At 41.4% G+C, this 288,358-nt stretch overlaps 5 protein-coding genes and 1 long non-coding RNA gene across 13 annotated transcripts in view; 3 read left to right on the top strand and 3 right to left on the bottom strand.

The window, feature by feature from the left end:
- The window catches only part of ift74 (intraflagellar transport 74), a 55,259-nt gene extending 26,560 nt beyond the window's left edge, over positions 1 to 28,699 (top strand). The window contains exons 9-20 of the mRNA XM_060912996.1: positions 233 to 371; positions 1,733 to 1,795; positions 1,944 to 2,087; positions 2,176 to 2,216; positions 2,301 to 2,380; positions 9,663 to 9,716; positions 9,826 to 9,923; positions 10,101 to 10,227; positions 21,393 to 21,556; positions 23,997 to 24,122; positions 24,887 to 24,947; positions 27,983 to 28,699. Coding sequence (XP_060768979.1) covers positions 233 to 371; positions 1,733 to 1,795; positions 1,944 to 2,087; positions 2,176 to 2,216; positions 2,301 to 2,380; positions 9,663 to 9,716; positions 9,826 to 9,923; positions 10,101 to 10,227; positions 21,393 to 21,556; positions 23,997 to 24,122; positions 24,887 to 24,947; positions 27,983 to 28,098 — 1,213 coding nt within the window. The 3' untranslated portion in view covers positions 28,099 to 28,699. The remainder of the gene's footprint in view (positions 1 to 232; positions 372 to 1,732; positions 1,796 to 1,943; positions 2,088 to 2,175; positions 2,217 to 2,300; positions 2,381 to 9,662; positions 9,717 to 9,825; positions 9,924 to 10,100; positions 10,228 to 21,392; positions 21,557 to 23,996; positions 24,123 to 24,886; positions 24,948 to 27,982) is intronic.
- Positions 28,700 to 44,002: 15,303 nt separating this feature from the next.
- Positions 44,003 to 103,042, top strand: tek (TEK tyrosine kinase, endothelial). 2 transcript variants are annotated; one of them, XM_060913431.1, is made up of 23 exons: positions 44,003 to 44,281; positions 68,356 to 68,655; positions 69,256 to 69,366; positions 71,348 to 71,536; positions 71,648 to 71,779; positions 73,523 to 73,660; positions 73,749 to 73,874; positions 76,926 to 77,068; positions 77,511 to 77,655; positions 81,195 to 81,353; positions 82,805 to 82,939; positions 84,075 to 84,368; positions 86,491 to 86,802; positions 86,881 to 87,017; positions 87,935 to 88,145; positions 92,133 to 92,243; positions 92,489 to 92,679; positions 98,279 to 98,392; positions 98,499 to 98,569; positions 98,698 to 98,738; positions 100,709 to 100,805; positions 100,880 to 100,979; positions 102,551 to 103,042. In XM_060913431.1, exons 1-23 carry the CDS (start codon positions 44,185 to 44,187, stop codon positions 102,623 to 102,625), a joined length of 3,429 nt encoding a protein of 1,142 aa, XP_060769414.1. In that variant the 5' UTR covers positions 44,003 to 44,184; the 3' UTR covers positions 102,626 to 103,042. The 2 variants fall into 2 exon arrangements, with proteins under 2 accessions (XP_060769414.1, XP_060769413.1); XM_060913430.1 differs by having other exon boundaries at positions 71,345 to 71,536.
- A 12,685-nt stretch (positions 103,043 to 115,727) lies between these two features.
- On the bottom strand, positions 115,728 to 163,821 carry LOC132875444 (MOB kinase activator 3B). 3 transcript variants are annotated; one of them, XM_060912215.1, is made up of 4 exons: positions 163,694 to 163,821; positions 140,863 to 141,421; positions 122,191 to 122,393; positions 115,728 to 117,690 (listed from the first exon to the last, which is right to left on the bottom strand). In XM_060912215.1, the coding sequence occupies exons 2-4, from the start codon at positions 141,278 to 141,280 to the stop codon at positions 117,661 to 117,663; spliced, it is 651 nt and encodes a 216-aa protein (XP_060768198.1). In that variant the 5' UTR covers positions 141,281 to 141,421; positions 163,694 to 163,821; the 3' UTR covers positions 115,728 to 117,660. The 3 variants fall into 3 exon arrangements, with proteins under 3 accessions (XP_060768198.1, XP_060768200.1, XP_060768199.1); XM_060912217.1 differs by lacking the exon at positions 163,694 to 163,821 and adding an exon at positions 161,970 to 162,084; XM_060912216.1 differs by lacking the exon at positions 163,694 to 163,821 and adding an exon at positions 144,817 to 144,919.
- A 7,754-nt stretch (positions 163,822 to 171,575) lies between these two features.
- Positions 171,576 to 189,532, bottom strand: thap1 (THAP domain containing, apoptosis associated protein 1). 4 transcript variants are annotated; one of them, XR_009651877.1, is made up of 4 exons: positions 189,315 to 189,532; positions 185,106 to 185,301; positions 172,770 to 173,304; positions 171,576 to 172,604 (listed from the first exon to the last, which is right to left on the bottom strand). XR_009651877.1 is itself a non-coding variant. In XM_060912845.1 (3 exons), exons 1-3 carry the CDS (start codon positions 189,383 to 189,385, stop codon positions 172,843 to 172,845), a joined length of 729 nt encoding a protein of 242 aa, XP_060768828.1. In that variant the 5' UTR covers positions 189,386 to 189,532; the 3' UTR covers positions 171,576 to 172,842. The 4 variants fall into 4 exon arrangements, 3 of the variants coding, with proteins under 3 accessions (XP_060768828.1, XP_060768829.1, XP_060768830.1); XM_060912845.1 differs by having other exon boundaries at positions 171,576 to 173,304; XM_060912846.1 differs by lacking the exon at positions 189,315 to 189,532 and adding an exon at positions 185,416 to 185,541 and having other exon boundaries at positions 171,576 to 173,304.
- A 424-nt stretch (positions 189,533 to 189,956) lies between these two features.
- Positions 189,957 to 231,795, top strand: LOC132875786 (uncharacterized). Of its 2 annotated transcripts, none has more exons than XR_009651879.1 (3): positions 189,957 to 190,467; positions 227,809 to 227,897; positions 231,189 to 231,795. It is a non-coding gene; the product is annotated as an uncharacterized LOC132875786 (long non-coding RNA). The 2 variants fall into 2 exon arrangements; XR_009651880.1 differs by lacking the exon at positions 227,809 to 227,897 and adding an exon at positions 201,340 to 201,379.
- A 4,521-nt stretch (positions 231,796 to 236,316) lies between these two features.
- Positions 236,317 to 241,948, bottom strand: june (JunE proto-oncogene, AP-1 transcription factor subunit). Its single transcript, XM_060913443.1, has 2 exons — positions 241,651 to 241,948; positions 236,317 to 241,182 (listed from the first exon to the last, which is right to left on the bottom strand). The coding sequence occupies exon 2, from the start codon at positions 241,074 to 241,076 to the stop codon at positions 240,045 to 240,047; it is 1,032 nt and encodes a 343-aa protein (XP_060769426.1). The 5' UTR covers positions 241,077 to 241,182; positions 241,651 to 241,948; the 3' UTR covers positions 236,317 to 240,044.
- Between the last annotated feature and the right edge of the window lie 46,410 nt (positions 241,949 to 288,358).

Here is a 288,358-nt window from a genome sequence, read left to right as displayed (position 1 = left end):
TTTCACATTGTTTTGGTGAAATTCATATTCCATTTATGGTCTCAAAATATGTTACAGACATCTCCGTCTCCATATTAATGCCCGTGGGCTTGAACAGGATTTTTATCAAACATCTATGGTTGTAATGATCAGGTGTCCACATACAGAAACTACGTGAATAAGATTTAGTCACCCAATCATTCATGATTAGATCTATTACATCCATTTATGGTCACATTTCTCTCTGTCTCAGGAAGGAGGACTTGATCCATGCTATAGAGGAAGAGATTGAAAGGGAGAAACAGGCAGCAGATGACATCGTGAAAAAAATGCCTCCAGAGAAACAAGCCAAGTATGCGGAGATGAAAGCTGTCAACGAGGAGCTGCTACAGGTCGGCTTAAAAAATCTCATCTCATCTCATTATCTCTAGCCGCTTTATCCTGTTCTACAGGGTCGCAGGCAAGCTGGAGCCTATCCCAGCTGACTACGGGCGAAAGGCGGGGTACACCCTGGACAAGTCGCCAGGTCATCACAGGGCTGACACATAGACACAGACAACCATTCACACTCACATTCACACCTACGGTCAATTTAGAGTCGCCAGTTAACCTAACCTGCATGTCTTTGGACTGTGGGGGAAACCGGAGCACCCGGAGGAAACCCACGCGGACACGGGGAGAACATGCAAACTCCACACAGAAAGGCCCTCGCCGGCCACGGGGCTTGAACCCGGACCTTCTTGCTGTGAGGCAACAGCGCTAACCACTACACCACCGTGCCGCCCTATTTTAATAATAATAATAATAATAATAATAATTCTTGAAACATTTAAAAAAAGTTACGTTCTTACCATCAAATACTTTTATTTAATATTTTTTGTATTTTGGGGGTTTTCTTCTTCTTTTTAGGTTTTTTTTTTGGCAGTTGGCAAACCAACTTAAAGGTTACTGCCACCAACTGGGCTGGAGTGTGGAACAGGAGATATTGGGGGGGGACTATATTCTTTTAGCTATTTCTGTTTCTTTTAAGGCAGCACGGTGGCGTAGTGCCCACTGGGTTCGAGCCCAGTGACCGACAAGGGCCTTTCTGTGTAGAGTTTGTATGTTCTCCCCATGGGTTTCCTCCAGGTGCTCCGGTTTCCTCAACAATCCAAAGACATGCAGGTTTGGCTAATTGGTGGCTCTAAATTGACTGTAGGTGTGAATGTGTGTGTGTGTGAATGGGTGCGTGTCTCTCTGTGTCAACCCTGTGATGACCTGGCGACTTGTCCAGGGTGTACCCCGCCTCTCGCCCGTAGTCAGCTGGGATAGGCTCCAGCTTGCCTGCGACCCTGTAGAACAGGATAAAGCAGCTAGAGATAATGAGATGAGATGAACTGATAACAATTTTGGGGGTTTTGTTTTCGAGTAGTTTTTATTTCATCCTTGGTTGGTTCAGCAACACGCGCTGCCATTTTGTTTTTCTCTACTCACGGTATATGAGCTGATAGACTAGTAGTAGAGTAGCCAATCAGAGCGTGCGATTGGTAATATATAGAGAATGTGGATAGAATAACAAGATTTACACCACTGGTATCTCAGCTCCAACAGAATAAGTAGCAAACAGATACGGTATATGTGGGAGAACAGTAGCTAAGTAGCTTCTGGTGTCATGCAGGAACTGTGTATACAAGTGCAAGCTTCAGTATTGTCAATGATTTGCAGTTTATGGTTGCATTCATTCTGCCGTCTACACCAACATCTGTGTTTCCAGGAACTGGCGGCTCGTCAGGACGAGCTGGACGCACTGATGGCCAGGAAGGAAACATTAGAAGCTGTGAGTGGACTCCTCACCCCTCACACGCACAAACACATTTATACCAGTTGGCTTTCACCTGTTGCACCGATGACCCCTGTTCTAGGAGAACCTCCTTTTCTCAGTCTCTCAGTCCCTTTTACTCTTTCTTTCTCTGTGACTGTTTTAGGACTTGGAGCACTCTCGGGTCAAGCAGGAAGCTGTGATTCTCTACGAACGGCTGCATGAACTGGAGCTGCGCCGAGACGCCCTGCAGGTTGAAGACAAGAGCATGATCTCTCCACAGGAAGAACGAGAACGTCTGCTGAAACAGGTCAACACATACCCCCTGTCTAATGCTGGTATAACAGATTTCACACCAGACTTTTACCCATCGATTTTATGTTCTCTTTCCCCATCAGGTGAAAGAAGATAATCAGGAAATTGCCAGCATGGAGCGGCAGTAAGTAACACTGTTGTTGATGTGATGAAAAAAAGTGGAACGTTTAAATTAGTCGAATCAAAAACGTGTTTCTCGGTTCCTCAGACTGACTGAAACACGGGAAAAAATAAACCGCCTCACGGAAGAGTTGCGACAACTTGACATGGACCTGGAGGACCATCAAGGTACTGCTGCATCATCTCCTATAGACAAACATCCTACCTGCCTACTTGCATGAGATATTTTAGACTCAGATCACAAAGGATTGCCCGAGTGTGTATAGGTAACAGCGCCCTCTTGTGTTAGAAATGCCTCATTAGCTGTACCACAGAGCCTTGATAGTAAGCACGTGATCATTTCAATGATCAGTTCTCAAAGTTATGAAATTATTCTATTTATTCTATCCACATTCACTGGATATGAGCAATCGCGTGCTCTGATTGGCTACTCTACTACTAGGCTATCAGCTCATATACCATGAGTAGAGAAAAACAAAATGGCAGAGCGCACCAAGTCAGATATATCACTTTGTTATCAAGTATTGAAAAGAAACAGAAATAGTTCAAAGAATATAGTCTCCTTCCGCCCAGATAGCTACTGTTCCACACTCCAGCCCAGTTTTCGGTGGTAATGCACCTGTAAGTTGGTTTGCCAACCAACCACCAAAAAAAGCCCTAAAGAAGAAAAAGAAAATGGCGACGCGGGTTACTGAACCAACCAAGGATGAAATAAAAACTCTACTCGAAAACAAAACCCCAAAAAATACCCCAAAAAACCCCCACCCAAAAGCAATGAAATATGGAATGACAGTATTAGATGGTAAGAACGTCTCATCTCTCATCTCATTATCTCTAGCCGCTTTATCCTTCTACAGGGTCGCAGGCAAGCTGGAGCCTATCCCAGCTGACTATGGGCGAAAGGCAGGGTACACCCTGGACAAGTCGCCAGGTCATCACAGGGCTGACACATAGACACAGACAACCATTCACACTCACATTCACACCTACGGTCAATTTAGAGTCACCAGTTAACCTAACATGCATGTCTTTGGACTGTGGGGGAAACCGGAGCACCCGGAGGAAACCCACGCGGACACGGGGAGAACATGCAAACTCCACACAGAAAGGCCCTCGCCGGCCACGGGGCTCGAACCCGGACCTTCTTGCTGTGAGGCGACAGCGCTAACCACTACACCACTGTGCCACCCTGGTAAGAACATATCTATTTTATTTTTCAAGAATTATTATTACTATTGCATTTTTCACAAATTGCTCCTGTCATTTCACCGGTTTGTTTACATTGTAAGCGGAAATGATTTTGTCAGACGTTTTGTACGAACTTTTCATTTACCGAATTTGCAAAAAATACTCCATTTCTCAAAATCCAGTGAATGTGGCTAGAATAAAACAGTTATTCCACTCAATCTCGTCGTACATGGCTCGGTGCTACGCGTCTCATCAGCTATCAGCTCATGTACAAGTCGATTTCATGGAATAACTGTTAAATGGTCTGTCTTGTTTGTAGGTAATTACCAATAAACACACAATGAAATTTTGAATAATAGCATGGAAAACAAAGTGTTGCTTAATTTTCTAAAACAGCAGCTCTGAAAGTAGTTCCAACTCGAAGCCAAATCACAGGTGTATATTAATGCTGTTGTTCTATCATGTTATAATTTCTTAGCCGGATCGCAAGGACTCTTCTCATATTCTAAGTTTAATAATGAGCAAATTTAAAAGTGCTGATATGGTTATAAGTTTTCGCTGAGAAGCTGCTTATTTAGCATTTTTGGAAGTAGTCTGTAGTGTCAGAAGAAGAGCCATAACATACCTGATAACAGGAATGTGTTTTCACAGGCATTCTACAACACTAAATATACACTACCCTTCAAAAGTTTGGGGTCACCCAGACAATTTTGTGCTTTCCATGAAAAGTCACACTTTTATTTACCACCATAAGTTGTAAAATGAATAGAAAATATAGTCAAGACATTTTTCTGGCCATTTTGAGCATTTAATCGACCCCACAAATGTGATGCTCCAGAAACTCAATCTGCTCAAAGGAAGGTCAGTTTTATAGCTTCTCTAAAGAGCTCAACTGTTTTCAGCTGTGCTAACATGATCGTACAAGGGTTTTCTAATCATCCATTAGCCTTCTGAGGCAATGAGCAAACACATTGTACCATTAGAACACTGGAGTGAGAGTTGCTGGAAATGGGCCTCTATACACCTATGGAGATATTCAAGTCAAGTCAAGTCAAGTCAGCTTTATTGTCAGTTTCTTCATATGCGCAGGTCATACAAGGAAATTGAAATTACGTTTCTCTCTATCCCATGTAAAGACATAGACAAACATAGGACTGACATTAACAAGACAAACATTAAAGCGCAAGACAGGACCAATAACAGTGTAACAAGCAATAAGTAATAATAAAGTAATGATTTTAAAAAAAATTGAGACATTTAACATTTAGAAAAATAATCTAGGCTAAAGACAGGAAGATAAGAACAAGACTAGTATACAAGACACACAGTACAGTACAGCACAGTCCAGGGCAGTCCAGTTGAGGTTATCACAGTAGCAGCATTATGTAGAATACTGTGTTAAATAATAATGTGTTAATAATAATGTGTAGCAGCATTCAGAAGCAGCATATGGTAAGTTGTTATATTGCAGGGCCCAAGGCAGTTCTTATGAGATAGTTCAGGGAAGGTGCAAAGTCACATGTGTAGTTCCATAGAGAAGTCTTTTCCGTGGAGGGCAGCAGCAACAAGAAACAGTGTATGGTGTGTAAAAAAAGTGAGGTAGTGCACCAAAAACCAGACATTTGCAGCTAGAATAGTCATTTAGCACATTAGCAATGTATAGAGTGTATTTCTGATTAGTTTAAAGTGATCTTCATTGAAAAGAACAGTGCTTTTCTTTCAAAAATAAGGACATTTCAAAGTGACCCCAAACTTTTGAACGGTAGTGTAACTATAAACCAGGACTCGAGTCTGACTCGTGCCCTGATTTTAAGGACTTGTGACTTGACGTGGACTTGAGCACTGATGACTCGGACTTGGACTCAGACTCGTGCATTAACTGCATTCGGACTCGTAAATTGGAGACGAGGACTTGGATTTTTTTCTTCTTTTTTTTTGTAACATGCCATAATAATTTGGCATAAGATATTTATATCTGGGGTGGCACGGTGGTGTAGTGGTTAGCGCTGTCGCCTCACAGCAAGAAGGTCCTGGGTTCGAGCCCCGTGGCCGGCGAGGGCCTTTCTGTGCGGAGTTTGCATGTTCTCCCCGTGTCTGCGTGGGTTTCCTCCGGGTGCTCCGGTTTCCCCCACAGTCCAAAGACATGCAGGTTAGGTTAACTGGTGACTCTAAATTGACCGTAGATGTGAGTGTGAATGGTTGTCTGTGTCTATGTGCCAGCCCTGTGATGACCTGGTGACTTGTCCAGGGTGTACCCCGCCTTTCGCCCGTAGTCAGTTGGGATAGGCTCCAGCTTGCCTGCGACCCTGTAGAACAGGATAAAGCGGCTAGAGATAATGAGATGAGATATTTATAGCTACATTAATTTTTGTAATAATTTCGTCTAAGAGTGTCACACCTGTGTGCACCTTGATGCGTGCATCAGATAGACTCTCGGGCGTACTCCGGACAGCACGCGTGCCAAGCGGACTCTCGCGTGCGCCATAAACGTCTCGCACCTGAACAGGATTAAGGCTTGAACAGCGCACCAATATAAAAACTGTGAAAACAGTCTTACTTTGCGAAGTATTGAGTTGCGTTGCTGACACATTACCGAGCCTTATTTCCTTGTTTGGTTTCCTGATCCCTGATTTCCCGTTTCTCGTCTTTGATTCTGCCGAGTCTACGATAGTCTGTTTGTGCCTCGCTCGACCTATCACCCGTTTCACCATTTTACGATTTTGCCTGTGTATTGTTTACCCATTTTCACTTGTATTAATAAACACACCTTCTGCACTTACATCCGTCTCCCAACCATCTCTGACCGAATACTTCACACTCCCTGATAAAGAGAAGCACATTCACCTGTTCATACGTCATGTTCAGGAACAAACTAATGTTAATGGCGCTGAAACAGACACCGTCAAATGGTGTGGGTGGAGTCTTGTTCTCGGACCCGACTCGAAATTTTCTTTAATGACTTGGACTTGATTTGGACTTGAACACTGGGGACTCGAGACTGGACTCAGACTCGAGGTTTAGTGACTCGACCAAAAAGTATCACTCTTTAATGAATACAAACTTTTCAGAAATGGCAAATTGCTTTAGGGACATACAGTAAAGTACAATGATAAAAACATTTGCTTCAATGCCATGTGGGGAAGCCATGGCTTAATGGTTCGAGAAGCAGCTTTGGCCCCAAAAGGTTGCCAGTTTGATTCCCTGGACCAGCAGGAATGGCTGAAGTGCCTTGAACAAGGCATACAACCACCGACTGCTCCCCAGGCTGCTCTGGGTGTGTTGTATGTTGCTCTGCTAAATAAGATGCCTGCTAAATGCCTGTAATATAATGTAAAAATTGGTATTTAAGAAAAAAATATTCAGATTTAGCATGTTGTCATGGTTACTGCTGTCACGAGTGAGTTAGCCCTGCAAGCCAGACTTCTCATCATTGCTTTTAATCATTTTATCACTAAATTTGGTCAAAAACTGCATCCTTTCACATGAAAGGGTCACCACAGACACTTTATGAAGCCCAATGGCAAAAGACAAGATCCTGTTTACTCGAAACAAAACTTCAAATAACTTTAAAAGACGTGCTGGCAGGATGTTTATTTACTCTTGTTCCGAAAAGCACGGTTTTCAAGCCTCCCTTTTTGCTGTCATATAGAGAAATGTGAATAGCCAGTCAGGTTTAAGATTCTGAAGCTCATAGCCAGAAAAGTGTACAAAAGGTTTCAGACACTCTGTGGGCCATGAGCTTTGAGACTCACGCTCATCCCTAATCAGTAGCGCAGAGCGATGCAGAAAATGAACTTTCCAGAAGAGCAGACACCCCTGGCTCGAACAGAGTCCATGATGTATGTGTTCATGCTTTTTTCCGAATTTCTGGGAAAGCCCCTGGGACAGATATCGCAGTTGATTCAGTGTGTAAGCACTCGGCAATTAGGCTTTGTTTTCTCTCGGGGCTGTTTGCCCTGAACGGACCGTAAATCCGAAAGAGCTTTTTGGATGTGTTCCAAAAACTTGAGCATCCCTCCTGGATAGGGTCTAGGGTAGAACCTAGAAAAGATACAGAAAGGTGAAACAGAAGAAATGGTGTGTGTGTGTGTGTGTGTGTGTGTGTGAACATCCAGACCCGATCTGTCCACTGTAAAGAGGAAGTGGACATCACAGGCTCATTGTACAGCATGATCTAAACTACACAAACACAAAACATACTGACACACGCAGCATGGTGCTCTGTATTGTTGCTTTATATCAAGCTGTCTCACTGTATTTCATATTGTTTCATCTCCTTTCTTTTTCTCATTGCGTGTCTTTTTTTCTCCTTCCTTCTTTCTCTCTGTTCATGTCAAGACGGTAAGAGTATTTCCATATGTCCCTGTACGTGTTAGTTTCAGTACCTCTGGTGATAAATCGACGTAATTATCTTTATAGAAGATGGGTTAGATAGCTAGCTAGCTAGACAGATAGATGGATAACTTTATTGTCATTCACCTGTACGTTCAGAATGCACATTTGAATTAAATTTCATTCCACTAGCTTACGTCAATATAACTGCTGCATATAACTATTGCACATAATCCAGTAACCAAAAATATCATATTTACAAGTAGATACTTAAATTTGTGCGCACTAAAAATGGTGTGTGCTAAAAAATTGTGTGCTGGGGGCGTCATGGCTCAGGTGGATAAGGTGCCATACCATAAATCCAGGGACCTGGGTTCGATTCTGACCTGAGGTCATTTCCTGATCCCTGCTTATTTCCTGTCTCTACACTGTCCTATCCAATAAAGGTGAAAAAAAGCCCCAAAAGATATCTTTAAAAAAAAATGTGTGTACACTAAAAATTATGTGCATGAAAAATTGCGCGCTAAAAATGTGTGAGCGCTAAAAATGTGTGTGCTCTACAACCTTCTTTACAGAACCGATAATGTAATAATAAGAGATTGGGTGTATGATTATAAGGATTGTTAGACAAGCTGATCCTCAAAATGATCCTGGATCCTTTGTTTATTTGTGAGATGTTTCTTGTCTTTATGCTCATGTCTGTTGATAGTTAGATAATTAGGTTAGTTATCTCTATATTAACCTTCATCCTACCAGCCAATTTTACATACACAAACTACCAGGCGGGGTCCATATGGACCCCAGGAGGGAATACCTTGAAATCAATGCAGTAAGAACCAATTCAATGCAGCAAACAGACATAACTTCATTGAAGAACAAAATCCATCTTCTGGCATACCTGTTTGTCTCGCGAACTACAGTACAATATCAATCATCTCAGGTGTCATATACAAAAGAAAGGCCTCTTCAATACTTGCACATTCAGCTTCATTAGTGACACCAGGTCGGTTCCTAATGATGTCTTGAGCCTGTTGACGTCCACCTGGAGGAGGTGCCTGTTGCCATACAGTCCCATTTCTTCCTTGTAGTACACCTTGCTGGTTATTCTGTTGGTCTTGATCCAATGGATGAGCAACTTGAGCAGGTTCATCACCTGGATGTTCCCCTTCAGCATCCCCTTGTGGTTGGGCTTGTCCCCTACCTCGTCCTTGCCCTCTACCACAGCCACGGCCTCTACCGCGGCCTCTACCACGCCCTCGGCCTCTTCCAGGGCCTCTGTTTGGAGCAGCTGCAGCACCATGGTTCCCTATTTCTTCTGGATTTTGATCAATGGGTCTGTTTTCATCTGTATGTACTTGCTGCTGAACTACTACTTCAGTATCACTTAGATCTGAGGCTTCAGAGATGTGATCTGCCTCAGATCCCGATAAGTCACTAAATTCACTGTCCTCAGAGTCATTGTTTGTGTTCAGAATCTGCCTTAAGGCCTCTGCTGCTGTGTATCTAGCTTGTCTTTGTCTGTTAGCCATTATAAATCTGAAACAACCAAAAAGAAGTTAACTTTCAGTGTGCTATTCAATTATAAAATGAAAGACAGATAAATTTTACTCTGGGGTCCGGTTGGACCCCAGTAACAAATTAGTTATACCTTCACAATGGAAAAAGCTGATCTTCCGGTGCTTTAGTGTTTTAATTAAGACATAAATTATGACAAATTCATAAAACGGTGAGGCAGTATGTCACATATTTTTAAAATGGTAAACAAATATATAGGTGCGGGGTCCAGATGGACCCCACTTGGTAGGATGAAGGTTAAAGGAATAGTTTGATTAAACAAGTCAAGATATTCAGGAGATGTCAGAAAATTCTAGTTGCTGATAATTAAAAAAAACAATTTTTCCCAAAGATGCAATCTTTACTTTATTAACAGGTGAACGAACCCAAAAGTACAAAGAGCTGCAGAAAAAAGAAGAGGAAATCGACAGTGAGTGTAATCTTCCTGCTTGTGTTTGCAGTGGGACTTGTGTAAGTGGCTGCTGAGGTCATTTCTCTGTTTTTAAAATATTTTATTTTTATTGTGCGCGTTTTCACAGCTTACCTGGAGACGTTTGACACAAATCGTGCTCAGGAGCTGGAGCACATGGAGGAGACTCAGGCCAGCATCGTGGCTCTGCTGGAGCAGTCTAGCAGGGTAGAAAACTGCCCACTCAGCATGTTCTCTCATTTCTGAAACCATCAACAGTTGCTCGTACAAGCATTTAGTCTAGAAGCTATTTTTAATTCAGTGATTTATAGATCAGTTCTTTGGCTTCTGGTGAAATGTTAGCCAGTTCGTCAGGGTGATAAAGGCGTTCTGTTTTTCTTTCAGATGATTAATCGTATGAATCAACTTTCAGCCGTCAGTCCCCATGAGCTCAAGTCCATGCAGGAGGACCTCAGCTTTAAAGAGACAGAGATGCAGAAATCTCAGAGCACGGCCAACGGACTGTCTTCTGGTCAGTCACACGCACACATGCGTAGCTTGTCATGTTACCAAGCAACTGCAAAGTCTTTCCTTCTTTACTTCTGACCGTCACAAAGCACTGACACTGAAGACTATTTTCAAAATTACTAAATAAACATCTCTCTGCAGACAAAATTAACCATATGAATGCTGCCATGGTTTTGGAATCTGTTTATGTGGAGTGTATATCCCATACATGTCCCTGTCTAAGTTGTGACAGAAACAATAATGTATCAGAACAAGTGTCTTAATATAATATATTCTATCCATATTCACTGGATGGATATGAGCAATCGTGCGCTCTGATTGACTACTCTACTACTAAGATATCGGCTCATATACCGTGAGTAGAGAAAAACAAAATGGCGGAGCGTGTTGCTGAACCAACCGAGGACGAAATAAAAACTCTACTCAAAAACAAAACCCCAAAAATACAAAAAAAAACATTATACAGGGTGTCTCAAAAAAATGTACTCACACTTTGAATGACGAGAAAACCTTTATTTATGAACATAGAGTGAAATGGAATAGCTTCGAATACAGAAAAATGTAATTGAAGAATCATGTTCGCAAATGTTCAAATTGATGACCATTATTGTCCAGACAACGCTGATAACGCGCACCAAGGGATTCGCAAACGTCACGAAACAGGTCATTAGGAATATCGCGACATTGTCTTTCAATTTCCAATTTCAATGCATCAATTGTTCTTGGTTTGGTGCAATAATTTCCTGCCATGCTGTGATTAATTAATTACACCTGCAACACAAAAAAGGCAGCATGTTAGGGACAGTTAAAGTGTGAGTACATTTTTTTGAGACACCCTGTATATAGAATGAAAGTATTTGATGGTAAGAACGTATCTTTTCTTTTTCAAGAATTATTATCATCACATTTTTCACAAATTGCTCCTGTCATTTCGCCAGTTTGTTTAGATTCTTCATCTTTAAAGGAGAACTGAAGTCTTTTTTAAACTTGCTTTATTTCTTAATTAACGTGTTATTCAATTACGTTTTCGGTTTTAGTAACCTTATATCGTGACTCGTATTGGCAACTAATTGCAATTAAATATTATACTTATCGGCCTATTCGGTGTTTAGCCGTGTTGAATTTAGTTCGTTTGGTCCACGGCAGGCGTCGCTTATCCGCGCGATCTTCACGAGACTTGTGCGAGACTTCGAAACGTCAAGTGTCAGCCAGGCGTCAGTGCCGCCATTTTGAAAACTGTTTTCCAAACGAAATATTGCACAAAAACGAGTTTAAATGATGATTACTGCCTACTTTTTCAAACTTTCCTGATTGCTATCAAAACAAACAAAACTTCCGGCTTGATTACATCAGCGTTCGAAAGAGGGCGCGCGCGTCTTTTGACAACGTTGGCAGATGTTGGTCACTTTGATTTCCGCTGTACGTTTTACTTCCGTCCTACGATGTCTCGCACAGGTCTCAACGAATCTCGTTTATGGCCATTGCTTTGACATATGGACTGATATATTACAGAGCATATTTCAAACACTCATAACTTGCTATAGCAGCGACAAAATAGCGATCAAAAGTGCATTCCGATATTTAATAAAATGAGAGAAATAGAATTTTGATCATAAAAAATGTGCCTTCAGTTCTCCTTTAAGCATTCAAATTTGTTGGATTTTTTTTTAGACTGGTTCAAAAGCTCAAAGAAGTTTGAAAAGTACAGAACTGAAATGTCAAAGGAAGAATTAAATAAATGGCTAAAGCTATTCTATACCTCGGCACGACAGCAAGGCGGCACTTTCTACAAAAAAAACAACACTAAAGTCAACTCGTGCAGCCATTGATAGGTGTTTAAGAAGTCTGACTAAGCGGAAATGATTTTGTTGGACGTTTTGTATAAAGTTTTTATTTATTGAATTTGCTAAAAATAAAAATGCTCTGTTTCTCAAAATCCAGTGAATGCGGATCGAATAAAACAGTTATTGTACTCATTCAAGCTTGTCGTACATGGATTATAGTAGGGCTGTGCCGATAGACGATGCCATCGTCCATCGACGATGGTGGTCATCCATCACAATGGAGAGCCACCATCGTGATACCACGCCCCCTCCTGTCATAAACATGCATATACGGTATCATCTGGGCCTATTTAACCTAAAAAGTTAGTTTTTTGTTAGTTAGTTTTGTTTAATATATAAATATATTATTTAACATATAATTATATATAAATACATAATTATATAAATCATTATAAAGTAATATCCTATTACCGCTTGTTCACGTAGGCTATGGTGCAGGGACGTGCTAGTGAACATAACATGTGGTTACACAAATACAGTATGCTACTAATAATAAATTTTGACTTCATTTTTTAGCCTACACTATACTTTTAATGTAAAATTTGTCATGTTGTTCAAACAAATAGCCACTATTAACGACTTCAGTCGGGAAATATTGCACCTTATCAAACGGCAGTGAAGCGCAGACTTCGGCAGAAGTCAAATAACTTTAATCTGGTAAATAGGCCTACTTTCAGACACAAAATGGTCCACTCTAAGCCATAATGTCAAACCAAATGGAAGAATGAAGGTGATTCTGATAAATGTAAAGACAGTAAAAAAAAAAAAACAATATTAAATCATGATTTTAAAAGCTGGCGCAATAATTCAAACACTAATAAATTGGAAAAATTAGCGCGTTCAAGTGCGCACTAAAGGCCGAAACGCATCTTCAATTGATATGGTGTAAATAAACAATGAGTAATAGCTTAAGTGTAGTTTCTTCTCATAGTTTGAATACTAGTCTTTCATTGTTAGAGCAGATTAATATCTTGCCGTGATCAGTGAGTGCTCGGGGAGGTTCATTTCCACCTGCGCTTTGCGCAGCTCATTTCTCCGAAGCCAGCTGTGCGCAAACGCAGTGTTGGCTGCTCGGCAAACTCCAAACGCTCGGTCTGTACTGGCCCTCTGTTGCGCAAGCGAGTTGGTTATGGCCAGGTTCAAATTGTGCCCAAAACAACTTAACCACGGCCATTTCAATTGCCTGATGGCTGTGACAATATTCGCCCCGTTGTTATACAGGCGATCTTTTTCTCCTCTATTTTCCATTCGGCAAGTGTCTCGCGCAATGCGTCTTCTAAATTGTCCGCTGAATGTGTCTCTGGCATGAAACTCGTCTGCAGGCATTTGGACTGCATTGCCCACTCTCGGTCCACATAATGTACGGTAGCTGACATATAGGGCATCATGTTGCAGCTGGACCACATATCCGTTATCAAGGCCAAATATTCCACATCACCTAGCGCTTTTTTCTTTACGTGCCAAAGCCTCGGATGAGTATCTACTGTAATACTTTTAATAATAATAATAATAATAATAATAATAATAATAATATATTTAATAATGTGGTATTAAAATCCCCCCCCGCCCACGATATGATCGTCCATCACGATGTTTGCACTGTAAACATCGTCGATGCCAATTAAGGGGACATCGCACAGCCCTAGATTATAGCCGACTCGGTGCTACGTGCCTCGTTGGCTATCAGCTCATGTACAACTTGATTTTGTGGAATAACTGTTAAATATATGATTGATATCTCATCTCATCTCATTATCTCTAGCCGCTTTATCCTTCTACAGGGTCGCAGGCAAGCTGGAGCCTATCCCAGCTGACTACGGGCGAAAGGCGGGGTACACCCTGGACAAGTCGCCAGGTCATCACAGGGCTGACACATAGACACAGACAACCATTCACACTCACATTCACACCTACGCTCAATTTAGAGTCACCAGTTAACCTAACCTGCATGTCTTTGGACTGTGGGGGAAACCGGAGCACCCGGAGGAAACCCACGTGGACACGGGAAGAACATGCAAACTCCGCACAGAAAGGCCCTCGCCGGCCACGGGGCTCGAACCCGGACCTTCTTGCTGTGAGGCGACAGCGCTAACCACTACACCACCGTGCCGCCACGTGATATATGATATAATATAATATAATATAAACCTTGTAGTCAGATTACTGTCAGAGCTGCTGAACAATCAGAATTGAGAATTCATCAGCACTGTAGTCTTATAAATAATGAATTAAGAAGATAATTCTGTAAATAAGTTGACAGCAAGCTTTAAATTTTGCATGGAAAGTTTTTCATGGAGTAAAAACAGTAACTGTCATAATTAACGGCGTGGCTAAGTTCAGATGAGGCGTTCCGCCTTATTAGTGTTCTTTTATAACCCAATAGCTCTCTGCTGCTGCGCGTGACCTGTAATAATAAAAGAGAAGCACCCGTATATGCTGTAGTCCCCAGAGAAAGCTAACTCAACACGAATCAAGGTGACCAAACGGTCAGTTACACTGCTTGTGTCCACTCCCCAGTTCCACATCCTTCTCCTTCACTCCCTGCTATGTGTCAAAATAGTGGCTGAAGCTCAGCCAAGAGGCTTTCCTTCCTTTGTGTAAGACACCTTGGAGCTGCGGTATCCCTCCCACTCCTTAGTATCGTCTTATCTCCGCAGTGCCGCCCCATTTCCTCCGCTGCGCTCTATTCTCGGGACTACCAGGCATTGTTCCTCCGCACCCTGTTTGTTTATTTTCGAGCAGTGCACTTTCATAGCCTGCTGAAAAGCAGTGCAGGGGAATACCGAGCAGCTCGGCTTTAAACGAGGAGGCTGCTGGAGTTCAGAAGAAAACCAGCAGGGACTAATTTGTCGTGCTAATGCATAACGTTCATTTCAGGAGGGTGCATTTCTTTAAAGAAATAGTTCGGTGGAGAATTAAGACAAACACCGTGTATGGTGTTTGAGTTTTATTTCATACACGCTTCAGAGGCATTGTTAAATCTAATTTTTAAGAAAACAAAGATGGCTGCTCTCGCAAGATTGCAGCGTTCAGCTCTGACATCTGTGGATGAGACATCTGTTTTAATGTCAGTGTGGGAGAATAAGCATGTACTACTTCTCTGTGCTTTTATATTTAAACATTGTTTTCATTTTGTACTTTTTTTTTTTCTGGTCACCTGCCAATTTGCACCCTCCAGCCAGCTATCATATGACCGCTACCAGCGAGGGAGGGTGAAGCACAAGGCACACAAACACAAACACATGTTTCTTCCGAGACACGTAAAGCTAGCCAGCTGTTTCAAAAAGCATCATAACACACTTGGAGGAAAGCGCTATCTGCCCTCTTCCTCATACAGGAGCTCACAGGATTGGCTAGTGTCACTGTGATTGACAGGAGAGAGAATATGCCATCTCTCCCGCTCTGACAGCCCGGCCAATTTTGCTTCGTCCGGTTTCGGATTTGCGATCTCCTGACCTTGGAGCGAACTCTGTTCTGTGGTCCCGTTATTGAGTTTTCTTTAAACAAGTCACACTGTCAGTTCGCTATTCAGAACAGAGAACGTAACTTAAATGAAACATAAAACCATAAATATGTACAGTGGTGCTTGAAAGTTCGTGAGCCCTTTAGAATTTTCTGTATTTCTGCATAAATATGACCTAATACATCATCAGCTTTTCACACAAGTCCTAAAAGTAGATAAAGAGAACCCAGTTAAACAAATGAAACAAAAATATTATACTTGGCCATTTATTTATTGAGGAAAATGATCCAATATTACATATCTGTGAGTGGCAAAAGTAAGTGAACCTTTTGCTTTCAGTATCTGGTGTGACCCCCTTGTTCAGCAATAACTGCAACTAAACGTTTCTTCCCAGTGATTTTTTTTCATCCAAGTCCTCCACAAATCCACAATCTGTAAAATGCTCACTGCACAATTTGCTGCTTTTTCCAGGAGTAAAGTTTTCTCGCTTTACTTGATGAAGCCACTCGGCCGAACGTCTCGGTTCCTTCAAAGGATAGCCGTGATGCCATGACAGTCCCGGTGCATTTACCCATCTTTGAGAAGATATAGATGAAGACACTACTCCTTCACAAATCACTAGAATTATACGACTTAAAATGTAATACACAGACAAAATAATGCTTGAAAAAAATGGACGGTGATAAGAGCTTTGGCTGCACACAATGGCGGATCCAGGATGGAATGAAGAAGACGTGTGGAATCCTATGTCATGCAGTGCCACCCTTGTTTTCGTCTCCCAATTAATCCATCCAATGTATCTGAATAATCCGGTATGGCCGCGCCCGGGGAAATGGTCCAGCAGACTGATGTTACAACTTTAATATGTGGTTTTTTTTAAGCTAAAGTCCACTTAATTTTTTTTTCATCTCGAACATATTGTATTAAATGTATAACGATGACATTTCATAACCCTGTAATTTCACATTTTCTTGGTTAATCGCTTTAAATAATTTACATAAATGCATTTTGATCTGCTATAAAAGCTGTGCAGAAACTAAAGCCGCTTTAGAAAACTAAAGTGTCTGCAAGACAGCAAATTTTTTATACTCTGATCTGTTCTGCTGCAGCGGCGGCACGGTGGTGTAGTGGTTAGCGCTGTCGCCTCACAGCAAGAAGGTCCTGGGTTCGAGCCCCGGGGCCGGTGAGGGCCTTTCTGTGCGGAGTTTGCATGTTCTCCCCGTGTCCGTGTGGGTTTCCTCCGGGTGCTCCGTTTTCCCCCACAGTCCAAAGACATGCAGGTTAGGTTAACTGGTGACTCTAAATTGACCGTAGGTGTGAATGGTTGTCTGTGTCTATGTGTCAGCCCTGTGATGACCTGGCGACTTGTCCAGGGTGTACCCCGCCTTTCGCCCGTAGTCAGCTGGGATAGGCTCCAGCTTGCCTGCGACCCTGTAGAACAGGATAAAGCGGCTAGAGATGAGATGAGATGAGATGTTCTGCTGCAGCATTTTTCCAGTTGATGACCCGTCCGTGTTCATTTTTATATGTCGATTACAGTAAGTCAGACTGCTTCCTCAACCACACTGGCAAGTTAAGAACAGGGTGCTGTTTGGGGCAAAAAAAAAAAAGTAGAAAAATACAATCCGATGCAAAAGTAAAGGAACAGTTTGTGGCACTGGATATGTCTTGAGATAAGCATATTTGCCAAATGAATGAATAAAATTAATGGAAAATTGGATCAATTTGATATTTAGACATTTCTTTAAAACTATTGTGTTTTAAAGAAATGTCTAAATGTCACACCTCCTATAGTGTGTGTGTCTATAGGAGGCCTTGGGAATTTGACTGATTCTGTATCGCAGGAAAAAATACAGCTGTTGGGTGTGCAGAGGTAAATGCACAGAGCAAACACACGATTAACTTTATTAAACAACTGGAATGCTGCGTTGCTGCTGTGTAAATATTTTCTGAAACCCTGTCTAAGATATTCATCAGAAAAGGGTCTGTGTAAAGTGGCCTTTGCCTTGGGGTGTGTGTGTGTGTGTTTGAGAGAGATGATTTGGCTTGGGTGGTAGGTAAAAGACAATCCCCAAGAGGAGGAAGCAGCAGAGAATGCTCAGAAATGCTGACAGGGCATTTTGATTACACACTACATGGTACACACATGCACCACTCTCTCTAAACACAGCACTGGGCCTGTTGCCTATCAGGAGGAACTGGCCCTTTTCCCCTTCCTGTCTCCCCAAACCTACCAGTGCTGTGCAAACCCAAGAACCAGCCACGAGAGAGCATTTCCAGTGGGAAAAAGCCGACAGATAGTGATTTCACTTGGATTCCATGTTGTGTAACAAAGCTTTAACACATTAACTGCTTCTAAAAGCATTGTATCTTTTAACGGTCCTTGCATTATAACACACACACGCACACTCCCATGTGCCGTATGTAAATTTGCCTTACATCAGAAACACATTAGTGCTTTTGAAGTGCATATTCAGCACAAATCCTCTGTGGAAAAAAGAAACTTGTGAAAATCCAACAGAAATATTCTGAGATTCGTAGTTCAAATAGAGGCTGAGGTGAAAGGTGACATCTGTGTTTCAGCTGCAGTGGAATATCATATCTTTGCCTTTTTCTTTTTTTCATTAATGATGTATGATGACAGCAGAATTAAAAAAAAAACAATAGAAAACTATAAAATGAAAAATTTGCATACCTAACAACTCGCAAAGTACTCCTCACTCTGAGTAACAATGGAATTGTTTTTAAAGAAATCTCATCTCATCTCATTATCTCTAGCCGCTTTATCCTGTTCTACAGGGTCGCAGGCAAGCTGGAGCCTATCCCAGCTGACTACGGGCGAAAGGCGGGGTACACCCTGGACAAGTTGCCAGGTCATCACAGGGCTGACACATAGACACAGACAACCATTCACACTCACACCTACGGTCAAGTTTACATTAGACCGTATCTGTCTCGTTCACATTGATGCACTGTCCGTTCACATTGAAACGCCGGGAAACGGGAATCCGCCAGGGCCCACGTATTCAATCCAGTTTGTGTCTGGTCCGGTGCTGTGTAAACATTGAGGATACGCGGATACGCTGTGCTGAGGTCTAGCTGACGTCGTCATTGGACAATGTCACTGTGACATCCACCTTCCTGATTCGCTGGCGTTGGTGATGTGACGCGACTGCTGAAAAATGGCGCGGACTTCCGCCTTGTATCACCTTTCATTAAAGAGTATAAACGTATGAAAATACTGCAAATACTGCCCATTGTGTAGTTATGATTGTCTTTAGGCTTGCCATCCTTCCACTTGCAAGTGGTGAGTGACTTGCGCATGCCCGATATGCGCTGGGATCACACACACAGCGGCTCAGTCCCGAATCACTGCTCGTGCGCTTCACTCGCACGCTCTGTGAGCTGCGCAGGGCCGGAGTGCGCACCCTCCAGAGGGCACTCGCTGTTCAGGGCGGAGTGATTTGGAGCGCAGGATGCCTGCGGAGCCGAGCCGCTGAGGAGAAATTACACGTTACACATTTACACATTTCAACTTACGTGCCGTCTAATTAGTCATGTGATTAGCGTATCCGTGTATTGGCGTTGCTGTGTGCACGCGAATCGTGTATTGGCGTTGCTGTGTGCACACTAATCGTTTTTAAAAACGTTAATCTGATGATCCACTGATACGGTCTAATGTAAACCCCACCTTAGAGTCACCAGTTAACCTAACCTGCATGTCTTTGGACTGTGGGGGAAACCGGAGCACCCGGAGGAAACCCACACGGACACGGGGAGAACATGCAAACTCCGCACAGAAAGGCCCTTGCCGGCCACGGGGCTCAAACCCGGACCTTCTTGCTGTGAGGCGACAGCGCTAACCACCACACCACCGTGCCGCCCTGTTTTTAAAAAAATGAAAAGCGAATTTTAAGGAAGTAAAAACAGGCTTTTTTAAATAAAAAAAAATCATTGACATCTTTCTGTGCTATAAAAGGAATAAAGCACTACAGAACATGCAGCTATGGGAAAATAATCAACTTCAGGTTGCTAACAGTAACGCTGTAAGTACCAGTGAACAATAACACTTCATGTCGGCTTGGATCTCTTTGTTGATTATTTTCCTATAACAATAGCACACCCCTAAGTGTTTCATTCCTGACATAAAACATTATAAATGATGTATTTAAATAATATTGGCTGGCTTTTTTTTTCGTGGTATATCAGATATATTCCATTCAGCTAGCATGATACTGAACAAGTCAAAGACGAGTAGCTGAATGGAATATATCTGATATACCACGAAAAAAAAGCCACCCAATATTATTATTATTATTATTAATATACACTCCTTTTGGGTGTTCAACGCGTCTTTCTCTTTCAAAATTCTCTCAAAATCGTCCGTATTTAACAAAGCAAACCTGGCGGCCATGTTTGTTTACAAATTGTCCCAGTCGCTCGGTAGCGCGGAAGTTATACGTCTCAGACGTGTGACGTCATGTTGTCTTGATGACCAAGCAATATTGTAAACCATATTCAATGCTCATTCTCCATTGAGTACAGTGACGTCATACATGTAGGATAAGCGATATGCTAACAATATTGCATGCTATCAAACCAAATGAATGAAACCCACTAGAAGGGAATAGAACACGTTTTTATTCCATCGAAAAAGTGTCCTGTATGTATAATAATACACATTATTCTATCCACATTCACTGGATATGAGCAATCGTGTGCTCTGATTGGCTACTCTACTAATAGGATATCAGCTCATATACCGTGAGTAAAGAAAAACAAAATGGCAGAGTGCATCAAGTCAGATATATCACTTTATCAATTATTTAAAAGAAACAGAAATAGATAAAAGAATATACCCCTCCAATATCTCCTGTTCCACACTCCAGCCCAGTCGGTGGCAGTAATGCAACTTTACTCTGGCTTGCCAGCTGCCAAACAACCCTAAAGAAGAAAAAGAAAATGGCGGAGCGTGTTACTGAACCAACCGAGGACGAAATAAAAACTCTACTCGAAAACAAAACCCCAAAAAATACAAAAAAAAGCAACAAAAGATGGAATGAAAGTATTTGATGGTAAGAACATATCTTGTTTATTTTTCATGAATTATTATTATTATTGCATTTTTCACAAATTGCACCTGTCATTTCGCCGGTTTGTTTACATTCTAAGCGGAAACGATTTTGTCGGACGTTTTGTATAAAGTTTTTATTTATCGAATTTGCAAAAAATAAAAATGCTCTGTTTCTCAAAACCCAGTGAATGTGGATAGAATAAAACAGTTATTCCACTCAATCTCATTGTACATGGCTCATAGACAATTCAGTGCTACGCGCCTCGTCGGCTATCAGCTCATGTACGACTCCATTTCGTGGAATAATTGTTAATGAGCCATCACTGGATTAGATTATTCATCTCATCTCATCTCATTATCTCAAGCCGCTTTATCCTGTTCTACAGGGTCGCAGGCAAGCTGGAGCCCATCCCAGCTGACTACGGGCGAAAGGCGGGGTACACCCTGGACAAGTCGCCAGGTCATCACAGGGCTGACACATAGACACAGACAACCATTCACACTCACATTCACACCTACGGTCAATTTAGAGTCACCAGTTAACCTAACCTGCATGTCTTTGGACTGTGGGGGAAACCGGAGCACCCGGAGGAAACCCACGCGGACACGGGGAGAACATGCAAACTCCACACAGAAAGGCCCTCGCCGGCCCCGGACCCAGGACCTTCTTGCTGTGAGGCGACAGTGCTAACCACTGCACCACCGTGCCGCCCGGATTAGATTATTGTTCTTGATAAAATATGACCAGCATAGGTGTACCAATAAACTCATTGTTTATGTGTGTGCAGAGTGTGAGCGTCTGCAGCAGGACCTGCTGAATGTAGAGCGACTGGAAGGGAAAGTGCAGGCAGAGATGAAATCTCTGAAAGAAAAGATCCAGGAGATGACTGAAGGACTGAAGACGTACAGGGATCTGGATGCCCTGAAAGCCTCCGGAGAGCAGAAGATGAAGGTAGCTGACTTGTATCTATATGGGACAACAGTTTTGGGGTTGTTGTTTTTTTTTTTACTTGCTGATTGGCCATCTTTAAGATTAAAAGTATTATACGTCAAAAAAACAGTTCAGCAGTAATGACCTGAGATAAGCATCTCATCTCCTTCCTCATAAATTGTGTCCTCTCAGGAAGAATATATATTTCATTATGCTTTTTCCTCTTGTTAGCAGACAGTGTTCAGTGACACATTTCCTCTGATAGTAATGCAAGCTCTCTGTTGCGTAAACATGGATATCAGATGCTCAAGCTTTTCTATAGGACCCGGTGCACTTAACCCACTAAGGGCATTTTACCTAAAACAGGATGCACTTTTTTTTTTTTAAACGTCTCCCATTAGGAGCTCATGATTCTTCCTTTGTGGAAAGTTCACAGTAGCTCAAGGGTCATTCATACACGGACCTACGCAGTGTCAGATAACCTGGCTCTATTCTGAGAACAGCTAAGGCAAACGATAAATGAATACTTATTTTGATATAGACACATTTTGACAAGTCACATTTACAATTGACTGACTTGGGAAATCTGTGGTTTCACAGTCAGATTTAATTACCAGCATGTTTCTGTTCTGAAAGTAGGTTCCAGAGCACAGGTTTCTCAAGTAACAGGACATTTTAAGGACACGGCCACAGAGCCGGCGAAATTAGATTAAGTGCTCATTCGCCAAATCAGAAGGGATAGATTAACATTTCTGGTAGTTGTGTACTTCAAATAAGCAGACACAACCCAAAAAACAAGTCGCAGCAAGTCAGAGCGGCTGTTATACACCTTCTGATCAATCAGATTTGAGAATGAAGTACAACCCCAATTCCGAAAAAGTTGGGACGCTGTGTAAAACATAAATAAAAGCAGAATGTGAAGATTTGCAAATCGTGGAAACCCTATATTTCATTGAAAATAGTACAAAGACAACATATCAAATGTTGAAACTGAGAAATTGTATTGTTTTTTGAAAAAGATATGCTCATTTTGAATTTGATGTCGGCAACATGTTTCAGAAAAGTTGGGACGGGGCAACAAAAGACTGAAAAAGTTGTGTAATGCTAAAAAATAATAACAATAATAATAATTTGGTTAATTGGCAACAGGTCAGTAAGATGATTGGGTATAAAAAGAGCACCCCAGAGAGGCGGAGTCTCTCAGAAGTAAAGTTGGGGATGGGTTCACTGCTCTGTGAAAGACTGCGTGGGCAAACAGTGCAACAGTTTAAGAATAACGTTCCTCACTGTAAAATTGCTAAGAATTTGTGGATCACATCATCTATGGTCCATAATATCATTAAAAGATTCAGAGAATCTGGAGAAATCTCTGTATGCAAGAGACAAGGCTGAAAACTGACACTGGATGCCTGTGATCTTCAGGCCCTCAGAAGACACTGCATTAAAAGCAGACACGTGTCTGGAGTGGAAATCACTGTATGGGCTCAGGAACACTTCAGAAAACCATCGTCTGTGAAAACAGTTCATTACTGCATCCACAAATGCAAGTTAAAACCAGATATAAACAATATCCAGAAACACCACCACCTTCTCTGGGCCCGAGCTCTTTTATGATGGACTGAGGCGAAGTGAAAAACTGTCCCGAGGTCTGACAAATCAAAAGTAGAAATTCTTTTTAGAAATTATGGACACCACGTCCTCCAGGCTAAAGAGGAGAGGGACCATCCGGCTTGTTATCAGTGCACAGTTCAAAAGCAGCATCTGTGATGGTATGAGGGTGCATTAGTGCACATGACATGGGTAGCTTGTACATCTGGGAAAGCATCATTAATGCTGAATGATATATGCACATTTCAGAGCAACATGCTGCCATCCAGACAAAATCTTTTTCAGGGAAGGTCTTCCTTCTTTCAGCAAGACAATGCCAAACCGCTTTCTGCGCGTATTAAAACTGCATGGCTCTGTAGTAAGAGAGTCCAGATGCTAAACTGACCTGCCTGCAGTCCAGACCTGTCTCCCATTTAAAACATTATGAAGTGCAAAATATGACAGAGGAGACCCTGAACTGTTGAGCAACTGAAGTCATATATCAGGCAAGAATGGGATAAAATTTCTCTTTCAAAACCACAGCAATCGGTCTCCTCAGTTCCCAAACGTTTACAGAATGTTGTTAAAAGTAGAGCTGATGCAACACGGTGGTAAACATGCCCCTGTCCCGACTTTTTTGAAACGTTTTGCTGACATCAAATTCAAAATGAGCATATATTTTTCAAAAAACAATAACATTTCTTAGCTTCAACATCTGATATGTTGTCTTTGTACTATTTTCAATGAAATGTAGGGTTTCCATGATTCACAAATTATGACATTCTGTTTTTATTTACAGTTGACATAGCGTCCCAACTTTTTTGGAATTGGGGTTGCATTTTTCTAGAGACTCATGTTGGTCATGTATTTTAAGATGTTGCAGGAAGAACGAGTGTCTCTAATAGAGAGGAGAGATGCCTTTAAGAAGATCAATCACCAGATGAATCAGGAATACGAGGCTCTTGCAGCACAATTACAGGAGAACGAGACTCACGCACAGGTCAAACACACACACACACTTGTACAAGTAGCATCATTATAGTTTGAACAGGTATAGGTATTTCTTTTCCTCCATAACTTTACCATATCGGCAAACCTATTCCTTTACTGTACTTTTATTTGTGTGTGTGTGTGTGTGTGTGTCAACACCCAGCAACTAACTTTATTGTGTCCCACCACTGCATCATTTCTGGGTGGGGTATCATTTCCTGAAGCCTGTGCTCTTATATAGGCTAAAGGTCCAGGCTCACAGTCTTCACAACAGTCTTGGCAACACACCTCTGTGCCTCTGTGATCTATGGAGGAAATGGTTCTGTCCAGCCAGCAAATTTACACTGTTGTTCTGCTGAGAAAGCGGCTGACGATCATGTCCTTAGATACTCCAAACATACATGCACATACTGTGCTGGGATTAATTGGCACATTTCACACGCCCACTTAAAGTCACCTTAATCTTTATGAAACTTTTTTTTTTCTTCCCTAAAAGAACCTTTTAGGAAGCATTATGGCGTTGCGTCTGCTCCAGGGAGCTCATCGGAAAATCCGAGTTCTGCTTCTGTGCTGTTTTCTGATCACCTGATCACCACATCAAGCAATTTGTTGTTTAATGTAAAAAATATGTGATGGATGACCTTATAAAAAATGAAATAGAAATAACAGAAATGATGAGATTTATGATTTGCTATTAACGTCAGTGACGATGTTTCAAATAAAATATGCTGTATGGAAGATTTCTGAAATGAATTTCTATCGTTTATCTTGCAGCTGACAAACCTGGAAAGGAAGTGGCAACATCTTGAACAGAACAACTTTGTTATGAAAGAGTGTATCCTTTTACGCTGCTCATTCAGCATCCGTGCTAAGCACAATCCTGACATCGTTCATTTATCTTCAAGAGCTTTATCCTGGTCAAGGTTGCAGTGGATCAGGCACGAGGCAGGAATATATCCTGAATAAGACACCGGAACATTGCACACACACTCACACACACATTCACGCCCAGCTGCAATTTTACATAGCTAGTGCACTACATGGCAAAAAGTTTGTGGACACTTGACCATGACATCCATATGTGCTTTCTGAACATCCCGTTCCGGATTTAGTCCCTTTGCCGTTATAATAACATCCACTTTTCTGGGAAGGCTTTACACTAGTTTTTGGACTGTGTGGATTTCTCACTTAAGAGAAGAACTACATACAGATGTCATGGTCAGATATCTACAGTCTTTTGGCCAGATAATATAATATAAGCAGTGTGACCCTCTGTGTTCTGGCATCTTTTACTTTTTATATTAATCTCAGGGGTCCATTTACAGAAAGATACACACACTCTGAACATGAAATATATATATATATATATATATATATATATATATATATATATATATATATATATATGTTATTTACCAGCTGGGAGGTCCATATCGTGAAATACCATGACTGAGGTCTTGAAAGTACAGTATTCAAGGCCGAGGTCACGGTATTTCACCATACGAACCGACCTTAAGCTGGTAAATAATATATTTATTTTTTTCTTTACCAAATTCTAACAGAAAACGAGAGCACCCGAAAGGGAAAACCGAGCCGAGCCGCTATTTTGAATCCTCATTCACAGCTGTAATGCAAATTGTTTCCTCCTCGGTATACAAGTGCACTTCCATGGCAGGAAAAAAACTACATTTTGCCGCCTATGTAGTCCCCTATTGATACAAAATTGAGTCATTCAGGATTCAGCCATGTTTTTGCTCGGCGTTAGCAAGTTACAGGTTTTTAGCTTTCTCCTGAAATGTTTTCTTTTATTTCTTCTTCCTCAGGGTAGTAAAACTCGCTTTCGCTTTGAAGACTGTCGTTATCGCTATCCATGCTGTAAAATTAATGCTATTCTCCTGAGAAATGCGAAAATAAATGTTGACAAAAATTGCTACGATGTTTGTTGTTGTTGTGAACGAGCGAGTCACCAGAGGTCCGTAACCGGGGTCCGTAACCGGGGACTGTATCGTAGGATACGGACCCGCTCACCAGCCAATCAGAGCGCAGGATTTGATGGAAACCGGACTGCGAAAAAAATAATTAACAATTATTCCACGAAATCGAGTCGTACATGAGCTGATAGCCGACGAGGCGCGTAGCACCAAGTTGTCTATAATCCATGTACAATGAGATTGAGTGGAATAACTGTTTTATTCTATCCACATTCGCTGGGTTTTGAGAAACAGAGCATTTTTATTTTTTGCAAATTTGATTAAAAAAAACTTTATGCAAAACGTCCGACAAAATCATTTCCGCTTACAATGTAAACAAACTGGCGAAATGACAGCAGCAATTTGTGAAAAATGCGATGATGATAATAATAATTCTAGAAAAATTTTAAAAAGATACGTTCTTACCATCAAATATTTTCATTCCATATTTTGTTCCTTTTTTTTTGTATTTCTGGGTTTTGTTTTCAAGTCGAGTTTTTATTTCGTCCTTGGTTGGTTCAGCAACACATGCCGCCATTTTGTTTTCTCTATGCATGGCACGATTGCTCATATCCAGTGAATGTGGATAGAATAATCAGTATTATTATACATACAGGGGGCGGCACGGTGGTGTAGTGGTTAGCGCTGTTGCCTCACAGCAAGAAGGTCCTGGGTTCGAGCCCCGTGGCCGGCGAGGGCCTTTCTGTGTGGAGTTTGCATGTTCTCCCCGTGTCTGCGTGGGTTTCCTCCGGGTGCTCCGGTTTCCCCCACAGTCCAAAGACATGCAGGTTAGGTTAACTGGTGACTCTAAATTGACCGTAGGTGTGAATGGTTGTCTATGTGTCAGCCCTGTGATGACCTGGCGACTTGTCCAGGGTGTACCCCACCTCTTGCCCGTAGTCAGCTGGGATAGGCTCCAGCTTGCCTGCGACCCTGTAGAACAGGATAAAGCGACTACAGATAATGAGATGAGATTATACATACAGGACACTTTTTCAATGGAATAAAAACGTGTTCTATTCCCTTCTTGCCAGTTTCATTCATTTGGTTTGATAGCATGCAATATGGTTAGCATATCGCTTATCCTCCGTGTATTACATCACTCCACCCAAAGGAGAATGAGCGTTGAATATGGTTTACGATATTGCATGGTTGTCAAGGCAACATGACGTCACACGTCGGAGATGTAAAACTTCCGCGCTAGCGAGTGAGCGACTGGGACAATTTGTATACAAACATGGCCGCCAGGTTTGCTTTGTTAAATACGGAAGATTTTGAAAGAATTTTGAAAGAGAAAGACGTGAAAGGAATGTGTATGTATAATAATAATAATAATAATAATAATATTGGCTGGCGTTTTTTCGTGGTATATCAGATATATTCCATTCAGCTACTCGTCTTCGACTCGTTCAGTATTACGCTACAGTAGCTGAATGAAATATATCTGATATACCATGAAAAAAAGCCAGCCAATATTATTTAATTAGCCTCAACATGTTAGTCACAAAGCAGTTCCATAACCACTACAATCTGTTTACATAAAGCCATGAATCTGCTCTGCATCAGCTTTCTCATAAAAATCAGGACTCACTTGTCAGGCCTATCAACAATCCTGTACCTAATCTGGTCTTGTTTTATTTTTGGACTACAAACGAAAGTGTATATCACAGTCCTTTGTTATAATTAATTCGTTCTTATTTCCAAGACTCTCTATTACATTTGTATTTCTTGGTGTGTTTTCATTCTTTTGAAAATGTGTATTCTTTTTGAACTTTACTTGGATATGATGGGGTGTTTTTTTTTTTTTTGGTGTTTTACCCACAGAGGTTAAAGGATCAGATTTTAAACAGGTGGTTTGATTTAGCAGCGCACAATCGTTCTTTAACTCCCCAACCACCAGTCATCGCCTCTAAAGGCATGGAGAGCGATTACCAGCCCGTGAAGAAGAACGTCACCAAGCAGCTGTCTGAATACAATAAGATCCTCATGGATGCTTTGCAGGGCACCAAAAACTGACCACCACTTCCTGCCTCCCTCGGCCGCCATTACTGCTCTGCGACTTCATCACTGACTCACTTCCTGTGCAGGATTTCTCTCCTACTCAACATTCCAAAGGCATGGCACACGTGCTGTAGAGATTAGAACCGGACCTGGTGGTTAAAATTAAACAAAAAACAAAACCCAGACACAAAACATTCTGTCTTTCTCAGATTTATCTGTGACAGATTTATCTTTAGTGAGTAGACAAAAGTCGAGTATGAATCTGAATCAAGTATATGGATACTTATACCGGAATATTTTGATTAATATTTAGTAAATGATCTTTCAAAGGGCAGCTCTTCACCACTTCCTGTGGAAATGTGTCTGGGATTAGTTCGCATGTTGGTAAATGAGGAACTTGGATCTTGTGGTAATTGAAATAAAACTGTTTTGCAATGTACTGAATTAAATTATTTTACACCCTACTGCATCAATAAAACTCTAAATTGGATCATACATTTGATACATTTCAGGTTGAGTACTTTAACATGACCCCGTTTTCTTGACCTCATCTGAAATCTGATAAAGTCACATTCCAAAGAGACAGTGGAATTTTTTACGTAAAGTTCTGCACATTCCAGATGACACTTTATTGCTGCCATCAGTGAAATACACTTTGTTATGAATTAATGTTCTGTTTAGTCAATGAATGATGTTTTAGGAAACAATGATATGATGTGTAATTTCCTGACGTTGGCAAGCCTCAGGCATCGGGGCACTAAGGGGTTAATGGCAGGCAGGAAGAGCGGTAGCCGATAACACTATTGTTTTAATGTTATTGGTTTCCGCTTTGCTTTATCAGAGAAGGGGGTTGCCCAGTGTTCTCCTCAGATTCATGACCCTCTCATCCTCTCACCCACCCTGTTGGCTGCCTTGTGTGTGCACTCAGAGTCTCTCTCTCTCTCTCTCTCTCTCTCTCTCTCTTTAACACTGCTTTCTGCCACTGGTGTGTCTGTTTTTCCCCCATCAGAAGCATGAAATTCATCCTTTCCCCATTACACGAGCACCTCCCATGGATAGAAGCCAGAGGTGTGGAAGACATAGAGGCAATGGGAGTGGTGCAATACATGGCGGTATTAGCCTCAAAGCCAGGGATTAGAATTGACACTGGGGATTTTTTTCACCACAAAAGTACCAAAACTTTTGGCACCAGAAAACTGGAACTGTGCCCTTTTTTTTCTTTTGAAAGTGTATGTATTGAACATCAGTCCAGAATTTAAGGTCGTGCATTTTTTGGTACTCACTGAACTCACAACCCTTGGTCAAAACCTTAACCTTTGACTGTGATAACCCTAATGGATGAATGGGGGATGGTAATGAGGACACAGGAGGCAGGATTTTTATTTATTTATTTTTTAAACTAGGCTTTATTCAATGCAATCCTTTTACTACTGTTAAACACACAAGGCCAGTTTTGTCAGCCGGGGATCAATACGCCAGGGCCTCCGCCTTTGGCTGCTACCCGATCCACCCGAGCATGAAGCGGCCGGGATGAGGATCAGCACCTCCAAGTCCGTGGCCATGGCGCTCAGTCGGAAACAGATGCAGTGCCTACTTCGGGTCAGGGGGGAGTTGCTACCTAAAGTGAAGGAGTTTAAGTATCTTGGGGTTTTGTTCATGAGTGAGGGTAAGGGGGAGCAGGAGTTGGACAGACAGATTGGCACAGTTGTGGTAAAGAGAGAGCTGAGCCAAAAGGGAAAGCTCTCAATTTACTGGTCCATCTATGTTCCCACTCTCACTAATGGTCATGAGCTATGGGTAGTGTCTGAAAGAATGAGATCGTGGATACAAGCGGTAGAAATGAGTTTTCTCCTGGTTGCTGGGCTCTCCCTTAGAGACAGGGTGAGAAGCTTGGTCATTCGGGAGAGACTCGGAGTAGAGCCGCTTCTCCTCCACATCGAAAGGAGTCAGTTGAGGTGGTTTGGGCACCTTGTTAGGATGCCCCCTGGATGCCTCCCAAGGGAGATTCTCTGGGCATGCCCCACCAAGAGGGAGACCCCAGGGCAGACCCAGGACACGCTGGAGAGATTACATCTCTTGGCTGGCCTGGGCACACCTCGGTATTCTCCTGGAAGGGCTGGTGGAGGTGGCCGGGGAGAGGGAGGTCTGGGCTGCTCTGCTTAGGCTGCTACCCCCGCAACCCAGATCCAGATAAGCGGTAGAAAATGGATGGATGGAAACACACAAGGCTGAAGCTTAGTTCAGTTCAGGACAAGTCAGATACTGAAAGAAAGAGAGAGAGAGAACACATAAATTGGCAGCCATAAACCACACACCGGTGTAAACAGTCACCCATTACCCGCTCGTTCTCCGTGACTCCTCCTTTCATTCACAGCAAGTCCCTGACCACACCTCCCTGCCACACTGAACAACCAATGCACTGACAAATTCAAAAAAATATATAGACCCCTTGCACTGACGTCACATTTACATTAGCAACCGTTCCTACCCTAGACCTGGGGGACAAGCAAACTTTGTTTACATACTGTTCACATACTGAAGCCAAGCAAAGATGTCCGACATCTGCTGCTATTGTCCAAAGAAAACTACAGCTAAAAAAGCTCGACTACCAAATTACTTGTGTCAGTCCACCAGATTTTCATCCCAGATGCTCAGATTATGGATTTTGAGTTATACCTGCTACATTAAACTACCAAGCCTACGTGTGCAGGAAATACAAACCAAAGTGAACTTGGACCAAGGGAAGTTACTGTAAATCTGACATAAAATCATGTGCACGCAGCCCAAAATGGTCCATTTTCCAGGCACTCACTACAGATGATACAGAACCTTGTGAATCCATCAGGAGACAATCTCAACTGTAGATTATTGGTGATTTTTCCCAGATTCGTTGATCAACAGACCACAAAATGCTGCTCGGAAGGTCAAGAAAACACATGGTGAACTATTAGCGCCGCCAAGCGAATGTTACACGAAAACTGCACTTGCATGATCGACGCATTTTCACTACAAATCAAAATGTCATTCGCCGATTTTTTATGGCAGAAGGAAGATCTATACTTGTCTCAGTCGTGGATGATGTTAAAAGTGGTAAATGTATCCCATAGGGGGCGCTATTGAGATGATTATTTGTTGATAGTTACTGAATCAGCCAGCAAAAACAGTGCAAAATATCGCGTGCTTTTCAACGCTGTTTCTACAAATCAGGCTTGTAGTACTTGAGTCCAGGACTCAGATTTGAGTCTGACTTGTGCCCTAATTTTAAGGACTTGTGACTCGACTTGGACTTGAGCACTGATGACTCGGACTTGGGCTCAGACTCCTGCATTAACTGCATTCTGACTTTATTTTTTTGTAACATGCCATAATAATTTGGAATAAGATATTTATATCTACATTAATTTTTGTAATAATTTCGTCTAAGAGTGTCACACCTGTATGCCTTGGCACGTGCATCAGATAGACTCTCGGACGCGCTCCGGACAGCGTGCACGCCAAGCAGACTCTCGCATGCGCACCGTAAATAACTCGCACCTGCACAGGATTAAGGCACAATCAATGCGCCGATATAAAAACTGTGAAAACACATTTACTTTGCGAAGTATTGAGTTATGTTGCTGACACATTACTGAACCCTATTTCCTTGTTTGGTTTCCTGATCCCTGATTTCCTGTTTCTCGTCTTTGATTCTGCCGAGTCTCCGATAGCCTGTTTGTGCCTCACTCGACCTATTGCCTGTTTCACCGTTTTATGATTTTGCCTGCCGTTCTGGATTGTTTATCGTCTTCACTTGTATTAATAAACACACCTTCTGCACTTACATCCGTCTCCCAACCATCTCTGACAGAATACTTCACACTCCCTGACAAAGAGAAGCACATTCACCTGTTCATACGTCACGTTCAGGAACAAACTAATGTTAATGGCGCTGAAACAGCCACCGTCAAATGGTGCAGTTGGAGTCTTGTTCTCGGACTTGAGATTTAGTGACTAGACCACAACACCACTACACATTCTGTAAACAGCGCACAAAAATCTGATACAAAAATCCCGTGGCGCGACACATATACATTACACATACGCTTGACATAGGAATGAATACAACTACAGAGAAAGAAAACATGTAAAAACACATGGCAACAACTCTTCAGTTCCAAACACCATCTTTCAGTACCCTTTTAGAAGCAGCTTTGAGTTCCGGTGACTCTTGGGAAAATGGTAGAAATAATAAACATTTTCATGTTTATTGTTAGGGACCTTTTTGGATAGATATTTTGTTCTCTGGGAGGTTATGACACACAGCTACATGCTCCATCTGTCACTAGCTTGTCCATTGAAACTTTGTGTAATTAGACCTAATGTGTATTCCAGTCCATAAAGAAACCAGACACAAACACAAACTCGTACACAGTCTAAGAGTTTGATAAATAGTGTATAAGGATGGCCAAAAGCATGTCAAGTTTTAGTGTCCTCCAGGTAACAACTGTACACACTGGCTTGGTTCCAGACAGCTGTGCGGCTTAAGTAGGACATGACGGAGGGAAAACTGAAGTGCACACACAAAAACACACCATACTATACACTTATACAGTGGGGCAAAAAAGTATTTAGTCAGCCACCAATTGTGCAAGTTCTCCCACTTAAAAAGATGAGAGAGGCCTGTAATTTTCATCATAGGTACACTTCAACTATGAGAGACAGAATGGGGGGAAAGAATCCAGGAAATCACATTGTAGGATTTTTAATGAATTAATTGGTAAATTCCTCGGTAAAATAAGTATTTGGTCACCTACAAACAAGCAAGATTTCTGGCTCTCACAGACCTGTAACTTCTTCTTTAAGAGGCTCCTCTGTCCTCCACTCGTTACCTGTATTAATGGCACCTGTTTGAACTCATTATCAGTATAAAAGACACCTGTCCACAACCTCAAACAGTCACACTCCAAACTCCACTATGGCCAAGACCAAAGAGCTGTCAAAGGACACCAGAAACAAAACTGTAGACCTGCACCAGGCTGGGAAGACTGAATCTACAATAGGTAAGCAGCTTGGTGTGAAGAAATCAACTGTGGGAGCAATTATTAGAAAATGGAAGACATACAAGATAATCTCCCTCAATCTGGGGCTCCACGCAAGATCTCACCCCATGGGGTCAAAATGATCACAAGAACGGTGAGCAAAAATCCCAGAACCACACGGGGGGACCTAGTGAATGACCTGCAGAGAGCTGGGACCAAAGTAACAAAGGGTACCATCAGTAACACACTACGCCGCCAGGGACTCAAATCCTGCAGTGCCAGACGTGTCCCCCTGCTTAAGCCAGTACATGTCCAGGCCCATCTGAAGTTTGCTAGAGAGCATTTGGATGATCCAGAAGAGGATTGGGAGAATGTCATATGGTCAGATGAAACCAAAATAGAACTTTTTGGTAAAAACTCAACTTGTTGTGTTTGGAGGAGAAAGAATGCTGAGTTGCATCCAAAGAACACCATACCTACTGTGAAGCATGGGGTGGAAACATCATGCTTTGGGGCTGTTTTTCTGAAAAGGGTACCAGGACGACTGATCCGTGTAAAGGAAAGAATGAATGGGGCCATGTATCGTGAGATTTTGAGTGAAAACCTCCTTCCATCAGCAAGGGCGTTGAAGATGAAACGTGGCTGGGTCTTTCAGCATGACAATGATCCCAAACACACCGCCCGGGCAACGAAGGAGTGGCTTCGTAAGAAGCATTTCAAGGTCCTGGAGTGGCCTGGCCAGTCTCCAGATCTCAACCCCATAGAAAGTCTTTGGAGTGAGTTGAAAGTCCGTGTTGCCCAGCGACAGCCCCAAAACATCACTGCTCTAGAGGAGATCTGCATGGAGGAATGGGCCAAAATACCAGCAACAGTGTGTGAAAACCTTGTGAAGACTTACAGAAAACGTTTGACCTCTGTCATTGCCAACAAAGGGTATAAACAAAGTATTGAGATGAACTTTTGTTATTGACCAAATACTTATTTTCCACCATAATTTGCAAATAAATTCTTTAAAAATCAGACAATGTGATTTTCTGGATTTTTTTTCTCATTTTGTCTCTCATAGTTGAGGTATACCTATGATGAAAATTACAGGCCTCTCTCATCTTTTTAAGTGGGAGAACTTGCACAATTGGTGACTGACTAAATACTTTTTTGCCCCACTGTACATACACTATACTGTCATTGGTAGTGTGAAGTCCTTTCGGACATTTCATTTATTTTCATTTAGAAGGAGGCAACTTAAATAGGCAGCTTATTTGTTTTCCATTTGGAATGTAGCTTCAACACAGCCGTCTCCTAAGGCTCCCCTTACAAAAAGGAAGTTTATTCAAGTGTGCTTCTAGTATACTTCTTTTAACCCTTTGGTGACTTACGCCTTGAAAATGGTTCCTCCAGGAACGATGACGTTTCAGTTGTCAAGACAACGGAAAAACTAAAATACAAGAGCATTTTGTTTTGTGCACAAGAGCATTGTGACGTATCTTTCTGTTTTTGTATTTTAGTTTTTCCGTTGTCTTGACAACTGAAACGTCATCGTTCCTGGAGGAACCATTTTCAAGGGGTCAGTCACCAAAGGGTTAAACTAAAAATAAGAGTATGCGTTCAGTTATCAGAGATATACTTAATAAAGTTATACATAAGTATACTTGGCAGCATGGTGGTGTAGTGGTTAGCATGGTCGCCTCATAGCAAGAACGTTTTGGGTTCGAACCCAGCAGCTGGTGAGGGCCTTTCTGCGTGGAGTTTGCATGTTGTCTGTGTGGGTTTCTTCTGGGTGCTCTGATTTTGCCCAAAGACGTGCAGTTAGATTAACGTAGGGCGGCCTTGGGCTGAAGTGCCCTTGAGCAAGGTACTTAATCCCTGACTGCTGCCCACTGCTCTGGGTGCATGTGTTCACTGCTTCAGATGGGTTAAATGCAGAGGATGAATTTCACTGTGCTTGAAGTGTGCATGTGACAAATAAAGGTTTCTTCTTCTGGCTTATACTGAAAAGTCTAGGTATATTAAATTTAAACTTTTGATCAAGATATACTTAATAAAAGTGTAATAAAGTATTAAAATATTTATGCCTTATGTTTAAGTGTACTTGCCCTGTAGTTGTGCTTATCCTTTTGATAGTAGCCTATAAAATACATCTTTTCACACATATTGGCTTCTTTGTGATATACGGCAGCATGTTTTAAATCCCCATCTTTTAAACCTACATGTACCATAAGTTTGTGGTCGGCTTTGGGGTGGAATCTTAAGGTACAAAACACTGAAGTTGTCTACTGGTAGTGTGCATGAGGTAAGGGTTAGGGCTAGAAAACCAATAGAAGCGTAATTGCAGTATACTTCAAAACTAAAAAGTGAACTAGATGTATATAACCAGTAACTAATAGTATATTTCCAATATGCTATAAAGTATACTTTTATAAACTAAAAAGTGGACTAGAAATGTGTAACGAGTAAACCGATAGTATATTTCCAGGATACTAGAAAGTATACTTTAGTAAACTAAAAAGTGGACAAGAAGTATAAAACCAGTAAACTCATAGTATATTTCCAGTATACTATGAAGTATGCTTTTGTAAACTAAAGAGTGGACTACAAGTATAGAACTAGTAAACTATTAGTATAGAAGTTTACTTGTCATATACTTGCAGTACAAAATAAAAAATACTAGTTGTATACTCAGCGTTTATTTCTCTTAAACTTAAAGTACTTTTTATAAACTAAAAGTGGGCCGATTTAGTCCCAAGCAGTATTAGATTAGTTTACTTACAAGTATACTGTAAGTACATTGATATCGGTATACTTGGTACACAAATGTATACTTAAGGAAATATACTTTAACTTAAGTATAATTGAAGTTATTTTGGATCGTCTTTTTGTATATGTTTGTTATTTTTATGATTTATTATTGCCAAATAAATCAAATCCTACTTTTTGATAAGGCTCCTTATTTTGGATAAGCTTTTATTAGCATTGTGTCTTTCAAGGTTAGAAAATGTGCAGTTTCCGAACATCAAAACGTTTCACTTATGATGCTACGACTCTGCTAGAACTGCTCTGATAGTGAAGGCTTATCCGTCCCCTCTTTAACTCTGCTCCTGGCTCAGAGCCCTCACTGGGTGTGATGGAGGCAGCAGAGAGGAACTCCACCCTGCACAATGCTGAGTGACTTAGTGTTCCCTCCACACCATCAGCCATGAAGAGAGGGCCTTGACCTCTGCACCACCCTGAGGAGGCTCTCCTTATCACATTTTCTTTTCGTACTCTCCCAACTCCACCCTAACTTTTCCCTATTTTTCGAGACTTCAACAAAATGATATTAATTGTAGGGGTGCCAATAATTCTGAAACCAGTGTTTTGCAATTAAACAAACAATTGCACTCACTTTATTTTTTAAAAAAAAGTTGAAATACATTTGTTTGAGCTCAAAATATGACTCGGTATTGATATTTTTCATTTTAGATACATATTTCCTTTTGCTCATTTCCTAAATGCTGCCAATATTTTTTAGTGTACACTAAAATAAGTGCCAGATTTTGAGCCATATCTCAACAACGTAGCATCATTCACAGATTTTCACGGTTGGCACTAAAATGGAAACCATCCATGAGAAAAACGTGTTAACACTGCTAATATTGCCACAGCTGCTATAATAACTGTGATTATTTCTCTAACATTCTCTCTCTCGCTCCATATCTTTCTTTCTCCCATATATAAGCTTACACACACACACACACACACACACAGAAAGGAAGAAACACAGACCGCTGTCTAAACACCAGTTCCTTAAACCTGTTCCGCTCACGAGTCAAAGGTCCATGAGAATATTTTTCCAACCGTGCTGAGAGAAGCCCGGGGCCGATCGTGAATGTAAATACATCCTAATGTTTCTCACTGCACTCACGCTGCCCTCCTCACAATCCATATCCAATCACCGCTTCACATAAACACAAACATATTTTTGCTAGTGGCTCGGATCAGGCATATTCTGGTAAGAAGTCTAAATTTGGTGATTGCTCAGATTAGTCTGATGTTTCCGGATGTTTCTGTTTCAGCCGGGATGTCCAGTGTTGGAGGATTTGAACACGTGGTTCAAGGTCATTGAAGCGCTAATAATGTCTGACTCTGAGACGCTGTGTGTGCAGTGAGTGAATAATTAAGTGAACACAAAGATCTAGGTATATACAGTGGTGCTTGAAAGTTTGCGAACCCTTCAGAATTTTCTATATTTCTGCATAAATATGATCGAAAACATCATCAGATTTTCACACAAGTCCTAAAAGTAGATAAAGAGAACCCAGTTAAACAAATGAGACAAAAATATTATACTTGGCCATTTATTTATTGAGGAAAATGATCCAATATTACATATCTGTGAGTGGCAAAAGTATGTGAACCTTTGCTTTCAGTATCTGGTGTGGACCCCCCGGCAGCAATAACTGCAATTAAACGTTTGCGGTAACTGTTGATCAGTCCTGCACACCGGCTTGGAGGAATTTTAGCCCGTTCCTCCGTACAGAACAGCTTCAACTTTGGGATGTTGGTGGGTTTCCTCACATGAACTGCTCACTTCAGGTCCTTCCACAACATTTCGATTGGATTAAGGTCAGGACTTTGACTTGGCCATTTCAAAACATTAACTTTATGCTTCTTTAACTATTCTTTGCTAGAATGACTTGTGTGCTTAGGGTCGTTATCTTGCTGCATGACCCACCTTCTCTTGAGATTCAGTTCATGGACAGATGTCCTGACATTTTAATTTAGAATTTGCTGGTATAATTCAGAATTCATTGTTCCATCAATGATGGCAAGCCGTCTTGGCCCAGAGTCAGCAAAACAGGCCCAAACCATGATACTACCACCACCATGTTTTACAGATGGGATAAGGTTCTTATGCTGGAATGCAGTGTTTTCCTTTCTCCAAACATAACACTTCTCATGTAAATCAAAAAGTTCTATTTTGTCTCATCCGTCCACAAAACATTTTTCCAGTAGCCTTCTGGCTTGTCCACGTGATCTTTAGCAAACTGCAGACAAGCAGCAATGTTCTTTTTGGAGAGCAGTGGCTTTCTCCTTGCAACCCTGCCATGCACACCATTGTTGTTCAGTGTTCTCCTGATGGTGGACTCATGAACATTAACATTAGCCAATATGAGAGAGGCATTCAGTTGCTTAGAAGTTACCCTGGGGTCCTTTGTGACCTTGCTGATTATTACACACCTTGCTCTTGGAGTGATCTTTGTTGGTCGACCACTCCTGGGGAGGGTAACAATAGTCTTGAATTTCCTCCATTTGTACACAATCTGTCTGACTGTGGATTGGTGGAGTCCAAACTCTTTAGAGATGGTTTTGTAACCTTTTCCAGCCTGATGAACATCAACAACGCTTTTTCTGAGGTCCTCAGAAATCTCCTTTGTTCATGCCATGATACACTTCCACAAACATGTGTTGTGAAGATCAGACTTTGATAGATCCCTGTTCTTTAAATAAAACAGGGTGCCCACTCACACCTGATTGTCATCCCATTGATTGAAAACACCTGACTCTAATTTCACCTTCAAATTAACTGCTAATCCTAGAGGTTCACATACTTTTGCCACTCACAGATATATAGTATTGCATCATTTTCCTCAATAAATAAATGACCAAGTATAATATTTTTGTCTCATTTGTTTAACTGGGTTCTCTTTATCTACTTTTAGCACTTGTGTGAAAATCTGATGATGTTTTAGGTCATATTTATGCAGAAATATAGAAAACTCTAAAGGGTTCACAAACTTTCAAGCACCACTGTAGGAGAAGTGTGAGCTGACTTTTCACTACCATCAGAGGAACGTCTTAAAATATTACGAGAAGAAAGAATCTGCACACCTGTACTCACTAGGAGAGCAGCACTATGATTAATGTTTACTGGGATTCAGAAAGAACCAACCTTATCAAAAAGAAGTATACTTAAGTAAAGTATATTTCCTTAAGTATACTTTTGTGTACCAATATCAATGTACTTACAGTATACTAAACTAATCTAATACTTATTGGGACTAAACCGGCCCACTTTTAGTTTATAAAAAGTATACTTTAAGTCTAAGAGAAGTAAACTCTGAGTATACAACTAGAATTTTTTATTTTGTACTGCAAGTATATGACAAGTAAACTTCTATACTAATAGTTTACTAGTTCTATACTTGTAGTCGACTCTTTAGGTTACAAAAGCATACTTCATAGTATACTGGAAATATACTATGAATTTACTTGAAATACGACTCGATTTCATGGAATAACTGTTAATTATTGTTTTCGCGGTCCGGTTTTCATCAAATCCTTCGCTCTGATTGGCTGGCGAGTGGGTCCGTATCCTACGATACGGACCCCAGTTATGGACCCCAGTTATGGACCTCTGGAGACTCGCTCATTCACAACAACAACAAACATAGTAGCATTTTTTGTCAACATTTATATTTTTTTTATAAGATTTATTTATAAGATTATCAAAAATCTTATAAATTTTTGCCAGCATTTCTCAGGAGAATAGCATTAATTTTACAGCATGGATAGCGATAACGACAGTCTTCACAGCGAAAGCGAGTTTTACTACCCTGAAGAAGAAGAAATAAATGAAAACATTTCAGGAGAAAGCTAAAAACCTGTGACTGTTGCTAACGCCGAGCAAAAACATGGCTGAATCCTGAATGACTCCTATTTGTATAAATAAGGGACTACATAGGCGGCAAAATGTAGTTTTTTTCCTGCCATGGAAGTGCACTTGTATACCGAGGAGGAAGCCATTTGCATTACAGCCGTGAATAAGGATTCAAAATGGTGGCTTGGCTCGGTTTTCCCTTTCGGAAGCTCTCGTTTTCTGTTAGAATTTGGTAAAGACAAAAATAAATATATTATTTACCAGTTTAAGGTCGGTCCATGTGGTGAAATACCGTGACCTCGGCCTTGAATACTGACCTCAGCCCAGAGGGCCTCGCTCAGTACTTTGAAGACCTCGGTCACGGTATTTCACCATACGGACCTCCCAGCTGGTAAATAACATATATATATTGTACCTTTAGAGGTACAGTGGCTTGTCACTGGGGCAGGACCCTCTAAGGTACTTATTTGTACCTTTTAGATACTGCTTGGGAACATATACGTACCTTTTTTTCCCAAAAAAAGGTACACATAGTTATTGTAAGGACCAATAATGAGCTCTAAGGGGTACATTAGTGTATATTTTACCTTGAGGGACAGAAATGGACTCCTACTGTACCCCTGTTTCTGACAGTGTAGGAAGTAGAGATTTACCTGGCGAAGACAGACGAGCGAACAATACACAGCGAAACATCGCAGTGTCATTATACAAAAAATCAGTACTCTTTGGACATCACTCGACCAATCAGACCAGAATTAGTGGACTGGAACTAATCATTGTAGAAAGAAACAATAACATACTACAATGAGTACATAAGTATAAAACTTGCAATCGTGTTTACTAGGTCGCATTTCTCAAGAATTTGGTAGATAATGCAGAGTTTACGGTAAAGTTGAATTTACTGAATTTACATTTTTGGTTTGCAAACCAGATGTACATAAAGGCATTTGAAAAATAATGTCAGACCAAGTCACAAAAACAATAAACGTCAGACGTGCTGTAAGGAAAATTCTTTCGGCCTGTAGTGAATAATTCAAACTCACACAAATGTGGAGTTACGAGGACGCATGGGAAAAGCTCGAGGCCATCTGTAGAAAAAAAATGTGTGTGTGTGCGTGTGTGTTATGTATGCAGTCTGCTACTAGTCTCTGAAGTGTGATGAATGTTACCACTGAAACAACTTTTCACAGAGAGTACACTTCAACAGAGTGAGGATTTATGCATGACTTAAGCAGTTTAAACTTCTTCTTATATGTACATTCAGGGTTTTAAAGGAATTACTTTTTTTTTTTTAAGTACACAATATTCCCTTATCCCATATAAAGGTCATCAGACAAGACTTTCGGTGCCTGCTGTTTGTTTCTCTAGCTTTTAACTGGTGATATGAGGCTAATGGAGATCATTAGTAATGAAAGTATCTCTTATTCAAAATCCTTTCCATAAATATCTGCCTCAATTCTACGCTGATGTTACACAGACTTGCTGATATGGCTCAGCGCGCATTACTGTCATCTATAAACATGAACAAATATTCACAGGACATGAAGTAAGACTTCAAAATAGAGAATATGAGGCTTATCTGTGTCTACTGAACCAAATTTGGGAATGCGTCTCTGGTAAAGACTTTTGGTGAGACAGACTTTCATTACATATTAGACACAACCCTGATTCCAAAAAAGTTGGAACGCTTTTGCATGTATGTAAAACATATATAAAAACAGAATGCAATGATTTGCAAATCCTTTTCGATGTATTTTGAATTGAATACAAAGACGATATTTTTAATGTTCAAACTGATCGACTTTATTGATTTTTGTAAACATACACTCATTTTGAATTTGACACCTGCAAGACATTCAAAAAAAAAAGTCAGGACAGGGGTGGGTTTACTATTGTGTTACATCACCTTTTCTTTTAACAACACTCACCTTTTCTTGTAGCATGGTGGTGTAGTAGTTAGCACTGTCGCCTCACAGGAGGAAGGTTCTGGGTTCAAGCCCAGCAGCTGACGGGGACCTTTCTGTGTGGAGTTTGCATGTTCTCCCCGTGTCTGCAGGAGTTTTCTCTGGATGCTCCAGTTTCCCTCACAATTCAGAGACATTTGGTTAGGCTAACATGGGGTGGCCTTGGGCTGAAGTGCCCTTGAGCAAGGCACCTAACCCCTAACTGCTCACTGGGTGCTGCAGTATAGCTGCCCACTGCTCTGGGTATGTATGTGTGTGTTCACTGCTTCAGATGGGTTAAATGCAGGGAGGAATTTCACTGTGCTTAAGTGTACATGTGATAAATAAAGTTGTTCTTCTTCTCAGTAAGCATTTGGGAACTGAGGACACTAATGCCGCTTTTCCACTACAAACGCGGCTGAGTCGGGCTGAGCCGTGCCGTGCTGAGATGGGCTGAGTCGGGCTGAGCGGGGCTGTTGGAGTTGCATTTCGACTACAACCGCGCTGAACCGTGCTGGCTGGAAGTGGGTGGACACATTGGGTGGAGTTAGCAAAAGTGGGTGGACGTCAGGTGATGTCGTTAAGCAGCGCAAACAGTGACATCAGTGATCTTTTAAGCGGTAGTCTCACGACCCGAATAGTAAACAATAAACATGGAGGACATGGAGTCGTTAGTGTTGCTGGTCTTGGTGCTGTGGCTTGTTGTCACCGACAACGCGGACAGATACTGGCAAGAGCGTATAGATGAGGCGAGGCGCATAAGGCTTCAGAAATTCTCGTAATTCGTAATTCTTCTTCTTCCGGGTTTGCGGTGTTTACAGATCCCAGCGCGCTCGCGGGGCGTGTGTGGGCATGTGAGGACACTCCTCCTCACCAATCAGTGCACAGGGGAGTGTCTGCTCACACCCCCAGCCTCACTCGGCTCGCTTTGGCTCGCTTCAGCCCTACTCCAAAACGGTGCGAGTTTTAGGGGCTAAGCAGGGCTGAAGCGAGCTGAGTCGTGCTGGTTTTTGGTAGTCGAAACGCGAGCCGTGTCGGGCTGAAGTGAGCTGAAGCGAGCTGAAGTGAGCTGAAAAAGGGTAGTGGAAAAGGGCCATAAATTGTATGATGTCGACCCAATGTGTCCACCCACTTCCAGCCAGCACGGTTCAGCGCGGTTGTAGTCGAAATGCAACCCCAACAGCCCCGCTCAGCCCGACTCAGCCCAACTCAGCACGGCACGGCTCAGCCCGACTCAGCCGCGTTTGTAGTGGAAAAGCGGCATAATTGCTGAAGTCTTGAAAGTGAAATTCTTTCGCATTCTTGCTTGGTATATGACTTCAGTTGCTCAACAGTCCGGGGTCTCTTTGATCCTATTTTGCACTTCATAATGCACCACACATTTTCAATGGGAGGCAGGCAGGCCAGTTTAGCACCTACACTCTTTTACTGTGAAGACATGCTGTTGTAGCAGAATGTGGTTTGGCATTGTCTTGAAGGAATAAGCAGGGACATTCTTGAAAAAGACATCATCTGGATGGCAGCATATGTTACTTCAAAACCTGTACGGGGTTGTACATTAGACTTCAGAACAAAGCTAAGAAAGCAAGAAATAGACAACAAAAATGTCATGACAGATCACATTAGGTGATCAATTGAGGTGAGTGAAAATTGTGTAAACCTCATATTTGCCTTCTGCAATAGAGCTATGACATTTCCTATGTTAAATATGACATTTCTCAAATGACATGACGGCTTCTCATCCAGGGATGAGTTTCTCATCATCTCATGTGTTGTATCCAGGGACCCCTTTAACTGTAAAATACACTCCCTTAAGTATAGAGATTTATTTCATGAACATGATTTAAAAATTTAAAATAATATTTGTTGGAAAGCCGTAGGACTTTCTCTTCCTGAACTTTCCACCTACAGAAAACATTAGGCCTGAGTTGACTTTGGTGCTTGGACCCCTACCAAATTAAAAAAAAAAAGTCATGAACACCATGGCCGTACTTCACAGACCCCGAAGGTCCCCAGAAAACCACTGAGCGGTGAGAGTAATGGAGTAAAAAAGTAATAGAAATCTGTTTCAGCAACATCTTTAGGTTTTTTATGAATAAATGCCACAAAAGTAAAGCCATTGATTTAAAGTCAGTCTATGTGATGTATGCCACACCTTTATTATGTTTGATGGCGTTGCTCCATTATGTCTCTCTGTGTCTCTCATTCTTTCTCTCTCCATTCCCTCCTCTATGGTAAGGTCAACATGGGGACCACTCCCTTCAGGGTTGAAGCAGGAGCTGCACCTCATTACAAGCAATTGTTCGGCCTGCCGCCTTTCCCATCTTCACTGGCGAGAGAGAGAGAGAGAGAGAGAGAGGAAACAGGAAAAAGGAACTTCTACTCCCTGTGCCTGGACAGAGCAGTGAGAGAAAGGGAGAGTTCTAGTGCTTCAGTCGTAGAGGAGGGATGTCTATGTTTCTTTTTGCTTCTCCCAGGGTCTCTGAGCTCTGAAACACTGTGGATGTGGACGCGTTACTTGTTCAGGCCCCTCAGCCGGGCAATTATGCCTCACCTGCCTGTCTCGGTCACTGTCTGTCTGCTGGGCTGCTTCCTTAAAGGTCAGTTACAATGTTTTTTTCTTTTATAAACCCTGGATTTATTTCCACCAAATGTCTATTTATTGATTTAAGCTTTGGGTGACTCACTCATGGTTTTCCTCATGTTTTGACTTTTCTTTTTGTTGTTTTGTCTGGTTTGAATTATTTTGTTTATGTATTAGTGACTTGTATAGTCTAGGAAGAGTACAGAAGAGATCTGATGTTTAATCATACAATTATAGTATAAGATCTGAGTCTACAGCTACATTTTCTAGCTGCATTGAGATCAACTTTATAGTCTGCGTGAAGCAGGGAAGCCAATTTAAGTGACTGCTTATTCAGGAAAATGTTTTATTAGTGCAGCCAGGGCAGTTTTATATACCAGCTACAGGTCAAACTGACATGACTTAATCACTCATTAGCATGAGCATTGGCAAATTTCAGGGATCAGACTTGGGACGGCTGATCATTTGTGCTGTGTGTGAAAGTCCATGCTGTGCTGTCGGAGATTTCTATCAGACCATTGTAGGAACTCATGGTCATAATTCTGTGGCACTGTATATGATAGGAATAGTTCTTTATTGCAGTCAGATGGTTGGGGTTGGAAGTCAATGGACTTTTCTAAAGAACATATGGAATCACCTAAGCCACATGTTTAACAGATGAAATTGCATCTTGGCCACTTTGCTCTAGTCTGTTCATTTTAAATTTGTATCACACTGCTTTGGTGCTAGTTGTCTAAAAGTCATGGGAAATCATTATTGATTCACAAACGAATCAGTAAACAGACGCAGCTCTATACTAGAAAATAAGTCGCACTTTTGAGTCAGTTGTGGCTTCACCATTTTTTCTTAGCAATTTTAAATCCTGCATACATGTCCTACTGAAGATTTTGTTGGACGCAACGTCCAAGAAAAACACAGCGTATTTTGCTGTAGTTTTCCTGAGCTATTCATAAGAAAGTCGAGAATAATGGGTTCTGATATTACGCTAGTGGAATGAACTATATTTTTATTGCTTCACTATCCATCTTCATAGAGCGATATTTGTAATTTAATTTGTAAACTAAATGAGTAAAACAAAACATGAGATAAATCACAACCCCTATTTTGGGAACCCCGACTTAATCGACATCGCCATCACCATGACTTTGATTTACTTTAAAAGATACGATTGTTTAGATTGAGCTACATTTTGGTAATAAAACAAATATCCAGTCATTAATTGTCTTTTCATGTTCCCTTTCCACCAATGATTATGTGGACTGATTAGCACACATGCTTTAGTTCCATAGTCTTATATCCATATTATCACCAACTCCTGCCAATATAATCAGCTTCAAATCTGGTCAAATCACCTTGCAGATGCTCTTTCAGAATACTGATCACATTCACGTCTGAAAGCCACTTGAGACAAAAGAAATATGGGGAAACCATGGCTTAATAGTTAGAGAAGCAGCTTTGGGACTAAAAGGTTGCTAGTTCGATTCCCTGGACTAGCAGGGATGGCTGAAGTGCCCTTGAATAAGGCATCTGATCCTCAGGCTGCCCTGGGTATGTTGTACGTGGCTCTGGATAAGAGCATCCGCTAAATGCTTGTAATGTAAAGTGCTTCTTTATATATTTTAAGGAAACGCTAACCATTAACTGATGCAGATTTCTTTTGAGATCACTTCAAACATTTTATCATTGTACGCAATGTTTTTGCATGTTGTATTCAATAGTTTTGCATAGCAGTTGGACATTTCACTTGGCTTTCCTAACTGCATCTAGCTATCTACTAGCTATGGTATATGCTTTGCTAGCAAGCCCATTGTGACAATAAATAGACCACAATATATAAGCAGCTGAAAGACGGGACACGCTAGTTAGGATAAAAAATGGCTTATGAAGTGGCGTCGAGCCAATCCACCAAAAATGACTGAGATACAGTATTATACAATTCTCTAAAAATAACGAAACGAACATTTCTAAGTATTCCTAATTGCGAAATTGAGCTGGTACATTGTTTCCTTCTTTCAGGCTTCTTGGAGAACTAGCTATCGTGTCGTTACTTCTACATTTCTTATATAAGATCCAGTGCTAGCTTCTCTTTCACTGAGAAACTGCTTTTCCCAGACTGTCCTTGTGAAAACCATTAATGTGTAAGTGAATGATTAAATTATCTACCATATCAAGGCAGATAACTCTTAATTCCTCTATAATTGGACATAGCGATAAGCACCAAAAACATGTGTTGATCATTTTGTGATAATTTCCCATGACTTTTAGACAATAACTAGCAGCTAGGCAAAGTATAACTGATTATTTAATGAGTTTCTGTCTCGGCCAGATGAATGGAGATTTAACGACCTGCTATGAACTACTGTGCTTTCACTGTTTCCTCCGTCATGAGCCAAACCGAAATCTTCATCCCTCTCTCTCTTTCTTCATGCTCTCTCACCCACGACATTTTGCTTCACACACCTGAGTTTCATAATGTCAGCTCTTTACTCCATTTTGGGCCAATAATAGCACAGAAACATGTTCGTAATATTGTTTGTAATATGGCATTAATAATTAACCCTTAAACAGTACTGTCGTTTGATAAATGATCATTTTGGTCAATCCCATTTTGTGTTTTGTCAATTGTCACTAGCGTAATTGGACCAGATATAGAGATTAATTACTATAAATAGAAATATAAATACAAATATATTGGCAAAACCGTGAAATTAGTCCTGAAATTAATCCTCGGTTGCTCGGCTGTTTTTCTAGTGAAAGGTTGAAAGTTCAAATTCCAGGACTGCCAGAAAGTAATTAATCCTTACTGCCTCATTTCTATTTTTTTTTTTGTTCTGTAATCGGAGTAAATGTAAATATGTTGTGTCTGAGCCTTTCAAATTGATGCACATTTACCATCCCACAGCTGTTCATGTTTGTAGTTTGTCTCATGTGGGCATCTAGCAACCACTAAAGTTGTCACTTGTCGGTGTGCCCTTATCAAAAAGAAGTATACTTCAAGTTCATTTTATTAAGTATACTTAAGTTAAAGTATATTTCCTTAAGTATACTTTTGTGTACCAAGTATATTGATATCAATGTACTTACAGTATACTTGTAAGTAAACGAATCTAATACTTATTGGGACTAAATCGGCCCACTTTTAGTTTATAAAAAGTGTACTTTAAGTCTAAGGGAAGTAAACTCTGAGTATACAACTAGTATTTTTTATTTTGTACTGCAAGTATACCACAAGTAAACTTCTATACTAATAGTTTACTAGTTCTATACTTGTAGTCCACTCTTTAGTTTACAAAAGCATACTTCATAGTATACTGGAAATATACTATGAGTTTACTTGTTTTATACTTCTAGTCCACTTTTTAGTTTACTAAAGTATACTTTCTAGTATACTGGAAATATACTATTGGTTTACTTGTTACACATTTCTAGTCCACTTTTTAGTTTATAAAAGTATACTTTATAGCATATTGGAAATATACTATTATGGCCCTTTTCCACTACCCTTTTTCAGCTCACTTCAGCTCGCTTCAGCTCACTTCAGCCCGACACGGCTCGCGTTTCGACTACCAAAAACCGGCACGACTCAGCTCGTTTCAGCCCTGCTTAGCCCCTAAAACTCGCACCGTTTTGGAGTGGGGCTGAAGCGAGCCAAACCGTGCTGACTGAGGTTGGGGGCGTGAGCAGACACTCCCCTGTGCACTGATTGGTGAGGAGGCGTGTCCTCACATGCCCACACACGCCCCGCGAGCGCGCTGGGATCTGTAAACACCGCAAACCCGGAAGGAGAAGAATTACGAGAATTTCTGAAGCCTTATGCGCCTCGCCTCATCTATACGCTCTTGCCAGTATCTGTCCGCGTTGTCGGTGACAACAAGCCACAGCACCAAGACCAGCAACACTAACGACTCCATGTCCTCCATGTTTATTGTTTACTATTCGGGTCGTGAGACTACCGCTTAAAAGCTCACTAAATCAGTGACATACAGAGCATCGTGGACGAGTTCGCGGAGCGCAAGGCTCGTCGTATACCCTTCAAATAATGCGCGCAGTAGGCTATTGATGTTTTTTTTATAAGCCATGTACAGTATGTCACCTAATGTTTTTTTGTTTCTGAGTTACATGTTCGTTTGAAGGACTTAATGTACAAAATAACATAGTTGCACCCCGTAGTGTTGAAATTGGTAAACACAGTGCATTCAGTGAGGTTTGCACCGCCCTCCTTTTATTTCTGACTCTTCCTGTCACCACTCTGAGCGCTCATTCGTATGCCCTTCAAATAATGTGCGCAGTATAGGCTATTGATGTTTTATTATGAGCCATGTACAGTATCCTAATGTTTTTTGTTTCTGAGTTACATGTTCGTTTGAAGGACTTGATGTACTAAATAACATAGTTGCACCCGGTAGTGTTGAAATTGGTAAACACCGCAGTTGCGGACATTTTGTAGCCTAAAACGATGTTATGATAAGCTTTAATAAAGTGCCCGGTCATTTGCCCCGCCCCCGGCCCGGCTCTGACTTGTTCCGCCACTGTCACTGATGTCACTGTTTGCGCTGCTTAACGACATCACGTGACGTCCACCCACTTTCGCTAACTCCACCCAATGTGTCCACCCACTTCCAGCCAACACGGTTCAGCGCGGTTGTAGTCGAAATGCAACTCCAACAGCCCCGCTCAGCTCGACTCGGCACGGCACGGCTCAGCCGCGTTTGTAGTGGAAAAGCGGCATTAGTTACTTATCTAGTCCACTTTTTAGTTTTGAAGTTTACTGCAGTTACCCTTCTAGGTATACTATTAGTTTTCTAGCCCTAACCCTTACCTCATGCACACTACCAGTAGACAACTTCAGTGTTTTGTACCTGAAGTTACAATGAAGTTTAAAGGTAAGAATTCACAAAACAGATACTCAGGATTAAGAACATATTAATTTTCTTTAAAAATCAAAATTTAAAGCAACATTGTATGAAATGTTAAAGTATAAAAACATGGCAATGACAACTGAAATTGACATCCAAGCTCTAAAGAAAAAGAAATTTAATTTTTTTTTTAATTATCCCACTCAGGAGAAATTAAAAAAAAAAAAGTATATGGACCCACAGACACACCTACGAGTCAACAATGCTGAAGCACAACTACAGGGCGAGTCCACTTAAACATAAGCCACAAATATTTTAATACTTTATTACACTTTTGTTAAGTATATCTTGATCAAAAGTTTAAGTATAAGCTTAATATACTTTGACTTTTCTATATACTTTTCAGTAAAAGCCAAGTCTACTTATGTATAACTTTATTAAGTATATCTCTGATAAGTAAATAAAAAGTAAACTGAAAGCATATGCTCTTATTTTTAGTTTAAAAGAAGTATACTAGAAGCACACTTGAATAAACTTCTTTTTTGTAAGGGTGGCCTGTCCAGCATTAATGAGAACTTATCAGGCAAAATGTAAAAAAAAGAAAAAAGCTAACTAGTTAAACACAACTTAAATAATACACTAATTAGTATCGAAGTTGGTTGTTTAATTTACATTTTAAGACTTTCTACTAGCTTTGTTGGCAGGCTGACTGTACTAACTGCGTACTGTACTCTACTCTGACCTGAGGTATCACCAGAGCTACTTCCTTCCAAGTTTTATTTTGCTTCGTAGCCTTTCTGTACACATTGACTGATAAGCTCAATATGACAGGATGAGATGAAACCATTATAAGTTTTCTTCCATTTTTTGGCACATCAAACAGTAAATAGGAATTAAATACAGATAGGACCGAGGAAGTCTGAGTGGTGAATTGAAGAAATTTCAGACCCCATACTCCAGAGGATTGGTCCAAAGAATCCTTCAAGTCAATCATGGATTTGACACTTTATTTCACAAGAATTGAAAAAATTCCCATTCCAGTGTCACGTTGCCATTTTGGCACTTGTCTCTGAAATCATGCTCTACATCGTACACATACTTAAAGGGATCTTCCAGTGGATTCATTCTCAAACTTTTTTTTAAGTAAACGTAGTTGCAGATTTAAAAAAAAAAATCAAACTTTCATTTTCGGAGACCAAATAGTCTTCGAGAAAATGTAATTTTCTTTAAAATGTCAGATGCGCTTACTGCGCTGGTGACGTATGCGATGATGTCATGTAGTGGTCACTTGGAGCAACTCAGCTGTTTGTATTCTGTGTTTACATTGTAGTTTTGCTAGTTCTACAGGTATTTTTTACAGAATTTATCAGTTTTTAGATAATTATGCCTCATTGTGCAGCATATAAATGCCACAGTGATGCTAAAAAGAAAGCACAAGCTGGAACTAGACTGCATTTCCACAGAGAAAATGCAAAGTGTGTGTAGTGTAGTGTGTGTGTGTGTGTCTGCATGCTCTAAAGTCTCTGTTTTAAACCATGCCACACACTCTCTTTGTTAATCTACCCAGCACCAGCTGTAGATCATGTAAAAAAAAGATTTTAGAGTGCGAAGTGTCATGTTGTGCTGCGAGTTGAGCCATTTTAAACCAAGATTTTAGAGCGCGCAGCCACACAGACACTTTGCCACACACACTTTCTGCAGATCATGTGAAAAAAAGATTTCGTAGCGCGAGGTGTCATGTCTCATCCAGTTTCTGTCGGTGACACTTTGCCACAGCTCAGCAAGCACACTTTGCATTTTCTCTGTGGAAATGCAGTCTACTTCCAGCTTGTGCTTTCTTTTTAGCATCATTGTAGCTTTTATACGCTACACAATGAGGCATATTTATTTAAAACCTGACAAATTCTGTAAAAATACTTGTAAAACTACGATGCAAACAGAGAATATAAACAGCTGGGTTGCTCCAAGCAATCGCTACCTGACGTCATCGCATACGTCACCACCGCAGGAAACCCATTTGAAAGAAAATTCATTTTTCTCGAACACTATTTGGTTTCCGAAAATGAAAGTTTGATTTTTGAACCCTGCAATTACTTTCACTTAAAATAAGCTTGTGAATAAATCCGCTGGAGGATCCTTTTAAAATTGAATATACCTTCCACTCTGATCAGTACATTTCTACACTGCGTGCTTTCCATTCATCATGATGGACTGCAATCTCTTGACCTCACCAGAAATGAAAAATTCACATGACATCCCTCAATATCTCATCACTATAAAACCCATACATCATGCGATCATCAGGAATCTGTTTATTATTATGTGGTTTTCTGCATGTTTTTCTGAAGAAGAGAACTCCCAAAGTGTTCAGAGTCATGATGTGTCATCAGGAGATGATTTTTATATTAACCAGAATCTCTTTCTCTAGAGACTACTGCATTTTTTGCTGACGCGAATAAACATGTTTTCAACAGATGCTTACATTTTTGGCTGAAGTGTCCGTTTAAAGCCATGCTTTGATTTTAAATTCATTTGGATTGTGGTGTTGGGTTAATTTATTCTTGAAGACTGGTAGCAACAAATCTTAAGCTTTTTAACATATAAAGAATGCTTTCAAGGTATTTCATCAAAGAAATACAGGGTGCATGGGAACAGCTGAAAGAAAGAAAGAAAGAAAGAAAGAAAGAAAGAAAGAAAGAAAGAAAGAAAGAAAGTGATGGTTGGAGACATATAGTGTGCACCTGTGCTGTGTGTTTTTAATCAAAGTTTTATAGCCCTGTATGATGTCACTGGGTGGCAGTTCTATCATTTTTCAAAGGGAAAGTTTTATAATTTCAACCTCAACTATTTAAAATGCCTAAATTAAAAAAAAAAAAGACATTTTACACCAACGTCATCTTCAGAAAGCAGTATTTATGAAGTTATTGCACAGGTCTGGGCGTATTTATCTCATCTCATCTCATTATCTCTAGCCGCTTTATCCTTCTACAGGGTCGCAGGCAAGCTGGAGCCTATCCCAGCAGACTACGGGCGAAAGGCGGGGTACACCCTGGACAAGTCGCCAGGTCATCACAGGGCTGACACATAGACACACACAACCATTCACACTCACATTCACACCTACGGTCAATTTAGAGTCACCAGTTAACCTAACCTGCATGTCTTTGGACTGTGGGGGAAACCGGAGCACCCGGAGGAAACCCACGCGGACACGGGGAGAACATGCAAACTCCACACAGAAAGGCCCTCGCCGGCCCCGGGGCTCGAACCCAGGACCTTCTTGCTGTGAGGCGACAGCGCTAACCACTACACCACCGTGCCGCCGGCGTATTTATTAATTAAGTAATTGATTGATTGATCATCATCATCAGGGGAAGCCATGGCCAAATGGTTAGAGAAGCAGCTTTGGGACCAAAAGGTCACTGGTTTGATTCCTTCAACCAGCAGGATTGGCTCAAGTGCCCTTGAACAAGGCACCAAACCCCCAACTGCTCCGGCAACTGCTCCGGCAAGTGTGGTGGTATCCCTTGTGTCTGATTAGCCAAAGAAAAACTGATGATGCAATTGTCAGTTTGGGCAAGAACCCAGCCATAATTATTTATTTATTTTTACTTGCTACCTTGTTTAATTTTTTTATTCCTTATATGTTGAATGTACGACCATCTGTAACATAAAGCATCTCAGATTCTGTGATTCGGCCCAGCATTTAGAAATGTTACTCTAGAACAATCAAAGCACCCATTTCTTCATTCCTGCCTTGATAAACCATCATATTCCCTCCAGTCTCCTTCATTCCCCACAACACAGATTTACAGTCCAGTTGACCTTTAAAACAATGGTCTAATGTAAATTTAGATTGTACCAAACGCAGTTTCATGATTGCATTGTTACAGACGTGTGACTGCCAGCCAAAACCATTCATATACTATAGAAATGAGTGTGCGTGTATAGTAGTGCCTCTGGTTCAGTAATCTTTTACTCGAATACCCTCCCTGAACACCCACTAATCACTTTGGCAACAACAATATCAAGCCAGCGTTTTACTCCTTGGAACAAAAGATAAGAAACAAAGCCATTCTTCATCTTGACAGCTTTGTTTAAGACACTTTGGAAACGTTTGGACTGGACCCAGAAGCATAGCCTTAGCTTAATTAACCTTCACATCATTTATAGTAAAGAAGGTTGTCGTTCTTTCGCATTAAGGTTAGCATAGCTGTGTGGTAAAATGTGTGGTCAAATAATTTATTTTAAGGAATCATTCATGTTTTCCGTGTTGTTTCATATGGAAATGAATACATTTTTTCGTAACATTTTCCAAATAAGTAGAATATACTGACAGCCAAAAATTGAAACCAGAAGTCTAAAAGTACATTTTGAACGGAAAACACTTAACATGCCAAATGAATGCCCTTTCCTTTTCAAATGAGGGTTCCTTTTTACTTCTGACTAAGTAAACCATGAAGCAGGAGCTCAGTTTGTGGATGAAGCTTTTTGTTTACTGGTTAATCGACATCTTATCCTCCTTGATGGTTAAGACGTATGGGTAGTGACCAAAAGAATAAGGTTATGAGTACAGGCTGCAGAAATGAGGTTCCGCTACAGTGTTGCTTGATATGGTGAACACAGCAACCTGAGAGTTTACCGGTATGTGAAATGAAAGGAACCAGTTTATGTGGTTTGGTCACTTTACAAGGTGGGAGAGTATATCTCACAGTTGGCCTGGGAATGTCTGAGAATCCCAGAGGGGGACCTGGAACCTGGGGCTAGAGAACTCTGGGCTGACCTTCTCATCCTGTTGCCCCCACGACCCCCACCAGGAAAAGCACAAGGGCTGAATAATTAAAAATGCACCATTCTGTAGAAGCACATGATCAGAACTGGTCACAATGGCAGTAATAGAAATAAAAAAAAAAAACAGCCTCAATGAGGCTGTAGCTCATACCGGCCACTGTTGTTGTGTGCGAGTTTGAAATCCGATCAATCCTGTGGGAGGTAGCAATTTTTGTAAAATTGCATATGACCCCTGTGTAGCCGCATCCATGACAGGTGGTGCCACCTGGTGAACAATTCTTGTTGGAATATGTCTTTAGAGTCTTCTGGGTGAGTTTCAGTTAAAACATCCTTGCACTTTACGAACAGTCGTGTTTGGTGTGACGAGTCACCCAAAAATGTCAAATGCCCATAAAATGTTAAATATGACAGGTGGTGCCACCATCCTGACAACTTTTATACTCCAACCTGGGGAACATTCCACATGAGTTTGGTCAAAATCTGATCTCTCCTGTAGGAGGAGTAGCGAATTTCGTGAAATTGCACGTGACCCATCTGTAGCCTCATCCATAGTAAGTGGCACCACCTGGTGAACAATTCTTGTTGGAATATGTCTTTAGAGTCTTCTGGATGAGTTTCAGTGAAAATGTCCCAGCAGGTTACGAAGAGTAGCGTTTAATGTGACAAGTCACCCAAAAATTTCAGATGCCCATAAAATCATAAATATGACAGGTGGCACTACCCTCCTGACAATTTTTATGTACACCCACCTGGGGAACATTGTGTGTGAGTTTGATGGAAATCCAATCAATCCTGTAGGAGGAGTAGTGATTTTTGTAAATTGTGGACGGACGACGACAACGACGGACGGATGACACGTGATCACATAAGCTTATCCAGCCCGGCCTACAGCCGGATGAGCTAACTAGTAGTCCAAATCCTCAAATCATGTATTATTATGTCTATAAAATGGTTGTGGTTACACAAACACAAAGGGAACTAGGCAGGAGTAACAAGTAACAGGGTGCAATAATTAATTAACACCTTCAACTTCTGGGAGGTGTTGGAAGATCCATACTTACATTCCTCACTATCTTTCTCATTAGGTTCTCTGTGCTTACTGAATAATTCATAGTAGTTACTAAATAATATGTTTGGAGGCAGATAACTGAACAATAAACCTGGGAATTGAAGCAAATCAATCAGAAACAAAAACAGGAAACATCGCCCATATAAGGAAGTGGAATGGCAAACTTGTGCAAAACAGTACACAGAGGCACTACTCTTTCATTCATGGTTCATATTTCTATAGGAAATAGTTTATACGTGAATATATGTTGACATTGCGTTTTCTGAGTTGTATCAGTTCAACTGGAGAAAAGTTGAACAGCTTCAACTCAACATCATCTGACTTCTCACAGCAGTTCTAATAAATACTAGAAGTCTCGCATTTCTAATTTGTTAACAGGTTGCAACAATTTCAGTGTCATTAGTATTGAATGTAAAAACATGAAGCTTCACTTGTACTTATACAAATACAAATAAAAAAAAAAAACATCAAACTAGAAGGGCACTTGGAGAGTGCCGACCTCCTCCAAGGACGATACTTGATTCTTCTATCGTATGCAAGTCTGCAACTGCATATTATTATATGTCTGGATATTTTTCAAAATTATTAGAATTATGTACCTACATATGCATCCCAGAGGATTACTGGCACCTGTAAATGTGGATTGTGATATGGAGTGAGGGCGGCACGGTGGTGTAGTGGTTAGCGCTGTCGCCTCACAGCAAGAAGGTTCTGGGTTCGAGCCCCGGGGCCGGCGAGGGCCTTTCTGTGTGGAGTTTGCATGTTCTCCCCGTGTCCGCGTGGGTTTCCTCCGGGTGCTCCGGTTTCCCCCACAGTCCAAAGACATGCAGGTTAGGTTAACTGGTGACTCTAAATTGACCGTAGGTGTGAATGTGAGTGTGAATGGTTGTCTGTGTCTATGTGTCAGCCCTGTGATGACCTGGCGACTTGTCCAGGGTGTACCCCGCCTTTCGCCCGTAGTCAGCTGGGATAGGCTCCAGCTTGCCTGCGACCCTGTAGAAGGATAAAGCGGCTAGAGATAATGAGATGAGATGAGATATGGAGTGAACGTATTTCTGCATTGGCTATGTTTTGTCAATACTGTACGTTTATTATCCATCCATTATCTGTAACCGCTTATCCTGTGCAGGGTCGCGGGCAAGCTGGAGCCTATCCCAGCTGACTATGGGTAAGAGGCGGGGTACACCCTGGACAAGTTGCCAGATCATCGCAGGGCTGACACATAGACACAGACAACCATTCACACTCATATTCACATCTACGGTCAATTTAGAGTCACCAGTTAACCTAACCTGCATGTCTTTGGACTGTGGGGGAAACCGGAGCACCCGGAGGAAATCCACGCGGACACGGGGAGAACATGCAAACTCCACACAGAAAGGCCCCTGTCGACCGCTGGGCTCGAACCCAGAGCCTTCTTGCTGTGAGGCAACAGTGCTAACCACTGCACCACTGTGCCGCCCAATACTGAACGTTATTGCCATCAAATGGATTTTAGGATGCATGCTATTTTTGAGCTCTGACTCCCATGAAGACCAAATGCCATATCTGACAACATTAGCGAAACTGAAACTAAAGTCATGGATCTATTGGCCCTTTTCCACTACCCTTTTTCAGCTCACTTCAGCTCGCTTCAGCCCGACACGGCTCGCGTTTCGACTACCAAAAACCAGCACGACTCAGCTCGTTTCAGCCCTGCTTAGCCCCTAAAACTCGCACCGTTTTGGAGTGGGGCTGAAGCGAGCCAAGCCGTGCCGAGTGAGGTTGGGGGCGTGAGCAGACACTCCCCTGTGCACTGATTGGTGAGGAGGAGTGTCCTCACATGCCCACACACGTCCCGCGAGCGCGCTGGGATCTGTAAACACCGTAAACCCGGAAGAAGGAGAATTACGAATTACGAGAATTTCTGAAGCCTTATGCGCCTCGCCTCATCTATACGCTCTTGCCAGTATCTGTTGGCGTTGTCGGTGACAACAAGCCACAGCACCAAGACCAGCAACACTAACGACTCCATGTCCTCCATGTTTATTGTTTACTATTCGGGTCGTGAGACTACCGCTTAAAAGCTCACTGAATCAGTGACATACAGAGCATCGTGGACGAGTTCGCGGAGCGCAAAGCTCGTCGTATGCCCTTCAAATAATGCGCGCAGTAGGCTATTGATGTTTTATTATGAGCCATGTATGTCGCCTAATGTTTTTTTGTTTCTGAGTTACATGTTCGTTTGAAGGACTTAATGTATAAAATAACATAGTTGCACCCCGTAGTGTTGAAATTGGTAAACACAGTGCATTCAGTGAGGTTTGCACCGCCCTCCTTTTATTTCTGACTCTTCCTGTCACCGTTGCAACCTCTGAGCGCTCATTCGTATGCCCTTCAAATAATGTGCGCAGTATAGGCTATTGATGTTTTATTATGAGCCATGTACAGTATCCTAATGTTTTTTGTGTCTGAGTTACATGTTCGTTTGAAGGACTTCGTTTTTGTAGCCTAAAATGATGTTATGATAAGCTTTAATAAAGGGCCCGGTCATTTGCCCCGCCCCCGGCCCGGCTCTGACTTGTTCCGCCACTGTCACTGATGTCACTGTTTGCGCTGCTTAACGACATCACGTGACGTCCACCCACTTTCACTAACTCCACCCAATGTGTCCACCCACTTCCAGCCAGCACGGTTCAGCGCGGTTGTAGTCGAAATGCAACTCCAACAGCCCCGCTCAGCCCGACTCAGCTCGATTCAGCACGGCACGGCTCAGCCGCGTTTGTAGTGGAAAAGCGGCATATGTATCTCAGATCCGCTCCAAAATGTAATAGATTCTTCCTTGGCCCATGCTATAGCCTTCCACCAAGTTTTGTGGAAATCGGATTGGTTGGTCTTGTACCATCCTGCTTAAAGATAAACAAACAAACCATACCAAAAACATAACCTCCTTGGTGGAGGCAATGGACATACAAAACAACAACAAACAAACAAACAAACAATTGTATGACCATTGTATTTAATCCTTAATTAGTTACGCTATGAGGTGGCACGGTGGTGTAGTGGTTAGCGCTGTCACCTCACAGCAAGAAGGTCCTGGGTTCGAGCCCAGCGGCCGGCGAGGGCCTTTCTGTTTGGAGTTTGCATGTTCTCCCCATGTCCACGTGGGTTTCCTCCAGGTACTCCGGTTTCCCCCACAGTCCAAAGACATGCAGGTTAGGTTAATTGGTGGCTCTAAATTAACTGTAGGTGTGAGTGTGAATGGTTGTCTGTGTCTGTGTGTCAGCCGTGTGATGACCTGGCGACTTGTCCAGGGTGTAGCCCGCCTCTTGCCCGTAGTCAGCTGGGATAGGCTCCAGCTTGCCTGCAACCCTGTAGACCAGGATAAGCGGCTACAGATAATGGATGGATGGATAGTTACGCTATGTTATGCTAACATTTTGGGAAAAAAGTGAGATTCACATTTAATTTGATCTATCTATTAGCCAAATGCATATGTGAATCTTTAGACAGTTTTAAATAAATGCAAAAAGCGCATCTTTGCCTTTGCTCTAATAACAACCATTTCATAAATTTGCACTGTTGGTAAACTCATAGTAAGAAAATGACCTTTGTATGTTTTCCTTTTCACCATGTTCCATTTATTATCTGTATGTCATTTGATTAGCAGTTATTCTGTCCAACCTTATCTTTATCTAATCAGCACCTCCCTCGTTAGAATGGTCTCGGATCCAGTAACTCCTCACAGATGCACCGTAACCTTTTGTGGAATGTTGATCACAAAAACACTCAAACATCTGTCTCTGACAGCTGGTCAAGTAAAAGGCATGAATGCACGTAAACTCTAGTATTTGTGAGCTGACTTGCATGCCTGTTTAATTATGAACACACAGATCTAGATATAAGGCCAAGAGCATGACACCACGTTGTGCATTTTCCTGGATCTCGTTTTCATTTCATTATGATTGCAGAACTCTGAAATAACAGGACAGGATTCAGCAGTTTGACAGCTTTTAACACTCAAGCAGGTTGTTAAAAGCCAAGGGGAAAGTTGGCTGGCTTCAGGAACAATTAGGAGTCAGAGAGTCACTCTAATTTCCCATTAGGTAACAGTGTTTATGCGTCTATTGTCCACTAGACTTTAAACAGACACAAAGCCTGCATAATGCCACATGCATAGTGACTGATGTCTTCCTAAAAATGAGACTCTGCTGTCCTTCGTGTGTGTGTGTGTGTGTTAATATTAAACCCCCACACCCCTTTGCATAGATCTTTTGCACTGGACTATTCCTGCCACAACAATAGCTGGGTGAGGTTTCCCTCTTTGCACACTAGTAACTTTCCAAAACTCTTCCGAGCCTGTGCAAACTGATTAAAAGAAACAATAAGTCATGTTTGGACAATTAGCTACAAATCACAAACTTACTGACTTGCTGTTCTTGCAGTCGTGTTAAGCAGGAAGTGCCGAGTTATCTGTTTGTCCCATGTCTGATTTTATGTAATTTTCACATCCAAAGTGGACACAAAAAACGTGCCTTTACAATTATCCAAGCAATCAGTTAAGCAAGTCAGAATCAATAAACTATACTCCTATACTCAGTGCACCATCGTAAAGTAGCCATGTTCATTGAGCCATCCTCTAGAAGTTGAGCAAGACTCTATGACAGAGGGTTTTTTAAGGATTTTCCACTAGGAGACCAACTGGTCTGGGCAATACAATGGTCACAGGCCCCAGAGTCCATGCGGCTGCACCACTGCGACATATTCTGTGATGCAAAATGGTTCACCAATCACCATACAGACAAACACACTACAGTGACTACACAGCTATCAAGAGCAATTACCAAGCACAAATGTTACCGTATGTCAAAGACACTCAAAGTTACACAGTAATGACATCGGATTCTGACATCAGCCATCTCAGTAACCAAATTTTAGTTTAGTTTTCCTTAACCAACATGATCTTGTGTGTAGATCTTATAACATAGATCTTCGTTTTCCTTGTTAAATGTATACTTACATGGTACTTGGTTAATTAATTGCAACTGATTGAACCAAATGATGAGACATAACTTGGTTTAAAATTTGCTCTCCCAGTGAAGCTGGTTTGGCATTGACTAGGAGACCAAATCTGGCCACTGGGAGACCATTTGGTCTCCCCGTAACTATGTTAAAAAATGCTCTGCTCTATGAGCCTTACTCAGTGAACCTTACTCGGCAAGTCATGCTCAATGAAGCTTACTCAATAAGCCATCCTCTTTGAGCCATACTCGAATAAACCTTACTCAATGAACCTTTTTCCATAAGCCATACTCAATAATACCTACTCGAGAAGACATACTCAATGAGCCACATTCAATAAGCTTTACGCAATTAACCATGCTCCATAAGCTAGACTCAATAAGCCATATTCACTGAGCCATACTGTGTAAGCATTACTCAACAAAACATACTGTACTCAGTAGGCCATACTGAATAAGCCATACTCTTTAAACCATACTCCGTGAACTACGCTTAATGAGTGCGGCTGGAAGAGTGTGGCTTATTGAAAGTGGTTCACTGAATAACCATACCTCATGATCCATACTCTATAAGTCATACTCATTACTAATAAGTCATACTGAATAACCAATACTCAATATGTGTCATCTCATCTCATTATCTCTAGCTGCTTTATCCTGTTCTACAGGGTCGCAGGCAAGCTGGAGCCTATCCCAGCTGACTACGGGCGAAAGGCGGGGTACACCCTGGACAAGTCGCCAGGTCATCACAGGGCTGACACATAGACACAGACAACCATTCACACTCACATTCACACCTACGGTCAATTTAGAGTCACCAGTTAACCTAACCTGCATGTCTTTGGACTGTGGGGGAAACCCACGCGGACAACATGCAAACTCCGCACAGAAAGGCCCTCGCCGGCCACGGGGCTCGAACCCGGACCTTCTTGCTATGAGACGACAGCGCTAACCACTACACCACCGTGCCACCCTACTCAATATGTGATACCAAGTAATCCATACTCAATTAGCAATTCTCATTAAGCCATACTCAATAAGCTAATAATCTATACTCAGTGAATCACATTCAATAAGCAATACTGAAGGCACGTGGTTTCCAAGAACCATTTGAGGAAACACATCTATTTGAGGTTTCCAGGGTGTCTACCCCCAGCCTAACAACATCAAAACAGATCAAAGCTGAGCGTGATTACGAAGTCTGATATCAGAAGAATGTGTTTCCTATGTACCCAGTGGATTGTGGATTAGGCGGAGAAAGTTTACTTTTAATAGGCACACAGCATAAGACTTTCTGATTAGTGTTTTTTTTTTTTGGGGGGGTGGCAGACATTGTTAGCTGACCCCATTTCCTGTAACTCCAAAATGTGTGAGTGTGCGGATTACGATAGAGAGGACAGGGAATTGGGTGTTGGTTTATGCCAAGGCGTCTAAGTGGCGCTTGTGTAACTGCTGATGATTGCTTGGTGTGTCTTCAGCTGGACCCATGTTCAACAAAAGGAAGAAAGGTGCAGTGTGTCATAACACAGATACTGCACTGAGACCTAAATCACGAAGTACTGCAGTGATTATTAATTTCCCTGAACTCTCGAGATTTGTGTACGTGTGTCCATAAAGTGGCAGTGACTTATTACATCTGCACTCTTTCATTGGTGATTCTGGCTTTCTGTGAGGTTTTATTTGGAAGGGTTTCCAAAAAAGAAAGTCACTGTTGTGTGTAAAAGAGCCATGTACAGTGCCCTCCACAATTATTGGCACCCCTTGTAAAGATAAGTAAAAAGGTTGAAGAAAAAATCCACCTTTTGGTGAAGTAGCTTCATCTCACACTGAAAAAAAAAAAAAAAGCCCAAGAAAATCCAACCTTTAACTGAAATAAACTTATTCCGAGAAAACCAAAATCCCTTGTCAAGAAATAACTATTTTCAACAAAAACACATGTGCCACTATTATACTTTGTATACCCTCCCTTTGGCAGTAAAACAGCACCGAGTCTCTCCTATAAAGTTGGACTTACAGAGCAGGGCATCTGAGTCCATTCTTCTTTACACAGTCTCTCCAGATCATCCAGGGTCCTCGGCTCTCTCTTGTGCTCTCTCCTCTTCAGCTCAGCCTACAGGTTTTCACTGGGGTTCAGATCAGGGGACTGAGATGTTCATGGTCGAAGTTTGATTCTGTGCTCAGTAACCATTTCTGTGTTGATTTGGACATATGCTTTGGATCATTGTCCTGCTGGAAGATCCAATGACGACCCAGTTTTAGTTTCCTGGCAGAGGCAGTCGGATTTTGATTTAAAATGTCCTGGAATTTCATGGAGTCCTTGATGCCATGGACCCTAACAAGGTTTCCAGGGCCTTTGGAGGAAAAACAGCCCTAAAACATCACAGAACCTCCACCATATTTTACAGTCGGGATCGGGTTCTTTTCATTATAGCGTCCTTCTTTTTACACCAAACCCACCTTGAGTGTTTATTGCCAAAAAGCTCCATTTTTGTTCTATCAGACCAGAGAACACGGTTCCAGTTAAAGTTGTAGTACTGTTTCGCAAATGTCAGGTGCTTGCGTTCATCTGACAGAAAACCTTCCAAATAATCTGTTGGCATGGAGGTGGCATCTGATGGTGGTTTTGGAGACTTGGAGACCCCAAGATTTTACTTTTTCTTGTAATTCACCAACAGTGATCCTTGGTTGTTGGGCTTTTTTGCTTCTCTTACCCTCCTTTGATCCCACTGTATGTGGAATCAAAATAAACTTGGCTCCTCTTCCAGGCAAGTTTGTAACAGTTCCAGTTGGTGTCCACTTTTTTTTTAAATTATTATTGCTCTAACAGTAGAAATGGACATTTTCAGGCGAGTCACTATTTTTTATAACCCTTCTCTGACTTATGAAGTTCAACACACTTCTCCCTCATTTGGTTTGCGTGTCTCTTATCTTTCCCAAGTTGATGGATGAGTAAGGGAATTTAGCCTCTGTGTCAGTTCATATTTGTACCCCAGTTAACCAGGAAGTCATGAATTACAGCTTGAAAGTTCCTACACACTCCAATCAACTCAAAAAATACTGTACAATTTAAATAGGAAACATGCTTGAATTCATTGTGTTCACTATCATTTCCAGGGATGCCAATAATAGTGGTACTGTTGAAAATAATTATTTTCATGATGAGAGATTTGTTTCTCTCTGAATAAATTTATTTTATTTGAAGGTTGGATTTTTCTCATTTTTTTCAGTGCAAGATGAAGCGACTTCGCCAAAAGGCGAATTTTTTCCTCAACCTTTTTTTTACTAATCTTTACAAGGGGTGCCAATAATTGTGGAGGGCACTGTATGATATGAGATGATACCTTTTTTTCCCCCCAAGAGTGTATAGCTTATAGCAGGTTGGTTAAAATTCAAGCATGGAGCTCAGTTTAAATACTACAAAATAATTACATTATTTCATTAAAAATACATTTCGAAAAGGATTTTTTTAAACTTAAAAATGGAATAAAGTGGAAGGGACCTTGATGTTGATCACACAAATTAGCACACAGTATGTATCACTAGTTACGTATACTAACCTTCTTGTTTCTTCACCCCAGTGACACTAATGCAGATTAAACCAAAAGAGTTTGCAACATGTTGTGTTTAAACAGGAAAGCTGCTGTGATGCCTTCAGTCCAACCCAAGAGAGAAGAACATCTTGCAATCAACTGTTCACTGTTAGTCCTTCTCCTGTTAGGAAATCTATATCTCAGCTGTAGGTCGAATTGCACACAACCTTTCCTTTCAGTTTAGACACCAGCCCAGTGGGAATGACTGGAATGAAGCAAATATTCCTAGGATCCAGCAATAGGCGTACTGATCCGTTAAAGCATGGGCTCTCAAATTTTTTGCATTCCCTTTAACTGGAAAATCAATTCTACGACCCCCTCAGTACAGATTTATTTCATGAACATTATTCAAATGTTTGGAATAGCATTTTGTCTATTCATTAGAGCCATAGGACTTCTTTTTTTATTCCTGAACTTTCCACTGACAGAGTTATCGGGGGTTTGGATCAAACCCATTCAATTAAATGAATTAATCAAACCATCTCATAACTCAGAATAACTCTGGTAATACTGAGTTGTTATTTTTACTACTGTAACAAATTGGGGAAAAAAAAAACAATCATGGACCCTTGGGGATTCCCAGATCCCACTTTGAGAGCAGGAATAGTCCAAGAGAAATATACAGTTACATATCCTGATACTAATAAAGATTAAAAAAAACAGCTTCAGAACATTATAGACTTGAGATTCACGTTGAAGTTTTGTTCAGTTGTCTGTAGAAATCGTAAACAATATTGTATTGGGGCTTAAAGAGTTAAAGAGCTGTGGGCGAACCCAAACCCTGATTATAGCTCCAGGATTTGGCCCGTGGTTGTAGCTGTAGAGGCTTTTATAGCACCTTATCAGTCGCCAGACCACAGTGAGCCGCCTGGGGGTTTGCATGCAGTTCATAGAGTCAATAAATCAGATAAACTGGGTGCTTTACTGCCCACTATCCTCTTCTCTAGATATGACCCATGATCCTTCCCAGGAATCTTTATTTGCTCTGGATGCCTTTGTCCTGGCAACTAATGTTCAGATTTGTGGCTTTACTTGTGCCATCAATTTTAAACCTGGAAAGTTGGAATGGTATTTCAAGGAATAGTTCAGTTGTCAATCAGCCACATATATTTAGTGTCCCTAACTTGCTTATTTGGGTTTGTATCAGAGCTACAAGGCTTTTTTTTGTGTGTGTGTGAACAAGTTTACCAATTAACAAGCCAAAGTCATTACAATGACGGAGACAAATCATCTAAAATGATTTCAAACAGACTTGTGGTCAGGTAAACATCATGAATATATTGCTTAGCCCAAAACTGTAGTGATACTGTAGCTTTTGAATATCACTTGATGTAAATTATTTTAAAAGTACGTATGGTCTTGTTTAGCTTTTTAACGCAATTGTTTATTGTTTAAACTGTGGCGATATATGTCACTTAGCATTCTGTTTGCATTATGCTAATTAACGGTTATTCCATGAAATCGAGTCGTACCTGAGCTGATGTATAGCCGAGTTGGCTATAAGCCGTGTACGACGAGATTGAGTGGAATAACTGTTTTATTCTATCCACATTTAACGGATTTTGAGAAACAGAGCATTTGTATAGGTAATTGTACGTATGGGGCCGAGTAAAATTAAGGATAAATTTCATGAGTGAAGTTGCGAAGCGACGAGGGCAATTTCAAAACTTTGAAATCATGAGTGAAATTGATCCTTAATTTTACGAGGAACCATACTATTACTTGTTTATAATATATAGGGCCAAATTCATACTTCGGAAGCCATTCAAGTTCACAACATTTGCCATTCACGTTTTCTGAACCAATCAGGGCGCGAGACTATCTTGCACGTTTGAATCAGTTTTTAAAGCGTCTTTCATCATGACATGGCGACACAACACGAGGATTTTGAAAGTGCTTTACAAAATTTTATTGGAACTTCTTTACAAAAGCCATTTTGTTGACAAAATTTGCTATTTTTGTAACCGTAACCAAGCAACGAACTAGCCAATAGCATTTCAGAAATACAGCCCCGTGTTAAGGAAAAAAGCCCTCCTTGATTGACCAATCAGAATTGAGTAATTTGGCCCTATGTATTATAATTATTTTAATGTTTTGCAAATTCGATAAATAAAAACTTTATACAAAATGCCGGCAAAATAATTTCCTCTTAGAATGTAAACAAACTGGCGAAATAACAGGAGCAATTTGTGAAAAACGTGATAATAATTCTCATCTCATTATCTGTAGCCGCTTTATCCTGTTCTACAGGGTCGCAGGCAAGCTGGAGCCTATCCCAGCTGACTACGGGCGAAAGGCGGGGTACACCCTGGACAAGTCGCCAGGTCATCACAGGGCTGACACATAGACACAGACAACCATTCACACCCACACCTACGGTCAATTTAGAGTCACCAGTTAACCTAACCTGCATGTCTTTGGACTGTGGGGGAAACCGGAGCACCCGGAGGAAACCCACGCGGACACGGGGAGAACATGCAAACTCCACACAGAAAGGCCCTCGCCGGCCACGGGGCTCAAACCCGGACCTTCTTGCTGTGAGGCGACAGCACTAACCACTACACCACCGTGCCGCCGATAATAATTATTGAAAAATAAAAAAGATATGCTCTTATCATCAAATACTTTTATTCCATATTTTATTGCTTTTTTTGTATTTTTGGGGGGTTTGTTTGAGAGTAGAGTTTTTATTTTGTCTGCGGTTCGTTCAGCAACACACTCTGCAATTTTCTTCTTTTTCTTTAGGGATTTTTGGTGGTTGGCAAAACAACTTAAGGTGCATTACTGCTACCGACTGGGCTGGAGTGTGGAACAGAAGATATTGGGGGCGGGAACTCTATTGTTTTAGCTCAGGGGTTTTCAAAGTGTGGGAGAGTCAGCCCCCCCTCAGAGAGCAAATAAACAACAGTGCCCCCCTTACAATTTTTGTTGTTGCTATACTTAATGTTCCATTCGTATTTTAAAAAAAGGTTGTTGTCTCATCTCATTATCTCTAGCCGCTTTATCCTTCTACAGGGTCGCAGGCAAGCTGGAGCCTATCCCAGCTGACTACGGGCGAAAGGCGGGGTACACCCTGGACAAGTCGCCAGGTCATCACAGGGCTGACACATAGACACAGACAACCATTCACATTCACACCTACGGTCAATTTAGAGTCACCAGTTAACCTAACCTGCATGTCTTTGGACTGTGGGGGAAACCGGAGCACCCGGAGGAAACCCACGCGGACACGGGGAGAACATGCAAACTCCACACAGAAAGGCCCTCACCGGCCACGGGGCTCGAACCCAGGACCTTCTTGCTGTGAGGCGACAGCGCTAACCACTACACCACCGTGCCACCTAAAGGTTGTTGTACACATTTTTATTTTTTTCTTTTACACATTTTAAACATCTGTGCTTTTTTAAAACATCTTTTTTACACATTTTAAACGTGCTTTTTTTAAAACCTCTTTTTTACACATTTTAAACATCTGTGCTTTTTTAAAACATCTTTTTTATACACATTTTAAACATTTGTGCTTTTTAAAACATCTTTTTTATACACATTTTAAACATCTGTGCTTTTTTAAAACATCTTTTTTTACACCTTTTAAACATCTGTGCTTTTTTAAAAAAAAACATCTTGTTTTACACATTTTAAACATCTCATAGCATCGTTAGCTAGCACCTCTTGGCAGACAACACACTGTGGCAGTGGAGCATCTTCAGATCCAGTCCATGAAAATCCAAACTTTAAATAATCGTGGTCATACTTCCTTCTTTTTTTGCTTGGCCCAGACTCTGTCTCCTCCCTCATATATTCTGTAATGCGCAATCGATCATATCTATAGCATGTTAGATTGCGCACAATAAGTAATAAATTATTATTATTATTATTATTATTATTATCACTCACTGTAGCTTTAGGTACTAAAAATCGATCCATTTTGTCTCTGGCAAAGGCTAGCTGAAGTTCGCTAAATGTCCGCAATAGTAACTTATTCTGGTTTATTTTTCCTCACGTTGCGCCCCCCCTGAAGAACTCTGGCGCCCCCTAGGGGAGGCGTGCCCCACACTTTGAAAAGCCCTGTTTTAGCTGTTTCTGTTTCTTTGAAATACTTGATAAAGTGATATATCTGACTTGATGCGCTCCACCATTTTGTTTTTCCCTACTCATGGTATATGAGCTGATATCCTAGTAGTAGAGTAGCCAATCAAAGCGCGAGATTGCTCATATCCAGTGAATGTGGATAGAATAATTCAGGTCAGTTACATTAGCTTTGTACTTCTGTGAAAAACTAAAGAACGAAATTTGGACCTAAGCATTCTGGTTAACTTTCTACATTTAAGTGAAAATGTATGACAATTTCTGTAAATTTTTTGAATATTATTTGAAAAGAAAGCGCTTCTTCTTCTTTTTACCATACTTCTGTAGATTAATTTTCAAAATTTCCAAGACTAGCAAAAACTTTGATGAAAAAATAAGTAAGGAATAAACTCATTAGTGGTGTGCTATCATGGGAAAGTAATCAAGAATGGGGTGATGTGATGCGGCTTGATCCGAAATGGCATTATAAAGGTGTTTTATTTGCCTTCCTGTGGCGTAAAATGTACTGGAGACCCCTTCCATAATGTTTGTTAAATAACAGCATAATTTCAATACATTAGTCTTCTGTAATAAATCCTACAAGTCCCTGTGAATGAGCTACCCACTGTGAGATCGTGCTGTAACATCTGACCAATCAGATTGGAGAATTTAACAGCGCTGTGGTATAAATACGTACCTCACTGATTGTGTCTCAGGCAGCGCTCTGGACATCTCAGACGTGACGCTGATAAACCCAGATCCTGTCGTGTCCTCAGCAGACGCGTCTCTTCTCTGTGTGAGTAGCGACTGGACGTCCTCCGGTCCTGCCTCGCTCACTTTGGGCCACGAGTTCCCTCTGCCCCAGCAAGACCTGCTCAGTTCCACAGCAGACAAATCATATCGCTCTGCAGCCAGAGTCTCCTGGAGGACACGCAGAGACATATTCGGGGCTTTCTTTTGCAAGGTCAAAAATTCAGACAGTGGCAAGGTGTACACATACAAAATGCACAGTGAAGGTGAGTACGCTCGTTTATTCCCATTAAAGATTTTGGATTTGGATATGTGTAGCTCATTAGCAGAAATTAATCCACATACTGTAGTTCAGGAAAGGAAGCCTGACATCTGAGAAGATGACATCACTTGGCAATGGAAGCAATTCTGTATTTATTTTTCTTCTATAAACCAATTGTCATGATCTTGTCCACAAATCAGCAATGTTCAACATTTCCAGGGGATTCTTTTTTCTAATAAAACTGGAATGTGCTAAGAGCCAAAGACTATGCATAGAAAAACAAACAGTCAAGCTCTGGTTTATGTCCAATATCACATTCCTAAATTGCCCAATTTGGAGTGCTGGATTATTCCTGATCCAATTTGTTGTTGTTAGCTCTCCCGTGGTATCTATGAGAACATCTCCGACCGCGGGGGGTTGGTTGATGAAATCTGTCGTTGAGTAGGTTTGGATTTCTTGGCAAAAAGCACTTCTTTGTGTAGTCATTCTTGGCCATATAGAAAGCACCACGCTGGTTTGTTTGTTTGTTTTTATAGTCGTTCTGTTTTATGATAATGAGAAACTGTGACATGTTCTAAAATGTTTATCTGGTTAAATCTTTCAGCATCGTTTCTTCCCGAGGTGCTCACGGTAACGGCTAGCATTGGAGATAATGTGACCATCTCATACACGCGAAAAAAAGTGGCCGAAGAGGACACAATCATCTACAAGGAAGGTAGGTGTGCAAACAAAAAAAAATGATTACGTTTAGACAGACAGATCAAATCAGATTTTTTTCTTCAGATTTGAGCAAGAAAGATTTCAAATGAAATTGAATCAGATTTGAAGTCAGATTTCACAACAAGACAAAAAGAGTGATGTTTTTAAATTCAGTAATTTTAAATGTAAGTCTAGACTTCATCCATCCATCCATCCATCCATCCATCCATCCATTATTAGTAACCGCTTATCCTGTGCAGGATCGCAGGCAAGCTGGAGCCTATCCCAGCTGACTACGGGCGAAAGGCGGGGTACACCCTGATCAAGTCGCCAGGTCATCACAGGGCTGACACACAGAGACAAACAACCATTCACACTCACATTCACACCTACGCTCAATTTAGAGTCACCAGTTAACCTAACCTGCATGTCTTTGGACTGTGGGGGAAACCAGAGCACCCGGAGGAAACCCACGCGGACATGGGGAGAACATGCAAACTCCACACAGGAAGGCCCCCGTCAGCCACTGGGCTCGAACCCAGAACCTTCTTGCTGTGAGGCGACAGTGCTAACCACTACACCACCGTGCCACCCATCTAGACTTCAATTTACACTTTTTACGTAGAAATTTGATCAAAGTCTACTTCCTGGACATATGCTATTTCATGTTTTTTCTGTCATATTTGTTAATTTGTTTCAAATTTGCAACAAAAAAAAGGTCAAAGTCCTTCCCTCAGGTGCCAGGACCTGATCTTTCCCAGGTAGTCTCCCATCCCAGTACTAACCAGGCCCTTAAGGAACATTGGGCGTCGCCGATCTCCGTTTCCATAGCCCTTGGCCTCTCACCTATACAGCTAGGGTTACAGTGGGGGGGTTGGTCCTCTGGTTACCGCGAGAGTTTGACTCTCCACTGACATCTGTATTACAGCGTGCCTTGCCAGACGGCAGTAGGTACTGTTTTTATGATGGTCTTTGGCATGGCCCAACCACAAGTAGGACTCGTGATCTCCCGATCAAGAGGCGGACACTAGGCTAACTCTCGGTACAAATTTGCAACAGGGACAACAAAGAAATCTAAGGTACAAAGAAAATAATTACTTGATTATTACTTGCCTCACAATTTACCTATTTGACACACATTCTTAAACAAAATGGGTTCTTCAAATGTCCTTTTCAAAGGAGCGTAGATCATTTTGGAGAAACCAGTATGACTAAGCTAGATTTTGAAAGTATCCGATCAAAAAAATTCCACCCCTCCCTTCAGCCCTCCTTCCAAAGTCACTCCTCAAAACCAATGAACGCAAACCGCCCGACTACTGCTGGAGGATGAGTCCACAAGAGAAAGAGCGTTTGGGGGGAGCGTAGTACATCATATCCAACTACCTCATGTCTCATTAACATGTAAGAAAACACTGAACATCATCATAATGAATATCAACAACAAACATAGCTATTCTTAGTGCTCACAGCTATCGACTAACTTGCTCACTTTAGCAATATGTCTGTCTAGCCTTGTGGAAAGCTCCAGTTACACGCAATCCGTGCACGGGCAGAGCGTAGACAGGACACGCAGGTCGGATCGAATGAAATGATTGGTCGGATTTTTTTTACAGCCCTGTGACTGCCACGGATGACAGATTTTTGTCTTTTTATTATCAGAGCCTTTTGTTTATTAATTGCTCTTGGGATGTAAAGAGGATTTCAAGACACATACCAAAAAAGCTTCTTAAAAAATGACCTATCCTTGCTTTAATCCGACATAGCTTACCTTTAAACATAAACCATAGTGAGATCTTTATGTTAGTCCCTCACATCACTCACACACCAGTGTTCACACAATAAAAGCAAACCATATGTGTAGAGTATGTGAACAAATTCAAACACAGTCTGATCTGATTTGTTTGGTTTTAATAAATAAATCAGATCTGTCTAAACAAACATTTAGTGCAAGTCCTGTCATTGGTTCGAACTTGTCCCCTCTTCTTGTCCCGAAGCAGCGTTACAATCCTTCCAAAATGCCAGGAACAAAGACTCGTCTTTTGCGCACTCCGTACCCAAAGGGGACATCATGGATTTGGTTCCCTACGTCATCAGTGATGTGAAGAGGTCCCATGCAGGACTCTACACCATCCGCTACATGTCAGAAGGGCCGCCGACCTCCGCCATCACTCACCTCATCGTCAGGAGTCAGTGCTTCACTCAGAACCGTATACACACACACACGTAGAACTTTCTGTAGTGTGCGATGAGTAAAATACTGCATTTAACTCTGCATATATGTGTGTGTGTGTTTTCAGGCTGTGTGGAGGGCAAGTGGGGTTCTGACTGCACTAATCCATGCCCGGCCTGCACTAACGGAGGAGTGTGTGATGATAAAACAGGAGAATGCATCTGTCCACCCGGCTTCAAAGGTCCCACCTGTGAGACAGGTAACACTCTCAGTGCTGTACATTTAGTTTGACTCAGACTCAAGGATTAAATGTACTGTAATATTAAAGCGGTAATATGGCAGAACTAAGAGTAAAATATGACTATCATTTTCCTATCGCAGTACATCCTGAACTGTTTCATTCTTCTTATTCCAACAATTATGATTTTTTAAAATTAATCAATCAATGGATGATGTCCATTTTGTAGTTAAATTGAATGTTAAGAAATGTTCATATATGATATTACACGGATGAGTGAAGACATGAAGTTTATCTTCAAGTGGTGAATATATTCACGAGTGAGTATAACGAACTTCATATCTTCAAGCCACTGTGTAAATGTTCTTTATATTATATGGACACATCCAAAAAAAAAAAAAGGCAAGTTAATCAAAATTTTAATTTTGAACCGGTTCGCTATTTTAACAACGCACGTCTAGCCAGCGGGAAAACAATCAGTGGGAGTGACGTCATCAGAGTGAAATATCTGGAATTATTATACATACAGGACACTTTTTCTATGGAATAGAAACATGTGTTCTATTCCCTTCTAGCGGGTTCCATTCATTTGGTTCGATAGCATGCGATATTGTTAGCATATCGCTTATCCTACGTGTATTACATCACTCTACCCAATGGAGAATGAGTGTCGAATATGGTTTACGATATTGCATGGTTGTCAAGACAACATGATGTCACACGTCAGAGACGTAAAACTTCCACGCTAGCGAGCGACTGAGACAACTTGTAAACAAACATGGCTGCCAGGTTTGCTTCGTATCAAAAATATGGAAGATTTTGAGAGAATTTTGAAAGAGAAAGACGCATTAAACATCTGAAAGGAACGTGTATGGATAATAATCATAATAATAATAATAATAATAATTTTCTGTTAAATAATTAATATTGTCTTCTTTTTTATAATTTTTACTTTCTCTGCATGTTTTAAATTTACTTTAATTTTAACTTTATTCTATTTTATTCTTTATTCTATTCTGCTGGTTTCTTTTTTTTCTCCTCCTATTTCTACTTTATTTTATTATTTTATTTCTACTATTGTTTAATTCTTATTATTTTCTTTTAATTATTTTAATTCTTTTAATTAATTGTTTTCGAATAAAAATAAAATTATTTTATGTAATTTTATTTCTCTATTGTTTACTGTTTTTACTTCTGTAAAGCGCATTGAACTGCCATTGTGTATGAAATGTGCTATATAAATAAACTTGCCTTGCCTTAATAATAATAATAATAATAATAATAATAATATTGGTGGCTTTTTTTGTGGTATATCAGATATATTCCATTCAGCTACTCGTTTTCAACTTGGTCAGTATCATGCTAGCTGAATGGAATATATCTGATATACCACTCAACGCCAAACAATATTATTTAAATATGTCACTCAGATCCGCGATGTATTTCATATGAAAAATGCAAGTTTTTCAACACGAGAAGATAAACTTCATATCTTCAAGCCAACATGTGATTTTCTTTTTATTATATCGACACATTCACAAACAAAAGTCCCCAAATTTATCAAAACAGTTCATCGATTTCCTCACGAGTGACACACAGAGATTTATGTCACGGTTTTGGTTCTCCGTGTCCCGGATGAAAAATACGAGTGGTGTATTTCTCAGTAAAACACTCTGTCTATATAATATAACATGATATTAATCTCTTATGGTCCAGCTCTGATATGAAGACTAATATGTGTGTGTACTGTGTGTATGTGTGCAGTGTGTGGTGAGGGCCGCTTTGGAAAGACGTGTAAGGAGCGCTGTATAGACGGTAAGTGTCGCTCTCTGGTGTTCTGCCTCAGAGGTCCGTATGGCTGCTCATGTGCCTCTGGATGGAGGGGTCTAAACTGCAGCGAGGGTAAGAACAATTTCATTTCTTTTATACTCCTAATTAGACGTTTATTTTCGTATGATGTGCATAAACGTCTTACTGTTCATGTCTGCAGCGTGTGCACCCGGGTTCTACGGCGCTGGCTGCAAACTGAAGTGTGTGTGTGACAAGGATGGGAAGTGTGACCGTTTCAGAGGGTGTGTGTGTCCTGGGAGACACGGCGCCCGATGTGAGAAAGAAGGCAAGAGCAGAACTAATTAAGATGAACATAATGTGATACGGAATTTGCTGTCATTGAAAATATATACACTACCGTTCAAATGTTTGGGGTCACCCAGACAATTTTGTGTTTTCCATGAAAAGTCACACTTTTATTCACCACCATAAGTTGTAAAATGAATAGAAAATATAGTCAAGACATTTTTCTGGCCATTTTGAGCATTTAATCGACCCCACAAATGTGATGCTCCAGAAACTCAATCTGCTCAAAGGAAGGTCAGTTTTATAGCTTCTCTAAAGAGCTCAACTGTTTTCAGCTGTGCTAACATGATTGTACAAGGGTTTTCTAATCATCCATTAGCCTTCTGAGGCAATGAGCAAACACATTGTACCATTAGAACACTGGAGTGAGAGTTGCTGGAAATGGGCCTCTATACACCTATGGAGATATTGCACCAAAAACCAGACATTTGCAGCTAGAATAGTCATTTAGCACATTAGCAATGTATAGAGTGGATTTCTGATTAGTTTAAAGTGATCTTCATTGAAAAGAACAGTGCTTCATCTCATCTCATTATCTCTAGCCGCTTTATCCTTCTACAGGGTCGCAGGCAAGCTGGAGCCTATCCCAGCTGACTACGGGCGAAAGGCGGGGTACACCCTGGACAAGTCGCCAGGTCATCACAGGGCTGACACATAGACACAGACAACCATTCACACTCACATTCACACCTACGGTCAATTTAGAGTCACCAGTTAACCTAACCTGCATGTCTTTGGACTGTGGGGGAAACCGGAGCACCCGGAGGAAACCCACGCGGACACGGGGAGAACATGCAAACTCCACACAGAAAGGCCCTCGCCGGCCACGGGGCTCAAACCCAGGACCTTCTTGCTGTGAGGCGACAGCGCTAACCACTACACCACTGTGCCGCCCAGAACAGTGCTTTTCTTTCAAAAATAAGGACATTTCAAAGTGACCCCAAACTTTTGAACGATAGTGTGTGTGTGTGTGTGTGTGTGTGTGTGTGTGTGTGTGTGTGTGTGAGAATATGGGTCGTTCTAGAATTCAAGGTACATTTCGTGTCTCTGAGAAACCTTTTGTTATTTTCCACAAAATAAATCATTAGATTAGATTAGATTAGATTAGATTAGATTAGATTAGATTAGATAAAACTTTATTTATCCCTTTGGGCGGGTTCCTTCAGGGAAATTAAGATTTTCCATGTTATATAGTAAAACACACTATGTCTTCGTAAGAAGAGCAGAAAAGTAAAAAAAGGTGGAAAAAAAGAGGTTTAAAGAGCTAAAAACTACAGAGCTGCTGGAGAGGTAGCCGTCTCACACAGCGCCCATACGTATTTATTGAATCAGTTTGGAATAATAATGCAAATTATGGCAAACTTTCACCCATAGCGATGCTTGCTGTACAGTTTAGACCCAATTTATCCATAAAACATGAACTAAATGACTCCCATCCCTCCCCCAACATTACTGGCTGTCTTCGACTCCTGATTCATCCATTCGACTCAAATAAACAGGAAGCGATTCAGTCTAACAAGCTGTTTTTTGGGGCTTATTCTGTTAACTGTTCTAAAATCACATCACATCACATCACATTATCTCTAGCCGCTTTATCCTTCTACAGGGTCGCAGGCAAGCTGGAGCCTATCCCAGCTGACTACGGGCGAAAGGCGGGGTACACCCTGGACAAGTCGCCAGGTCATCACAGGGCTGACACATAGACACAGACAACCATTCACACTCACATTCACACCTACGGTCAATTTAGAGTCACCAGTTAACCTAACCTGCATGTCTTTGGACTGTGGGGGAAACCGGAGCACCCGGAGGAAACCCACGCGGACACGGGGAGAACATGCAAACTCCACACAGAAAGGCCCTCGCCGGCCCCGGGGCTCGAACCCAGGACCTTCTTGCTGTGAGGCGACAGCGCTAACCACTACACCACCGTGCCGCCTGTTCTAAAATCAATTGCATAGAAAGTCTATTTTCTGTGTTATGTGAAATTTCAGTCATAAAAAAAATACATATTTTAAAATCCGTCCCAGTGTTCGTGTCAACTCTGTTATAAAACCGCATAAAATCCACAAAGACTTGATAATACGTATGACACCTGCACCGAAAGATGTCTCTTCTTCTTCTTCTTCTTCTTCTGGCAGGAAACTTCAGAAAGGCAGTGAGATATGTTATGTTTCTTTTCTCATTAATTTGGACAAAATATTGAGGATTTTACACCAAAGTCCTTCCCGCACCATTCATGGCGTGTTTGGCTGCGTCGATCTCCGTCTCTCGCCTATATTACATAGCTAGGGTTACAGTGGAGGGCTAGTCCTTTGGTAACCGTGAGAGTTTGACTCCCCACTCACATCTGTATTGCAGCGTGCCTTGCCAGATGGCACCATTTTTATGATGGTCTTTGGTACGACCTGACCGTGAGTAGAACTCACGATCTCCCGATCGAGAGGGAGACACGCTAACCACTAGGCCGCTCACCGGTTATATTTTACACTAACAGTAGATTTTTTTTTGAAGAAATGAGTGAGAGATTCACTCCAATATCACAAGAACAGATTTGATGAATAATTTTACACCAAGAGTAGATTAATTATTCATCAAATCTGTTATTGTGATATTGGAGTGAATCTCTCACTCATTTCTTAAAAACAATAATATGATCCATAAAATCAGGTTTTTATACACGCCCTGTGGTAGTTAGTTTGAGGTCAGCATGTGGAGTCAAGACACAAAATGGTGGGAAATGTCAACTCTGTTACCGCCAGTTCTGTTCATGTGGATTGCCCAGTTTAGCGATAACAGAGTTGACGATGACTAATAGAGCCAACACTTGAAATGTTCCTGCAATTATAGAATGAGCCATATATATATATATATATATATATATATATATATATATATATATATATATATATATATATATATACACACACAGCACTATATGTATAACAATATCCTGAAATTCTCCTCAGTGGAATAAATTGAGAAATTGATTTTTTTTTTGGTTGATGAACTAAAACCTATCTCCTGCCAGACAAAGCTCCAGTCATCGTCAGTCTGAAGGATACAGAGCTGAACTCTGGAGCACCGTACACCATCATCTGCTCTGTGCACGGCCAACCAGCACCTTTACATGGAGAAATCATCCTGCTCAAACCAGACAAGAGCATCGTCTACGTAAGATCCAGTGATCCTCATTCATTTGTGAGCAGCTGCATGGAATAGATGAAAGTTAGAGCTTTATTTTTCCATTTAGCAACTGTTTCATTTTTCTTTTTACCCAGAACTGGTTCCTACAGTGAAATTTGAGCTTTTTCAAATTTTCCTCAAAGGGGAAAAAAGTATGACACAGATTGAAAATGATTGAAGCCCAATATGTCGCATAGCTTCGGAGAAAAAATAAATAATCCCTTCCCCCCAGCTTCTAGATAGTTGGCTCATGTTAGCTAGCCATCTGTTTTAATTTGCTCTGAATGGTTATAAAGCTGTTGGAGGCCATGTGGAACAAATTCTCAATATTAAGACATGAAGCAGTCAGTTGTCAACAAAACTCTCTGGTTGGTTTTTATTCAAGCTTTTCAAAGAGACATTTCCTGTCTTTGTGTTCATGTCGGATCAGGCCATGGACACGGAGACAGTGGATAACCAGAGTACGTCCATGTTCAGGGTGGACAAGATCACGGTGGCTGACAATGGACGCTGGGTGTGTCAGGTAAAGACCACCAGCGTTCAGGTGGAGAAAGACTTCATCGTCAGTGTTAAAGGTGAGACCTCACCTCGCACATCCAAAGCCATGAAACCATCAGTGAAGGATGAACTGATTTAAACTCAGAGCTCATCATGGAGATCACCTGAACATCATGAACAATGTCTAATCTGATCTTAGATTAGACAGCAAAGCCTGTTTTTTTGCTGCGGTTCCTCTACAGCTCCAGTCTTATACTGTATAAGCGCTACCTGGCTACGGTGGATATCAAAAGTCTAGATACCCATGTTAAAATTGTAGACGGTTGTGAAAAAAAAAAGAAACCAAGATAAATCATGTCAGATCTTTTTTTTTTTTATTTGAATGCGTTATAACAACCATTAAAATGCAAGTGGACTTCATTAAAGTGTAACTTCACCCCCAGCTCTGAACCTGACTCCACCCACTGAATCATTTTGAAAAATGTGGGCAAAAAGTTGGCTGAGAGAGGGGGCGGGGCGGTGAGGGGGAGAAGGAGGGGCGTGGGTGTGTGAGGCAGGAGCTGAATAATCAATCAATCAATCAATCAATCAATCAATCAATCAGTCTCGATCAGCATATATTTGAAAATGGCAAAAAAAACCCTCAAGGGCAGGGGCTGAGGGAGGTGGGTCACCCACATCTGATTAGAGCGTGTTAATATTCTTTCTTTTTTTTTAATTGCTTGATGTAGAGAAGTACTAAATCATCGATTCTACCCGTGTCCGAAATCGCTCCCTACTCACTATATAGGGCACTATATAGTGAGGACGCCATTTTGTAGTGCTGTCCGAAACCTTAGTGAGGATTATTTACACCCTATATAGTGCACTCAAAAGTATCCCACAATGCATCACGAAAAGTAGTGTACAATAATGGTCACTAACCAAAGCAATATGTCCCATCATGCATTGCGGTCGTGCTGAAAGAAATCAAATTAAAAGTCTCAAATTTGATTTAATAAAAGGCAGCGGCAAAGAAGAAAGTATTCAGCCTTGATTTAAAAAGAACTGAGAGCTGCAGGTACTTTGTATTGATTAATGTGGGAAATGCGCTCAGTATAATATGGATTGATCACAAAAATACACGCATTTATTTTTTTCACGGTCCGGTTTCCATCAAATCGTGCACTCTGATTGGCTTGTGAGCAGTCTGGAATCCTATAATCCGGACCCCGGTTACGGACCTTTGGTGACTCGCTCGTTCACAACAACAACAAACAGTAGCAATTTTTTGTCAACATTTATTTTCGCATTTCTCAGTATCTCATCTCATTATCTCTAGCCGCTTTATCCTGTTCTACAGGGTCGCAGGCAAGCTGGAGCCTATCCCAGCTGACTACGGGCGAAAGGCGGGGTACACCCTGGACAAGTCATCACAGGGCTGACACATAGACACAGACAACCATTCACACCTACGGTCAATTTAGAGTCACCAGTTAACCTAACCTGCATGTCTTTGGACTGTGGGGGAAACCGGAGCACCCGGAGGAAACCCACGCGGACACGGGGAGAACATGCAAACTCCACACAGAAAGGCCCTCGCCGGCCACGGGGCTCGAACCCGGACCTTCTTGCTGTGAGGCGACAGCGCTAACCACTACACCACTGTGCTGCCCTGCGTTTCTCAGTATAATAGCATTAATTTTACAGCATGGATAGCGATAATGACAGTGTTCACAGCGAAATCGAGTTTTACTACCCTGATGAAGATGAAATAAAGGAAAACATTTCAGGAGAAAGCCGAAAACGAGCTTGTAGCAGGTTTGTTCTAAATATGATTTCCCTTTCGGACGCTCTTGGTAAAGAAAAAAATAAATATATTATTTACCAGCTTAAGATCGGTCTGTATCTTGAAATACCATGACCTCGGCCTTGAAAATACTGACCTCGGCCCAGAGGCCTCGGTCAGTATTTTCAAGACCTCGGTCATGGTATTTCACGATACGGACCTCTCAGCTGGTAAATAATATATATGTATTTATTATTTTGAAAACCCACCAGCCGACTGATCTGGCACGTTTTAATTGTGCGACAATAATGATGTAAATACCAGCGCGACAGACTAGTGTCCGAAAGTGTTTTTTCATCTTACCAATGAGCTCACTATATAGTCCTCTATACAGTAATTCCCTATATAGTAAGTAGTGAGTAGTGAACGAGTGAGCGATTTCAGACACAGCGCATGTCAGCATCAGACTTGCAAGGTTCAGAATGATTTTAACCAGTAGACGGCGTTTTGTGCCTGTTCAACCAATAAAATCTCGATTTTTATAAAACTATCAAAATAATTTTGTCAATATTAACCTCAGTATTAATGTGTTTCATTACAGTACAATCATGTCATTTAGTTTACAGCTCAAAAAACACATTTATGTGTGCAGAACCTCTTTAAAGCACCTTGTGCTTATAATTCAGCACTCGGTCTTTAAAGACACAATATGGTCTCTGTTTAATATGATTCAGATCAATACGTATTGTTTTATTCACTAAAACTCGGAGTGGGGCGGCACGGTGGTGTAGTGGTTAGCGCTGTCGCCTCACAGCAAGAAGGTCCGGGTTCAAGCCCCGGGGCCGGCGAGGGCCTTTCTGTGTGGAGTTTGCATGTTCTCCTCGTGTCCGCGTGGGTTTCCTCCGGGTGCTCCGGTTTCCCCCACAGTCCAAAGACATGCAGGTTAGGTTAACTGGTGACTCTAAATTGACCGTAGGTGTGAATGTGAGTGTGAATGGTTGTCTGTGTCTATGTGTCAGCCCTGTGATGACCTGGCGACTTGTCCAGGGTGTACCCCGCCTTTCGCCCATAGTCAGCTGGGATAGGCTCCAGCTTGCCTGCGACCCTGTAGAACAGGATAAAGTGGCTACAGATAATGAGATGAGATGAAACTTGGAGTGTCGAATGGAAAATAAAAGATGAACCCACATTTTTGCACAATCATGTATTATTTTTGTGAATAACCTTATTTTGGGAAACTGTATTACAATAATTTATGTCTTATTCATTTAATACTTCTGATTTAAAATGGGCCCTGTGATGACCTGGCGACTTGTCCAGGGTGTACCCCGCCTTTCGCCCGTAGTCAGCTGGGATAGGCTCCAGCTTGCCTGCGACCCTGTAGAAGGATAAAGCGGCTAGAGATAATGAGATGAGATGAGATGAGATGATTTAAAATGGAGTCAAATATTTGTTTAGCATTTTTGAAAGGACGTGGCTTTTTCTGTTAGACGCAGATCTTTTTCACACATTTCTCAGTTCACTTCGACCTATTTCTTCCTTAGCTTTCCTAATCGTAGGAGGATTTATCTTGAAGCTGCTTCTTGAATTTGAATTGAACAGAAGGTCTGTTCTCAGCTCAGACGTCCTTATCATCTTGTCGAAATTCTTCCAGATTTTTAACCAAATCTAAATCATAAGCAAGGCGAAAGATGAAAGGTGAAAGGCACCAGACGAAGCTGTTGGATGATAGACTGATCTCTGAATTTATTTTCGTTGCAGTTCCTTGAATGAAAAATGTTGCTCAGCATGACTAGATAACTGATTTGAGCTCAGAAGTCAACAACCTGATGTTCCTTCATGTTTCAGTTCCTCCAAAGCCTGAGTACCCTCCTTCCCTGAACGGCAGTGGACCGTACTATCTGGTAGTGCTGGTCAATAAGGATCCGTACACTGGAGATGGACCTGTCAACTCAGTCAATGTGACCTACAAGCCGGCCAATTCATCCACATGGGAGACGGTGGAAGGTAGCGACCTTCTCTCCTCACGTGGTCATGGTTTTATTTCAGCTTCATTTAATCACTCACACTCACTCACTATCCGTTTACGTCATTATGTTGCACCTGGGGGCGGGTATGACGTTGCATGTGAGTATTCACAGCCTTCTTCCAGGCAACCCGGTCAGTGGCCACTTCCGGGGACAGATGGAATGTCTTCAGGTCGTCAGCGACCACCTTGGCCCACGTCTTCCTGGGTCTGCCTCTTCTCCTGGTGCCAGCGACCTCCAACTTCTCAATGGCTGATATTGGGCCAGATGCTCTTTTGGTGTGGCCAAACCACCGAAGCCGTCCACGGCGAAGTGCGGCTTCAAGGGGGACAATTTCAAGTTTGTCCCAGATACTTAGGCTGGTTTCATCATTGGGATTCAGGCCACAGTTTAGGAATCAGACAGTTTAATCAGGTTTTATGTAGCGATTATTCATATTGTATTATTTTGTCACTATAACAAACTTCTACCCAGTTCCCTCCCTGGAATATTTCATACCAAAAGCCAGAGGCCAACTGGCAAAGCTTACACATTATGGCTGATTTCTATTGTGTGCCAGATTCAAAACAACATTTAAAAATATCTATCTGATGAGCTAAACAGTTTTCTGATCACTCCAAGGTCCAAAATAAATGCTGGTCCTGAAGAACAATGTCGATGATGTCACTTTTCCACAACGGTGCTTTTGTTGTCTGAGGGAGGAAAAAAAGGACGATTATTTCCAAGACAACTTTCTTTATCCAGGAACTGTTTGTTTTGAGTGTATTTCGGATTGTATTTTCAGTCAGATCTGTATGTATAGTTTGTATATACATCGTAGGGTCAAAGGTTTGTGGACACCTGGCCATCACACTCGTATGTGAGCCTTCCTCAAATTGTTGCCACAAAGTTTGAAGCACACAATTCTCCAGGATGATCTCTAGGACCATCTGTCTAGAGGTCGAGTCCAAACCTGTTCCAGCATGTCAATGCCCCTGTGCACAAAGTGAGCTCTGTGAAGACACGGTTTGAGAAGATTGCAGCAGAAGAATTTGAGTGTCCTGCACAGAGCCTTGACCACAACCCCACTGAACATCTTTGGGATGAACTGGAACACCGACTGCATCCCAGACCTCCTCAGACAACATCACTGCCTGATCTTACTAATGCTCTTGTAGCTGAATGAACACAAATCCCCATGGCCACGCCCCAAAATCTAGAAGAAAGCCTTCCCATAAGAGTGGAGGATATTATAACAGCAAAGATCTAAATTTGGAATCAGATGTTTAATAAAGACGTTGCATGATTGGATAGGTGTCCACATACTTTTGGTCATATACTGTACATGTGTGTATCTCTGTGTTGCATGGGATTAGTTTTAAGGGATGACAAAGTGCTGGGGTAAAAAGAGATGATGTGTGTGTGTGTGTGTGTGTGTGTGTGTGTGTAAAGTGATTGGCTCTCAGGTGAAGCTGGAGAACCTCTCCCCCATGACTCATTACATCGTATTTGTGCAGTTAAGTCGGCAAGGACCTGGAGGGACTGGAGATCCAGGACCTGAGGCTAGCTTCTACACACAGAAGCTTGGTAACACACATGTGCACGCACACACACACACACACACACACACACAGAACCATCACTTCATGACACGTTGATCCCAAAAGTGATCAAAAGCTCGCTAACGTTAGTGAATGTGTTTTAAGCTAGCTAAACAAATAAATAAAACACGTAGCTAATGTTAGAAAAGGACATCAGGTAATACTTAAAAAATAGTTAAATAATTAAATGGAATAAGCATTTTAAAATGCATTAAAATATGCACAAGTGTGCACAAGAGAGGGCTGAGGAGCCTGGATGATGTGGAAAGAGGAATGGTCTCAGTTACACTGTGTTCACTATCATTTCTGGGGGTGCCAGTAATAGTAGCACATGCATTTTTGTTGAAAATAATTATTTCTTGATGAGGAATGTGTTCCTCTGAATAAATTTATTTCAAATAAAGGTTGGATTTTTTTTTCAGTAGGAGATGAAGCGACTTCACCAAAACTTGGATTTTTTTTCCTAACCCTTTTCAAGGGGTGCCAATAATTGTGGAAGGCACTATATTTCATTGTTCTTGATTTTTTTTTTTAAATATTTAGACCTACATTCATAATTGATCACATTTCTGCATCCTTCCAAATAATTAGTTCTTGGGTACTGATTTTCTCTCTTGACATTTATTTCATCCTAATTTAAAGAAAAAATCTTTAAGCAGGGCAGCACGGTGGTGTAGTGGTTAGCGCTGTTGCCTCACAGCAAGAAGGTCCGGGTTCAAGCCCCGTGGCCGGTGAGGGCCTTTCTGTGCGGAGTTTGCATGTTCTCCCCGTGTCCGCGTGGGTTTCCTCCGGGTGCTCCGGTTTCCCCCACAGTCCAAAGACATGCAGGTTAGGTTAACTGGTGACTCTAAATTGAGCGTAGGTGTGAATGTGAGTGTGAATGGTTGTCTGTGTCTATGTGTCAGCCCTGTGATGACCTGGCGACTTGTCCAGGGTGTACCCCGCCTTTCACCCGTAGTCAGCTGGGATAGGCTCCAGCTTGCCTGCGACCCTGTAGAACAGGATAAAGCGGCTAGAGATAATGAGATGAATGAGATGAGAATCTTTAAGCAAGTGTAAATGTATTTCGAGTGATGTTTTATGTACAGCCACAGCCACACCCATTTCCTGCTCTCCTGCAGATCTGGCCCTCCCTACAGGGCTGAAATTGACCCCGCTGACTCAGACCTCTCTGTCCCTGTCCTGGGATTCTACCCCTGTCACGGATCTGGCGAAAGATGACTGGTGTTACGAGGTGCTGTGTGAACAGGTGGAGGACACCAGCAATGCATGGAGCTTCCAGCTGCCTCTGAACTCTACCAGCATCCAGCTAAAGGAACTGAGACCCAGACACAAGTACAAGTGCAGGGTCAGTCTGAGCAGCAGGACAGCAGGTCACATCTGTCCCACGGTCAGCGCCTGGACCCTCAGCGATGGTAAATTAGCGACTCGGGGTGAATCTGGTGTTTTGCTTGTTGTTTTGAGACCTCCATTAAGTACTGTTTTAATTCAACGTTTGGAATCAGTTTTATTACCGGCCGAGCCGGATGAGCTTATGCGATCATGCATCGTCCGTCCGTCATCCGTCCACAATTTGCAAAAACTATTCCTCCTCCTACAGGGTAGATCGGATTTCAATCAAACTCACATCTAATGTTCCCCGGGTGGGTGTTCATAAACGTTGTCAAGATGGTAGTGCCACCTGTCATATTTACAATTTTATGGGCGTCTGAAATTTTTGGATGACTCGTCACATTAAATGCTACTCTTTGTAAACTGCTGGGATGTTTTCACTGAAACTCACCCAGAAGACTCTAAAGACATATTCCAACAAGAGTTGTTCACCAGGTGGCGCCACCTACCATGGATGAGGGTCGTGTGCAATTTCACGAAAATTGCTCCTTCTCCCACTGGAGTGATCAGATTTTGATCAAACTCATATGGACTGTTCCCCAGGTTGGTGTGTATAAAAGTTGCCAAGATGGTTGCGCCACCTACATATTTACAATTTTATGGGTGTCTGAAAATTTTGGGTGACTCATCACACCAAACACTACTCTTAATAAACTGCTAGGACGTTTTCACTGAAACTCACCCAGAAGACTCTAAAGACATATTCCAACAAGAATTGTTCACCAGGTGGCGCCACCTGCCATGGATGCGGCTACACAGGGGTCACGTGCAATTTCACAAAAATCGCTACCCCTCCCACAGGAGTGACTGGATTTCAAACTCACACACAACAACAGTGGCCGGTATGAGCTACAGCTTCATTGAGGCTTTTTAAAAAATATTATTCAATCCATTTTTTTGCAGATACATATAAGTTTTGAAACATCTCCCAGAAACTGTAAAGAAATAATAGACAATTATATATGCTATTAAATGTAACAATGACACTAAGATAGAGAAAGCATCATATTTGGGAAGTAGTGCTAAAATCTTAAAGGAGCCATAAGGAAAATTCATAAAAACAAGACAATCATTTGCTATTTGAAATTTGACTAAAAATGAATTAAATTTTTATTATTTATTTTATTTTACAAAATGAGATTTTGCCAGATCCAAGACAGCAGATAAATACACAAGGTTGAGGAACAGAATACCAGAATGCTTGTTCAAACGAAGGCTTTGTACATCAGTTGTATGTGCAGAGCTGAATGAATACTTCGAAATGGGGTGACTGGGAAAGTAACAATGAGCATGGTGGGTAGGGGATGCCATGGCCTAATGGTTAGAAATACCCTTGAACCCCAGGCTATTCTGGGTATGTTATATGTCAGTCTAAACGTGTTCTCGTCCAAAGAGTCCATGTTACATTACAGTCCTTTATCCAGAGCAACATACCCTGAGGACCAGTTAGGGGTTAGGTGCCTTGCTCAAGGGGACTTCAGCCATTCCTGCTGGTCCAGGGAATCAAACCAGCAACCTTTTGGTCCCAAAGTTGCTTCTCTAACCATTTGGCTTCCCCTGTTTGTAGTTTGAGATCCGTTGTAGGAAATGGAGTTAACATGTGTTGACATGACAATGGGTTCCTTCCAAGTAAAACCCTTTTTGGACTCTACAAACCCTTAATTATCCTTTTCAGTTGCACCAAATACCAAAACAGTTTATCTGAACTGCATTCGTGTATATTAAATATTAAGAAGAAAATAAGTTGCAATAATTTGGAGTTTGTACCACATATACACACACACTTAGAAAAACAAAGGCTCTTCTGTGGTAGTTGAAGGATTCTTTGGATAATCAAGGGTTCTTATTGTCCCAAAAAGGGTTCTGCTTGGAACTTTGTCTCATAAAAACACTTTCTGTATAGAACCTGTATAGTCCGCTAGAGGGACAATCAAAGAACCCTTAAAACTTTCAAGTCAATAAGTTCAGTGAACTTTTATACATTTTAAGATGATGTAAAAACATGATTAATATATCACACATACTGTATTAACCAATTATTGGCAAATCAGCCAATATTATTATAATCAGTGAAAAGATCTACAGTATAGTCATTTACCTAGAACCTCTTTTTTTTTCCCTCCAAACTCCACCCTTTTTACTCAGAACTTCCTCCTGCTCCGTCCGATGTCTCCATGTCCAATCTCACAGACTCCTCGGTCATCCTCAGCTGGTCCATCGCTGAGGGCCACTCCATCTCCAAGGTGATCATCCGTTACCAGGAGGCAGAGGAGGCAGGGTACAGCCAGCAGGTGGATCTGGGGGTGCAGGCATCCCAGAATTCCATGCACTTCATGCTGAGAGGCCTGAAGGATGACACCGAATATCGACTGGAGCTCTGGACTATTAATAACATGGGGGAGAGCAAGATGAAGGAGCAGACTTCTCTGAGAACGCTAACGCCACAGGAGAGCTCGCGTGAGTCTCTCTCTCTCACACAGGATGCATACACACAAAAAAGTTCTTTACAGCAGCTTTAAATTTTCTGTCTTTCAGGCTTGTATGGGTTCAGAGCCGATGGAAACATGCTGTTTTATGCCATTCTGGGTTCTGCTGGAATGACGTGTCTCACCATCCTGTTGGCCTTCTGCATCGTGCTCCAGCTCAAGAGAACCGCCTTTCAGAGGCGCATGGTGTGTGTCCCCATGTGGAAAACTGCTTTTTCCCAAAAAAAATTACATTTTGTCTCATCTCATCTCATTATCTCTAGCCGCTTTATCCTTCTACAGGGTCGCAGGCAAGCTGGAGCCTATCCCAGCTGACTACGGGCGAAAGGCGGGGTACACCCTGGACAAGTCGCCAGGTCATCACAGGGCTGACACATAGACACAGACAACCATTCACACTCACATTCACACCTACGCTCAATTTAGAGTCACCAGTTAACCTAACCTGCATGTCTTTGGACTGTGGGGGAAACCGGAGCACCCGGAGGAAACCCACGCAGACACGGGGAGAACATGCAAACTCCACACAGAAAGGCCCTCGCCGGCCCCGGGGCTCGAACCCAGGACCTTCTTGCTGTGAGGTGACAGCGCTAACCACTACACCACCGTGCCGCCCCCATTTAAAATTAATAGAAAATAAATCCTCTTGCTTCTATTTTGCCTTTTGTGATCATTTATAATTTCTTTACAAAATACACTGTCAGTTTTCTTTTAAAGAGTAATGAAGAAAAAAAATACCTTATCATCATTATGCATACAGGTCAGTGCAAAAATTTGCCCCCCCCAAAAGGATTTTGTATGAAAAATGTTCCTGTATTTAATAAAATTTTGTTGTACTTTACAAATTTTCAACAATTTCCCTTCCTCATTGATATCCTCAGTGATATCGTTTTGCCTGTAACTGTATGCACTTCTACTTGTGTCCCAGCTTGGAAAGAATTAAGAGTAGGAACACAGTATCAGCCATATTTGAGATATGATCTCACAACCTTCCTAACAGCCCACTACCAGTAGTTGTTTTTTTTTTTAACATAAACTCAGCTGTCACAAGATCACACATCCTGTACATTTTGTCTCTAATAGCAGTGTTTCTCATCTGTCAGAGAGAGGAACCCGTGGTCCAGTTTAGCTCCGGGTCTTTAACCACTCAGAAGAAAGTGACGAGCTCGACACAGGCTGTGCCCTACCCAATGTTGGAGTGGAGCGACATCAAGTTCCAGGATGTGATCGGAGAAGGAAACTTCGGCCAGGTGCTCAAGGCTCGCATCAAGAAGGACGGCCTGAGAATGGACGCGGCCATCAAGAGGATGAAAGGTCAGGAGTGTAGTGCTCTTTAAAGGTGACCTATTACACCCCTTTTCCACAGGTGGACACAGTTCCCTGAGGTCTTAATGAAATGCCTGTGATATGCTTTGGTCAAAATACCACAAGGATAAAACATCACAGCTCGTTTCTCACCCTGTCTAAACAGCCCTGTTCAAAATGGCTGATTTGAGTGCCTGTTCCTTTAACTCTTTACCCCTTAATGACGACATATGACGACCCCGTGTATATCCCATAATGACGACATATGACGCCTTGTCTAAAACCTTGTCTTTAGACTTTTTTTCTTGTAAATATGTTCTAAGGGTGAACAGTATATACATATACAAGGGTGGCTGTAGCAACTGCTTTAAAGTGCATATCACGGGTAAATTAAAGAGCAAGATCAATGTAATTCTCCTATTTTATATTAAACTTTGGTCAAATATCTGTCATATTTAGCATTTTGTGCAATTTTTTTTACCTTGCACAATACCAGAAAAATTCAGTTGAAATCAAGCCATTTGAGGCGAATTGGTCCGCCTCTGAAAAAACTTGGCATTTGGATTTCCCGGCAAACACTGATTTTCGTGACGTCACGTGCGGGACGCCTCCCTCTGAATCCTACGTCAGCGCTGGTTTGTTTATGAGAAAACGACCTGGTGGTTTTCTGCAAATTTCTTCAACGTTATCGCGTAATTATTAAAATGGTTAACAGATGTATCGTAGGAGGGTGTAGCAACACCAATCTTGATGGGATTAGTACTCATCGTTTCCCAAAAGACCGGACAATGAGAGAGAAATGGGAGCGCTTGGTCTACACAGGCTGTGCACTGAAACCGTGCAAAGCTTGCGCAGCCTGCTAGCGCTTCCGCAGGTAACGTCACGAATCTGGCTCCAGACTCCTTTGGGATTTTTCCAGATGCATTTTGTTATTTTATTTTTTTCTGCTGTAGACAGATGGCCTTGTGCAAAATTACCCTTCTGGATGAGTGTGTAAAGGGACATACTTTCATATAAAAAAACAAAACAAACTTGGTCCAGAATATGCACTTTAAGGGGTAAAGAGTTAAATGACAATGAGCCAGTGGTCACCCCTCCCCCTTATTCCACCAGCAAATCAGGTAGCACTTTTCTCATTCATAAAGCCAGTTCTCAAGCCGTGAGTGGAGATACTCAAATGAAGGGGCGGGATTATTCTAATGAGCTCTTCTTGTGACATAGAAAGAGGAGTCGAATGTGAACGGCTTGTTTTCTGAAATAGGCAGCACAAAAGTAACTAGTCTTATTTCAGACTTTGCGGATCGATAGGCTCCAGATACCCAAATACTTTTTCGTTTATGAAATGTTTAATACTATTTCAAAAGTCTTTTTCTACTTGGGAATGAAAAAAGTACATTAATGTAGCTGTGATTAAGATATGACTGATACCAATGTGGGGTATAAGTAATAAGTGTATGCAAAGTTTTAACACCATTATGATTAGACAGGGAGTAACTTGAAATATGCTACAAGGGATTTAAATCCTTTTTCACATCAAACTTTCCAAGCGAACATGAAAGAAAATGGTGTTTTTGTTTTTATAAATCATTCTGGGGAACTATATTTGTTTTATTAAAGTGAAAATGCCAAAGTATCAGAGGTGGACAAAGTACCCAACTTCATTACTTAAGTCAAAGTACAGATCCCGCTGGTCAAATGTTACTCCGATACAAGTGAAAGTTGTACAGTCAAATTTTTACTCAAGTAGGGGAGAGCGGGGTAAGATGAGCCAGGGGGTAAGATGAGCCACCCCCTGTTTCTAAGAAACAGTAAACAAATGTGACCATGTGACCACATTCAAAGGGGGGCGGGACCATTTACTTACACTTGTGGAGAGGAGCACCACATGTCAAACTAGGTGAGGGAGATATTTATAAAAATGTGTTTTTGTGCTTTCTAAGTCAATTCCATGTTTGTCCACAGTGAAGATGATTTAGAGAAGACAAAAGTAGAATAATATTTAGACACATTAGGGTTAAGTTAGTGGCTTTCTAAGCTATGATATGAATGCTCATCTCATCTCATTATCTCTAGCCGCTTTATCCTTCTACAGGGTCGCAGGCAAGCTGGAGCCTATCCCAGCTGACTACGGGCGAAAGGCGGGGTACACCCTGGACAAGTCGCCAGGTCATCACAGGGCTGACACATAGACACAGACAACCATTCACACTCACATTCACACCTACGGTCAATTTAGAGTCACCAGTTAACCTAACCTGCATGTCTTTGGACTGTGGGGGAAACCGGAGCACCTGGAGGAAACCCACGCGGACAACATGCAAACTCCACACAGAAAGGCCCTCGCCGGCCCCGGGGCTCGAACCCAGGACCTTCTTGCTGTGAGGCGACAGCGCTAACCACTACACCACCGTGCCGCCCGATATGAATGCTAATAAAAATAATTTTGATTAGCTTAATCCCCTTTATTAGCATTTTTCTACAAAATGGTGGCCACGGGGTAAGATGAGCCATTAGATGTGGGGCAAGTTGAGCCACTGGCTCAACTTACCCCATTGGTGGCTGAGCTTACCCAATATGGATGACACTTAAGTTTTCACATTTACTGGTCATATATGACAACAACAACAACAAATAAACAAACAAATAAATAACATGTTAATATAAATAATATGTTTAAAAGGTTTTTAATAAATAAAATAATGCTCTCTGTTATTACAGGTGTGCATGATGTGCATGATCTACGCATATCTCTCTCTCTATCCATCTATCTAACCCTCCCTATCCCATCTCGTTCTATCACCTCTCTCTTCATCTCCCCTTCTCTATGCAACGGCCCTATCCCCCACTTGATTGACTTGACTTGATTCATTGATTGCATTTCTAATAATAAAAGTTGTTTACTTTGTTAACCTAACATGTTTTGTGTTGGCTCAATTTACCCCACACAGTGGCTCATCTTACCCCATGCATGGGGTAAGTTGAGCCACTTGACATTTTTTTTTCAAGAGGTAATATCACTCTAACCATAAGAGCTTATCAATTATTTTTTGCTCATATAGTAACAGTACACTTTGAAATTTGGTATGGTGTGTAGACTGGAAGCAAAAATGGCTTTAACATGTAGTTATGATGAAAAATGTAAAAAGTGGCTCATCTTACCCCGCTCTCCCCTACTTGCTTTTAAAAATACTTAAATATTAAAAGTACATTTTCTGTCAGTGCATTGTTGTATTATTGCCACACCACTTACAAAACCTAATGCCTCTGAAGCAACCGACTGGATTTACAAAATGAACACATGCTGTACATCATGGTGGCTTAACGTTAAGCTAGCTAGTCAGTGAAACTCCACCTGACATGCTAGCAAACGCTTTTCAAACTCAAACTCACACTGGGTAGCGAACGTTACTAGAAAAGAAAGAGTTCTACATTCTGTTTATTTGGCAGGATTCTGCTAAAACATATTTCTGAAAGGACTTCAGATAAGTTCACGTTATTCATGTTAGCATAACTCCGTTTTTACATGCTAACTAACGGTGTCCAAGTTAACTAGCTATGTGTAAACGTTAGCCGTGGACAAGGCTACGGCAACTTGATGGGCAAATCCATAGAAAGTCATTTGACTAACCAGACTGCATAGCTATTGCAACATTATCGCTGGCTCTAAAAGCACAGACAACTTCATTGCAAGCTTTCTCTTGGAATAAAACTTTTACAGACCTCAATATGCTTCTGCTGGTTGGACGGTGAGTTTTTGTAGGCCGTGATGTGGTTCGTTTTAGGCGAACAAAGCAAACATTTAAAATGAAATGAGTCTTTAATCTTTTCAGAAAACTGAAATATGGGTTCATGGGGCAGGAGTGCGTGTGTTCTCCAGAAGAACCGTCTTGTTCCATTCTGCCATCAAGTTTCTGGCATGTCAGGATGGCGTTTCTCTCTCTCTCTCTCTCTCTTTTTTCCCCCAAACACTTACCTAAAAACTCTTCCATTCCCCAGAATATGCTTCCAAAGATGATCACAGAGACTTTGCAGGTGAGCTGGAGGTGCTGTGTAAACTTGGACATCACCCCAACATCATTAACCTGCTGGGAGCCTGCGAGCACCGAGGTGTGTATCCGTCGCTTTTCAGGGTCCAAGCGCTGTTCCTTTTCCCATCTTCTGCTTTATATTTCTTGAAAATGTTTGGCACCTGAGCAGTCAGTTCTAGCCTTTCACTTTGTTGTGATGTGATGTCCAGCGTGATCTCCAACTAAACACTGGGGTTGCAGAAAGTGCTAGTTTGAGTCATGAAACAATGAATTACCTGAAAGTTGATGAAGTCTAACAACAGCCAAACTCTGCATCTCTTTCAGGTTATTTGTATCTGGCTATCGAGTATGCTCCTCATGGCAACCTGCTGGATTTCCTCAGGAAAAGTCGTGTGCTGGAAACAGACCCAGCTTTTGCTATTGCTAACAGCACGGCCTCCACGCTCTCCTCCCAGCAGCTGCTACACTTTGCCGCGGACGTGGCTCGAGGCATGGACTACCTCAGCCAGAAACAGGTCAGCAATATTCTTAGAAATAATCAGATTCTCTGAAAAACATGCCGTCTTTACACTTAATTATTCCACAAAATTGAGTCGAGCTATGTGGTGCCGCTTTGGCTAGAGTCCATGTACGACAAGATTGAGTGGAATAACGGCTTTATTCTCTCCACATTCACTGGATTTTGAGAAACAGAGCATTTTTCTTTTAATTTTTTGCAAATTTGATAAATAAAAACTTTATACAAAGCGTCCGACAAATAATTTCCGCTTAGAATGTAAACAAACCGGCGGACATGACAGGATCAATTTGTGAAAAATGCAATAATAATAATAATCTCATCTCATTATCTCTAGCCGCTTTATCCTTCTACAGGGTCGCAGGCAAGCTGGAGCCTATCCCAGCTGACTACGGGCGAAAGGCGGGGTACACCCTGGACAAGTCGCCAGGTCATCACAGGGCTGACACACAGACACAGACAACCATTCACACTCACATTCACACCTACGCTCAATTTAGAGTCACCAGTTAACCTAACCTGCATGTCTTTGGACTGTGGGGGAAACCGGAGCACCCGGAGGAAACCCACGCGGACACGGGGAGAACATGCAAACTCCGCACAGAAAGGCCCTCGCCGGCCCCGGGGCTCGAACCCGGACGTTCTTGCTGTGAGGCGACAGCGCTAACCACTACACCACCGTGCCACCCTTAATAATAATAATAATAATAATAATTCTTGAAAAATAAAAAGATATGTTCTTACCATCAAATCATTTCATTCCATATTTTGTTCCCTTTTTTTGTATTTTTGGGGTTTTGTTTTCAAGAAGAGTTTTTTTATTTTGTCCTCGGTTGGTTCAGCAACACATTCCGCCATTTTGTTTTTCTGTATTCACGGTATATGAGCTGATATCCTAGTAGTAGAGCAGCCAATCAGAGCGCGCGATTGCTCATATCCAGTGAATACGGAGAGAATAATAAAAGATATTTGCATGTTCTTGGCTGTGATGTGTGTGTGTGTGTGTGTGTGTGTGTGTGTGTGCAAAAAACACAGGAAAGAATTTCCATATGAGAATAAGGTGTTGAATTCTGTCCATACATGACTATATGATGCAAACTGACAACTACAGCTGACACTTTAACAAAAAAAAGAGAAATGTAAAATGATGTAACGTCTTAGTAAAGCAATTCATATGTAGTTTTATCCAAATTTCTAGCACAAGTCAGTAGAAATTCTGATTACCTGCTGCTTTCTGGAAAGTTTCCTGATCATCATCATCATCATCCTCATCATGTGCAATCAGACCAAACTCACAACTACAAACTCTACCCTCTGAAAAAAATAATCCTGTCTCTAAAAAGATTAACTAACTTTAAAGAACAAAAAGAAGTTTTGCGTAAATGTTTATGAACTGCAACAACTGCCTTTAGACTTCCATTATATAGGCATGGAATAATTCACCCAATTCACAATTCAATTTGATTCGATTCATGATATCAGGTTTACGATTTGATTTTTCCCATTACATTTTTTTCATTCACCCAATGCAATTTCATTTCCCCCCCCACAAAACTTCATCATCGTAATCAGACTGCTGTCTAGATAAACGACACAATGCTCCGTCATAGGGGCCTATCAGACATTGCCCGAGCTAATTCCTCAGTCTCTGGATAGAGTATCAGGGAACATTAAAGATCTAATTCCTCTTTTTGGGCACGGTAATCTCCACAGAAGTTTCCAGTTTCCGTTTCCGGTTGAGAGTAAGCTGTGCACATTCTAGCTGCCGCTTCTCACTTGAGCTTTTTATTTTATTTTCCCTTTTGTTTTTCTTTTTTGTGTAGTTTGATGTTGGTTTTTTGTTCGAGTGTTTTGTCCGCCGGTTATGGCGTAGCTCCGGACCCAGTTTTGGGTGTCGGTTCCCTCCAGGCCTCGGTTTGCCATTGGTGATGCCTGTGCTCCTCACTATGGACTGCAGTGAGCTTGTTGCTCTTTTTAACATCTGGGTTGTCCAGCGGTGCTTTTGTGCTTGGCGCGGTGTTGCGGCGGCTGTGCAGGCAGCGCGAGAATATCTTCGTGCACCTTTTGGTGGGACTGTGGCAGCTACACCATTGGAATGACATCCTGACCTTCTTTTGGTGGACTTTTTCCCCCCCGAATTGTAAAGCAACCTTGGGTATGAGAAAGGCGCTATATAAATTCAACTGATTATTATGATTATTATTATTATTATAGCATAACATTGGAGATGATTTGATCTTTTGTTTGGAAACAATGGCCGACGAAGCCAGCTCTCCTTTATGCCACTGTTCTAGAGATGAACAGGACTTCACCACAGATCACAGTTTTGGTTGGGTGGTCTTTCCAGGATAGGTTTTGGACCCGCATTAGCAGTCTTATGCATGCACCATCAAGGCATTTTTCAAGTTCTTTACTAATGGTCCATGTTTCAGCACCATAAAAGTAAACTACTGTACTTTCAACACCGTCTCAAGAGGCTAATCTTGGTAGATTTGGCGATGTCTGTCTGCCATACATGATTAAATCTGTTGCATGCGGCCCATGTTTGACCCTTTCTTGATATAAAGTCCTTTTTACTGTCAGCAACAAAAGCTCCAAGATATTTAAAGTCATTCACTGACCTCTTTTATAACAGCACCATCTCTTGAGCGGATTGGATTGTGGTCCCCGTCTTCATTTATAGCCATGCATTCATTTTCCTCATCACTAACAATAATTATTTTCCCACATTTGTAAAGGTTAGAGTAAAATATATATATGTTATTTACCAGCTGGGAAGTCCGTATGGTGAAATACTGTGACCGAGGTCTTGAACGTACTGACCAACGCCCTCTGGGCTGAGGTCAGTATTCAAGGCCGAGGTCACGGTATTTCACCATATGGACCGACCTTAAGCTGGTAAATAATATATTTATTTTTTTCTTTACCAAATTCTAACAGAAAACGAGAGCGCCCGAAAGGGAAAACCGAGCCGAGCCGCCATTTTGAATCCTCATTCACGGCTGTAATGCAAATTGCTTCCTCCTCGGTATACAAGTGCACTTCGATGGCAGGAAAAAAACTACATTTTGTTGCCTATGTAGTCCCCTATTTATACAAAATTGAGTCATTCAGGATTCAGCCATGTTTTTGCTCAGCGTTAGCAACAGTTACAGGTTTTTAGCTTTCTCCTGAAATGTTTTCTTTTATTTCTTCTTCCTCAGGGTAGTAAAATTTGCTTTCGCTGTGAAGACAGTCGTTATCGCTATCCATGCTGTAAAATTAATGCTATTCTCCTGAGAAATGCTGGCAAAAATGTATAAGCTTTTTGATAATCTTATAAATAAATCTTATAAAAAAAAGATAAATGTTTAAAAAATTCTATGTTTGTTGTTGTTGTGAACGACCGAGTCGCCAGAGGTCCGTAACCGGGGTCCGTACCATAGGATACAGACCCGTTCGCCAGCCAATCAGAGCGCAGGATTTGGACCGCGAAAAACATAAAATAACTTATTAACGAAAATATTCATTTCATTAAAAATGACCAAAATATGCATTTTCTTACTAAATTTATGCATATTTGTACTCCCTTCATTTGCTTCTCTTTTCTTTATCTTTCAAGAGCCTGTAAAAAGAAAACTTCGATTTCTTGTTAAATCTATTGGTACAGCTAATCACACAGCGTGTCCTTTCAAGTTTATATATATTTTTTGCGACATTAGAGCTGGGTTACTTCCGCCAAGAGTGAAGTCATGTGCATTCCTGCAATTGTATATGTTATTTAGACAGCCCTCTACCATCTAAACAACACAATTATGGCTAGGAAAAAGTAAGAGATTACACAGCCTGATAATAATCGCAATGCATTGAAATTTTTTTTATTTCATTTATTTGAATCATAAATGTGTATCACGATTTATCATCGCATGCCTAATAAAAAGTGAACATTTTCAGTTCTCACCAGGCCTGGAATTTTGTCATTTTTGGGGCAAGGCCACTTGGCCTTTTGTGCTGTCAATTTTTTGAGGGCACGAAGGCCAAAAGTCAGGGCACCAAGGCCATAAAATAAAACAATGATTTTAAGTTCACATCTATAATGAATTTAATTTAAGGACTAATGACTCTTCTGAGGAAGATTGGAGTCTCAGTCGAAAGTATCAAGCAGGTAAAGAAACATCTCCTACACTATTATGTCTGAAGATAAGAAAATATTGAACACATCTAAACTTATCAATCCATCACTCACTTCAAAAATTGTAAAACTTATTAAACCTATATTCTCCCATAATTTTTGTTCAATTGACACCGAATGTGCAAGAGCATCTTCAGACTGTACTACTATGCAGATTTTTGATTAATCAAAATTGAGCCTGGAGTACAAATGTTTGACTGTAAATGGAACGTATGCTAGCATGCAGGCTACTGATTAACCCATAAGAGCCCAGACCGATTTCTCAATCAAGGAAAATTATTGAGGAAATAAAATGAACTAAATAGACAACAAAGAAAACATTTCTGACCTTTTATTTTTTAAAATAGCACTTTCATGTCTCAAGATCTGAAATATTAAATTGCAAATTTGCAGAACACTGCAACACTATTACACTGTTAACCCGAAAGTGCATTCTATACAAACAGTTTGAATAAATACCACTTTTAAAGATTAGTTTTATTGCATTACTTAAACAGTATGAGTATATGAAGAGTATATGAGACAGTCATTGGGTTACTCATTTTTGTAATTAAAACAAACTTAAACTATCATGTTTTACCTCAGGCCACAGTGCTGCCCTGTTGTGATCGGCTCAAAACTCAAGACAAGTCTGTGCTTGTCCGTTGACGGCTACAGAGGAAGTTGCGCCATTTTCTAATTTACACAGAGCAATTTAAGGTCTTTGCACTTTTGACAGCAAGCTAATTAGCATTTGTTACCAGCTACAGTCGGTACTCAGCACGTTAAAAGTGGGTCAACGTTGTAACGACATAACGTTACTGTACAAGCAATGCTTATTTAACGGTAACAAACTTAAGCCCTATATGTTGAAATTCCTATCTTATTCGTTCGTTAATTTATCACACAGTCTTACCTCAGTCGACCTCTTCCCTCCTTCTGTGAAAATTCAACGTCTCAGACGCGGACACGAGTGGGCGGGGGATGCGTTTGATTAAGTCTCCTGGTTGGCTGGTGATAGATTGGCGTCATTATAGCACGTCGGAGCGGTTCATGCCAGGCTCGAGTCCGATCCACCACTGATGAGTTGCCCAATAAGAATCCAGAATGTCATCAAAAGGCGTATTTTTTCTCAATAGACGCAGGTGATGTTAAAGCCTATTGGCAGTCATGAGGCAGACTACAAAACCGCAAAGCATCAAGGCCACTGTGGCCTTACGGCAGATATTTTTTTCCAAGGGCACAAGGCCAAATTGAGAGCGCACGAGGGTCATGGGCCTCGTGGCCCTCATGAAATTCCTGCCCTGGTTCTCACTATAAGGAAATGTGCCAAAATGATTGCCTGTTCTGATCACACTTGCGTTATGTTACGTGCTATAAATAAAGATTAGGTTGAAATACTAAACATGAGAGTGTTCCTTTAAAGAGAATAAATTGTGTGTTGTAGTTCATCCACAGAGATTTAGCAGCCAGAAACATCCTGGTGGGTGAAAACTTCGTGGCAAAGATTGCCGACTTTGGGCTCTCGCGAGGACAAGAGGTGTACGTGAAGAAGACCATGGTAATGTCTTGTTAAAGATTTAAACTCATAAGGATAGCGATATCATTGCTTATAACATATAGAGCTGAATGGAGTTGAACGAATTGATGGTGTTTTATGTGCACAGGGCCGATTACCTGTGCGATGGATGGCCATCGAATCTCTCAACTACAGTGTGTATACAACCAACAGTGATGTGTAAGATACTCCAGAGCCTTCTAGCAGAGAATGTAGTCATGATAATGAAAATAATTCAGACCTTTTATACAGTAATAGAGATTGAAATGGGTCTTTCTTTCTTTTCTCCCTCTCTCTTTCTCCTTTAGGTGGTCATATGGCGTGCTTCTCTGGGAGGTGGTGAGTTTAGGTGTGTTCATACTGAGAGATATGAGAGATCTGTGATGTTGAGAAAACAAGACTTTTAAATCATTTCCCAAATAATAGGACCAAGGACAGTGACAAATATGGAATAAAACACTACATGGTGTGCTGTTAGAGGAAAATAATCAATGCTTAATATTTTCCTTATAAGAGGACACCCTGAAGTGCTTTATTCAGTGCTGTTGAATTCTCCAATCTGACCGGTCAGAATGATGGTGATTTGTTCACTGATCTTTCTAGTATCTCAGTAACATGACGCGCTGTGTCATTTTGTCTTGAAATGCAACTTTAAATGGATAAAAAAAGTAAGGTGCATCTTTAATAAATACAGATTTGTAGCGTTGGCAGATTGCAGTCATGTAAAAGTAATAAAACACTTCAGGGTAGTAACAGGATCACACCACCCTGCTGTTGATTGTTTTCCGATAACAGCATGCCCTGTTACTTTTTATTCTATCCACGTTCACTGGATATGAGCAATCGCGCACTCTGATTGGCTACTCTGCTACTAGGATATCAGCTCATATACCGTGAGTAGAGAAAAACAAAATGGCGGAGCGTGTTACTGAACCAACCGAGGACGAAATAAAAACTACTCGAAAACAAAACCCCAAAAATACACAAAATATGGAATGAAAGTATTTAATGGTTAGAATGTATCTTTTTTAATTTAATTTTTCAAGAATTATTATTTTCGCTGCATTTTTCACAAATTTCGCCGGTTTGTTTCCATTCTTCATCTTTAATCATTAAAATTTGTTGAATTTTTTTTAGACTGGTTCAAAAGCTCAAAGTTGTTTGAAAAGTACAGAACTGAAATGTCCAAGGAAAAATTAAATAACTGTCTAAAGCAATTCTAAACGGGCGGCACGGTGGTGTAGTGGTTAGCACTGTCGCCTCACAGCAAGAAGGTCTGGGTTCGAGCCCTGTGGCCGGCGAGGGCCTTTCTGTGTGGAGTTTGCATGTTCTCCCCGTGTCCGCGTGGGTTTCCTCCGGGTGCTCCGGTTTCCCCCACAGTCCAAAGACATGCAGGTTAGGTTAACTGGTGACTCTAAATTGACCGTAGGTGTGAGTGTGAATGGTTGTCTGTGTCTATGTGTCAGCCCTGTGATGACCTGGCGACTTGTCCAGGGTGAACCCCGCCTTTCGCCCGTAGTCAGCTGGGATAGGATCCAGCTTGCCTGCGACCCTGTAGAAGGATAAAGCGGCTAGAGATAATGAGATGAGATGAGCAATTCTAAAGCTCGGCACGACAGCAAGACGGCACTTTCTACAAAAACAAAACAAAACACTTAAGTCAATCCGTGCAGCCATCGACAGGTTTTTAAGAAGTCCAAGTAAGCGGAAATGATTTTGTCGGACGTTTTGTATAAAGCTTTTATTTATTGAATTTGCAAAAAATAAAAATAGTCTGTTTCTCAAAATCCTGCGAACGTGGATAGAATAAAACAGTTATTCCACTCAATCTCATCATACATGGATTATAGCTATCAGCTCACGTATGACTTGATTTCATGGAATAACTTAAATATGCGTTATATTGGCAAAAGTTTGCGGACACCTAACAAACATCACACCAATATCCAGGTTTAGGTCTGGAATTTATGTCTCGGCTGAGGTGTGGGAGACTCGGAACATCAGTGGACCATGTCTTCATGGAGCTTGCTTTGTGCACAGGGGCACTGTCATGCTGGAGCAGATTCAGTTCCAGCGAAGAGAAATTGTAATTCTATGGCATACAAAGACATCGTATACAATTTGTGGAACAGTTTGGAGAAGAAAGACATATGGGTGTGATGGTCAGGTCAGGGGTTCACTAACTTTTGGCCATATCGTGTATAACACGTATAAAAACAGGACAGCCTCTTGTTCCTTCCATACTCTTGCTAAAGGTAAATATTTTTATTAATATGTATTATCAGTGATGGTGTGAATACTGATTTCTTTGATCTCTAGGCGGGACGCCGTACTGCGGCATGACCTGCGCTGAGCTTTATGAGAAACTGCCTCAGGGTTATCGCCTGGAGAAACCACTCAACTGTGATGACGAAGTGTAAGTGCGTTTCAGACGTTCATCTTACCTCATCCAGCGTGTTAATAATGAGTGTTCCGTGTGGCTTTTTGTAGCTATGAGCTGATGAGGCAGTGCTGGAGAGAGAAGCCTTACGAGAGACCGTCGTTCGCTCAGATCCTGGTGTCGCTCAACCGCATGCTGGAGGAGAGAAAGGTGAAGCAGCGGCACACAAACGAGGATACTCTTCAACTCATTTTGGCACAGAATACAAAGCTGGACATGATTATTTTCCTATAACAGCATGCTCTGGAGAGTTTTATTCCTCTTACACCAAAGCAATTGTGTTATATATTAATTAAACTAGATAGAACTCAACGCCAGCAGCGTCGATGGGGACGCCTCCGCCTGGTAGACTACACGCCTTATTAAGTTGTGATTTGGGGATGGACATTTGACCTCACAGTAATCTTGACCTGTGACCTTTTAACCTCAAAATCTAATCAGTTTATCTTTGCCCCAAAGCGCACAAATGGTGAAAGTTTGGTGAAATTCCTTTCATTAGTCTTTGAGATATGGTGTTCACAAAGTTTGGGGATGGACATTTGACCTCACAGTAATCTTGACCTGTGACCTTTTAACCTCAAAATCTAATCAGTTCATGTTTGTCCCCAAATGCAAAAATGGTGAAAGTTTGGTGAAATTCCTTTCATCTGCCTTGGAGATATTGTGTTCACAAGGTTTTCGGACAGACATTTGACCTCACAGTGACTTTGACCTTAGACCTTTTAACCTCAAAATCTAATCAGTTCATGTTTGTCCCAAAGCGCACAAATGGTGAAAGTTTGGTGAAATTCCTTTCATTAGTCTTTGAGATATCGCGTTCACAAGGTTTCGGGACGGACGCACGCACGCACGCACGGACGGACGCACAAACAGACAACCCGAAAACATAATGCCTCCTAAACCTTAAGGTGGCGAAGGCATAAAAACCACACACACAATGACTTTTTGTTAAAAATTAATTTATAATTGTCTATTAATGCTATGGAATATCCGCAAAACAACTTGGATCCTGGTAGCAATTATGTTATAATAGCTTTAGATAGTAATTTCCTAGGGCGGCACGGTAGTGTAGTGGTTAGCGCTGTCGCCTCACAGCAAGAAGGTCCGGGTTCGAGCCCCGGGGCCGGCGAGGGCCTTTCTGTGCGGAGTTTGCATGTTCTCCCCGTGTCCGCGTGGGTTTCCTCCGGGTGCTCCGGTTTCCCCCACAGTCCAAAGACATGCAGGTTAGGTTAACTGGTGACTCTAAATTGAGCGTAGGTGTGAATGTGAGTGTGAATGGTTGTCTGTGTCTATGTGTCAGCCCTGTGATGACCTGGCGACTTGTCCAGGGTGTACCCCGCCTTTCGCCCGTAGTCAGCTGGGATAGGCTCCAGCTTGCCTGCGACCCTGTAGAACAGGATAAAGCGGCTAGAGATAATGAGATGAGATGAGATGAGATGAGATGCGTCGGACTCAAGTACTACAAGCCTGGTTATATGTCTTTGTTTGACCTGTCTGGCTGGATTAAAGAAAGAAAAAAAATAATTTCCCTTTAATCTTAGCCTATGTGGAGCATCTGCTATGACTGAGTTGTTGCTATAGAAACGGTAATGTAATTGAAAAGCTGCTGTTCTAGAAAATAAATCAAGCAGGAGCACGAGTTTAAGAAGCCATGAGTTAGCCTAACGGTTAGTTATTAAAACTAACCTCTCTCATTCATCCGCTCTCCTCTCTTTTCACAGACGTATGTGAACACGACGCTGTATGAGAAATTCACCTACGCAGGAATCGACTGCTCTGCCGAAGAGGCCGGCTGATTCGCCTCCCTGTGCGCCTGCGTCGCTGTTCAGTCTGCGCAGCGGACATGCATCATAAAGTTTATGCAATCCTGTGATCAGGATTCACGGACTAGAAATCCTTTTTTGCACACATTGTGTCTTCCTTTCTTTTTTACTGTGATTACTTATGTAACGAAGTATCAGATCATACATCTGTGTATTCACATTTGTGTAGTGTTGGGATGCTGAGTGAGTGAGTGAGTGAGTGAGCGAGCGAGCGAGCGAGCAGTTCTGCAGTATGAAAACTACCCAAACTGTAAATGTGTGTTCAAAATCCTAAGCTGGACGTGGCAGCCATTTTGAAAGTTTTGGTTGCTGTATATTGGGCATTGTGCAAACATGTTGGATAACTTTCAATGGCTTTTAAAGGACTAATAAAAACATATTGTTGTGAAATGCTGTCACTTGGGTCAGAGGATTGGGAAATACCGCAACGCAACAGCTTCTAAGAATGGTAGTTTTTGCAAGCAGTGAATGTTCAAATGATACTAAAATCATCCTCTGCTTCCTTTATTTAAGGAGAACTGAAATCATTTTTAAACTTGCTTTATTTCTTAATTAACGTGCTATTCAATTACGTTTTCAGTTTTAGTAACCTTATATCGTGACTCGTATTGGCAGCTAATTGCACTTAAATATTATACAGTAGGGGCGGCACGGTGGTGTAGTGGTTAGCGCTGTCGCCTCACAGCAAGAAGGTCCGGGTTCGAGCCCCGGGGCCGGTGAGGGCCTTTCTGTGTGGAGTTTGCATGTTCTCCCCGTGTCCGCGTGGGTTTCCTCCGGGTGCTCCGGTTTCCCCCACAGTCCAAAGACATGCAGGTTAGGTTAACTGGTGACTCTAAATTGACCGTAGGTGTGAATGTGAGTGTGAATGGTTGTCTGTGTCTATGTTTCAGCCCTGTGATGACCTGGCGACTTGTCCAGGGTGTACCCCGCCTCTTGCCCATAGTCAGCTGGGATAGGCTCCAGCTTGCCTGCGACCCTGTAGAAGGATAAAGCGGCTAGAGATAATGAGATGTTATTATACAGTACTTATCGGCCTATTCGGTGTTTAGCCATGTTGAATTTAGTTCGTTTGGTCCATGGTAGGCGTCGCTTATCCGTGCGATCTTCACGAGACTTGTGCGAGACTTCGAAACGTGAAGTGTCAGCCAGGTGTCAGCGCCGCCATTTTTAAAACTGTTTTCCAAACGAAATATTGCACAAAAACGAGTTTAAATGATGATTACTGCCTACTTTTTTCAAACTTTCCTGATTGCTATCAAAACAAACAAAACTTCCGGCTTGATTACGTCAGCATTCGAAAGAGGGCGCGCGCGTCTTTTGACGACATTGGCAGATGTTGGTTACTTTGATTTCTGCTGTACATTTTACGTCCGTCCTACGATGTCTCGCACAGGTCTCAACGAATCTCGTTTACGGCCATTGCTTTGACATATGGACTGATGTATTACAGAGCATATTTCAAACACTCATAACTTGCTATAGCAGCGACAAAATAGCGATCAAAAGTGCATTCCTATATTTAATAAAATGAGAGAAATAGAATTTTGGTCATAAAAAATTTGCCTTCAGTTCTCCTTTAATCTGGTAATCCAAAAAATTCTTCAAGGATCATAAGCACATTCGGAGAGCTCTTCACGTTTTCCTGTTATTGTCATTTTCACACTGCAGTTATTTTCGCCCAGACTTGTGCCTCATTATTTTTGGATTTTTGAGCTGATTAAGCACTTTAAGAAAAAAAAACAACAACCACCCATGATCATCACTACTAACTCAGCAGTTAAGATGATATGTATAACCGGAAGGTTGTAAGTTCAAATCCATGGTCTGCCAGAAAGCTCCTGTTTGGCCTTCAACACTCTTTTTTTCTCTCTCTTCTCAAAACTTTTGCACGATAGCTACCAACGTTCACCAAGTAACTCACAGAACATCGTGGGAAAACTCCGCACACTCAGACGAGAGCATTGACTGCCTTAATTATTGTCCATGATGAAAGGAGACATGGTTCTGATGAGACAATGCCATCATTCGCAACCAGAAATAAGAGCAATTATTCCATCCACGTTCACTGGATGGATATGAGCAATCGTGCACTCTGATTGGCTACTCTACTACTAGGATATCAGCTCCTATACCGTGAGTAGAGAAAAACAAAATGGTGGCGCGTGTTGCTGAACCAACCGAGGATGAAATAAAAACTCTACTCGAAAACAAAACCCCAAAAAATACAAAAGGCAACAAAACATGGAATGAAAGTATTTGATGGTATCTTTTTTTTTCCCCTCCAAGAATTCTTATTATTGCATTTTTCACAAATTGCTCCTGCCAATTTGTTTACATTCTAAGCGGAAATGATTTTGTTGGGCGTTTTGTATAAAGTTTTTATTTATCAATTTGCAAAAAAATAAAAATACTCCATTTCTCAAAATCCAGTGAATGTGGATAGAATAAAACAGTTATTCTACTCAATCACATTGTACATGGCTTATGGCCAACTCGGTGCTACGCGCCTTGTTGCTATCAGCTCATGTACGACTCGGTTTCGTAGAATAACTGTTAAATATACTTTAAATGTTGGACTCAAACTCCAAAGATGTTGTGAAAGTTTAAACTTTTGTCTCACTTCGAAGGGTTTTCACAGTTGTACTCCCCCCCAGAAAGTTCACTTTAACAGACCACACCATGGATCCGTTCCCAAGGCCAAGCAGTGACTCAGCTGCCTCACTTTTCCAAAAATGACAGGAACTTTTGGTCCTGGAAATGAAATGGTCACATTTCTAAGAATAGAAAATGTTGTGAGCAATGTTCCAAGAACACAGTGACACAAACGTTCATTAGAGCAAATGCTTGTAGAACCCTGCAGGGACATTCGTTCTTCTTAGAACCGGTGAAATATGTTATTGGATGTTCTTTGTTAGGTTGGGAATAGTGTGAGTGATTGAAATGTGAAGAAATTGGAAGTAACATGACACAAAGTTGCACAATGGAGCACAAAAACATGTTGAAGAAAGCCTTCCAGATAAACCAGAACATCAAGGACGTAGGAGCTCATCTGGCCTGCCATCAAAACAACCCTGACAACCAAAACATCAAACAGAACTGAAATGTGATGATGTGGGAGAGGACCAACCTCCACGACAAATTGTTTACAACAGGAAAATCAACAAAGGACTAAATTTTGTTCCTCAAGGGAAGAAGATCAACCCAAAACATCAATCAGAACTGAATTCGCATGATAAATGAGAGAGGAGATACAATTCTAGTCAGAAGAAAATGTCTAAGTTGACCTGGGTACTAATGAGCAAAAAATTGACAATACAACGACCAAGTGTTATGTAAAAGGTTGAGTTCTTTCAAATAAACAATCAGAACTGAAATCCATTGAGAACTGAGGGAGGAGATATGATTTAAAGGAGAACTGAAGGCAAATTTTTTTAGGATCAAAATTCTCTCTCTCATTTTATTAAATATCGGAATGCATTTTTGATCGCTATTTTGTCGCTGCTATAGCAAGTTATGAGTGTTTGAAATATGCTCTGTAATACATCAGTCCATATGTCAAAGCAATGGCCGTAAACGAGATTCGTTGAGACCTGTGCGAGACATCGTAGGACGGAAGTAAAATCTCATCTCATTATCTGTAGCCGCTTTATCCTGTTCTACAGGGTCGCAGACAAGCTGGAGCCTATCCCAGCTGACTACGGGCGAAAGGCGGGGTACACCCTGGACAAGTCGCCAGGTCATCACAGGGCTGACACATAGACACAGACAACCATTCACACTCACATTCACACCTACGCTCAATTTAGAGTCACCAGTTAACCTAACCTGCATGTCTTTGGACTGTGGGGGAAACCGGAGCACCCGAAGGAAACCCACGCGGACACGGGGAGAACATGCAAACTCCACACAGAAAGGCCCTCGCCGGCCACGGGACTCGAACCCGGACCTTCTTGCTGTGAGGCGACAGCACTAACCACTACACCACCGTGCCGCCCGGAAGTAAAATGTACAGCGGAAATCAAAGTGACCAACATCTGCCAACGTTGTCAAAAGACGCGCTCGCCCTCGTCGTCATTTAATTGTCATTTAAACCCGTTTTTGTGCAATATTTCGTTTGGAAAACAATTTTCAAAATGGCGGCACTGACACCTGGCTGACGCTTCACGTTTCAAAGTCTCGCACAAGTCTCGTGAAGATCGCGCGGATAAGCGACGCCTGCCGTGGACCAAACGAGCTAAATTCAACATGGCTAAAAACCGAATAGGCCGATAAGTATAATATTTACTTGCAATCAGTTGCCGATACGAGTCACGATATAAGGTTACTAAAACCGAAAACGTAATTGAATAACACGTTAATTAAGAAATAAAGCAAGTTTAAAAATGACTTCAGTTCTTTAACTGAAAATAAAGTTGTAAACAAATTTTTTACAACAGGAAACTCAACAAACAAACGACCAAGTTTTGTTCTCTGAGGGAAGATCGACCCAAAACATCAATCAGAAATGAAATCAGATAAGAAATAAGAAGAGAGATACAGTTCTAATGAGAAATCCCAAAACTCGTTAAGGTGACCTTATTAGCCGTTCGTTAGAAAAAATTGACAATACAACGACCAAGTGTTGTGCAGAAGGTCGAGTTCTTTCAAATAAAACAATCAGAACTGAAATCTATTGAGAACTGAAGAAGGGAGGAGATATGATTTAACTGAAAATAAACAAACAAACAACAAACGACTGGCGGCACGGTGGTGTAGTGGTTAGCGCTGTCGCCTCCCAGCAAGAAAGTCCGGGTTCGAACCCCGTGGCCGGCGAGGGCCTTTCTGTGCAGAGTTTGCATGTTCTCCCCGTGTCCGCGTGGGTTTCCTCCGGGTGCTCTGGTTTCCCCCACAGTCCAAAGACATGCAGGTTAGGTTAACTGGTGACTCTAAATTGACCGTAGGTGTGAATGGTTGTCTGTGTCTATGTGTCAGCCCTGTGATGACCTGGCGACTTGTCCAGGGTGTACCCCGCCTTTCGCCCGTAGTCAGCTGGGATAGGCTCCAGCTTGCCTGCGACCCTGTAGAACAAGATAAAGCGGCTAGAGATAATGAGATGAGACAACAAATGACCAAGTTTTGTTCCTTAGAGGGATGATCGACCCAAAACATCGATCAGAATTGGAATCGGATGAGAAATCAGAGAGGAGATACAATTCTAGTGAGAGCCCTGAAAAGTTTGTTAATTTAGCCTAATTAGTAACTCGTTCGCAAAAAATTTGACAAAACAACGACCAAGTTTTGTGAGGAGTGACGAGTTCTTTCAAACAAAACAATCGGAACGGAAATCCGTGGAGAACTGATTTAGGAAGAGATCACTGGCGGCTCGTTAATAGGGGCGATTTGGGCGACGCACTCCCAAACAGGGAGGGAGATTTTTTTTTTTATCACTCCTACTACCAACAGTAATGTCATTGTCCAATCAGGCTAAGGTCGCGCCTGATGTAGCCACGCCCTTTTGGGGCGATTTCTGTCAGGTTCAGATTTGCCCCAAAATCTCCCACTGACACTAATGGTACGTACGTTTTTTTCGAAAATCCTGCTCCCAATGCATTTTCTATTAGGTTTCATGTGCTCGCACAAGCAGCGTGCTTACGTCATACGCCTGTTGCGCCGCGCAAGTGTTGCCAGATTGGTTTTAAGTGCATTTTGGCGGGTTTTGAACATAATTTTGGGCTGGAAAACGCAACTTGTGCGGGAAATGTGTGAACATTCTATGAAGATGGCGGCGAGTGTTGAGTGCAACAATACAATAGCGTCTCTGAAAGAAGTTCCCTTTAGTCGTCGTACCAATGAGGAGAAAACGGCAATCAAACAGCTAGGACCTCCTAGACCGAATTTAAACATCAAGCAAGTGTCTACGAAGGGGGAGAAGACCTACTCAAGAGGTTTTAACAAGAACTGGTACCACCGGAAAACTTGGCTAGCTGGCTGTGATGTAGTCAATGCTCTTTTTTGCTACCCTTGCGCTCTCTTCCACCCTGGAAGTAGCACAGCAGACGGTACAGTGATATCTCATCTCATCTCATTATCTGTAGCCGCTTTATCCTGTTCTACAGGGTCGCAGGCAAGCTGGAGCCTATCCCAGCTGACTACGGGCGAAAGGCGGGGTACACCCTGGACAAGTCACAGTGATATCTGATATTTAAATTTACTAGGCAAAAGTTGTTTTTTTTTTTTTGTGTGTGTGTGTGTTTTACCAATGGCAGTTTAACATTGCCATGTTTTTGTTTTACCAATGGCAGTTTAACATTGCCATGCTTGGAATATTTCAGTAGCCTCAAGTTCTCTCTGACTTGGTGTAAACTAAGCATATTTTCACTTTTTATATATTGTACAGTATATGTGTTCATTGGAGCCAGCAGCACCTTACCTTTTTTCCAACTTGTTAAGCCAAGTCACTGACTACAAAACCTTGTGTGACCTTGTGTGTATATAGCTAAATAACTAAAGCCTTTTGTGTTCATTGACATGCTTGTAATACTTTAAATTTCCTTTTAAGGCATGGCTTTCTGGAGGAATTCTTGGGGAAAAAAACTGCAGAATTTATTTAGAATTATTTGTTGTTAAAATGGTGCAATTCCATATAAAAAAAACCACATAAGCTGCACGTTTGTTTGATGGTTATGCTTTTCTTCATCTTTTTCAAAACTTAAACACTTGTTTTGGATTTATATCCTGCCACTTTAATTGCATTCTTTAGAATTGAAGAAATTAGAATATGTTTATAATTAAGAATTTGTGTCTACTTATTATAGAATACTGGAATAATATGAGAAAATAAATGAGTAATGTAATATTAATTGATTGTGATGCCAAATGTTTTGCTTTGAAGGCTTCACAATGAATCTTCCTTAGTTTTAGCCTGGCAAGCCAGACTAAATGTGAATATTTGCCACTCGTAGGCAAAAATATTTTTGGCCGCTAGGCGGGTGGGTCTAGTTTACTAGGCTACCTTAGTTTGCCACCTTTAACTTGTTTAGTGTTGCCACCTAGTGGAGAAAAGAGATATTGTCTATATTGATATCTGAATTTAACAGGCAAAAACAAGTTCGGCCAATTGATTTGCTACCTAGGTCAATTTACTTCAGTCCTGTGGACATTTACGGTCCGTGTAGACATAACGGGGGAAAATTGCCCCCCCTGAAAAAAAATTCAGGAGCCGCCACTGGAAGAGATACAATTTAACTGAATTGTGGATGACGGATGGATGATGAAGGCCACGTCATGGCAACAGCTCATGGCCTTATGGACAGATAAGCGAATTAAAATAGGCTTGAATCAAAGCGCTTCATCTAAATTGCTGATCTGCCTCGAGAGAAATACGAAAGTAATGAAACATCTCATCTCATTATCTGTAGCCGCTTTATCCTGTTCTACAGGGTCGCAGGCAAGCTGGAGCCTATCCCAGCTGACTACGGGCGAAAGGCGGGGTACACCCCGGACAAGTCGCCAGGTCATCACAGGGCTGACACATAGACACAGACAACCATTCACACTCGCATTCACACCTACGGTCAATTTAGAGTCACCAGTTAACCTAACCTGCATGTCTTTGGACTGTGGGGGAAACCGGAGCACCCGGAGGAAACCCACGCGGACACGGGGAGAACATGCAAACTCCGCACAGAAAGGCCCTCGCCGGCCACGGGGCTCGAACCCGGACCTTCTTGCTGTGAGGCGACAGCGCTAACCACTACACCACCGTGCCGCCGTAATGAAACATTAGTTAAAGAAATTAATAGACAATCAATGCAAATCAATGTATAAAATTTGTGTGAAACCAAGTTTATGAATTTAATAAAAACCTCTCTAGTTTATACCTCTAGCTTCATATTCATGAATTTCTAGTTGTAATAATCTTTACAGGTTGTATAATGGAAGATGAGCTCTGAAGAAGAAAAAAAAGTGTCCCCAATCAATCAGTGTTGAGGCTTCATCCATCTTTCTCAGTCCATCTGTTAAAACATTAGGTGTAGTCAAAAATAAACGAACAATATAATACAATACAGTACTTTTCATCCTCAAATGTTGGTAGGATTTAAGCTTTCAACCTTAAATCAGCATTTCCAGTGTACATTATACAACCAAAAAACACAGTAGGTTATGGGAAATTAGTTCAAATCTAAAGAAAGCTCTTCTGTTTAATAAAATGTCCTTTCGTGACTTTCCATCCCAGTCCAAATCGGAACTATAATCATAACTGAAACATCCAAACTGATCTCAGGGCATTCTTCTACACGCATCATCTTCAGCTTTTTCCCTCTGAGCCAGGATCATGAACACCTCGTAGACCCGGAACGTGGCCAACCCGGTGGCCACCAGGCTGGCGGCTCCGAGGATGTACCACCAGTTAAAGAAGCCGAAGGAGACGCCCTTGGCGATGCAGTAGAGCCCGAAGCAGACCAGAGCTACGACGGAGAGGATCTGGACGCACAGCGGTGGCCCGGAGGATGCAGATTTCTCCCCCATCGCTGACTCAGAGATGTCCTGATGCTTGCAGATGTACAGAGAGAAGTGTTGTGCAGAGCATCGCGTGAGCTGACTTCTTAGCGAATCGAGACACTCTCCATCCCTTCAGGTCGCTTTGGAGAGCTTGGTCTTATATACTGTACAGCTCAGCTCAGGAAAACCTACTGAAGATAAGTCTGAGGTCTAATCTTCCTCTCAAAGAATAGAGGGATCATCTGAAATGCCCTAGCAAGGATTACAGCAGAGATATACACACTATTCTGGAGCAATCAGTCAGAGTGGGTTCTCTAAAGAGCTTACAGGAGACACAGAGATTTTAACTCGCAAGCTGGAAATGCTGGCTCCTTAGTTTTGTCCTCGTGACACCACAGAGCAGTTAGACCAACTGCAATGAGGCAAGTTTTCGAGGATAAACAGTAGAACATTGTTTATGGTCGTGATATTTTTAGCACAACTTGCATAATAAAGACCCTGGGGATGGACAAATGATAAATTTATTCGCTCGGGTAAGTGGAACACTCAGTGTGCTGTGTATTGGCAGCTCAGAAACCAAAATATCCAAATGAAAAAGTGGTAGTTAGCGTACTTTAGTAATATACGGCAAGCTAGTTACAGTGCCTTGCAAACGTATTCATCCCCCTTGGTGTTTGTCCTGTTTTGTCGCGTTACAAGCTGGAATTAAAATGGATTTTTGGAGGGTTAGCACCATTTGATTTACACAACGTGCCTACCACTTTAAATGTGCACACTTTTTTTTTTATTGTAACAAGATGAAAAAACAAATCTGGAGTGTGCATAGATATTCACCCCCCAAAGTCAATACTTTGTAGAGCCACTTTTTCTACAATTACAGCTGCAAGTCTCTTGGGGTATGTCTCTATTAGTTTAGCACATCTAGCCACTGGGATTGTTGCCCATTCCTCAAGGCAAAACTGCTCCAACTCCTTCAAGTTTGGGGGGTTGTGTTGGTGTGCAGCAATCTTCAAGTTATGCCACAGATTCTCAATTGGATTGAGGTCTGGGCTTTGATTAGACCATTCCAAGACATTTAAATGTTTCCCTTTAAAACCACTCCAGTGTCGCTTTAGCAGCATGTTTAGGGTTATTGTCCTGCTGGACCATGAACCTTCGTCCCAGTCTCAAACCTCTGGCTGACTCAAACAGGTTTTCCTCCAGAATTGCCCTGTATTTAGTGCCATCTATCTTTCCTTCAGTCCTGACCAGCTTTCCTGTCTCTGCAGATGAAAAACATCCCCACAGCATGATGCTGCCACCACCATGCTTCATTGTAGGGATGGTGTTCTCCTGTTATGCTCTAAAATTGAGAAATTGTATTTTTAATTGTAATTAATTTCACGTTTTTTTTAAAAGATTATTTTATTACATCTCAACTGGTAGGTATGAGAGTAAAATTCTTTGTCTTTTTGAATTGAATTGGAGTTGAATTGGAGCCTTGCTGGAACCCACTTATAGCCCATCTAGTTTAGCCCATCTACTGCCCATCTATTACCCATGTGGGCTCCAACAACAAAGCCCACTTATTGCCCATGCTTAATTTAGCCCATTTAATGCCCACCCATTGCCCATGTGGGGCCCAACAACAAAGCCCACTTATTGCCCATGCTTAATTTAGCCCATTTAATGCCCACCCATTGCCCATGTGGGGCCCAACAACAAAGCCCACTCGAAGCCCATGCCCAGCCGAAGCCCACCTAGCCCAAATGAGGCCCATATGGGCCCCAACTGTATGTGTTTGCAGGGCAGGGTGTTGGGTTTGCGCCACACGTGGCATTTCCCACGATGGCCAAAAAGTTCAATTTTTGTCTCACTTGACCAGAATCTTTTTCCATGTGTTTGGGGAGTCTGCCACATTCTGTAAGGCAAACTCCAAATGTGATTTTTTTTTTTTTTAAGCAATTACTTTTTTTCTGGCCATGCTTCCATAAAGCCCCACTCTGTGGAGTGTTTGGCTTAAAGTTGGTCCTATGGACAGATACTCCCATCTCCGCTGTGGATCTTTGCAGATCCTTCAGTGTTGTTGTTGTTGTTGGTGTCTTTGTTGCATCTCTGATTAATGCCCTCCTTGCCCGGTCTGTGAGTTTTGGTGGGTGGGCCCTTCTTGTCAGATTTGTAGTAGTGCCATATTCTTTCCATTTTGCTCTAATGCATGCTCCCTGGGATATTCAAAGTTTGGGATATTTTTTATGACCCAACCCTGATCTGTACTTCTCCACAACTTTGTCTCTGACCTGTTTGGAGGCTCCTTGGTTTTCATGTTGCTTGCTTAGTAGTGTTGCAGAGTCAGGGTCCTTCCAGAACAGGTTGATTTATACAGACATCATGTGACACTTTGATTGCACACAGGTGGATTTTAATCAACTAATTATGTAACTTATGAAGTGAATTGGTTGGGCCAGCTGTTATTTAGGGGTTTTATATGAAAGGGGGTGAATACCTATGCACACTCCAGATTTCTGTTTTCTCATCTTGTCACAATAAAAAAAGTACACCTTTAAAGTGGCAGACATGTGTAAATCAAATGGTGCTAACCCTCCAAAGATCCATTTTAATTCCAGCTTCTAACGTGACACAACAGGACAAACACCAAGGGGGATGGATACTTTTGCAAGGCACTGTAAGTACATTAAAATGCATCATGAATGTTTAGCTGGCTAAAGACTCGCCACTTAATTAGCGAAACCTCCCATACAATTCACTCAAGCTCAATGACTGAGTACATATTAGTGTGGCAAAGTGGATCAGCAGCAGCAAATAAAACACCCAGAGTCTGTGCTAGCTACAGTAGAGTGCAAAAGTTTATACCCCACAGCTTCCGAAAACAATTATTTGCTGAATGAAAATCGAGATGAAGTCGAGGTTATTATTCAAATAATATTGGCTGGCGTTGAGTGATATATCAGCTATATTCCATTCAGCTAGCATGATATTGAACGAGTCGACTAATTCAGTATCATGCTAGTTGAATGGAATATCTCTGATATACCATGAAGAAAAAAAAAAAAAAGCCAGCCAATATTATTATTCTTCATATCAACATTCTCGAAGGCTAACGCTAGCTTACCCGCGACTCAGTGCCGTTAGTGCGGCAGTGCAGTCACTTTCCAGCCCATGTAGCGTTCAGCAGTAGTGTTAGCGAAGGCCAACACTAGCGCAGTCAAGCCAGTGTTATCAAGCGCAAGTAGCACAGGCTAACGACCAAGAAACTAAGATTTCTATCTCCAGATTCTTCTTCCACAAACACTCGCAACAGAACAATCTGGCAGCCAAAATTCTCTCAAAATCTCCTGCTTTTAATGAAGCAAACCATGGCAGCCATGTTTGATTACATATTGTCACAGTCGCCCGCTCGTGCACAAGTTTTACCTCTCTGATGTGTCTCTCTTCCAGTTTTTCGATGTCCGTTGGTATGTTTTTCCTCTTGTAAATGTGTGTGAAGAATATATAATGAAGTTTTGGAAGCCTTTCAAGTGTTCAGCACGTCTTGAGTTTATTTATTGCTTAATTATAGCATAGCTAATCCTAGCAGTAGCACTGGCTTAGCCTAGTCTTTTCCCTTTCCTGGCAGACAAAGAAATGGTTCTGTGCATGTGCAGCAGAAAAGTTATCACTGGATATTCGCATGAGCTCTGATGCGTGCACATTGTCAAGACAACATGACGTCAATGTCGTAACAATATTCTTTCTATTGAGTAAAGTGATGTAATACACATAGAATAAGCGATATGCTAACAATATTGCATGCCATCAAACCAAATGAATGAAACTCGCTAGAAGGGAATAGAACATGTTTTTATTTCATTGAAAAAGTGTCCTTTATGTATAATAAGTCACCGATATTCACTAAGCCTGAGGCAGATAATTGTTTCAGTATAAATACACAGGTGATTATTTTAAATAATCATTAAAAAAATTTTCAAACTTCAAAAGCTGCATGCTAATGTAATAAAGGCGTGATGCAGACTTGTCACTTATCTACGCTGAGTCACATAAAATACTTTGCTCTGAAATCGATAACATAAATCTCAATCCCACACTGTAAAACCCGATAAGGTCACCGAGCTCAAAAATTTTACTGAAACCGATTACGTAAAAATTTGAGGTAAGTAACTTAAATTTTTTAAGGTAAAATTTCTTAAAAATTACACTATAGTTACACTTAATTGTAATTAAGAAATCTTACCTTAAAAAAATTTAAGTTACTTACCTCAAAAATTTTTACGTAATCGGTTTCAATAGAATTTTTGAGCTCAGTGACCTTATCGGGTTTTGCAGTGCACTTTACCTTTGAATAGTTTTAGAGCAAACTTTGTAGCATCTTTAGTGCTTTTAGTAACAGCATTTTCTTTCAGAATTTGTAATTCTTCCTCACTTATGATGACAAAGTGCTTGGCCGCTGTTTTGCCAAGTTGCTCGAGGTGATTATCGAGAAATAGTCTGAATTTCTCGACCAGTGCACTCGATTACCTATAATCACCTCCGTATTTATACTAAACATCATTAAAGCATAGTTATCAAATATTACTACACCTAAACATTTACATCTCCATTTTCATGCTCTAATAAATTTATTTATTCAAACGTACCTCATTAAAGACTTAAAATACAATCTCTACTTCATTAAGTCTCACTTATAAGGCATGAGGAGTTCAAACACTCAAACAGTCAAGAGTCAATAGGAATTGGGAAAATCTGAAAATATTGATCACAAATCATGAGAAAAGTTACACCGTTACCTACAATGAACCAACCAGACACGGAAGAAATACAGACGCCAACATGTAAAAGAAAGACAACTTAAAAAACCCGACATTCACAAACAGCAGGAGCTGAAAAAGTTCTAAGAAGTGAGTTATATATATTTATTTAAAAAAAAAATCAATCCACATTTGTATCACATTCAGAAATCTCATTTTTGTTTGCTTCAGTAATTATTTTATTATTATATGGTTATATCAGGGATGGATCAATACTCAGACCACCATCAGGTACAGTATTGTCCCAATACTGTGCTCATACTATCTGAGGGTGCATTGCAGCACTGGTGACCAGACGACATGACACGACACGACCGTGATCTGGACACGTTTCACAATTAATATAAAAATATCAACAGAGCACTTCACTTCAGCGAGCACTGAACCCCGAGATACACGTGCTTCCTTCCCCCATGGCTCGCTAGCGTCTACACTTTTCTCATGAATCAAGGTGCAATTTATAGCACCTTGTGCTTATTTTTAATGAGCACTCTCGCTCATTCTGCCCTACATGCTTAGTTTAGCCATCCTCTCACTTTCTATAAAAAAAATGTATATATACACACTATTTAAACACCATAGCATCTTCAACATGAAACTGAGCATCTGAACTGAGAAGTTGTTCATTGTTTGAAGCACACCGAGACGACCAATAATACGCCTCAGGTTGTCCATTTCAGGATCAGTGCATCATCGAGTACCAAAAAAAACACGTCCTTGTACTCAGTATGGGGGAGAAAGTATCGCTGCATCACTAATTTGTAATAAAAACTGAGCATCCTGTAAAATCTTGAGGGGTTTCTTGATTTCCATGTAGGGGTGTGCAAACTTTTGCACTCAGTTGTGACAAATGCTAAAACAACCTCTAATTGCTACAGGTATGTGCTGTCAGGAAAGGCAGAAAAAACAAAACAAAAAAACCCCCAAACAAACGCAACCTCAACCTGAGCGTCTAACTACGAACATGTGAGACTTTTATTTTTATTTTTTATAAAACTTATTGCGTGGAGTTTTGTTTAAATATTTTTCCAAATCTTACAGCGTCACAAATCAAGAATGGCTGTTAGGAAACAAATCCAAAATTCTCTTTATGGATTCAGTTTACATCATCAGGTTTGGGCTGAAGCTCTGAGATGCTCATTTTTTTGTAGAAAAAAAAAAAAATCATAAAAAGCAAACAAAATCCCTACAATATTAAAATTTTATTAAAACTGGTTGTCAGCTTTACACTGATTAGTGATCACTACTGGGCTGGTCCATAGAAAAGAGGAATGTCAAGTGGTCTGAACACCACACACACACACACACACACACACACACACACACACACACACACACACACACACAGTGTTCACCAGGGGTTAATTTCACTAATCCTCTGCAGTCGTTACCCAGTGAGTAGCTTTACGATATTATTCTCAATCAAAATAGATCTCCAGCCACACTGCATAGTTATAGTTCTCAAGTAGTGCATAATCCTATTACTGCATTAGAGCGCCACCTGGAGGACGAGCACCACATGCATGCATGTGCTACTTATCACCACCGGGTGGTGCTGTTGCTCCGAGTGACAATGGACATGCTTCCGTGCTTCATTCCGCATCCTGCTTTTTTCATTCCATCACACTTCATAAGCATCACACTGTCCGAGTTCATCTGTTCATCCGGGACGTCCTCTGTCCGAGATAAACAGTTTTTCAGGTCCACGGTGTCTGATACGGGGCCCTAGAGACACATCCGTGAGGTCATCTCTTTCTGCAATCCCAAAAGAAGATAATACATCATCATCATGACATCACACAAGTAGGGTTCTACAAAAGATCTAACAAACTTTATGAGACACATACTTACCTTGCAAAGCTCTAGTTTTTCCAATGTAGTCCGTGTTACTCATCCTCTAACATTCAAATGAATCAGTTTCTGCACCAACAACCTATATCGAGGTTGCCAATGGCTGGTTCAATTCCCCGGACCAGCAAGAATAGCTGAAGTGCCCTTGAACAAGCCAATCCGACCCCCAACTGCTCCTCAGACTGCTCTAGGTATGTTGTATGTCGCTCTGGATAAGAGCGTCTGCTAAATGTCGGTCATGTAATGCAACGTATGGACATGCACGTCACAAAGCACGGAATATAGAAGAACACCTTGTAGCTGCGGCTACCTCTAGAGACATTACGAGGAAAGGTAAAGCTAGTGGAGATCCTTGCTGCCTCTGGCGAGTGTATATGGGGAGTACATTACTCTCTCCTGTGAATGCTTCACAATTTTAACAAGAGTGCTCCGAGAGCACAATATCCCCGCCCCCCCAATTTGCAACAAAATTGCAATATGCATATTACAAAGAATCCTGTCAAGTTCCATGAAATTCCTCCAAAAATTCTGAGAGGAGTTGATTTCAGAAGGTGAGTACCCTTCCCGGGAGGGACGGACATCACCACGACATAATCCCCCTTCAGACCTTTCAGCCAGCGGGGGATAAAAATTGCGAGGGAAGTTGATTTCAGAAAGCAAGCACACCTTGATGAAATTGCCAAAAGTACAAAGTTTGTTAATAATCGAGCGCATAACTCTGGGAAAATTTGCCCAAATTATACAAAATTTCAATGTGTGTATAACTGTCATATAACAAAGCATTTTGCCAAGTTTGGTGAAATTCCTCCACAAATTGTGACAGGAGTTGATTTCAGAAGACCCTCATGAAATTATCAAAGTACAAGTTATTTAATCAAGGGTCAAAACTCTGGTAACAATTCCACAAATGAAATTAAATCGCAATATGTGTATTACCGTCATATAACAAGGCCTTTTGCCAAACTTCGAGAAATTTGTCCAAAAATTGTGAGAGGAGTTGATTTCAGAACGCGAGCACACCTTCAGGAAACTGTAAAAGTAAAGGGTGTGAAATCAAGGGCTGTAACTCTGGTAAAATGTGACCGAATTGAACAAAATCACAATACGCGTACTACAAACATATAACAAAGGCCTCTTGTCAAGTTTGGTGAAATTCCTTCACAAATCGTGAGAGGAGTTGATTTCAGAAGAACGTACTCCCTCATGAAATTGTCCCAGTATAATTTTGTTAAATCATGGGCTGTAACTCGTAAAATATGACACAATTGAATTAAATTGCAATATGCGTATTACTGACCTATAACAAAGAATCCTGCCAAGTTTTATGAAATTCCTCCAAAAATTGAGTTGATTTCAGAAGGTGAGCGCTCTTCCCGGGACGGACGGACGGATGGAAATCGCCGTGACATAATCCCCCTTTGGGCGTTTCGGCCAGCGGGGGATAATAAGGTTGGGGTGGCAATAATTTTGAATCCAGTGATTTTCTTAAAAAATAAATATAAAATCTGAAAACCAGTATAGGTCACATGCTTATGGTTGACATCGCACACAATGAATGTTTTATACATATTTGCTGTTATGGGTGCCAATAATTTTAGAGTTGAATAGAGAACATATGGCAGATGTTTGCCTTAAATAAAAAGTGTAAGCGTGGTTATGTCCAGTCTACATCGAGAGGGGACACACACACACACACACACACACACACACGCACGCACGCACCTGAATAAAGCAAACCACTTGATAGACATTACATTACAGGCATTTAGCAGACGCTCTTATCCAGAGCGACATACAGTGGGGCAAAAAAGTATTTAGTCAGTCACCAATTGTGCAAGTTCTCCCACTTAAAAAGATGAGAGAGGCCTGTAATTTTCATCATAGGTACATTTCAACTATGAGAGACAAAATGAGAAAAAAAAAATCCAGAAAATCACATTGTCTGATTTTTAAAGAATTTATTTGTAAATTATGGTGGAAAATAAGTATTTGGTCAATAACAAAAGTTCATCTCAATACTTTGTTATATACCCTTTGTTGACAATGACAGAGGTCAAACGTTTTCTGTAAGTCTTCACAAGGTTTTCACACACTGTTGCTGGTATTTTGGCCCATTCCTCCATGCAGATCTCCTCTAGAGCAGTGATGTTTTGGGGCTGTCGCTGGGCAACATGGACTTTGAACTCCCTCCAAAGATTTTCTATGGGGTTGAGATCTGGAGACTGGCTAGGCCACTCCAGGACCTTGAAATGCTTCTTACAAAGCCACTCCTTCGTTGCCTGGGCGGTGTGTTTGGGATCATTGTCATGCTGAAAGACCCAGCCATGTTTCATCTTCAATGCCCTTGCTGATGGAAGGAGGTTTTCACTCAAAATCTCACGATACATGGCCCCATTCATTCTTTCCTTTACACGGATCAGTTGTCCTGGTCCCTTTGCAGAAAAACAGCCCCAAAGCATGATGTTTCCACCACCATGCTTCACAGTAGGTATGGTGTTCTTTGGATGCAACTCAGCATTCTTTCTCCTCCAAACACAACAAGTTGAATTTTTACCAAAAGGTTCTATTTTGGTTTCATCTGACCATATGACATTCTCCCAATCCTCTTCTGGATCATCCAAATGCTCTCTAGCAAACTTCAGATGGGCCTGGACATGTATGGGCTTAAGCAGGGGGACACGTCTGGCACTGCAGGATTTGAGTCCCTGGCGGCGTAGTGTGTTACTGATGGTAGCCTTTGTTACTTTGGTCCCAGCTCTCTGCAGGTCATTCACTAGGTCCTCCCGTGTGGTTCTGGGATTTTTGCTCACCGTTCTTGTGATCATTTTGACCCCACGGGGTGAGATCTTGCATGGAGCCCCAGATCGAGGGAAATTATCAGTGGTCTTGTATGTCTTCCATTTTCTAATAATTGCTCCCACAGTTGATTTCTTCACACCAAGCTGCTTACCTATTGCAGATTCAGTCTTCCCAGCCTGGTGCAGGTCTACAATTTTGTTTCTGGTGTCCTTTGACAGATCTTTGGTCTTGGCCATAGTAGAGTTTGGAGTGTGACTGTTTGAGGTTGTGGACAGGTGTCTTTTATGCTGATAACGAGTTCAAACAGGTGCCATTAATACAGGTAACGAGTGGAGGACAGAGGAGCCTCTTAAAGAAGTTGTTACAGGTGTGTGAGAGCCAGAAATCTTGCTTGTTTGTAGGTGACCAAATACTTATTTTACCGAGGAATTTACCAATTAATTCATTAAAAATCCTACAATGTGATTTCCTGGATTCTTTCCCCCCATTCTGTCTCTCATAGTTGAAGTGTACCTATGATGAAAATTACAGGCCTCTCTCATCTTTTTAAGTGGGAGAACTTGCACAATTGGTGGCTGACTAAATACTTTTTTGCCCCACTGTACAACATACCCAGAGCAGCCTGGGGAGCAGTTGGGGGTGAGATGCCTCGCTCAAGGGCACTTCAGCCATTCCTGCTGGTCCAGGGAATCGAACCGGCAACCTTTTGGTCCTAAAGCTGCTTCTCTAACCATTAGGCTTCCCCATGACACAAACCCTCTGTCCAAAATAGGATCCCCTCTCTCTTCCCTACAAACTACATCACGTTCTTCATGCCCTCGGCTCCATCATTTAAACCCTACCCGACCTGCAGTGCATTGTGGGACATCAGGAGTGGTATCCCCCCCCACAGACATACTGCATCATGACAGTGCTGTGATTTTGGACATACCGCATCATTCACACACTACATTTCATCCTACAATGTTCAGCAGAACTTTTTTCTTTGCTTCTTAAGCTCTGATTTAGCGTGGCCATACTGACCCCGTGTTCTCCCTCACTGCTCGCTCACAAGGAGAGCTTATGATGAAGTGAAGAAAGTGGTCTTTGTTCACTGTGCTGTGTATCCACGCCTCTGGCGCTCATTAGCTGGACGTTTTTTTTTTTTAACATGCGAGTGCTGCAGGGAAACTAGTCCGAGCCGGGTGTGTGATGTGAGCAGGAGTGTAAATGTCTCTGATGCAGGATTTCGGGACTTGCGGCTTAAACACGTCAGAGGGGCTGGAGTGAGAAATACATTATAATGCAGCCTTGGAGTGGAGCTCGGTGGTGTGGGTTTATAATCACTAAACAAAGATTATTTTATTTCATGCAGTCACGGGATGTACGTTTACATCATGCTCGACTGCTCACAGAACTCTATGGAAGACATGATCAGTTCATGCTGGTGGTACAAGGTTGTTTATCTCTTTTGAAAGAACAGTAGAGAGCAGTAGTGAGCCTCAAGCCAGGAGAAATTTTGTTCCTGGTACTGTTTAATCTGCTTTGGCAGTGTGCGCATTTTGATGCAGTGCTCTGAATCGTTCTTGTTTAGTACCCAGATGTTTGCCCCCCTGTATTACCCACCAGTGGTTCCAGCTCCTTGCGGTCTATGAGGTTGAGCTCGGTGCAAAAGTAGTAAAAGTGCTTGTAGCAGGTGTTGACATGGGCCTCGGCTCCCATCAGGATGATGCGGTCGAAGTGGTGGATGTAGACGTGCACGAAAACCCGGAAGAGCCGGCACAGGATTTTCTTACAGATCTGAATGAAGTTCTTGGGGAATGGAATTCCTGAGAGAAACAAAAACAAACAAACAAACAAAAAAACAGCGAGACAGAATAATTTTAGTGGGGGATACATACATTCACACAACGTGTATGTAAGTGTAGCAGGCTGCTAAATCTCTATTACATCAGTCATCACTGACAGAAAACTCCAGAGCATTCAAATGTTTTGTCTTTGCCATCTGAGAATAAGCATGTCAAAGATGCATATAAAAAAAGTAGACGTGTGTATTTCTTTTCTACAGTGACAACACAAGTCCCAAAAACTTCACAACTTCAGGAGTCATTTCAATGTAATTCAATAGGATCCAGAATCATTTTACTGCAACAAAATTATTCTTCAGTCTAATGCAATATGATTCAGTGGCATTTTAGCTCAATAAAATACGATTTGGATTCATTTCCGTGTAATACAATATGATTCAGAGTCATTTCAGTGTCACTTTAGTGCAATAAAATATGATTTGGAGTCACTTTAGTGAAATATGATTCAGAGTCATTTCAGTCTAATAGAATATAATTCAGAGTCATTTCAGTCTAATACAATATTCAGAGTCACTTTAGCACAATAAAATATGAGTAATTTTATTGCAATAAGATATGATTCAGTCATTTCAGTCTAATAGAATATAATTCAGAGTCATTTCAGTCTAATGCAATGTGACTCATTTTAGCTCAATAAAATATGATTTGGAGTCACTTTATTGCAAGAAAATATGATCGAGTAATTTTAGTGCAATAAGATACGATTCAGTGTCATTTCAGTCTAATAAAATATTATTCAGTGTCATTTTAGTGCAATAAAATATGATTCAGAGTCATTTCAACTCTAATACAATATGGTACAATATTGTGCAAATACCTCAGCTGGGGATGGGGGTGGGGTTTCAGTTTTGAGGACTTTAAGGCCCCTTTATGGAGATTGACAGAGGCCACGCTCCCTTTTATACCCCTTTTCCACCAAATCAGTTCCAGGGCTGGTTCGGGGCCAGTGCTGGTGCACAACTCGTTCAACTTGCGAGCCAGCTGAGAACCAGTTTGCTTTTCCATCGCTCGCGGTGCTAATGGAAGACATGTCATTATGTCACTGTATACAACGACGTAACTGACGTATACGTCATTACGTCGCTGTATACATCAGTTACATCGCTACGTTTGCATAAACCTTGGCACGAATATCGAAGCAAAAACAACGCGGAAGAAGCCGCAGCAGCAACAACAATAATAATAAATGACTTCGCGTTTGTACAGCTGCTGCTTCTCGCTGCTTAAAAATGGCGATCTTTCGCGGTCTTGTTATTGTTGTTGGTCTTAACAACTCCTCCCCCCCCCCGCTGACGTAAGCGGTTCTTTCCTCTGGCCCAGCAGAGAGTTGGTGCTAGCCTGGAACCGGTTTTTCTGGCCCCAGAGCCAGTTCTTTGTCAGTGGAAACAGAAAACCCGGTTCCAAACTAAGCACTGGCCCCGAACCAGCCCTGGAACTGCTTTGGTGGAAAAGGGGCATTAATGAGACTGACAGGCACAGATGCCACGCTCTGCCACTCAGACTGACAGATACATAGACCATGCCTACTGCACTGAGACTGACCGACGCCACGCCTCATTCTGTTGTACTGACAAGCAGAGAGGCCACGCCTCCTTTACTGTGACTGACAGATACTGGGACCACACCTCCACACCATCTCATCGCTGCTGTTTTCAGGGGTTGAAATTAACTTTTGAATGTACTTGCCCTCAGGGCAACCAACCCCAAAAATTTACTTGCCCGCATGCATGTATCAGTTGCCCTACTTTTTTGCAGGTTGACTGGGTAAGTAATTTGCATAAAAAGGAATCTGGATGTATATTATAGAGTATGCAATAAAATATCTCAACTTGTTTTGCCATTGTTTGATTACTGATTGATAGAAATAAAAAGTTAGAACACTCATATGTGTTTGGTGTTTATTTCATCATGATGAACAGTAAAACAACTCTGTATAACTACTAGTATCTTCTATTAAACATGTTAAACAGTCAGAAAACATCATGTCATCATGGTCAAGTGTAACTGATCAAATCAGAATTAAAAATCAGTCCTAAAAGACGCTTCGTTCGTTCTAGCTTACGTGACCATGGCGCCTCGTGTGAATAATCATAATATCATGTAGCGCCATCTCGCGAATGGAAGCGTCAACTACCGCAACGAACCAAAGTCAAGGACAAACAAAAGAGAAGACCAGAAAAATAAAGTTTTCGTTCTGTTTCTGTTAGGAATCACAACAACTTAATTTTTCTTGGTAAAATAGACATTCAAACACAGTTGTCCGACGGACAACTAGTGATAATTTTATTGTTGCCCGAGTACGAGAATGACTTGCCCATGTCCGTTGGCACACGCTTAATTTCGACCCCTGCGTTTTATTCAAAAAGACCAACAATAAAACGTGCACCTTCACCGTTCAGCTCTTAGTATTTGACAGCTACGATCATCCTACTCCTCTGAAACACCGTGAAGTCTCAGGACTTTCCGAGGTTCATTTCAGAGGCTTCTGAAAGCAGTTGTGATGAAGGATTACTGGGGCTGTTAATGGTACTGGAACTGTGCACTAAACTAGTATATGTCCAAACAGGATATTCCAGGACACTCTTCCTCCACCTATAGACAGGAAATATCCTGGTGTACTTAAACAAAAAAAACAACATTAAGCATGGCAGTGCTGACTCTGCACATTTGAAAAGTTCAATAGAACTCAAGGCAAGGATCTCATTCACACACAAAACTGTGGAGTAATTTTCTATGTGAAATTTAATTTAAGGCTTAAATTGGTAATTAAGTTTCACAAAGTTTAATCCGCACCTTCTTCTTCATCTAAGGTTGCTTGAAAGTTCACTCCATACTCCAAACTTATTCAATAACAGCCACAAGATTTAACCCTGTGGACAACACAGCAGCTTATCAAAAACCTCCGAATGCTTACTTGTTTATGCGTAGTTACAGCTGCAACCATGATTGGTTGGTCACTGTTTAAGGGAGGGGCTTAGCAATATGTCACTTAGTAGCCCTATGAACAACGTATGAAGTTTCTCAAGTTGGTTTTTATCTATTGCTGGAAAAATCTAGCCTGGCAAGCCAGACTAAGGGCGTATTCACACCTACGTTGTTTGGTCCGGACCAAATGAACCAAATTTCCCTTGGTCCGGACCTTTTGGGTTGGTCTGAATACAAACCACCGAACTCTGGTCCGGACCAAACAAGCGGACCGAGACTGAGCTGCAAGGTCAGACTCGGTCCAGACCAAAGGAACCCTGGTGCGGACCTTTTGGAGGTGTGAAAGCAGACCGGACCTAATCCGACAATTTTGCTTTTTTGTACCTCGGGAGCTTCCGTCGTTTGTCGAGCATTATGGGAAACAGAGTCTTGACACTCCACCGCAAAGTGCAAACACTGTTTCGGTTGTCAAGGGAACCTTACAACAGTCGTTCAGTCATTCAGGCTAGACTACAGAGTACAAAAAATGAGTAGGGGGCAAACGTGGGCCGAGGAAGAAACGTGTACCTTTGTGGATATATGGGCAGATGTCCACATATCTGAGCTTTTGGAGAGAACACACAAAAATGCTGACGTGTTTGCTGTATTCAGTGAGAAAATGAAGAAGGGGTTCACGCGCTCCCCAGAACAATGTTGGCTAAAAGTGAAGAAACTCCGTCAGACCTACATTAAAATCAGGGACATTCTTTCAAAAAGTGGCGGTACTAGCGACTTGCGTGAAGAGCCAGAACTGTCACAACATGATGTGCGCTCATCAGCGCTATCCTCCGTGACTACTTTTGAACTTGACGCTTTGTGCGCGTGTCGTCTCTGACCAATAGCTGAACGACCTCAGGGCGCGTGGCTTTGTTGACAGATTTTGGTCCGCTTACTAAAATGTACAGTGTGAAAGTGAACCGCACCAAAATGAAAAAATAAAAAAAACATTTGGTTCGGACCAAAGCAAGTGAACTATCGAACTATCCTGGTCTGAATACACCCTAAATGTGACTATTTAGTCTGGCCTCGATCCGTAGACATTTCCGACAGGTGTAGGAGGAACAACCCGCTGTCTTTCAAACTGTCTGTGTGTATAGGCCAACGCTCTGACCAATCAGCGCAACAGTGACTGTGACGTAGTCAGAGCATGCAGTGGGGGAGGCCTTGAATAAATAATTTTTCAAAATGCGTATTAATTAATAAACAGGTTCTAGATATTAAGAAGTTTGGAGATAATGACCACAAGTTTGGAGTCTGTACCACATACTTAACATACGCTCATTTTTTTCAAGTGTTTTTCAAGGGTTTGCTTAAACGGTTTGAGAGTTTTTATTTAGTGGTGTTTGGTGAAATAATTTCCCTTAAATTTAAAATAACGGGAAAATAAGAAACAACCAAAAAGTAATGTTTCAAAGCTGTTTATTAATTCTTCGTACTGCACAAACTAGCCCCATCCTTTTGGCTACGAGCGGAGCCAGCTGGTAGATCAGACTTTTGCCATAGCCGGTCGGCAAAACAGCGAAAACGTCCTTCTTGAAAAGGAATGAGCGGAGAGCCTCTTCCTGCTCATGGTTCAACGAAAACTCCAAGTCTAATTCTTCTAAAACTGATTCCAAAGCGGAGTCAAACGCGCGCTGCTCACTAGCCGTAGCCATCTTTCCTGTTGCGCTTTCTCCAGCGTCGCGCAGCTTTGTCGTCACTCCTGCAAAAGCCCGCCCAAAGAATCCAAACAAAAACCTTGCGTTGTGATTGGCGGGCACGATTTGATGCCCGGGGTGTTTTTGTTTATATGGTGCGAGGCTAGACCCATTCACTAGGCAAAAATATTTTTGGCCGCTAGGTGGGTGGGTCTAGTTTACTAGGCTAGGAAAAATCAGGTACCTTTACTGACTAAATGTAGACGAGAATCAAAACTAAAACAAGCCTTTTTGATTGACACTTTCTTTGGGATGAACAGTGACTAGGGTTCGGTTATATGATGCATGATGCGATGATGATACTGTGATCTAATATAATAATAATTTACAACCCATCCCAATGCCTATATCTACATCCTGCTCCAAAAGCTGTCCTGGTATTCAAACGTTGATCTAGCCATCAGAAACCAGCGTATACATGAGAGCCGAAATAGCCAATCAGATTTCAGCATTACCAATTGGGTTTATCTTGGTGTGCAAAAGGCATCAGACGCTGTGGGAGGAGCATTCGAGGCTGAGATTAGTGCATGCATACACGGTGCATATACATGTGTGGATTTAGTGTCGTTTCCATCTCGGATCATGAAGAATGTGTAGCGTTCGAGGTATTCCAGATGTTCTCAGCGTGGGCGTGTTCGCGTTTTAATCCCGGATGCTGTCAGCAGCCGACAACACTGTGGCACTTTGACTGGAAAAGCTCCTGATCACAATCTGGTGGCTAGTAGAATAAATGAGGAGACTTATTTCCATGGGAAGTGGCAGCAAATGTACGTTTGTGTGTAGGCGGTGAATAGTGATGAATTAGAGCGCATTGTGACCGAACAAAAGCTCTTATAGCCGTGTGAAACGGGCTCTGTGTTCAAACCGGCTGAAACGCACGGCCTGTGAAAATGTTAGCTGAACAAGCTGTTAGTCAACTCCTGCATGGTTGAAAAATTAGTGTATGCAAATGATTATGAAAGGGAGGAATATAAATCTAGATCTTAAGAAACTTTTAAGGGATTACTCTTCCCTGAAGCTCTCTCCTTAATCAGGAAACCCATTACATAATGGCCACTTTCACTTGTAGTCTGGAGAATGTATCAGACTTTCTCACAGATCTCTATCTTCTAAAGAAACATCATGGGGGGGGGGGGGGGACTAGAAAGAACAGTGCTGAACAGCACTAAAGGTCATAATTCGTAACTCGGCTAGGATAAACAAAAGAAAATGCTCCCTTGACTCGGGATGGTCTCCACAACTCCGAGTTCAAATCACGACTGCTCATGCAAAGGATAAACAAAGCAGCACTTCGTACTTTTAAATAAAATTTATACTGTATATTACACTTCATATAGTTGCTTTAGATTAAAATCAATCACTATTATATCCACATTCACTGGATACCCTGCAAAAATGAGCTCTTGTTAAGAGAAAATATCTTTAATATGGGTGAATTGATCTAATATTTCTGATTAGAAGATGATTGGAACCCAAACAGAAGATTATTTAGCTTAGTTTTAGAGGCTTTTACTCATTTCAGGCTTTAAATATTCTTATTTTATTGGCAGATAATTTTGCCTCTTTCTAGAATTAAATGCTTAAAACTTGCAAAACGATCTGCCACCAGAATAAGAAAATTTAAAGCCTGAAATGAGTAAAAGTATCTAAATGTAAGCTAAATCATCATCATGATCATTATCATCATTATCTATTTGGGCTCTAATAATCTTCTAATAAGAAATATTAGATAAATTCACCCATATTAAAAAGATATCTTCTCTTAACAAGATATTTTTTGCAGTGTATGAGCAATCGCGCACTCTGATTGGCGACTCGACTACTAGGATATCAGCTCATATACCGTGAGTAGAGAAAAACAAAATGGCAGAGCGTGTTGCTGAACCAACCAAGGACGAAATAAAAACTCTACTCAAAACCCCCCCCAAAAAATACCAAAGCGCAGCGCAACAAAAGTATTTGATGGCAAGAAAATATTTTCTTTATTTTCAAGAATTGGTATCGCATTTTTCACAAATTGCTCCTGTCATTTCGCTGGTTTGTTTACATTCTAAGCTGAAACGATTTTGTCAGACATTTTGTATATTTATCGAATTTGCAAAAAAAAAAAAAAAAAAAAACGAATGAATGTGGATAGAATAAAACAGTTATTCCACTCAATCTCGTCGTACATGGCTTACAGCCCACTTGGTGCTATGCGCCTCGTCGGCTCTCAGCTCATGTACGACTTGATTTCATGGAATAACTTAATTATTAGGCATGTAATGATTCAGCCAGTTTACAATTCAATTAGGGATGGGTTAGTGATTCGATTTTCCCACAATATTTTTGAAAAAAATATTAAATGAAGAAAATTTTATCCCCCCCCCAAAAAAAAGCAACATTTGTTTTCCTATTCTTTATCGACTGAAGCAGTCCTTTTGCTAAATTTAAATAAAAATAAAAAAAATCTAAATCCATTTTTTTAAATAAAACAAACAATTGTTAACCCACATTTGTGAAGGCTGGAGTAAAATAATAGCCTATTAACTAAAATATTCCTTTGATTAAAAATGAAATACATCAATAACAAACAGGCCTTACTAAACTTGTATGAATTTGTACTACCTCCACTTGCTTCACTTTGCTTTAGCTTTCAGCAGTCTGTAAAAGAGGGCTCCGATTTCTTTGTACAGTCACTCATACAATAGCTCTTTCCCATTTTAGATCAGTATTAGAGCTGTGTTACTTCCACCTAAGGTGAGGTCACGTGCGGGCCTGCTATTATTGTGCCCTCTGCTGTCTAAACAACACAATTACAACGAGGAAAAAGTAAGATTATACAGCCTGGTAACAATCACACTTTTTTTTTTTTTTTTAACTTCATCAAGTTAGTTAATAAGCTAGCTTGTTGCTTACAAATAATTCGAATGCACCGGCGTCGAAAATGATGCAGTTCCAAGCTCCCAGTACCTGAATAAATTCCTATCAGTGCTATATTCATTCATTCTTATTCCTTCCCCCCCAATTGGCTTGGGGTCCCTAAGCAACTGTTTATGTTCTTTTCGGCTCCTGATAACCTCCCACGATGCAAACTGGCTTGTGTCACTTATCTATGCCGAGTCACATAAAATACTTTGCTTTGAAATCAATAAAATAAATCCCAATTCCTCCTTACCTTTGAATAGTTTTAGACCAAACTTCGTAGCATTTTTAGTGCTTTTAGGAACACCATTTTCTTTCATCATTTGTATTTCTTCCTCATTTATGGTGACAAAGCGATTGGCTGCCATTTTGCCGAGTCGCTTGAGGTGATTATCAAGAAACAGTCTGAATCTCTCGACCAATCAGTGCGTACGATTTCCTATAAATCACCTCTGTATTTAAAGTAATTATTAACATTATTATTTCTGTTATTTAACAAACAACCATATTAAATGTTTGTTATTAATTACACTGAATCACACTGATTGCTTCAGAGAATCTATATTAAGTGATAATGTGTAACTTGTGTCCTAATATCATTAATTCATAAAAGATACTGTATTAAAAAAAAAAAGTCTTTTCTGCATTAAAGAAACCCTTATGACTGAATCTCTCTCTCTCTCTCTCTCTCCCATTAATGAATGATGACAGCACATACAAACACACTAACTGTAAACTGTCCGAACACATCATAATGATTGACAGTGCAGAATACAAGCTATTGTTTAAATAAATATGAGGATAAACAGATCGGAGGTTAAACTGAAAGAGACGAAGGCAGACTTGGCAGGCTAGCAGTAAACAGACGGGGTGTGTGTGTTTGCGTTTATGTGCAGGGTTTATGGACACATGGTGGTGGTGGGAACCAGGAAACAGAGCGACTTGAACAACTCGATCTCGCACTGCGGATGTGTGAGCAGGACAACACACTTTCATCAGCAACCCACAAATCAGGAGACAGTGATGAAGAAAGTGACCCGATTCTCTGCTGCAAGAATCGACAGGTTATTTCGAGACAGAGAAAGGGAGAGACGTGCTCGAGGCTAAGGTGGAGTAAGCACAAAGTTCATGTGATCTTAAAGCTCACAAGCACTCGGTTGGGGTAATGAGAGACCGGGCTGTGCTGCGCTCACACACTCACCTCTCCCATAGTGCTGCCGTGGGGGGACACACAAGTGTACAAACACACCGTAAATGTCCTTTTTGACCAAGAGGAGGAGACATTACTAAAATCCACACCGGATAACGTACGGTTGTGTGATTCTTAATAAATGCAGGTTTAGAGAAAGTGTTAAAGTCTGATACAGTAACATGAGGCGTGTCCTGACAGTGTAAAGGGAAAAGAAACAGCTTAGTGTTGTCTGGAAAAGGGACATCGTTTCACTGTCCTCATTACCCTGCACTATATTTATAAATACACACACACACACACACACACACACACACACACACACACACACACACACACACACACAGAGAGAGAAAGAGAGACAGTCCAAGAGAGAAAGCCAGAGAGAGAGAGAGAAAAAGACCAACAGAGAATGAAAGACAGTCAAAGAGAGAAAGATCGACAGACAGTCCAATAGAGAGAATGAAAGAGGGAGACAGTCTGAGAGAGAGAGAATGAAAGACAGATAGACAGAGACAGTCCGAGAGAGAAAGACACTGACAGAGAAAAAAATGAAAGACGAGAGAGAATGAAAGATACAGAGTCCGAGAAAGAAAGAAAAAAAATGAAAGACAGACAGTCCCAGAGAGAAAGACAGACAGAAACAGTCCAGAGAGAAAAAGACAAACAGAGAATGAAAGACAGAAACAAAGAGAGAATGAAAGATCGATAGACAGAGACAGTCCAATAGAGAGAATGAAGGAGGGAGACAGTCCGAGAGAGAGAATGAACAACAGATAGACAGAGACAGTCTGAGAGAGAAAGACACGGACAGAGAGAGGAAAAAAATGAAAGACGAGAGAGAATGAAAGATACAGAGTCCGAGAAAGAAAGACAGAGACAGTCCGAGAGAGAGGAAGACAGACAGAAACAGTCCAGAGAGAGAGAGAGAGAGAGGAAAAGACAAAACAGAGAATGAAAGACAGTCAAAGAGAGAATGAAAGATCGATAGACAGAGACAGTCCAATAGAGAGAATGAAAGAGGGAGACAGTCCGAGAGAGAATGAAAGACAGATAGACAGAGACAGTCCGAGAGAGAAAGACACTGACAGAGAGAGAAAAAAATGAAAGACGAGAGAGAATGAAAGAGTCCGAGAAAGAAAGAAAATGAAAGACAGACAGTCCCAGAGAGAAGAGAATGAAAGCTAGACAGAGACAGTCCAAGAGAGAGAGAAAGACAGACAGAAACAGTTCAGAGAGAAAAAGACAAACAGAGAATGAAAGACAGAAACAAAGAGAGAATGAAAGATCGATAGACAGAGACAGTCCAATAGAGAGAATGAAGGAGGGAGACAGTCCGAGAGAGAGAGAATGAACGACAGATAGACAGAGACAGTCTGAGAGAGAAAGACACAGACAGAGAGAGGAAAAAAATGAAAGACGAGAGAATGAAAGATACAGAGTCCGAGAAAGAAAGACAGACAGAAACAGTCCAGAGAGAGAGAGAGAGAGAGTCCAAGAGAGAAAGCCAGAGAGAGAGAAAAAGACAAAACAGAGAATGAAAGACAGTCAAAGAGAGAATGAAAGATCGATAGACAGAGACAGTCCAATAGAGAGAATGAAAGAGGGAGACAGTCCGAGAGAGAGAGAGAGAGAGAGAGAGAGAGAAAATGAAAGACAGATAGACAGAGACAGTCCGAGAGAGAAAGACACTGACAGAGAGAGAAAAAAAATGAAAGACGAGAGAGAATGAAAGATACAGAGTCCGAGAAAGAAAGACAGACAGAGACAGTCCGAGAGAGAGGAAGACAGACAGAAACAGTCCAGAGAGAGAGAGAGAGAGAGAGAGAGAGAGAGTCCAAGAGAGAAAGCCAGAGAGAGAGAAAAAGACAAAACAGAGAATGAAAGACAGTCAAAGAGAGAATGAAAGATCGATAGAGACAGTCCAATAGAGAGAATGAAAGAGGGAGACAGTCCGAGAGAGAGAGAAAATGAAAGACAGATAGACAGAGACAGTCCGAGAGAGAAAGACACTGACAGAGAGAGAAAAAAAATGAAAGACGAGAGAGAATGAAAGATACAGAGTCCGAGAAAGAAAGAAAATGAAAGACAGTCCCAGAGAGAAGAGAATGAAAGCTAGACAGAGACAGTCCGAGAGAGAGAAAGACAGACAGAAACAGTCCAGAGAGAAAAAGACAAACAGAGAGAATGAAAGATCGATATACAGAGACAATCCAATAGAGAGAATGAAGGAGGGAGACAGTCCGAGAGAGAGAGAATGAACGACAGATAGACAGAGACAGTCCGAGAGAGAAAGACACAGACAGAGAGAGGAAAAAAATGAAAGACGAGAGAGAATGAAAGATACAGAGTCCGAGAAAGAAAGAAAGACAGACAGAGACAGTCCGAGAGAGAGGAAGACAGACAGAAACAGTCCAGAGAGAGAGTCCAAGAGAGAAAGCCAGAGAGAGAGAAAAAGACAAAACAGAGAATGAAAGACAAAGAGAGAATGAAAGATCAATAGACAGAGACAGTCCAATAGAGAGAATGAAAGAGGGAGACAGTCCGAGAGAGAGAGAATGAAAGACAGATAGACAGACAGTCCGAGAGAGAAAGACACTGACAGAGAGAGAAAAAAATGAAAGACGAGAGAGAGAATGAAAGATACAGAATCCGAGAAAGAAAGAAAATGAAAGACAGACAGTCCCAGAGAGAAGAGAATGAAAGATAGACAGAGACAGTCCGAGAGAGAGAAAGACAGACAAACAGTCCAGAGAGAAAAAGACAAACAGAGAATGAAAGACAGAGACAAAGAGAGAATGAAAGATTGATAGACAGAGACAGTCCAATAGAGAGAATGAAGGAGGGAGACAGTCCGAGAAAGAGGGAGAGAGAGAGAGACAGTCCGAGAGAGAAAGACACAGACAGAGAGAGAGGAAAAAAATGAAAGACGAGAGAGAATGAGGGCGGCACGGTGGTGTAGTGGTTAGCGCTGTCGCCTCACAGCAAGAAGGTCCTGGGTTTGAGCCAAGTGGCCGACGAGGGCCTTTCTGTGCGGAGTTTGCATGTTCTCCCCGTGTCCGCGTGGGTTTCCTCCGGGTGCTCCGGTTTCCCCCACAGTCCAAAGACATGCAGGTTAGGTTAACTGGTGACTCTAAATTGACCGTAGGTGTGAATGTGAGTGTGAATGGTTGTCTGTGTCTATGTGTCAGCCCTGTGATGACCTGGCGACTTGTCCAGGGTGTACCCCGCCTTTCGCCCGTAGTCAGCTGGGATAGGCTCCAGCTTGCCTGCGACCCTGTAGAACAGGATAAAGCGGCTACAGATAATGAGATGAGATGAGAGAGAATGAAAGATACAGAGTCCGAGAAAGAAAGACAGACAGAGACAGTCCAAGAGAGAAAAAGACAGAGAATGAAAGACAGACAGTCAAAGAGAGAATGAAAGATCGATAGACAGAGACAGTTCAATAGAGAGAATGAAAGAGGGAGACAGTCCGAGAGAGAGAATGAAAGACAGATAGACAGAGATAGTCCGAGAGAGAAAGACACGGACAGAGAGAGAAAAAAAATGAGACAGTCTGAGAGAGAGAATGAAAGATACAGAGTCCGACAGAGACACATAGTCTGAAAGAGAAAGACAGAGTCCGAAAGAGAAAGACAGAGAGAGGAGGAAGGAAAAAAAAACAAAAACAAACCCCCCCCCACACACACACACAGAATGAAAGTCAGTCCAAGAGGGAAAGAGAAAGAGACAGAACGTGAAAGAGGTATACAAAAAGAGACAGAAAAAGACCTACAGTACAGGGAACAGCAGAAAGACAGAAATGAGAGACAGATAGAAAGAGATACAGACAGACAACCTGACAAAGAGATAGACAAAATGAGGGAGACAAAGAGAGGAACATAGACAGACAGACAACCTAAATTAATCCAGTTTTGTGCTTTCAGCTCAGAGCCCAGTAGCCGGACTCAGAGGTCAGAGGTCACAAAAGCCTCCATTGGTCATGACACATCCTGACTGCAGGAACTTCCTCTTCCCAGGGCTCCCAGTCTGACAAAGCCCTCAGCAATGCCCTCGCTTCCACACTCATGACCTTTGACCTGCCGCAGACTCGTCTGAAGCGCGCTGATCAGGGAGCAGATTCCCAAACCCTCACTTCACGGTCGGATGGGAGATCATTCTGACTTATATTTAAAATAGACATTAATTTCTTCTTATTTAAATACGTCACATATTTAGAGACATTATCCAATTTACCTTTCCCTCCCATAAGTTTTAGAAATGCTCTCATATATAAGATTAGTTTGTAATCAACTGTAATCACAAATTTTTTTCTAATCTTTCATTATTTGATCTATAGAGATCTTGCATGTGACATCACAGCTGATCCAGATTGTAACAGATGCCATCTTGTCGGTCAAACGCCTATTTCCGCCTTCTACTTCTATTTCTGGTTCTACTTCTGCTTCTACCGGCTGCGGCTACAAGCTCTCCCTACCTGTGCACGTTTGTTATGTTATGTTTTTTGTGTGTATTTTTGCGTGTTGTTCGTCTGTACCGGACTTCAATATCCACTACAACCGTATGGACTTACTGGACATTGGTTTCCAGCAGAAAATGACGGTTTGTAGCGATTTCCATCGCATGCACAACATTCCAGACGAGATAGCGAGACCAGCGGGGTCTCCGTGGATTATCATCGGGTCTGGAAGGAGAAGGAGGCGTCGTCGGGAGAGGAAGCAAAAGCGAGGCTGTAGAGCCGGCCTGTTGACTAAGCTCAGAAAACAGCCACTCAAACCTCCACTGCCAAGCCTCTACCTCTCCAACGCCAGATCCATGGTAAACAAGACGGACGATTTGGAATTACAGCTGGAATTACCTTATTCTATTCTATAATCGGCTGGTCAGTGCTATACTAGATACTACTGATATATCTAGCATCAGTACTAGTAATACTTAAGTGACTTACCCGTCCAATGAGGATTGTTATTTTCTTGTTTACAAGATGCCACATCTGAGGGCGGCTGACAAATCCTGAATTTCTGTAAAGATAACTGCCCAGAGATTTATAAGCACGCAGTGCTTCACCACTGAACAGCGAGGGAAAGTTAATGAGGTAATTATACACGTCTGGGTATTCCACCTCTGGCAGTTCCATATCCACTGACACGGTTGTGAAAACTATGTCCGGTAAGCCATAAGGGTCACTAATCTGTAGATCGTTTATTTTAGACATATATTTAGTTATCTGTTCATTAGAAAAATGAGCCGTGTAGTCCGTCGGTTGAAATTTATCCATTTTGTACACGAGTGCAGCAGTATTCAGCTGTGTTTTTTACCGACAAGATGGCGGCTGTGTACTTTCCGGTCATGTGACTGCAAGATCTCTCTACCCACACACCTTTCTTACAGTTTTATTGTAGATGACCTCACCATAACCTGCTGCATTCGTGTATGAACGGATGTTCAGGTTGAAAAGCTACTTTGACCCCATTTTAATCACAAAAAGTACCAAAATAAACTGATCAACTAAGTTTACTTTGCAAACAGGCCCAGCTGAACTGATCTGTGGCAAACATTTGTGCAAGTGTGTGTGTGTTTCAGTAAATCCTTGTTAAATCCACTTTGCGGTTGTGTGTGTAATGGCATCCTGTATAGAGTTGCAGGCCACCTGACACTGACGAGTGTTTGAGCAGCAGCTCAACTGATTCCTGTCTTTCTCAGGCTGAGTCTGTGTGCTGTGTGTTTACTAAGAGAGAGTACAGAAGAGACACACAGCAGGATGATGAGAGGCAGGATGGATAAACTGGGCCTTATATATATATATATATATATATATATATATATATATACACACACATATATATATATATATATGAGAGAGGGGGCAAGGACAGAGACAGAGAGGGGAGGCTGACACAGAAAAAGAGAGATGGGGCAGGGACAGAGAGAGGTGAGACAGAGGGACAGAGAGACGGGGGCATGGACAGGGGGAGAGAGAGAGAGGGACGGGGGAGAGAGAGAGAGAAAGGGACAGGAGAGAGAGAGTGACAGACACAGAAAGGGGACGGACAGACAGAGGGGGGGAGAGAGAGGGACAGAGAGGAGAGAGAGAGAGGGGTGGGGTGGGGGAGAGACCCAGAAAGGGGACAGAGAGAGAGCAGGGACAGACAGAGGGGAGAGTGACAGGGACAAAGAGAGATAGAGAAAGATGGGGCATGGACAGAGGCAGAGGGGAGAGTGACAGAGACAGAGGGACGGGGGGGGCATGGACAGAGACCGAGAGGGGAGAGTGACAGAGACAGAGAAATGGGACAGACAGACACACACACACACACAGAGAGAGAGAGAGAGAGAGAGAGAGAGAGAGAGAGAGAGAGAGAGAGATGGGGCGGGGGGAGAGACACAAAGAGGATAGAGAGGGGGGCATGGACAGAGACAGAGGGGAGAGTGACAGGGACAAAGAGAGAAAGAGAGAGAGAGCGCGCGCGTGAGAGAGAGAGATGGGGCATGGACAGAGGCAGAGGGGAGAGTGACTGAGAGACAGAGGGACGGGGGGGGACATGGACAGAGACCGAGAGGGGAAAGTGACAGACACAGAGAAATGGGACAGACACACACACACACAGAGAGAGAGAGAGAGAGAGAGAGAGAGAGAGAGAGAGAGATGGGGCAGGGGGAGAGACACAAAGAGGATAGAGAGGGGGGCATGGACAGAGACAGAGGGGAGAGTGACAGAGGGGAGAGTGACAGGGACAAAGAGAGAGAGAGCGCGAGAGAGAGATGGGGCATGAACAGAGGCAGAGGGGAGAGTGACAGAGGAAGAGAGAGACAGGGGGGAGAGAGAGAGAGAGAGACGGACAGAGAGGGGGAGGGAGAGAGAGAGAGATATCCATCATCTAAACCTGACATCATTCCACTTACTTTCTAAAACTGAAGTGTAACTTGGCAAGTGTGTGTGACATCGACGTGTGCGCGTGAGACAATAGCAAGTATATGCGATTACAGATGTGGATGTCTTAGTATTGGTGCAACACACACACACAGAAAAATAACTTTTCTGAGCATCATCATATATGTAAGGAATAAAACTCAGGGACGTGCTGTTATAGGAAAATAATCAGTGACACTGTGCTGTCATGTGGCCTGGTTTATAGTTGATTATTTTCCCAACAGCGAGCACTGACGAGTTTTACTCCCCTTACACCATAGCAATGTCAACACTAACAATTTTAATTAATTCATTAAGGACCCTAAATACTTTTTAGCGATTTATAGTTAATGTTTAATGCTGTGAAATGTCAGAGAGCAATTAGTTCATGTTATCACTTACATTATAGCAGCTAGCAACGGCCCTTTATCAATGATACGTGTTTACGTGCTGTTTGTTTTCACCAGACAAGTCCTGGTGTACGCCGTTACTATAGAAACGATGCACATTAATTAATAACTGATTCACCGAGAAACAAAGTCCAGCGCTCAAACAAGTGTAAAGCACAGCCATGGTACAATGGTGTGCATGAAGACTGCAGATGTCTGGAAGTCCTTTTACTTTCCAAACGCACTCCGTGTTCTGTCTTGTGTCTTAACGCCACCACGCCACAGGCTTGGCCTTTTCTTCCAGCCTTTCTAAATAATGCATATTTTCCCCCCAACACAAACAGAAGAAGGTTACGCCCCGACTCGCGTCAGACTGAATAATTTATAGTACTGAGGGGTTTAAACACACAGGGATGAGGAGAGAAGAGGGAGAAAGAAGACGCAGGTGATGGACTGAAGCGGAGTATAAAGACTCGGCTGGTTCGGGTTGCAGGAGGAGGCGGACGGGAGCGAGAGCGGTACGTCTCTGAGGATCTGATGGCTTTGAATAATTAACATACAGCACGTGATTGTGTTACATGTTAGCAATAGAGTATGGGTTCTCAGTGAGGACAGGGTGAGAGAGGAGGACCGTGCTTAGGATTTGGGGATTAGACTTATAGTAATCTTCTACTTCTCCTCTCAGATGGTGATGATAAAGTCGTCGGGGTGGGTGAGTTAGTAACCCGGGTGGCTGAGGGAAGCAGATTTTGCGTCTGAACTTCTAGGTTTTTAGCTCGTCCAGCTGCCGGCCGGGCCGGATGAGCTTATGTGATCACGCGTCGCCCGTCCACAATTTACAAAAATCGCTCCTCCTCCTACAAGACTGATCGGATTTCCTTCAAGCTCGCATACAATGTTTCCCGGGTGGGTGTACATAAAAGTTGTCAAGATGGTGGTGCCACCTGTCATATTTACGATTTTACGGGTGTCTGAAATTTTTGGCTGACTCGTCACGTTAAACGATACTCTTCATAAACTGCTGGGACGTTTTCACTGAAACTCATTCAGAAGATTCTAAAGACATGTTCCAACAAGAATTGTTCACCAGGTGGCGCCACCGGCTACAGATGTGGCAACACAGTGGTCACATGCAATTTCACAAAAATCGCTACTCCTTCCACAGGATTGATTGGATTTCAAACTCACACAATAACAGTGTGGCCAGTATGAGCTCCAGCCTCATTGAGGCCATTTTTATTTTTCATAGTCAACTGGTAGTACAAGAAAAAATGGGCGGGCTTACAAGTGGCATAACAAGGGCGTTCGCTTTATCACTTGGAGATGGTGATCACCAGCCAATCATCTGCAAGCTCATGTATGCGGAAGAGGGCGGATAGCGCTTTGCGTTATGCTGCCTTTAAATGCTGCAATTCAAGGATGTGGTCAGCTGCCGTCATGTGTTCCTTTATGTCGTCATGTGCTTAAAGGAACAGTCCACCATACTTCCATAATGAAATGTGCTCTTATCTGAATTGAGACGAGCTGCTCCGTACCTCTCCGAGCTTTGCGCGACCTCCCAGTCAGTCAGACGTGCTGTCACTCCTGTTAGCAATGTAGCTAGGCTCAGCATGGCCAGTGGTATTTTTTGGGGCTGTAGTTAGATGCGACCAAACTCTTCCGCGTTTTTCCTGTTTACATAGGTTTATATGACCAGTGATATGAAACAAGTTCAGTTACACAAATTGAAACGTAGCGATTTTCTATGCTATGGCAAGTCCGCACTATAATGACAGGCGTACTAACACCTTCTGCGCGCTTCGGCAGCGCATTGATACGGAGCTCAGATATCAATGCGCTGCCGAAGCGCGCAGAAGGTGTTAGTACGCCTGTCATTATAGTGCGGACTTGCCATAGCATAGAAAACCGCTACGTTTCAATTTGTGTAACTGAACTTGTTTCATATCACTGGTCATATAAACCTATGTAAACAGGAAAAACGTGGAAGAGTTTGGTCGCATCTAACTACAGCCCCAAAAAATACCATTGGCCATGCTGAGCCTAGCTACATTGCTAACAGGAGTGACAGCGCGTCTGACTGACTGGGAGGTCGCGCAAAGCTCGGAGAGGTACGGAGCAGCTCGTCTCAATTCAGATAAGAGCATATTTCATTATGGAAGTACGGTGGACTGTTCCTTTACGGGAGAGCTGGCAGGTGAGTGGGAATTGACCAAGACCAAATTTGGGACAAAACTGAAGGGAAGCGGGAGTAATCACAACTTAGTTTCGTTGCTGGGATGAGACCCAATCCACCAACCATAAGACATCATACTAATATCAGTGTTCTGTTAGAAACTGGATTTAAATTAAAAAATCTTTTCATTGCTACACTCACCTACGCTGGTGGGAAAGATGTCCTCGTTATTGATCTGCACCTCGATCCAGTCCATCAGCAGGTTCATGTACTGCGGTGCCGGCAATGCTGTGGGCTTCTTGTACTTGTGCTCATCCTGCCAGCGATACTCGAACCGTGGGCCACCTGACATCACCGGGCAGGTTTTCTCTGTGCAGAACTCACACACGGTGCCATAGATCAGGTTGATGCGGTTGAAGAAGTCCACCACGTGGACGGCCACCCAGTCGTTGGGGTCCTCTCCGGGGGGCAGCTGCACGGCCGCACGCAGATCCAAACCCGAGCTGAGCGACGCCTGAGCTCGCTTGTGCAGCTCGAAGCGCTGTGTACCTGGCTCGAACTTACGCTTGGGCCTGAACGTCTTGTCTTTGTTGAAGACTTGCTTGAGGGCGATGGACATGGTGAGGGCTGGGCGAGGAAGAGAAGAGGTGGGGCCTCAAGAGGGGAAAGGGATGGAGGGATTAAAAAGGTAGGAAGGATGAAGGTGACTCAGTGGACAGATGACGACGGCGACAACTGGTGGTTTCTGGACCTCTGCTATCTGTTGAGAAAAAGACAAAAGATCTGTGATGACTTTTTCCCCCTGAAACTTGTTTGTAAACATGAGATCATCTCATTTACTCTCCACCAAATGATTTACATTAAACCTGAATAACTTCAAGGTTATTTTGAGAATACATATTTCTCAAAAAAGCTAATTCTCTCACATTTTCAAAAAGGTTTTTTTTCTCCCCAGCTCAAAACACAAAAAAAGTGTGTGTGGAAACACAGACGAGCACATGCAGCATCCAAGATCCTGAAGCTTGTGACCAGAAAAGTGTCAAAAAAAAAAAAAAAATTGAATACTCCATGTCACAATGGTGGTGCAAGAGGCATTTGGAAATTATGTCGTCCATGCTCCAGGATTTCCTCGTTTTTCTTACCTTAAAACCAATCCAAGTTTCCAGAAGGTTCTCTCAGGGCATTAGATTTCAATTTATGACCAAAGCCAAAGAATTTTTATCATCTGTAAGAGCATTACAGAGGCAGATTCCCTTTGAGGTAAGTCACCTTTAAGTGTGCGTGGGTCTGTTTTGTAGATCCGGATGCACGGGCTTTAGACGCAACCACGGGACAGATCAGCAAGAGTTTGTTTCAGCAAAGTTGCTACAACTAGTCAGCATTTACAAGTCGAGTCTGAACACGATGGCTATCTACGCTGTTTAAGTTAAACTATAACCTTTGGGCATGATGAGGCAGGATGCTCACACACACACACACACACACACACACACACACACACACACACACAAGGTTATAATGGGGGTATTTTTAACTACATAAAGGTGGAACTCAGACCTTTGTGGTGATGGGGATGTGTTACTGCACGCTCGGCCTCATCGTGTTCAACTGACTCAAGACCAACCAGAGAAACTTATTGTAATCAGGGGTCATCAAATCAATCTACAAACGCTTCAGGATTTTACAGACATGGAGATAGCGTTACTTTACTTTAGAGCAATTCCAGCGTTATGGACGTGACACTTGAACTCAAAATGGCAACAAATGACCCAGTGCATGTTTTATTGTCTCCCAGTATTTAAACAGGTGTTGCATATTTTAAGGCTGTACCATACTGGAGAAGTGATAGAACAAGAACAATTCCCATAGTACATCTAGGGCATGCCAGAAAACGCCAATAAAAGATGCGTTATGGATGTGACAGAAAAAGTATCACTTTTCTTGGGTGACTGTACATTTTTATCAAACTCTGTGAAATTGTAAACCTAATGTCGAAATGGAGATATCCATTTGATAGAGGGGTCCAAGGTGAATATTAAAAAATCTTTGTTTAAAATATTTTGTATTTCATGCAGAGTTTCGGAAGGAAAAGTCAGCGTTATGGATGTGACGAAATTCCGTTACGGATGTGACGCGTCTGAAATAGACATGGCATATGTTTAGAAAATCAGCAATTTAACCACCATAACCCTCTGAAAAACTCTCTAAATATCAGCTAAAACTATCAAAGTTCTTAAATAATATTTAGGATGGCTATTGTTTTGCTGTTTTGTGGATTTTAGCATACATTTCTGTGGCTTGTGGCAATAATATAGAATTGTACATGATCAAAGTTGATTTTAGCTTGGGTTTTACATTATAAGAAAGAAAGACTGACAGTGACATATTAGGTTGGTTACAAATTGGTTCAACTTATTCACATCTGTAAAATACAGGCCTAGGTGATATCTCTGGGAGTGGTTTTGATGTATTACATGTTGCTTTATTTTTGCATGGTGAGGTTGACATTTACATGGAATTGCCCTTTAATTCCTCCATCAGATGTACATATAAAATATTTGCTTTATCTGCCTTTGATAACCAGTACTCTGGAAAACAAGTAACAAAACTTCCTAAAAACCAATGCAGGTCCCTGTGAATTAGATGGTACTATAGAAATAATTGATTAAAACATTGACCATGTATTAAGTGATTAATAACGCACTATTATAGGAAAATAATCGATCATGGGGTAGAGCGATGCGGCCAGATGCAGAGAAAGAATCTGCTGTTACAACCCCCATGTTGATTATGTTCCAATAAGCGCATGAGAGAGATGAAATGAGATGTTATTTCTCTCATACCAAAGCAACCGGTCAATGGTTAAAATTTAACTGTAACGTTGTGAGTTTTGGGCAACATCGTTTAGAATTATAATGTACCACTGATGGCAATGTTACTGTAATGTTGTTGCCACAATTAGGCCCTATTGGAACACTGCTGAGAATTATACTGTAATGGTCATAATTATATTGCAACATTGCTGAGAATTACATTGTAAGATTTTTGAGAATTTTATTGTAAAGTTGGTGAAAATGTCATTGTAAAGTTGCTGAGAATTTTACTGTAAGATTGAGAATTTTATTGTAATGTTCATAATTATATTGTAAAGTTGGTAGGATTATATTGTAAGATTTTTGAGAATTTTATTGTAAAGTTGCTGAGAATTTTATTGTAATGTTCATAATTATATTGTAAAGTTGCTGAGAATTATATTGTAAGATTTGAGAATTTCATAGTGAGATTCTTGAGAATTTCATAGTGAGATTCTTGAGAATTTCATAGTGAGATTCTTGAGAATTTCATAGTGAGATTCTTGAGAATTTCATAGTGAGATTCTTGAGAATTTCATAGTGAGATTCTTGAGAATTTCATTGTAATGTTCATAATTATATTGTAAGTTTTTTTTTTTTTTAGAATTTCATTGTAAGATTCTTGAGAACTTCACTAACGTGATCTACACAATTAGGATACACTAGCATTGTTGAGAATTTTATTGTAACATTTGTAAACAATTGTATTGTAATGCTGTCAACACTTCTATTGTAACATTGAGAACTTTATTATAATGTCATTGAGAAGTTTATTGTAACATTGTTGAGAAGTTTATCATAACGATGCTAATTATATTGCAATGCTGTTGAGAGTTATATTGTAAAATTGTTGACAATTAGCTGATATTTTAACAATCGCTGGGAATTTTATTGTAACGTTAACATTCATATTGTAAAAGTTGTTGACATTCTTTTAACCTCCTAGGGCTTAGCGGTCACATGCGTGGACAGCACTTTATGGAAATTTGGAACAAGAATCCACATATGTGGACATACTTTTTCTCTAAAAGTACATCTTATCAAAAGATGATGCTTAGTTTTTATTCTAATCAGGTTCTAATAAGCCCAAACAGCAAAGAGAAATAAAAAAAAATGCATGTAAAAAAACAGCTTGGGCCTTAGGAGGTTAATCCGGTATATTTAATGTTGTTGAATACCCATGATATAAATGAGATCCAGTTATCACTTATGTTAGAAAAAGTCATTCTCTCACCAGCTTCTGTTTTTCTGTCTCGTAAAAAGCCCCCAAAACCCCAAACAAAAACACTGCTTGGAATATTACCAAGAAACTGCCAAGTCCTGAGGATTTCCCCGTGTTTGAGTCGTTACGAAGTGCTGACACTCTGGTGACTCCTTCTGTGACTGTTAGATAAACATCTTCACCAAGTCCCCGTGTAAGCTGTTACTATAGAAACAGTGATGCATTATTAGATAACTCGCAGCATTCACACTGCAACTTTCCCACAGTCAGGAAGGCTTTCAATCACCACAACAAATCTCACTACAACCTCATTAACTATGATGACTGTTTTGGTTTCACTACAGGTAATTAGTGGACTCCGTAGAAAAATCCCTTCCTTCTTACAACCATGAGAAGCAAAAGCAAAAAAGTGTTGTGTTATCCGGGAAGAGTGATGTTTCAGAGGAATTCCCCAAGCTGTCCGGTGTATTTTAGTTAACTAACTAACACACACACACACACACACACACACACACACGGTCAGGGTGTGTAAAGTGAAAGATTATTCTTGTCGCTCTTACACAGAGCCACAATAAACTAATGGCAGAGTGTCGGCAGGTTAAATTTAACACTTTTAAAGACTTTTTTTCTTTCTTTCCACCATCAGTGTAATTTAAAAATTCAATCTGCACCTGGGACACACTAACGTCAGATCAGACTGCGTGATATTTTTACCTTTTCACGATGGTCACCATGTCAGATTATGCAATCGCAGTACCATAAATTCTTGCCGTGTCTTGGTCAGGAGACTGGCAACACTACAAATTTGACCCGGACCAATCATCATCATCATTCAAGTCCTTGCGTGTGTCGTTGGAGAGGAAGATCAAGAAACTGTCAATCATGGCCCTCAAGGAACACGTCATAGGAGTTAAATAAGCGAGAAAATACAAAAAACCCTGACATGCTAGACTTTTTGTCAGGGTGGTGTGGGACGTCCCAGATGCCGCATCGCTGTCCTTCAATTACGTCACACTATAAAGCTAGTTCGTCTTTCCCAACATTTATATTCAGACCAGATGCTGGAACGTTGTCGGCCATTAAAAAGTCAAATTCAGGATGAATTAGTGTGATCCTGGCATAAACATGACACAGGGGTGATGGCGTTCCGGCGCCGCGCCGGATTTCCGGCGTACCGTGGCTGGGGGAAAAAAAAAAAAAAAAAAAATCTAGTTCGCCCATTGTCCTGTGTCATTCTGAGATGCGCAGATAGACAGTAAAGGGAATTCGCATGATATGGAACTAGTGGGAAAAAAGTGCCGTCACGGCACGAATTAGACCCCGAGGGAAATTGACTTTTGGGATCAAACATGCTTGGGTTTGGTACAGATCACCCTTCGACTACATTATCAACAGACTCATTTTTAAGAAACCTTTTTAAGAAAACATTTTTACTTAATTTTTTTTTTTTTTAAATGTACAAACTTTTATCCCCAAACATTTTTCACCAAACTTTTTTTTTTTTAACTAAATTTTAGCGAATACTGATTTCACCAAACAAACATGTTTAACAAATATCTCATTCATTCATTATCTCTAGCCACTTTATCCTGTTCTACAGGGTCGCAGGCAAGCTTGAGCCTATCCCAGCTGACTACGGGCGAAAGGCGGGGTACACCCTGGACAAGTCGCCAGGTCATCACAGGGCTGACACAGACACACACAACCATTCACACTCACATTCACACCTACGCTCAATTTAGAGTCACCAGTTAACCTAACCTGCATGTCTTTGGACTGTGGGGGAAACCGGAGCACCCGGAGGAAACCCACGCGGACACGGGGAGAACATGCAAACTCCGCACAGAAAGGCCCTCGCTGGCCACGGGGCTCGAACCCGGACCCTCTTGCTGTGAGACGACAGTGCTAACCACTACACCACCGTGCCGCCCATTGTTTAACAAATATTCAAGCATAAATTTTTGGCATCCACTTGCATTGGTCCATGTTTCTTATTCATATATTCTCACTAAGATCAATAGCAGGACACGCATTATTGATTGAGATTGTCCTTGTGAACACAGATGTACTTATGCTAGTTCCATTGTCCTGACAAAACAGACCTAAGAAAAGAAATACCTCAGTCGAAGGATCAATAACTTCAAGGATGACGCAGAGCCAGCTGAAGGTCACTGTGGCGCTTTCTGTATTTATTTCACCCCTAAATGTCTAGACAGTGTTGTGTTTTGATAATGGAAATTTCAGATAAGGGCGGGGCTTCATACATTCACCAAAAAGCCTGGGGCCATGCATGGGTACAAACTCAACCTGTTAGTTATACCATGTTAAATACAAGCTAATCAGAAAAAAAAAAAAAAAACCATTCCAGTTACAGGAATGGTGCCGGTTGTCCCCCCCGTCGTGCAAAGCCTTTGAAAAATGCTCCAATGGGACATTCTGAGGCTATCTGAGAGGGAAATTGTAACAAATTGTTTGTCAACATTGAAAAAGAAAGAAGTAATCTTCTTCTGCCCCAGACAGTCTTTGGCTTTCTTCCGCTTCGTGCCGCGGGATGACATCTTTAAATGCCCAAGTGTCAACAAAAACTCGCGAACTACTTCTGTCAAAAGCTCCCGCGCCGGTGGGTGAAAGGTCATTCAGTCTTGAGAGATCTCGCTCTACAAGTCAGCCGACCTTGTATGTAACCCATGTCAAATCTCGCGAGAGCAGCTGCGACAAGTAAACAACTAAACATGGCGCCTCAGTCTGGAAAACGCCAATTCGGATTGTTTTTGCACCGTCTGGCGGTGTATCTACTATGATTGGAATATTTTTGGAGCAATTATAACGTATTTGATGATCAGACACATTGTCACGTAGTGTTGCTGGGATGTTTTCACAGAGTCGGTAAGGGGGCGCACGCCGAGAGTAAGAGGGCGCAGCGCCCCTGTTCCCCCGTTTAGACGAAAGCCTGCAGTTAGACATTCAAAATTTGTAGAATCCATTAAAAAGAAAAAACGTAGCCTGTTATCCTGAACTTGCGTACACGATCTGAACAAATTGCGAGGGCGTGAATAGAATATTTGTCTATCAGGTTTCTCCTCTTTCTCTCTCTACACTGATTTACAGAACTGATTAAGAAACACAAAGCCATGACTGACTGACAGATTCTCAACTGCAGCTTCAATCCTTAAAAAAAAAAAAAACCTACAGGAAGGGTGTTGGCTCACACTCAAGAGTAGAACAGCACTACTCTAAAGTATTTAGCGGAGTAAATCACTTATTCTATAGTAAAGAGACATGCACTACGTTCAGACTGCAACCTGAAACGACCCATATCCGATTTGTTGTGAAATCCGATTTTTTTGTTAGGCCATTCACATTACCAATTATATGAGACTTGTATGCGATCTCCAATATGAACGGAAAACGACCCAAAAGTGTCCCGCATGCGCAAATTGACACGTAATAAGCACATCGTGTGCTGTGTGTGAGAGAATGAGAGTGTCTCTGTGTGAGAGAGAGAGGCTACGTTCACACTGCAGGCTGAAGTGACTCAAATCTGATCTTTTTGCCCATATGTGACCTGTATCCGATCTTTTATTGACAATATGAACGACACAGATCCGATTTTTTCAAATCCGACCCAGGCCATTTGGATATGTGGTCCTAATTCCGATCCCTATCCGCTCTTTTCATATGCGACTTCAGTCTGAACCGCCAGGTCGCATTCATCCGACTTACACGTCATCAACAAGCCACAAACGTCACTATTCTGCGCTGAAGTAGGCGGCGGGTCTCTCAAAAAAAGTTACAACAACATGGCGCATAATCACGGGCGCAGATAGAAGGGGGGACTCGTCCCACCCAGATTTAAATTCACCTCGTTCGGTCCCCCCCACTTATAGGGAGGAAAAAACGTCTATGCTGTCTTTCTTTGTATAAGGCAAACCTCACGGAAAAATCAAAAGACTAATTACCATTCGGTTTATTGAGGTGCACAGCAGTACATACATAGTTGCAACAACTCACATAAAACAAAGACTGATATTCGGTTGGTTGAGCTGCGCAGACTGCACAGGTTGCGAGCTCGAGCTTGGTTGCTATGGTTACTAACAACAAGTTTGACAGGCATATCGGGGTTGGGGTTGGTTTGCTGGCAGCTTTGTCCCCCCCCCCCCCCCCCAGTTTTTTGTCCCTCCCAGTTCAAAAAAACGTATCTGCGCCCCTGCGCATGACATCAATGCGAGGGACGCTTCGGGCTGTGAAGGTTCAGAATCTTCTCAATGGAAGGACGCAGAGGTTAGGGAGCTGATTTCCATTTGGGGGGATGCAGCTATTCAAGCTAGATTGGATGGGTCATACCGCAACCGGGCGGTTTTACTTCCGTAAACACTGGCCATGCTCACTGCGTGTGACGTCGTCGTATCCTGCAATGCGCATGCGGAACACTTTTAGGTCGCTTTTCGTTCATACTGAGGATCACATACAAGTCGCATATATTTGTTAATGTGAACGACCTCACAAAAAAATCGGATTTCACAAAAAAATCGGAATTGAGCATTAAGCCTTGCAGTGTGAACGTAGCGAGAGTGTCTCTGTGTGAGAGAGAGGGTGTGTGTGAGTGAGTGGGGCCGTGGCAGCAACCTCCGTTGAAAGATTGATTGATTGAAGTGCGCATGCTCTCTACATAAACACTGTCTAGTGCAGACATCCCAAGTCTCCCTGAAGTTCCGAGACTCTCCCGCATATTGATAGCGGCTCCCTGATGCCCGCAAATTGGAGAATATCTTCCGGAATCTAGAGCAAGTGAGCAAGAGCACGCACGCGAAACATTAATGTCTGCATCGCGCATATGACGGAGTGCGAGAGAGACCGTGTGTGCGCGCCTGTTCATGTAGCGCATTATGTCATTGTTGTTGTTTTCCACCAAAGAGGCGGGATTAGCCAACACAGAATAGTGACGTTTGTCTCTTGTTGATGACGTGTAGGTCGCATGAATGCGACCTGTCCGGTCAGACTGCAGTCGCATGTGAAAATAACGGATATGAATCGGATTTAGGACCACATATCCAAGCGGCCTGGGTCGCATGTGAAAAAAAATCGGATCTGTGTCGTTCAGATTGTCAATAACAAATCGGATACGGGTCACATATGGGTCGTTTCAGGGTGCAGTCTGAACGTAGTCTTATAGGATTTTATGCTGTGTGACTTTATGGCATTTGAAAGCACATTAATAACTACTTATTAACCGAGCACAAGGTCTTTACAGGAAAATATCAGACCAAGGTCGTGACAGTACGGACTGAGCCATCTGATATTTTCCTGTAAAGGCCGAGCAAGCGAGGTTAATAAAAAGAGTTCATTATATGGCTTTTTTATTTCTAATATTAAAACAGTCATTATAATGAGGCGTGACGCTGCTTTCAGTCACGTCATATTTATAACGTAGTTGAGTCACGCACGCAGAACAAACAGCTAGCGGTTTCAAAACTGAATTCTGTTAGCGGTTTCTGAATGCTTTTCATTGCTCGTTTCTTGAATTGCTGGGTTTCAGTCACATGACTTTTCTTTGCGGTTTTCCCGGAAGTGAAATAGCTGGTGGTCTAAACAGCTGCCGTGGTGCAAACAACTAGCAACAACTTATCAGAGTACGCTCAATCTAGAAGCCACTGCTGGCTTTAGATATCTTCAGAAGATTGCTATGTGCAATGGAATCGACCCCTACAGTCTGGGAAAGAAGGATTTGTCATACGATCTCGAAAACTACCCTTCAGTCGAGTTCCCCGACATCTCAAACTATCTGGTGTTGCAGACGTCCTTCTACACCGCAAAACAGATGAAAGCGTGGAAGAGTATGGAGGCTTACAACTTTTCTGTATGTGTCTGGGTAAAGGACCTCGGGATCAAGTCGCTCCCGAATGAATCCTGGATTGTTTTTGCCCGTGTAAATTTTTTTTTTAAGCTTTTCATTCACGTCTTTACAGTGAAGTGCTGCAAGTTGAAGTGTAAACAAACAGTTCACTTGATTCTCACTTGTGTTGGCTCTTATCTCTCAGGTAAATCATTCACAAAGATCATTAGAAACCCCTTTAAAGACCTGGATCTAACACTACGTTCACACTGCAAGGCTAAATGCTCAATTCCGATTTTTTTGTAAAATCCGATTTTTTTTGTGAGGTCGTTCACATTAACAAATATATGCGACTTGTATGTGATCCTCAGTATGAACGAAAAGCGACCTAAAAGTGTTCCGCATGCGCATTGCAGGATACGACGACGTCACACGCAGTGAGCATGGCCAGTGTTTACGGAAGTAACCTAAAGTTTCCTGTGTATGACAGTAGCCAGCATGGAGTACCTGGCGATGATGCAGTTGTTGTTGCGACGGAGCCAGAACATGCACAATAGCCTGATGTTAAGGAGGAGGTTGAGAAGGAAGAGGGCAAGGGGTTTGGCTCAGGCGTTCTGCGGGGTAGTGACTGCAACCTCCGTTCAAAGGAACGTGTCATGCGCCATGTTTTTGTAACTTTTTTTTGAGAGACCCGCCGCCTACTTCAGCGCAGAATAGTGACGTTTGTGGCTTGTTGATGACGTGTAAGTCGGATGAATGCGACCTGGCGGTTCAGACTGAAGTCGCATATGAAAAGATCGGATAGGAATCGGAATTAGGACCACATATCCAAACGGCCTGGGTCGGATTTGAAAAAAAAAAAAAATCGGATCTGTATCGTTCATATTGTCAATAAAAGATCGGATACAGGTCACATATGGGCGAAAAAAATCGGATTTGAGTCACTTCAGCCTGCAGTGTGAACGTAGTGTTAGTTAAACAAGACGGAGAAGTGATCACGGCGCATTGTAACTGTACGGCTGGGGAAGAATTTTGTCACGACCTTCATGCATATGGACTTTGTGAGGAGTAAACAAAGAAACAGCTGGGGACTTTAGCGCTTCGTGACTAAAAAAAGTACCGTAAAATAACGACACATAGCAAGAAAAGTACTTGAAAAACACTAAGGGCAGAGCTGAGAGGGAAATACAAACCTTTCACCAAGTGATCACTGCAAACTCGAGCGCGCTTCGACTCGACTCCCTTCGATTTCACTGAGAGGTTCAAAAGCCACCTTTCTCGACGTCTTTTTGTGAAATCCTGTGTTCGTTCACCTTTTTTTTTTTTATTAGTTCACAGGGAACCCTGAAGAAACTTTTATCAGTTTCACGGTTTGATCGATTCAAACAACCTAAAACAACGCAAGCGTAAGGCATTTTTCATGCAAGCGATGGACCTTCTCCGTACAAACGCTTTGTCAACTGAGCTTTGGTAGACCACCAGCTAAAAAGTTTTGAATAACTAAGGCCAAGTTTACATTAGACCGTATCTGTCTCGTTTTCTTCGCGGATGCACTGTCCGTTTACATTAAAACGCCTGGAAACGCCGGGAAACGGGAATCCGCCAGGGTCCACGTATTCAATCTAGATCGTGTCTGGTCCGGTGCTGTGTAAACATTGAGAATACGCGGATACGCTGTGCTGAGCTCTAGCTGGTGTCGTCATTGGACAACATCACTGTGACATCCACCTTCCTGATTCGCTGGCGTTGGTCATGTGACGCGACTGCTGAAAAACGGCGCGGACTTCCGCCTTGTATCACCTTTCATTAAAGAGTATAAAAGTATGAAAATACTGCAAATACTGATGCAAATACTGCCCATTGTGTAGTTATGATTGTCTTTAGGCTTGCCATCCTTCCACTTGCAAGTGGTAAGTGACGCGCATGCCCGACATGCACTGAGATCACGCACACAGCGGCTCAGTCCCAAATCACTGCTCGTGCGCTATACTCGCGCGCTCTGTGAGCTGCGCAGGGCCGGAGTGCGCACCCTCCAGAGGGCACTCGCTGTTCAGGGCGGAGTGATTTGGAGCGCAGGATGCCTGCGGAGCCGAGCGTATCCGTGTATTGGCGTTGCTATGTGCACACTAATCGTTTTAAAAACGTTAATCTGATGATCCGCTGATACGGTCTATTGTAAACCCCACCTAACAAGGCGGATGTGACGTCATGTGAAACCCAGCAATGCACCAAAAAGTTTACACACCCCTGAACACACCTCTGGGATGTAAATAGCCGATTAGTGGTGTTGTTGGTTTTTTTGTTATGCTAATGGTGATGCTAAGTGCAACGAGAGTGTAATTTCAGTCAGCTTTAATTTTTAAGTAATTTATGAACAGATCTGAGATAAATGTTGGTATTCTTGATTGTTTGGTTTCATTTTCACTGTCACGGTCTTTACAGATACGTCTAAAATACTGACCTGCTACACCCTAGCTGTCTACTTTTTTTTTTAGCCTAAGTGTCACAGTTTGTTAGCTAACTTACTTACTGTTTCCAAGTTGCCTAGCAACAGTGTTCTCACAACTTTAACCACTTGAATGAGTTTCGAACGTTAGAGATCTTCAGAAAAGTCTCAATTTGAGACCTAAATTTGTTGAAGTCCCATAAACTATATGTTGTTGCTGTTTTTGAAAACATAACTCATATTCCTTCTAACTAAAATACTATCCTTAGGCTACTAATTACTGGCTCTGCACCACAAAAGTTTACACGCCCCTAAACACACCTCTGATGTAAATAGCTGGAGATCAGCGTTTGAAATGCCATGAATGTCTTTGTTCACACTCTGACGTTAAAAAGATTAACACGTGAAAGGGCACTTTCAGTCGTCACATATTTCTGTTTATCTTTCAGGTCCTGAACTCAACCTTGTTTATGCTTTTCTTGTCTAACTGGGTTGTCTGTTTCGCTGAAAAATCCAGTTTGGTCCATGTACATTCAAAAAATGTCAACGTTCACAAAATGGAGAAAAAAAAAAAAAAAGTCTGTGGCAACTTAAGGAACTAAATCGGTTTGTAAAAGAGAGAAATTTGTTTGAAAGGTTAACAGGCTGGTTGATAACGGCGGGTCGTACTGCGGGTCTCTGCTCTTTGATCACTATGCAGGAATGTGACAGGGTGGGATGGGAAGCTGTAAAACCTCCACAGCTGAAAGACCAGACCCCTATAATGACCCTCAAATTCCACCCCATTACCATTTCTATTTTTCTTCCTTTTTAATCATGAAAGAGAACAAAAAAATAGAGGCTGGTGAAGAAAAATAAATGTTATTTACCAGCCGGGAGGTCCGTATCGTGACATACCGTGGCCAAGGTCTTGAAAGTACTGAGCGAGGCCCTCTGGGCCGAGGTCAGTATTCAAGGCCGAGGTCACGGTATTTCACCATGCGGACCGACCTTAAGCTGGTAAATAATATATTTATTTTTTCTTTACCAAATTCGAACAGAAAACGAGAGCGCCCGAAAGGGAAAACCGAGCCGAGCCGCCATTTTGAATCCTCATTCACGGCTGTAATGCAAATCGCTTCCTCCTCGGTATACAAGTGCACTTCCATGGCAGGAAAAAAAAACTACATTTTGCCGCCTATGTAGTCCCCTATTTATACAAATAGGAGTCATTCAGGATTCAGCCATGTTTTTGCTCGGCGTTAGCAACAGTTACAGGTTTTTAGCTTTCTCCTGAAATGTTTTCTTTTATTTCTTTTTCCTCAGGGTAGTAAATCTCGCTTTCGCAGTGAACACTGTCATTATCGCTATCCATGCTGTAAAATTTATGCTGTTCTCCTGAGAAATGTGAAAATAAATGTTGAAAAAAAAAATGCTACTATGTTTGTTGTTGTGAACGAGTGAGTCGCCAGAGGTCCATAACCGGGATCCGTACCGTAGGATACGGACCCGCTCACCAGCCAATCAGAGCGCAGGATCTGACGGAAACCGGCCCGCAAAAAAAAAAATTATATATGCGTAATAATGTAAGTAATACGTTATTTCATTGATGCTTCACAACACTGAATGTAACTATAAAAGGACAAAAAGTACGTTGGTTGTTTTATTTTTTAAAGAAGAAAACATTTCCAGCTAACTGCTGTGGTCCAAGATGAATAAAACAATTTGAGGTGCGAATTCTTTCTTCACTCCTCTTCAAAACAGCATGTCCCAATACAGCAAGTGTTTTATCCCACAGATATTTATCAGTTTTCATCTGTTATAAACACTATTACAGCTGTCAGACCAAATATCACACTTGAATATGGTTTGAGTATTCTGACTTACATAGTTAAAAGCAGGAAACGCATATAAAATTAGTTAAGATTACATGTTTCAGGAAATAACTTATTGAGTGCTCATAAAACCAATAATCGTTTACTTTTTATATTGAACTAAAAAAGAAAAACAAAGAAAGAAAAAGAACAAAGAGAGAAACAAGAAAGAAACAAAAGTGAAAGGAAAAGAAAACAGAAAAATAAAGAAAAAATGAAAAAAAAGAAAAAAAGGGAAAGGAAAACAAAAGAAACGAAAAAAACAAAGTGAAAGGAAGAAAGTGAAAAGAAAGAAAACAACAAAACAGAAATAGCAAAGAAAGAAACACGCAAACAAAAAGAAAAGATTTTCAGAACTCTGACTAAATGACTTATTTTGGTTTTTAATAAACACCATTTCAATAGTAAATGATAAATGAAGTATAAATATTAAACAATTATAAATATTCAGCATTATTTAAAACGAAATATTTTTCCATTTAGCTATAAAAAGTTTTCATTTATCTGAATTTCCAGCATGCATGTGGTTTTTTTTATTCTAAATTTAATCAACATTTTCTAAATCTTAAATACTCTTCTCACACACTACACAAGATCGACATCATCGTGAACATGCTGTAATAGTGAAGATTTGGCCTCTCTCGAGGTGTACAATCTCACTCATGACCTTTACGCCTTGAACCCAAGCCTCGGTAAAAGATTATGCTTTCGGTGTCATTGCTGAATCACAACGCATCAGTCTTTTCCTCACCCACGACCATGGGATTTGTTCAGTCGCAGCTTTAAATCCACTTCAGCGTTAAGGCTTGAAGATGGAGGGCGTGATCATGCTGGGTGGCAGCGGCGGCTCTCGCTGTGGGAACGTGGGCTTTAAACATGCACACGGAGTCTGATTAATGCCTGAGCCTCAGCTTTCAATAGGCTTTATGGGGACCACACAGAGGGCTGGTTGATCCGACATCAGCAGTGTGTTTTTCAGTGTGCGTTTCAGGCTTGTGACCGTCAAACTGTTTGCCAAATAGCTCTGTTCAGATCAGCCTGTAAACACATCGCTTTCAGACACTGTTCTTCTGGATCAGAAGCTATTCATCATTTCTTGCTGCTATATTAAATTTTTTAAAAAGCTCTACTGTTCATGCTTATATCATGTCAAAGCTCTGAACCAATATTTACAAGCTTAATTTTAGTTTCAAAATAAATGTGATGTCATGAAACAGCCACTGAGAGAGAGAGAGAGAGAGGAGGACAAATACCCCTTTTCCACCAAATCAGTTCCAGGGCTGGTGCTGGTTCACAACTCGTTCAACTTGCGAGCCAGCTGAGAACCAGTTTGCTTTTCCATAGCTCGGGGTGCTAAGGGGAGCCACATCATTACGTCACTGTATACGTCAGTTACGTCGCTGCGTTTGCATAAACCTTGGCGCGAACATCGAAGCAACAACAACACGGAGAAGAAGAAGCAGCAACGACAATGGATAACCGCTGCTTTACTGCATCCATGATATCTCGTCGCTTATTTAAAAATGGCGACCTTTCGCGGCCTTGCTATTGTTGTTGGTCTTAACAACTCCGCCCCCCCCGCTGACGTAAGCGGTTCTTTCCTCTGGCCCAGCAGAGAGTTGGTGCTAGCCTGGAACCGGTTTTTCTGGCCCCAGAGCCAGTTCTTTGTCAGTGGAAACAGAAAACCCGGTTCCAAACTAAGCACTGGCCCCGAACCAGCCCTGGAACTGCTTTGGTGGAAAAGGGGCAAAAAACATCCTGAAACAACTCACAACCCCCATTTTATGAGCGTGAGGACGTCTAGGTCAGGGATCGTGCACGTGCTTGGAGCAAAAAGGCACAGTGCATGACCAAGAGGAACTGATGCCCCTTTTCCACCAAAGCAGTTCCAGGGCTGGTTCGGGGCCAGTGCTTAGTTTGGAACCGGGTTTTCTGTTTCCACTGACAAAGAACTGGCTCTGGGGCCAGAAAAACCGGTTTCAGGCTAGCACCAACTCTCTGCTGGGCCAGAGGAAAGAACCGCTTACATCAGCAGGGGGCGGAGTTGTTAAGACCGACAACAATAGCAAGACGGCGAAAGGTCGCCATTTTTAAGCGACGAGAAGCAGCAGCTGTACAAACGCGAAGTCATCCATTATTGTTGTTGCTGCTGCTTCTTCTTCTTCTCCGTGTTGTTGCTTCGATGTTCGCGCCAAGGTTTATGCAAACGCAGCGACGTAACTGACGTATACAGCGACATAACTGATGTGGCTCCCCTTAGCACCGCGAGCTATGGAAAAGCAAACTGGTTCTCAGCTGGCTCGCAAGTTGAACGAGTTGTGAACCAGCACCAGCCCCGAACCAGCCTTGGAACTGATTTGGTGGAAAAGGGGTATGAGGCGCTAAATAAATGCTTGAGGATACGGTTTGGACAGGATGAAGCGGACTTTAGATCAGTACTCATGACCTGTGTGCCTCAAGATGGCTGAGCTTGAGAAGCTTAAAGAAGAACAGGAATGTTCTGGATGTTCCAGAACAGTAGATATTCACAGAATGTCCATCAAAGCTGACTAATTAATACGTACATACATATGTATAAATGGAAAAGTCTTAAACACCCTATTTTTTTCCCCTTCCTACAAACTTTATCGATTTCTATTTCATGACGACTTCTATGTTATCGAGTCAAAACATTTCAGAGTTCCAAACGTTCGGGGATTTTTTTCCCAGCACAAAATTAAATGTTTGTATCTGAGCAGCATATTACATCAGAGCGCACTTTTCAGATTAAAAATGAAAACATAATGAAGGCTACTGGGTTTTGGGGCAAAAAGAAGAAGAGAGTGTGACAGTCAAAGTATCCAGAAGAACTGGGGCTGGTTCTGGAAGATGCTCAGTAAAACCTACAGATCATTTCCGCATAAAACTGCACTCACTGCATTTTAAATCAAAGGGTCGTCTCACACCAAATACTGACTTTGTTTCATATATTATGGCTTACTGCTTATAATATTTTCTTAAAATGTTGAAGCATTTAATTTCATTATTTTTAAGCCATTTTTTTTTTTGCCTACAGCATTTCTTTACACACACGACAACGAGATTTTTTTTTTAAATATCGCGTCCACATGGGCAACGGATCAGTAAAATATCAGGTTCATATGGCAACGCAACGCTTGCTGAAAACGATGCAATACACATGCCACACCACCACGTGCGCTGTAAGACGGTCCCATCGGAGACACCAGAACAATAGAAGTAGACGCATGCGCACAACTGCGCATGCGCACAGTGACTATCCCTGTCACATGCACACACTTTCTCACTCCCTATCCTATGGATATAGTCCCTTTAAATCACGTGCTCATTTTTTGAATGGAGACGCAGAAAGAGGAATGAACGGGGGTAGATGGAAGCCGGTACGCCAACATTCTGATATCCTCCAGAATTCTTTAATGGTCCGGAATAAACATCTGAAGAGGTGAGATCGCTCCTTTTTTTCCCTATTTTTGCTGGCGGGATTGACTCTGCCCTAAGGGCTATTCTCTCACTCTCACTTTGCACCATTACACAATAAATATTCACAGTGAAAATATTTTGTAAGCGTGTTTCATGAACCAAGTTATAGGATTTGTTGACAACTCGCATCGAGTTCGTTGCACTTCCACCCAGCGTGAAGCATATGTGGTTGTGACGTCATCGTAAACAAATACGTTCTACTCATCCAGACGACTTTGCAACGGCTCCGTTGCCAGATTTTTTTCACTCTGGAACCCGTTCTCAAAAGATTTCGTTTTGGGGCACCCAAAACGCTGGTGCCGTGTGGACGCCAGGCCGAAACGATAAACAATTTTATCAGATTCACCTGAATCCGTTGCCATGTGGACAGGGCCTAAGACTTTTGTATAGTACCATAGATGGGGGAGGGAGAAAAAAAATATATAACAGCAGCACATCCTGAAGTGTTTTATTCCTGTTATATGGCAGCAATTAGAAAAAAAAATTAAAAGATTCAACAGGTACAGTGGTGCTTGAAAGTTTGTGAACCCTTTAGAATTTTCTATATTTCTGCATAAATGGGACCTAAAACATCATCAGATTTTCACACAAGTCCTAAAAGTAGATAAACAGAACTCAGTTAAGCAAAAATATTATACTTGGTCATTTATTTATTGAGGAAAATGATCCAATATTACATATCTGTGAGTGGCAAATAGGGCTGTCACGATTACCGGTGTACACGGTTACCGCGCTAAAATATTTTGACGGTGACCATGACCTTCTGAGTGTCAAAACCGCGATAGCTTCCATTTTCGCGAGACTTTGAACTTTCGTGCGAGTTTTCCCGCCGACGCCACTCAAGTTCACTCACTCACTGTCCGAAGTTCAAGCATGGCGGAAGGAGGAGACTGTGGTGGTCATCAAGATGAAGACATCTATCCGCCTTCCAAGCGGATAAAATCGGAAGTGTGGAAATATTTTGGATATTTCAAAAATTCGGAGGGACAACTTGTTGATGACGGTGCTCCTGCATGTAGAGTGTGCAGAAAAAAGGTGTCAGCGAAAGGCAGCAATACATCAAATCTAATGACTCATCTGCGAGACCATCATCAGCATCTGTACAGCAAGTGCAAGGTAGGTTAACGTGTATGTTTTAGCTGAAATGCGCAAAGTAACTTTTGACGAGGGAAGATGAAACAATTATTTCTGACTGTCAATAATGTTAGACCTTGATGATAATCTTTATTGTCGAAAGACGGCCACTGCTAGCAGTTTTAAAATGCATCTAGCACTAGCTGTGGTTAGCGCTATTGAGGTAAACATCACCATTCTAAGCTAAGTTACACAGCTAAACTTTCATTCGCCACAAGACGGTGAAAATGGATCAGTGAAACACACGAAGTAACGCATGACTTCGGGTCGAGGGAAAATACAACAGTTGTATCCGACTGTCAATAATGTTAAACTTTGATAATGATCTTTATTGCGAAGTGCGCCCACTGCTAGCATTTTAAAATGTGTCTAGCTGTGGTCAGGATCCACTTGTCCACAGTCCAAACTTGAAAACCTGAACCACACCTACTCAACCTGAGCCACACCCACTCAAATAACCGTGATAATACCGTACACCGCGATAATTTTGGTCACAATAACCGTCATGTTAAATTTTCATACTGTGACACCCCTAGTGGCAAAAGTATGTGAACCTCTCGGATTAGCAGTTAATTTGAAGGTGAAATTAGAGTCAGGTGTTTTCAATCAATGGGATGACAATCAGGTGTGAGTGGGCACCCTGTTTTATTTAAAGAACAGGGATCTATCAAAGTCTGATCTTCACAACACACGTTTGTGGAAGTGGATCACGGCATGAACAAAGGAAATTTCTGAGGACCTCAGAAAAAGCGTTGCTGATGCTCATCAGACTGGAAAAGGTTACAAAACCATCTCTAAAGAGTTTGGACTCCACCAATCCACAGTCAGACAGACTGCGTACAAATGGAGGAAATTCAAGACCATTGTTACCCTCCCCAGGAGTGGTCGACCAACAAAGATCACTCCAAGAGCAAGGCGCGTAATAGTCGGCGAGGTCACAAAGGAACCCAGGGTAACTTCTAAGCAACTGAAGGCCTCTCTCACATTGGCTAATGTTAATGTTCATGAGTCCACCATCAGGAGAACACTGAACAACAATGGTGTGCATGGCAGGGTTGCAAGGAGAAAGCCACTGCTCTCCAAAAAGAACATTGCTGCTCGTCTGCAGTTTGCTAAAGATCACGTGGACAAGCCAGAAGGCTATTGGAAAAATGTTTTGTGGAAGGATGAGACCAAAATAGAACTTTTTGGTTTAAATGAGAAGTGTTATGTTTGGGGAAAGGAAAAACACTGCATTCCAGCATAAGAACTTTATCCCATCTGTGAAACATGGTGGTGGTAGTATCATGGTTTGGGCCTGTTTTGCTGCATCTGGGCCAAGACGGCTTGCCATCGTTGATGGAACAATGAATTCTGAATTATACCAGCGAATTCTAAAGGAAAATGTCAGGACATCTGTCCATGAACTGAATCTCAAGACAAGGTGGGTCATGCAGCAAGACAACGACCCTAAGCACACAAGTCGCTCTACCAAAGAATGGTTAAAGAAGAATAAAGTTAATGTTTTGGAATGGCCAAGTCAAAGTCCTGACCTTAATCCAATCAAAATGTTGTGGAAGGACCTGAAGCGAGCAGTTCATGTGAGGAAACCCACCAACATCCCAGAGTTGAAGCTGTTCTGTACGGAGGAACGGGCTAAAATTCCTCCAAGCCGGTGTGCAGGACTGATCAACAGTTACCGCAAACATTTAGTTGCAGTTATTGCTGCACAAGGGGGTCACACCAGATACTGAAAGCAAAGGTTCACGAACTTTTGCCACTCACAGATATGTAATATTGGATCATTTTACCCTCAATAAATAAATGACCAAGTATAATATTTTTGTCTCATTTGTTTAACTGGGTTCTGTTTATCTACTTTTAGAACTTGTGTGAAAATCTGATGATGTTTTAGGTCATATTTATGCAGAAATATAGAAAATTCCCAAGGGTTCACAAACTTTCAAGCACCACTATGTTGTTCAGGGTGGATTTTTCTAAAAACAAACAAACAAAAAAAAAAAAGTGTTTTTAAATGTGAAACATTGGAGGTCCTTGAGCTCAAGCAAACACAGAGGGACTTGTGTCAGGGTACAGAGGGTCAGATTAAATGATCACAGGACTGTGTGGATTGTAAAGGATTATACCTGTTCAGTAAATAAAGAGCTTTACACACACACACACACACACACACACACACACACACACACACACACACACGTGCCTTGGTCTTTCTCCAGAGCTGCACCCAGCGACAAAAGCCCCGCCATGAGATTTCACACAGATGGAGGGAAAAAAATGCAGTGAGCTGCCTGGTGAATAAACAGAACAGTACTGATGCCAAGCCACTGTGTTTCCATACGGACGAGTTTTTACAGGCTGCTGTTCAGGGAAACACTGGGCTGCTTACTTACTGCTATGAGTAAAAGCAATAAAAACAAGTAGTGACAGAACTCTGATACAAAGAAAGAAAGAACATGGCTCGCTTTACCTTTATGAGCTGTTTCGTTGCTCCAAGGCACGGGCCAGTTCATGACTGTAAATCTGACTCCAGCAATCAAAGCTGTCAATGTTTAACTCCGGTTCCCTTCCTGTGCTTAATTCCTGCAGCGTGAATCAGTGTGCTCTCAGACAGGAAGTAGTGATTATCATACAGTGTGAAGTTTTGTAATTGTTTGATATGCCAGCATTCAAAGTGACGACGCATCCGATGTTCATGTCAGTCGTAATCTGCTCAGTCATGTCTAAAATTTGAATTGTTACTCTAATTATTTTACGGCATCAAAAACAAAGTTGTTCATAAATTAATAATTTAGCCCTTAGATATTAAAACAAAGCACAGAAAGGATCACTAAACGAAGATTGTGGCATGTAACCATTGATTTATCCCCCTTTTTTTTTTTTAAATATTGACACCTCACTTACATGTAACTTACTTGGTGATGTGCTGTTACAGAAAAATAAATCAACGACAGAGTAATATGATGTTACCCATAACTAAACAGGGTTCCTTTTATCATCCTGAAGTTGATTATTTTCCAATAACAGAACACCCCAACATGTGCTTCCTCTTACACCACACCTCCTTCCCACTGATTACAAAATCAATCAACAATCAAAACATTTCTACTCAATATGATACTAAAATATTACTCAAATACTACAGTAGAACCGACAGCAGGGAAGTCTCTGATATCACAGAAATCATTAAATGAATAAAAAAAAAAGTCTAAATTATATACCAAGTATATACTGTTCGAGAACGAATCGACTCTTTGAACCGGCTCTTTTAGCTGAGCCGACACGCACATACAAGCTTCTGTGGAAATGTAATATTTCATGAAATATTTATTTCGGAATGGTTCAGAAAAAAAGAACGCTTAGTAGTTAAAATATAATCGTCTGATTCTGAAAAAAAAAATCAGAAATAAGACTCATATTGTTGAGCCGAATCAAATGAATCAATTCACTGAAAAAGAGTCGGAATTCGAATCACATGCCAAACAGTTCAAGCTGGTGTTCTGAAGGGGCGTGGTTTATGAGTTTGGAAGGATTTTCAGTGTGGGTTTTAATTTAATTAAAAAAATAAATTAAAATTCATTTTAAAATACCGAGGTGTGTTAAAAAGAGTGTGTGCAGTTTGTTTGGGACACACTTTACACTTCCTTCCATAGCTTAATGCTCCATTTACAAGTTCTTACAATCCAGAATAGCGTCTTAATAAAACACATAGTGCCCTAAATAGGGTAGGCAAGGCATAACAAATCATACCCTACGTAGTGCATGGATCTAGGGAGGATGGAAGCATTTGGGATTCAGCCAAGCTGCTTAAGAATATTAACGTTAATGAGAGCTCAAGCACAGGTTTTGTTACTTTTGCGTTAAAACTTGTTAACTTGAAGAGAAGTTATATTTTATTTGTAATGCTCAAATTGAAAAAAAATAATCATGATAAGTTTATTTAAAATGATAACACGTTGCGTAATAGTGTAGTAACACAGCCGCTTGTGGTAAATGACGCTTCAGACGCCTTAAAGACACAAAATATCTGGTTTTCAAGCAGCTTAAAAGATAAAAAATAAAGACAAAGCATTAAAAAAAAGTGTCTAAAACATCACATAACATGATAAAAACATGACGCTTCAGGAGGTTCATCAAAAACAGAGCACACTGAGGGAAAAATGCTAACATAAACATTTGTTTGTTCTTATTTACCTTTACTGCACTTTATCCACCACTTTTTATTTTCGTCCCGTGTGAGAGATAATCCCTCTCTCCTGCCTGCTGAAGCCCGCTTTGCTGTCTGCGCCACCACTGCACTGAGCTGAGCTAAACACCACAGACAGGCTGCAGGTCACATCTACACTCACATACTACATAGTAAAGTCACAATAGTCTCCATAATGCGACCCCTAGCGGCAGTGACATACTATTTAGTACGTAAGTATGGACGTAGCCATGGGAACGGTTTATAGCCAGTACTGCGCATGCGCCACACACTTTAGCGCGATAACAGTTACAGCGCCATCTTGTGGACTGTTTTCGTCAACTGAACTGAATTTAAATTTAATTACAGCTTTTTTAACTTTTTTTTGTTTGTTTATAGCTGTTCAATTATAAATTAATTTTAATTAAAAATTTCCCTTCAAGACTTTATTTTTAATAGTGGTTATTTCTAACAGTTACAGTGCCATCTTGTGGATTGTTTTAGTCATCTGAACTGAATTTTAATTTCATTCCAGCTTTTTAACTTTTTTTGTTTTCAGGTAACTTAAACTTTTTGTTTGTTTATAGCTGTTCAATTATAAATTAATTTTAATTAAAATTTTCCCTTCAAGACTATTTTTAATAGTGGTTATTTCTAACAGTTACAGCGCCATCTTGTGGATTGTTTTAGTCATCTGAACTGAATTTAAATTTAATTACAGCTTTTTAACTTTTTTTGGTTGTTTATAGCTGTTCAATTAATTTTAATTAAAAATTTCCCTTCAAGACTGTATTTTTAATAGTTATTTCTAACAGTTACAGCGCCATCTTGTGGATTGTTTTAGTCATTTTAACTTAATGACAGCTTTTTAACTTTTTTTCAGGTAATTTAAACTTTTTTTTGTTTGTTTATAGCTGTTCAATTATAAATTAATTTTCATTAAAATTTTCCCTTCGAGACTTTATTTTTAATCGTGGTTATTTCTAACAGTTACAGCGCCATCTTGTGGATTGTTTTAGTCATTTTAACTTAATGACAGCTATTTAACTTTTGTTTTCAGGTAATTTAAACTTTTTTGTTTATAACTGTTCAATTATAAATTAATTTTAATTAAAATTTTCCTTTCAAGACTATTTTTAATAGTGGTTATTTCTAACAGTTACAGCGCCATCTTGTGGATTGTTTTAGTCATCTGAACTGAATTTTAATTTAATTACAGCTTTTTAACTTTTTTTGTTTGTTTATAGCTGTTCAGTTAATTTTAATTAAAATTTTCCCTTCAAGACTTTATTTTTAATAGTGGTTATTTCTAACAGTTACAGCGCCATCTTGTGGACTGTTTTAGTCATCTGAACTGAATTTAAATTTAATTACAGCTTTTAACTTTTTTTCAGGTAATTTAAACTTTTTTTATTTATAGCTGTTCAATTATAAATTAATTTTAATTTTCCCATCAAGACTTAAATTTTAATAGTGGTTATTTCTAACAGTTACAGCGCCATCTTGTGGACATTCAGAGACAGGCAGTATGTTAGATATTTTTAATATTTAGGACATCAGGAAGGATGAAAGTACAACTGCTATTACAATAATTAGATTGAAAAATAATATATTATGCGTATTTATGCTTATTGCTTATGTATAATAGACGAGTAAAAATAACGTAAAAGTTATATTATTATTGTTATTAAAAATAAAAAAAAAATGTATTAACATGATTATTATGAGTATTATTAGTATTATGATGATAACCCATTACAAATGAATGCAAGTATTTTTTTTCTCTGTTTTTATGCTCTTTAGAATGATCTCAGCATTTAAACATTTTTTATTTGATAACGAAAGTCATAATCATTTTCTCTGTCTTTATTTCAAAGCTATCAGGATGCATAAATATTCATTTTTATTAAAATGACAGCCAAACCCAACAAAAATACACCTCACCCAGCAACAAGAAAATCAGGAAGGCAAGATCAGAAAATCAGGTGTTAGAGATGGAAGTGAGATGGAAGACTGCAAAGTCTAGAAAGCAGGATTCAGAAAGTCATACACATCTTCACACAGAGGACGAGGAGGAGGTGAGAGGATAAAGGATGAGCGGTAGAGGAACTCACAAATCAAAAAGAGAAGGAAGATGACAGGAGATGGGGAGTGAAGTAGAGGAAGTAGTAGGTATGAAGCATGGTGGATCTGTTAAAGACAGATGAGGTTAGAGGAAATGAGAGAGGGGGGAGGGACAGAGTCTTGGAGAGACAGTGTTGGAGAGGAAAGAATGAATGACAAAAGGAACATGTGACTCTATGGCAGGAAGGAGATGAGCTGACTGTCCATAACACACACACAAACAAATCTGATGTATTTTAGATCAGACAGAGAGGCCATGCCTCCTCCGTTATTACTGATGGAATGTAATGTCTATAAAAGCGTAAACTGCTTGTAATCTCCTGGAATACACTTTCCACTTGGCTGGGCATTAAAGGGCATGTCATTCATAACCAGGCCAGTTTGAACATGAACTTTGTTTTCTACAGAGTGAAGACAAAGCAGTCATACTGAGGTTTGGTGTGGCTGTGTAAGATTTTTTTTTCTGCAGACACGCAGATTGGTGTTGTAGTCAAGACCACCAAAACTGAGACCAAGTCATGACCAAGACCAGAGTGTATCGAGACCAAGTTATGACCAAGACCAGAGTGTATCAAAACCAAGTCATGACCAGGACCAGAGTGTATTGAGACCAAGTCATGACCAAAACCAGGGTGTATTGAAACCAAGTCAGACCAAGACCAGGGTGTATCGAAACCAAGTCAGACCAAGACCAGAGTGTATTGAGACCAAATCATGACCAAGACCAGAGCGTATCGAGACCAAGTCATGATCAAGATCAGAGTGTATTGAGACCAAGTCATGACCAAGACCAGAGTGTATCAAGACCAAATCATGACCAAGACCAGGGTATATCGAAACCAAGTCATGACCAAGACCAGGGTATCTCAAGACCAAGTCATGACCAAGACCAGAGTGTATCGAGACAAGACTTTGAGGGGTTGAGACCAAATCAAGACCAAAACCAAGGCAGGGCGAAACCGAGTCAAGCCCAGGACCAGACCAGTGGATATGAAAAGGGGAGAGAGGGGTGACAGCCATTAACAGGAAGAAAATTTTCAAATTAGCAATGAGTCATGTTATTGATTGCATTTGAAGCAGGAAATATTACATTACAGTCATCTCATCTCATCTTATTATCTCTAGCCGCTTTATCCTGCTCTACAGGGTCACAGGCAAGCTGGAGCCTATCCCAGCTGACTACGGGCGAAAGGCGGGGTACACCCTGGACAAGTCACCAGGTCATCACAGGGCTGACACAGACAACCATTCACACTCACATTCACACCTACGGTCAATTTAGAGTCACCAGTTAACCTAACCTGCATGTCTTTGGACTGTGGGAGAAACCGGAGCACCCGGAGGAAACCCACGCGGACAACATGCAAACTCCACACAGAAAGGCCCTCGCCGGCCACGGGGCTCGAACCCGGACCTTCTTGCTGTGAGGCGACAGCGCTAACCACTACACCACCGTGCCGCCCACATTATACTCATGATGTGAACAAATGAATCAGACAATGCACAGGCAATTTAGTGAAATTCCCACAGTTGTGGTCTTGACCGGTTCCGAAATAAAATCCTGAGTCCTCCATGTCTGAGACGAGACTGAGACCTTCAGAAAGTGGTCTTGAGACCAAGACCGGTTTATAGTACAACACTAATACAGACCAAAAAATTCAAAATCAAAAATTTCCATTGTTGATTAGCCAAGACATGTTCATGACATGTGGCTGCTGTTTGCTACTTGAAGTAACCTCCAAGACCCAGATTCCTTCAGTTCTTTAGTGCTTTCACAGTCTTACTGTCACCTATAAACATGACTAAAACCTCTATAATTATTCTTTAATACATTCTGGTGTCATTTCATCCCCTAGGATGTGAAATTTGAAGTGAAAATTCTATCAGAAAGCTGAAATGCATCTGATAATAGCAAATGTACTGACAGCCAACATCCGTCATTTACTGACCAGATCTTCCGAGGTTGATGAATCAGCAGGCCGCCAATATAAAGATGCTACAAAGTGACAGTAACGGCTTACACACAATGTCCTTTCCCTTTCAGTTAACTGACTTTTTAGGGCCCGAGCACCGGAGATGCAAGGCCCTATTGTTTTCCTAAGGATTCTTTTTTCTTCTTTTTCTTCAAGACTTGGCCATTTTTGAGGTGGGCCCCATGGGTAAAAACTCATGAAATTTGGTACACACATCAGTCCTGGCCACCACTACTCAGGGATACCGGCTTGGCCCTGGGTGTGTCCGGGGACTCCATAGCACCCTCATATATCATTGCGACTTTTGCCAGGTATATAGTTTCACCTATCCGTGTCAAATTTGGGTTCTCCAAGACGAACAAAATTGTAATATACATTGTATTAGCCATACTCAACAGGAAGCGAGTTATTTTTGGTTTTGTGCATTTTGACATTCTCCTAGGCAATTTGTTGGATTCATGCCATATTTGGTATACATGATGTCAAGATGTCGCTGATTTTTTGTTAAGCCAAGCAAACAGGAAATGTGTGCCGAAAAACTCATCACCGGTGGTGTACACATCAGATACCCATGCTTCTGTCAGACATCTCAGATGCTTGTGCATTGTATAATGATTATGTGTGACAGGTCGCGGAACCGGAGGTGTGAGGGCCCTTCATCGCTGCTTGCGGCTATATCTTTGTGTTTATCTGCTTTTAGCTTTCACACATATTAATAAATGCTACAAATAAACCAGAAAAAGGTGTTCTACACAGCATGATGTATGGAAATCAGCAATTTGAATATTTCTACTTGTACATCAGGTGGCACGGTGGTGTAGTGGTTAGCACTGTTGCCTCACAGCAAGAAGGTTGTGGGTTCAAGCCCAGTGGCTGACGGGGACCTTTCTGTGTAGAGTTTGCATGTTCTCCCCATGTCTGTGTGGGTTTCCCCCACAGTCCAAAGACATGCAGGTTAGGCTAATCAGTGGCTCTATACTGACTGTAGGTGTGAATGCGAGTGTGAATGGTCGTTTGTCTCTACATGTCAGCCTTGCGATGATCTGGCGACTTGTCCAGGGTGTACCCCGCCTCTCGCCCATAGTCAGCTGGGATAGGCTCCAGCTGCGACCCTGCACAGGATAAGCAGTTATGGATAATGGATAGACGGACTTGTACATGTATACAGCCAAAAGTTTGTAGGCACCTGACCGCAACAATCATGTCCTTGTTGAACATCCCATTCCAGATTCCCTCTTTGCTCTTATAATAAGCTGCACTCAATCTTCTGGGAAGGCTTTCCACTAGATTTTGTAATCTCAGGATTTGTGATCATTCAGCTACAGGCTCTTACGTCAGGTGAGAATTTTTGCAGTCGGTATTCAGTGGGGTTGAGATCAGGGCTGTGAGGAGGACACTCGAGCTCTTCCACTCCAACCTTCTCGAACTATGTCTCTCGCATGAGTGCACCTGTCAGGCTGGGACAGGTTTGGGCTTCTCAGTTCCAGTGAAGGGAAATTATCATGCTACAGCGTACAAAGGCATTCTATACAACTATGCGCTTCTGATTTTGCGAAGAATGAAATATAGGTGCGATAGTGGGGTATTCATAGAAATAATTTTGCACCAGTGCAACACGAAGACCAATTTTCCATCTTTTCCATAACAGGAGGAAAAACACGAGGACACGAGCACAGAACGAATCTGAAGCATGTTGTATTGAATCAGTCCACACAAGAGATTGCACAGAGACTATAAGGCAGCTGTGATTCAAACGACATCATCTAACCACAGATCAAGTATACGTGTATATGGCTTTCATTCAGTTCAACATTATCAAGGAACAAGAACCATCATCATCATTAACAACAAGCACAGGTAAAGCCCTTGGAAATGCAATGGGACGTGATCCAGTTTGCTCCGAGTTCAAGATGTTTCTGAAAACGTCTATCAATCATTTTATTCCTTTGAAGGAAAAAAACCCAGGATGTTTATTAATAAAAAGTGTTCATATGAGCCAGAACATTCTCCAGTCAGTCGCTATAGTCCACCATTTTACAAATAATATATTAAGGAAAGAAAAACAATCACCTGTATGTATACATTTCTATAAAATCAGGACTCGTCACAAATATCAGCATTTTTCAGGGAATCTTTAAAATGTTTTCCAGCATACGAGAAATCAGCTTCAAACTAAAAAGGTCAAGTATTATATTGAAAAAAAAAAGAAAAAAAAAACCAGCAACTGGATGAGAAAATCAGATTGCTCCCACTCCATCAGGTTTGCACATCATTTTAAAGGAGCAGTTTGTAACATTTTAGCGCCATCTCCTGCCTGAGAGGAGAAGAGCAATTTTTTTTGGTCAAAAAATGAGACAAGGTTTTCCTGCTCTCTCTCTCTCCCCCATCACGTCCTTCAAATACCTTTAAAAAAAAAAAAGCAAAATGTTTCATCTATGCAACTGTGATGCTAAACTAATTTCAGGGCTGTAAAAAATAAATCAAACAGAAGCTTGAAACAAACCAATTATCCAGAATTATTAAACAGTAATATCACGAGTAATAGTTTTTCTATGATGTCTTAACAATAATAAAATTATTCCAGGTCTAGAAACATTACTAAAAAAAAAAAAAAAAAAAATTACAAACCGCTCCTTTAAAAAGTTTCATCCACTCGATTACTTAATCCAAATCAAATCATTTTAAAGGAGCATTTTAAAGGAACGGTTAGTAACATTTTAGCGCCATCTCCTGCCTGAGAGGAGAACGGCAATTTTATTGGTTAAAAAAAAAAATAGGATGAGCTTTTCCCTCCCTCCATCCTCATCCCATGTCCTTCAAATACCTTTTAAAAAATGCAAAAATATTTCATCTAAGCAGCTGTGATGCTACACTAGTTTCAGGGCTGGAAAAAATATAAGACAGAAGCTTGAAACAAATCAATTATCCAGAATTATTAAACAGTAATAAACATGGTCTCTTTACAATTATAAAATTATTCCAGGTCTAGAAACATGCTAAAAACAATTACAAACCACTCCTTTAAGAAGTTTTATCTGCTCGATTATTGAATCCAAATAAAATCATTTTAAAGGAGCGGTTTGCAACATTTTAATGCCATCTCCTGCCTGAGAAGAGAACGGCAATTTTGTTGGTCAAAAAAAATATGACAAGCTTTTCCCTCCCTCCTTCATCACACGTCCTTCAAATACCTTTTTATTAAAAGGAAAATATTTCATCTATGCAGCTGTGATATTAAACTAGTTTCAGGGCTGGAAAAAATATCAAACATAAGCTTAAAACAAACCAATTATCCAGAATAATTAAACAGTAATATCATGAATAATAGTTTTTCTATGGTGTCTTTACAATTACTAAATCATTCCAGGTCTAGAAACAAGCAAAAAAATTACAAACCGCTCCTTTAAGAAGTTTTATCTGCTCGATTATTTAATCCAAATCAAATCATTTTAAAGGACTGGTTTGTAACATTTTGGTGCCATCTCTTGCCTGAGAAGAGAACGGCAAATTTGTTGGTCAAAAAAATATATGACAAGCTTTTCACGTCCTCCCTCCTCATCATATGTCGCTCAAATACCTTTTAACAAAAAGCAAAATATTTCATCTAAGCAGCTGTGATGCTAAACTAGCTTCAGGGCTGGAAAAAAAATAATCAAACATAAGCTTGAAACAAACCAATTATCCAAAATAATTAAACAGTAATATCATGAATAATAGTTTTTCTATGGTGTCTTTACAATTACAAAACCATTCCAGGTCTAGACACAAGTAAAAAAAAATTACAAACCGCTCCTTTAAGGAGTTTTATCCGCTCAATTATTTAATCCAAATCAGGTATATGCAGATTTAACACAGGTTAGTAGATGAGGTCCATATTGTACTGTATGTCAGTGTTAAATGAAAAGAAACTGATGAATGTTTTGTGGAAACAAACAATCCAGCACTATGACCTGTCTAATTTGCGCAAGCAATATTATAGAACAAAGAGAGCAGCATAGTATTTATGAAACAACACGAAGCAAAGCAGGCAGGTGGAGTCATTTTGGAGTCGAGTCCTAGGAGACGTAAAGGAACAGATTATTTAAAGTTAACAGTAAAAACTCTGCAAATTTCTTTTAGGGTTAGATAGCGTCTTGTAGAAAGAAAAAAAAAAAAAAAGGGCGGGGGTCACAAGTACTAGTGCATTTTTTGTACAACACATTTGCAGCCTCTAGGAAATAAAGCAAAATTAACAGAAAAACATACAAAGAAGAAAAGAAAAAAAAATATGATCACACACTCTTTGTCCAGATCTAATTTGAAGAAGATAAAGTGCAAGTTATCCACTAGCTGATTTTCTCGCTATTAAAACCTTAACGTCGACCGTTTCATATTTCGACAAATTTATAAAGTGCTAAATCCGCCACGCCACTTTAAATCAATATTTTTTCTGTCATTCAAATTTTCATGCCTTCTTTCCTCTTTGTGAAAGTGCTCTTTCTGACGCTCTGTGCCCAAAAATATTTGGTGACATTAAACACATACTGGTCTGATCTTAGCTGTCTAACTGTATCCGAGTCGAACGTAACATACAGCGATGGAAAAAATGAATGATGCTCACCTTTAAAGGTGGTCTCTTTAATTTTTTTTTTTGCGTAGCTGTATCCTGGTCGATTTTAATTCACATTAATGACCTCAAAAAACAAACAAACATTCTTTATTTAGGGGCACAGAAAACAAAAACGCTGCGTTTATCAAACAGGAAAATCGAGTTACAAACAAACGTTACTGCTGTGAGATCAGGGGAAGGGGGCGGAGCTTCCGTGGTATCCGTTCCAGTCTCCTATGGCAAATAAAAATCACTGCTCGTGTTATTCAAGAACAATAACAGCATAAAGACAGATATTAAACAAATTCAAACAAAAATCATGTTAATACCATAAATCATTTAAAAAAAAAACCCATCTGGCCATTAGGGTAAAATGCTAACTAGATTGTTAACACGTACTCGATTATCCCTCGTTCTGAACACAAATCTTCCGAGCCTCGCCCATCTGAGTCTTTGCACCGTCCTGCGAGTCTCACAACCCCTCGACAGTGTGAATGCCTTTAAGTGTGGTGAGAAGTTCTCTGGGCAGGAGGACGTAGCTCTGCCCGAGCTCCAGCTCGTTCCCGCTTTTGGAGATCTCCTCCATGGCTCGGAAGCGCTCCAGCTGCCTTTCCTGCCTCCTGCACTTCTGCCGCAGCGTCTTCAGCTTCCTGCGCAGTTTGTTTAGCTGCTCCACAAGCTGCTCCACCCGCTTCTTCTGCTGCACGATGTCCTCCACCGTGTAATTGTGGTCGCACGAAACGAAGGCGCTCGCTCTCAGAGGGTCTTCCTCTTTCAGAGGGGCGCATGGAGATGGAGACGATACGGCGGCGGAGGCTGGAGAGGAGGGGCGGGGCTCTGGGGTTTGCAGGACGTCTGGTTCCGGGGTGTGTGTGCTGGGTGAAGGCAGGGAGAAGCTCAGCTCTGGAGTGATGGTTTCCTCGAGCGATTCAGCCTGCAAGACGGCAGACAGAAGGATTTATTATTCTTTATACCATACACAATTCGTACCCTTACCGAATGCATATACATTACTGAGTGCAAAAGTTCGCCCCCCCCAAATTAAAAACACATGGATCCAAAACGCAAGACAAATTCAGCAGATTTTGCCACAAAGTATCTCTGTTATGTCACAAATATTTATATAACATTCAGAAAAGGAAACACCAAACTTCATGACTTGTTACCATTTTAATTACGGTAATCAATCATCGTCTTCTTCCTCCTTGTCAGGGTTCGTGTAGACCCTATTGATCCACGTCATTTTAATTGGAGCATAGATTTACACCGAATCCCCTTCTTGCCGCAATGCTCCCATTTCTGGGCTTGTGAAACAACCATTCTCTCTCACACACACACACACCCACACCCCTGCGGACAATTAATGCCGCTTTTCCACTACCAACGCGGCTGAGTTGGGCTGAGCCGTGCCGTGCTGAGTCGAGCTGAGCGGGGCTGTTGGAGTTGCATTTCGACTACAACCGCGCTGGCTGGAAGTGGGTGGACACATTGGGTGGAGTTAGCGAAAGTGGGTGGACGTCAGGTGATGTCGTTAGGCGGCGCAAACAGTGACATCAGTGACCTTTTAAGCGGTAGTCTCACAACCCGGAGAGTAAACAATAAACATGGAGGACATGGTGTCGTTAGTGTTGCTGGTCTTGGTGCTGTGGCTTGTTGTCACCGACAACGCCAACAGATACTGGCAAGAGCGTATAGATGAGGCGAGGCGCATAAGGCTTCGTAATTCTCGTAATTCGCAATTCTTCTTCTTCCGGGTTTACGGTGTTTACAGATCCCAGCGTGCTCGCGGGGCGTGTGGGCATGTGAGGACACTCCTCCTCACCAATCAGTGCACAGGGGAGTGTCTGCTCACGCCCCAAGCAGCTCGGTTTGGCTCGCTTCAGCCCCGCTCCAAAACCGTGCGAGTTTTGGGGGCTGAGCAGGGCTGAAGCGAGCTGAGTCGTGCTGTTCTTAGATAGTCGAAACGCGAGCCATGTCGGGCTGAAGTGAGCTGAAGCGAGCTGAAGTGAGCTGAAAAAGGGTAGTGGAAAAGGGCCATTAGAGTCGAGTATCCAATTAACCTAACCTATATGTCTTTGGACTGTGGGAGGAAACCAACGCAGAAACAGGGAGAACATGCAAACTCTACACAGAAAGGCCCCCCCCCCCCATCAGCCACTGGGCTCAAACCCAGAACCTTCTTACTGTAAGGTGACAGTGCTAACCACTCCACCACTTTAATTAATATCACTCCTGATAGCTTAACATGCACTCTGGAGCAAACATCAAATATCTTAAGGGTGTACTAACTTTTGCACCCAACTAATTATATATTATGTAAATACGGTACATACATAAACTCTTTGAATAAGTGACATGAAAGTGCATGCTGTTCAAGGAAAAAAAAAAGTTCTTAACATAGGGTTTATTTATTAAAAGAGCAGCATGTACAGTGATGCTTGAAAGTTTGTGAACCCTTTAGAATTTTCTATATATTTATGCAGAAATATGACCTAAAACATCATCAGATTTTCACACAAGTCCTAAAAGTAGATAAAGAGAACCCAGTTAAACAAATGAGACAAAAATATTATACTTGGTCATTTATTTATTGAGGAAAATGATCCAATATTACATATCGGTGAGTGGCAAAAGTATGTGAGCCTTTGCTTTCAGTATCTGGTGTGACCCCCTTGTGCAGCAATAACTGCAACTAAACGTTTGCGGTAACTGTTGATCAGTCCTGCACACCGGCTTGGAGGAATTTTAGCCTGTTCCTCCATACAGAACAGCTTCAACTCTGGGATGTTGGTGGGTTTACTCACATGAACTGCTCACTTCAGGTCCTTCCACAACATTTCAATTGGATTAAGGTCAGGACTTTGACTTGGCCATTCCAAAACATTAACTTTATTATTCTTTAACCATTCTTTGGTAGAACGACTTGTGTGCTTAGGGTCGTTGTCTTGCTGCATGACCCACCTTCTCTTGAGATTCAGTTCATGGACAGATGTCCTGACATTTTCCTTTAGAATTTGCTGGTATAATTCAGAATTCATCGTTCCATCAATGATAGCAAGCCGTCCTGGCCCAGATGCAGCAAAACAGGTCCAAACCATGATACTACCACCACCATGTTTCACAGATGGGATAAGGTTCTTATGCTGGAATGCAGTGTTTTCCTTTCTCCAAACATAATGCTTCTCATTTAAACCAAAAAGTTCTATTTTGTTCTCATCCATCCACAAAACATTTTTCCAATAGCCTTCTGGCTTGTCCACGTGATCTTTAGCAAACTGCAGACGAGCAGCAATGTTCTTTTTGGAGAGCAGTGGCTTTCTCCTTGCAACCCTGCCATGCACACCATTGTTGTTCAGTGTTCTCCTGATGGTGGACTCATGAGCATTAACATTAGCCAAATGTGAGAGGCCTTCAGTTGCTTACAAGTTACCCTGTGGTCCTTTGTGACCTCGCAGACTATTACATGCCTTGCTCTTGGAATGATCTTTGTTGGTCGACCATTCCTGGGGAGGGTAACAGTGGTCTTGAATTTCCTCCATTTGTACACAGTCTGTCTGACTGTGGATTGGTGGAGTCCAAACTCTTTAGAGATGGTTTTTAGATTCAATTAGATAGAACGTTATTGATCCCTTTGGGAGGGTTCCCTCAGGGAAATTAAAATTCCAGCAGCATCAATACGGGATAAACAGAGAATAGAAAATAGAGAAAAACTTCTAGATAATTTAATTTAAGTATTTACATATACAAATATAAAAAAAGAATAAGATATGGTGAAAAAAAAAATCCAGCAGGAGAGGTATTGCACATTGTCCAGTATTGCTTTTTGTCAGGCTAGGCTACTGCTCCTTCCCGTCCTCTGTCCTCCTGTTACCCCTCCTCCCCCACAGAGAGGAGTTGTACAGTCTGATGGCGTGAGGGACAAAGGAGTTTTTAAGTCTGTTAGTCCTGCACTTGGGAAGGAGCATTCTGTCACTGAACAGGCTCCTCTGGTTGCTGATGACGGTGTGTAGAGGGTGAGTGGCATCGTCCATGATGTTCAGTAGTTTGTCCATAGTCCTCTTCTCTGCCACCGTCACCAGAGAGTCCAGCTTCATGCCGACCACAGAGCCGACCCGCCTGATCAGTTTGTCCAGCCTGGATGTGTCCTTCTTGGATGTGCTGCCCCCCCAGCACACCACGGTGTAAAACAGGACACTGGCGACCACGGACTGATAGAACATCCACAGGAGTTTCCTGCAGATGTTAAAAGGACCGCAGCCTCCTCAGGAAGTACAGCCTGCTCTGTCTCTCCCTGTACAAGTGGTTGGTGTTGCCAGTCCAGTCCAGCTTGCTGTCACACAGCCCGAGGTACTTGTAGGAATCCACAGCCTCCACCTCGACTCTCTCGATCAGAACTGGTCGTGACCTTGGTCTGGACCTCCCAAAGTCAATGACCAGCTCCATCGTCTTCAAGGTGTTGAGCTGCAGATGGTTCCTGTTGCACCACACAGCAAAGTCCCTCACCAGGCTCCTATACTCCTCCTCTCTGTCGTCCCTGATACACCCCACGATGGCTGGGTCATCGGCAAACTTCTGAATGTGACACAGCTCCGAGTTGCAGCAGAAGTCCGCGGTGTACAGGGTGAAGAGAAGAGGGGCCAGCACCGTGCCCTGGGGTGCTCCGGTGCTGCTAATCACAGTGTCAGACGTGATGTCCTTCAGCCTGACGTACTGCGGCCTGTCGGTGAGGTAGCTGGAGATCCAGGTGACCAGGCAGGGGTTTTGTAACCTTTTCCAGCCTGATGAGCATCAACAACACTTTTTCTGAGGTCCTCAGAAATCTCCTTTGTTCATGCCATGATACACTTCCACAAACACATGTTGTGAAGATCAGGCTTTGATAGATCCCTGTTCTTTAAATAAAACAGGGTGCCCACTCACACCTGATTGTCATCCCACTGATTGAAAACACCTGACTTTAATTTCACCTTCAAATTAACTGCTAATCCTAGAGGTTCGCATACTTTTGCCACTCACAGATATGTAATATTGGATCATTTTCCTCAATAAATAAATGAGCAAGTATAATATTTTTGTCTCATTTGTTTAACTGGGTTCTCTTTATCTACTTTTAGGATTGTGTGAAAATCTGATGATGTTTTAGGTCATAGTTCTTGTCTCGTCTTCTTCCGCTTATCCGGGACCGGGTCGCGGAGGCAGCAGTCTAAGCATGGAAGCCCAAACTTCCCTTTCCCCAGACACCTCGGCCAGCTCCTCGGGAAGAACACCGAGGCGTTCCCAGGCCAGCCGAGAGACATAGTCCCTCCAGCGTGTCCTGGGTCTTCCCCGGGGCCTCCTCCCGGGGGGACATGCCTGGAACACCTCCCCAGGGAGGCGTCCAGGAGGCATCCGAAAAAGATGCCCGAGCCACCTCAGCTGGTTCCTCTCGATGTGGAGGAGCAGCGGCTCTACTCCGAGCTCCTCCCGAGTGACTGTGCTTCTTACCCTATCTCTAAGGGAGCGCCCAGCCACCCTGTGAAGGAAACTAATTTCAGCCGCTTGTATCCGCGATCTTGTTCTTTCTGCCATTACCCAAAGCTCATGACCATAGGTGAGAGTCGGAACGTAGATCGACCGGTAAATTGAGAGCTTTGCCTCAAAGAATGGTTAAAGAAGAATAAAGTTAATGTTTTGGAATGGCCAAGTCAAAGTCCTGACCTTAATCCAATGGAAATGTTGTGGAAGGACCTGAAGCGAGCAGTTCATGTGAGGAAACCCACCAACATCCCAGAGTTGAAGCTGTTCTGTACGGAGGAACGGGCTAAAATTCCTCCAAGCCGGTGTGCAGGATTGATCAACAGTTACTGCAAACGTTTAGTTGCAGTTATTGCTGCACAAGGGGGTCACACCAGATACTGAAAGCAAAGGTTCACGTACTTTTGCCACTCACAGATATGTAATATTGGATCATTTTCCTCAATAAATAAATGACCAAGTATAATATTTTTGTCTCATTTGTTTAACTGGGTTCTCTTTATCTACTTTTAGGACTTGTGTGAAAATCTGATGATGTTTTAGGTCATAGTTATGCAGAAATATAGAAAATTCTAAAGGGCTCACAAACTTTCAAGCACCACTGTACTTTTTATCCATTTATAGTTACAGCCAGTGGTGTGGAGAGTCTGCGACAGAAGTTAATAAAATTCACCAGACAAAAATACTATGTTAAGAGCAGATAGCTTTCATCCAGCTTGGCTTAAGAATAACATTCCTCTTGGACAATTTCAACGTCTTAGACGTATTTGTGATACGAACCAGGAGTATGAAAAGCAGGCTAAAATCATGTCACATCGATTTACACAGAGGGGTTATCAAACAGACGTAATACAGAATGCTTACAAAAAAGCCCACTCCACCTCAAGATTGGAGTTATTCAAAAAAAAAGAAAAAACAAACAAACAGTCACCTAGTCAAGAGCAGGTTTACTTTGTTACCAAATATAGTAGTTTAGTCAATCCCATAAAAAGAGTAATATTTTCGAATTGGAATCTTATTAAAAGTGGCCCCATTCTTAGACAGGTGTTTCCGGTCCCTCCAAAAATTAGTTTTAGGAGAGCCCCCACTCTGCGAGACAAGTTGGTACCAAGTCATCTTAGCGTGAGCAAAAAGACTACTTGGCTCCACAGACAAATCCAGGGTACATACAAATGTGGTTTTTGCAATCATTGTTCAAACATCAAAGAGTGCAAACGGTTTGTTGATTTTAAATCAAATAAGATGTACACTATACAAGCATTCATCAATTGCAACACCACATTTTTGGTATATCGCTTATCCTGTTTATGTGGTTGTTTTTATATAGGCCGAATGAAGAGGCGACTTAAAGACAGAATGTCTAAACACAAGACCGCCATTAGAAAGGCTAATTTTGATTATCCTATTGCCAAACATTTTTATAATGTGCATAATAGCAATCCAGATAGTCTTATGATTGAAGGTCTGGAGACCATTAAGAACATTAGGGGTGGTGATAGATTAAGGTTATTATCATAGACCGCGGAACGAATTTGAACAAGGGGGGGCCACAATTGCAAGAGGGTGTCACCGAAATGTTAGGTCGGATATGATGCATATAGGCTACATTATACACGGACACGCACGTAATGCTATCAGTCATGACAGCCAGCACAGAACCGCGCAGATTAAAATGCACAAGAAAAGCACCTCGGTGGTCGGTGGTAACTCAAACTGCTTGCTTGGACCAGTACTAAAGCACTATAGGGAGAAACACTGAACACAGAGAAGTGCACTCGGCGGTGCTCAGTCAGAGGAAAGTATGGGAATATGCCTGCAGTTTTGTCAGAGCTGCGCGTGTCCCCGGGCGCGCGAGTGCGCGTTTCTACAATATGCCAGCACATAACTGCGCAGAAACTGTGCTGTGTACATTTTGCAAAATTTCATGCATGACGTATACATGTTGGTCAACATCAAAAAATATTGGTTTAGGAAATGTTTAAGCAAATGTTTGATTAAATTACAGCATGGGTTGGGTTTAAGTTCGATTTTGTCGACATGTTTTGAGTTGAAAAACACTCGCAGGCCAACATTTTATTTATTTTTTAATAATTTTCAAAAAGTTACCCGGGCCACGGCCCCCCTGGCCTGGGCGGTTCCGCGATCTATACAGAGAGAAACTTTTTATATATAATCTGTGGTTGGTAGAAGAGAGCAACTGGACTTGCTTGAAGATTCTTGAAAACGTTTCACCTCTCATCCGAAAGGCTTCCTCAGTTCTGTCTGACTAATAGGGAGTATCAGGTATTTATCCTCTCATGGATCATCATAGAATCCGAATCAGAATTCTGATGGCTGCATTGTAGGTGGCTGATAACAGACACCCACCTCTGTTCAGTGACGGCCGTTCCAGAATCTTCAAGCAAGTCCAGTTGCTCTCTTCTACCAACGACAGATTACTACGTTATGTACCTGGATGACTGAGAATCTTCACAGATATGTTTCTACGCACTTTAGGATGAGATCCCTTCGACTGGTGCGGGAGTATGAGAGGACTTCCAGAAAACTGGCAGACATCTTAGCCAGAGAGGATCGTTCATTTTTGTCAACCTGGAACGGCCATCACTGAACAGAGGTGGGTGTCTATGACATCTTTTATCGGTCACCTACAATGCAGCCATCAGCATTCTGATTCTATGATGATCCATGAAAGGATAAATACCTGATACTCCCTGAAGCCTTTCGGATGAGAGGTGAAACGTTTTCAAGAATCTTCAAGCAAGTCCAGTTGCTCTCTTCTACCAACCACAGATTACTATGTACCTGGATGACTGAGAATCTTCACAGACATTTTTATATATACAGTTTACAGGCTACAGCGTATCCAGGGCAAAATGAAGAAATTGATTTTCGTCCTTTTCTGTAATGGTCTATTGTCTGATTGTCTTTTTATGCCTCCGCCACCTTAAGGTGCAGGACGCATTATGTTTCCGGGTTGTCCGTCCGTCCCGAAACCTTGTGAACACGATATCTCAAAGGCTAATGAAAGGAATTTCACCAAACTTTCACCATTTGTGCGCTTTGGGACAAACATGAACTGTTTAGATTTTGAGGTGAAAAGGTCACAGGTCAAGATTACTGAGAGGTTGAATGTCCATCCCCAAATCACAACTTAAAGGTGCCCTTCCACCAAAAACGTTTAATACTGGCTCTTTTTGAAATACCATAGTTCACTCCGAGTTGCATATGCATGCTGCACGTAAAAATGTAATTCTACTCCCATTCCCTGTATTAGCTTATGAAAGAAAATAGTCGGAAAAACGTGCGGATCAGAAAAAGCCATACGAACTTGCGTCACCTCAAAAATTAGTATTCATGGCCTCGCCCACCTTGGCTTGCGACCGCCCATGGGAAGGAAGTTCGGATTTGATGCGCGAGGAGAGATAGCAGAGCCAGTGTTGCCAGATTGGGCGGTTTTGAACATATTTTGGGCTGGAAAACATCAGCAGTATCTGGCAACACTGAGCAGAGCCCATCTGGTCAGTAGCTAACGAAGAGGACCTAACAGCAAGTCGAAAACATGTCTGAACAAGTTCATGCCTATGTTATTTGTGGCAGTAACACATCAACGTTGCATTTCTTGCCCAAGATAGAAGAGGTGAAGAATGAATGGTTGGAATTTATCTTTGGAACACCACCAGCGAAGTATAATGCAGCGTTAGTACTGTGTTCTGATCATTTCAACCACAGTGACTTTTCAAACTTCGGTGCCTTCAGTAGTGGTTTTGCTTCGAGGTTGTTTTTAATACCTGGATCTGTGCCGTCAAGACGATCGACCACCAGCTCACAAGCTGTAAGTAAAACATGAGCTTCTTGTTCGAAGGTTTTTGTTACAAAATAGCATGTTCATATTCTCCACGTTAGCACGCATGACATGGTCACAAGCTAGGCAGGGATGAGATTTTTCCACTTTTTCTGAGTAAAAAAAACGACCTTTTTATATTATGCCAAATCCGTTGAGAATTTTTAAATTAATTTCGGGGGGTTGGGGTATGTTCCTTCATGCTGTTCAAACTTTATTAACTCCAATGATGTTTACACATTATTTGTAAGTCGCCATCTTTAGTCTCGTTGAATGTGATGTAAAATTTGCATTATCTACATTGTTATTGGTCAAAACATCGATGTCGAGACCATAATAGCCAATCAAAACAGTTTTTACAAAGGCACCCACATTCTTTTTTTTAAGTCGCTCGTTCATTTTATTCGTTTTTGTTCAGTAAAAACCCAAACATTTGTTGAATTTATTTTATTTCCTTGTGTCGCACATCAATGACGTCAGCGCGCGGTATTTTTCCTTTTGCGGTTTGTTCCTTCTCTCTCGCCGTAGTAAGACACCCAAATCCGCTTGTTCTGACCCACTGGAGGTAGCGTCACAGTGCTGTTAGCCAATCAGAGGTAAGACGTTTACATGTCATGAATATTAATGAGTAAGAGCTGAAATCCTATCGTTCTCTCCCCACCCGCTCCTCCACCAAACTAGAACAGCCTGAAACAGGAGAACCACAGCATTTTTTTTTTTCACCAAAACCGGCTCACAGGGCATTCAGTCATACTAGAGACCACCGCACAATTAATGAAAAAAAAAAAAAACGATGCAAGGGGACCTTTAATAAGGCGTGTAGTCTACCGGGCGGAGGCATCCCAATCGACGCCGAGTTCTATCTAGTTCTAAGTGTTTTCTTTTTCGTGCTCATATGGACTTAACCTAAGGGGTATTGCCATCTAGTGGCTTTTTCTTGAACTGCATACCTGTGAATTCATTACCAGTTTGCATTCAGGTGTTTAAAGGAAAAGGCAACTTTTGTACAAAATCACCACAAATAGATAGATAAATATATAAAGTAATTGATCATGGAATTTATAGAGAAAGAACAGACCGCATAACAGTATCTTTTAACTTTTAATAATATGGGCTTGCGCTGAGCTCAGCGAAGATGCGTTCCGCCATATTGATCTACTGCGTGACGTCATGCGGCCCACCACTGAAAAGAACTCTTCAGTGCGTCATGGTAATAAGGTAAAAAAACAGTACAATCGCTTCTTCAAAGTTTCACCAAATGGTTTTATTTATGCAACTTAAAGCTCATAATACTGTATAACTTTGGTCGAGTGAAAACACGGAGCAAAAACATGGCTGAATCCTGAATGACTCCTATTTGGATTTGTCCTACCAAGCCTACTGCGCATGCGCGAAGCGGCTCGGTTTTCCCTTTCAGGTGCTCTCGTTTTCTGTTAGAATTTGGTAAAGAAAAAAATAAATAAATATTATTTACCAGCTTACCGGGTCCATGAACATAAATCTGACAGCTGACAAGGTCGGGATATAAACGAATCGAATACAAGCCACCCGCCGGGACTCCTTACTGTCATCACAGTGATCTGTCTGTAAACACTGTTTTCATGGGCCCAGTGACGTCACAGATCAGAGGGAGGCGCATTAACGAAAGATTCTGATTGGTTTATAGTTGCCCGCAATCTCAAAATGGTTGCCTCCTCCAACTTCGGCTCCTCTGTGTCAATTCATGATTTCAAAGTTAAAAATATTTTTTCATGTTTGATATATAATGGAAATAATTAACGGAATTGATTACGTATATGTTTTTCTCCTATTACACACACTGTACAAAAGTTGCCTTATCCTTTAAAATTAGTTTACCTCTTCAGAGGAAATTGTTTGTTGGAGCAGCATGCCCTGAAGAAGGCTGTCTGTGCCACTACGCGTGGGTTGCTGCTCAGCTCATGTTTTCTGTATGAAATAGCCATGTAAAATAAAGGCTTTTTATATAGTTGGATACGAAGAGTGCCTTGGATTCCTTCTTTTTTCAAAGGTTTTTGCATTCCCTATACCAAAGAACACCTTCAATTTTTTAATTTTTATTGGGGGCCAAGCAGCAAAGCTGCGAAGGCACCCATAGGGATTCTACTGTTTCTTCTTATTATTATTCAACGTTCTTCCGCCTCTGCAAGTCTATGGTAACCCATAGAACCGTCTGGTAAGAAGTTGTGAAATTTTGCACACTGATTCTAGACAGTCTCAACATTCCACTCAACAAATTTCAGGCCTCTACCTCAAACCCTCTAGCGCCACCAACAGGTCAAAGTCGCAGGTACATTTCTGCTTGTAACTTTTGAACCCTTGGTCCGATTTTCAAAAACTTGGTATCCCTGGAATCCTTGGGCCAATACAAATCCAACGCACCCTATGACATCATTTTCCGCCCATACAGTTTTCCCGCCATTTTGAATTTTGTGAAAATCAATTAAAATGCTTCTCCTCCCTCAATTTTTGACCAATTTCTCCCAAACTTGGTACATAGCATAATTGGACCAAGCCGCGCAAAAGTTACGCTCAGTGTTTAGAATTTCATAAGCGTTTGGCCGTGGCCACCAATCAAAATTGGCTGCGCAGATGCGAAACAGGAAGTGTGCTCATGTCTCGGCCGCCCTTTGGCGTATCTTAAGAAACGAAACTTGGTGGCATTATGCCACACCCCTCCAAAAAGGCCCACAAAACATTTGGAACAAATTGGCCGCTAGGGGGCGCTATAACTAGGGAAAATGACTTTTGGCTCATATCTCATGATGCTTTTTGGGTAGAAACAAAATTCCACTATCTCTGGAATCCTTGGGTCAAGACGAATCCGTCGCACCTATTCTGCTTGGCCCCCACATTGCTGCTTGCAGCTATTTTTTTTATTTCTTTTTTCATCAATTCCTGAGCACTTTGGATTTTTTCTTATCTTATGAAGAAATTAATAAATGTTAAACAGCCTGTTTTTTGGAGCACGAACAGCGGAAGGGTTTCCTGTGGCGGAAAACAAAACACTGACACCGGAGTGTCTTTCCAAAAAGGTTAAATAAACATCCTGTAACAAATAAACAACCTCACCACAGTTCGTAATTTGGTTATCGTTAGTCTTCGATTACGTATATCGTATGCCATCCAAGAATGCTTTGTGAATTGTGTTACTATGGAAACGAAAACATGTGCATTAATATAAACCTGCAATATGCCTTGCAGCTGGAACTCCTTTCAGAGCTGTCGTTATAGAAGATGAATCAACACTTCCTGCCTAATCAGATCCAGTGACTTGAGAATAATTAAAAAGATATGGTTCAGAGGAAAGGAAAAAAACAAAAAAACAACCCCCCCCCCCACGTGATCGGGATGGCTCGTACCTTCATTTGTAACTTATTGAAACTGAACAGTGAAGGCACGGCGTTTTCCTTCAGCACCCGGTTGTTGCATTCCCGTTTGAAGCAGTCTTTGGTAAAGTGCTGCGAACAGATGTTGCTGTATTTCGTCGGTTTGAAATTGCGCCTCTTCATTGCCGAAACCCATTTCCCGCAGAGATCGGGTCTCGCCAGAGGGAATCTACATGGGGGGAGAAAAAAGAAAGAAACTTCATCAGGACTCCGATTCAGAGACTAAATTAGCCTGAACATGGATCAGATTTGGATTCGGTGAATTTTACAAGGTACAGCTCACAGCTCCAGTATTCCCAGTTCAATCCCAAACTCTGTGGGAAGTTTCACATGTTCTCCCATGTCAATGCAAGATTCCTCAGAGTTCTCTGGTTTCCTTCCATTACATTACATTAATGGTATTTAGCAGATGCTCTTATCCAGAGCGACGTACAACATACCCAGAGCAGCCTGGGAGCAGTTGGGGGTTAGGTGCCTCACTCAAGGGCACTTCAGCCATTCCTGCTGGTCCACAGAATTGAACTAGCAACCTTCTGGTCCCAAAGCTGCTTCTCAGAGCGGCCATGGCTCCCCTTCCACTTCACAAAAACATGCCAGTCGGTCAACTTGCCTCACTAAATAAACCCTAGGTGTGTGTTTGCTTGGCACATGCCCTGTGATGAACTGGTGTCCCATTCACAGCGTATTCCCATCTGACTTCCAGCGTTCCTGCGATCGATTTGTGCTCAAACATGACATCTCACCTGGGATAGTTGACATAATTTGGAACTCAGAGCCTGGTTATGAAGAGGACGTTAGTATCGGATCAGGATCAAACATCTTCTGCTCAGATGTTGAATAAGTGTCATCAGTTGCCAAATACCCCTTTTCCACCAAGGCGGTTCGAAGGCTGAACCAGTTCTTCATGTCTCGACAGCCAAAGAACCAGCTCTCGGTCAGGAAAACCAGCGCGACAGGAGCAACAATGCTTTGCTGGTCTAGAACCAAGAACTTTGGTTTAGAGGTGTGATTATCCAGGGCTCGACATTAAGGACTGCCCGATTGCCCAGGGCAAGTGAAATACGCATTTGGGCAAGTGGGATATGTCCCCAACATGGCAAGTCGGAATGAGCATATATTACGAACTAGCACCACAAAAATTAGGCTTTTTGATCTTTTATTTCAGTTCCTAAAAGCGTCCCTCACTACATAGCCGCCATTATGTCTTGGCTGTTTTCTTAGTCTCTGTTTCATTTACTGCTTTGCAAGTTATTTTATATCCCCCCCGCTGGTGTAGTATGGTACACATACTGTTTATAGACCCCTTGCGCATGACGTCACACATCACATGATAATTAGAGCTGGGGTCAGACAGACACTGTCTTTCATGCAAGCAAGGCTTAATCCGTCTTCAATATGGTTCATTTTTGTGCTGTTTTTACTTGTTCAAACGGAGAAATAGATAAAAGGCATTAACAACGCGAGGAGCTCAGCCTAAAAACTCCAGAGAAATTCACGATTGTATTTAAAATGTATTTTACAAAAACACAAAGTCGGAAGTGCGTATGGAAGAGTTCGCTTAAGAATCTCGTTTTATTTTTTTTCTGCTTGCATTCGAGTTAGCGCCTTCATGAAAGTGTTTGATTTTCTTACAGGTGAAGCCGCTTCCTTATTCGACACAGAAAACCCAGATTGGTTTCAAACAACTCGGGCATAAAAACTCAACAAGGAGCGACATGTGCGACAAATCCTGAAAGAACAGAACAGATTAAGAGCAGAGAGAGCTGGAGCTTTGTTTCTGTTATCAGAGGAACACAGTCCTGTGCAAAATATTTATATATATGTTTTTTCTTTTTGTTATATCATCCACCTCTAGGTTTAACCCCCCCCCAAAAAAAAAAACCCAAAAATCCCACGCTGTGTCATGACAGACCGGTTGCACTGATTTAGTTACAGGTTGCCAGGTCTGGATAAAACATCCACAACCTACACACTAAACAATAATTTTAAACTCAAACATTGTCCTGTCTGTCATGATGCGGCGTAGTTTTTTTTTTTAAACCTAGAGGTGGATAATATCACAAAAAAACCCCCAATATATAAATATTCTCAAACACAGTACTGTTCAAAAAGTCTTGGCACCCTATTGTTTTCTTCCTACAAACTTTGTTATAGATTTCTATTTAATGATTTCTACATTATCGAGTAATGAACCTACAGTCTGAGAGAGAGTTTTACACAAACACACTGAACTTTACAACAGCTGCATGCATGTGAAATGGAAATAAATCAACTAAGGTAGGAAAAACTATTTTAGATAAAATTGTTATTGTCAGTTACAAGTAAAAAGTAACCAATCACCAAACTTAATAATAAACTTAATCAATAACCAAATGTCAACTCAATGTGTGATCTTCATTTTATGTTGCAATTCACAACTATTCTATGGTTTTCCTAAGAAAAAAAAAAAGTAGTTCTCACAAAATAGGGGGCAAGTGATAATTTTGGAGGGGGGGGGGGGGGGGGAAGAGTGGAAATTTACCCCCACTTACCCCTCAGAGCAAGTGGATTTAAAAGTTAATGTCGAGCCCTGTTATGATGATCAAAAGACCAACTTTGTGAAGAGACGATATAGTCCATCGTTGTTGTGCTTGGCGCCAACATGTACAGTGATATAATGGGGAAGCCTAATGGTTAGAGAAGCAGCTTTAGACCAAAAGGTTGCTGGTTCGATTCCCTGGACCAGGAGGAGTGGCTGAATTGCCCCTGAGCAAGGCACCAAACCCCAAACTGCTCTGGGTGTATTGTACGTCGCTCTGGATAAGAGTGTCTGCTAAATGCCATTAATGTAATGTAATGTAATGTAATGTAATGACGTGTCTCTATGGTAGAAAAGCAAACCGGTTCTTCGAAGGTTTGCAAGTTGAACCGACTCCGAACCAGCCCTCGCTCCAGGCCAGAACTAGGACTAGAACTAGTTCACACTGGTGTAATGGTAGTCCTCGGTGATGGAAGTAAACACTTCATCCCAGTCAGTATCCACAGCGACACATCCTGGATAGGACAGAGTCACCGAGGAACAATTTAGAGTCACCAATCCACCATGTTTTTGGAGCGGTGGAAGGGAAGAAAACCTGGAGAACCTGAAGGAAAGCCATATGGACAAACAGAGATGTGATGATACATAATATTTTTGACACACAACCAAAGAAAGAAAAGAAAGCACAACTAGGTTCTGGGTTCGAGCCCTGCAGCTGGCGAAGGCCTTTCTGTGTGGAGTTGGCGTGTTCTCCCCGTGTCTGCGTGGGTTTCCTCCGGTTTCCCCTACAGTCCAAAAACAAACTGTTAGGTTAATATGGGATGGCCTTGAGCGAGGCACCGAACTCCCAACTGCTCCCCGGGCGCTGTTAGCATGTCTGCCCACTGCTCTGGGCATGTGTGCGCGCGCTCATTGCTCATGTGTGTGTTCACTGCTTCAGATGGGTTAAATCCAGAGAGGAATTTCACAAGTGTGTGATGAATAAAGTTGTGCTTTCTTTCTTCATCACACACTTGTGAAATTCCTCTCTGGATTTAGCAGTGAACACACACATGAGCAATGAGCGCGCGCGCGCACACATACCCAGAGCAGTTGGCAGACATGCTAACAGCGCCCGGGGAGCAGTTGGGAGTTCGGTGCCTCGCTCAAGGCCGTCCCAGCTTGTCTTTGGACTGTAGGGGAAACCGGAGCATCCGGAGGAAACCCACGCAGACACGGGGAGAACGTGCAGACTCCACACAGAAAGGCCTTCGCCGGCTGCAGGGCTCGAACCCGGACCTTTCTTGCTGTGAAAGCTTCACACATGCAGAATTAGCCTAAAAGGTGTCTTGGCTGAATCCCAAACGGCTCTGGAGACAGAGTGCACTAGGAAGTGCGTTAGGGCACCTAGTGCACTTGGTACACAGGAATTGGGATTGAACCCGAATGTGAAATAATGAGAAAGTGATGAGTAATCCAGCAGCACACGTCACACAGTTACAAGGAAAGGACATGATGTACAGTACAGAGTTTGGAGCTACTGGATGTCTGGTGTCCATTTTCTTTCTTTCTATCTATCTATCGAGCTGTCTATCTGAAAAGAGGGAAAAAAAGAAGCATCGACTTTCTCTCTTTCTCTTTCTTTCTCTCTCTCTCTCACGGTGAGCTCGTGAAGTCCCACTTACTTGTGAAACGAAATGTCCTTATCTTTATGATATCTGTTTTTACATCCGTACGCCGAGCAGGACTGCACCATTGTTTTAAAATCGCAGCCGAAATATCAGCGCTGTCAAAAGACTCCAAGGTAGCCCTTTTTAAAAATAATAACAATAAATTAGCTTGTTTTTAAACGTCCTGTCTCAGAGCTGTTACTCACTATTCCTTTTAGTACGCATGCGTGAAAATCTCGCGCATGCGCAGGTTACACTAGTGGCGTTTTTTTTCTGCCAGACTCCAAGATGGTGGAGCGAGTTGCGTTTAGTCACGTGATAACGGATCTCGAATATGATTGGTGCGTTCTTTCTTTTCATGCGACAGCTCAGTGTTGCTGTTGTTGCGTAGTTTCGTCTGACAGACATAATTATTCATTTGGACATGGTTAATATAAAACACAAGTGCAATAAATGTAATAAATAATAGGATATGTATAAATAGAATGCATATCCATGAATACATATTAATTATTCAATACACGTTCATATTATAATAAAATTAAAATATTGATGTATAAATAGAATAATGTAGGATATAAATAAAATAACAAACATATAGATTTGAACTATAAAATTACTATAAAATTATTAAACAGCTTCTGAATACATGCCTTGAGAAATACATAGAATATAAAATGCAATATACAGCTCTAAACGTGTGTGTGTGTGTGTGTGTGTTTAATCACTGCAGGTCATTTCTACAGTGATGAGCAATTCACCCATAATCATCATTAAAGATTCACATATTGCATTACCCAAGCATTTAAAAGAACTTATAGTGACTACATTCCTAGATAATTGCTTCTCGCCTCTGAAATGAGCCCTTGTGGCTTGGTGTCTGGCTGGTGGGTTTGTGATTGTGGTGTAAACAGGAAGATGAGATACAGAACTAAACAGGAAATGTAGAGTACTCGAGATACACGTGACAGCCAGAAGGTACTGTGTTTATTGACAGGTATATAAACAGCACAACATTCTGTGACTAAAGGAGATCCAGAGCATGTCAAGAGAATGAAATGAAATTCAGTTCAATTCTATTTTAGTTAGGCTTGTATTCAATGGAAATACACTTCACTTCACTTCACTTTGCCTGTCCTGATGTGATCTGATCTGATGTGCAAGACAGGTAGGTTGAGTCTCCTTGTAATATCAGTGTATAATATGGTGCATAGCTGTCGAGGTGTACAGATGTTATAATGACTTTTTAAAACTTGTGCATTTATTATTATTATTATTATTATTATTATTATTATTATTATTATTATTATTAAAATGTTTCAGTCTTTGTCACATTATTTCAGAATCTAGAGTTTATGACAATGAATGAGCAACATGCACCTACAGCTAACCCTGAGTGCATATGACATACTAGTGCACATGGAAGGTTGTATACATTGCAGAAGAAGATGTGTATGCAAATAAGCAAAGTATTTGCAGTTTCATTGACGTAGGGAAAGCCAGCATCAGTTAACACCTGTTGCTCTTTAAGACATGAGGGACTTTCCTTTTAAGCTGGACTCATTGTTTTGTTTTTTCTTTCCACTGTGGCTCATAATTACATTCTCATTACATATGTGTTTTGGGGGAAGGAATGATTCTGCTGCTGATGATGATGTAATTTACAGTTTTGCACACTTTAAGTGAAGACAGATGGAGCTGGAAAAGCAGTGGCTTTTCTAATCACAGAAAGCACTTCTGTTTTAGACCACAAGGTGGCAGTATAACACAAGAAGCGCTTTTCTTTAACTTTGGGGAGTTTTTGGAATAATTTGAGGGATACTTAAATTGCTCTTGAATAGCACATTATTACCATTTCATAAATCTATTATTATTATATAGGACATTTTAATATTTTCATCTTTCAATATATTAGTTTGCCTTTATTAATTAACAGTTCCAATATACGCTCTCTTTATTAACGTATTATGAATGTGCTATGAAGGCCCTAAGTAGGCACCCTTTAAATAAAGTTCTACAAAGACCCAAAGTAGGTATCCTTTAAATAAAGTGTTATGACTGTGTTATGAAGACTCAATATTGGTATGACATGAAATAATTTGTTATGAATGTGTTATTAAGGCTCAAAATAGGTATCTTTTAATTAAAGGCTTATAAATGCGTTATAAAGGCTGAATAGATGTATGTATCTTTTAAAATAAAGTCCTATAAATGTCTTAGGAAAGCCCAATATAGGTATTCATGAAATAATTTATTAAAAATGTGTTATGAAATGAGGGCCCAGTGCAAAAGAAAAAAAAAACTTTCAATGTTATAAATGTTATGAAAGCTAAAAATCAGGTATCAGGTATCGTTTAAATAAAGTGTTGTGAATGCCTTGTGAAGGCCCTATGTGTGTACCCTTTAAATAACGTGTTACTCAGAGCTCTTATTAACCAAATCAAGTAACAAATCATTAGTAAAACTGAAAAGAAAAAGTTCTGACTTGATATAAATCACCACTTTCGGTGAAAGCCCGACAGAGAGAACATCCAGGGCCTGTCGTATACTTTAACAGATTTAACATATGAGGAATTCTCAGTGCATTATGGGTAATACAAACCATCCTCGCCATATTGGAAAATAAGAAGTCTTGGAACCTAATTTAGAAATTTCTTAAAACGGTTGTAAGATTGTACTTCATGTACTCTATTGTTCTTTGGTTAGGGTTAGAAAAAAAACCCTAATCAGAGGAAATGACATACAGTGATCTGACTCAGCTGAAAGAACTGTTCTGAAACCTGAATTCATCTTTGTTCAGCATAACGTAGGATCAGATCAGGGAAAGTAGGCTGACATGAATCTGTCCAGAAAGACAGAGACAGAAAAAGAAAGCCAAATGCTCCTTCCTGCGTGACCTATTTCACTCTGAGATTCTTGAAATCCTCCGCGATAATTGTTCCCATCTGAACTAAAAATGTCGAAAATCTCTAAATCCGTGCGATTCGAAGCGACTGGGTGGAAACGGGGAAGATTAGCTGCTTGCCAGTGCTATTTCAGTTTATCACATATTAATTTGCATGTCTCTATTGACACCTAATTACAGTAATACCCACCTACACCAGGAATTACCACCGATAACGCCATCAAACAGACAGCGTTACTGTCAGAGGGAAAGGCTGATAATTAACTGTGTTGGTGTGGAGGCGCACACACACAGCACTCAAACTTAGAGTGTTTCTCAGAAAAGATGCTGTGAGGGTGTGAGAAGGTGAAAAACTGCCGTGAGGTCGTTTTTTCAAACGTGTCGCTGAGGTTTGTTGCTCATTTACAGTACAGTACCTGAAGGTTGAAGTGAAAGGCAGACAAGAGTTTGTGGTTTTTATGAGGTTACATTGAGCACAGAAGCGTTTTCTGTTATCATGATGAGCTTTTAGCAAAGGTTTCTCATATTATAATCACATTACCTTGTGATGAACCTTGTCCTTATGAACGCCATTTCTCGGTGTGACAGTTTTTATCTGTCTTGCAGAAAAAAAAGGAAATGTATCTGTATATCACATCTTATCTACACAGAATATAATGAGTGAAAAACAAGAGAACAATCCAAAACATCATTAAAACATGGACAGAAAACATCAACATCAATAATAATAGTGATAATGACAGTAATGACATACAGTAATAGTAAAAGTAATAATGAGGTCGAATAGTATAAGTAGTCATGAGGTAATAGCACGACTAATAGTAATGATAACAATGATGTGTAATGTGGCGGCACGGTGGTGTAGTGGTTAGCGCTGTCGTCTCACAGCAAGAAGGTCTGGGTTCGAGCCCCCGTGGCCGGCGAGGGCCTTTCTGTGCAGAGTTTGCATGTTATCCCCGTGTCCGCGTGGGTTTCCTCCGGGTGCTCCGGTTTCCTCCACAGTCCAAAGACATGCAGGTTAGGTTAACTGGTGACTCTAAATTGAGCGTAGGTGTGAATGTGAGTGTGAATGGTTGTCTGTGTCTATGTGTCAGCCCTGTGATGACCTGGCGACTTGTCCAGGGTGTACCCCGCCTTTCGCCCGTAGTCAGCTGGGATAGGCTCCAGCTTGCCTGCAACCCTGTAGAACAGGATAAAGCGGCTAGAGATAATGAGATGAGATGAGATAATGAAGTATAATAGTAATAGTAATAATGTATAAAAATACTAGTAATTGTAATAATGACAGTAATGACATACAGTAGTTGTTGTCAGCTGTCCATTGCTAGCGATGATAACTGCTTCATTAGGATGTGCAGAAACGCTCGGCCGGGCCGCGAGACTGGCCAGGCCGAGCCGCCACAGAATGCCTGGCCTCCTTAGCTCTCGTATAATATTCTCCTCTCCTAATGAAGCGCCTTGCACAGTAAGACAAACGATGTCGTGCCCCCATCGTGTTGTCTCTCTGGACCTCCAGACCTGATGCCAAGTGGTGCACAAAAGTGCCACAGACCTGACAGCTTTGGAAGTTGCCATGCAGTGACAACTGACTTGCCGAGTGATGCCATCTGTTGGCCATTTGAGTGTCTCTTCTGCATGCCAACTGGTGTTGTGCCATTGACCATGTTGGATTCATCTGCCACATCGCACCAAAAAGCGCCCTACTGCCAGCACCTTATTGGTGATGTACCTATGATTTAACCCATAGCTGGAACCCAGGCAGGTGCTACCACTCCGGGTCAGAGCGGACCTGGGAGCAATGGTGATTAAGGGGTAACTCCACTTTCCCCAATACTCAAGTCCTCTTGGACCTGAGATTCATCACCAGTTGCAGTTTAAAGTCAGACCCAGGACTAGACATACAGTAGTAATAATGACATCATAGTATAAGTAGTAATGACATACAGCAGTAATAGTATTAATGACTTCTAATAGTATCAGTAGTAATGACATAACAGGGCTAGCAATAATAATAATAATAATAATAATAATAATAATAATAATAAGGGCGGCACGGTGGTGTAGTGGTTAGCGCTGTTGCCTCACAGCAAGAAGGTCCTGGGTTCGAGCCCCGGGGCCGGCGAGGGCCTTTCTGTGCGGAGTTTGCATGTTCTCCCCGTGTCCGCGTGGGTTTCCTCCGGGTGCTCTGGTTTCCCCCACAGTCCAAAGACATGCAGGTTAGGTTAACTGGTGACTCTAAATTGACCGTAGGTGTGAATGTGAGTGTGAATGGTTGTCTGTGTCTATGTGTCAGCCCTGTGATGACCTGGCGACTTGTCCAGGGTGTACCCCGCCTTTCGCCCGTAGTCAGCTGGGATAGGCTCCAGCTTGCCTGCGACCCTGTAGAAGGATAAAGCGGCTAGAGATAATGAGAATGAGATAATAATAATAATAATAATGATAGTAATGACATACAGTAGTAATACTATTATGATAGTAGTAATAGTAGTAATGACAGTAGTAATAGTAGTAATGACATAATAGCACTGCTAATAGTAATAATGACAGTAATGACACTAGTAATAGTAATAATGACAATAGCACTACTAATAGTAGTAGTAATGATGACAGTCATGACATAGTAGTAATAGTATTAATGACAGAGTAGTAATAGTAGTAATGACATAATAGTACTGCCAATAGTAATAGTAATAATGACAGTAATGACAGTAGTAGTAATAGTATTAATGACAGAATAGCACTACCAATAGTAATAGTAATAATGACAGTCATGACTGTAGTAATAATATTAATGACAGGGTAGTAATAGCAGTAATGACAGAATAGTGATAGGAGTAATGACATAATAGCGCTAGAAATAGTAATACTAATAATGACAGTAATGACAGAGTAGTAATAGTAGTAATGAAGTCCAGTAGTATAAGTAGTAATGACGTAATAGCACAACTAATAGTAATAGTAAATGGCTCGAAATTCGCGGTGGTCCGGTCGCCCGAGGCGACTTAATTTGTCATTTGGCGGGTAATTCCTGTCACTAGCCAGCCCGGCTGGCTAGTTGAAAATAAAAAATATATATGAAGCGAAGATTCAGACACACCATCAACTAAAGCCGCCACATATTAAGTGTGTGTCATGTCTGTGTTAATCGATGTGTTTATCGGCAGGACGGAAAATACCGAAGAATTTCGAATCATATCGTGTACGAGTCAGGCTGTTGGTTTTTTCACTACTGCGCATGCATATAACGCATCTTGTTGAATATCGCGGTAATCACGTTATCAAATTCAATAGATGTGGCCACATTATCGCCCATTTAAACACGTGTTTTTGTTGTTGTTTACATCTACATCTGCCAAAGCTACGTTGCGATGTGGAATTTTCTGAAAGGTGTACAGAAACCACCAGAGACGGGGACAAAGCGACCTCGGTCTGAAGAGGAGAAAAAGGCCACCGATAAAGCGTATGAGAAGGAGAAACGACAAAGGACTTATAAGCAAACGTGGGAGCAGGGTAGGCCTTGGCTGCGATACGATTTTTATGGAATAATTAATTTTTTTCAAGTTGATTCCTAGTCAATATGAAGCTCCTAATGCTTTCTCTCTCATAAATGGTTAAATACAGAAAGCATGTTGGACATATTTTGGGTGCTATAGTCATGATAGTAAGTATATTTGTTTTCAATACTCATACACCAAGTTGCCAAGTTTTCCAATATATTATTATTTGTTGATATTATATTATGGTGCTCTGTGTTGTTCTCATTTATGCATTTATCAACAGTATCAAAATACTGGGGTCTTAAAATAAATGCACATTAGTCATGAACAATGGTAACTACTCTCTTTTGTGTTATTTTTGACAGAAGTAAAATTCATACATGAACAAATTTTGGCGAGTTGATTTTCTGTTTGGCGAGTTACTTTGGAAGGTAACTAGTCCGGCTGGCTGGTGAAAAAAATATATGAATTTCTAGGCCTGTAGTAATAATGACAAAGTAGTTAGAGTAGTAATGACATACTAGCACTAGTAATAGGGATACTAATGACAGTAATGACAGAGTAGTAATAGCATGTAATGACAGAATAACACTAGTAATAGTAATACTAATAATGACAGTAATGACAGGGTAATAATAGTAGTAATGACATAATAGCACTACTATTAGTAATAGTAATAATGACAGGAATGACATAGTAGTAATAGTATTAATGACGTCCAATAGTATAAGTAGTAATGGCATAATAGCACTAGTAATAATAATGATAACTGATGTATAATTGTAAAAGTTATAATGTATGAAAAATACTAGTAATAATGACATATGACAGTAATGACATACTAGTAATCATAATAATGACAGTAATGACATACAGTAGTAATAGTAATAGTAATAATGATGCATACAAATAGGAGTAATAATGACATAATAGTCATAATGACATATAACATTAATAGAATAGCAATAAAGATGTTATAGTAACATAGTTATAGTAACAATGACATATCATGGGAATACACAACCTAATTCTAACCTTGTGAGAACATCTGACTGGTTCAGGTTCAGGTTATTGTGGCCGGGGTTTAGGGATTTAAGGGTTTTAACTTTATATAGCTACAGTAATAAACAAGTCAATGGAAAACCCCACAAAGAGAGTAATACATCTTCACGAACCATTTGCCAGATGAGTAAATGTTAAATGAAGACACACATGAATGTCCCCTAAATTCTTGGCATTCGAGTTTGCCTACAGAGCCAGAACTTTCACTTCCTATAAGGGGAATGAGTGTTCAAGTGCAGATGAATTCTCAGGAGAGGCCCGTCATTTGATTTGTTTTGTGTGCGTGCGTGTGTGTGTGTGTGTGCCTTTTAGCATAACGGCTGTAATGTTGGTCATAACAATATTATCCGCACAGTATTTGCATAAGTAGTCTTCATTCATCTGACTATTGAAGTCTGAGACACAATCAGTGGTAGATTACGCAGTCATAAGGCTGACTCAGGCTGAGACTTGATGCCATGCTGGCTGGGTTCCAAACTGTTGCTGGTGGGCATAGAAATGCCATAATGAGCACTTCCTTTCCACATTTCGTGCCTTCTTCCTGCACCACTGAGGCTTTGTGTATAGTGAGGATTTTGTAAACCTACTTAATTCACTTAGGCGCTCCATGTGCTTCCGAGTGTGCACTAATGAATTTCTGTCATTTGTAAAAAAAAAAAAAAGTACTTAGAGTATAGATACTGAAACACGACTCTTATCATTAGTTATTTATTAAAGTCCGACACATCATACTTTTGAACAAAATGTAGTTTAGTTCCTCTTTTTTCACTTACGTTAAAGTCAACTGTCATTCTGTCACCAGCCTCTTTTTGCTCTTTCATTAAGTTAATATGACAAAACAACAACAAAACCAAAACATCACTTGTCGCATTTCTCAATCCAGAACATTTTCCAGTTTCGCAAAACAGAACGTTACAGCTGTTACAAAACGCTAACACTGGAGCGTAACTGTAAACTTCCAGAACTGTAAACTTCCATAGCTGTAAAATTCCAGAATTGTAAACGTAAACATCTCCTTGCAAAAAGAGTCACATTCCACAGATTACATACGTTTTTTTTTCAATCTGTCCACCTAAATCCATCCACTTGTCATGTTTTCAAGGAAACATGAAAAGCATAAACTTCTCCATCCTGAATTTTTTTTTTCAGTGTCGGAAAACGTAAAGTTACAGCTTTATGTCTAAAAGTTACAAAATGCTGACATGCTATATCAATAAATATAAATAAACATAAATTTCCTTGCAGAAAAAAACGTTATGCAATATCTCATCTCATCTCATTATCTCTAGCCGCTTTATCCTTCTACAGGGTCGCAGGCAAGCTGGAGCCTATCCCAGCTGACTACGGGCGAAAGGCGGGGTACACCCTGGACAAGTCGCCAGGTCATCACAGGGCTGACACATAGACACAGACAACCATTCACACTCACATTCACACCTACGGTCAATTTAGAGTCATCAGTTAACCTAACCTGCATGTCTTTGGACTGTGGGGGAAACCGGAGCACCCGGAGGAAACCCACGTGGACACGGGGAGAACATGCAAACTCCACACAGAAAGGCCCTCGCTGGCCCCGGGGCTCGAACCCAGGACCTTCTTGCTGTGAGGCGACAGCGCTAACCACTACACCACCGTGCCGCCCCCGTTACGCAATATGTTACACATATTTTTTTAATCCATCCATCATACCCATCCCTGTTTCACTATAGAAATGCTAACGTATTAGAACAAGCGTATTAATTATAGCTAAGTAGCTACTTGGAAAAGTTAGTGACATGAAGTGATTGTTTTAATAAACACATTTATTCGATTCTCATCTCATCTTATTATCTCTAGCCGCTTTATCCTTCTACAGGGTCGCAGGCAAGCTGGAGCCTATCCCAGCTGACTACGGGCGAAAGGCGGGGTACACCCTGGACAAGTCGCCAGGTCATCACAGGGCTGACACACCGAGACAAACAACCATTCACACCTACGGTCAATTTAGAGTCACCAGTTAACCTAACCTGCATGTCTTTGGACTGTGGGGGAAACCGGAGCACCCGGAGGAAACCCACACGGACACGGGGAGAACATGCAAACTCCACACAGAAAGGCCCTCGCCGGCCCCGGGGCTCGAACCCAGGACCTTCTTGCTGTGAGACGACAGCGCTAACCACTACACCACCCTGCCGCCTTTATTCGATTCTGTTGCTCAGATTTTTCATTGATTTAAATGTAAAACATATAGATTTGTATTTGAGAGATTATTAAATATGTATTTTACAGTAATATGTAATCCTAAACAAAGTTTTGCACTCTATTTAAACCCCCCCCACTACATTGTGCTGTTACTGTAAATAATCACCACAGTATGAATGCTGTAAATATTAATGAGTAAAAAACCACTCAACTCTACTGTGAGTAGGTTACTTTATTTATTTATTTATTTTTATTTTTAGCGATGTTGTTTGCAGAGCACTTATTTTAGGACTCGCGTGCGCTTGCGCAATCAATAGGCTGGTCTAAGGCTGATGACTGGTCTTGAACGGATGCTATACTTACAAGAAAAACGTTAATGACTAGCTTTCTGCTCTTCTGTCTTTTTTCCTGTCCATTCGCTCTTTTCCTGAGAGACACACATCACGCTCGTAATGACAGAGTACGCTCATCACGGCGTTGCCTGCTCTTGTTTGGTACGACGTTGTGTGTTATCATGCAGCGAAAAATATATGTTACGACACCTGAAATGCTCTGATATGGGCAATTTACTGTCTTTCCCAATTTACTAAATGCAAACAATCCCTCACCTCTTACTTGTTTAACACAGACTCGAGCTGAGCATTAATATGGATACGATATGATATGATATATGATATGATATGATTCTGATGTCACAATTTACACTCACTGGCCACTGTTCTTCACAGGAGTGGAACCCAATGTGTTCTTCTGTTTTCTGTTGCATGCTGAGATGCTTTTCTGCTCACCACGGTTGTAAAGAGTGATTATATGAGTCCTTCCTGGCAGCTCGAACCACCTCGAATCTGTCCATTTCCCTCTGACCCTCTCTTATCTACGAGGCGTTTGTTTCCACCAAAAGACCTTTCACTCACTTAACTCAATGTTTTTTGTTTTTCGCACCATTCTGTGTAAACTCTAGAGCAGTGATTTTCAACCTATGGGCCGCGGCCCTCTGGTGGGCTGCGGAGGCATTGCAAGGGGGCCGTCAAATCATTTTCTAAAAATCTTAATATAATATTTGTGTGCCTGAGTCTCCCAAAATAATAAAAAAGCGCTACCATCTCCTGAATTATATTTGCGGTTTTCAAAGTAAAAGGATGAATGTTGCAACCCCTTATTGGCTGTTGACTCGTTACAATCCACGGCAAAGTCAGTGTAAACAGTGGTAGTTGTCATGGTGATCCGCTGTTAACATGTTCAAGGTCCAGCACAAAGTGGAGGGAGCGATAAGAAAACTCGCGCAGTGGGATAAGCGTGTCAACCAGTCAAATTATGACTCCTTTGAAAACTTGTCAGATTTTTTGACAAAGGAAGAGAGGCAGCTTCCCATCCATGTGACTAACGCAATCAAAGAGCACCTCCAGGGTTTGAAAACAGCTGCACGAATACTTCCCTCCCCTCGATGCGCAATGCAGTTGGATCGAAAATCCATTCGGCGTTCACAGTGACGAGGCCATTGCTGCCCTGAGCGCAAAAGAGCAAGACAGTCTTCTGGATCTCTCCTGCGACACCGCATTGAAGCTGGTCTTCTCACAGAAGCACCTGATAAACTTTTGGCTTCATGTTGCTTCTGAGTATCCCGATCTGGCCGACAGAGCTGTGAGATTTCTGATGCCTTTTCCGACGACGTACCTATGTGAGTGCCGGTTTTCTGCACTAGTGGCGCTGAAGACAAAGTACAGAAATAAACTGAATGTTGAGCCAGGTCTTCGACTTCGACTGTCATCCATTGTGCCAGACATAAAGTATCTGGTTGGCACCATGCAACATCAGCCTTCACATTAGGTGCAATGCATTGGTTTTGCTTCATTGCAATTATTTTCTTGACAGAATATATGATGTTGTTGAGTAATGCACACTGACCTTCCTGCATATTAATTCAGTTCAGTCCTAAATATTCTATTTTCACATCAAAATAATAAAATATTACCCTTTTATGCGGTTACTGCATTTTTTCATAATAGTTCTATTCAGTCCTAAATGTTCCATTTTTAATATTAAAATAAAAATTGGTCTTAAAGTGCATTCATTTGCCTTGGTATTATTTATTGGGTCAGTGGTGGGCCGCGGACATTTGTGAGATCTTCAAGTGGGCCCTGACATAGAAAAGGTTGGGAACCCCTGCTCTAGAGACTGTTGTTTGTGTGTGAAAACCCCAGGAGATCAGCAGTTTCTGAAATACTCAAACCAGTCCATCTGACATACTCAAACCAACACCCATGCCACAGTAAAAGAAAGTCACGCTTCACTGTGACATCACAATTTTTCCCATTCTGATGTTTGAACTTTGTGAACATTAACTGAAACTCTTGATTTGTATCCGCATGATTTGATGCACTGTGCTGCTGTCAAGGGGTCGGCTGATTAGAGAACTGCATAAAACAGAACAGCAGGTGGGTGTATGGGTGTGCCTAATAAAGTGGGCGGTGAGTGTATATCACTCACTGTTGAAAACTGTTGAATTCTTGATTCTGATTGGTCAGAAGGTGCTGGTTAGATTTCTGTACTTATATCAATACAGATAATAATTATTGGAATGCATTATCATTTCTATAGTAACTGTTCATTCACAGGGATTAAAAAAAACAAGTTGCTAATTAACAGTGTATAATTAACATTCCACAAAATTGAGTCGTACATGAGCTGATAGCCGATGAGGCGCATAGCACCGAGCCATGTACGACAAGATTGAGTGGAATAACTGTTTTATTCTATCCACATTCACTGGATTTTGAGAAACGGAGCATTTTTATTTTTATTTTTTGCAAATTCGATAAATAAAAACTTTATACAAAACGTCCGAAAAAAATCATTTCCGCTTTGGTGGACTTCTTAAAAACCTATCAGTGGCGGCACGAATTGACTTTTAAGTGTTTTTTTTTTTTTTTGTAGAAATTGCCGTCTTGCTGTCATGCCGAGGTATAGAATAGTTTTAGACAGTTATTTAATTTTTCCTTGGACATTTCAGTTCTGTATTTTTACAGACTTCTTTGAGCTTTTGAACCAGTCTAAAAAAAAATGCAATAAATTTTAATGATTAAAGATGAAGGATGTAAACAAACCGGTGAAATGACAGGAACAATTTGTGAAAAATGCAATAATAATAATAATAATAATAATAATAATAATAATAATAATAATAATAATAATAATTATTATTATTATTATTATTGAAAAATAAAAAATATATGTTCTTACAATCAAACACTTTTCATTCTATATTTTGTTGCTTTTTGTATTTTTTTGGGTTTTGTTTTTGAGTAGAGTTTTTATTTCGTCCTCGGTTGGTTCAGCAACACGCTCCGCCATTTTGTTTTTATCTACTCACGGTATATGAGCTGATATCCTCGTAGTACATTAGCCAATCAGAGCGCATGATTGCTCATACGCAGTGAATGTGGATAGAATAATTGTTGATATGGTGATGTTTTCTGTAAGGAGATTTAAGGAAGGAGTCTCCGGTGTCGGCGCTTTGTAATGCTAAAGCTAGAATTTTTCCTCAACAGGATGTTTGTAACATGCCAAGCCACGATTTCTTTTGTCTACTTAATCAGGAATGGCTGTTTATAGATGGAACTTGTTTCATGGACGTTCCACAACATTAAACGTAGCTATAAATGGATAAAAAGCATGACATTTATTCATAAATAAATAGAAAAATATTCCTTGCTGTAGTATAAGAGGAATAAAACATATTGTTGTTGAAAAACTTTTGGAAAGCAACTCTGCTTTGCATGGTGGATTACTTTCCTATAACAGCACACCCCCAGTGTTTTTCTCCTTACACACAGTATAACAGCACAGTGCGCTGTTCTAAAAGAAGGCATCCAGTGTTACAGTAACAAGTCACTGACTGGACGCAAAATCTATTTTTGGATCATTTGTTTCACTGTTCCTCAGCCGCAGTTTCACCCTGTGCTCGAAATCACTCACTTGTTCACTATTCCCTACTCACTATCTAGGGGATTCAATATAAAGGACTATATAGTGAGCTCACTGGTAAAATGAAAAAAAAACAAACCCAACCTTTCGGACACTACTCCACCAACCTGTTGTTTACGTCATTACTTTCACTCAATTAAAACGTGCCAGATCAGTTGGCTGGTGGGTTTTCAAAATAGTAAATCCATATTATACTAAGCGCACTTCCCACATAAATAAATACAAAGTACTTTGTGTCTGCTGCATCTTTCAGTTCTTTTAAATCAAGACCGAATCCTTTCTTTCTTCTTTGCTGCTGGGTTTTACTATGAGTCTACTATCTATATAGGGTGTAATAATTCTTACTATACATTCGGACAGCACTACAAAATGGCGAACTCACTAGACTATATGGTGAGTGATTTCAGACACAGTGCAAGTGACTACCTCATGAAGCTGGTTAAGATAGTGCCAATAAGGTGCAAAGTGTCATCAAGGTAAACGGTGGCTACTTTGAAAAATCTAAAATGTCAAACATATTTTGTTTGTTTACCACATAATTCTGGTTTTTTTTTTCGTGGTGCGGTTTCCATCAAATCCTGCGCTCTGATTGGCTGGCGAGCGGGTCCGTATCCTATGGTACGGACCCCAGTTATGGACCTCGGTTACCGACTCTAGCGACTCGCTCGTTCACAACAACAACAACAACAAATATAGTAGCAATTTTTGTCAACATTTATCTTTTTGGGGCGGCACGGTGGTGTAGTGGTTAGCGCTGTCGCCTCACAGCAAGAAGGTCCTGGGTTCGAGCCCCGGGGCCGGCGAGGGCCTTTCTGTGTGGAGTTTGCATGTTCTCCCCGTGTCCACGTGGGTTTCCTCCGGGTGCTCCGGTTTCCCCCACAGTCCAAAGACATGCAGGTTAGGTTAACTGGTGACTCTAAATTGACCGTAGGTGTGAATGTGAGTGTGAATGGTTGTCTGTGTCTATGTGTCAGCCCTGTGATGACCTGGCGACTTGTCCAGGGTGTACCCCGCCTTTCGCCCGTAGTCAGCTGGGATAGGCTCCAGCTTGCCTGCGACCCTGTAGAAGGATAAAGCGGCTAGAGATAATGAGATGAGATTTATCTTTTTTATAAGATTTATTTATAAGATTTTTATCAAAAATCTTATAAATTTTTGCGAGCATTTCTCAGCATAATAGCATTAATTTTACATCATGGATAGCAATAACGACAGTGTTCACAGCAAAAGTGAGTTTTACTACCCTGAGGAAGAAGAAATAAAAGAAAACATTTCAGGAGAAAGCTAAAAACCTTTAACTTGCTAACGCCGAGCAAAAACATGGCTGAATCCTGAATGACTTAATTTTGTATAAATAGGGGACTACATAGGCAGCAAAATGTACTTTTTTTCCTGCCATGGAAGTGCACTTGTATACCGAGGAGGAAGCAATTTGCATTACAGCCGTGAATGAGGATTCAAAATGGTGGCTCGGCTCGGTTTTCCCTTTCGGGCGCTCTGGTTTTCTGTTAGAATTTGGTAAAGAAAAAAATAAATATATTATTTACCAGCTTAAGGTCGGTCCGTATGGTGAAATACCGTGACCTTGGCCTTGAATACTGACCTGGACCCAGAGGGCCTCGGCCAGTACTTTCAAGACCTCGGTCACGGTATTTCACGATACAGACCTCCCAGCTGGTAAATTATATATATATATATATGTTCCAGATGTTATTTCATAGTTTTGATGTCTTTAGTGTTCTTCTACAGTGTAGAAAATACAAAATACAGAAAAAAAAACTATGAGTTGGGCTGTACAAACCTTTGACTGGTAATGTATATTACACACATACTATATAGTAAGACTAATAATATACACTAATTATTGTTGCTGTCACTGACATTAATAAAATTACTGTTATTCACATTAATAAAATAATTGTTTTTACAACGCACAAATCAAGTGGACCAAAAAATGAAGCACAAAGGAGAAAATAAATATGCTGAGTCGTGGATGTGAGCCCAGTCAGAGTGGTGAAAACACCTGGAGTTTGAGAAATGTACTTTGCATTTTTTCACAAAACGTGACAAAAACAAATGGTCAAACAGTGTTAATGTTAAGACATTACTTGTGGAAAACTCTGTCATGCAGGGGTGATGTAGTGGTTAGCACTGTCGCCTCACAGCAAGAAGGTTCTGGGTTTGAGCCCAGTGGCTGACGAGGGCCTTTCTGTGTGGAGTTTGCATGTTCTCCCCGTGTCTGCATGGGTTTCCTCTGGTTTCCCCCAAAGGCATGCAGGTTAGGCTAATTGGTGGCTCTAAATTGAGCGTAGGGGTGAATGGTTGTGTTCAGTGATTCATTTTTTCTAGAAGTTATAATATATTAAATACAGGGTATTTTAAAAAATTGATATTATTTGAGACGTAAATATCCCAGAAACTACATCCATCCATTATCTGTAGCTGCTTATCCTATACACGGTTGCAGGCAAGCTGGAGCCTATCCCAGCTGACTATGGGCGAGAGGCGGGGTACACCCTGGACAAGTCGCCAGGTTATCGCAGGGCTGACACAGAGACAAAACAACCATTCACACTCACTTTAGAGCCACCAATGAACTTAACCTGCATATTTTTGGACTCTGGAAGAAACCGGAGGAAACCCACACAGACACGGGGAGAACATGTAAACTCCACACAGAAAGGCCCTCGTTAGCCACTGGGCTCGAACCCGGACCTTCTTGCTGTGAGGCGACAGTGCTAACCACTACACCACCGTGCCGCCTCTAGAAGCTACATAGTCTTGGCAAATGAAACTGAACAGGCTTAACGTTGAGCAATATAAGATTTATTCCTCAAAATTTGAACGAGAAATTCAAAAGGTGTGTGGATTCCATTAACGATTTCACAATTTTTCAATATGCGTGACTAACCCTAACCGTAACCCTAACCCAGCCTTCCTCTTTGAACTTTTTGTGCCGTGTCCAAATCTGCATTGCAGTTGGTGCATTTTTAGAGAATTCTCTCATAAATGCACGCTGCACAGTCTTGTTCGACTCTAACACACAAAACGCCTTTTCTTTTCCAGTGAATGGCATTTCTCTACCTAAACAGATAAAAACAAAAAACATTAAGCATAAAATTTTGACCTGTTTTCACACATGCTGTTAAAAATTGAACGAGAATTGGCAAAGTTATTAGATTGTGAAATGATATCAAATTTCTTGAAACACCCTGTATTATTGGACTTTCAAATTTTTAAAATTATTTTTCTTTCTTTTCTGTTTGTCATTAAAAAAAAGACCCGAGCCAGAGATTTTGAGCTTCCTCTAGCTAGAGCTGCGCTTTTTGCTCATTTTGATGTGCTTGTATATTTCAAGTTGGTGCTGTATTTCCCCCCTTCAGGTTTCTCAACCTTTCTGCTTGTCCCTGCACATTTTCATGTTTGCTAGCTAGCGGTTTGACTCGAACCTTAGATGAGTGACTGTGATGGTTGTGTGTCATCTGTGAAGTGTTTACAGAGTGTACAGATTGTACAGATTGTTTGATGCCACTGTGACTAATCAGCCCATTTAGAATGAAGATTTAGTGTGTATTTCTGGAACGATTGTGGAGTCATTTGTGTTATTATCTCATGTCATCTCATCCCATCTCTCATCTCATCTCATCTCTGGTTTCCTCTTAAATTTCCGCTCCATAAATCCTGCTTTGTTAATCTTTTTTTTTTTTTTTTTGATACTGAAGTCTCTGAAGTTCAAGTGGCATAAATCAGTCAGTCAGCCTTCGCCTGTGGGCAAGTTCATGAAGGCGACATTGATTTCTTCATTTCAAATGCGTCTTTCAGGGCAGAAATGGCTTTGCTCAGTTCCTTCTCCGTAACAGACTGAAAGTCAAGGCATTTAAACAAGCCGGTTAATAACAATAACTAACTATGCTGTCATTATTCTTTATATTATGAAATATGTAATACTTTGAGATACACAGACTATATTACGGAATGACAGGTTCTTCTGAAATTATAGGGGTGTTCACACGGCACATATTTGCATCGATGCTGCACCGATGTATTTTGTTGCGATATATCTTACACCGGTGTAAATTTTGTGGAGCGTTCACACGTCACAAACCTGCTTACTAGAGAGAAGCGTGTTAGCGCCGGTGCAGCCCCACTTGCGTTCACATGGCAGTTTTTGCGACCGTGCTATACGATAGTAATAATGCGGAAATGAAATATGCACGTGTGAAAATGTACTTCCTTTTCCCGGTTGTCATGGCATCACCAAGCGCCGGGAAAACAACGTGGATGAAGACACCAGTGTTGCCAGATACTGCTGACGTTTTCCAGCCCAAAATATGTTCAAATCCGCCAAAATGCACTTAAAACCGCCCAATCTGGCAACACTGGAAGACACACAGTTCTGTTGTTGTTGATATTCGCCATTTTGGTAGCGCAAAATACCAGGATGCAAATTATGCAATGCCCGTATGTAATCAACTCTCTTCACGCGTAGCGAGTCTACCCCTGTAGCGTTCAGACGTCCCATTTTATATCGGTGCTGCCCCGCAAACTAGCATTTGCTCCAGAGTAAATTTCTTAAACCACCTCCCGAGCAGGGTTAGATTTGCACCGGTTTAAGCAGCTTTCAGGGGCTACACCGGTATAACTTTGTACCGTGTGAACGCTCTACCGGGGCAGCCCCGGTGCTAAACTGGAGTAAAAGTTGCCGTGTGAACACCCCTTATGTCTTTAATGGGAATGTGTTTTAGGCTTAAGCCTATCCGTCCCTTCCAGTGGCGATACACAAACACACACGTTCACAAACAAACAGTGCGAACGAGTGAATGGACAGGGCAAATGAGATCAGCACAAGCCCAGGCCAAGAGGAGCTGATGTCATTGGAGCTGATAACAGCTTTCAGATGTGCGTTTGCGCACTGCGGCCAACACAACGATGACTTCTTCCATTACACATCGCACAGGCATCGGCCTGCCTGCCAAATACTCTCCCAGTGATGTCACGCTGGAGCGCGTGGGTTTCGAAACGGACAGCGTCAAACAGCGTCCACTCGTGCCAGGGTGTCATTCTCTGGGTGTGCTACACACACACATATATATATATATATATACACACACACACACACACACACACACACACACACACAAAACCATACAGACCTCTTCATGCGGACTGTAATTACAAGTTAGAAAACAAGCATTACAGGATTATATGACTCCAGATCAACACTTTTGGGCTTTTCTGTTGTTCTCGATTTAACGTCAGGTATCGTAAACACACCAGTGTTTATACATGACTCAGCTCTAGTCTAATCTCGACAGCTGACATGTCCTCAGCTATTAATTCTCTCTGATTAAATCCTGCATGTCCATACGGGCCACATCCCGTCCCGTCCCGTCCCATCCCATCCCATCCTGTCCCTTGTTAATTGGTCCTCATTTCGCCTGAGTCCTCGCCTTCTCCATCCAGTCAAGGTTACCCTTGGAAACTGAGAAAATATTTGGGTAAACCCAATACAGCGCTCGGGCTTGTGTTAAAGCTCCTCGTGCTCCACTAAAGGCTAAACTCCTTCTTTTAAAAAAAGTGATGTAATTGCTGGAGACTTGATTTAATAAATGGTGTGAAAACAAACTGTGAGGATGATGGGTGTCACAGGCGGACAGGGCTCACGTTACAAAGCAGTCCTGATTAAAGCGCATTTATTTAGCCGATGCATAAAAGCCCTCTGTCCTGTTAATACCACAGGGACACGAACTTGTCTCACTTAAGCTGTGTGTCAAAGAGTGTGATAAACTCTCAGAGAACTTAGCCAATTATGTGCAATTAGTCACGCACGAATCTGGACGTGGTAAAAGGTCGAAGATGACAACGGAGTGTGTTTTATGAGGCTTGTTTTGGTGGAGCATGCTGTTGCATCGATTTGTACTTTTGTTTTGTTAGGCCGAGAATGAAGGGAATATCAATTCTTTAATGATAAAGCCACAATTCATGGGAACGTATAAAACTGCATTATTTGTCTTGGCGGAGAGAATGGCGTTTCACGATCTCATGGGTGGATGCTTTATGACAGTCCAGATCTCTGAATGCTTAGTGATGCAAATTTATCTTTTTTTGAACTTTGAGTACAGTGTGTGTTCCGGATCATGAATCTAAAAGATTCATCCATATTCATCCAGCTTTGTAGATGAACTGCTGAAAAAAACGTTTAATACAAACTCAAAACTCCTGCATCGACTGAACTCGAGCAGAGATCTGCTATACGTGTCCATTTAACATGGTACACATTTCAGTACTAACAGCTGAGTCAATCTAAAAAAGAAACAGCAAACGAGAAAACAGACTGAAGCATTAAAACTGCAGATCATAGATGTACAGAGTCAGTATCAGAGTCAGGATCAGTATAAGAGTCAGTATCAGAGTTAGTGTCAGAATCACAGGATCACTATAAGAATCAAAGTCAGTGTCAGAGTCAAAGTCAGTAGTGGTGTCAGAGTCAGTCAGAAGCAGTATAAGAATTAGAGTCAGTGTCAAAGTCAGTAGCAGAATCAGAGTCAGTCAATAAAATAATCAGAGTCAATGTTAGAGCCATTATCAGAATCACAGTCAGTGTCAGAGTCAGTCAGTAGTGGAATCAGAGTCAGTCAGTAAAAGAATCAGAGTCAATGTTAGAATCAGTGAGTAGCAGAATCAGAGTCGGTGAGTAAAAGAATCAGAGTCAATGTTAGAGTTATTATCAGAATCAGAGTCAATGTTAGAGTCATTATAATAATCACAGTCAGTGTCAAAATCAGTCAGTAGCAGAATCAGAGTCAGCCATTAAAAGAATCAGGGTCAGTGTTAGTCATTATAAGAATAAGAGTTAGTGTCAGAGTCAGTATAAAAATCAGAGTCGGTATTAGAGTCAAAGTCAGTAGCGATATCAGAGTCAATATCAGAATCATAACCAGAGTCAAAGTCAGTTGTGGTATCAGAGTTAATATCAGAATCAGTATAAAAATCTGAGTTAGTGTCAAAGTCAGCAGCGGAATCAGAGTCAGTCAGTAAAAGAATCAATGTTAGAATTATTATAAGAATCAGAGTCAGTGTCAAAGTCAGCAGTGGTATCGGAGTCAGTCAGACTCATGATCAGAGTCAGTAGCACAAACAGACTCAGTGTCTAAGTCAGTATCCAAATCAGCATCAGAACCTTTTATTCATCACAGTACAGGGAATTCATCTTAGTGTTTATGTCAACAACAGAGAACGTAATTCACACAATATACAGTAATTTACATGACATGCAATAATTTATACTAAATATCACTGTTTATATGTTTGTTTGTTTTTGCCATTATGCATTTTATGGAGATGGATAACAGCTGATTCAAAGCAAAGCATCTCATCTCATTATCTCTAGCCGCTTTATCCTGTTCTACAGGGTCGCAGGCAAGCTGGAGCCTATCCCAGCTGACTACGGGCGAAAGGCGGGGTACACCCTGGACAAGTCGCCAGGTCATCACAGGGCTGACACATAGACACAGACAACCATTCACACTCACATTCACACCTACGGTCAATTTAGAGTCACCAGTTAACCTAACCTGCATGCCTTTGGACTGTGGGGGAAACCGGAGCACCCGGAGGAAACCCACGCGGACACGGGGAGAACATGCAAACTCCGCACAGAAAGGCCCTCGCCGGCCACGGGGCTCGAACCCGGACCTTCTTGCTGTGAGGCGACAGCGCTAACCACTACACCACCGTGCCACCCAGCAAAGCATCTAAGTAATAAAACAAAGTTAACAAATTTATTAACATATTAATGTTAGCAATCATCAAGTAAAACATTAGAATCATTTTAAATCAAATCAGTCAAATCCAGGATGGTTTTGCACGTCACCGACCGGTGCACTTGTTATCACTGACCAACAGCAAAAAGCAACAAAAAACTGCACATCTGCTGCTGGCAGGTGAAGTCACCTGACCTGTTAAAGGTGGGGCTTTTTGGTCTTAACTGCCAGTGGGGATAATGAGTGGGAGGAGTGCAGGCGCGTTGTAGAGCCATTGTTACAGCCTGTCATGGCGGTAAGTACACCACCCCACCCGTGACCCGGCTTTGTATTCAGGCCATGGGACGCGCCTGACTCATTTACGACTCGACTTTTCGAAAGTCAGCGCTTATTAAACAGAAATGAATGACATGAGAAATGTTTAGAAAATTCTCTTTCTCTTGATCTATGCAAATAAAATTAATCCTATAGGTTCGTCAGGTTGAGAGCCAGTTATGCAGCTCGATCACTGAATTTACACTTGAGTGCAAAAGTTTGCATCCCCTAAGGACCATATAACAGAAATGTCATTAATTTAACACCAGGATGGAATGTATCGCGTTTTAGCTTGCACAGGCATTCCTTTGTAAGTATTATAAGGAACAGAAATGTTAAAATAGTGCAATGAGACATAATTAGGGGAAACGTATGTGAGCTCAGATGTCTGCATGTTCCTTTTGGAGAGTTCTTGAAGAACTGTTGTTGCGCAAAATTTCGACTTCCTGTTTTTGGTTCTTAAATCGTTGTTCTGTTGTTTTTTTTTTTTTTAACTTGTTATGGATTGTTGTCTAGTTCCAGATACAGTCAGATGTCATTTTATTTTGTCTGCAGAATTTTCTGGAATTTTTTTTGAAGTTTAATTTTTAGAAATTGTCAAATAGAAAAATAGATAGTAAGTTAAAAGTTTCCTTTTTTCCATATAGAAGATTTATATGACACTGCAGTAAAGTAATGAAGATTAACCTTTCTTTTATTAAACACTATTTTTAATGGAAAAAAGAAAATGTTATGATAGATAGATAGATAGATAGATAGATAGATAGATAGATAGATAGATAGATAGATAGATAGATAAACAAAGAAAGCAAGCATGCTATCCTATACTGGTTTATACAAATTTGTTTTGACCATTGTTGTTTTCTTATGGATTTTTTTCCTATATGCAAAAATGAAACTCCTTTACACTAGCACACTTTCCTAACCGTATTTATGAGGATGGTTCCTGGTCAACCGACAAAACCAAAAGATTACTGGTAAAACTGGTCATGCTGTTGGAAGCTGTTTTCTTCTTTGAACTATCCAGTAACTGCACATAAACAATAAATTATGAAGATAATGCAAATTATACAGTTGTGGAATGGAAATGTGGAAACACCCAGTTTTCTTGGAGGAACAAGTTTTACGGAGTATAAACTATAAAGTGCTACTAGAAAGTTTGTGCACCCTTTACAATTTTTTGATATTCATGCTTAAACTTGATCTGGAATGTGATCAGATTTTCATCTAAGTCCTCGAATGAGATAAAAGAGAACCTGATGAAACAAATGACACAAAAATATTATAGTATTTACATTTATTTATTTATTGGGCAAAATTATCCGTAGATTTAAATATTTTGGAGGAACTTTTCCACGTTAGTACGCAGTTCTGAGTACTGTGGTGCTCATTCTGTAGGATGCTTTCATTGTCGGAGGTGGTTATGGTTTCGCATCTGTTTGTCAACGTAACTCAAAAAGTACTGAATGGATTTGGATGAAATTTGAAGGAAAGGTGAGTCATGAGCCAAGGCACCACTGATTAGATTTTGATCCAAATCTGAATACGTATGTGGATCCATGATTTTTTTTTTTGTTCCGAATGTAACTCAGAAAGTACTGAATGGATGTGGATGAAATTTGGTGGACAGCTTTAGTATTATCCGAGGTTCAAGTGATATGATTTTGATGTTGATAATAAATGGGTTGGTGGAGATAAGCACTCTACCTAATGCCCTTCAAGTTAGACACTGTTTTCTATGATTATGCTGTAAATATGTAACATATTGCTCTCTCTCATATATATATATATATACACACACAAAAAGTCAAAGTCCCTTCCACACCAGGATCTGGTCTTCCCAGGCAGTCTCCTGTTCCAGTACTAACCAGCTCTTTGAGGCGTATGGGTGCGGTGCCAATCTCTGTTTCTACAGCCCTCGGCCTCTCACCTATACAGCTAGGGTTACAGTGGGGGGCTAGTCCTCTGGTAACCATGAGAGTTTAACTTCCCTACTCGCATCTGTATTGCAGCGTGCCTTGCCAGATGGCAGTAGGTACCATTTTTATGATGGTCTTTGGTATGACCCAACCATGAGTAGAACTTGTGATCTCCCGGTCGAGAGGCGGACATGCTAACCACTAGGCCAGCTCGCGGTATATGTGCAAAGGTCTTAGGCACTCTAGTATTATCTATTATTTAAAATCCACTATTATCATCTATGTCTTAAAACCCATTAGATGGCATTAAAATTCAATCATGAAAAAAAAAACCCTAACAAAACATAGCCAATATAGAAATACGATGTCTCCGTATTCACATATACCAGTAATCCTCTGGGATAAACATACAGCTATATAATTTAAATAATTCTGGAAATACAGTACTGTGCGAAAGTCTGAGCACCCTGTTTTTTTTCATACAAACTTTATTATAGGAGTTCTATTTTATGACTTCTTGATTATCAAGTCAAAACATTACAAAAACATTTTAGAATTCCCAACGTTCATATTTTTTCCAGCACAAAATTAAATGTTACAGAAAAAAAGTTTGTATCTGAGCAGCATATTCTATAAAAGAGCACTTTTCAGATTAAAAAAGAAAACATAATGAAGGCTGCTGGGTTTTGGTGCAAAATGAAGAAGCGAGTGTCCAGAAGAACTGGGGCTGGTTCTGGAAGATGCTCAGTAAAACCTACAGCTCAAACTGCACTCATTGTACCTGAGACACTTTTTTTTTTAAATCAGAGGCACGTCTCACACCAAATATCGACTTTGTTTCATTTATTATAGCTTACTGATGACTGTTTATTGTATTTTTTTAACGTTGAAACATTTCATTTCATAATTTTTTAAGCCATTTTGGGTCTCCAATATTTCTTTACATGTGCCTAAGATTTCTCAAAGACAAAGAAAGTGATGTCTGATGTTTATTTATCGCTTGTTTGGAGATGCATTTAATGTCTTAGCAAATCTGGGAGTTGTGCATGACCTTGAGTTATCCTTGCCTTTCCTTCCAGGTTGCTTTTGATAGGCTAATGTGTTTCAGCACGACCGATTGGATCAGATTATAGATTAGCGCGGCTTAGCCGTTGCCTCGACAGGCAAACGTCCTCATTGTCCTGTCATTCATTCGCTCTGCTTCTCTTTTCAGAGCCGTGCCGATCCATTTCCTGTAATCCTTATACAAACATCATCTGATGCAACCGAGCAAAATCCGGCAGTGTGCAATCTGGGTTCGTTGTTAGATCAGCTCGTGTTTTTTTTTTTTTTAAATAACTTTTTTTTGGAGAAATTAAAGTAACTCGCAAGAAATAGTCTTCTTGCTTGTAAATTTGACGGACAATGAGTAACTTGTCCTGGTGCATGTGTCAGTCTCATGTTTCATAGATAAAATTTTTCATTAGAAGTGTGATGAGTGACGTGTTAGACACACTAAAGCCTTTTGGTTCTGGTAATTCGCACCACACCCAATTCGAGAGTCATATTTAAAAATGTGAAAACCACAACCATTTTAAAGGCCCTGGTTGGAGATGAACTGAAAGAAGTACTATGTTCTCACTGATGGGAAGATCTGCGACTAAGTTATACACACGGTTTAAGAGCACAATGTACACCTCCAGGGGTTAACACAAACCCCGGTTTGATTCCTATCATCATCATCAAATAAATCTCTCGCTGTAATCCCGCTGACCTGAAACATCGGGGAGGTATTTGTCTTTGTAACCCAAGTCCACAGGAGAGGATGGAAGGGCTGATTATTTGACCCCCAGGCAGAATAATCACTTTTCCTATTAATGAAGAGGCTTAAGGAAAGAAAGCAAAGTGTGGAACTTGAGCTGTGGCAAATTCGCACCGCTAATGGGAAACACACTCGGCTAATCAGAACCATGAAGGATGGGGTCAACGACCTGCACGTGACCTTTACTCACATTCAGATCTGTAATCTATATCCCCAGCATCTCCTTATTTAACACGCTCAGACAACTGAGAAAACATTGAGGGCTTTAAACAGCCTTCATCCTGAAACTACACCTATTATGAATATTTATATTTATACTGCGCTCTTATAGGAAAATAATACAGTTGATTACCTTACTATAACAATTTGTCTTGAAGCGACTGGCCAAAAAATGCAATTACTTTAAAATTATTTAAAATTTTATTTTAAATAAAATTATTTGAAATTATTTAATTACGGTGAGAGAAATCTATTGAATGAATGACATGCTGTACTTTTTATCCATTTACAGTTACCTTTAATGCCTGCGAAACAAGGTAGTTTGTAGATAGATAGATAGATAGATAGATAGATAGATAGATAGATAGATAGATAGACAGACAGACAGTACTGTGCAAAAGTCTTAGCACATGCAAAGGAATGCTGGAGAGCAAAGATGACTCTCCAATCATAAGGAAGTGATCTGTAGGTTTTACTGAGCATCTTCCAGAACCAGCCCCAGTTCTTCTGGACACTTTGTCTGTCACACTCACTTCTTCATTTTGCACCAAAACCCAGTAGCCTTTATTATTTTTTCTTTTTTAATCTGAAAAGTGCTCTCTTATGGAATATGCTGCTCAGATACAAACATTTATTTCTGTAACATTTAATTTTGTGCTGGAAAAAATATGAACGTTGGGAACTCTAAAATGTTTTTGTGATGTTTTGACTCAATAATGTAGAAGTCATAAAACAGAAATCTATTACAATGTTTGTACTTAAAAAAAAAAAAGGGTGCTCAGACTTTTGCACAAGGTGGCACGGTGGTGTAGTGGTTAGCGCTGTCGCCTCACAGCAAGAAGGTCCTGGGTTCGAGCCCTGTGGCCGGCGAGGGCCTTTCTGTGCGGAGTTTGCATGTTCTCCCCGTGTCCGCGTGGGTTTCCTCCGGGTGCTCCGGTTTCCCCCACAGTCCAAAGACATGCAGGTTAGGTTAACTGGTGACTCTAAATTGAGCGTAGGTGTGAATGTGAGTGTGAATGGTTGTCTGTGTCTATGTGTCAGCCCTGTGATGACCTGGCGACTTGTCCAGGGTGTACCCCGCCTTTCACCCGTAGTCAGCTGGGATAGGCTCCAGCTTGCCTGCGACCTTGTAGAACAGGGTAAAGCGGCTAGAGAGAGACTTTTGCACAGTACTGTGTGTGTGTGTATGTATATAGACAGAGTGTTTTACTGGGAAAGACACCACTCGTATTTTTCATATGAGCTCCATCGGAGAACCAAAACCGTGACATAAATCTCTGTACGTATGTAACTGGTGAGGAAATTGATGAATTGTTTTGATAAATTTGGGGACTTTTTGTTTGTGAATGTGTCGATATAATAAAAAGAAAATCACAAATTGGCTTGAAGATATGAAGTTTATCTTCTCGTGTTGAAAAACTCGCATTTTTCATATGAAATACATCACGGATCTGAGTGACAGATTTAAGTAATATTGTCTGGCTTTTTTCATGGTATATCAGATATATTCCATTCAGCTAGCATGATACTGAACAAGTCAAAGATGAGTAGCTGAATGGAATATATCTGATATACCATGAAAAAAAGCCAGCCAATATTATTATTTTTATACATACACACTCCTTTCGGGTGTTCAACACGTCTTTCTCTTTCAAGATTCTCTCAAAATCTTCCATTTTTTTTATAAAGCAAACCTGGTGGCCATGTTTGTTTACAAATTGTCCCAGTCGCTCACTCGCACGGAAGTTTTATGTCTCCGACGTGTGACGTCATGTTGTCTTGACAACCATGCAATATCGTAAACGCTCATTTTCCATTGGGTAGAGTGACGTAATACATGTAGGATAAGCGATATGCTAACAATATTGCATGCTGTCAAACCAAATGAATGAAACCCGCTAGAAGGGAATAGAACACGTTTTTATTCCATTGAAAAAGTGTCCTGTCTGTATAATTGTCAAGTGTATATAAGCATCATGGGTTTCCCACACTTGAAAGGGAAGGACTCGGACACAGGATTCCACTCGTCTTGTGTTTTATTGATTTTCAGTGGAGTTGACGTTGTAGTAGAATTGTATATAGTAGGGTTTTTCCAGAAGAAAAGGTAGAAGTAGAAGCAGAAGTAGAACCAGAAGTAGGAGTAGAAGTAGAAGTAGGAGGTGAAAAACCTTTAAACATCAAACATAAAAATAAATGTATGAATAAATGCCTGTTTTTCTACAACAAAGCATGTATGAATAAATGCCTGTTTTTCTATAACGAAGTATGCATGAATAAATGCCTGTTTTTCTACAACAAAGCCCAAGTTAATTAGGCAACAATATATAAATATTTATGTATAAGGTAAATTAAGTATATTTTAACCATTTTTAATCATTCAGGTAATATGTTGCTGAACAAACATAAATGAACAGAAACCCAGTTCTAAACTAAGAACCATTAGCCCTTTAACAGGCAGTTTGTGCACTTTAACCGAAGATATTTTACTACACGCCACTGAGAAAGAACGTTTAAACCATTAAACCAAACACAGGTAGGAAACAAACATTTCTCATGCCCACGGATTACTGCGAGCGCAGCGTTTGCATATAAAAAAGTTCAGTGGGTTTACCGGTAACCTTTTTCGTCCTTTTTTCTCCGATGTGCTGTAAAGTTTGTGTTAGTAGCGAATTCTCTTTGCAACTGCTGTGCTGCTGCTTCGTTACAAACTGAGGCTACGTTTACATTAGACCGTATCTGTCTCGTTTTCTTCGCGGATGCACTGTCCGTTTACATTAAACCGCCTGGAAACGCCGGGAAACGGGAATCCGCCAGCGTCCATGTATTCAATCCAGATCGTGTCAGCTCCGGTGCTGTGTAAACATTGAGATACGCGGATACGCTGTGCTGAACTCTAGCTGGCGTCTCATTGGACAACGTCACTGTGACATCCACCTTCCTGATTCGCTGGCGTTGGTCATGTGACGCGACTGCTGAAAAACGGCGCGGACTTCCGCCTTGTATCACCTTTCATTAAAGAGTATAAAAGTATGAAAATACTGCAAATACTGATGCAAATACTGCCCATTGTGTAGTTATGATTGTCTTTAGGCTTGCCATCCTTCCACTTGCAAGTGGTAAGTGATATGCGCTGGGATCACACACACAGCGGCTCAGTCCCGAATCACAGCTTGTTCACTTCACTCGCGCGCTCCGGAGTGCGCACCCTCCAGAGGGCACTCGCTGTTCAGGGCGGAGTGATTTGGAGCGCAGGATGCCTGCGGAGCCGAGCATATCCGTGTATTGGCGTTGCTGTGTGCACGCGAATCGTGTATTAGCGTTGCTGTGTGCACACTAATCGTTTTAAAAACGTTAATCTGATGATCCGCTGATACGGTCTAATGTAAACATGGGCTGAATGTCAATTCTGCCTATCGTTCTAGAACGACCGCTGCCCTGCTAATTAGCGTTGTGATTGGCTGCCTGTTCAGCGCAGCGTGCTGTCAAGCCGTGCGCTGGTAGCGCAGCACTGCGATTCAGCGTAGCAGGGAGTGGCAGAGGCAGCTGTCAATCATGTGAGCCTGCGTTCAGACACTCCTTGCGGCAGGTCGCCGCGACAATAATAATTCCCGATATTTCACTCTGATGACATCACTCCCAATGATGACTTGACGTGTGTTGTCAAAATGGCAAACCAGTTCAACATTAAAATTCTTTTGATTAACTTGCGTTTTTTTTTTTTATGTGGATGTGTCCATATAATATAAAGAACATTACACAGTGGCGTGAAAATATGACGTTTATCTTCTGGTGTTGAAAATATTTTCACTTGTTCACTTCATTCACTCGTGAATATGTTCCCCAATAGAAGATACACTTCATATCTTTGTACCACCTTGTAATATCATACATATAAATGAAAAAAAAATGTATAACTTCAAAGTAAAAGATAGAAAAATATAACAAACAAATTAACAAACAGTACTGTATATGACTGTTGCTGTGATGAATGATGTGATTGAATAGAAACTGAAATTCCTGTTTTAAAGCTTTATTTCATGTAAAGAAATGCTTCAGGTCTTAGTTCAGTTGGAGAAATCAGGTAGCTGTTGGAAAACTTCTAGAATTCCCGACTTGGAATTCCTAACCTGAGGTCAACTTCGCTAGTTTTTCCCAATTGGAAGCTGGTGATTACGGTAATTCACATTCTACATCTTCTGCTTCTTTTGGCTGTTCCTGTTTGGGGTCACCACAACGGATGATGGCCCTCCATGTCCTCCTGTCCTCCGTATCATCACCCATATAGTTGATTTAGCATGAGTTTTACACCCTTCCTGATGCAACCCTCCCCATTTATCCAGGCTTGGATGGATGGATGGATGGATGGATGGATGGATAGATACAGTGGTGCTTGAAAGTTTGTGAACCCTTTAGAATTTTCTATATTTCTGCATAAATATGACCTAAAACATCATCAGGTTTTCACACAAGTCCTAAAAGTAGATAAACAGAACCCAGTTAAACAAATGAGACAAAAATATTAGACTTGGTCATTTATTTGTTGAGGAAAATGATCCAATATTGCATATCTGTGAGTGGCAAAAGTATGTGAACCTCTCGGATTAGCAGTTAATTTGAAGGTGAAATTAGAGTCAGGTGTTTTCAATCAGTGGGATGACAATCAGGTGTGAGTGGGCACCCTGTTTTATTTAAAGAACAGGGATCTATCAAAGTCTGATCTTCACAACACATGTTTGTTTGTGGAAGTGTATCATGGTATGAACAAAGGAGATTTCTGAGGACCTCAGAAGAAGCATTGTTGATGCTCATCAGGCTGGAAAAGGTTAAAAAACCATCTCTAAAGAGTTTGGACTCCACCAATCCACAGTCAGACAGATTGTGCACAAATGGAGGAAATTCAAGACCACTGTTACCCTCCCCAGGAGTGGTTGACCAACAAAGATCACTCCAAGAGCAAGGCGTGTAATAGTCAGCGAGGTCAGAAAGGACCCCAGAGTAATTTCTCAGCAACTGAAGGCCTCTCTCAAATTGGCTAATGTTCATGAGTCCACCATCAGGAGAACACTGAACAACAATGGTGTGTATGGCAAGGTTGCAAGGAGAAAGTCACTGCTCTCCAAAAAGAACATTGCTGCTTGTCTGCAGTTTGCTAAAGATCATGTGGACAAGCTAGAAGGCTACTGGAAAAATGTTTTATGGACAGATGAGACCAAAATAGAACTTTTCGGTTTAAATGAGAAGCGTTATGTTTGGAGAAAGGAAAACACTGCATTCCAGCATAAGAACCTTATCCCATCTGTGAAACATGGTGGTGGTAGTATCATGGTTTGGGCCTGTTTTGCTGCATCTGGGCCAGGACGGCTTGCCATCATTGATGGAACAATGAATTCTGAATTATACCAGCGAATTCTAAAGGAAAATGCCAGGACATCTGTCCATGAACTGAATCTCAAGAGAAGGTGGGTCATGCAGCAAGACAATGACCCTAAGCACACAAGTTGTTCTACCAAAGAATGGTTAAAGAAGAATAAAGTTAATGTTTTGGAATGGCCAAGTCAAAGTCCTGACCTTAATCCAATCAAAATGTTGTGGAAGGACCTGAAGCGAGCAGTTCATGTGAGGAAACCCACCAACATCCCAGAGTTGAAGCTGTTCTGTATGGAGGAACGGGCTAAAATTCCTCCAAGCCGGTGTGCAGGACTGATCAACAGTTACCGCAAACATTTAGTTGCAGATATTGCTGCACAAGGGGGTCACACCAGATACTGAAAGCAAAGGTTCACATACTTTTGCCACTCACAGATATGTAATATTGGATCATTTTCCTCAATGAATAAATGACCAAGTATAATATTTTTGTCTCATTTGATAACTGGGTTCTCTTTATCTACTTTTAGGACTTGTGTGAAAATCTGATGTTGTTTTAGGTCATATTTATGCAGAAATATAAAAAATTCTAAAGGGTTCACAAACTTTCAAGCACCACTGTAGATAGATAGATAGATAGATAGATAGATAGATAGATAGATAGATTATTGTCATTGCACATTACTATACAATGAAACACTGTTTGAGGGCTCAAATCACAGCAGCATACGTATCAATAAAATAAAATAAAATAAAACACTGAGGGTACCTATTTTTACCCGTTTATAACTTTATGGGCCCTGCACTCAGAATGCACTGGCTTGTGCACTTCAGTGTCTGGATTAATTCCCATGATATACATCATTTGGGAAAAAGAATATTCTCTTCAACCGATTTGTTAAACCGATTTGTTTGATCATATCCTTTAAGAGTTTATCAACACAACACACACATCTTCAGTTTTTCACTTCTATAAACCGAGCAGCGTGATGTAAATATACTGTAGTGTGTTTGAAAGAATTAAACGCACTAATACGCAGTGTGTTTTGTCTTTTGGATTTTGGTTGCACAGTATGCAATCACAGCTGTCCACTGAAGACTTCTTCAGATCGATATCTTGTGCCGATCTGAGAGTCGACGACTTCGTCTTTTTCTTTTTTTCATTCTGTGTTTTTTGCCTGCGACTTCAAATGTCGTTCAAACCTTGCAGCTTTGGCGGTCAAAGTTCAGAATAAGGCACATCATGCTTTCAGAATTGACACAACTTTTTAATCGCATAGCGCTGATGAATTCTTGAATGTGATTGGCTCGAAGGTGTCGATCAAACTTCTGTAACAGCAACCTTCAGGAAGACGAAAAGCTGAGAATTTTATCCTGTCTTTAAAAAGAAGGTAGATATTTAAGTTATTCCACGAAATCGAGTCGTACATGACCTGATTGGCTATAATCCATGTACGATGAGATTGAGTGGAATAACTTTTATTTGATCCACATTCACTGGATTTTGAGAAACGGAGTATTTTTATTTTAATTTTTTGCAAATTCGATAAATAAAAACCTTATACAAAATATCCGACAAAATAATTTCCGCTCAGTCGGACTTCTTAAAAACCTATCGATGGCTGCACGGATTGACTTTAGTGTTGTTCTTTTGTAGAAAGTGCCGTCTTGCTGTCGTGCCGAGGTATAGAATAGCTTTAGACATTTAATTCTTCCTTGGGCATTTCAGTTCTCATCTCATCTCATTATCTCTAGCCACTTTATCCTGTTCTACAGGGTTGCAGGCAAGCTGGAGCCTATCCCAGCTGACTACGGGTGAAAGGCGGGGTACACCCTGGACAAGTCGCCAGATCATCACAGGGCTGACACATAGACACAGACAACCATTCACACTCACATTCACACCTATGGTCAATTTAGAGTCGCCAGTTAACCTGACCTGCATGTCTTTGGACTGTGGAGGAAACCGGAGCACCTGGAGGAAACCCATGCGGACACGGGGAGAACATGCAAACTCCGCACAGAAAGGCCCTCGCCGGCCACGGGGCTCGAACCCGGACCTTCTTGCTGTGAGGTGACAGCGCTAACCACTACACCACCGTGCCGCCCATTTCAGTTCTGTACTTTTCAAATTTCTTTGAGCTTTTGAACCAATCTAAAAAAATTCAGCAAATTTGAATGCTGAAAGAAGAAGAATGTAAACAAACCACCGAAATGACAGCAGCAATTTGTGAAAAATGTGATGATTATAATAATAATAATAATAATTGTTGAAAAAAAAAGATATGTTCTTACCGTCAAATACTTTCATTCCATATTTTGATGCTTTTTTTTGGTACTTTTTTGGGGGTTTGCTTTCGAGTAGAGTTTTTATTTCATCCTTGGTTGGTTCAGCAACACGCGCCGCCATTTTGTTTTGCTCTACTCACGGTATATGAGTTGATATCCTAGTAGTAGGGTAGCCAATCACAGTGCATGATTGCTCATATCCAGTGAATGTGGATAGAAAAAAAAAATATATATATATTGCATGTCATTAAAAGTAGCTAAAAGTAGCTATAAATCGATAAAAATAGGTACCCTATGTGTACATTTGGCTACTGCTTATAAATAAAATAGTTTTCTGATCCCATGTCCATACAATAAATATCGCATATGGACCTGCAGCTCCACTGGGTCACCACAAGGATGTATACTGTCCCCTCTCCTTTTTAGTTTATATACAAATATGTGTTGCAGCAATACAGTGAACAGATCTATTTTAAAATATGCAGATGATACAGTGATTGTGAGCTTACTGCAAGGCGGGGAGGCAGGTCATAGCCCAATAGTGGAAGAATTTATAGAGTGGTGTAACAAATCATTCCTGCAGATAAATATCTCAAAGACCAAAGACATGGTTATTGATTTTAGAAAGCACAACCAGATCCAGATGCCCACAGAAATTAATGGTCAGAAAGTGGAGTGTAGACAAGTACAGATACCTTGGCACCATTATTGACAACAAGCTCACATTTGAGGTAAACTGTGAAGCTGTTTTTAAAAAGGCCAACCAGCGTCTGCATTGTCTGAGGAAACTGTCTTACTTTCACATTGATCGAACCTTGCTTACCCTCTTTTACCGTGCTTTTATTGAATCTATCTTATCTTTCTGCTTGGCGTGCTGGTTCAACAACCTGTCTTTTAAAAACAAGAATTCCCTTTTTCAAATAGTTAAGTGGTCTGGCAGGCTGATTGGAGAGCCACAACTTAGTCCTGAGACCCTGTACACCAGACAGTTGCAGAGGATAGCTGGTTCCATCTTGGAAGATAGCTCTCACCCACTGTATAAGGAATTTCAGCTCCTTCCATCTGGTTACAGATACAACCTACCTGTCTGCAAGACAAAGCGTTTCAGAGGAAGTTTTGTCCCCTCTGCTATTAGAGAGATTAATAATATAACTTCTAAACATAGGCTGTAATAGCACAATTTATTTTATTTGTTTTATAATTAATTTTTAATTTGTTTATATATTTAAGGATCTTATCAGTCTCATTTTATTATATATTCATCAATCTATCATGGCTGGTATATCACTGTTTTTTTTTTTTTTAAACAATGTGACACTATGTCACTTTAGGATGCGCTACTTTGGTACTGTCTAATGTAACTGTTTTTAAACATTTCTGTAATATTTCAACGTTTGTATGTTAAAGGAACAGTCCACCGTACTTCCATAATGAAATATGCTCTTATCTGAATTGAGACGAGCTGCTCCGTACCTCTCCGAGCTTTGCGCGACCTCCCAGTCAGTCAGACGCAGTCAGACGCGCTGTCACTCCTGTTAGCAATGTAGCTAGGCTCAGCATGGCCAATGGTATTTTTTGGGGCTGTAGTTAGATGCGACCAAACTCTTCCACGTTTTTCCTGTTTACATAGGTTTATATGACCAGTGACATGAAACAAGTTCAGTTACACAAATTGAAACGTAGCGATTTTCTATGCTATGGAAAGTCTGCACTATAATGACAGGTGTACTAACACCTTCTGCGCGCTTCGGCAGCGCATTGATACGGAGCTCAGATATCAATGCGCTGCCGAAGCGCGCAGAAGGTGTTAGTACGCCTGTCATTATAGTGCGGACTTTCCATAGCATAGAAAATCGCCACGTTTCAATTTGTGTAACTGAACTTGTTTCATATCACTGGTCATATAAACCTATGTAAACAGGAAAAACGTGGAAGAGTTTGGTCGCATCTAACTACAGCCCCAAAAAATACCATTGGCCATGCTGAGCCTAGCTACATTGCTAACAGGAGTGACAGCGCGTCTGACTGCGTCTGACTGACTGGGAGGTCGCGCAAAGCTCGGAGAGGTACGGAGCAGCTCGTCTCAATTCAGATAAGAGCATATTTCATTATGGAAGTACGGTGGACTGTTCCTTTAAGTGTGTCCTTTGTTTTAAATGTTTTGTATGAGTGGAGATCACTTGACTGCACACCAAATCTACCTTTGGGTACAAATAAAGTAATCTAATCTAATCTAATCTAATCTAATCTAATCTAATCTAATCTAATCTAATCTAATCTAATCTAATCTAATCTAATCTAATCTAATCTTATGTGTGTGTGTGTGTGTGTTATTTACCAGCTGGGAGGTCCGTATGGTGAAATACCGTGACCGAGGTCTTGAAAGTACTGAGCGAGGCCCTCTGGGCCGAGGTCAGTATTCAAGGCCGAGGTCACAGTATTTCACCATACGGACCGACCTTAAGCTGGTAAATAACATGTTTATTTTTTTCTTTACCAAATTCTAACAGAAAACAAGAGCGACCGAAAGGGAAAACTGAGGCGAGCCGCCATTTTGAATCCTCATTCACGACTGTAATGCTTCCTCCTCGGTATACAAGTGCACTTCCATGGCAGGAAGAAAACTACATTTTGCCGCGTATGTAGTCCCCTATTTATACAAAATTGAGTCATTCAGGATTCAGCCATGTTTTTGCTCGGCGTTAGCAACAGTTACATGTTTTTAGCTTTCTCCTGAAATATTTTCTTTTATTTCTTCTTCCTCAGGGTAGTAAAACTCACTTTCGCTGTGAAGACTGTCGTTATCACTATCCATGCTGTAAAATTAATGCTATTCTCCTGAGAAATGCTGGCAAAAATTTATAAGATTTTTGATAAAAATTTTATGAATAAATCTTATAAAAAAGATAAATGTTGACAAAAATTGCTACGATGTTTGTTGTTGTTGTGAACGAGCGAGTTGCCAGAGGTCCGTAACTGGGGTCCGTACTGTAGGATACGGACCTGCTCGCCAGCCAATCAGAGCACAGGATTTGATGGAAACCGGACCGCGAAAAAAAAAATACACGTTATCAATGATACTCGTCTCATCTCTTGTAATCATCACTAAGCTGTGAGCAGCATCAGGGCTTGTAGTTAATATTTTGGTTACCAATTTTGTTTACTGTGTTTTGTTCAAAATACAGTGTTGTGAACTAGATCTCTTTTCAAAATAGTAAGAAAGCACTTGTTCATGAATTGTCTCAGAAGCAATATTTAGTACTAACGAGCACATTTTGTTTCATAAGTGTAGTGTAAAGGCTCTAAAATAAAAAAAAATTAAAGCGAATATCTGAAGTTCGACCAATTATACTTTCAACTTTTACTCTTAGTTTTCACATTTGTCAAAGAATATATCAGAAATTTATTTTTTTTAAAATTATTCATTGAAAAACATAAGTACTCATTACAACTCTTGTTGGATGGCTGGAATTCTTAGCCTAAATATCTGCCAAAAAGCTAAAAAAAAAAACCAACCAAACAACTTACAAAACCTTTCATTGATATCGAATCAGTAGCCTTGGCGAACCACGAGGTGAATTTTGTTTATCTTTTTATCTGCCGATTATCTTCAGATACTACGAAGTTATAACGAGTTTCTCTTATTTCGTTTCTGGTTCTGATTGGTTCCGAAGTTTATCAAGAAGTAGAATGGGTAATCGAATTTGATCAGGATAAGTGCTGATTGGTTACGAAGTTTCGGTATTGTTCCACTCATTCTTACATTCTTATACTTGTTCTTGTGTACCTTTGATAACGTGAGATCAACTGTTCATATCGCGAGATCATGATTCGCCGTTCTGGTGATTGTAATGTTTATGCGCATGCGCTACTGTAATCCGCATGCGCAGTGCGCGATTGTTACACCCTTACACTCTTACAGCACGATGACAAAGTGGCTCCGCCTCTATATGAAGCAGTAGCCACAAAAAGTACAATGCTATTATTTGATTCATAACAAAAACGATAAACTGTAATCAATGGCAAAATGGTGTACATAATATAAGAGGCATAAAACGCTTCAGGACGTGCTGTTATTACAAACGCAACGCTCGGTCGTTGATTATTTTCCTGTAATCGCACACCATGTCATGTTTATTTTTATGTTCGGATTTCTTACACAGAATAAGATGTGATCTGTTAGAAGCATAATTACAGGATCGTTGTGTATTTTTCGAGGCACTTGTTGCTGACCTTAAGGAACTCTGACATAACACGCAGAAATGACAACAAGCTGTGTAAATAAAAACAAAACAAAAACAGAAAACAAAACAGGAACAAAGCCCGAACCTTGTGGAACACCCCTGTAATCTCAGAGCAGTCACTCTTTCTTGGAAACCAGCTTCGAGTCAGACGTATCTGCCGTGGGTGGTCTGTATGCTATAATAAACTGATGAGAGCTCCGTGATGTAGTGCTGTGATCAACACACTATGTTTTAAGCTCAGGCTAAAATGACGCTGGGTTTCATTTGGTACTTTCACACACAGCTCATACTCACTGTCCATTACCTCAGCAAGTGTATTCCATGTATTAAAAAAGCCTGACACGGGCGGGGAAATGCCTGGGGATGTTGTTATGATGATTTTTCTGAGAGAATGATTTCATTCTTCCTTCAGTTACAGTAATACATCATCATCATCATCATCGAGGAGATTTCCTTCCTTCTTTCCTCCTTCTTCTGATGCTTTTTTTGATTTTCAGTTCATTTGACTGAATGTCTGAATGTGTTCGTTTCCTTTCTCGTCATGGCTACGCTTCATTAGATCCTCCAGCTTGTAAAACACACACACACACAACCCACAGAGCACGTCAAGGCAGCAATAGTTGCCAAGGCGATGTAGGAAATGTTCACCTGAAATAGCTGCATGCACCAAGCACTTGTGCTCGCGCGCCTCATTCCACTCATCTTTTATTGAAACACTCATGTTCAGGCCAGTGTCATTACCACACACACACCAGAGGGAGCGGGTGTGCGCCTCTTCCCACTCCTGTGTTGCAATGCTGTTACACACCCAAACCCTCCCAAGACAAATACGAAAATCAGTGGCACAAATCCCTCCTTTACCTGCCCTACTCTCTCTCTCTCTCTCTTTTGCATTCTCATTTCTCTTTATACACCCTTAACCAAGGATGATTTTGACACATTTCATTTCGAAATCCTCATCAGGCGCTAGTATTGATACGTTCTGGAATGCACCTAGTTCCTGCTTTCCGACCACAAACAGGACAGAGTTTGTCATGTGCCCAACTCCAAAGGTGTGTCCTTTTTCCTTTCCTTACCCACGGGCAAGGCGGGTGAAACCGCCACCTCCTTAGGATAATCATTAAAAAAAAAACTTGCTAGATGTACAGTAAATAAGAAATCTATCAGGGAGGTCATGTTCATATCCTCGGTTATGTTTGTTACAGAAAACAAGCATTACTCAAGGACAGTTTGAACCCCCCCCCAAAAAAAAAAAAAACCAAACAAACAAAAAAAACCCAGCTGTTTCTCCGAGGTTGTATTGTTCATGACCTGAAAGTTGATCGTGCGCAGAGAATGGACGTCGTTCTGCGAGGATCACAAAGGAAAAAAGTCTGAAGACACTTTCATGGAGAATATACTGTAGATGGAACTCATTGATCCAGTAATTCTGGATACACACAGTGAAATATCTTTTAACGAACGAAACAATAAATCTAAATTAACACACAGAATTAAGACTAAGATCAAAACGTTTTGAATAAGTAAAGAATTCAACACTTAACGTTTTGCTGTTAAAGGAATACGAGCCCGTCAGTGACGGCGTAGCTCACTCCGGCCCCGTCCAGTCCAGAAGGAATGATCTAAAGTGAGCCACCTTGCGCAATAAATGTCGCAAGCTATATACACTATATACAACGTATATATAGAAGCTACTGTATATAGACCCTAGGAATATCGACCTATTTGCCAGAAAGAATCCAAAATGGCATGGCGGCACGGTGGTGTAGTGGTTAGCGCTGTCGCCTCACAGCAAGAAGGTCCTGGGTTCGAGCCCTGGGGCCGGCGAGGGCCTTTCTGTGTGGAGTTTGCATGTTCTCCCCGTGTCCGCGTGGGTTTCCTCCGGGTGCTCCGGTTTCCCCCACAGTCCAAAGACATGCAGGTTAGGTTAACTGGTGACTCTAAATTGACCGTAGGTGTGAATGTGAGTGTGAATGGTTGTCTGTGTCTATGTGTCAGCCCTGTGATGACCTGGCGACTTGTCCAGGGTGTACCCCGCCTTTCGCCCGTAGTCAGCTGGGATAGGCTCCAGCTTGCCTGCGACCCTGTAGAAGGATAAAGCGGCTAGAGATAATGAGATGAGATGAGAATCCAAAATGGCAAGGAAGAAGCGATTTTTGTTGAACCGCTCATTAAGGCTTAATTAGTCCATAACTTCATTAGTAATTGTAATGAAGCAAATCTGTCTAGAAGTTATATGCGCCCTAGGTAGCCCTACCTTCATGCCAGAAAGAATCTAAATCGGTGAAGAATTGAGAGAGAAGAAGCAATTTGTATGGAAACTGCTCGTTAGGGATTGATTAATTACTCCATATCTTCATTATTATTTGCTATTATGCAAATTTGGGTAGAAGCTACGTATATGCACCCAAGGCAGACCTACCTTCCTGCCAAAAAGAATATATCCAGTGAAGAATTGAGAAAGAAGAAGCGATTTTCGTGAAATGTGGACGATGACGGACAACACATGATGGTATAAACTCATCTCCTGTTGGCCGGATGAGCTAATAATCAATGGCAGCATGGTGTGATGCAACCTAACAGAATGATTTACGTACTATGAATACTGTATTAGCTCCCTGAGCCTGATTCTTGTCCTATAACCATACACAAACATTGTGTATTATTCCTCTCACACCATAGCAATTTGCCAAGAGTCCAGCTTTCTGTTTATTACAAAATAACGTTCTTTTTATCCATTTATAGTTTGTTTTAATGTTATGGAACGTCAAAAAACAGTCATTCACAGTCCCGTTTTAATGAATAGAACAAAAAATCGAGTATGAACCGAATTACCTTGAGTGTTAGAAAAGCACTGATACTGATACTGGAGACTCCTTCCTTCGAAACGCAAAATAAACTCATCTCATCTCATCTCATCATCTCTAGCCGCTTTATCCTTCTACAGGGTCGCAGGCAAGCTGGAGCCTATCCCAGCTGACTACGGGCAAGAGGCGGGGTACACCCTGGACAAGTCGCCAGGTCATCACAGGGCTGACACATAGACACAGACAACCATTCACACTCACATTCACACCTACGGTCAATTTAGAGTCACCAGTTAACCTAACCTGCATGTCTTTGGACTGTGGGGGAAACCGGAGCACCCGGAGGAAACCCATGCGGACACGGGGAGAACATGCAAACTCCACACAGAAAGGCCCTCGCCAAAATAAACTCTTACATTTTAAATTTGTTCATGTAGGTATGACTGGGTCTGACTTTAAACTGCAACCGGTGATGAGTCTCAGGTCCGGGAGGACTTGAGTATTGGGGAAAGTGGAGTTACCCCTTAATCACCATTGCTCCCAGGTCCGCTCTGACCCGGAGTGGTAGCACCTGCCTGGGTTCCAGCTATGGGTTAAATCATAGATACATCACCAATAAGGTGCTGGCAGCAGGGCGGTTTTTGGTGCGATGTGGCAGATGAACCCAACAGGGTCAATGGCACACCACCAGATGGCATGCGGAAGAGCCACTCAAATGGCCAACGGATGGCATCACTCGGCAAGTCAGTTGTCACTGCGGGGCAACTTCCATACCCATCAGGTCTGTGGCACTTTTGTGCACCACTTGGTATCAGGTCTGGAGGTCCAGAGAGACAACACGATGGGGGCACGACATCGTTTGTCTTATCTTACTGTGCAAGGCGCTTCATTAGGAGAGGAGAATAGTATACGAGAGCTCACGAGGCCAGATATTCCATGGTGACTCGGCTGGGCCGTTCCTGACGCCACTGTAAGCGACTCTGTCGCTCTGGTGTGGGTCTTGTGGCCCATCTGCGTTTCTGCGCATCCTAATGAAGCAGTCATCGTTGCCAGCGATGGACAGCCGATGATGTAGCCGAACGAGTCGCTCTGAATAGCTGCTACTATAGAAATGATAACGTCATCTGTGGAAATGAAGCAACACCTTCTGACCAATCAGAATGAAGAATTCTATACATTGTGATCGAATGATGTTTCAATGACCATTTAAAAGGTTACCACTTTGTATTCTAGCACTGTTAGACTTTTATTACCTTTATAAACACGGACAAAACACGAAGGAACAGAATAACGTTGAAGGTGTTGGAACAAATACTTCATTTAAAAAAAAAGATTCATCTGCTTTGAGATCATAATGAGACTGTAAATGATGCTTTATGAAATACAGGCGTGACTCGAGGCTAAACGCGTTAAACCTGTTGAATAAGGACTTATTATTATTATTATTATTATTCAATGTTATACATATTTAACATACACTCCCTGGCCACTTTAATAGGAACTTGTTCTTGATTCTAAGTTTCCTGTTCTTCGCAGGAGTGGAACCCAATGTGGTCTTCTGCTGTTGCATGCTGAGATGCTTTTCTGCTCACCATGGTTGTAAAGAGTGATTATATGAGTTACTATATGAGCCCTTCCTGGCAGCTCGAACCACCTCCAATCTGTCCATTTCCCTCTGACCTTCTCTTATCAACAAGGCATTTGTTTCCACACAGAACTGTCACTCACTCAACTAAATGTTTTTTGTTTTTCGCACCATTCTGTGTAAACTCTAGAGACTGTTGTGTGTGAAAACCCCAGGAGATCAGCAGTTTCTGAAATACTCAAACCAGCCCATCTGGCTCAAACCAACACCCATGCCACAGTGAAAGAAAGTCACGCTTTGAGATCACAATTTTTCCCATTCTGATGTTTGAACATTGTGAACATGAATGAACTGAAGCTCTTGATTTGTATCTGCATGATTTGATGCATCTAATTGCTGATTCGAGAACTGCATCAAACAGCAGGTGGATGGGGGTTTCCTAATAATACACTCCAGTGAGTGTAGATTGTATAATTTCAAATTAAATGTATTATTATTACTATTATTCAATAAATACTAATGATTAAAAAATGAAGCAAAGTTATGCGTGTTTTTTTAGATGGGAGGGATCACACATTCACTCTCTCTTGCGACTGTCAATCATGTCTGTGAGCTTGTGTATGCAGAAGAGGGCAGATTGCATCTTTTTTCTGAGTGATACCGCAGTTTGAAAAGATGCCGTGTTCCAGTCGCTGTCATATGAAGACGCAGAGAGCTGACTGATGGGCAAGAATTGGCAAATTGGGAAGAAAAATAAGTACTAAGTACAGTCCAGAGATATCCAGAAGTGCCGTTGAGCCAGCTACTCGATCCCAGAAAAAAAAAAAACTTGCCTTTCAATGTTCAAGCAATTTATATTGTCTCCGCTGCCCAGAATTTGCTGCAAATCCAATTATTCCACCAGGAAATTGTCTTCAATTTGGGTCATGACTGGAAGCGAAGCCATGTTTGTTGATCGATTCTCGCGCTCTGATTGGCTGACCACGTCACCACGCCGTAGCATATGTAGTTATGTTACAGAGCCAGGCAGCGTACTACAGAGGGTAACTGAGAAAGCCAAGCACACACACGCACATCTGGAGGGAAATTTCATACATATTTTGCAAGTATTTTACAGGGAAATGGTTAGTTATTTATTCGCTGAGAATGCACCAGAAGGCATGTAAATTTCAAAAATTTCTAGCATTAGCCGCCTACGACTTTTTTTTTAAGCTGGCTACTTCAGATTTTCTGGAGAACCCTGACGGTAGTAATAATAATAATGATGATAATAATCAAAAGAGTCATGCGAAGGAAGAACGGAAGAAGGGAAGAAGTTAAGAAGTTGTGTGTGGCAATCTGGTTGTCGGTGCTACGCCTGAATTTTTCCTTCTTGTGCGTTTTGCTAGTTTCAAGAAAATTCTCAGAGTGAGTGTGAGGTGAGCGCTGCTTTACTCTGATGTCCCTGTTGGGAAAAAAAAATCACTACATGAGATGAAGAGATGGATCGAGATGTGATATTTAAAGCCTGAATTTCTATTTGGCATCACGAAAGCTATCTTGTGAAGCAAACACACCTACACGAGAAAAAGAGAGAGACAGGGAGAGAGAGAGACAGGGAAAGAGAGGGAGAGAGAAAGAGAGAGAGAGGGAAAGAGAGACAGGGAGAGAGAGAGAAACAGGGAGGGAGAGAGAGAGACAGGGAGAGAGAGAAAGAGACAGGGAGAGAGAGAAAGAGACAGGGAGAGAGAGAGAAAGAGACAGAGAGAAAGAGATGGAGAGAGAGAGAGAGAGAGAGAGAGAGAGAAAGAGACAGGGAGAGAGAGAGACAGGAAGAGAGAGAGACAGGGAGAGAGAGAAAAACAGGGAGGGAGAGAAACAGAGAGAGAGAGACAGGGAGAGAGAGAAACAGACAGGGAGAGAGAGAGAGACAGGAAGAGAGAGACAGGGAGAGAGAGAGACGGAGAGAAAGACAGGGAGAGAGAGAGACAGGAAGAGAGAGAGACAGGGAGAGAGACAGACAGGAAGAGAGAGAGACAGGGAGAGAGAGACAGGGAGAGAAAGACAGGGAGAGAGAGACAGGGAGAGAGAAAGGGAGAGAGAGAAAGGGAGAGAAAGAAAGAAAGAAAGAAAGAAAGAGACGAAGAGAGAGAGACAGGGAGAGAGAGAGAGACAGGGAGAGAGAAAGAGACAGGGAGAGAGAGAGAAAGAGACAGGGAGAGAGAAATAGAGAGAGATAAATGGAGAGAGAGAGACAGGGAGAGAGAGAAAGAGACAGGGATAGAGAGAGAGAGAGAGAGACAGGGAGAGAGAGAAAGAGACGGAGAGAGAGACAGAGAGACAGGGAGAGAGAGAGACAGGGAGAGAGAGACAGAGAGAGAGAAAGAGACAAGGAGAGAGAGACAGGGAGAGACAAGGAGAGAGAGACAGGGAGAGAGAGAGAGACGGGGAGAGAGAGAAAGAGACAAGGAGAGAGAGAGAAAGAGACAGGGAGAGAGAGACAGAAAGAGACAGGGAGAGAGAGAGAGACAGGGAGAGAGAAAGAGACAGGGAGAGAGAGAGAAAGAGACAGGGAGAGAGAAATAGAGAGAGATAAATGGAGAGAGAGAGACAGGGAGAGAGAGAAAGAGACAGGGATAGAGAGAGAGAGAGAGAGAGAGACAGGGAGAGAGAGAAAGAGACGGAGAGAGAGACAGAGAGACAGGGAGAGAGAGAGACAGGGAGAGAGAGACAGAGAGAGAGACAGGGAGAGAAAGAGACAGGGAGAGAGAAAGAGACAAGGAGAGAGAGACGGAGAGAGAGAGAGACGGGGAGAGAGAGAAAGAGACAAGGAGAGAGAGAGAAAGAGACAGGGAGAGAGAGACAGAAAGAGACAGGGAGAGAGAGAGACAGAGAGAGAGAGAGAGAAAGAGACAGGGAGAGAGCGAGAGAAAGGGAGAGAGACACAGAGGGAGAGAGAGACAGGGAGAGAGAAAGAGAGAGAGACAGGAAGACAGAGAAAGAGACAGAGAGAGAGAAAGAGACAGGGAGAGAGAGACAGGGAGAGAGGGAGAGAGACAGGGAGAGAGAGAAAGAGACAGGGAGAGAGAGAGACAGGGAGAGAGAGACAGACAGAGAGAAAGAGACAAACAGAGAGAAGTCAGCAGGTCAGCAGGAAGTCAAAACAAAACATGTTTCCTAACAATGGGGCATTTTAATAATTTGTCATCCTGCGCACTTCAATCCTTAGCTGTGACTTTTACTTTCACAATGACCCAGGCGCCTATTCCATGTACTTTACTGGAAACCTCGGGCTTCTGGGAAAGCCTTTACACACAGAGGGCGGGTGGTAGAGCCGAGTATGACTGTGCTCTTTCACGCTGTCTGCTCTATAACAGTGAGTATGTGCGTTTAACACGTCTCACAAAAGCGGTTTTGTCGACTTTGTGCCCGGGGAAACCTCCATGACAGAAGGCTTGTAGGTCTGAACTGCAGCGTGCTCGCTGGCGATGGTGTAAAAAAGTTTTTTTGATTGTGTAGCCGGGGCATCTCCCTCTGTCTGAATTTACTTCCTCCTTGGGTTTCTGAAACACACAGAACCACACGCACGCACACACACAACAGCTATCAGTTACACCTATGATTTATGGGCAGGCCTGGGAGTGCCCCTTACACACACACACAGCACGGCTGTCACACATAACTGAATGTTTTATCACACACAGCACGGCTAAATACTCACATCTGAGTATCACAGCATCTCGAACAATAGTCACAGGTTTATATTATATTCATATAATATATTAACACTTATTACGATTGAAATGTTATCGTTGCTATAGCAACCAAAGGTTCACAAGGACTTGTATGGCGGATTATATGGTTTGTTTAGCAAAAAAAAAAAAAAGCATCATCATTGATATGGTTAGGAAATGTTTACGTAACAGCGACGTAAGGATTCGTAACACTTTGGGAAAGTCTTCAAAAATCGTTCTAAGGCGATATTCAGGGTCACGCTAAGAAACCAGTCTATAAAACGTCTATAATTAGCCCTCAAAGTTCTCATGGGTGTGGAAGGTGTTAAAAAAATTTTTTAAAAGCAGCATTTTACAAAATTGGTGAAACTTCTGACGAGGCGAAAACGCCTACATTTCATACCATCGTAGTTCAATCGATGTATTTCAGACACTTTTTTTCTTCATATCAGCGTCCTACTGAACCCTGGTTGTTCCCGTGAGAAGTTTATTGGCAACCAATCATTTTAATTTCCATCAAGTTTTGTGAGAATACATTTTCTAGAATCATAAACACAGAAAAGAAATACATTTTGGTGTCTATACCGAGGCGCTCAGGAACAATGGACGTCTCATGCGGTCTGTTGTTTGCTACACTGCACCAATAGCATTGTTCCATTAACTCGACCCACCATAATCGCACACTGATTGTGATTTTTTTTTCTTTTACCGTACGTGACGTTATGGTCAGCATTGGGTCTGATCTTCTGAGCACGAAAGTAAAATCCCGTCTTGTAAAACACTCATCAGATCATTGAAGATGCTTCAATTCCACGAAAACAAATATGACTTTATGAAGAGTTTCAAACAAATCACATCGTGGACATTTAGCTGAAATGGAGATGACGAAAAGCGAAACTGGAACATGACAGCAATTCCTCAGAGCGAAGCTGTAAAGATGAGGACCAGCCCACTGGCAGGAATCTAGACTATTTATAACTTCTAAGGGAGGTGTATTTCATCACAAAAGCTGAAATAACCATCATTTGCATATATTAGAACAAGGAACAGAGAACAAATTACCAAGTGTAGGGTTGAGTGCAAAAGTTAGTGCCCCCCATTGACTTTGGAATGGAAACATGGAAACTGTCGTGTGTTTTATCAGAGCGTTTTACAGCTACATACTGTCAGAAACAGGGATACAGTAGGAGTCTGTTTCTGTTCCCCTAAGGTACAGTTTACACTAATGTACCCCCGAGGGATCATTTTTGGACCTCAAGGTAACTATGTGTACCTTTTCAGGGCAAAAAGGTACATATATGTTCCCAAGCAGTATATAAAGAGTACAGATAAGTACCTTAGAGGGCACTGATCCAGTAACAAGCCGTTGTACTTCTAAAGGTATAATAAGGTACTTTATTTTCTGAGGGTGTAATCAGGTAAAATCAACTGCAATTTGGGGGGGGGGGTAGACAGAGATAGATATCTCTCTATATATAAATAAAGAGTATAATAAAAACAGTGACTTTTTTTCCCCCCTGGACACATTTTCACAACATTTCTGAACATTTTTGTTACTCATACCCATTAAGAAACATTGATGAAACTTTACACACCAAATATCTTGGTTAAAAAACAAAATAAACCAAAACAACAAAACAAACAAGGGTGGACAAACTTTTGCACCCAACTGCATAAACTCTGGCTGAAATCAAACCTGAGACGAGCAAAGCGTGTTCAGAAACCTACATCTTTATTGATTAAAAAACATGAAAACAAGGAACAATGTTCAGAACCAAAAAAAAAAAAAAAAAAAAACACAACAAAACCAACAAAATAATAACAACAACAACAACAACAAACAACAATGAATCGAAAGCAAGGCAAGTCGCCCATTAGTCACGTCGTCTTGTGATTTCACGGAGACTACAGATCCCATCAGGCTGTCAAGGGGAGAGAACAACAGAGGAACGAGCAAAGGCTGATGGGTAAAAGCTCCGCCCAGAACAACCAACCAATCAAAAAAGTCCTTTATTTCAAGAGCACTATTTTAAAAATCAGTCATCACTGCACAATTATGTATGATTTTTCTTTTGTTGTTACAAATTTCAAATCAAATTTTTTTTTTGTTAGAGTAAACTAATACTGTCTTACAAAAAAGTGTATCTTTGGCTGGAGGGCGGGGCAGGTGTTACATGCGTCAAATGATAGTGAACACCATCATCATCACGGACACACCCTTCCATCAGGACAATTATCCCAGACGTCTGATATCTTGAGTCCACCTCCTGAACAATCTCGCAGCTTCAGCAAACAGGTTTAGTGTGAAAAATAAACGAAGTGACTCTCGTTTTCTTCGGATTTCATCCAGGATGCTGGATACAAAGCCGTAAATGTCAGATCAGATACAAGAAAATGCCACAAGTGGTACATTTCATATCGACAATTCGGGCTGTAAAGTCCTAAAAGGCCTCAAGTGCACATCATGGATTGTAAAGTTGCCTCCTCAGACCAAAAAAAAAAAAAAAGAAAAAAAGTCCTTCGTTGGCGTAAACCTTCAGGATTTCGTGCTCGTAAACGTGACTGGTTTGTTTGTTTGTTTTGGAGTCTTCTTGAAATCTCCCTTCACAAGTGGCAGAAATGCTCAAAGCGTAAAAACATTTAATACCAGCTCAATAAATAAAGTATTTCTGGAATGAGGAAAAGATCTACGAACCAAAGTACAGTATGCACATTTACTGTTCTCACTCTTCATTAAAACATTATTCATTTTCTTTGTACAAAAATAGAAGTTTGTGACATCCAAAAAACAAAAACAAAAACCAACATATTCAAGTTTCAAAAAATAAATATTTCCCTTTTGACGCTCGGAAAAGGTTAATCAACAGTTCGGATCAAACCCTTATTCGGACTGATAAGAATATAGACAGACATCTATATATGTACTGTACATATATCAGATTTAATGTGTTTGTTTAGTAGGAAAGGCAGTTGGACAGAAATTCAGTGCACCAACAGTGTGATAAGAGTTCTCGCTCTGAATGAGCGTTAATCACCTGGGGGAGAAAAAGCAAGCTATGGTGAATAGGCAGGTGCCGATACTTATGAAATGTCCACAATACAATATTATCGTGTATGAGGCTTGAAAATGTCATCGTAGACCCGATTCTACAGGCAGCACAATGACAGCTGTGTCCTGGAAAAAATTTTTGAAAAAAAAAAAAAAGTGCCAATTTTCAGTTTAAACAATTTCAGGTGCCAATACTTATGCACAACATTATCACAGGTACTTTAAAATACCCTCATGCGTTTAGTTCAAGAGTTAGCATGACGAGCGCCGTCTTTGAAAGCGTTTGTTTGTTTTAAGATGAATTGGAAGCAAATTTTTGACTTTTTTTTTTCCACTTACGCAATTACACAAGTATCGGTTCATTCCTAGTCTTAACAAAACGGAGTTTCAACAACAATTTAAAAAAAAAAAAAGAGCATTCTGAAAATTCCTTTCCCACGATATTATTATTATTATCATTATTTATATAAACAGCATCCTTTAGCTAATATAAAGTAAACCAGTTCTGGACTGAATCTTCGATATCGTACCAACAATCTTAACGTTTTACTTTTGTTTTCCACAAAAAAAAAAATCCAACCAACCAAACAAACAAAAAACCAAAAGTCAAAATATTACACTGTACACAAAGGATAAATATTAGACGTTGTTTACTGTTTCAATTTTATGTGCAACTATGTAGTTCCCAAAAATAAAAGGAAAAAAAAATGCACAAAAACAAAAAAGGTTTCAACACAACCCTGGTATTCGAACCTGTACAGTCCTGTTACACAAACAACATAAATATCATAGATAAAGTTTTTTTGCATAAATAAAATTGTTTTAGAAATTTTACAAAAACAAACACTATTGATCAAAAGCCCTTTTCTGGCTCAAAGCCCTCATGGAAACATGTCCCTTTTTTTTTTTGAAGCCTCAGCGGTTTAAATGAAAAAGAGCAGCCACAAGGTGTTAAAACGCATCCCACTGAATAATCCAGTGCAAAAGGTCTGTTCTGGAATGTTCTTGGGTTGCTCAAAATGGATGCTATTTAAAAAAAAAAAAAAAATGCCCCCCCCGTGCACGCACACGCGCAGGACCAAAACTGTTGTGTTGTTGTTTATCATGTTCATCATATAATAAACAAATAATACTTATATATATTTAAAAAAAGTTGCTTGGAGATTTAAAAAAAAAAAAAAAAAAAAAAAAAAATGTACCTGTATCCTGTATTCACAAATTGCACGATATCAAACAAACCGACGGACGAGTGTACGTACAAATAGGCTTCGAAGTAGATCACTCAGACTGGACTGCAACAAACAAGTCTCCACTTATGGTAACTACAACACTTTGGACATATTTAATATCAATATAAATGGCGGATTTCGTTTTCAAATATGCACACACCTTCGATCAGGAACGAAATTTCGCTCGTGTGGCTGGGTCACTGTAGGTTTGTTTGAATATATAGATATATAGAGAGATGTAAAGATAGTATAAAAGTTCAGATTTGCAGAATAGTGCATGTTGTTGGAGGAAAAAGAAGGAGTTACCCTGCGACTGTAATACGAGACCGTACTCCCATCCCAGTGAAAAAGTGTAAAATCACTTTTAAAAATAACCACAAGCTGCTCATCCTCAGAGATGAAGTCGTCCCGCTGAAGTGCGTCTGTAGTTTCCGTTCGAGTCGTCGTTCGTCCTACACGTCCCGTTTGGTTAGTATTGCTGTGAGGCTGTGAGCCAGTCTCTCGGTCCTGATTAACCCGACGGAGTTCGAGTGCAAAGTGCAGTCCAATGAAAAACGGCTTGTAAGTGCGACGATCTTCCCTTTTAACAATGAGAGATCACAGCTGAGAGATCACTCACTCTCTCGCTCTGCTCTGACAAGTAGCTGTTTTTTTTTGCACTCTCTCTCTCTCTCTCTCTCTTTGTGTGAGGTTCCATGTCGGTCGGGACGAGGTTTCTGTTCTCTTTCTGCCCTTCTCCAGGATTCGCTGTTCATCTTTCACAGCGACATGAAGTAGCAGAAGGGAAATTGAGAGTTCAGGAAATAAACAGCACCTTCAGCAGCTGGCGCTCTCGCCGCTCTTGGCCATGCCGGCCGATCCGACTGCGATCTGACAGCCGTTGGTCACGTGGTTCATGACTTTCTGTTTGAGCTGCGCGACCTGTTCGCGCAAGATGCTTGCCGTCGACGCCAGGTCCGAGTTCTGCGTCTTCAGCACCTTCACCTTCTCTTCCAGGCGTGAAATGCGCTCCAGCTTCCTTTTGCGGCACTTGGAGGCCGCGATGCGATTCCGCAACTTTTTCCTCTCGGCCTTGATTCTCTCCTGGGTCTCGAGGTCAATCGGTGAAAGGGAAGGTGGAGAACCGGTTGGATCTCCTCCAGGGGGGTGAGGAACCTCTGGAACGGTCTGAGGAGCATCAAGACCTCGACCGTGAGGGTGATGACCTTGCCCCTGGCTGGAGTGGGCTGTAGCGTGAGCTGGGGTGTACGGGATCTGACCTCCAGGATATGACGTAGGGAGCTGGTTAGGGTTATAACTGCTCAAGTTGGTGTAAATCGGCATCTCGGCGCCCGACATGAGGTTCCTTTGATACGGCCCCTGAATGGACGAGGATGGAGATATGGGTGCCCCGACCAACTGGTTCTGTTTGTGTAGATCTGCCAAAGCTTTGACGAAACCATCTGCGAAGCCTTCCTGCTCGTTCGTAGCCTGGCTCCTGTACATGAAAGCGTTGGTGGAAGAGTTAGGCGCTGGGCTTGTCGTGACCAGCCCCTGGTTAGACTGGATGATCAAGTGCTCCAGCTCGGGATTAGACAGCTTCAAGAGGTTCATGTCACTCGATGACATCAGAGCGCTGTTCGGATTGCTGTTCATGCCCAGGCTCGGGTTGACGGTGCTGGCGGCCTGGCTCTGCAACAGCTTCAGACCTGGCGAGCCTCCTACCGCGCCGGGGAAATTGTGCACGGCCATATTCTTCTTACTCATCATCTTGTGGCTTGGATAGCGATCGTAGTCTGGAAGTTGCCCGAAGTTTGGAATGTTCGGCGTATCATCGTGGTAGAAGGGTGTTTCCATTTTACCTGTCATTGACGCAGGAGTACGAAATCTTCATAATCTGATTAGGAAGGGATTCACGTTAAACATAGTCCACGTTCGAAAGTGGGCGGGGACGGGTATCTGGAGGAAGGACAACCTGGAAGACAGACATGCGTGTAAATATGAGAAAAAAAAAAAACCAAAAACGTTGAGTAACTTTTCAGTTAAATATTTTTCTGACCCACAGCACAGAGATTCGAACATACAACCATCCATCCACCCCACACACCACCACCACCAGGTGAAACACTGCTCCAGGATTATTTACATGCTCTTTAATGTCACATCTACTGCTTTGATTTAATTCTAATGCTCATTTCTACACACACACACACACTCGTGTAGGTTTTGTTTGAATCAGGCACCGGTCCGAGTCAGGCGATGAATAATGATTACGGTAAGTCGCGCGCGTCTCTTACTGTCTGTGTAGGTGAGAGAAAAACCCGAAAGAACGAGTCACAGAAATAAATCACCTTCCCATACAGCGCAGCGCAGCGCATCCCACTGACTCAAAACAGTGTGTGTGTGTGTGTGCGTGATTAGTCAGTAATCAGACATGAGATACCGTGCACGCGGAGATCCGTCCGTCAACCCGCGCGAGCGACAAACGCACTTCACTCCTCTCTGTGCGCGAGCGCCTCCGGTTCCGAGTCCAACAGCGTCACGGCCATAAAATCCAAACCCACCACGATCTCTAACCAAACCCCGCCCCGAACCCGGTTTAAAGAGATATTTATATTTATAGATCTATATCTCTGTCTCGCGCTGGGTGATCCGAGCGCGTGCGCCTTCCTCTCCGGTCTCCGCGCGACTGCGGGACTTTTCTGCTCGACTGCTCGGTAAAACACTACACGCCCTTCTCTCCGCTTCGCTCCACTTCCTGATGCTTGTCCCGCGCCGCGCGCGCGCTCCTGACTCCTCCCCTTGCTCGAAAAGCGCTTTCTGATTGGTAGTTGTAGTGTAAGGAGGGGGAAAAAAAAAAAAAGGGGCTTAACCGTGCCTATGGTTACCAAGACGGGCGTTTCGGCTCCCTGCTGTGAGTCGATTCTTTCGAGCAAAACAGTTTAAACGAATCGACTCCCTCGTTCGATCTTCATTTGATTCCTTTGTTGTGTTCATAGCGGTTTAAGATTTCAAAGAGTTTTTATTATATCCACGACATGTCGGAGAATCGAAATGCCGTCTTAGTTGTAAAATCTTTTTTTTTTTAAATTAAGCTTCCACCTCAGATACAATAAATAAACAAACACATAATTAAAATAATAATAATAATGGTGGTGTAGTGGTTAGCACTGTCACCTCACAGCAAGAAGGTCCTGGGTTCGAGCCCAAGGGCCTTTCTGTGCTGAGTTTGCGTGTCAGCACTGTGATGACCTGGCGACTTGTCCAGGGTGTACCCCGCCTTTCGCCCGTAGTCAGCTGGGATAGGCTCCAGCTCGCCTGCGACCCTGTAGAACAGGATAAAGCGGCTAGAGATAATGAGATGAGATGAGATGAGATGAGATGAGATGAATATCCTGTTCTACAGGGTCGCAGGCAAGCTGGAGCCTATCCCAGCTGACTATGGGCGAGACCGTGAGAGGCGGGGTACACCCTGGACAAGTCGCCAGGTCATCACAGGGCTGACACAGACACGAACAATCATTCACACTCACATTCACACTACAGTCAATTTAGAGCCACCAATTATCCTAACCTGCATGTCTTTGGACTGTGGGGGAAATCGGAGCACCTGGAGGAAACCCATGCGGACACGGGGAGAACATGCAAACTCCGCACAGAAAGGCCCTCATCAGCCACGGGGCTCGGACTCGGACCTTCTTGTTGTGAGGTGACAATGCTAGGCACTACACCACCATGCTGCCCTATATATATATATATATATATATATATATATATATATATTCTCATCTCATTATCTCTAGCCACTTTATCCTGTTCTACGGGGTCGCAGGCAAGCTGGAGTCTATCCCAGCTGACTATGGGCGAAAGGCGGGGTACACCCTGGACAAGTCGCCAGGTCATCACAGGGCTGACACATAGACACAGACAACCATTCACACTCACATTCACACCTACGGTCAATTTAGAGTCACCAGTTAACCTAACCTGCATGTCTTTGGACTGTAGGGGAAACCGGAGCACCCAGAGGAAACCCACGCGGACACGGGGAGAACATGCAAACTCCGCACAGAAAGGCCCTCGCTGGCCGCTGGGCTTGAACCCGGACCTTCTTGCTGTGAGGCGACAGTGCTAACCACTACACCACCGTGCCACCCCCAACTCCAAACCAAACAGCACTTTATTTACTCAGACCTTTATAATAGATTCATGAAGAGATGTTATGAGTCAATTCAATTTGAACAACCTTTACTATTGTTTGTCTTATCTTAAAAATTAAATGGGATCATTTCGTCAGCAACGAAGATGTGCTGAAGAGGGCGGGGGTCGACAACATCGAATTGCAGTTGGTGAAAAGTCACTTACTGTGGTTCAGTCACATCTGTCGAATGTATGAATGATGGCAGACCAGCAATATGGTGAACTGGCTCATGGTTCTCAACCGATAGGATGTCCGAAACTTCGTTTTAAAGACACTTGTAAGAACGCTTTAAAGTGCGAACGTTTCTTAGACGTATGGCAAACTGGGGTGGAAAACAGACAAAAATGGAAAAAGCTAATAAGTTTAGTGTGTGACTCCTACAACTTGAAGAGAATTGCAGAGTACGCGAAGCACAAGGAAAGGAGAAGAGAGAAGAAATGATACTATACTGTGTTTTTTGCCCATTTTTGATCTCAGGCATCAATATTATTGTTCTTCTTCTTCCTTGTCCAGCACTGTTGCCAGATTGGGGCCCATTTGGACCCTGCTGATCCACATGTCATATTAATTGGAGCATAGTTTTACGCTGGATGCTCTTCCTGCCATAATCCTCTCATTTCTGGGCTTGGAAAACAACCACACACACACACACACACACACACACACAGAGGCAGTTTAGAGTAGCCAGTCGGCCTACCTGCATGTCTCTGGGAGGAAACCAGAGCACCTAGAGGAAACCCATGCAGACAACATATAAACTCCACACAGAACTCCCCCCCATCAACCACTGGGCTTGAACCCAGACATTCTTGCTGTGAGACAACAGCGCTAACCACTACACCACCGTGCCACCCAACAACTCTTATTGTTATTATAAAGGTTCCAAATGAACTGATTCATTTGTGAATCAGCGTGGCTTTCTTGTCTTTTAGCTATATTGCTAGTAAACTTCTCATACAGTCTTTAATCTGATCTCCATCAGCCAAGTGAAAGAAATTTTGAACTCAAAATAATTAATAAACATTGACAAAAACCCAGAGGTGATTCTAGAGTCTGTTGTGGCCCCAAGCAAAAATTTCCAGGGGGCCCTTCTGACCAGTGTTCATCACCAATATGTTATAAATAATCTGACACCAACGAAAAATGTATGAAACCAAAGTTTTTTAAATTCCAAATGTGAAAATACAATGGTAAAGAACAATAAAAACAATAAAAAGCAAAATAAATAAGCCCTCGGGCCCCGACTCTCGGGGGGCCCCTGGGCCAGGGGGCCCCAAGCAGTTGCCTGCCTTGCCTGTTCACAAGCTGCACATCTGCAAAAACCCAAGCCAATTAAAAACAAACAAACAAACATGTTCATAAAGAGTCGTTCGTTTGTGAGTCGGTTCAATTCAAACAACTCTGTAACTTATAATTATAAAGGTTCCAAATGAACCGATTCATTTGTGAATCAATGTGGCTTAATCTACTTTTTTTAAACTATATTGCTCACAAATTTCTCATACAGAATTTAGTGTGATCTACATAACCCAAATGAAAGATAAAGCTGAACTCGAAATAATTAATAAATGTTGACAAAAACCCAAGCCAATTAAAAACAAACATGATACGTTCATAAAGAGTCATTAGTTTGTGAGTTGGTTCAGTTCAAACAACTCTGATTGTAACGTATTATAATTATAAAGGTTCTAAATGAACCGAATCATTTGTGAATCAGCGTGGCTGTCTCATCTTTTTTTTTAAACCATAGATTAGATAGATTTGATTAGAACTTTACTGATCCCTTTGGGCGGGTTCCATCAGGGAAATTAAAATTCCAGTAGCATCATTACAGGATAAATAGAGAATAGAAATAGAGAAAAAACTTCTAGATAAATTAAATTAAATTAGGTATTTGCATATACAAATATAAAAAAGAATAAGAATAAGATATGGGGAAGAGGGGAAGAAAAAAGGGCCAACGGAAGAGGTATTGCACATTATATTGCACATTGTCCAGTACTGTTTATTGTCAGGCTAGGCTACTGCTCCTTCCCGTCCTCTGTCCTCCTGTTACCCCTCCTCCCCCCCAGAGAGGAGTTGTACAGTCTGATGGCGTGAGGGACAAAGGAGTTTTTAAGTCTGTTCGTCCTACACTTGGGAAGGAGCATTCTGTCACTGAACAGGCTCCTCTGGTTGCTGATGACGGTGTGCAGAGGGTGACTGGCATCGTCCATGATGTTCATTAGTTTGTCCATAGACCTCTTCTCTGCCACCGTCACCAGAGAGTCCAGCTTCATGCCGACCACAGAGCCGGCCCGCCTGATCAGTTTGTCCAGCCTGGATGTGTCCTTCTTGGATGTGCTGCCCCCCAGCACACCACGGTGTAAAACAGGACACTGGTGACCACGGACTGATAGAACATCCACAGGAGTTTCCTGCAGATGTTAAAGGACTGCAGCCTCCTCAGGAAGTACAGCCTGCTCTGTCCTTTGCTGTACAAGTGGTTGGTGCTGTAAGTCCAGTCCAGCTTGCTGTCCAGCCACAGCCCGAGGTACTTGTAGGAATCCACAGCCTCCACCTCGACTCCCTCGATCAGAACCTTGTTCTGGACCTCCCAAAGTCAATGACCAGCTCCTTGGTCTTCGAGATGTTGAGCTGCAGATGGTTCCTGTTGCACCAAGCAGCAAAGTCCCTCACCAGGTTCCTATACTCCTCCTCTCTGTCATCCCTGATACACCCAACGATGGCTGTGTCATCGGCAAACTTCTGAATGTGACACAGCTCCGAGTTGTAGCAGAAGTGCTAGTAAACCTCTCATAGCCTTTAATCCGATTTACATACACCAAGTGAAAGAAAAACAAAATTGAACTCGGAATAATTAAACATTGACAAAAACCCAAGCCAATTAAAACAGCAACAACAAAAAAATGCTCATAAAGAGCCATTCGTTTGCAAGTTGGTTCAATTCGAACAACTCTGTGGTGGGTTTCACTAAAGCCCCTTAACACTAAGAGCATCTTAACAAGGAGAGAGAGTGTTCATTGTGCTGCTTGCTCTACTGTTTAACTTAGATTAGATTAGATTAGATTAGATTAGATTAGATTAGATTAGATTAGATTAGATTAGATTAGATTAGATGATCTTTGTGCTACGATGGTTTTGGAAAACTTGGCACTGATTGTAACTTATTATAATTATAAAGGATCCAAATGAACTGATTCATTGTGAATCAGCATGGCTGTCTTGTCTTTTTTTTGACTATAGTGCTAGCAAACCTCTCATATAGTCTTTTATCTGATCTCCATCAGCTGAGTGAAATAAAAAAAATAACTTGAAATAATTAAACATTGAAAAAACCCCAAGCCAATTAAAAACAAACGCATGATACGTTCATAAAGAGTCGTTCGTTTGTGAATTGGTTCAGTTCGAACAACTCTTATTATAACTTATTATAATCGAACCGATTCATTTGTGAATCGCTGTGACTATCCTGCCCTATACGTTTATTGCTACCAAATCTCTCACAACCTTTAATCTAATCTAACTACTCGTTAATCTATCTAGTTTTATTACTGCAGAACAAAAGTGAAATCAAACAGGTGGACATTTCTTCATACAGATTGAAGAAAAAGCTCTAGCAACCCATAATAATGTGTGAGTTCACACACAAGCAGTGTTGAATTCACTCTTTTGTTGTTGAATCAACATCTGTGTCCAGCTGTAGGTGTTGATTCAACACTAAGGGGGATTTTGTTGTGTTTAACACATCATTCTAATACTAAACGATGTAGTTCTGGGAAAGTGATTGTACTGTCACATATTTGTCATTACCACAAGGAGATGTAAGTGATAACTTGCACTTATTTTCTTTTCTTCTTTTTTTTCTATTTCTATTCTGTACATCATGGAATGTTATGTTGTGTTATGTTATGTAACTTTCCAACTGAACATCCAGAAGTTTCAAGTGCGGAAATAGAAAATGATAGAAAGCGAGATTTTCCTTTGTCAGATCTCAGATCAAAGTTCATGCAACTGATCAGTCAGTATCAAAATGTCTTTTTACAAACCGAATGCCTCTTGAATACCTTAAGAATGAGGAAGGAAAAAATCCAAAGGTCATGTCTTCAAAATAAAAATACTGTTACAACATATTACTTTATAACGTACAGTATAATGGCAAGTAAATGCAGATTAACAGCTATCTTACTGTATTTCAGCTCTAATACAGTACATCAGTGTAAAACTGCCATTACAGGACTTAATGTAGTAGAACTTCAGCACGTGGCATCATTTCAAGCCACATTCCAACCAAAATAAATAAATAAATGAATAACCACCGACACATCTGTTATAAATCTGCTTATTCATGTCTGACTGTGATACAGTGGTGTCTCGATAACATGTTCCTGTTTGAGTACGGAGAAAACCCCTTTCTGATGACACATCTTGAAGCTGGTTGTAACTTTTGGGGAGATGTAAAAAGATGACAGTAGGTTCGGCTAGCAGTCAGGACTCCTTGTATGGTGTATTTCCAGAATACAGTACATTGTACAACCCCAGTTCAAAAAAAGTTGGGATGCTGTGTAAACTGTAAATAAAAACAGAATGCTATAATTTGCAAATCATAGAAACCCTGTATTTCATTGAAAACAGTACAAAGACAACATATCAAATGTTGAAACAGAGAAATTGTATTGTTTTTTGAAAAAATATAAGCTAATTTTGAATTTGATGTCAGCAACACATTTCAGAAAAGTTGGGACGGGGCAACAAAAGCATGAAAAAGTCGTGTAATGCGAAAAAAACCCCTAATTTGGTTAATTAGCAACAGGTCAATAAGATGATTGGGTATAAAAAGAGCGTCCCAGAGAGGTGGAGTCTCTCAGAAGTAAAGACGGGGATGAGTTCACCACTCTGTGAAAGACTGTGTGCAACAATTTAAGAATAACATTCCTCAATGTAAAATTGTGAAGAATTTGCGGATCATATCACCTATGGTACATACCCTTACAGAAAAAACACATGAACTTCACATGTTGATTTCTCACATGTGAAATATGTGGAAAATGTGTTTTGCACATGGGAAACATGTGGTTTTGGCCCAATTTTATGTGAATCACATGTGGGAATGTTTTACACATGTGGTAACATGTTTTACACATGTGCTCTACATGGTAACACATGTTACAAAATCTGATACCATGTATTCCACATGTTACCACATGTGGTAACATGTGATTACATGTGGTAACGTGATCACATGTGAAATACATGTGTTTTTTCTGTAAGGGTAATATCATTCAAAGATTGAGAGAATCTGGAGAAATCTCTGTAAGGCTGAAAACTGACATTGGATGCCTGTGATTTTCAGATCCTATTAAAACTGCATGACTCCATCATAAAAGAGTCCAGGTGCTAAACTGGCCTGCCTGCAGTCCAGATCTGTCTCCTATTTAAAACATTTGGTGCATCATGAAACACAAAATACGACAAAGGAGACCCCAAACTGTTGAGCAATTGAAATTGTATATCAGGCAAGAATGGGACAACATTTCTCTTTCAAAACTACAACAATTGGTCTCCTCAGTTCTTAAACGTTTACATAGTGTTGTTAAAGGTAGAGGTGATGCAACACAATAGTAAACATGCCCCTGTCCCAACTTTTCTGAAACATCTTGCTGGCATCAAATTCAAAATGCGCATATATTTTTCAAAAAACAATACAATTTCTCAGTTTCACCATTTGATATGTTGTCTTTGGACTATTTTCAATGAAATATCAGGTTTCCATGATTTGCACATTATCGCATTCTGTTTTTTTCCCCTTCTTTTACAGTTTATACAGCGTCCCAACTTTTTTTGAATTGGGGTTGTACACAATACACACAAAAATAATGTCCGAACACTTTGAATAAGAGATGCAGTATTTACTACAGTACTACAGAAGACCACATGAATGCAATACAACATGACGGGTGTGTGCTGTTACAGGAACATAATCAACACTGCAGAGTTCGTATTCCCAGCTCAAAGTTGATTATTTTCCCAAAAACAGCATATCATAAAGTGTTTTATTCCTCTTATACCACAGCAACTTGCCACTGATTGTATATTTCTCTTAATTAAAAAATGACAAATCATATGTTTTATCGGGGCGGCACGGTGGTGTAGTGGTTAGCGCTGTCGCCTCACAGCAAGAAGGTCCTGGGTTCGAGCCCCGGGGCCGGCGAGGGCCTTTCTGTGCGGAGTTTGCACGTTCTCCCCGTGTCCGTGTGGGTTTCCTCCGGGTGCTCCGGTTTCCCCCACAGTCCAAAGACATGCAGGTTAGGTTAACTGGTGACTCTAAATTGAGCGTAGGTGTGAATGTGAGTGTGAATGGTTGTCTGTGTCTATGTGTCGGCCCTGTGATGACCTGGCGACTTGTCCAGGGTGTACCCCACCTTTCGCCCGTAGTCAGCTGGGATAGGCTCCAGCTTGCCTGCGACCCTGTAGAAGGATAAAGCGGCTAGAGATAATGAGATGAGATAATGAGATATGTTTTATCTGTTTATACTTACATTTGGTGATGTGGAATGTCTGCAAGACAAGTTAGTTCCTGTTATCACTTACGTTATAGCAGCTATAACTCACTCTCTCTCTCTCTCTCTCTCTCTCTCTAAGTCAAAAAGAACGCACCCTTTCACCCTTTCATGCTAAAGAGAAACACTTTACTGTGGCGGAAAACCTACGTAGAAAGCTCTGACACTGGAGACTCCTTCCATAAATATTAATTAAAGTTCTCTTTACAGAAAACCCATGTAATCATATAAACAAAAACAAACAAACAAAGCAATAATTAGCTGCCAAGAATAGAAAAACTAATGATTGGCAGTTATTTATTACTTTCTGTCAGGAGACTAATATTTATGGAAGGAGTGTTACATAAAGAGCTGCTAATGAGAAAAAATAGATTGTTGTTGTTGTTCTTCTTCTTCTTCTGAGCTGGACATTCATATACTTCACAAATTATTTTCATTAGTACGAGGGTACTTCAAAAAGTTCTTGTCCTCACCCAGAAACAAGGGGCGTAACTCCCATTTTGGGGCATAACTGTACACTATAAAGCCTTATATCACTGTCCACAAAAACTCACTTGAAAGAAGCAATCAGAGAAAAAAGGAGAGGAAAGAAACCTTCGAGCTGGTGTGCTGTTGCTTCTGGATGATGCGCCAGGTGGCAGAGGCAGAAGCAGCCAAATGTGGCTTTGAACTGTTGCCCTGTGCACCTTACTCACCCGACCTGGCACCGTCTGACTTCTAACTGTTAACTGAAATCCCACTTGTGTGGCTGCCATTCTCAGAGTGATGATGAAGTCATCCATGCTGTTGAGGAGCATCTGGAGGCTCAAGATGTGTGTGACCTTCTTCGGCAAAAGGATAGCGAAGCTTCAACATTGGTGGAACAAGTACATTAAAGTTAAAGGAGACTCTGTTGAAAAATAAAGCAAGAACAATCTTTCTTCTGTGACATTTTCTGGGTGAGGGAGGCCGAGAAATTTTCGAAGTACCGTCGTAGCTGAGTTTGTTCTGGGGGGAAAAATATGGGATAAAAAAAGGGTTTTATAGCATTAAGTAAGTAAAAAAATGTTAAAAATAGAAAAATTAATAAAAACAGTTCTAATAGTCGGGCTGTTAAGGTGAGAAGTTGTGATAGAAGCATGAAATTTGGCACACTAGCTAACGTTGATATATATATATGGGGCGGCACGGTGGTGTAGTGGTTAGCGCTGTCGCCTCACAACAAGAAGGTCCGGGTTTGAGCCCCGTGGCCGGCCAGGGCCTTTCTGTGCGGAGTTTGCATGTTCTCCCCGTGTCCGCGTGGGTTTCCTCCGGGTGCTCCGGTTTCCCCCACAGTCCAAAGACATGCAGGTTAGGTTAACTGGTGACTCTAAATTGAGCGTAGGTGTGAATGTGAGTGTGAATGGTTGTCTGTGTCTATGTGTCAGCCCTGTGATGACCTGGCGACTTGTCCAGGGTGTACCCCGCCTTTTGCCCGTAGTCAGCTGGGATAGGCTCCATCACTTATGGTCAATTTAGAGTCACCAGTTAACCTAACCTGCATGTCTTTGGACTGTGGGGGAAACCGGAGCACCCGGAGGAAACCCACGCAGACACGGGGAGAACATGCAAACTCCGCACAGAAAGGCCATGGGGCTCGAACCCGGACCTTCTTGCTGTGAGGCGACAGCGCTAACCACTACACCACCATGCCGCTGTATATATATATATATATATATATATATATATATATATATATATATATATATATATATATATATATATATATATAAATAAATTCTAGATATGGGGGCATTTCAAATTCGGTTTCTAAACCCTGGAACACGCATGTGCAAAATCAACTCAACATGAAAACGAGGTGAAATGAATTTTCTTTTGTTTTCAAGGCATTTTTATAAGCTTTCTTACAAAAAATGACCTCACAAATAGTGAATTTCTTGTTCTCAAAGATATCATGTGAATAGTCACATGACAAGTCACATGACATAGGGATACAGCATTAAGTAAATAAAAAGGCTGCCAGAAGAGCATTTTTGCATTTCAAAGTTTTGGCTGTTAAAATGGATTCATATGATCATGTGATATTAAAATATTGAAAAAATACCTCTCTTGTCATTACTGATTACAATCCCCGCCACAGAAGCATAACACTGTACACTGAAGATTAGCCTTCGTACATCGACCCAACACCCTTTCTTGCAACCACAATGAATGAAATACCCCATATCTAGGATTATTAAAACATCAACTTGAGCTTGTGTGCCAAATTTCATGCTTCTATCACAAAACGAACAATTTTTTTGTTGCTTAACAGCCGGACTATAAGGACGTCAGAGGGTTTTAGTTTAGATTTATGCTAGTTTTCGGTTTTTGCCTGAACTACTGTAAGTACAGTTTCACTGCTTTTCTGGAGTGATTTAAAAAAAAAATCACTTCACGGCAGGTGAAGGTGTTCAGAGATGTTGCTTTGGCACGGCGACGGTTTCAGCGTTATGGAGAGTGCGTTCTGTACTGACAGGGTTGAGGACAGTGTCAATGCCCAAAGCAATAACACTGTTACCCTGACCAACCCTGACCAACACAGAGGCTAGATCTCACCTGTCTGCATGAGTTAACCTCTCTAAAAGTGATTCGCTGTGGGATATTATTCCTCCATCCAACCCAAAACCACACACACACTCACACGTACTGTACCGTACGTGCTCATACTTTCATACACATGATGAATGATTGTTAAATTTATCCTCCATCACACTGTTTCCTTCAAGGTCAGGAGTCGTTTTCAAGCTCATCCAACCACCTCAGGCTTTAACACACCAAAAGGACAGGAGTCATTTCAGGTCAAAATGAGTGACGTAACGTGACGTGAACACAGACTGACCTGTAGAGGAAACAAAGTCTGTGATCTTAAAATACACCTCAGCACACAAGGTGAAAATGAAAAGCATCTTGTAAGTAACGTATTTAAAAAAAAAAAAAATGCATTTAGGCTGCTTTCACACCTGTTCGTCCATTTGCTGAGTCTGAATCAGAGTGAAATCGATACTTGTGGTTTATGTGCTATTTGATTTGGTTTGGTTTCTCAGTGTAGAACAAAGCAAAAAGCTTTCAAATGTATTTAAAATGTACAAGTGGGATTAAAGGCTGAAAACAGCCTCGTAACTCTGTCATTCGTTGATCAGAAATATGGCAACGGAAATCATACCAACTCAAAGCTGGAGCAGAACAATTCAATAATTATGTGAATAACATAAACAACAAGTTTAGAAGATTTGGTGTGCCACATCTAGCATTTATTTTGTCTTTGAAATATCTAGAAATAACAACATTGCTGCAGCACTTCGGCTCTGCAGCTATATATATATATATATAAAACAATTATTCCACGAAATCAAGTCGTACATGAGCTGATAGCCGACGAGGCGCATAGCACCGAGTTGGATAAAATCCATGCACAATGAGATTGAGTGGAATAAGTGTTTTATTCTATGCACATTCACTGGATTTTGAGAAACAGAGCATTTTATAATTTATTTTTTACAAATTCGATAAATAAAAACTTTATACAAAATGTCCGACAAAATCATTTCCGCTTAGAATATAAACAAACTGGTGAAATGACGAGCAATTTGTGAAAAATGCGATAATAATAATTCCTGAAAAAAAGATACGTTCTTACCATCAAATACTCATCTCATCTCATTATCTCTAGCCGCTTTATCCTGTTCTACAGGGTCGCAGGCAAGCTGGAGCCTATCCCAGCTGACTACGGGCGAAAGGCGGGGTACACCCTGGACAAGTCGCCAGGTCATCACAGGGCTGACACATAGACACAGACAACCATTCACACTCACATTCACACCTACGGTCAATTTAGAGTCACCAGTTAACCTAACTTGCATGTCTTTGGACTGTGGGGGAAACCGGAGCACCCGGAGGAAACCCACGCGGACACGGGGAGAACATGCAAACTCCGCACAGAAAGGCCCTCGCCGGCCACGGGGCTCGAACCCAGACCTTCTTGCTGTGAGGCGACAGCGCTAACCACTACACCACCGTGCCACCCCCATCAAATACTGTTATTCCATATTTTGTTGCTTTTTTTGTATTTTTCCCCCCTTCTTCTTCTTCTTTAGGGTTTTTTGGTGGTTAGCAAACCAACTAGAAGGTGCATTACCGCCACCGAATGGGCTGGAGTGTGGAACAGGCGATATTCAGAGGAAAAGAAAAGCTATATTCTTCAAAGTGCATATCCTGGACCAATTTTGTGTTTTTTTTAATATGAAAGTATGTCCCTTTACACACTCATTCAGAAGGGTAATTTTGCACAAGACCATCTGTCTACAGCAGAAAAAAAAAAAAACACGTCTGGAAAAATCCCAAGGGAGTCTGGAGCCAGATTCGTGACGTCACCTGCGGAAGCGCCAGCAGGCTGCATGAGCTTGCGGAGTTTCAGTGCACAGTCGTGTAGACCAAGTTTAGCAGTGAGCGATTTTGCATTGAAATATGGAATTGCCACCTGAGCACAATGTTACTTCACCTTTGGATGAAGAATATAATGAGATGTCAGAATTGGGGCTTCATCTGTTAGGACGGGAAGGAGCAGTAGCCTAGCCTAACAATAAGCAATACCGGACAATGTGCAATATATAGTGCAATATCTCTTCTGCTGCCGCCCCCCTTTCTCTCCACCTTTTTGTATTTATTTATTTCCCCCCTTCCCCCTTCCTCTCTTCCCCATATCTTATTCTTTTTATATTTGTATATGTAAATACTCAATTTATTTTAATTTATCTAGAAGTTTTCTCTATTTCTTTTCTCTGTTTATCTGTCACGATGCTGCTGGAATCTTAATTTCCCTGAGGGAACCCACCCAAAGGAATCAATAAAGTTTTATCTAATCTAATCTAATTTGATGATGATTCAAGTAGTGAAGACGATGGAGACAACACCGGGGATGTAAATAATACGGTCGTTTTCTCATAAACAAACCAGCGCTGACGTAGGATTCAGAGGGAGGCGTCCCGCACGTGACGTCACGAAAATCAATGTTTCCCGGGAAATCCAAATGCCAAGTTTTTTCAGAGGCGGACCAATTCGCCTCAAATGGCTTGATTTCAACTGAATTTTTCTGGTATTGCGCAAGGTAAAAAAATTGCACAAAATGTGACAGATATTTGACCAAAGTTTAATATAAAATAGGAGAATTACATTGATCTTGCTCCTGAATTTACCCGTGATATGCACTTTAAGCTATTTCTGTTTCTTTTAAATACAATTACAATTGTACAAAAACAATTTTTGGGGGTTTTGTTTGTATTTCATCTTCAGTTGGTTCAGCAACACGCTCCGCCATTTTGTTTCTCTCTACTCACGGAATATGAGCTGATATCCTAGTAGTAGAGTAGCCAATCAGAGTGCACAATTTCTCATATCCAGTGAATGTACTGTAGATAGAATAAAAAATAATAATCTGCAATCCAAAACACACGGCATGTCCGGTTCACTTCATGCATTCGAGTCGATTCTGAGTCAAATTGCTTTCTCATGGAGTTTCTCTTCTCTTCACTCAGACGCTCTCAGATACCCCTTTTCCATCAACAGAGAATGGATTACTTTCTGGTTCTTGATCTGTTCCGACCAAAAATAAATTGATTAGGAACCTGAAAAGTTGGTTCCCAGCTGGAACCAAAAGAGAGCCGGATTTTCCTGTGTGAACCGTAATGACATTGGTGGGCGTGTCATTATTTTGGAGAGTGCAGCAATGGAGAACGCAACGGAAAAGGAAACATCTTCAGAAAAAAGAGGAAACAAACAAATACTGCAGTAACAGAACAAAAGCTCGCAGGAAATCAGTGAGCACCTCCATTTTGCTGCTACTGTTTACTCCCTCCGTTCATGACACATCCCTGATTACAAAGATTCCACTCAAAACTGGTGAAAATGTGGGCTGGTTTGCTAGCAGGCACCAAGCGTCAAAGAATCCTGAACAGAACCGGTTCAAGAACCCGTTTCCTGTTGGTCAAAAAGCATTAGAGTCAGACCGGTTGTTTTGGTTCACGCCCGAGTGTGAACATCGTGTTCTGACCTGCCTAAAGAACCATACCGATGCTAAAAACACACACACACACACACACACACACACACACACACACACACACACACACACACACACACACACCAGAGTTCTGTTCAAATGGACTAAATGCCACGTGTGTAAACACACCTTAATGAGCATATCTTCATCTTTTGTCATGCAAGAACAAGAAACTATTTCACAACTCCATTTCACAAAACTACTGGCTGAAAGTTAGTGCTCTGCTGATGACTTGTGCTGCAGAAATAAGTGTAAAATAAAATCCAGTTACACCAGATGAAAGAGAGAAGTCAATGAACCAAACTTTTGGATTAAAAATTTGTAACGCAAGTTTATCATTTCAAAGGCAAGCGCCGACTTATTTTGCATTTCCAATATGCTGTGAAGCACTTGGGAAAAATAATCTTTCAGCCTATTTAGTCTCTGATGGCAGAAGAGTTTTGCTTAATTTGTGGTGAATAAGTAACGAACAGCCACCTTGTTTCTGCTCTCTCCATTCACCCTTGGAATTGAATGCCTTAATGACAGCCACCTTGGAGCGCTAGGAAGGGGAAAAAAAGGCAAACGCTTTTACCTTCATCAAAAAACGTTCTGGCTTTTAACACCACGACTGGTCTGCTATTTATCATCAGTAGGAATATTCTATGGAATCAATGGCATATAGTCAGTGTTGCACGGAAGGCTATTGTATCAAGAGTCCATTAGCTACTTTCACTCTATTCATTGAAGTCAGCGAATACCTTTTAGCTCATCTTGGGCTGTCTGAGCTTCATGGAGCTCTTTTACCAATATGGAGTTGATCACATGGTCAGACTGCATTTAATAGCTAATATTTAAGAGATACAGTATACACTTGGCTAAGAATGGAAAGTCACTGTATGAAACCTGGATCATATGTTCATGTCAGAGAGAATGAACATTAACCTATTTACTGGTACTGATTGGTTATTAGCCCATCCGGCCAACAGGTGATGAGTTTATGCCATCATGTGTTGTCCGTCGTCCATCTGGCATCGTCTACATTTCCCGAAAATTACTTCTTCTTTTTTAATTCTTCATGGATTTTTATTCTTTTTGGCAGGAAGGTTGGTCTGCCTGGGGCGCATATACATAGCTTCTACTCAAATTTGCATAATTGCAATTAATAATGAAAATATGGAGTAATTAATCAATCCCTAACCAGCAGTTTCCACAGAAATCACTTCTTCTTCCTCAATTCTTTACCAATTTTGATTCTTTCTGGCATGAAGGTAGGGGTACCTAGGGTGCGTATAACTTCTACCCAGATTTGCTTAATTACAATTATTAATGAAGTTATGGACTAATTAAGCCTTAATGAGCAGTTCAACAAAAATCACTTTTTCTCGGTCAATTCCTCACCGTTTTGGATTCTTTCTGGCAAATAGGTCGGTATTCCTAGGGTGGATATCACTTCTATATATAGCTTGTGTATATAGTTTGTGACATTTGAAGAGTTTGGTTCCAAAACGCTATTTATCCAATTCCACTGTTTTGAGAAAAATCACTTTTTCTGATTACGGGAATGATAAAAGGAAAACCACTGTATCCTGTTCTAAAATTTATTGACTAACTCCTTAATGATAATAAACTTCAAAAATGAAATCCAGAACTAATTAACAGCTTTTATTTGAACCAAGTAATTATTTTTTTGTCAAGTCGCTACATATCCAGTCCATGGCATTTTCCCCCAAAATGCTACATATCCCTTTCTATTTAAAGCGCATTTAACCGTGTTCTTTCATGACAGATTATTTTATTTTATAGATTATTTAAATTTTTTAGATTATTTTATTGAAATTGTTCATAATTCAGTGTGAAATTGTCCAATAAATGTGAGAAGTGATGAAGCGATTTCCTACTTAATGGGCGCAGCCATCTTAGAAGACTTCACGCCAATGGTGGCCTCTGATTGAGTTATAACATGAACGAAACTGACTTCATGTTAAAACTGTTAATGTTATAGTCATGTTATCTGTTGTCACCCAAATGAGGATGGGTTCCCTTTTGAGTCTGGTTCCTCTCGAGGTTTCTTCCTCATGTCGTCTGAAGGAGTTTTTCCTTGCCACCGTCACCACAGACTTGTTCTTTGGGGATAGATTAGGGATAAAATTAGCTCACGTTTAAAGTCATTCAAATTCTGTAAAACTGCTTTGCGACAATGTCTATTGTTAAAAGTGCTACAGAAATAAACTTGACTTGACTTGACTTGATTGGCCAAATGGATATGTCTGGTTTTGAGAAAAATCGGTGATGGCACTTGTCGCGTTTTGGAATGAAAGGCCGTAATGCAGTGTGTAAATCAATGGCAGATATCATGTTTTGGTGAAAACTGAATGTGGTACGAGTAAGATATGATAATTGCTGATTTTTCAAATTTGCCATTTATCGCGTTTTGGAACCAAACTCATCATTTATTGTTTAGATCGTTCCTTCTAGACTAGGCAGGGCCGGAGTGAGCTACGCCGTCATTGACGGTTTCATCGCTACAATATCAAAGTAATTTCTCAGTTTCTTCTCTTTATGAAGTCTTGTGAATATGCAAATGTGTTCGAATAATGGATGTAGCTGTTTCATTTCATTTTATAACCCAAATCTGACCGTCTGCAACCTTCATAACCATAACCTTTGTAACTATCATAACTTTTCATCAAACTTTAATTGTTTGAATTGTTGCAAATTTGCACGTATGAGACCAAATAAAATAGGAAACGTTTATGATGCGAGTAGCTACATTATAAAAAGCTTAACCAATCAAAACTCATGAGATCATATGAATTTGAACAAGCGAAGCAGATGTGACTAGATTTTGTTCTATTTCATATGAATGAAATGAGTTGTAAGAAAACGCATAAAAACAAGCTCCACCCATAGTGTGCAAAAGTCTTAAGCACATGGAAAGAAATGCTGGAGACCAAAAAGGGCTTAAAAAATAATGAAATGAAATGTTTTAACGTAAAAAAAATAACATAAACAGTAATCAGTAAGCCAAAATAAATGAAATAAAATCAATATTCGGTGTGAGACGACCCTTTGCTTTAAAAAAAAAAAAAAATAGTAGTCTGAGGTCCAATGGGTGCAGTTTTATAAGGAAATGATCTGTAGGTTTTACTGAGCATCTTCCAGAACCAGCCCCAGTTCTTCTGGACACTTTGACTGTCACACTTGTTTCTTAATTTTGCACCAAAACCCAGCAGCCTTCATTATGTTTTCTTTTTTAATCTGAAAAGTGCTCTCTTATGGAATATGCTGCTCAGATACAAACATTTTTCTTCCTGTAACATTTAATTTTGTGCTGGAAAAATAACGAATGTTTGGAACTCTAAAATGTTTTCTTAAGATGAGAAAAAATCCAAAGTGCTCAGGAATTAATGAAAAAAGAAATAAAAAATAAAAATAAAAAAATTGAAGGTGCTAAAATGTTTTTGTGTTTATAAACTTTTCCGGAAGACTCATATCATTTATACGATACACTCAAAAAAACCAACATGGGTGTCTGTTATGAACCTAAGTCTAACATGTAACGGTTGACATTTAGGTCACTCAATAAAATTGTTTCTGGCTAAGTTAACGCATTTTACTTGGGTGGAAATACTTTCCATAATTTTATTATGTTCACTGAGCAAGTTATTTGCAAGTTATTTTTTGAGTGTATTGAACAAAATCCAATTTTATCTGCCTTGCTTGTACGAAGTTTAGTATGATTTTCTGATTGGCTAAAATTTTTATACCGCGAGTTGGCCTAGTGTGTCCACCTCAAGATCGTGAGTTCTACTCGCGGTCGGGTCGTATCAAAGACCATCATAAAAATGGTACCTATTGCCGTCTGGCAAGGCATGCTGCAATACAGATGCGAGTAGGGAATCGAACTCTCGCGGTTACCAGAGGACTAGCCCCCCACTGTAACCCTAGCTATATAATAGGTGAGAGGCTGAGGGCTACAGAAACAGAGATTGGCGCTGCCCAATGGTGCGGGAAGGACTTTAGACTTTTAGACTTAGAAACTTTTTATACTATTTTTTAAAAATAGTTAGATTTTGTTCAGATTCATACGGAAGAAAGGAGTCATAAGAAAATGTCGAAACATGAGCTAACTCCGCCCATGAAATATAAGCATTTCCTTTCAGAGACTCATTTCGTTTGTATATTAAACAAAAAAATTGTGAACATGTAGCTCATTTGTCAAATCCAATGCTGATATTTGACATCTTACAGCATTAAAGGAACCTTCAGGGGTGGGTTTTCAAAAAGCATCGCAGCACAAAGATCATGCGAGCAGCACAATGAACACTCTCTGTCCTAGTTAAGACGCTCTTAGCATTAAGAGGCTTTTGGGAAACCCACCCCAGAATGGGTCAGTGTCCTTGTCATTGTCTTTTGGTTCTGCTACAGCCACACATGGATAAGCTTTGACCCATAGATGAATAGAGAAGCTCTCAGCTGTTATTCCTGTTCTGCATTCATGAAACAACACCACAAAAAAAAAAAAAATAATAATAATAAAATAGAAGGGGAAAAAAATGCCTCTCCTTAGGCCCTGTCGGTGTTTATTTACCCGCTGGCCTGCCACAGATATTAGTGGAATAAATGACCGTGTTCAGGATGAGAGGCTTTTGAACAAACAGCCAGTGAGGTAGCGTCTGAGCGCGTAGAATAAACACGCATTTGCGTCTAGCTGTGAGGAGTGGCTGGTCAGTCGCCAGTTTGTACATGTGTGTGTGTTTGACAGATTATAGGTTAGTGGTTGCTCTCTTTGCCTGACACTTGCTTCTGGGCAAAACTACAGCGCAAGTAGAAGCTGGAGTACGGAATTAAAAATGGGTCGGTTTGAGATTCCTGAACGAGAGCCGAAAAAAATTGAACTGCCAAAATAATGTCTTAATAAATCAGTGGAGATGTTTATAAAATCTGGACTGAGTTTATATCTCGTTTTTGACATCATTTCCACTTATTTTATGTTCACGACTTACAAGTGAAGATCATTTTGACAGCAATCCAGCTGTTATACAACATCTATTACAGTACAATACATGTAACAGATATACTATTAATACAACAGTAATACAACATCTATTAATAGTGTTTCTCTTATTAGCTGTATAAACAATATTTATGGAAATAGAGCCCAAAATGGCCTTCTCATACACACAGACCCTCATAGCAAGTGTGTGTGTGTGTGTGTGTGTGGAAGTGATGGGAATTGCATCTCTCTTTTTAGTGAGTCAGATCATTTGACTCAGCTCAATGATAAGAGTTGATTCTTTTGGCTCCCAAATGACTCACTGATATATATATTTTTTTGCCTCACTATGGCAGAACTCTTACAGCATATTTTTATTCAACAGCATAAAATAACATTACTTTGATTTGCATTTTATTTTAAAATGTAGGCCTATTTCAATCAGAAAGTTGCTTTAGTCAGATGTGCACTGACTAAAACGGTAAGCATCGCTGTATTCACGCTATTGTTCATTTAAGAGACGTGTTTCCAATTATTCTGATAATTGATCGCCACACAAGCAAGCACACGACTCACTATTCATAAAAAGCAAAGGCTTTGGAAGCATTTAAGTGGCTGACATCATATACATCTATGAAAAAAGAATCAAAGAAAGAAAGAAAAAAATGACTCGCATACGTATGCGACTTGGCTCCCAGCATTGACTAATTTAAAAGAGGCGAATCAAAGAGTCGAGTGGTTCACAAATGACACATCACTAGTGCGCAGGTGAGAATCTGTATAACTGAAGGACAGAATGGGAAGCAAATAACAATCTTTTTTTTTTTTTGGTTTGAGATGAACAAATGCTCATAATTTTAACACTTTTTGGCTCAGCCTTTGGCTGAAGTCTATAGAGGCGCCTGTCTGTATGTGTACAGTTAACCGAGTTCGAGCATGTTTAAATCTAGACGGCCTATCGATTTCATAACATCGGTGAAATTTAGCTCCCTCTGAAATGTGGTCATTGTGATATATGTTTATTTCTGTAATACCTGACAAAATATCAGGCCATTCTGTGGCTGGGAAGTTATTTAATTTGTGGGGATTAAAGCAAATAATGTGCATGAAATTGCTCGCTTCGTCCAGTCAAGCAGACAGAGGAAGTCCGTGTGTGTGTGTGTGCGCATGCGCAGGTTTACCTTTGACCGTGCACTGACAGTTCCATCATTCTGTCGCTAAACGAACAGCTGATCACACCGAGGTGCTCGCTGAGCGCCGATATTTATTAATTTGGTCCTGCGTTTCCTTTCCTTCGCATATAACATAACGTCTTTTCTTCTTGCTTTCCGTTACTGTAGTCGCTCTTTCATGTTTCATTCGCACACTCACGTCCTCCATTTTTCCTCTCCTGTTTTAAATTTGAATCCCACAATACCTTGCGCAAATGGGGAAAGCCCACCACGTGATGCATGATGTAGTATCTTGTATTGGGTCATGGTGAAGCAGGAAAAAATGGCAGAGAATTTAGGGCCACGTGGCCTTAAATTCATTATTTGTTCTAGTAAAAAAAACCTAATAAAATTGGAAGTCTGTGATTCGAATTCAGTAGCTTTCAGTCCACTAAACAAAAATAATTGGGTGTTGGGAAAATTCTTTTTATGACCTACACTTGAAAAATCTGAAAGGCAGTCTAGCTTTAAGAATGTAATTGGTATGCCAATCTCAGGTAGTGGTTCCACAGTTGTGATGTGGTGTCGCTGTGTACTGACTATCTAAGTGCCATGTTACATAACCTCAGATTGTGATGAGATCTAGCGTACTGTCCAGGGCAAGTGCAGATTTTGCAACATTGGTTCAAATCCTGGTGTTGACATATTTCTGAGCAGGCTATTTTTTCTATTTATAGAATAAATTGATAGAATAACTTCTAGCTCCCAATCAGACAAAGGCTGAGCTCAGACCTGCACAGGCTTCTTGTTATTGTTACTGTCAGGTAAGAATGATTAATTCATTTATTGTCTATACCAATTATCCATTGTAGGTGAGCTGGAGCCAATCCCAGTTGACACTGTGAGAGAGGCAGGGTCCACCCTGGACAGGTCACCAGTCTATCATGGGGCTAACACAGAGAGACAGCCAGCCATTCACACTCACATTCACACCTGCGGGCAACTTTGAGTAGCCACTTAACTTAATCCTTATATCTTGGGACTGTTGGAGGAAACCAGAGCACCAGGAGGAAACCCATACAGGCATGAAGAGAACATGCAAACTCCACACAGAAATACCTTGGATGACCAGCAGGTCATGATAATAATCTCTGTAATGTAAGCTGTAGCCCTGCGATGACCTGGTGACTTGTCCAGGGTGTACCCTGTCTCTCACCCATAGTCAGCTGGGATAGGCTCCAGCTTGCCCGCAACCCTGCACAGGATAATCGGTTACGGATAATGGATGGATGGATGGATGGATGGATGTAAGCTGTATTTTAAAAAAATTGATTAGAGTATTTGATCTGAAGACTTACTAAGATTTACTAACATATTGCTTAAGTCCGTCAAGTAGAGTAGGATGATAGAAATGATTTGAGTAGGGATGGTCTGGACGCCTCTCTCATCATAGATTTTGGTGAGGGTTATTTGATACATGGGGTAATATCCAGCCTGTGAGCTGCAGCGCTCCAGTTTAGTGGGCCCCCTCATTCCCTACATGACTCATACTCCTTTCTACTTGCCACAGGAACATTGGTTTGGTTGAATGTCAAGTTTGGACACGGTTTGGAGACATCAAATAGCCTGGCTGAATGAGTTGAAAAAAAAAAAATCACTGGAAAAAAAATCAAAAGGTAATTCTGATTTGTTGTTATTAATTAGTGAAGACTTTGCATTCTATTTGCACATTTATAATTACACAATACGAATGAGTGACAAATTAAAGGGGAAAAAATCCCCCTGTAGCTCTGTTATGCTGTGGAGGGCAATTACAGTATTTGTTTCACCTTTATCCTACATTTCTATCCTGAGAGGAGTGGCCTCTTGTAGGCTGACTCCGCCCCCAGTCCTATAGACACAAGAGCACACTGATTGGCTTGATGCTGATCAGGATGAAAATGAAGCAAATCCTTTGGTATATGTTAGTCACAGTGACCAGATCTCAATCCAGTTTGGGAAATTTTGGATAGACGCTTAAGACACCACTATTACAAAAACACCAAATAAAGGAATATCTTTTGGAAGAACATCTTTTGGTTCATTGCTCCAGTACAGTTCCAGAGACTTGTAGAATCAATACCACGGTGCAGTGAAGCTATTGTGGTGACTCACAGTTACAACTTTTTCATGTTTGGTTCCTCAAAGGGCATTACAGACCTGAAATCTGAAAATATAGGGCAGTGGGCATGTGCTGTCCTTAACCGTCATGCAGTGAAGTAGTAAGGTATCTCCTTCCCTCCTTCCCTCCACTAGCCTGGAGTGGTGCCTTGAGTAAATGCTAGGAACCCCCTGCTCCCCCTGGTCAGGGTTACGACCAAAGACTGGACTTGGCAGACTGCGCGGAGGAGATACCTGGTGGTTCAACGAGCAGGAAGGAGGACCAAGCAACACGTTTGTTGAGTGCAGTCAGGGCACAGTGCAACACGTAGAGCACTGTTGGCCATCCACTGCTTCCCAACCTAGCTCCAGCTGTCTTGATTCTGTCTTGCCCTTGGACCCGGTTAGGTCAGGATGAGAGCGTGAGGCTGATGGCTGCGCAACTCTCCCTCACTCTAATCCAAGTTATGCGCAAATCATGACTTCAAATTCAAATGCATTACCAAGGCCAAGAAGAAACGAGCTGCACGGAAGGCTTGAACCATCCCCACCCCCACTACAGTACCTGCCCATGCATGCCTGACATGTGGGCGTACCTTCAAAGCGTGGATTGGCCTCATCAGTCACGTCCAGAGGCACAACCATCAGCTACCAAATTGAAATCATCTTGAAGTCATCTTCAACCCCAAAAGACGAACATCACAGACCTGAAATCATGACTATCTGTGTTGTGCGTGTGTGAGATCGATAGTTTGCTCCACATCATTCTTATTATTCCATTGATGAGTTCTAGTTTTATTGTCAAGCTATTAAAAGATGCTAATAGTGCCCACATCAAATATCATGACCAGTCATCACTAATTTGGACTGTTATTAGCTCCTTGCACACTTCCCATTTCTGTAACTGATCCTAAAATTGTGCCTGACCTCAACCATATTCCGTCTGCTATCTGGCTAGATTTGGAAACAAGATTTGAATTGATTGCTCCTTGTTTTTTTTTTTGGCAAAACCATTTGCCAAAAAGTCCATTTAGACTCCTGTCCCCTTCCCTCCCCTCCCCTCTTCTGTGTTCCGCTCCATCCCTCCAATGATCTGAAATGAGCTGTAAAAACAGCACTGGGTATGCTCCGATTTAAACGTCTGGCCTTGTGCCGTCTCAGCGTCACTCAAAGCGCCCTAATGAGGCCTGGCAAGAGCAGGCTTGATTTATGCTGGTTCTGCTCAGCGACAGACAGAGGCTAATTAACAGCAGCAGCTCTCATGCTGAATACAAAGTGGCCAGTGTGTCAGCGGACAGAACTGCAAAACCATCATCAGAACATGGCCGAGAGTGGATACTAACACAAACGCGTTACAGACGATTGGCTGGACTGTGACAAGTTTGAGTGACCAGGTATAAGAATAAGTGCCTGCTTTTCCTGTTTGCTCCACGCTTGATCCTGCATTAGGCATTGCGTTTTTGGCTTGCCATTAGTCAAAAGTGTTTTGTCACTCAGTCAAGCGCAGTAATTAGCTGTTTGACTCACCTTTTATTGATGTCATACTGCTGCTGCTGCTGACTCTCCAGCCATGCATGCATACTCAGAGTCTAGCCATGGACAAACCAAAGCCAAGCAAGAACGGGGTCTCCATCAGCTTTATGAATTTGCGTCTCTCATAAGTCCAACCCCCCCATCCACGTCGTGAGAGACAGGACAAAGTAGGGGCCTGCTGCGACAGGTGAATTATGGTGTGAGTCTGGTCATGTCTTACAGGCTGTTTCGGTAGCCATGAAGGCTGTCACGGGTCACCCTGAAATGTTGCTGGCCGACAGGGCTCTGATAAAGACAGTACCGGTGCTTTTGGGGCGGCGGTACTGCGCAGCATCTGCAGACAGCTGTGGTCACTTCGACCTGCAAGAGTCGACCCCAATTTACCAAGGATCTGGTCAGTCTGCTGTGCCCTGATCTTCCAGGTCCCCATACCTGCTTCCACTGGGAGGCCACAGGAAGAGAGTGTGGGTCAAGACATGCACAAGCCTACCTTACATTAATCCAATCTTTCATGCTGGTACATGGACAAGAACTGACTAATTAAGACTGATGAATTTGGACTTGCAAAAAACTGACAAGAAACACGTCCTTTACAATGAGAATTGGTCTAATAGTTTTGATGAGAAATGCATCAAAACCAGACCAATGGTAACATCATAGAGCATGTTTCTTGGTACTTGCTAATACCTATACTGATACTGTTAACAAAATGAGTACTTACTATTAATCAATCAGTCAGGGCTTCAGTACTCAGTGTTCGTAGAACTAACTGTGCGACAGATACTCTGCACGCTTGCTTTACATACTTCTTCACCCTTGTGAATACCATTAGTGACACTGTTCTAATTTTTTAATGTCTACACTCTATGATCCTGCACTCGGCTCAGCTGTCCTCACACCATCTACTAAAGATAATCTCTTAAATGCCATAAAGTGTTTTATCAGGTTACTTGCATTGTCGGAAGGTGTTTTCCTGTTTCCCTACAGACGTATCTTGAAATGCAAAGATATAAAGATAGGAACCTCACATTATCATGCTGCTCTACTTCATATCTCTGCACTGCTCCTAGCTCAAGGCAAGAACAATACAAGGCTAACTGCACATTTTACTATCTGTAATTACTGTCTGTACACAATGTATATCATCTCGGATTTTTTGTATTTATTGTCTTGTATACAGTGTGTGTCAGGGACTTTGGCATATCTATACCTATGACATATCAACTTGAAAAACCATAAATGTATTTCACCAAAGCAGAATAATAGTACCTTATATGAAAAAAAAATTTTGTAAAAAAAAGGCAGATTCAGTTATGTTTCGCCATTTCAGCTCCCATGTTTGTAGCTGGTGTGTGAGTTTTCTTTAAGCCAATGCTGTCCTTCTATTGGTGGCTTTTAGATAAGCATCATAGCTGATGAGATTTTGGAAAATTTTGTGTAATTTGGTCACAGTGGGACTAAATCGGTGATGAGTGCATCGTGATATACCTTTAAGACCGCTGATCTGAAGTCGCAACCATATAATTCTTTCACAATCCGTGGTAGCAAAACTGGGCCGAAAATCATATACTGTAAAGCCAGCATAGTTTTTTAAGTATTGTTTAGAGGAGATTGTGCAACCCTGCTGAGATGGTGTGATTCTGTATCATTACACAAACCTTCAGCATCGTCGTTACTTCCTGTTGATTGGCTAGCGTGATAAATAGTAGAGATTGTACGACTGTTCTGAAAATTCCACACCTTTAGAAGTTTGAGAAGAATGAATCAGGGGTTAATGAAGTGAGTGTAGCACGATGATACACCCTCAATGAGTTTCTGGAGTTATAGGTGATGGCTTGACATGTTGGTGTTTATTGACCAAGCAGGGGAATTAATCTGACCTCAGTCTGACTGAATAACACCTCTTCACACTCAGTGCTTGGTGTTCATCTGTCCACTGTCCCTAGGCAACCATTGATAATGATGAAATGCCAGTGGTTCACTCAGTTAATCAGATAGGAGAGAGATTTGGGAAATTTGCTGAAAGTGAACTAAAGCCACATGGGGACAAGGGATATGGGATGGTGTCATGTAGAGGAAAAATATATATTAAAAAATAAAATTACCTTCTTTTCCTCTCTGCCTTTCTGTATATAATATATATATCATATATACTATATATGATCATCATCAACAACAAAAACAACAGCAACAAAAACCTTTTTCTTTTATATGAAGGGTTTTCCGAAGTTGCTTCTTCTTTTTTCCTTTCTTCCTGTTACACTGAACCAAGTCCCTAAATATCAAACATAAACTTTTACGACTGCATGCGTGTGTGTGTGTGTGTGTATGATAGAGAGAGAGAGAGAGAGAGAGAGAGAGAGAGAGAGAGACACTCAAGGAGATTTAAGTAGTATTTGTGATGCTTAATTCATTTTGACACTTGGAAATGTTAAATCCCCGGGGCTTCTGCACACGCTCATGCTTAAGTAGGTTAAACAGAACAGAAGCTCCTGGGATCAGTTTCAGCCTTCTGCATGCTGGCATGAAATAACAGTGGTTCTATTTCTGTACCACGTAAACTGACAAATGATTAGAATATTTGCAAAAAATGCAAAACGAGGCAATAATAATAATAATAATAATTATTATTATTTTCATTTCTATATCGCCTTTCACAATCCCAAGGTCGGTTTACATGGGTAAAAAAAAAAAAATAAAAAAATAATAATAATAATAATAAATGGAAGCAGACTGAGCAGTAAAGGAGGAACGGGAATGTTTATAGAAGAGAAAAGTCTTTAATTCAGATTTGAAAGTAGAGAAAGAAGAGCAGTAATGGAGAGATTGAAGAGGAGAATTCCACAGTTTGTGGGTCATGGCACTGAATGGTCTGCCTCCCAAGCAAGAAAGTCTGGAGCGTAAACATATAGTATACATATAGTAAACAAACTATAAACTAGCTTTACAGTAAACAAGCTAAAATATAAGCAAATATAACAAAAAAGCTAACCTACAGACTAGCATTATAGCAAACAAACTACAATCAAAATTAGCATTATAGTAAACAAACTACAATGTAAGCTAGCATTATAGTAAAGAAGCTAAAATATAAGGTAGCATTATAGTAAAGAAGCTAAAATATAAACTAGCATTAGAAGCTAACCTACAAACTAGCATTATAGTCAACAAACTGCAATTTAAGTTCGCATTATAGTAAAGAAGGGAACCTACAGACTAGCATTATAGTAAACAAACTACAATATAAGCTAGCATTACTGTAAACAAACTACAATTGAAACTAGCATTATAGTAAACAAACTACAAAATAAGCTAGCATTATAGTAAAGAAGCTGAAATATAAGCTAGCATTATAGTAAAGAAACTAAAATAGAAACTAGCATTATCGTAAAGAATCTAACCTAAAGATTAGCACTATAGCAAACAAACTACAATCAAAATTAGCATTATAGTAAACAAACTACAATGTAAGCTAGCATTATAGTAAAGAAGCTAAAATATAAGGTAGCATTATAGTAAAGAAGCTAAAATATAAACTAGCATTAGAAGCTAACCTACAAACTAGCATTATAGTCAACAAACTGCAATTTAAGTTCGCATTATAGTAAAGAAGGGAACCTACAGACTAGCATTATAGTAAACAAACTACAATATAAGCTAGCATTACTGTAAACAAACTACAATTGAAACTAGCATTATAGTAAACAAACTACAAAATAAGCTAGCATTATAGTAAAGAAGCTAAAATATAAGCTAGCATTATAGTAAAGAAACTAAAATAGAAACTAGCATTATCGTAAAGAATCTAACCTAAAGATTAGCACTATAGCAAACAAACTACAATCAAAATTAGCATTATAGTAAACAAACTACAATGTAAGCTAGCATTATAGTAAAGAAGCTAAAATATAAGGTAGCATTATAGTAAAGAAGCTAAAATATAAACTAGCATGATAGTAAAGAAGCTAACCTACAAACTAGCATTATAGTCAACAAACTGCAATGTAAGTTCGCATTATAGTAAAGAAGGTAACCTACAGACTAGCATTATAGTAAACAAACTACAATATAAGCTAGCATTACTGTAAACAAACTACAATTGAAACTAGCATTATAGTAAACAAACTACAAAATAAGCTAGCATTATAGTAAAGAAGCTGAAATATAAGCTAGCATTATAGTAAAGAAGCTAACCTACAAACTAGCATTATAGTAAACAAACTACAAAATAAGCTAGCATTATAGTAAAGAAGCTAAAATAGAAACTAGCATTATCGTAAAGAATCTAACCTAAAGATTAGCACTATAGGAAACAAACTACAATAACATTTATGTAAACAAAAAGACTAATCTACGGTATTTCCTATCATTATAGCAACCAGGCTGTAATGTTCTTATGTTATTGAACAGGAGCCCATAATAGAAATACAGCAAAATAAATTCTGTGTACAGACAAGATAATTTAGTGTGTTTAGTAAAGAGTCAAGTCAAGTCAAGTTTATTTGTATCGTGCTTTTAACAATAAACACTGTCGCAAAGCAGCTTTACAGAATTTGAACGACTTAAAACATGAGCTAATTTTATCCCTAATCTATCCCCAATGAGCACGCCTGTGGCAACGGTGGCAAGGAAAAACTCCCTCAGACGACATGAGGAAGAAACCTCGAGAGGAACCAGACTCAAAAGGGAACCCATCCTCATTTGGGCAAACTGTAAAGAGACAGTATGGACTGAAGATGAGTTATGGAGAAATGGCATACAGAGCCAGCGAAACATGGCATTTCTCATTATTTACACTTTTTTTTCAGATAGTGGCCATTTCAAACCCTTTCTGGTTTTCCAAGATGGCCGTCAAGTAGGCAATAAAGACTGTGTATGAAAACTCTGCTTCCCCCCCACCCCCGAGTCATCTCCAGATGTACTGCAAATGTATGAAAAGCTAAAAATCTTTTGCAAGAAACAAGGTTTGGTTTGGATTTGTAAATGTTCTCGAAGCCTTTTTCCTCGCATCATGCAGTGAAATCGCTGTCTTGTGTTAGAACTTGAATTTTTGCATCATCTTGGGTTGAGGGGTGGCACGGTGGTGTAGTGGTTAGCGCTGTCGCCTCACAGCAAGAAGGTCTGGGTTCGATCCCCGTGGCCGGCGAGGGCCTTTCTGTGCGGAGTTTGCATGTTCTCCCCGTGTCCGCGTGGGTTTCCTCCGGGTGCTCCGGTTTCCCCCACAGTCCAAAGACATGCAGGTTAGGTTAACTGGTGACTCTAAATTGACCGTAGGTGTGAATGGTTGTCTATGTGTTGGCCCTGTGATGACCTGGCGACTTGTCCAGGGTGTACCCTGCCTTTTGCCCGTAGTCAGCTGGGATAGGCTCCAGCTTGCCTGCGACCCTGTAGAACAGGATAAAGCGGCTACAGATAATGAGATGAGATGAGATCTTGGGTTGAATGGGTTCATTTTCCAAGCTGTAACATGCTGGAGATACACTGCCCTGTTTTCAGTCTCAAACTTTATTCAAAATGGAGACTGTATGTTTTTTCTCTACACTTGAATGTGTGTGTGTGTGTTCTGTTAGACAGTCATGAAGCAGTTCATGCGTTTGTATTTTAATTGTATTGTGAAGCGTGTGATATAAATAGCTCTGTAGCTGTGTGTGATGGATTTAAAGGTTGTGGAGGCTTTTCAGCCTGAAGAACAACTGCACTGAATGACAGTTGTATAACTATAGGTCGCTCATGCAGTGTTTCATCGATGTAATAAATAATCGCACCTACATAGAGGATGAAAGTACATGTAAATATCTGAAGCAAAACACCTGGAGTAAAATATTCTAGAAAATAGTCTAGATAATTATTATATATAGGCAGACCCCATATATACACACACACCTTTATTTTTAGTTTCACTCAAGTCATAAGCCCCGCCCCCTTCTCATCGTCTCACGTTAGTAATTTTTTCTGTACTCTCATCTCGACTCAGTTTTCCCGCTTGAAAATCCCGTATCTCGTGTCACTTTCTGTCAAAGTAAACGGGGAATACTGTGCACTCATTATGTAAGGGATGATGTACAGTGACCCGGTTATTATCTCGATATCAATCTATACGTTATCCCCCTTGTTACACAACTTCTTATGAAATAAACAATAATTTGACACACAATATTGATTTAATAATGATTTTATTGCTTCTGCTAATGACGTGGTTCATAGCAACGATCTATTCTACAGAAACAACAGACCACAGAATGCTGTAATTGATCAATCAGAATCAAGTATTCAGTAAAGCTATGTAATAACGTGAATTATTATACATACAGGACACTTTTTTGATGGAATAAAAATGTGTTCTATTCCCTTCTAGCAGGTTTCATTCATTTGGTTTGATAGCATGCAGTATTGTTAGCATATCGCTTATCCTACGTGTATCACGTCACTCTAGCCAATGGAGAATGAGCGTTGAATATGGTTTACGATATTGTATGGTTGTCAAGACAACATGATGTCACACATCGGAGATGTAAAACTTCCGCACTAGTGAGTGACTGACAATCTGTTAATAAACATGGCCGCCAGGTTTGTTTCGTTAAATACGGAAGATTTTGAGAGAATTTTGAAAGAGAAAGACGTGTTGAACACCCGAAAGGAATCTGTATGTATAATAATAATAATAATAATAATAATAATAATAATAATAATATTGGCTGGCTTTTTTTCTTCTTGGTATATCAGATATATTCCATTCATCTACTCATCTTCGACTCGTTCAGTATCATGATATACCACTCAATGCCAGCCAATATTATTTAAATAAAATGAGAAAAAATCCAAAGTGCTCAGGAATTGATGAAAAAGGAATAAAAAATAAAAATTAAAAAATTGAAGGTGTTCTTTGGTATAGGGAATGCAAAAACCTTTGAAAAAAGAAGGAATCCAAGGCACTCTTCGTATCCAACTATATAAAAAGCCTTTATTTTACATGGCTATTTCATACAGAAAACATGAGCTGAGCAGCAACCCACGCGTAGCGGCACAGACAGCCTTCTTCAGGGCATGCTGCTCCAACAAACAATTTCCTCTGAAGAGGTAAACTAATTTTAAACACCTGAATGCAAACTGGTAATGAATTCACAGGTATGCAGTTCAAGAAAAAGCCATTTATTTAAATAAACTCTATCAGTGTTGGAAGCTTAACTAACATTAGACAAGTATATAGCTAACTGTTAACTATAATTTATCATGGATCTCAAAAATGATACTTGGGTTTTGGCCAAAAAAAAAAAAAAAAAAAAAATATATATATATATATATATATATATATATATATATATATAGGCAGCATGGTGGTGTAGTGGTTAGCACTGTCGCCTCACAGCAAGAAGGTCCGGGTTCGAGCCCCGTGGCCAGCGAGGGCTTTTCTGTGTGGAGTTTGCATGTTCTCCCCGTGTCCGCGTGGCTTTCCTCCGGGTGCTCCGGTTTCCCCCACAGTCCAAAGACATGCAGGTTAGGCCAACTGGTGACTCTAAATTGACCGTAGGTGTGAATGTGAGTGTGAATGGTTGTCTGTGTCTATGTGTCAGCCCTGTGATGACCTGGCGACTTGTCCAGGGTGTACCCCGCCTTTCGCCCGTAGTCAGCTGGGATAGGCTCCAGCTTGCCTACGACCCTGTAGAACAGAATAAGCGGCTAGAGATAATGAGATGAGAATGAGATGAGATGTTCAGCACAGATGTGTTAAAACAGTTTGAGAAGCAGCAGACTAATGTTGAAAAATATCAGCCATGTTAAAGCATTTCACAAGAGATAGTAGATAAGCTAAAAGACTAAATCAAAGAAAAACATACTGTTATGTTGGGGGTTTTTTTGGTTGTTTTCTGTGATTTTTTTTTTCTTTCCCACTATTCAGCTAGACTGGACATTGTTCCTCTTCCATGTTAACATGCTGGTCAAACTATCCAGCTATCTAGTTAGCTAACTGTCTGATTTATATAGGGTTTTCCTCTTCAGGTTGTTATCCATTACTTTACATTACATTACATGGCATTTAGCAGATGCTCTTATCCAGAGCGATGTACAAGGAGTGCAAAAGTCAGGTACACAAAGTGCTGAATTTCTAGACAAGAAAGTTCTAGCACCAACTGAACAAGTGACAACAATACTTAGTGTAATATTCTGTTGAAGTACCAATACTCAAACAGCCAAAGAAACAAACCAACCATATAAAGTATAACTAAAATAGAGAACTCAAAATGACTAACCCCAGGCTAGCTTGGTTGGTCTAGACCGATACGCAGTGAAACAGTGGGCAGGAAAGAAGGGGAGAGGTGCAGCCTGAAGAGGTGAGTCTACAGTCTATGCTTGAAGGTGGTCAGGGAGTTGGGAGTTGTGACCTCAATGGGAAGGTCATTCCACCAACGGGGAACCAGGACAGACAGCAGTCTTGAGCGGGCTGGACAGGAGCGGAGAGGAGGAGGGGTCAGGTGAACAGTAGTAATGGAGCATAGGGATCTGGCTGGCATGTAGCGGCAGATCAGACTCTGGAGGTACGCTGGCTCTAACCCCTTGACAACCTGGTAAGCTAGCACCAATGTCTTAAATTTGATGCGAGCTTGTGGAGGAGTGCCCATCACTATAGTTGAGTATGTGCTCTGACTGCTCTACCAATGAGCCTGGCTCTTTGGTGTTGTGGTCAGGGTGCAGGTTTGGCACCCTGTAGACCTGGGTTCAAGGTAGGACAAGGTAACCGTTTTTGCTACAGAACTGCAGTAGGTAGTTAGTACAGGTTGGCAAGCAGAGGGGTGACATGGGAAGGACGAGAGAGGTTATAGACCAAATGAGCTGCAGGGGTTTGATAGCAGATGCTGGAAGGCCAGAAAGGAGAGAGTCGCAGTAGTCCAAGTGAGAGAGGATCAGTGCTTAGACCTGGAGTTGAGTAGAGTTTTTTGGTCCAACTTTTCGGTTGTTGTGAAATACATTTTAGGACAAATGGGAAAAAACCCTAATATATCGATTCCAAACAAGAAACATATGATGAAAACACCAGCTGCTTTTTCTGATCCAGGATTTCTAACTAAGCCAATTCCCTTATGTCTTCAAACTGTGGGCTTGAACTCAGCATCACTCCAAACACAACCACTGCTTAAGGAAGCCTTGTATGATGATGATGATGATGATGTATTTAGCAAGAGGTTGAATTTATTGAACAATTTCTTATTGATGTTGATTTTTTTATGGCTACTGTTGAGTATTTAAATAAAAGGAGGTCACTTTATTTCTGTATAGATATCCATCCTGGACAAGTCACCAAATCATCACAGGGCTGACACATAGAGACAAACAACCATTCACACTCATGGTCAATTTAGAGCCACTACAATTAGCCTAACCTGTATGTCTTTGGACTATGGGGGAAACCAGAGCACCCAGAGAACCCCACACAGACACGGGGAGAACATGCAAACTCCACACAGAAAGACCCTCATCGGCCACTGAACCCAGAACCTTCTTGCTGTGAGGTGACAGTGCTAAGCACAACACCACTGTGCTGCCCTGTATAGATATCCATCCATCCATCCATCCATCCATCCATCCATCCATCCATCCATCCATCATCTCTAGCCACTTGATCCTATGCTACAGGGTCGCAGGCAAGCTGGAGCCTATCCCAGTAGACTATGGGCGAGAGGCGGGATACACCCTGGACAAGTCGCCAGGTCATCGCAGGGCTAACACATAGACACAGACAACTATTCACGCTCACTTTCACACCTACGGTCAATTTAGAGCCACCAATTAGCCTAACCTGCATGCCTTTGGACTGTGAGGGAAACCGGAGCACCCGGAGGAAACCCATGTGGGCACGGGGAGAATGTGCAAACTCCGCACAGAAAGGCCCTCGCCGGCCGCTGGGCTCAAACCCGGACCTTCTTGCTGTGAGGCGACAGTGCTAACCATTACACCACCGTGCCGCCCTGTATAGATATTTGACGTGAAAATATTAGAACAGTAATGTAAAAAAACAACAAAGAAAAACTGAAAGACAAAAAAAAACCACAAGAAAAATATTACAAAAATTGGAAGGAAAGAAAACAGCCTTCATTTTGTGTGAACTTTTCCTATTTTCATTTCATGCCAATGCAAATTAGCCCTGGATTTTATTTTAGTTATTTAAGTCTGTGGTTATTGAATAGTTATTGATCTTAAACCATTATTTGATCTCATCTCATCTCATTATCTCTAGCCGCTTTATCCTTCTACAGGGTCGCAGGCAAGCTGGAGCCTATCCCAGCTGACTACGGGCGAAAGGCGGGGTACACCCTGGACAAGTCGCCAGGTCGTCACAGGGCTGACACATAGACACAGACAACCATTCACACTCGCATTCACACCTACGGTCAATTTAGAGTCACCAGTTAACCTAACCTGCATGTCTTTGGACTGTGGGGGAAACCGGAGCACCCGGAGGAAACCCACGCGGACACGGGGAGAACATGCAAACTCCGCACAGAAAGGCCCTCGCCGGTCACGGGGCTCGAACCCGGACCTTCTTGCTGTGAGGCGACAGCGCTAACCACTACACCACCGTGCCGCCCAGCATTATTTGATAATTGCTATAAATTATTCAGTAACCACTGGGGGGGGGGGATGAGAGAGTACACACTGCTCGAGGGTCACAGCCACGATCCTGATGCTTGGTCAACGTTAAAAAATGGTATTTTGAGAATAACAGTCTCGCCATAAACACGTCATCGAGCCAAGCGCTGATGGAGACGGAGCTGTCTGATGGACTGGAGTAATTACATCCAGTGTCTGAGCAGTGCGGAATGAGACGGAGAGAGACAGCTGTTAACATTCTGCTCTCCTGACCCAAAGATCAAATCCTATACACGGTTGAGCACATCCAGCAAACCCAGTAACCCTTCATAGTTGAACTGCCTCATTTACATGAACATGTCGATCAAATGTAGGGAAAAAAAAGGGCTTGATAATGGAGTGTCTCACCGTCACTTAGTGAGTCAATCCTCTCTTGTAATCGTCTTCTCAGGATTCTATGCACAGTCATACTTTTGTACTCAAACGGTTGGTGGTTGTCAAAATGATTTCACTGTTTGCGGCGATGTTAAGGTCACACTAAATAGGAGCATTTCAGAATGACTTTAACTGTTTGTAGTCATGGCTGAAATGTAAATACAGAAGCAGCGAACTTGAATGATTTTCCCTTCATTGCTGTGTCAGTACTTCTGTCATGTTTATCACACCAGTCTGGATTTCCCTAATTTTACCTAATCCAAATTGGGCCTCTCCCTTTATAAATGTTTACGCATTTATGCAATCAGTTTTATTTATTTTTTTTAACAGCAAAACAATTTTGTTATTTCACAGGATTGTACTGTAAATGATTCTCATGGGCGATTTTTTTTTGTCTCAACATCTGAAAATGAACAGATTTAAAATGTATGAAACTTTGAGCATTATCTGCTAGGACAAAATGGTTTCGTAAAACACCGAAAATCATCTTTAGGTGTGAGTCAATTCGGCAGGGCAGGGAGCTGAATCATTGTCAAGGTGTTGAAAGTGGTTTCTTGGTGGTTAAGATTTTTATCAACACACCAGAAGACCCTGAGTCTTTAACTGCTCAGTTGTTTCCTGCTTCACCTTGGATGCAAACATCAGCCCAATAAGCAAATAATATAGGCATCTAATAATTATTCCATGAAATCGAGTCGTACATGAGCTGATAGCCGATGAGGTGCGTAGCACCGAGTTGTCTATAAGTCATGTACGACGAGACTGAGTGGAATAACTGCTTTATTCTATCCACATTCAATGTATTTTGAGAAACTGAGCATTTTTATTTTTTGCAAATTCGATCAATAAAAACTTTATACAAAACATCCAACAGAATCATTTCCGCTTAGAATGTAAACAAACCGGCGAAATGACAGGAGCAATTTGTGAAAAATGCGATAATAATAATAATTCTTGAAAAAGAAACGTTCTTACCATCAAATACTTTTATTCCATATTTTGTTTTTATAATTTTTGTATTTTTTTGTGGTTTTGTTTTCGAGTAGAGGTTTTATTTCATCCTCAATTGGTTCAGCAACACGCTTCGCCATTTTGTTTTTCTCTACTCACGGTATATGAGCTGATAGCCTAGTAGTAGAGTAGCCAATCAGAGCACACAATTGGTCATATCCAGTGAATGTGGATAGAATAAAATAGTTTAGTTTAGTTTCCGGGCCATATCTTTAAAAATACTGAAGACATCTTCATGAAACTTTGTATACATATCAAGCAACTGGTGCCTTTTGCTATTTTGGATTTAAAAAAAAATTCAAATTTTTACATAAAATATAGATTTTGACTTAGTTTCTAAGACCAATGTTCATTTCTGGAGCATATATCCAAAATTATTCATGGTTCGGATTTGAAACTTGGTATACATGTTAACAGGGTGATGTAGATGTGCCTTTTCATATTAACAAATTTGAGAAATTTTAATTTTTCATGTTTCCATGTAAACAATTTCAGACTTACAATTTCAGGTTAGTCTTGGGGTAGGTTTTATTTCTGGAGCAGAAGTTGAAAACTATGAGTGGTTTGGTCTTGAAAGTTGGTATACGTGTTGATTAAGTAATGTATATTTGCCTTTTGATACTAAGAAATGTGAGAAATTTTAATTTTTAGCTCACCTGGACCAAAGGTCTGGTGGGTTTATGCCATGGGCTGCTGAGGTCAGTGTAAAGAGGTCTGGTTGGTTTCCTGAAGCAGAACTTGAAAAATGTGACAAATAATATCTTGAAACTTGGTATATAGTTGGTATATGCTAACAATTTACACTACTGTAAATTTACTGTAAATATGTTTATTATTTATTGTACAATTACAGAACTTACATTAATTATTTTGGACATTGTATATTCTGTTAACTGAGTCAAAAGTCTCGTCTCGTCTCGTCTCGTCTCGTCTTCTTCCGCTTATCCGGGACTGGGTCGCGGAGGCAGCAGTCTAAGCATGGAAGCCCAAACTTCCCTTTCCCCAGACACCTCGGCCAGCTCCTCGGGAAGAACACCGAGGCGTTCCCAGGCCAGCCAAGAGACATAGTCCCTCCAGCGTGTCCTGGGTCTTCCCCGGGGCCTCCTCCCAGGGGGACATGCCTGGAACACCTCCCCAGGGAGGCGTCCAGGAGGCATCTGAAAAAGATGCCCGAGCCACCTCAGCTGGTTCCTCTCGATGTGGAGGAGCAGCGGCTCTACTCCGAGCTCCTCCCAAGTGACTGTGCTTCTCACCCTATCTCTAAGGGAGCGCCCAGCCACCCTGCGAAGGAAACTCATTTCAGCCGCTTGTATCCGCGATCTTGTTCTTTCTGTCATTACCCAAAGCTCATGACCATAGGTGAGAGTCGGAACGTAGATCGACCGGTAAATTGAGAGCTTCGCCTTTTGGCTCAGCTCCTTCTTCACCATGACGGACTGGTAAAGCGACCGCATCACTGCGGAGGCTGCACCGATCCGCCTGTCGATCTCACGCTCCATCCTTCCCTCACTCATGAACAAGATCCCGAGATACTTAAACTCCTCCACTTGAGGCAGGACTTCTCCACCAACCTGGAGAGGGCAAGCCACCCTTTCCGGTCGAGAACCATGGCCTCGGACTTGGAGGTGCTGATTCTCATCCCAGCCGCTTCACACTCGACTGCAAACCGCCCCAGTGCATGCTGAAGGTCCTGGTTTGAAGAAGCCAACAGGACAACATCATCCGCAAAAAGCAGAGATGGAATCCTGTGGTTCCCAAACAGGATTCCTCCCGGCCCCTGGCTGTGCCTAGAAATTCTGTCCATAAAAATTATGAACAGAACCGGTGACAAAGGGCAGCCCTGCCGGAGTCCAACATGCACTGGGAACAGGTCTGACTTACTGCCGGCACCAGACTCCTGCTCCATTCGTACAGGGACCGGACAGCCCTTAGCAAAGAGCCCCGAACCCCATACTCCCGAAGCACCCCCCACAGAATACCATGGGGGACACGGTCGAATGCCTTCTCCAGATCCACAAAGCACATGTGGACTGGTTGGGCAAACTCCCATGAACCCTCGAGCACCCTATGAAGGGTATAGAGCTGGTCCAGTGTTCCGCGACCAGGACGAAAACTGCATTGTTCCTCCTGGATCCGCGGTTTGACTATTGGTCGAATTCTCCTCTCCAGTACCCTGGAGTAAACTTTCCCTGGGAGGCTGAGAAGTGTGATTCCCCTATAATTGGAGCACACTCTCCGGTCCCCTTTCTTAAAAAGAGGGACCACCACCCCAGTCTGCCACTCCAGAGGCACTGTCCCCGACCGCCATGCGATGTTGCAGAGGCGTGTCAACCAAGACAGCCCCACAACATCCAGAGACTTGAGATACTCAGGGCGGATCTCATCCACCCCCGGTGCCTTGCCACCGAGGAGCTTGCAAACCACCTCAGTGACTTCGGCTTGGGTAATGGACGAGTCCACCTCTGAGTCATCAGCCTCAGTCTCCTCAGTGGAAGACATGACGGTGGGATTGAGGAGATCCTCAAAGTATTCCTTCCACCGCCCGACAATGTCCCCAGTCGAGGTCAACAGCTCCCCACCCGCACTGTAAACAGTGTTGGCAGAGTACTGCTTCCCCCTCCTGAGGCGCCGGACGGTTTGCCAGAATTTCTTCGAGGCCGACCGATAGTCCTTCTCCATGGCCTCCCCGAACTCCTCCCAGTTCCGAGTTTTTGCCTCCGCAACTGCCCGAGCTGCAGCACGCCTGGCCTGCCGATACTCGTCAGCTGCCTCAGGAGTCCTGGAGGTCAACATGGCCCGATAGGACTCCTTCTTCAGCTTGACGGCATCCCTTACTTCCGGTGTCCACCACCGGGTTCGGGGATTGCCGCCACGACAGGCACCGGAGACCTTGCGGCCACAGCTCCGAACAGCTGCGTCCACAATGGAGGTAGAGAACATGGTCCACTCAGACTCAATGTCCCCCGCCTCCCTTGGAAGCTGGGAAAAGCTCTCCTGGAGGTGGGAGTTAAAGACCTCCCCAACAGAGTGCTCGGCCAGACGTTCCCAGCAGACCCTCACCATACGTTTGGGCCTGCCAGGTCTGTCCAGCTTCCTCCTCCGCCAGCGGATCCAACTCACCACCAGGTGGTGATCAGTTGACAGCTCAGCCCCTCTCTTCACCCGAGTGTCCAAGACATAGGGCCGGAGATCAGATGAAACGACTACAAAGTCGATCATCGACCTCCGACCTAAGGTGTCCTGGTGCCACGTGCACTTATGGACACCCCTATGCTCGAACATGGTGTTCGTTATGGACAAACCGTGACTAGCACAGAAGTCCAATAACAAAACACCACTCGGGTTCAGATCGGGGAGGCCGTTCCTCCCAACCACGCCCCTCCAGGTGTCACTGTCGTCGCCCACGTGAGCATTGAAGTCCCCCAGAAGCACAATGGAGTCCCCAGTCTGAGCACCCCTCAGTACCTCTCCCAGGGACTCCAAGAACGCCGGATACTCTATACTGCTATTTGGCCCGTAGGCACAAACAACAGCAAGAGCCCTCTCCCCAATCCGAAGGCGCAGAGAGGCGACCCTCTCGTTCACTGGGGTAAACTCCAACACATGGCGGCTGAGCTGGGGAGCTATAAGCAAGCCCACACCAGCCCGCTGCCGCTCACCACGGGCGACTCCAGAGAAGTGGAAAGTCCAGCCCCTCTTGAGGAGCTGGGTTCCAGAGCCCAAGCTGTGCGTGGAGGTGAGCCCGATTATCGCTAGCCGGTACCTCTCAACCTCCCGCACAAGCTCAGGCTCCTTCCCCCCCAGTGAAGTGACATTCCATGTCCCAACAGCCAGCCGCTGTGTCCGGGGATCAGGTCGTCGAGGCCCCTGCCTTCGACTGCCACCCAATCCACACTGCACCAAACCCCTACTGCTACCTCTGTGGGTGGTGAACCCACAGGAGGTCGGGCCCACATCACCTCTTCGGGCTGAGCCCGGCCATGCCCCATGGGCAAAGGCCCGGCCACCAAGTGCTTGCATACGAGCCCCAACCCGGGCCTGGCTCCAGGGTGGGGCCCCGGCTGCGTCCTACCGGGCGACGTCACGGTCCTGGATTTTTTCTCCATAGGGGGTTTTTGGTGAACTGCTCTTGGTCTGGCCTGTCACCTAGGACCTGTCTGCCTTGGGAAACCCTAACAGGGGCATAATGCCCCCGACAACATAGCTCCTAGGATCATTCAAGCACACAAACCCCTCCACCACAATAAGGTGGCAGTTCTAGGAGGGGTGAGTCAAAAGTGCCCTTTAAAAATAATAATTTAAAAAACTTTAAAAAAAACCCTTTTGATTAATCTCCAAACTTATGGTGAAAAAGTTTTTAGTGAAGAATGCCATTTAAAATTTTTTATTTTATTTAATTTTATTTTTTGAGGTAAAAATATGTCACAATATCATGTCAATGGCTTGGCTAAAACAATTTCACTTGTACTCGTATTTACTGTATACTCACTTCTATGCACACAATACTAACCTGAATTGAATTTCCTTTCCTTTATATATACTATTCAAAAAAAGTAGGGGATATTTTATTTTGAGATCCAAATTTTCACATATACAAAGGGATACGAAAGCATGTTGTATAGTTCCTTACTGAGGAAGCATTTCCAAAGAAATTCATCACCCAAACACATCAATGACACTCTCATGATCAGCACGGGATGCTACTGATGATCAAGGGGGTCGTGCCACAAATTTGCATGACTCTGAATTGGAAGGTTAGAGCCACTCCAAAGGAAGATTTTGAAGAGAAAGCATCAGATTATCAGTGGTTGAAGTCGTTAATTAAACAGAAACCATGCGCCGTGTAACACAGGATGAGAGGTTACGTGCCCTTGGCATGCTACAGGTTGGCACAAGACAGGTCATTGTGGCAAGAGCATTGAATGTTTCCCAGTCTGTCATCAGCAGATTATGGTCCAGACATCGTGCTACAGGGTCTGTTCAGGATAGACCACGATCCGGTCGACCAAGGGCAACAACTCAGGCTCAGGACAGATTCATCCGCACTATTGCCTTGAGAAATCGTATGGTAACAGCAAATCAGATAAGGTCTCAACTTCAAAGGGATACTGGCTTGGTAGTGAGTGGCCAGACCATCAGGAATCGACTGCACAGATTTCACTTACACGCCCGACGTCCTCGTGTCATTCCCTGTTTGAGGGATTGTCACATTAGGGCCAGACTCCAATGGTGTCGTCATCATCAACGCTGGGATAATCGCCGATGGAACCACGTAATGTTCTCAGATGAGTCGAGGTTCACTGTGGACTTCCTGGACAGACGCAGGAGGGTTTGGCGCCGACGTAACGAACGTTTCCATGACGTTAACGTCATTAGACATGATCCGTATGGGGGTGGCTCTGTAATGGTGTGGGGAGGCATCACTGCTGCTGGCAGAACAGACTTGCATGTTGTTGCTGGACGTGTCACAGGGCAGTACTACCGGGACAACATCTTGGCACCCCATGTTGTGCCGTTTGCACGTCGTTATGGCCGCCGTTTCATTTTCCAAGATGACAATGCCAGATGTCATAGGGCCAGGATCGTTACAGATTACCTCCAGCAGCAGAATATCACCAGATTACCATGGCCAGCACTCAGTCCGGACCTTTCCCCCATCGAGCATGTCTGGGACATGCTTGGACAGTGGCTACGCCAACGTCAACAACCTCTTGCCAATGTCCAAGAACTTGCTGCAGCATTGCAACAGGAATGGAATAACATTCCCCAAAATGACCTGGGATGTCTCGTTAGGAGTATGCCACGCCGAGGGGGTTTTACCCGCTACTGACTCGGTTTCAAAATGGTGGTAAATTTGCTGTGTGACCCTGTGTTTGTGTTGACCCTTATTCTGGAGAATCTGTCCTTTACTGACTGTACACAGGGTTTCGAATAAATTGACAAATGTTTCCTTAATGTTTTTCTGTCATTTGTTTCCTTCCTGACCTCATGATCTGCATTTCATTCTACTTGTAAATCCAATATCCCCTACTTTTTTTGAATAGTATATATATAAACCTAGCTCGTTGTTGTTTTTTGCTTATTGATCATTTAAATAGTTCATGGAAATCTACTTGATTGCATTATACTTTGCATTGTCTTTGCTCTGAAAAAGTCTCCACATCCTCTGATCAGCCATGAGATTCAAACCACCTGCCTAATATTGTGTTGGTCTCCTTTGTGCCACCAAAACATCCCTGACCCATCGAGGCCTGGACTCCACAGGACCTCTGAAGGTGTGCTGTGAGATCTGGCACCAAGACGTTAGCACCAGATCCTTTAAATCCTGTAAGTGGTGAGGTGGAGCCTCCATGGATGGCACTTGTTTATCCAGCACATCCCACAGATGTTTGATCAGATTAAGTTCTTGGGAATTTGGAGGCCGAGTCAACACCTTGATCTCTTTATCATGTTCCTGAAGAATTTTTGCAGTGTGTCAGGGCTCATTAGGGAATATCATTGCCATGAAGAGCTGTACTTGATCTGCAACAGCGTTTATGAAGGTGGGACGTGTCAAAGTAACATCCACATGAACGCCAGGACACAAGGTTTCCAAGCAGAGCATCGGCCAGAGCATCACACTGCGTCCACCAGCTTGCCTTCTTCCCATACTGCATCCTGGTGCCATGTCTTCCCCAGGGAGTGATGCACACACACACACACACACACACACACACACACACACACACACACACACACACACAGCTGTCCACATGATTCATCAGACCAGGCCACCTTCTTCCATTGCTCCATGGTCCAGTTCTGATGTTCATGTGCACGTTGTAGGCGCTTTCTCCAGTGAACAGTCATCAGCATGGGTGCTCTGACCAATCATACACTGACCTCATAAGCATATGACATCTAAATGTAGAAAATTCTGTGTGGAAAAAAAAGAAAAAAACTATTTGCATGCACTAAATATGGAGTGTCTAAACACCACATGTGTAAATGTGTCATGTATGAATCATGTGAATCAAAGGGTGTGTGATTTTTCTATAACAGAAGAGTCAAAGTGAAAAAAAAAAGAGTGATCAGATAGCATCAGAGCGACCTCAGGGAAGCGTGAGAAATGAAACAGGTGCGGGTGAGAGAGAGGCTGAGAGTGTGAGAGAATGAGTGAGGGACAGAGAAGAGACGGAGGGAGGGAGGGAGTGGTGGAAAGATGTGATGGGATCATGTCTGCTTTATGAGCGAGGAGTGAAGTCATATCTGCTAATGGGGCCAGACAGGGCCGGGATTTATCTCAGTGCCCAGACAAGTGCTGGTCAGTGTGTGAAGTGAATATGTGTGTGTGTGTGTGTGTGTGTGTGTGTGTGTGTGTGTGTGTGTGTGTGTGTGTGTGTGGTGGCTGTGTGCTAAGATCAGTCCGACATAACGCTCTCCACTTCACCAGGCTGAAAACGAACCAGCAATTTTCCAAATCCTCTTAGACATGTCAGAGAGTCGAGTTAATGCAGATACACACTCTAATGGTAATTAGTAAAGCCTCAGTGAACTCTCTCTCTCTCTCTCTCTCTCTCTCTCACACACACACAGAGAAAAAAACTGTGTTCACGAACTTCATGGAGGTGCCTAGATCACAACCCAAAGCTTATTACAGCTATTTTCTACTTAAAGGAGAACTGAAGTCATTTTTAAACTTGCTTTATTTCTTAATTAGCTTGTTATTCAATTACGTTTTCGGTTTTAGTAACCTTATATCGTGACTCGTATTGGCAACTAATTGCAATTAAATATTATACTTATCGGCCTATTCGGTGTTTAGCCATGTTGAATTTAGTTTGTTTGGTCCACGGCAGGCGTCGCTTATCCGCGCGATCTTCACGAGACTTGTGCGAGACTTCGAAACGTCAAGTGTCAGCCAGGTGTCAGTGCCGCCATTTTGAAAACTGTTTTCCAAACGAAATATTGCACAAAAATGAGTTTAAATGATGATTACTGCCTACTTTTTTCAAACTTTCCTGATTGCTATCAAAACAAACAAAACTTCCGTCTTGATTACATCAGCATTCGAAAGAGGGCGCGCGCGTCTTTTGACAATGTTGTCAGATGTTGGTCACTTTGATTTCCGCTGTACGTTTTACTTCCGTCCTACGATGTCTCGCACAGGTCTCAACGAATCTCGTTTACAGCCACTGCTTTGACATATGGACTGATATATTACAGAGCATATTTCAAACACTCATAACTTGCTATAGTGGGGACAAAATAGCGATAAAAAATGCATTCCTGTATTTAATAAATATTAATATGCCAGATCTGCATTTTTCCAACAAACTTTTGTTTTTCCAGTTATTTTTTGACTTGTCATGATTTGTCTCTGGGTTAGATATTTAAATAATATTGGCTGTCTTTTTTTCATGGTATATCAGATATATTTCATTCAGCTAGCATGATACTGAATGAATCAAAGACAAGTTCAATATTATGCTAGCTGAATGGAATATATCTGACATACCATGAAAAAAAGACAGCCAATAATATTATTATGAGTAAACATACACACTCTTTTCATATCAGCATTCTTGAAGGCCAGCGCTAGCTTACCGATGACTTGGTGCTGTTACTGCAGCAGTGCAGTCACTTTTCAGCCGGTGTCACATTCAGCAGTAGTGTTAGCAAATGCTAATGAAGCAGTCAAGCCAGTAGCACAGGCTAACGACCGAGAAACTAAGATTTCTGTCTCCAGACTCTTCTTCCACGCTGCACGCTTGCGACAGGATTTTTAACTCAGATTTAAGTATTCATTTCCCTGTGTAATTTACTTCACTACTTTTAAAATCAACATCGACAGCTACACACAACAGAGTGACCTGGCAGCCAAAATTCTCTCAAAATCTTCCAGTTTTAATGAAGCAAACCTGGCGGCCATGTTTGTTTACAAATTGGCACAGTCGCTCACTAGTGTGGAAGCTTTACATCTCCAACGTGTCTCTTTTCCAGTTTTTCGTTGTCCGTTGGTATGTTTTTCTCTTGAAAATATGCCTGAAGAATACCTAATGAAGTTTTGGTAGCTTTTCGGGTGTTCAACACGCCTTTAGTTGCAGTTTCCAGTTTATTTATTTAGTGCTTAATTATAGCATAGCTAATCCTAGCTATGCTGGATTAGCCTTGTCTTCTCTCTTTCCCAGTGGACAAAGAAATAGTTCTGTGCATGTGTGGCAGAAAAGTTTTGCCATTGGGTATTCACATGAACTCCAACGTATGACATCATGTTGTTTTGACAACCATGCAATATCACAGACCATATTCAACGCTCATTCTCCATTGGCTAGAGTGACGTAATACACATTGGATAAGTGATATGCTAACAATATAGCATGCTATCAAACCAAATGAACGAAACCCGCTAGAAGGGAATAGAATACATGTTTTTATTCTGTTGAAAAAGTGTCCTGTATGGATAATAATCACCGATATTTCACTCCGATGACATCACTCTGAGTGATTTTCCGCTGACTAGACGCGTGTTGTCAAAATAGCAAACTGGTTAACAGGTTTCCCTTTGACTGTGCACTGACAGTTCCATCATTCTGTCACTAAATGAACAGCTGATCACACCGAGGTGCTCGCTGAGCGCCGATATTTACCGTATTAGTTTGGTCCTGCGTTTCCTTTCCTTCGTATATAACATAACGTCTTTTCTTCTCGCTTTCCGTTACTGTAGTCGGTCTTTCACGCTTCATTCGCACACTGACGTCCTCCATTTTTCTCTCCTGTTTCAAATTTGTATCCCACAATGCCTTGTGGAAATGGGGAAAACCCACCACGTCATGCATAACGTAGTATCTTGTATTGCGTCACGGTGAAGCAGGAAAAAATAGCGGAGAATTTAGGGTCACATGGCCCTAAAGTCATTAATTGTTCTATTTAAAAAAAACCAAACAAATAAAATTGGAAGTCTGTGATTCGAATTCAGTAGCTTTCGGTCCACTAAACAAAAATAATTCAGTGTCAGGAAAATTCTTTTTATGACCTACACTTGAAATATCTGAAAGGCAGTCTCGCTTTAAAAGAAGTCATATGATAAAATGCTTATTGACTTTGGGCCGGAAGGCTCTTGGTCGTTTGTACAGCATGACATCGAGCCAAATGTTTTCCCGTCCAGCCCTCCCACTCAGTCTCATCTCATCTCATTATCTCTAGCCGCTTTATCCTTCTACAGGGTCGCAGGCAAGCTGGAGCCTATCCCAGCTGACTACGGGCGAAAGTCGCCAGGTCATCACAGGGCTGACACATAGACACAGACAACCATTCACACTCACATTCACACCTACGGTCAATTTAGAGTCACCAGTTAACCTAACCTGCATGTCTTTGGACTGTGGGGGAAACCGGAGCACCCGGAGGAAACCCACACGGACACAGGGAGAACATGCAAACTCCACACAGAAAGGCCCTCGCTGGCCCCGGGGCTCGAACCCGGACCTTCTTGCTGTGAGGC

Source organism: Neoarius graeffei, chromosome 28 (genome assembly GCF_027579695.1).
Source record: "Neoarius graeffei isolate fNeoGra1 chromosome 28, fNeoGra1.pri, whole genome shotgun sequence".
In the NCBI taxonomy this organism is placed as follows: domain Eukaryota; kingdom Metazoa; phylum Chordata; class Actinopteri; order Siluriformes; family Ariidae; genus Neoarius; species Neoarius graeffei.
The sequence above is the reverse complement of the archived record's forward strand: the minus strand, read 5'-3'. Positions and strand labels throughout refer to the sequence as shown.

What these genes read in the sequence shown, in the direction of transcription:
- tek (XM_060913430.1), top strand. Translation starts at nt 44,185, where the DNA reads ATGTGGACGCGTTACTTGTTCAGGCCCCTCAGCCGGGCAATTATGCCT. An exon ending in AGGTCCCACCTGTGAGACAG is followed by an intron (nt 71,780 to 73,522) that starts GTAACACTCTCA and finishes GTATGTGTGCAG; the next exon opens with TGTGTGGTGAGGGCCGCTTT. An exon ending in TGTACGTGAAGAAGACCATG is followed by an intron (nt 98,393 to 98,498) that starts GTAATGTCTTGT and finishes TTATGTGCACAG; the next exon opens with GGCCGATTACCTGTGCGATG.
- LOC132875444 (XM_060912215.1), bottom strand. Translation starts at nt 141,280, where the DNA reads ATGTCCATCGCCCTCAAGCAAGTCTTCAACAAAGACAAGACGTTCAGG. An exon ending in CATCTTTCCCACCAGCGTAG is followed by an intron (nt 122,394 to 140,862) that starts GTGAGTGTAGCA and finishes TGTTTCTCTCAG; the next exon opens with GAATTCCATTCCCCAAGAAC. An exon ending in GCAAGGAGCTGGAACCACTG is followed by an intron (nt 117,691 to 122,190) that starts GTGGGTAATACA and finishes TTGGGATTGCAG; the next exon opens with AAAGAGATGACCTCACGGAT.
- thap1 (XM_060912845.1), bottom strand. Translation starts at nt 189,385, where the DNA reads ATGGTGCAGTCCTGCTCGGCGTACGGATGTAAAAACAGATATCATAAA. An exon ending in AAGGACATTTCGTTTCACAA is followed by an intron (nt 185,302 to 189,314) that starts GTAAGTGGGACT and finishes CCCCCCATGTAG; the next exon opens with ATTCCCTCTGGCGAGACCCG. An exon ending in TCAATAAGTTACAAATGAAG is followed by an intron (nt 173,305 to 185,105) that starts GTACGAGCCATC and finishes GCCGTCTTGCAG; the next exon opens with GCTGAATCGCTCGAGGAAAC.
- june (XM_060913443.1), bottom strand. Translation starts at nt 241,076, where the DNA reads ATGACAGGTAAAATGGAAACACCCTTCTACCACGATGATACGCCGAAC.